General features: G+C 35.7%; 2 pseudogenes; one reads left to right on the top strand and one right to left on the bottom strand.

The window, feature by feature from the left end:
• The first annotated feature begins 95,319 nt into the window (after positions 1-95,319).
• LOC143668179 (DNA-directed RNA polymerase I subunit RPA12 pseudogene) lies at positions 95,320-100,791 on the top strand (annotated as a pseudogene).
• Positions 100,792-191,194: 90,403 nt separating this feature from the next.
• On the bottom strand, positions 191,195-193,338 carry LOC143667927 (gamma-tubulin complex component 4-like; annotated as a pseudogene).
• Positions 193,339-288,358: the final 95,020 nt, after the last annotated feature.

Raw genomic sequence — 288,358 nt, 5'->3', positions numbered from 1 at the left:
AATATGGGATAAAACAACTAATAGCACACAATGGGTTGCTTAACAACAGGAATTTATTTACTCCCAGTTTCAGAGGTTAGAAGGCTTGCTTCCTGCTAGGGTTGGTAGCATTCTGGCTGTCCAGAAATCCTTGGGCCCTTGTTTTTCCTGTCACATGGTAACAGCCTCTCCTTTGTCTTCTGGTTAACAATGGCTTCCAGCATCTTTCCTCCATGTGATTTTTTGCTTATAAAGTTTCAGTAATTGGATTAATGTTGAAACTCATTCACTTGGGCCACATGTTAACTAAAATCATACCTTCAACAGCCCTGTTTACAATGGGTTCACGATTGCAATAATGACATGATTTTTCTTGGATATCTAATTCAATCTATCGAAACACATACAACAAATCAACTACACTTAACAGACATTTATAGGAAGTCACATAACAGCAAAATACACATTATACTCAAAAGAATGTGGAATATTTACCAGGATGAAGCATATGTTAGACTATAAAATAAGCCTCAATAAATTTAAAATTTTATTGTAAAGCTATAAATAGATTAAATCATACAACCTATCATTTACAACCACAATGGAATTGAATTAGTAATCCATAAAAGAAGAAATTCACAAGGAAATTTACAAATAATTTGTGATGAATAAAAATGCAACATACTGGGCGGGCCGCGGTGGCTCAGCGGGCAAGAGTGCTTGCCTGCTATGCCGGAGGACCCCGGTTCGATTCCCGGCCCCAGCCCATGTAAAACAACAAACAAACAAACAAAATATAATAAAAAACAAGATGTTTCCCTTAAAAAAAAAAAAAAAAATGCAACATACTAAAACTTATAGAATGCAGTTAAAGCAGTGCAAAGAAAGAAATTTATAGTCACAACCACTATTACAAAAGAAGGAAAGATTTCTCAAGTCAGTACCCTACTCTTTTGCCTTAAGAAACAGGATAAAGAAGAGCAATCTAAATGTAAAGTAGACAGAAAGAAAAACTAATAAAGATTAGAGATGAAATAAATTAAATAGAAATAGACAAACAATAGAGAAAACTAAAAATAAAATGAAAGCTGATAATTTGACAAGATCAGGACAACATTGACAAACATTTAGCTACAGAAACCAAGGGAAAAAAAATGACACAAATTATGAAAGTCATTAAGACAAAGGGGAAAATTGCTACTATGCTTATAGAACTCTAAAGGATTATGAGACACTACAATGTACACTCGTATGCCAGCAAATGTTGATAAAATGTACAAATGCTTAGGAAGACACATATTATTGAACCTGAATGAAAAAGAAATAAAAGTTTTAATACACTTAAAACAAGTAGAGAAATATAATTGGTAATCAAAAAGAAAAGTGTGGGCCTAAATTGTTTCACCGGTGAATTCTAATAGATGTTTAAATAATAATTAATATTGAAACTTCACAAACTTTCATTAAGTTTGAAGATGGAATACTTCCTAATTATTCAATGAAGTGTTGTTACCCTAAAACCAAAACCAGACAAAGATATCATAAGAAAAGAAAATCACAGAAGAACATCTCATAAATATTGGCATAGAACTCCTCAATCAAATACTAGCAAATCCATTCCAGAAAGATATAAAAAGGATTATAAACCATCAGCAAGATGGATTTATCCCATTAAAGTAATGTTGATTCAAAATCTAAAAAGTAATCACTGTAATGACCATATTAGTAGAATAAAAGACCAAAACCACATGATCCTCTTAATAGATGCAGAAAAAAAGGCCTTTTACAAAATCTACTACGTTTTCATCATAAAAACATCCAACAAACTACAAACAGAAAGAAACTTCCTCAACTTGATAAAGGACACCCATGAAATTCCCACAACTAAAAGCAAATGGAGTGGTTAAGGATGGAAGGCTTCTCTCATAAGTGCAGCAAAAAGACAAGGATGTCTGCTTTTGACAATTCTATTCAACATGGTACTACAGGTTCTATCCTAGCAGGAGAGATACAACATATGCAAATTGGAAATTAAAAAGTAAAAATAGCTGTATTGACAGATATTATCTTGTGTATAAAAAAATCTACAAAACTATTAAATGTGGGAGTTGCCATATGACCCAACAACTCTTCTCCTAGGGTTATACCCCAAATTTTGAAAACATATGTTCACAAACAAACAAACAAAAAATTGTTCATGAATGCCCATAGGCTTACCTTTCCTAAGAGTCATGATTTGGAAAGCACTCGAATATCCAGCAACTGATGAATGTATAAACAAAATATGGTATATCCATAAAACAGAATTTATTTGACTGTAAAACAGAATGAGGTTCTGATACAGACCACAACACAGATGAACCTTGAAAATGTCATGCTAAGTGAAACAAATCAATCCCCAAAACCCTGCACATTGCTTGATCCAGAAATCTGTGATATAGTGTCAGAGTTTATTGTATGTCCCCTGGGGTGTAAGAGATTGAGACAAGGACTCACATGGAGGCATTTAAATAGGAGGTGATCCCCAAATTGGTGTGAGAAAGATGTGAGATTAAGACAGGAAATTAGAAAAAATATATATGTAAATATGTGCCTTACAGTCAATGTGAACACACAACAATTGGGAATCTATAGTTTGACTCAAAGAAAATTTAAATGTCTCTCAAAATTATCCACCTATGTTCTAAGCCCATATTGTTTGAGTGTTGTGGCCAGGAGTATTAACTCTGCTGTACTTCCTGGCTGAACTTACATATGGGCTAGAAAGCAACCATGGAGAATGTTGAACAACATGGAGTGCCCACTTTATGACCTTTTAGGCCACATTTTATGACTGCACTGGTTTTAGGGCAGTTATATTCATATTATTGTGTATTTAAAAAAACCATCAGCCTAAAGTTTATTATTTTCTTCTGATTTTAAAAGAAATTTCAATATTTTTACTGGTCCCTAAAAGTAACATAGACTCTGGGCACTGTACCTAATAAATGTCAGGACTGACAATATGAAGACATGGGGTGGGATTTTGTCAGCAAAGGTGGGTCTAAGCTCACACAGAATTGTCAGATGGAAGGATGTGGCTTGGAGACATCAGAGGTATCTGCTGTAGACAGTCATATGAATAAATTTTTTAATCAAGTCAAATATTATATCTTTTTATACTATCTTTCATAGAAAATCATTTCTAAAAGTTGGCCTACCAATCCAAATCATCTATTATATGTAAAAGTATAAGGTTATATTACAAGACAAAATGATGCCTGATATTACTTTCTCACAGGGCTGTTTATCTACTAATCCTTGAAAATTGCATAGAAAGTAATTTTTTTCTATCTAGCAACATGAATAAATGGAATAAAAGACACTGCTATAGTAATGTTGATGTCAGAGGATAAGATAACCCCTACATTGTAATGCTTTATTAATATAGATGCAAAATGTACACAGTGGTCATAGTTTGACACAAGGTATAATCGAATCTGCGAAATTGTGAAGTACTTTGTAATAGAGTTTTACTGTAATTGCTTTGTCAGGTTATCAGTCCTGTAACTTTGCCCTAAATAGAAAAGAGTGTCCTGCTGCTTGCAGGGATAGTGGATTTTGGATGTGTACCAGTTAAGGTGGCACTGACCCAAGGGAGGCTGGAACACTGAACAGATTAAGAAAGAATACTTCTGATTATAGGGTAGTGCAAGCAAAATAAATAATCAGGAGAATGGTCTTGGTGGGATGGGGGTTAAGAAGGAGGAAAGTAACTCCACGAAAAGTTCATCCTGTACTGGAAGTTTTGGGCTGAAGGGAAATGAACTTAAAATGCTTTTATAAAATTTTCTTCCAGTTGGTATAACATCATGAGAAGCTTCTAAGGGGAAGGGAAACAACCCCCAGAGTGTATTTATAGATTTGGAAAGATAATAAGGTAAAGTTTCCTGGGAGACATGGTTCTTTTGGGCCATATCTAACTCGGTCTAAAGTAGTTTGAATATCAGGAGAGTTTAACTGAATGTTGCCTACCTCTTTTTCCAAAAATCAATGAAAAATATTAGACATTCTTAAATTTCAGATGTGAAAGGGATCTTTGAGAATAAGCTCCGCCTCCACATTTCAGGGATTATATATTCAGGAAACTAACTATGTGATGAATACAATTTACATTGTAAGTAAGGTAAGAAATTAAACATGTAGTTTAATGTACAGAAATAAAAAAGGTAGCTTTTTCATTTGTATTTCATTTAGAATCATTAAAATAGCTGTAGGAAATATCCTCAATTTCTCCTTTACTGTAGAAACATGATGAAAATCACAATTCTTAAGAATAAACTAGAGAATTACTTTTTTTTTTTTATACAATTATCGTTTTACGCTTTATACCAAAACCCTTATATCTAAATGTCTTTGACATTTTTGAAATGTGATTTTGAATTCTCCACAATTGAGTCTATGGTAGTTGTGATAATTTTGCTAAATTACACTAAAATATTCAATTACACTCATATTCATGCATATGAGTGGTTACATATATGATTAGGCTTTTCCTTTCCAGCTCCATCCCTCATTTGGTTTTCTATTCAGAACCAGTAAGAACTAGCTAGTGGTACTTAAAGCTTATTATGAGCAGGGATGGCTTGGGATTCTTCCTAATAATACAGATTATTTTGCTCCTAACTAGAAAATCCTTGATTCTAGCACAGAAATACTAGGAATCTGCATTCTACCAAGCACCGCAGTCTTTTATGGTCCAGGAGAAAGGAAGAAGAATATGATATACTATTATGGTTTAGGCAGTATACATGCCCTCTGCTTGTATAATGTACTTAGATCTCTAAATTTTGTCCTATTTCACTGGAGCTAGAAGCTTAGAAGTACATTTCCAGACTCATTTGCTAGCAGAGTTCAATTTATAGTTTGCCAAAGAGAGACACCTTCACATGTTTTGGGAGATGAAGGAGAATCTGTTTTTGTTCCATAAGCTCCAATAGGTAAGCATATTCACTTGGTTGAGAAAAAGGTTCTGCTATGACTTCCAGGGATTCTCATATAAATTGCCTAATTAGGTGCTGCAGGTAGCCAAAACTTAGCATTGCTTATTTCCTGTAATTCCCACAACTTGTACATTTCTTGATAGCATCCTGAAACTTCCCTCATCTTTTTACCTCCATCTCTCCATAGATACTGAAAACATCTAATTAAACTTCTACCTGCCTAGAATATTTTCCTGGCAAAACTTTGACATATGTAGCCTGTATATAAGCAAAGGTTAACTACATGTCCTGGTCTGAACCAGGTCTGAACCTTAAATTACATGTGTAAAAGGCCTCATCCCCATTGCAAGTCTCCTGCCTTTATTTGAGGGCTTCCCTAGGGAAGTCAGTATAATGCATTCCAAGGATGTCTAACAAGCCTGTGCTACTTAGAACCTTTATTCTCAGGCATAAAAGATAATCTTGTCATAGAATTCTCTCTAAATTCAGGGCAAGAAAAAGTCTGTAAATCTGGCCCTCTCAGTTAAAATACAGAAGACAAATTCTCTTAGTCACAATGTCACAAATGGTGGTGAAATAAAGTTTAGCTAAGACTATTACTAATTCATTTGTACTATAGATAGACTAGAAGCTTCTGAGTATTATAGGAGAACATGCACATCATTTCTCACTGTTGATTTGGGAATTCAATAGCTTATAAACCAACGGTTTGCTAATATTATTGCTAGACAGAAGAATCACCCAAAATTCTATTAGAAATGAAAAAATCTTGGCCTTACCTGCCAAAAATTGCTGGATTGGGTTAAGATATATGCATTCTTATAAGTATTTTAGATAATTCTGATAGATATATTTTTAAAAAGACACTTTCAGAAAAAAATTGTCTTAAAATATTGATGATGGTAATGGTAGCACAACATTGTGAAAGTAATTAACAGCACTAAAATAAATATCTGAAAATGATTAAAAGGGGAAGGGTTAGATTGTATATGAGGTAACAAAATAAAAAAAATTTAAAAAACAGTGCAATTACTCTACACCAACAGTGAACCCTAAGTTAAACCATGGACTATAGTTAACAGTACAGTTATAAAAATGTGCTATCATCAGTTGTAATAAATATTCCACACCAATGCAAGGTGTTAGTAATAGATCTGTATATGCAAATTCTGTATTACATACATGATTGTTCTATAAATTCACAACTTCTCTAATAATGAGAAAAAATATCTAAAATAAACATTGATGGAAGAACAATTTTTTTCCTCCTCAAATAAACAAAGAGTTTTGGGAATAACATATTGATAGAAAATAATTCACTTTACTTTTCAAAGACTCCAAATTTATGCTTCTGGGCTGAAAGAATATTATAGAATAAAAATATTTCCAACCATGATGCAGCTCAGTTAACAAATAAGAAGATAAATTTTACTTTTAATTAAATCAGTAGTTGGTTAAGAGGATGAATGGCTTCCAATGAATTACAGTTTCATATATCCAGATCTTTTTGCATTGTAATATTGCTCATTTTATATTGAGAGGTGGCATCTATTTCTACACCTCCTTCAATCTGGGCTGTGTGTGTGAATTGCTTTGGCCAATAGAATGTGGTTGAAGTGATGTTGGATAAGTTCTGGAGGAGGCTTTGCAGCTTCTATTCTCTGTTTATTTGAATGCTTCCATGAACTGTCAGAAAAGCAAAACAGTAGAGGATAAGAGGCCCCGTGAAGGAGTCAGCATCAAATGCCAAACATGCAAGTGAGGCCATTTTCCAGCACAGTCAACTTCCAGCTTGCAGGCATATAAGTGAGTCCAGGTGAGTTCTACAGAAAAGCTGCATAGTCATCTCCCAGAATTATGTGAGTTGTTATTTTTTGCCATTACAATTGAAGTGGTTTGCTGTATAGCAATTGATAACTGGTGCGTCAACTTAATATTTAACTTTAAGAACAAGGCCTCTTGAGAAGTTGTGGAACATCTTTATTCTGAATCATCTTTTTCCTTCATCAGTCTCTGCTTAATATACCCATACACAAACAAAATTTCAAGGTCAAAAGCATCTGGATGATATGGTATAGAGAGATAATGATTCTGTATGGAAAATTCAATTTTCCCTTGATTCTTCACAGAATGAGTGATATTAGTCATCTGAATTTAGTAACATATAGATATGTAAGTTGAATCTCAGTAATTTAATTATTTGTGGGGCAGGACAATTTATAAGTTTTGAATTTCAGAATTTTTATAACTTTTAAATTAGATATAAAAGTAAAGTATAAATCATCTGCAGTTAATAATTAAATTTTGTTGTAACTTTTGATATTGACATTTTTTGCAAAACATGGCTTCTAAAGTGGAATAAAGGACTTTGTGAATCTAGGTGAATTATTTTATTGAACTTCTAATACCATGAAAATAAAGAAGTTTGTCATAGATATTACAAAAAAGACATTTCATATTTTTCCTATTTAATTTTGTTCAATTTAGTGAGGTCATTATTGGTAATTTTATCCTAAAATACCGAAAGACCCAAGCCACTATGAGTCTAATGCATCATCCAGTCTGTTCTAGTTTCCAACACTCTTATTTTGTTCTCAACATCCCTCCAATTGCGCAAAATGACTTAGCCTTTCAGCTGAATTCAACAACCAATTCAGCAAATGTCTTTGCCCAAGGTTATGTTACTCCTGCAATAATGCCTAACCCATAACTAGGAGTATAAAGGTTTGGCAATTTCAAACAAATATGGGATATTTTGAAGGGCAATATTCTTTTCAATGTTCCTTGTCAGTTTGGTCGAGACTTTGCAGGATTATATCAACATAATTTATCTTAATCTTGCTTCTTTCTCATTTCCTTCTATGTTTTAATGACTAGTAAGCATCTTAACCCAAACTTTTTCTTTGCAGTTTCTTCCATAAAACACAAACTATGTCATTGTTCTAGTTTGCTAGCTGCCGGAATGCAACATACCAGAGATGGATTGGCTTTTAATAAAAGGGGATTTATTTCATTAGTTCTTCAGAGGAAAGGCAGCTAACTTTCAACTGAGGTTCTTTCTTATGTGGAAAGGCACAGGATGGTCTCTGTTGGCCTTCTATCCAGGCCTCTGAGTTCCAACAACTTTCCCCAGGGTGATTTCTTTCTGCATCTCCAAAGACCTGGGCTGAGCTGCGAGTGCTGAGATGAAGAATGCTAAGCTGCTTGGGCTGTGCTATCTTGCACTCTCTCATTTAAGCACCAGCCAATTAAGTCAAACGTCATTCATTGCAGCAGACACGCCTCCTACCTGACTGCAGATGTAAATCAGCAACAGATGAGGTTCACATACCATTGACTCATGGCCACAACAACAGAACTAGGTGCCTTCACCTGGCCAAGTTGACAACTGAATCTAACTACCAAAGTCATCTACCAACTTCTTTTCATCTCTACTATCTCAACCATAATCCAAATCATAACCAGTACTCACCCAAGCTATTACTGTAAGCTTCTGTCATCTCATTGTTTCCATTTTTGCCCATTCAACAATCCAATTTATCAACACAATATATGGAGGAAACTTTTTCAAACATATATTAGCCTATCCTCCCCCAACACCTTTCCCCCAGTTCAAATTACTCCAAAATTCCCAATGAATATCGAAAAAATATAAAAGATTTACCATGGTCTATAAATCCTCTTAGATTTCTGCCTAGTTTTCTAACCTCCTTTTATGTCACTCATTCTCTTACTATGTTTTAAATTACTAGATTTTTTTTTTCATTTTATATGGTTTAGAAAAGCATTGCTATTCCTTCCAATAGCAATTTCCTTCATTTTTAGCTGAGTATATGACCTTCTGGAATAAAGGACTGCCTCTCCAATTTCTATTGCATTTAGCTATGACTATAGCTATACTCTGACATGACCCCCATGTCAATCCTATGTGACTATAGTAGCTCTGATCAATAGAAATTGAGGACACGCACCAGAGAACAACATAATAGAAGAATTTAATCATTTAATATTATGAAGCACATGTTAGCTTTTGCATTAACTATCTCTTGAATTTTTTGACAGAGAATATTTTATCTTGTTTATGTCACCAATACTTTTGGTTTCTTGTTAATTTTAGAAGAACCTAATATCAGGACCTTTCCCCTTTATCGTGCTTTTCTCCTAGGATTTACCTTCCAAAGTCTTGGTATGATTTACTCATTTTATCATTTCTTCTCAGCTCAAATGTCATCTCTTAATAGACTTTCCTTGAACAGCCTATCTTAATAAGTCACAGTTGCCTTTCTTCACATCTTTCTATATCACCTGATATTGCTGTAGCATGTATTCTTACATTTTCCCACTTTAGAATATAAGATCTAAAGGAAGCACTGCATGCCCTATTCATAAACTCTAATTCCATTGCTTAGAACAGTGATTAACATTGCAGGTAGTGAATGATTATTTATTAGAGAAATGAATGAATTTATTTCAATATTATTCAAATGCCTAACTGAACATTAAAAGCACATCTCCCCTGCGAGTTTGTGAACAGGTGAATCTTTAATCTGTTTTGTACCCCGGTATGTCCAATGTTCCAAAGGATTGTCAAATTCCATGTTTTACAGGAAACATCCAATATGCAATAAACATAAAACCCACCTTAGTATGTGGAAATGTTTTACTACATTATTAAACTTTAGCATACTGAAGAATAGGATCACGTGAAAACATATAAATACTAGAATGATTCCTTGAACCAAATTTTACTCAGCCCAGGAAGCTACTAGTGCAGAAACTGAAAGCTGACACTCTGTAAGACATGTTGGAATTGTCATATCAAATTCTGGCCTCTAAAACATATGTTGAAGAATCACTAATCTTAACAGTCTAAGTAGAAAGACAAAATTAGTAACTAGAACTATGATATCATTTCCAATGAAAAGCAAATACCATATTGCATATCCCGAAGAATATGTTATGAATAGAGGATTCATAGTAACAGTGTACCATAAAATGAAACGGAAATGAGCATCAGAAAGTAAAAATTGTATTCTTGGATTTTTTAATTTGTTTTCTTTCTTCTAGTTAAATGCAACATTTCATATTGGAATTAAATGCAGGTGTATTTTGTTTTAAAATTGCCCTTTTATTGTCAGCCTGTTCAAATGAAAATATTCACACTAAGGAGATAGGTAAATTATGCTGAACATTATTACTATCAAAATAATAGAACAAACATCCCTAAGGCATTGGATCAAAAATTCTTAAGAAAAATATTATCAAAGCTAACACTTTTAATTCTTAGACAAACTTACCTTAGCCAGAAATCAGAATCTATAAAATTGTCATGAATTTTTTTCATTCTATTTCATTTCTTAAAAGTTGAAGTTATTGATTTTAAAGTTTCCCTTTTGCTCATTGGTTACAATTTTCTAGAGTGTTACAATTGTTCTTTGGTCTTTCCTAAAATACAGCAATTTTTAGTAAGAACAAAAATATATTTAATAAAGGATTACTTTCACACAATGCTCAGAATTTTTTTTTAATTTTTTTATTAATCAAAAAAAAGAAAAGAAATTAACACAACATTTAGAAATCATTCCATTCTACACATGCACTCAGTAATTCTTAGTATCATCACATAGATGTATGATCATCATTTCTTAGTACATTTGCATCGATTTAGGAAAAGAACTAGCAAAACAGCAGAAGAAGATATAGAATGTTAATATAGAGAAGAGAATTAAAATAATAATACTAATAATATATATATATAAAAAGGAAAAAGAAAAAAACAAAAACAAAAGATAAAAACACACAAACAAACAAACAAAAAACCATATTTCAGGTGCAGCTTCATTCAGTGTTCCAACCTAGTTACATTACACTTAGGTATTATTGTGCTGTCCATTTTTGAGTTTTTGTATCTAGTCCTGTTGCACAGTCTGTATCCCTTCAGCTCCAATTACCCATTATCTTACCCTGTTTCTAACTCCTGCTGGTCTCTGTTACCAATGATATAGTCCAAGCTGATTCTCGAATGTCGGTTCACATCAGTGGGACCATACAGTATTTGTCCTTTAGTTTTTGGCTAGACTCACTCAGCATAATGTTCTCTAGGTCCATCTATGTTATTACATGCTTCATAAGTTTAGTCTGTCTTAAAGCTGCATAATATTCCATCGTAGGTATACGCCACAGTTTGTTTAGCCACTCGTCTGTTGATGGGCATTTTGGCTGTTTCCATCTCTTTGAAGTTGTAGATAATGCTGCTATAAACACTGGTGTGCAAATGTCCGTCTGTGTCTTTGCCCTTAAGTCCTTTGAGTAGATACCTAGCAGTGGTATTGCTGGGTCGTAATCCATTCTGCCATTCTATGTCTTTTGATTGGGAAATTCAGTCCATTAACTTTTAGTGTTATTACTGTTTGGATAATATTTTCCTCTACCATTTTGGCTTTTGTATTATATATATCATATCTGATTTTCCTTCTTTCTACACTTTACTCCATACCTCTCTCTTCTGTCTTTTCATATCTGACTCTAGTGCTCCCTTTAGTATTTCTTGCAGAGCTGGTCTCTTGGTCACAAATTCTCTCAGTGACTTTTTGTCTATAAATGTTTTAATTTCTCCTTCATTTTTGAAGGACAATTTTGCTGGATATAGGAGTCTTGGTTGGCAGTTTTTCTCTTTTAGTGATTCAAATATATCATCCCACTGTCTTCTAGCTTCCATGGTTTCTGCTGAGAAATCTACACATAGTCTTATTGGGTTTCCCTTGTATGTGACAGATTGTTTTTCTCTTGCTGCTTTCAAGATCCTCTCTTTCTCTTTGACCTCTGACATTCTAACTAGTAAATGTCTTGGAGAATGCCTATTTGGGTCTATTCTCTTTGGGGTGCGCTGCACTTCTTGGATCTGTATATTTAGGTCTTTCATAAGAGTTGGGAAATTTTCAGTGATAATTTCTTCCATTAGTTTTTCTCCTCCTTTTCCCTTCTCTTCTCCTTCTGGGACACCCACAACACGTATATTTGTGCGCTTCGTATTGTCATTCAGTTCCCTGTTTCCCTGCTCAAGTTTTTCCATTCTTTTCCCTATAGTTTCTGTTTCTTTTTGGAATTCAGTTGTTCCATCCTCCAGTTCACTAATTGTAGCTTCTGTCTCTTTAGATCTACCATTGTAGGTATCCATTGTTTTTTCCATTTTTTCTTCTTTGTCCTTCACTCCCACAAGTTCTGTGATTTGTTTTTTCAGATTTTCTATTTCTTCTTTTTGTTCAGCCCATGTCTTCTTCATGTCCTCCCTCAATTTATTGATTTGGTTTTTGAAGAGTTTTTCCATTTCTGTTCGTATATTCAGCATTAGTTGTCTCAGCTCCTGTATCTCATTTGAACTATTGGTTTGTTCCTTTGATTGGGCCATATCTTCAATTTTCCAAGCGTCATCCATTATTTTCTGCTGGTGTCTGGGCATTTGATCAGATCTCCCTGGGTGTGGGACCCAGCTGGTTGAAAGGTTTTTCTGTGGAATCTCTGGGCTCTGTTTTTCTTTTCCTGCCCAGTAGGTGGCGCTCGTGGCGGTCGTTTGTCTGCGGGGCAGTCGGCCTGGGAAACCGCGCGTGGAGGCGGGGGTCGCTGGCCGTGGCTTGGGGGAGTGCCGGTCCAAATTGCCCAGCTGGCCCGAGACGCCAAGCGTGACGGGAGGGCCCCACTATCCAATGTTCCCAGTCAGACCGGGGAGCCACGTGCGTGGAGGGGACCCCAGATGCCAGCCACCCCAGCCGGGAAAACGTGCACCCCTCGGGTATCTCACAGCAGTGGATTCTCCCTACCCGTTCAGCCGTTCCAGAATGGGGTACGTTGTCTTTTTGGTCTCTGTCGTGGCTCCGGGAGCTGTTTCGTATTGTTTCTGTTTCTTTAGTTGCTTTTCTGGAGGAGGAACTAAGACCCGCGCGTCTTACTAAGCCGCCATCTTCTCCGGAAGTCCACAATGCTCAGAATTTATGCAGATTCAAAGGGCCTATCATCCTTCTGGTATTTCCAATTTGGTCTAAACTTTAAAGAGAAAGTAAGAATAAATACTCAAAATGTAATATGTGTGAAGCACTCTTCTGATTACTTTAAACAGCTCTTTTTAAAAAAGTGATTAGGAAAGTTCTGTGTTTAGAACAATACATAATATAAAGGATTCCCAACCACCACACCACCATCGGCACCTCGCAATGGTATGAAACTGTTAGGATACTCTAGATAATCAGAACCAACAAGAGAGATCTGTAAATACAAGATTTATAAAGATGTCTCATGCAACCATGGGAATGAAAGAGTTCAAAATCCATAGGGTAGGCTGTGGAGCTGGAGACGCCAGTGAAGGGTCTAGACAAACTGCTCGGTAGATGCTCACTGGCTGAAGAAGCAGTGTAAAGAGTCTCTCTTCTTCCTTAAAAGACTCCAAACTGATTGGATTATCTTGCTGTGGGAGACACACCTTAGTTGATCACAGATGGATTCAGCCACAGATGCAATCAACTGACTGATGAATTAATAAATCAGCCTTCCAGGTTTATCAACCAGCCACAAAATATCTTTGTAGCAGTGGTCAGGCCAGTGCTTCCTTGACCAGACAACTATGCATAATCATTTGGCCAAGTTGATATCAGAATCCTAACCATCACAGTCCACCTTTTGTCCACTTAGTAGCTATATACATCACCTTGACACATGCTTTATTTCCGAATAGAACACAATAACTAACATATGCTTCACCCAACAACAGTCAACTGTCCTGTGTACAACTAGAAATGCACGACATCTCTGCAGAATAGGGTGCAAGTCCTTAGGCAGCATTCACTCTTAAACTTCACATCCTATGATTTAAATACTACGACATGAACAATACAACCTATGTCATATGATAAGAAAAAAACAAGATATTTGCTTATGTGCAAATGCAAGTATATTTATAACAAAATAGGGAGGAAATGTTCATACAATCACAATGCTCATTTGTGTAAATGGTCACGTGGTCTTGGTTCATATTTATCACTATTATCTGCTACTACCTATTCCATGTCCCCTTTACCCTCAGTAAGCACTTCAGCTATCTATGGCTCTTTGCCAGGTGGGATGACCCAGACCTTCATTCCTGAAGTTTCTGGGCCATTGGCAGTCTTGCTTGGATTGGGTTGTTGCAGTTTTCCATTGACTTTAATGACTGGGCATAGTAGTACTAAGAGACACACTAGGAGATCTCCTTTATTCCAAGAAAATTCTTCTTTACCTCCATTGTGTAGCTGCAATTCTATTTCCCCTTGATAGTCGGGATCAATCACCCCACTCAGAACAGCAATCCCCTTACGTGTCTGTTGATTTAGTGGCATAAGAAACACAAAGTGCCCATGTAGCAGTCTTAATTTCCAGTTCAATGGAATCATTGTTGTGTCTATTGATAGGAGCACTCCTCCTTTTGGAACTAAGACCCGTAGACCAGGAGAGCTTAAGGTTCGGGAACAGGAAGCAACAATTGACCTTATAGATCACTAGGGATGATAATGAAAGGTGCCACTCCCATTTCCATCCTTGATTCTTGGAACTGTGAATTCTGGTAATGGAAGAAACAGCACCATAGAGTGGATGCTAATTCAGGACATACGCAGACTCTGAGAACATTGCCCCAGCCCTGCAAGATATTGTCATCTACTTGGCACCATAATTGGGTCTTCAAAAAGCCATTTCACCATTCTATCAGCCCAGCTGCCCCTGGATGATGGGGAACATGGTAAGACTAGAGAATTCCATGAGTATGTGCCCATCCCATACTTCATTTGCTGAAAAATGGGTTCCTTTATCAGAGAGGCAATGCTGTGTGGAATACCATGACAGTAGATAAGGTATTCTGTAAGTGCACAGATGGTAGATTTTGTGGAAGCATTGCATGCAGGGAAGGCAAACTCATATCCAGAGTATGTGTCTATTTCAGTTGGAACAAATTTGCTGTGCCATCCATGATGGGAGTTGTCCAATGTAATCAACCTGCCACCATGTAGCAGGCTGATCATCTTGGAGAATGGTGCTATTTTGGAGAATGAGGATGGGTCTGTTGCTGGAAGATTGGGTACTCAGCAGTGGCTGTAGCCAGGTTGGCTTTAGTGAGTAGAAGTCCATGTTGCTGAGCTTATATATAACCTCCATTCCTACCATCATGCCTACTTTGTTCATGAGCACATTGGGAAATGGCAGGAGTGGCTGAGGAAAGAGGATGACTTGTATCCACAAATGGGCCATCTTATCCACTTGATTATTAAAACTGTCCTCTGCTGAAATCACCTCTGGTAAGCATTCACATGGGATGCAAATATCTTCATGTTCTTTGCACATGTCTATCCACATACCTCTTCCCCAATTTTCCAATCATGCTCCTTTCAAGTCCCTGACCATCCAGCCAAACCATTAGCAACACCCCATGAGTCAGTATACAAACGCTCCTGTGGCCAATTCTCCTTCCAAGGAAAATGAACAACCAGGTACACTGTTCTAAATTTCACCCACTGGGAGTATTTTCCCTCATCACTGTCATTTAAGGACATCACAGAATACAGTTGTAACCCTGGGACTGTCCTGTTCAGGTGATCCTTGCACATCATGTAGAACCTCTGTAAAACAGGTCCAAGTATTCTTCTGCTCAGTCAACTGACTATAGAGAACTCCCCAAGAGGGCATAGCTCAGGTCTGGGAAAGAGAAGGTATGTGGCAGGAGTGGGGACCATGGGCATTTGGGCAACTTTCTCATGTAATTTACTTGTGCCTTCAGGGCCTGCTTGAGCCTTATCTTTAATATACCATTTCCATTTGATGATGCAGTGCTGCTGTTCACACCCAACTTTGTGGCTTGGTGAATCAGACAACACCAAGCTCATGATAGGCAACTCAGGTCTCATGGTAACTTGGTGGCCCATGGTTAAGCATTCAGTCTCTACTAAGGCCCAGTAGCATTCTAAAAGCTGTTTCTCAAAAGGAGAGTAGTTATCTGCAGAAGATGGTAAGGCTTTGCTCCAAAATTCTAAGGTTCTGTGTTGTGATTCTCCTACATGGGGTCTTCCAAAGGTTCTAGATGGCATACCTATTTTCCACTGACACTTCCAACACCATTGGATCTGTAGGATCATATGACCTAAATGGTAGAGCACCTTGCACAGCAGCCTGGACTTGTTGCAGAGGCTCCTCTTCTTCTGGTCCCTACTCAAAACTAGCAGCTTTTCTAGACACTCAGTAAATAGGCAGAATTAGCACACCCAAATGAGGAATATGTTATTTCCAAAATCTAAAGAGGCCAACTAAGTGTTGTACCTCTATTTTAGCCATAGGAGGGGCCAGATGTGACAGCTACACCTTAGAAGGAATATTTTGACATGCTCCACACCACTGGATACAAAGAAATTTCATTGAGGTAGAAGTCCCCTGTATTTTTGTTGGATTTATCTCCCGTCCCCTGACACACAAATGTCTTGCCAATAAGTCTAGAGTTGTTGCTACTTCTTGCACACTAGTTTCAATTAGTGGGAGGGAAAAACGACCACCTGATTCCCATAAGTCCCCTGCTCTGACTGGGGGACCAGAGTGATTTTTTGGGTCTCCTGGTTTCTGAGCCAGTATCTAATAATCCCTGAAATATCTGATCAATTCCTTTTCCCCAGTGCAGTCACCCTAGTAAAAGGCTGGAGGTCTCTATGGAGAAGGCTGGGAGGAAGGTTAACAGTGTAAATTTTGGGCAGTGTAAAAGGGTCCTTCTCTAAAGATACCCAGCCCTCCCTCATCCAAGGGGCTCTGGGTCTATAAACTTTCTGAAGACTGGGAATTGATTAACAGCCATGATTCTCTGTTTTTTGTAATGCAAGTTAAACTTCTGTTCACTAGACCTAGAATTCTTCTGTTTATATGGCTCAAACAAGAATTTAGTAGCTTGCCCATCTATTTTACTTCTAGGTACTTCATGATCTACTAGCCAATGCTACAAGTCTCTGCACGTCAGATTATTTTGACTCCTGCTTTGCATCTCCTGTCCATTATGGTGACCACACCCACCTTGTCTGTGGTGATTAACTGTCACCATGTGGCTTCTGCCAACTCAGGATCCAGTCATCCCCATATGTTTGAGGATTCCAGCTCAGCGGCAGGAGTTCCCTCAGTAATATCTGACCTACAGAGAAGAGTGACTACAGAGTTCTTCAGGGATGATAGAGCTAGTCACACAAATTTGTTTCTCAAGGTTCTAGTGAAAGATGTGTCCTTTGGATATTCCCGGTTGTGTGTGCAGATCTTCCATGATAAATCCACGCTAACACTCCCATATCTCTAAGCCTCTGTATCCCCTCATCTACATTATACCCAGGCAGTTCTGGCATTTCAACCTCAGGTAATGCTGGCTATCTTTTGATCCATGTTTCAGCCAGCCATACAAATAAACTATTTTGCCCTTTCTAATCCCTCAAACTACAACGTTGACTGCAGAATCTCTGCTTAGTGAGGCCGTATCTATAAATTCAGCTTGATCCAACTTTATATTCCTTCCACCATTATCCCATATTCTTAATATCCATTCTCATATATATTCCCCTGATTTCTGTCTATCTAGATTGGGAAACTTCTACAGTTCTTTTGGAGTATAGGGTATGGATGACACTTTGTACCCCACCCTTTTGGAGCCTGTTCTGACTTTAGTTTAGTTATAGGTCTTGAAGAAAAGAGGGGCACTTGGGGTGGGTAATGAAAAGAAATAGAAGTGTCTTTTAAGCAAATTTTCTTAGGATATTCCTTTGCAGTTTCATCTAGTGAAATAGGATTAGCCACACCACAGAGGAGTGAGGGCTTTTTCCCAAGGGGAGGTGGTTACAGGGTTAGCAGACAGTGAAGGGTTAATCTTGTTAGGTGTAGGTTGGATGGCAGACTCCTCTGAGGACAGCAGACTCCTCTGAGGACAGCAGAAAACAGAAAAGCTGTTTTCTCAGGGCAGGCTGGAGATCTGTAAGCTCTTTCCTCAGGGCAGTCCATTACATGTTTATCTAACAAAAACTCAGCTGATTCCAGGGGTCCCGTCACCTCATTGCCATCATTATCAAGCCATATATCACCATCTCACATTTCATAATCTCAATCTTTTCCAATCAGAGCCCTTACTTTAACAGCAGACACCCAGCAAGGTTGAGATTTTAGTTTACATTGTAAATCTGCTACTTGCACAATGAGGCTTTGTGTCTGGTTTTCAGAGTTCTCAAATCTGCGACCGCAGGAAATAAGATTTTCTTTCAGGGCACTCATGGAAACTTTTACATCGTTCAGACACCACTGAAGTGTCAAATTTGAAGCTTTCAGCTCATCTCTTTCCCTCATCATGGTATCCAGTGTATCTAATAAGAACCATCCTACAACATTATACCTCTTAATTCCACAAAACTCCATAAGGGTATCAAAACATTGCCACCCAGATCCTTGCCTAGTATAAATATATCATTAGCAGAAAATAATGGTGCTATTTTGAGTGTCTCTTTTGCCAACTCACTCCATGGACTGTCAGTGCCATCTTGATTATTGGAAACAGTCATTAGTGCCTCTAAGTCTAGTCAGAGTAGAATACCAACTGTAAAAACCCATTTTTAAGATTCTGTTTCTCAAAAACCATTCCTGGTACCAACCTGTGTTAGTCAAGGTTCTCCAGAAAAACAGAAATAACAGGAGAGATCTGTAAAAATGAGATTTACAAAGGTATCTCTAGCAACCATGGGAATGGAAGAGTCTAAAATATGCAGGGCAGGCTGTGAAGCTGGTGACTCCGATAAAGGGTCTGGACAAACTCCACAAGAGAGGGTTACTGGCTGAAGAAGCAGTGAAAGAGTGCCTCTTCTTCCTTAAAAGATCTCATATGATTGAATTATCTTATTGTGGGAGACATGCCTTAGTTGACAGCAGGTTGATCAGCCACAGATGCAATCAACTGACTAATGACTTAGTACACTACATCAGCCATGAAATATCTTTGCAGCAATCAATGGTCAGGCCAATGCTTGCCTTACCAGACAACTGTTTATAATCATTTGGCCAAGTTGACGCCAGAACCCAATCATAACAGGAACATTTGTTACAATTAATGATAGCACATTTTTTTTTTTTGCATGGGCAGGCACTGGGAATCGAACCTGTGTCTCTAACATGATAGGCAAGAACTCTGCCTGCTGAGCCATCGTGGCCCACCCAGATAGCACTATTTTTTTGTCATTGGTATTTCTTCTAACAGTAGCCACAGTTTATTGAGAGAGTTTATGTTCTAGGCACTTTGTTAGGCAATTTACATGAATTATCTCCTCTAAAACACCCAGTACACAGGCCTGTGAAATATTTCCTTTTTTTTAAGAGTATTTGTAGGTTTATATACAAATCATGTAAAAAATATGGCATCCCCATATACATCCCTATTATTGAAAATTTGCATGAGTGTAGTGATTTTGTTGCAATTGTTGAGATAGTATTAAAATAGCACTATTAACTATAGTCCATAGTTTATATTAGGTGTATTTTCCCCATATACCACCCTATTATTAACACCTTGTATTGGTGTCATATCTTTGTTATAATTCATGAAACAACATACTCATACTTATACTATTAACCTCAGTCTATTGTTCACAACCACTTTAACCATCTTAACTCATTTATCCTCCCAACAGCCTTTTGAATTAGATCTGTTTATTAGATCCATTTTAAAGATGAGGAAGCAAAGAAGATTAAGTAACTAGCCCAAGATAAAATAGTCAGGAAAGTGGCAGAATCAGCATTTAATCTCAGGCAATACAGTAACAGGGTTTGTAGTCTTAATAACCATATTACATTGACTTTAGTAGATTGAATTATTATTTTTAAAATTCCCAAAACTGGTAATAAAAATTTCCAATAAGGAAACTTCAGCTATTTTCAAAGCATTTTATGATTGTTTTTCTATTATTCTCTACTGGAAGAAATTTTGGATAATATAAATGAAATCCTACACTGGTAATCAAATTGGTGAACATGGAAGGTCAGCACAAGGCAACCAAATGGCTTGAACTGGATTAGAAGTTATGTAAATTATTTTTTAAATGAGAACATGTTGAGTAAGAAGAAAACATAAGAAAAATATTTGCATTCAAAAAAAGTATTACCAATGAGAAAATATTACTCAGAAAATTATTCTAAAGGAGAATTTTTAGAGGCACATTATTAAAAAATCACCACTTACCATATTTTTACAAATATAAGCTATAAGTATGATGATCTGGAGAATAATAAAAATATGTAAAAATAGCGCTGATATAAATACAAAGAAGGAAGTACATCTCTATAATATGCATCATCTCTTTGTTGAAAGGCTCTTCACGGTAACATTTAATTAAAAATTTTTGATCAGTGACAGTAAACTTGGCTGCACATAGTCTACATAAGGCTTTAATGCAAGTGTTTACATAAAATAGATGGTATCTTGGCCCCTGTTTTCATCGGTTTAAAAATTACAGTGGAAAGAAATATCAAGCTTACAAGTGTTATCACAAATGTTATGAATGATTCAGAGCATCATTGAGAAACACTTATAAAGGTTTCCTGAAGAGTGGTTACATTTAATAGTGCTGAAAATAATCTAAATTGTTTCCCAGCAATAATGTATACTTTTGAAACTTAGCAGCAGGCATCTTTGGGTGTTTTTGACTAATTACCAAAATCAAAATGGAAACAAAAGAATACTCCCAATCTGTCTCCGACATGTTTTAGTTTTTCAAGTCTCAGATAGTTAAAAATAAAACTTGCAGATAAAAAAAGGAAATAAACAAAAATAGGAAGCACCAATTTCTTGTTGATTGCCACTGGTCTGAGCAGCTAAGGCTCAAGAAGACCTTGAGTCCCAAGACTCTTTCTCAGGAATGTCATATTCTGTTGCTAGATGGCAATGCTGACTAATACAACATGATTTAGAGGGAAAAAGAGGAACCAAAATAAAATGAAGCAAAAATCAGATGCCAGAGGCAATTGCTGATGAAGAAGCAAACTCAATTCAATCACCAGTGAAAAATCAATGAAGTGAAAATGGACCGCCGAATCACATTCTGACCATTTCAGAATGTCCTGAAACAACACTTCAGATTCTTTTCCTTTATCCTCATTCATCCAGGGAATTTCACTCTTCCTCCCATCAATTTGATTCTACAATGCATTATTTTAAAGTGTCTAAAGATCTACAAAAGTTTGATAGTCATTGTACCTACTAGTCCTGTACATGCTCTAGAGCTTTTCTAAAGTGTTCCAGAATTCCTTCCTTCTATATGAGAGAGAGAGAGAGAGAGAGAGAGAGAGAGAGAGAGAGAGTGAGAGAGAAGAACAGGGGGCTGGGAAGAATGCAAGGTAAGGAAGGAGGGAGGCAGGAGCCTCAAGGTTATTACTAAATAACATCTGACTTTCTGGCATTAAAATGAGTACCTAGTCCTGAAACAACCTCAAACTAACAAGCAAAATTTCTTTGTCTCTAAATTCTGACAATTCCTAACCATTTTTGGTGCTATGGATCATTTTGGTAGTATTTGAAGGCTATGGTCTCTTTTCCAGAAAAATATTTTTAAAACATTAAAGCGCGTAAAGATACATACAAACCAATTATATTGAAATATGGTTTTAAAAATATTAAAAGGCACATTTTTTATTGTAAGTGTTTCTTTATTAATGCATTAAGTAGCTAGTTCTAGCAGTATGCCTAACCACTACCAAAATTTTGGAAGGGGTAATGAACAGGAACCGTACTTAAAATTTCAGCAAAAATTATTTTATGATGTAAAATCTGTAATTACAATAAGTGACAAAGCCACATCCACCCCTGATACTCCTTATATTCATAACTGAAGAAAATGCTAAATTTTGCCTAGTTATTAGAGAAAATAAATATTATTAATATAAATATTCACATGCTATTCTTCCCTATCAGAACATATGAACCCTTGAATTGTATCCAAAGAACCTTGGGAGTTCATGGACTAAGAACCCCTGTCTTATAAGTAATCCATAAACTGACCTTTAAGAGATACTTTGCATATTCTTCTATTCTTGCTTGCAAAGTCTAGAGAGCTGAACATTATTTGGTATTACTCTGCAAATTAATATCCAAATACTCCCACAAGCAACCTCTTCTCTATTGCACACTCTATTCATGATATCTTTGTAAAAGCCTGAGAAAGAAGGATATCACTGTTGGGTTCCTAGTCTCACTTTGCTTGGAACATAGCCTAATATGAATTGCTTTGTGTGCCCAAGGTGTGCATTTAATAGAAATAATAAATTTGTTCATTTTTATTCCTTTCATCACAACCCACTACCCACATATTGAATGTGAATGGCATCATGTTATTAATAACAAGAGAGAGCCTGTTCATGCTTGTGACCCACAGCTTGCACCTTCATGTAAAAGTAGTACTTTAATTGACACTCTGGTAATTTGCTTCTTTCTGCATTCTGAAAATGTATTTGTGGAAAAATATCACCTAAAATATTTAAATTTGTATAGTAGACATGCTACTTTCATTGCAAGCAGATAACTGCCAGATGTATAATGATGACAGAAATATGTCTATGCATGCCCAGTATACATTTATGTACACCCCTATTATTCATGTAGAAATATATTTTGCCAAAGAGCTAAATAGAAATTTGTTAATAGACAATGCCTACATGAAATAGGTAGATAGGCTTATGTTAAAAAAATGCTTCCTACAATAGAAACATGTTGTGTACAGATGAAAAAAAAAGACATTTTTGCTTACTATAGATAGCCTGTGCATGATCACTTGATAATTGAAAACAAAATGGAAGAATACTTTTCTGACACTTTTACAATGAGATTTCCATAACCAAATTGCTTTTAGGTTTGGCCTTTTACTTACTTCAAGATTCCTTGTGAAAGAATAAAAAGGACTGAATAAGGGAAATAATTGCCATTCATTTTCCTTCTGCCCTCCTCAACATGTTTTTTAGGTGAAGTGAATGAGATATTTTTTGCTATGGTTATTTACGTTATTATAAGTTTATTCAATTTTATATTAAATGACTACATATTGATAATTTCAAAATTCAAATAGTCTGTGTTCTTTAAAGAAGAAAAAGTACACAATCACACTAAGCCCCATCCTCCTTCAGTTTTCTTAGCTATCAGTCTCGGGAAACAGTAATTTGACATTCTTTATGTGGTTCCATTTTCATATGGCCCTGCATTAGTAGCTGGCATACATTTTCTGCCATTTCCTGGTGTTTGAGTTTTGAATATTATTTTCCCATAATTGGAGGATGAGGATTTTCATCTCTAATAAAATGAGATGAAAATTTTCTACTCATAGCTTCTACTATAGAAACATCCATATTTTATGGATTGGTATTCAGTGTACATAATGTTATATATTTATTTTTAACACTAAATTCTCAGGAAGATTTAATGCTAAATAAATAAATTTCAATAGTTGTACAGCTTTCTATTTTTACTGAAAATATAAAATTTTTTTTGTTCCTTTGGTTTTCCATTTATCACAAAGAGAAACATAAAACTCCTCTCCATGCTGTTTTACATATGTATATTATATATATCAGACACATATGCTATATATAGCATATAATCATGCAAATATATAATAAATAAGACATATATCATATCACACACATACACACATATGTCATGTATATGTCTATTTATGTATTGGTTGTATTTTTACCTGAGAAAATCCCTTCCAAACTCATTTTTCTCCTTTTGCAGTCTGACTGATTAGTCTCTGGATACGCTATCTAGATGTCATCCTGGGATTTCTCTTTAAGTTTATTCAGAGGATCAACTTTATCTATAAATCGATTTAACTTCAATTTTCTTAATTCCATATCATCCTATTTATTTATTTATCCCTCATTATATGGAGTTTATCCTTTAGTAGTTTCTGGGGCAACAGTCAATATAGGTGAGTTTATGACATTTCATATCTGAAAAATCTTTATTATCTCTCTCATATTGTCTTATTTTGGCTGAGTATAGAATTCTAAATAGAGATTTAGGACCAGAAGTTCTGCAGATTATAGAACACTGTCTAATATTACTATTGGAAAGCAATTATTTTCTTTTGTGTGACCTCTTTTATTTCTCAATGAATTTTAAGAAACTCATTATCTCTACTTCTTTGATATTTCACGATAAATGTAGCTTAATATGGATGTGTTCTCATTAATATAGATTTCGTGAAACCTTTAATTCTGGAAATTCATTTTCTTGTATTATTTATTTGATGTTTTCACCTCTTTTGCAGTTTTTTCTTTGTATAATTATTTTTATAGGATATTATTGAAAGATTCTCCAATTCTATGTTTTTGCCTTTGTTCTATATTTTGTGATTTTTTCAAAATATTTCTTTTGATTTTTCTGAAAATTTAATCAATTTTTATATACTAGAATTTTAAAGAAAATGCTTATTTAGTGTAGTAGAGTATCTGGGTATATAGATGTTACTGATTTTAAAATATCCATGACTTCATGCCTTTTTCTTAATGTTCACAAATTTAATTAGGGTTTAGGTACCATTTTATGTAGCCTTACTAATAAGTATGCTCATATTTAATTTCCCATACATATTTTGCACATAATCAATAGAAATTCTGATTTTTCTCATTAATAAATTGTAACACTTTGTATGGAAGAGTTACTTGTATCTACTAAGAGGAGCCATTTATCATTTAACTCATGATCATAATTTTTATTAGATATGACCAATCTGCAATAGGATCTGGTGATCCTGATGTAACATCAGAGCACTTGAACTATGTCCCCATATATGGCTTTTCTTCTCTGCTGATCCTAGTATCCAACCCGGTTAACACTTTCAACACCCCACCCCCAAATACATACAAAAAACACAGACACACACACACATGCATGAATATGCATGTGGCATTTTTTTTCTGTCTAAAGAAATATGTTTTAATATATATATATATATATATATATATATATATATATTACTATTTTAAGTAAATTTGTGGGGAGAAGCATTTCTGAAATGGCAAAGATCTCTGAAATTATCTATTTCTCCATTAAAAACAATGAGAACACTGATGAAAAAAATCAATTTTTTCATTGCTTTGGAAATTCACCAAAGGCTTGAAAAAATCCAAGGGGACTGATTCAAGAAAAAAGTCTGATCCTTGGGAAAAACAGAGAACATGTGGCACTTTAACTTACCCCCATTCCCTTCTATCTAGCTGCATAGTAACCTTGAAAACAATATCTTTTGCGACTACAGGAGTGGTGAAAAACAGCCTCCAGGAGCTAATGGTGTGCTAATGGGGAGAATGGATTTGGAACTCCTCAAAAGCTCCATCAACAAAAAGTTGTCACTATTTGAGCTGTCTGATCATTTTCTGGAAAAAGCTGCATTCACCAGACCTGACTCAGAGCATTTGACCTGGGTCAGAGCATTTAGTGAGATAGCCCTATCCACACAACACTTTCTAAGCCAGATAGTGGCAATATCTAAAAATCTTGCTTTTGAGGCAACAATACTGTTGGGGAAAACCAGAGGCCGGTCAAAAAAACTTAAATGAGAACTTCACAAATGAGATGTCCATAGGACACTTTGAAAAGTTATGATATATTTCTGAGAATCTAGAAATCCACTTATAGGTGAAGGATTTTGCACATACCAGGAAGAACCTGAGAAGACCCTTATTCACTCATTCTGGTTAAATTCAAATATCTGCACAAGCAGGAAGTGAAAGTTAAAACTGAGTTGCAATAAACCAAGTTATTGAAGGCATGGCACAATGCACATGCAGAGCCTGTGATGGTTCAGAAGATTTATGGAACTAAGAAGATATGTTCTTAAAGTTAATCCATTCTCTAGTGTGAAAAGCTATTATAGGTGGCACTTTTTGGTTAGGTTACTCCAGTTGGGCCATGGCCCATAGTGGGTCTTAATCCTCTTACTGGAGTCCTTTGTAAGAGAATGAAACAGAAACATAAAGAGAGAAGGGAAGGCCACAGAAACAGAGAGAAACACATTGAAATCAGAAGGCTCAAGCAATGAAATCAGAAATAGAAGGGAGAGACCAGTATATTCCACCTTGTGCCTTGCCATGTGAGAGAGGAGTCCAGGTTCACTGACAATTTGTCTTCAGGAAGAAGATGTCATCTTGATGATGTCTTCATTTGGACATTTTCATGACCTCAGAACTATAAGCTTGTAACTAACAAATTCCCATTGTTAAATGCCAGCCCATTTCTGGTATATTGCACTTGCATTTCAGCAGCTTAGTAAACTAAAACAGAGCCGTTCAATAAACAGGAGGCTTGTTGTTTCAAAATATTTAAGGAAATTTCCATCTATATTGACCACTAAACTAACTTAAAAGAGACTTCAATGACCATACCTGATAAAGAATAAGACATTATAGATTTAGTCTAGCAAAGTCACTAAATAAACAACAACAAAAAGAGCAATGACCAGAAAAAAACACACACACAAAAAGCAAGAAACAAAAAAACCCTGGGAGAAGGGAGGGAAAATCTGATTTCCTGAGCTTTCACACCATATTATCAAATACATACATTTTTAAATTTTTTTTATATAGGCAGGCACCAGGAAACAAACCTTTTAACAAAAGATTTTTAACAAAAATAAATATGGGACATGCAAAAAAACAGAAAAACTTAGTCCTTACAGAGGACAAAAGTAATAGTAGAAACTGCCCCTAAAGAAACCCAGCTATTAGACTTAGTAAACATAAACTTCTAATCAACTACTATAAATATATTCAAAGAACTAAGGAAAATCGTACCTAAAGAAATAATGAAAATTATGATACCATTATCTCCCCAAATAAGAAAATATATATCAGATAAGAGAGAGAAATTATAAAGGAGAATCAAATAGATATTCTAGCGATGAAGAGTACAATAACTGAAATGACACTGTCAGTAGGTGTAGAAAAAGCATTTGACAAAATCCCATACCATTTCATGATAGAAAGACACAGAAAATTAGGAATAAAAGGAATCTTTCTCAACCTTGTAAATAGCATCTTTGCAAAACCCAAAACTACTTTATCGTGAATGAATTAATGCTTTCTCCCCCTAAATTCAATGACAACAATGTTCACTTTCACTATTTCTATTCAATGTCCGAAGTTCTGGTCAAGACAATAAGGCAATAAAAAATGCAAAATAATCCAAATTAGAAAAGAAATATATTTATTCATAAGTGGTATGAAATATATAGAAATTCTGAGGCATCTACCAAAATACTATACTAGACCAGTCCATACAAGCTCACTACAAAAAATTCAATTGTATTTCTATATACTAACAATAAGAACTTGAAAATGAACGAAATAAAATTTCATTGGTAATAGCATCAAAAAGAACAATATATTTAAATTTAATAAAAGAAGTATAAGACTTGTATGATGAAAAATGCAAAACATTGTTGACAGATATTTAAAAGATCTGAAATTGAAACACATCTTATGTTCATTTACCAGACCCTAATATTGTGAAAATGGCAATACACACAAAATCAAGTAGATATTCAAAGTGCAAGCTCTATCAATATACCAAATGCCCATTTTTCTTCACAGAAATTGACAAGGTGATCCTGACGTTCATGTGAAAATTCAAGGGATTCAGACTCACACTACCATATTTCAAAACTTATAGCAAAGTTACAGTAATCAAATTGTGTCATATACACACAAGTACAGACATCTGAAAAATGAAGTAAAATTAAGAGTACAAAAATAAACCCTTACATTCATGCTCCATTGATTTTCAATAAAGATGCCAAGACAAATCAATGGACAAAGAATGTGTTTTTCAATAAATGGTGCTGGGACAACTAGAAATCCACGCACAAAAGAATGATGTTAGAATACTGCCTCAGAACATTAAAAACAACACAAAACAGATCACAGAGCTAAATGGAAGTTTTAAAACTATAAAAATAGAAGTTTTAAAACTATAAAACTTAGAAGAAAGCATAGGAGTAAATCTTTTTAACCTTGGATTCAGCAATGGTTTCTTAGGTATGACACCAAAAGCACAAAAGGAAAAAGAAAACACCGATAAATTGACTTCATTAAAATTAAAAACTTTTGCACTCAAAAGACACTATCAAGAAAGTGAAATAATGACCCCTAGAATGCTAACAATATTTGCAAATTTTATACCTGTTAGAATGCTAACAATATTTGCAAATCTTATACCTGATAATCTGGATACCTATATCCAGAATATATAAAAATTTTTACAACATGAAAATAAAAAGATAAATAATCCAATTAAAAATGGTCAAGCAACCTGAACAGATATTTCTTTAAAGATACACAAACAGTTCTTAGCACATGAAAAGATGTTCAAAATGATTAACTATTAGGCAAATACTAATCAAAGTCACAATAATGTATCTCTTCACACACATTAGGATGGCTTTTAAAGACAAAGGACAAAAATAACAAGTGCCGGCAAGGGATGTGGAAGAATATGAATCATCACATTTTGCTGGTAGAAATTTTAAAAGGTGAAGCTGCTTTGGATGATATGGAGAGTTCCCATGCGACCCAGGAATTTTACTACTAGGTCTAGACCCAAGAGAAATGAAAACATTTATCATATACACTTGTTCAAACATGATCAAATCAATATTATTCTTAATAATCAAAAAGGAGAAATTACCTAAATGTTCATTAACTAATAAAGGATAAATAAAATGGGGACTATAATTTGGTCATATGAAGAACTGAAGTGCTGACACATGATAACATGGATGATCCTCAAAATTATTATTCTAAGTAAAAGAAGTCTGTTAGAAAAGTTCGCGTATCGTATGGTTCCATTTATATGAAATAGGTAGAATAGGCAAATCTATGGAGACAGAGAATCAACTAGTGATTGGCTAGGGCTATTGGGTGAGGAGGAGATGGGAACTGTCTGCCAGTGGGTAAAGGGATTGTTTTGGAGGTGAATAAAATATTCTATAATGAAATATTAGTGATGGTCATACAGTTCTGAATATACTAAAAAACTAGAATAGTGTTTAAAGGGGTAAATATCTACATATGTTAATTATTTCTCAATAAAGCATAAAAAATAAATGTTTATTATAGAAAATTAATTTTTCTATATTATTAAAGCAAAAGAGGACACAGTCTCTTACCTGAGCATACCACTGTTAATATGTTTAAATATTTATCTTTCTTTTTATTCCTATTTTATTTGTGTTCATATTGTTAAATTTATGCTGTAAGTTTACATTAATATTATAGTAGAAGTATTTTTCCACCTGAGGAATGCTGTTAATGTAATTTATTGGCTTAATATTCTGTAGATTAAATACTTGGTAATTTTCCTATCTAGATATTGGGCATTTAGTGCTTGGCTCTGCACACTAATTATAGAAGGTCCTCCAGAATTTGGAATGTATAAAAGATTCACATATTTGCGGTCTCTGGCAATCCACTGTGTGAATTCAAGAATTATCTGACACTGAAGTTGACTTTGAAGTTGACTTTGATTGAAACAGATTCTGCTGACTGCATTTTCTTGGTCAATTTCTCCATTTCTAGACTCCATTTTTTATGCAAAAGTTATTGCTAGAGGGCAATTTGTTCTCATGGTACAGTTTACAAGCGCCAATCAAGTTTGCGCATATCTATTCTGTCACATGCGTGTTATTCTTAGTTCTTTGGGCAAGCTTCCTTTTTTAGTTATAAATATATATTTCAGCACAGTAAAGACAAAGCACAAGAATATGAAGGCACAGGAAGGTGAATAAGTACAATATCAGATAAGATATGACTTTGTAGATGCCTCTGTTGCTCATTCATTTTATATGGCTCATTAAAATGTCTCAAAGTTGAGTGGGCCATGGTGGCTCAGCAGGCAGAGTTCTCACTTGCCATGCCAGAAACTCAGGTTTGATTCCCGGTGCCTGCCCATGCAAAAAAAAAAAGTCTCAAAGTCTAGTTTCCTGGAAAATGATTATAAAAGGAGGACAATATCCACAAATACATCTTCAGGATTAAAAACTAAGTTTATATTTTGGATTACACAAGTATGACCATAAATTATGGTTTTATTACCACATTTAAAAAGTTATTAACTAAGATAGGCATTTTTGAGAACTCAATAGAATAAAGTTGTTCTCATGTCTTGCAACCATCACTATACAACTATATTTTCCATTGCTTGAACATAGCTTTCTCACTGCTCTCCCTAGCACCTAATTGTTGCTACATGATACATTGTACATGCTACAGCCAGAATTATGCACATATCACTTTTCTTCTCAAAGAATAGCTTTGCATTGTCTTAATGATAAAATCAAAACTCATTTAAATGTTTTAACAAGAATTTCAGGCTGTGGCCATTGCTAATATCTCTAGTCTTGCTCTCTTACTTTCTTCACTGGTCTTGAATAAAATCATACTAAATTTCTAATTTTCAACTATATTCCCTGTTTTTATACATATTCCATACTATTTTCACTATAACAAAAATATTTTATCCATACTCATTCTTTTGTCTCTTAGCTCATTATTCATTCTTTTTTAAAAATGTTTTTTTCTTTTTCTTTGTATGCTGTATGGTGGGGGTTGAATTTCATTCTTTTTCCATGTGTCTATCCCATTATTACAACACCATTTGTTGAATTTTGAGGGGGGGGATGGGAAAGTACATGGTCCAGGAATTGAACCCAGGTCTCCCACATGGCAGGCAAGCATTCTACCACAGAACCACCCATGCACTTCATTTTTAAATATTTTTATTGACAAATTTTCACACACATACATTCTTACATGGAATACAGTGAATGGTTTACAATATCATTACATAGTTGTTTATTCATCACCATGAACATTTTTTAGAACATTTGCATCACTCCAGAAAGAGAAATAAAAAGAAAGAAAATATACATATCTTATCCTGTACCCCTTCTCATTGAACACTAGTATTTCCATCTACCCAATTTATTTTATGCTTAATCACCCTATTATTTATTTATTTTTATCCATATTTTCTTTTCTTTTGCTTTTTTTGGTGTGTGTGTGTGTGTGAGTGTGAGTGAGTTATATGAGGGGAGGTCACACTTCATTTTTTTTCTGTGTGAGTACTCCCTTATTGCAGCTACATTTGCTGAAATTTTTAAATTTTTTGCTTTTGTTTTTCATTTGTTTGCTTGGGGAATGCATGGGTCGGGAATCAAACCCAGGTCTCCCACATGGCAGGCAAGAATTCTACCACTGAACTACACTTGCATCCCTTTCCATATTTACTTACTCATCTGTCCAATTCCTGGATAAAAAAAGCATCAGACACAAGGTTTTCACAAACACATATTCACATTATAAATGTTATTATCTTTATTCAATCATCTTCAAGAATTAAAGCTACTGGAACATAGGTCAACAGTTTCAGGTACTTCCCTCCAGCCACTACAATATAACATAAACATATATATTATATAATATAATATAAACTAAAAAGGGATATCTATATAATGCAAAAAAATAACCTCCAGGATAACCTCTTAACTCTGTTTTAAATCTCTCAGCCACTGAAACTTTATTTTGTCTCATTTCTCTCTTCCCCTTTTGACCAAGAAGGCTTTCTCAATCTCTTGATGCTGGGTTCAAGCTCGTCCTCGGAGCTCGTCCTACTTAGTGGTGAGGGCAGTGAGTTCACCTGCCAAGTTGGCTTAGAGAGCATCCATACCTGAGTAATAAAAGGGGTTCTCTCCTGACCTCACAGAAATAAAGGAGGTAATAACAGGATACTATGAACAACTTTACGCTAATAAATACAACAATTTAGAAGAAATGGACAGGTTCCTGGAAAGACATGAACAACCAACTTTGACTCAAGAAGAAATAGATGACCTCAACAAAACAATCACAAGTAAAGAGATTGAATTAGTTATTCAAAAGCTCCCTAAAAAGAAAAGTCCAGGACCAGACGGCTTCACATGTGAATTCTATCAAACATTCCAGAAAGAATTAGTACCTACTCTCCTCAAACTCTTCAACATAATCGAAGTGGAGGGAAAACTACCTAATTCATTCTATGAAGCCAACATCACCCTCATACCAAAACCAGGCAAAGATATTACAAAAAAAGAAAACTACAGACCAATCTCTCTAATGAATACAGATGCAAAAATCCTCAATAAAATTCTAGCAAATCGTATCCAACAACACATTAAAAGAATTATACATCATGACCAAGTAGGATTCATCCCAGGTATGCAAGGATGGTTCAACATAAGAAAATCAATTAATGTAATACACCACATCAACAAATCAAAGCAGAAAAATCACATGATCATCTCAATTGATGCAGAGAAGGCATTTGACAAGATTCAACATCCTTTCCTGCTGAAAACACTTCAAAAGATAGGAATACAAGGGAACTTCCTTAAAATGATAGAGGGAATATATGAAAAACCCACAGCTAATATCATCCTCAATGGGGAAAAATTGAAAACTTTCCCCCTAAGATCAGGAACAAGACAAGGATGTCCACTATCACCACTATTATTCAACATTGTGTTGGAAGTTCTAACCAGAGCAATTAGGCAAGAAAAAGAAATACAAGGCATCAAAATTGGAAAGGAAGAAGTAAAACTATCACTGTTTGCAGACGATATGATACTATATGTAGAAAACCCAGAAAAATCCACAACAAAATTACTAGAGCTAATAAATGAGTACAGCAAAGTAGCAGGCTACAAGATCAACATTCAAAAATCTGTAGCTTTTCTATACACTAGTAATGAACAAGCTGAGGCGGAAATCAAGAAACGAATCCCATTTACAATTGCAACTAAAAGAATAAAATACCTAGGAATAAATTTAACCAAAGAGACAAAAAACCTATATAAAGAAAACTACAAAAAACTGTTAAAAGAAATCACAGAAGACCTAAATAGATGGAAGGGCATACCGTGTTCATGGATTGGAAGACTAAATATAGTTAAGATGTCAATCCTACCTAAATTGATTTACAGATTCAATGCAATACCAATCAAAATCCCAACAACTTATTTTTTTTTCAGAAATAGAAAAACCAATAAGCAAATTTATCTGGAAGGGCAGGGTACCCCGAATTGCTAAAAACATCCTGAGGAAAAAAAACGAAGCTGGAGGTCTCGCGCTGCCTGACTTTAAGGCATATTATGAAGCCACAGTGGTCAAAACAGCATGGTATTGGCATAAAGATAGATATATCGACCAATGGAATCGAATAGAGTGCTCAGATATAGACCCTCTCATCTATGGACATTTGATCTTTGATAAGGCAGTCAAGCCAACTCACCTGGGACAGAACAGTCTCTTCAATAAATGGTGCCTAGAGAACTGGATATCCATATGCAAAAGAATGAAAGAAGACCCATCTCTCACACCCTATACAAAAGTTAACTCAAAATGGATCAAAGATCTAAACATTAGGTCTAAGACCATAAAACAGTTAGAGGAAAATGTTGGGAGATATCTTATGGATCTTACAACTGGAGGTGGTTTTATGGACCTTAAACCTAAAGCAAGAACACTGAAGAAGGAAATAAATAAATGGGAGCTCCTCAAAATTAAACACTTTTGTGCATCAGAGAACTTCATCAAGAAAGTAGAAAGACAGCCTACACAATGGGAGACAATATTTGGAAACGACATATCAGATAAAGGTCTAGTATCCAGAATTTATAAAGAGATTATTCAACTCAACAACAAAAAGACAGCCAACCCAATTACAAAATGGGAAAAAGACTTGAACAGACACCTACCAGAAGAAGAAATACGGATGGCCAAGAGGCACATGAAGAGATGCTCAATGTCCCTGGCCATTAGAGAAATGCAAATCAAAACCACAATGAGATATCATCTCACACCCACCAGAATGGCCATTATCAACAAAACAGAAAATGACAAGTGCTGGAGAGGATGCGGAGAAAGAGGCACACTTATCCACTGTTGGTGGGAATGTCAAAGGGTGCAACCACTGTGGAAGGCAGTTTGGCGGTTCCTCAAAAAGCTGAATATAGAATTGCCATACGACCCAGCAATACCATTGCTAGGTATCTACTCAAAGGACTTAAGGGCAAAGACACAAACGGACATTTGCACACCAATGTTTATAGCAGCGTTATTTACAATTGCAAAGAGATGGAAACAGCCAAAATCTCCATCAACAGAAGAGTGGCTAAACAAACTGTGGTATATACATACGATGGAATATTATGCAGCTTTAAGACAAGATAAACTTATGAACCATGTAATAACATGGATGGACCTAGAGAATATTATGCTGAGTGAATCCAGCCAAAAACTAAAGGACAAATACTGTATGGTCCCACTGATGTGAACGGACATTCGAGAATAAACTTGAAATATGTCATTGGTAACAGAGTTCAGCAGGAGTTAGAAACAGGGTAAGATAATGGGTAATTGAAGCTGAAGGGATACAGACTGTGCAATAGGACTAGATACAAAAACTCAAAAATGGACAGCACAATAATACCTAATTGTAAAGTAATCATGTTAAAATACTGAATGAAGCTGCATCTGAGCTATAGGGTTTTTTTTGTTTTTGTTTGCTCGTTGGTTTGTTTGTTGTTGTTGTTTTTTACTATTACTACTACTTTTATTTCTTTTCTTTGTATTAACATTTTATATCTTTTTCTGTTGTGTTGCTAGTTCCTCTAAACTGATGCAAATGTACTAAGAAACAATGATCATGCATCTATGTGATGATGTTAAGAATTACTGAGTGCATATGTAGAATGGTATGATTTATAAATGTTGTGTTAATTTCTTTTTTTTTCTTTCCGTTAATAAAAAATAAATAAATAAAAAAAAAAAAAGGGGTTCTCTTGGGGTGAATCTTAGGCCTAATTTTGAGTATGTTTAGCCTATCGTTTGCAGGAATAAGTGTCATAGGAATGAATCCCAAAATCTAGGACTCAGCTTATTGATTTGGTTGTTCCCACTGCTCGTAAGAATATCAGAAATTCTCCAAATAAGCAAGTTGAATAATTCCTCCTTTCTCCCCAGTACCCCAAGGGGACTTTGCAAATATTGTTTCACAGCCCAAATTACTCTGGGGTATATCGGGACATCACACTAGCCTAAACCAATCAACAGAATCTCATGCCCTATTCAAGATTCCATGTACTTATGGTGATCAACTAATTATACAAGTTAAATCAGATAATGCACTACCCAAATTTTGCACCAAATAAACATCTCTCCATTTGGTCTCACCACAGAAGTTGAAGTTTTAAAATATGGACAATATCATCTTTTACTCTGTATTCTGCTCCATGCTAGTCCCATCCAGATCAGCTACCTTCATATTTCTATTCAAAGTCTGATCCCTTTTTAAACTTTTTAAACAATTTCTGTATGGGGTATTGCTGACTTTCATAGTTTCAGAGGCCTTACTTTGAGTCTTGGGTATCAGATAAATGCCCGAAGTTTCTGGGAACCACCAGGTTATATATAAACAGCTCAGTGTCTCAGAATTTAGAAACGCAGTTATAACTCCTGAATATATGTGACTGTTGCAAGAGCTTACAATCTAGGACCCTTTACAATAGGCCCCAACCTGATAACCCATGCTCTCACCTTCAGTTCACTCTGTTTTTATATTATAATTAGTCCATATGATTGTGGCATGATGATATTTGTCTTTCTGTTCCTGATATTTCATTCAACAGTTTTTCAGGTTCAAACGCCTAGTTACATGCCTCACAACTTCATTCCTCATTGTGGCAGTTCAGTAGTTCATTGTATGCATACACCATTGTTCCCCCTTCTAGTCATTATACCCTTAGGCCACCTCATTATGTTGCAAATTGGGAACACTGCTGCCATAAACACCAGTGTGCAGATGTCCATTCCTGTCCTCACACTCAGTTTTTCCAGGTATATACTGAGCAACAGGATTTCAGAAACATATGGCAACCCCACCCCTAGCCTCTTGTGGAACCACCACACTGACCTCCAAGGGGTTGCTCCTCACAGCTTCCCTGCCAACAGTGAAGAGGTACATCTCTTTCTCTACATTATTTCTAACACTTGTTTCTCTATATACATTTTTAAACAGTTTTATTCTCACACCATACAATCCAACCTGAGCATATAGACATGCCTTTAACATCATAATTTATATGAAGACATTTCCTTTTCTTCCACAAAGAATCCATAGCCCTCCCACATGCCCCCTGCCTGTTGACATTTAGTTTTGGCATAATGCTTTTGTTACATTCAGTGGAAGCATAGTATAATGTTACCGTTGACTATAGACCCCAGCTTGCATTGTTTCTACTTTTTCTTGTACACCGTCCATTCTCAACATCTTGCAATGTTAACATTCATTTGTTCTCCCTCACGCAAAAGGTTTTTTGATTTGTGCATTTAATCACCATCATTGTCCACTCTAGACATTCCTAAATTATACCATCTCAGTCTTTATCCTCTACCTTTCCTTCTGGTTTCATACATGCCCCCAGCCCTTCTCCCTCAATCATACTCACATTCAGCTTCCTTCAGTGTACATACATTATTGTGCTACAGTCGGGTAATATTGTGCTATCCATTTCTGAATTTTTACGAAAGTTCTGTTCCACAATCTGTATCCCTTCAGTACCAAATGCACAATCTCTATCTTATTTCTATCTCCTGATAACCTGTGTTCTTAACTTCAACTCCCAAAGTTCACTTATTAATGTTAGTTCATATTGGTGAGACTGTAGGGTATTCACCCTTTTGTTTCTGGCTAAATTAACTCAGCATAAGGTCCTCAAGGTCCATCCACATTGTTACATGTTTCATGACTTCAGTCTGTCTTACAGCTGCATAGTATTCCATTACATGTATGAACCACAGCTTGTTCACTCATATGTTGAAGGATAATTGGACTGTTTCCATCTCTTGGCAACCTTAAATAATGCTGCTATTAACATCAGCATGAAAATGTTTGTTTCCTTGTCCTCGGGTCCTCTGAATATATACCAACTAATAAGATTGCTGGATCATATGGCAATTTTATATTTAGTTTCATGAGTAATAGCCAAACTGCCTTCCAGAGTGGTTGTACCATTTTACATTTCCACCAACAGTGTATAAGTGTGCCTCTTTCTCCATATTCTCTCTAGCACTTGTTATTTTCTGTTATTTTGATAATGACAATTCAGTGGGTGTCATATGATATCTCATTATGGGTTTTTGTTTGTTTGTTTGTTTTTTTCTTTATTTTTGGCATGGGCAGATTCCAGGCTCATTGAGGCTTGATTTGTATTTCTCTAATAGTCAGTTGAGGATCTTTTCAGGTGCCTTTTGGGTATTTGTATTTCCACTTCTGAGAATTGTCTGTTCATGTCTTTTGTCTGTTTTTAATTGGGTTGTTTGTCTTTTTGTTGTTGAGGTGAAGAATCTCTTTATATATTCTGGATAGTAAACCCATATCTAATATGTGCTTTCCAAATATTGTCTCCCATTGCATAGGCTGCCTTTTTACTTTCTTGGCAAAGTAGCTTTATGCACAAAAGTGTTGAATTTTGAGGAGTTCTCATGTTACTATTTCTTTTTTCAATGCTCATGCTTTGGGCATAAAGTCTAGGAAACCACCCTCTCTTACCAGATTTATGATATTTCCCTGGATTTTCATCTAAAACTTTTGTGATCCTAGCACTAATGTTTATATCTTTGATCCATTTTGAGTTAATTTTTGAATAGAGTGTGAGATATGGATCCTCTTTCATTCTTTTATATGTGAACATCCAGTTATCCGAGCATGGTCTCTCCATTTCGATTTGTTGATATAGTGTATTACATTAATTGATTTCATTATGTTGAACCACTCTTGTATACCTGAAATATTTCCCACTTGGGTATATAGTGGTGTTTAATTCTTTTAATGTGCTGCTGGACTTGATTTGCAAGTATTTTGTTGAGGATTTTTTGCACCTGTAATCATTAAAGGGATTGGTCTGTAATTTCCTTTTCTTGCAGTATTTTTGTCTGGCTTTGGTATTAGGGTGACATTGGCTTTATAGAATCAGTTAGGTAGCCTTGTTTCCTTTTGAATTTTCTTGAAGCGTTTGAGCAGGACTGGTACTAATTATTTCTTGAAAGCTTGGTAAAGTTCACATGTAGAAGCCATCTGGTCCTGAACTTTTCTTTTGGGGGTACTTCTTGATGATTGATTCAATCTCTTTATTTGTGATTGGTTTGTTGAGGTTATCTGTTTCTTCTTGAGTCAATTTTGGTTGTTCATGCCTTTTGTCCATTTCATCTACATTGTCTAGCTTCTTAGTATGTAGTTGTTCATATTATCCTCCCATTACCTCCTTTATTTCTGCAGGTTCATTAGTTTTGTCTCCTCTTCCATTTCTGATTTTATTATTTGCATCCTCTCTCTCACTCTTGCTCTCTTTTTTATTTGTCCACCTAGCTAAGGGCCCATCAATTTTATTGATTTTCTCAAAGAACCAACTTCGGTTTTGCTGATTTTCTTGATTGTTTTTGTTTTCTCTATTTCATTTATTTCTGCTTTAATCATAGTTATTTCTTTCCTTTTGTTTGCTTTGGTGTTAGATTGTTTTTCTTTCTCTTGTTCTTCCAAGTGAACAGTTAATTCCTTGATTTTCGCTTTTTATTTTTTTTAATATAGGGGATTTCAGGCAATATATTTCCCTCTTAGCACTGACTTTACTCCCATAAATTTTGATAGGCTATGTTTTCATTTTCATTTGCCTTGAAATATTTACTGACTTCTCCTGTAATTTCTTTCTTGATCCAATGGTTGTTTAAGAGTGTGTTTCTTAGCCTCCATATATTTGTGAAATTTCTGGCCCTCTGCCTGTTATTGACTTCCAACTTTATTCCATTATGATATGAGAAAATGTTTTGTATGATTTCAGTCTTTTTAAATTTATTGAGACTTGTTTGTGATCTAGCATGTAGTCTATCCTTGGGAATGATCCATGAGCACTTGAGAAAAATGTTTCCCTTGCTGTTTTGGAGTGTAATGTGTCATAAATATCTGTTAAGTCTAGTTCATTTATTGTATTATTAAAATTCTCTGTTCTTTATTGATTTTCTGTCTAGATGTTCTATCCACTGATGAGAATGAGGAAGTGAATTCTCCGGCTATTATGGTAAAGTTGTCTATTTCTTCTTCATTTGCCTCATGTGCTTCGGAGCACTCTGGCCCAGTGCATGAATATTATTGTTTGCTATGTCTCCTTGCTGAATTGATCCTTTTATTAATACATAGTGTCCTTTTTTGTCTCTTTTAATTATTTCTTTGTCTCTTTTAATTGAAGTCTAATTTTTCAGATATTACTATAACTTCTCCTGCTCTTTTCTGGTTGTTGTTCAAATGAAATACATTTTCTCAACCTTTGACTTTCAGCCCATTGTTGGTGTTAGGTCTAAAATGTGTCTCCTGTAGGCTGCATAAAGATGGGTCCTGTTTTTAAATCAATTTTGCTAGTCTATGTCTTTTTATTGGGGAGTTTAAGCTATTAATATTTAATGTTATTACTGTAAAGGCAGTACTTTCTTCTACCATTTTGTCTTTTTTGTTTTATATGTCATATCTAATTAAAATTTCTTCTATTGTGCCTTTTATTCCAATAAGTTCTGTGATTTGTTTGTTCAAACTTTAAAGTTCTTTTCATTCATCCAATATCTTCTTTATATCCTCCCTCAACTAATTGATTTGTTTTTCTGATGAGATTTTCCATGTCTATTGTAACATCCTGAATTAATAGTTTCAACTCCTGTATCTCATTGGGAGTGTTGGTGTTTCCCTTTGACTAGGTCATATCTTCCTTTTTCCTAATATGACCTTATTTTTTGCTGCTGTCTAAGTATTTAATTTCCTTAATTAGTTTATTCTGGAGGTTGTTTTCACTAGTTTACTTAAGACTTTCCTTTGGATTGATTTATTCTCTATTTCTTTTTTGACATTCAGTTCAACTTATTCTAGACTTCTACCACAGGCTCTGTGTAATTGGCCAATTTTTTTTTAGTTCTTGTTAACCAGCATCAGTTTTCCCTGAGGCTAAGACACATCAGGTTGTCAGACATTCCTGTCAAGCCTCTAGACTCTGCTTTTCCTATCCTGCCCAGCATGAGGTGTTTGTCCACAGCTTTCCACCAGCTTAAAGTGATGTGGTTCCTTTAATTTCAGCAGACTCTTCTTGCTAGGGGCATGGTTGAAACAGAGGTGAGGCTGTAAAATGGCTTTAATTGCTTCAATTTTCAAGTCCTGGGGACTAAATTCCTTGAAGGAGGGATTCCACCTGAGCTGGCTCCACCTTTCTCTTGGGGAAGATACATTCTTTAGGAATCAACTCCTTTGCCCTATCTAGTTACTTTGTCTCTCAGACAAGCTTAATTCCACCCTTGCCTGGGGCAGTGCTGGAGACTAAGAGTGTTTCCAGTTGTATCTAATGAGCTGTTAAGGAGTAGAAAAAAAGCAAAAACAAAAAACAAAAAACAAAAAACCCTTTCAGAGCTGGATCCCCCCTTTTTTGCCAATCATGAGCTTAAGTTGGTACATGGCTCTACGTATCTCCAGGTTCTATGTGCCCCTTTTCTTGGGGCCCAGCCCTTTTCCAGTATTTTTTCTGCTTAACTCAAAACAGCCTCTGGTTTGTGTTTGTTTTCTTCATCAGTCCTAACCCCTCTCTACTGGGGCGAAAACTCTTAGTTTCTTTAGTGCTTATTCCAGGTTTAGTTGTGCTGTGGGTCTATTCTCAGTAGTCAGAATTTTTCAATTAATTCCACAGTTTGAGCTTGGTAGAGCTAAGCTCTGGCTGCTGGTAAAATCTACTTCTGTTACGCTCGGGAACCAGCCTGCTATGCCCATGGTGGAGCGGTGCTGGCTTCTGCTATTTGGGGAACTTTCAGTTCTATGGGGGATCTCAGGAGTTCCACCTGGTCCAGGCTGGTGTATGCTGTGTTTCCAGTCACTGGTGTCCACCAGCAGTTGTTATGTATCATTCCTGGCTATTTACTATCTGCTCCAGAGGAAGAACTAAATTCCACACCTCACTATGCTGCCATCTTGCCCCACCTTGGCCAATCTTTTTCTCATTATTCATTCTTAATGGAGTCCTTTTTCAATATTCAGAAGGGGTTATTACCCTTTCCTTCTCATAAAAAAAGCCATGTTTTAATCTAGTTATTCATGTCATTTCTGTCTTCCTTGATAGACTTTAAGCATTGTCAGGGTAAGAACAATGGCATTTATTTTTCATTGTGTTATTTACAATGCCCAGCATATTTAAAAATTCTTGCCCTTGGAAGAACTACAGAAAGAACAGCAAATTAACTCCAAAGCAACCAAAAGGAAAGAAATAATGAAGATTAGAGCAGAAATAAATGGAACTGAGAATGTGAAGACAATTGAGAAAATCAACAAAACCAGAAGTTGGTTCTATGAGAAAATCAATAAGATTGATGAACCCTTAGCAAGGTTGACAAAAAGAAGAAAGAGGGTACAAATAAATAAAATCAGAAATGGAAGAGGAGATATAACCACTGACCCTACAGAAATAAAGGAAGTAATGAGAGAATACTATGGGCAATTTTATGCTAATAAACTAGACAATGTAGATGAAATAAACAACTTCCTAGGAAAAGACATGTTTTAATCTAAATCCCATTTCATGAAGGCGGAATAATCCCTATTCAATACTGTATGTTTGAATCTATAATTAGACCATCTCCCTGGATATGTAACCCAATGAAGAGTGCTTGTTAAGCTGGATTAGGTGACAGCATGTCTCCACCTATGTGGGTGAGTCTTGATTAGTTTCTGAAGTCTTTTAAAAGAGGAAACATTTTGGAGAATGAAGGAGATTTGGAGAGAGCAGAGAATGCTTCAGCACCACTAAGTAGAGAGTCCACAAGCCAGCGACTTTTGGAGATGAAGAAGGAGAACACCTCCCAGGGAGCTTCATGAAACCAGAAGCCAGGAGAGAAAGCTAGCAGATGATGCTGTGTTCACCACATGCTCTTTCAGCTGAGAGAGAAGCCCTGACTGTATTAGCCATGTGCTGTTGCTTCCTATGAAACAGAGCTCGAAGGATATTAAGGAATGATGAGAAAGAAAGAATGGAAGACAGAATGAAAGACAGACACAGATGGGTTCAGGGGGTCTGAAGCTCAGCGATAACAGACCAGAGACATCAGACAACTTTATTCTTAACTGATTCCTGCTTATATACTGCAGGGTTCATGTGACAAAGAGTACGCATACACCTGATGAGAATACGGAATGCTTACTTAAGATGACCACAAAGAACCTGGGGCTTAAGACAAAACAAACATTCTCTCTCTCCCAGACTGTTCTCCATTAAGCAAATAACTGTCTCCTCAATTTCTTGCCACCACTTTAATGCCAGCTGCTCCCAACAAATTCTGCAGGTCTTGTTTTAACCCTTGGCTCCTACAATGTGCCTTCTCACTTGAGAGAGAAACCCTGAACTTCATCAGCCTTCTTGAACCAAGGTATACTCCCTGGATGGATGCCTTTGATTAGGCATTTCTATAGACTTGCTTTAATTGGAACATTTTCTCAGCCTTAGAACAGTAAACTAGAAACATATTAAATTCCCTTTTTAAAAAGCCATTCTGTTTCTGGTATATTGCATTCTGGCAGCTAGCAAACTAGAACAGGCACAAACAACCAACATTGACTCCAGAAGAAATAGACAACTTCAAAAAACCAATCACAAGTAAAGAAATTTAATCAGTCATTAAGAAGCTCCTCAAAAACAAAAGTACAGGACCAGATGGCTTCAAATGTGAATTCTACCAAACATTCAAGAAAGCATTAGTACCAATCCTGTTCAAATTCTTCAAAAAACTGAAGAGGAGGGAAGGTTACCTAACTCATTGTACAAAGCCAACATCACCCTCATACCAAAGCCAGACAAAGATATTACAAGAAAAGAAAACTACAGACCAATCTCTCTAATGAATATAGATGCAAAAATCCTCAACAAAATTCTAGCAAATAGAATCCAGCAGCACATTAAAAAAAATTATATACCATGATTAAGCAGGGTTCATCGCTGGTATGCAAGGATGGCTCAACTATAAGAAAATCAATTAATGTAATACACCTTATCAACAAATCAAAGCAGAAAAACCACATGATCATCTTGATTGATGTAGAAAAGGCATTTGCCAAAATTCAACATCTTTTTTTGTTGAAAAAACTTCAAAGGATAGGAATAGAAGGGAACTTCCTCAACATATTAAAGATAATATATGAAAAACCCACAGCTAACAGCATCCTCAATGGGGAAAAACTGAAATACATATTTATTTTTTTAATAAATGAAAAAAGTGTTGTTTTTCTTCTGTTCTCACAAACATGGAATATTTATATATGATAATTTTGTTTCCTTAAATGACTTTGGTGATTTCTATGGTTTTTTTTGAGTAATGTATAATTCTTACTTATTTTTTTTAGAAAAGCAGATTATTACACCAATAGAAACAGCTACTGTTTAGTAAAAATATGTATTGTTTCTAGCAGTAATACTTTGTAAAATTTGTGAGATTTGGCACTAAAAGAAATGATATACAGATTTCATTTTAGTATTCACTAGTTTTCCTTTTTTTCATACTTAAGGCATATCTACCATTTTCTATTGCCTCTCCAAATAGAACACATTATTTAGCACAATGATTCTTTACTTACAGTCATTTTAGCAATATTAAACTTTCTCTGAGCACAGAGTTCCTAGAAAGCAGTAATGGTTATGAATCCCACTCCACATCCCCCCCCCCCCCCCATCCTTTTATGTAAAGGAGCACTCTGCCCTCATGTATTATCAGGTTATCAGAAAGTCTCCATCTTTCCTCATGATTTCCACAAGGCTTGGAATTTTTTCCTTGCCCTATACTCATGGCTCTCTTCCATTGTTTTGAGGCATTCCTTATTAATTGATATTCTCCCTCTTGAAGTAGCCTGAATAAAATTGTCTCCTTAACTGTCCAGCGTAATTTTTTTTGCACTATTTAGATGCCATGACTCAGGTGGGATTGGACCTCTGTTTACTCCACCCAGTTAGCCTAGACACTAAGAGTCTTTTCTGCTTTGTTCCCAACTAGCAGTCTGAGGACTCAATAGAGTGATTTCTAGTCCTATGCCCCAGACACTTCTATTGATATCATAGTAATGATTTAAATTTTTATCATACTTCCAAGTGTAGATGTCAAGAAAACAATTGGGTATTCATGTGTTGAGCTCAGAAGAAAGGACTACTCTGGAAGTGTAAGTTTGAATCATCACAATGATCATGGTCTTTAAAGCCTTTGGTGTGGATGGGATATCTGCAAAATAGAGTTTAGACTGAAAAGAGAATCCATTCCTTTGTCAAGCTTGAAAAATGTCATTTCTTAGAATCTGGTAGTGCAGGATATACCAGCAAACTAGATCAAGAACAGGTGACCATTAAAGTAGGAAGAAAATGTAAATCAGCATGGTGGCTAGGAACCCAAGAGCTAATGGTGACACTCAACTGTATCAAGTGCTGCTGACAGAATGAGCTCTGAGACAAACCAGAAGTCTTTGTGAGAAAGGAGGCATATTACATCCTGTTTCAAATATTTAACTACACAAGCTCTCACTACCACAATTTATACAGCTTATTTAATATAAAGAGTAAAGTAAATGTAAAAGTAATGATTTGTTTTAGATTTTTTTGGAGTACTCACTTGACTGCTGGTGCCAGCTCCTTTTGGCTTTATGGTCTGCCTATTTGGTGAGCTATGTAAATGAATTAATATGCTATGGAGATCTTGTCTCTGTTGGTTGAAAGACAATAGGGAATCTCTGTTAGTCTTTTCTGCTGGTGTTTATTTTGACCTTAAATCAATTAAAAATGTTCATGCCCACTGGAAAGTGGATACCCAGATTGTTAAATTTCCTATATATATTTATTTGTATTTATGTATTTATGCTTGACCAATGGCTGAAATTTAATATTGAAATGATAAGTTTTCTCTGTCTTTCTGTCTGTAAGTTTATATGTCTATATTTCAGAAATGTCTTTATGTCTAGTTATATGAGTGTGTAATATTTTTCTAGTTCTAGATGCTTTACAAATTAGATTTTGAAAACTCTAAAGTAACTCTATTCTGACTGACTTGGGATAATAAGTAATAATATGTATTTATTATCCCTAAAATTCTCAGGAACTAAGGAAATTGAACCTCAAATAACTTCAGTGTGAAAAGTGAGATTTTCTTATAGAAATTAACTAGATATACTATAAAATTCATATTCACATAATTTAGATAAAACTTTGACAAACAAGGTTACTTTAATAATCTTGGTTAATAAAAACTGCTGTGCTTTCTCTGAGTTTTCAGCATTAAGTATAATAGAAATGCATATTTTTATCCTAATTGAGTATGTTCCTTCTAAGTTTATCCAGATTTACTGAATGAATAAGCTACCACTACTTCTACTCAATACTAAAAATTATGAAAAATACAAATTTTTATTTCTCCAAATTGAATTGTTATTCTGTAAAACAGTATGTGCATGAGAAGTTCCTAGAGATTTGTCAGCATCCTTGATATCCATGATGTATTCACATTTATCAGAGTCATGTGGCTGTTTGATTAATATTAGTCAATAATAATATAATGCATTAATCACAATTTTAGGTAGTTTTGAAATGGTAACATGGTTGTTGCTTTATTTATTTAATTTGAATATAGCATTTTCTAGGCCACTGGTTTTCAAATGGTTGTTGAAAGCATAAGACTAATTATATTTTATAGTGTTTGCTTCAAGACCTTCGTATAACTTCAAACATTAGTATGATACAAAATTAACTTAATTGATGGGCATTCATTAGATACATCTGTCATTACTAAGAGGATGCTGAAACTTTATTACTAAGCATAATTAGATTTCTATATTTTGCTTTTTGTTTTATATACTAAACATATATATAATTCAAAAATTATAGATACTATATTGAATCTGTTAATGGTGTGGTCATTTTCTAACTTTAAAAAGTTGTACAGTAAAGAATATATTGTTTGGATAGAGAAAATTATTTAAAGTTTGCAAAACTGGAATTTTATTTCTCATGGTCAAGGATGGGATGGCTGCTCAAGTTTGGTGTACTTAATTTTAAGATTTTTCATAAATATTTAGTGTCAAATATTATATAGACACAATTTGGTTTTCCCTTTGTTAAAATGACAATGTTCTTGAATTATTGATCTGCCCTTGATAAGAGATTGTAAAGTGTTATTCTTTACAAATTTGGTGTTTTCCAGAATACATTTCTATGGTTTATACTGACTTTATTAAGTCCTTGATTATTTAAGAGAACAAAGTTTTCTCACATTTGAATGAGCTACAATCATGTAACCTCCTACATTTACTTTTACAATCTTTGATTTTAATTTTGTTTCAAAAAGCAACTAGATACTGTTTTCCTGTAACCTGTGATACTATGTTAACTAAGTATTCAGTTCCTGATAAATTTTGATATGCTGTTTTTACAAAATCAAATTCTAAATGCCGCCTTTTACTCTGAAAAGTCTCTGAGATTTCTCTGGGGGCCCACAGAAAATCACAAAGGGTTTTCTTTCTCCTTGTCAAAAGAGAGATACAAGAAAAAATTATGTTTACTTGATGTTACTATTTGTGAATTGCATGGGAAGTGATGTTAAATCAGAAGAGATGCTTAGCCTTCTTTGGTTAAATTGTTTTTGATAAAAAGCTATGATGTATTTATTTCAGAAATTGTATGCTGTATGGGAAGTTTATTCACCAGAGTCCTTTGACTGCTTTGCTTAATGCTAGTAAGTCATAATTCAGTTAGCTTTTAAAATGTTTACTTGGTTGCAACTTTCTTTAATTTTAATAAAACACCTTCTAGGGTGTAGGCTTTCTATTGTGGATCCACATTACTTAATACAGAGTTTTATTAATTTACAAATATTTAAGACCTACTCTAGACTTACATTATCTTTTTACTTGACATTTTTAATGTATTTTTGGTATTTTCTAACTATACATTTTTATATTCATGCTAAATTATATCAAGATTGACAGATGTTATATGTGAAGATTTTTCCCTCTGTAAAGATCATGTTTATTCATATTTGTAAATTAGATTGAAAATCTACTATTTTTGAAAATAGAGTTTATTATGTTTAAAGATATTTCCTCTTAATATTCTTGGATTATATTTACTTTGGTTTGTATGCCACAAAATCAAACAAATTTCTCTTCTAGTAGCATTATTGGTTTTTTTTAACTTTTAATTTTGAAATAATTTCAAGCTTACAGGACAAACGCAAAAATAATACATATCCCATACAGGACAATTGCAAAAATAATACATATCCCATACAGGACAATTGCAAAAATAATACATATCCCATACAGGGCAATTGCAAAAATAATACATATCCCATACAGCGAACTTCAACATACCCCATCCCAGATAGATCCACCAATTTTAATGTTTTGCAACATTTGCCATATAATTATTTCTCTCTGTCATCTATCTATCATCTGAACATTTGAGAGCAGGTTGTACACATCACAGTCCTTGAAAACATAATGCTTCTACGTACATTTCCTACAAAGAAGTATGTCATTTATGTAAGCACCTTAAGTAGAGCTACCATGCTTAAGAAATTTAACATTAATATAAAGCTTATATTCCATAATCCAATTTTTTTCTTACATCCTATAGTGTCCTTTGGAGTCTTTTTTCCTCCATTCTTAGATTCCATCCAGTATCATACATTGCATTTCATCGTCAATATCTCTTTAATTTATTGTTCTGTTTGTGATTTTCAATTGTGGAAACATAAATACAAGATAAGTCTTCCCATTCTAGCCCATACCATACATACCATTCAGTAGTTGTAAACATACTCAAAATAGTGCAGTACCCTCACCACCATCCATTGCTAGAATTTTCCTTCACCCCAAACAGAAATCCTGTACTAATTTTGCATTAACTCCCTATGTCCCTGCCCAAATCACTGGTAACCTGTACTCTACTTTTTGTCTCTATAAATTTACATATTCTCTGATATTATCTTTGTGATTATCATATAATATATATATATAACAATCTCCATTTACTGGGATACCAATTTAATCTCAATCTAATACACACACTACATTCCTATGCCCTTCCATCCTCCCAGCTTTATGTAGTCTTGTCACAAATTACTTGCTTATACATTATGAGTCCCAAACCATTGATTTATCATTACATTTTGTGCATTTGCCTTTCAGATCCTGTAGGAAATAAAAAGTGGAGTAACAAATCAAAAATACAATAGTACTGGTACTTATATTTACCTTTATCATTATCTTTCTATTTCTTCATGTGGATTCAGTCACCTGTGCAGTTTCCTTTCCTTTCAACTTGCAGAATGCCTTTTAGCATTTCTTGCACAACCAGTCTAGTGGTAGTAAAATCCATCAGCTTTTATTTTTCAGGGAATGTCTTAATCCCTCCCTCATTTTTGACAGACAATGTTGCTAGATAAAGAATTCTTGGTTGACCTTTTCTTGTTTTATTTATTTATTTTTTTGCTTTTAATACTTTAAATATATCTTTCCTCTGCCTTCTTCCTTCCATGTTTTCTGGTGAAAAATTAGCACTTAGTCTCTCTAAGGATCCGTTGTAAGCATCAAGTTGCTTTTCTCTTGTGCTTTCAGAATTCTCTATTTTCAGGAATTCAACAGTTTGATTACAACAAGGCACTGTGTGGGTCTGTTTTAGTTTATCCTGTTTGCAGTTCATTAGGCATCTTGGATGTGTACTTCCATATTTTACGTTAAATTTGGGAAGTTTTCAACCATTATAAATTGAAATATTCTCTCTGCTCCTTTTTCTCTTTCTCCTTCTCCTGGTGTGCCCACAATACATGGATTAGTGCACTTGATGGCATCCCACAGGTTCCTGTATCAGGGTCACGTTATTGCTGTAATGAACTCCGATCAGATCTTTCAATTTCAAAATCGGTAATATGTAAAACACAGTCTTTTAAAGTCTTTTGCCTACTATGGATAAGCTTTTTTTTTATTCTGATGCTGGTCTGAGAATATATACAATTAGCTTATAGGCCAAAGTGCTTCATTTTGAACAAAGGCTGACTGTCTCAGAGCTATATGGAAAAGGACTGTGCAAAGTACTTTTGGGTACAGGCTTCTGATATTATTCAGACTACTTTGAGACCTGTTAAGTAAAATAGGTCACCTGCATACATTGGTCCTGCTGGGAGCATCCACTTTTCAGAGATGGAGCAGGGATATTCTAAAAAGCTTAAAATAAAAATGGAGTTTTTCTCAAAAATGGAACATTTCTTGCAAAAGTTGCCATCTAAGCAACAATTAGAAAGAAGCTCATTTTAGTTAGAAATAGCCTATCAAAATAGAGACTGTAATAACGAATCTATGATCATTCACCACTTTGTATAACCCTCCTTTATAATAAGGAACCTAGGTATCAATCAATTACTGTAAGTTCCCCTTTGGGAATACCTTAATTACCTTTATAAACCAACACAACCTGCTTTGATTTGAATGCTTCTTGCTTGAGCAACTTCACTTTCAATAAACCCATTATATTGATTATTATTTGATTCATTTTCTTTTAACAGACCATTCAGTTGGACTAAGTCAAGATTTCTAGAACTCTAGTTATAAATCAGACCTGCTCATGATAGTGTAAACCAAGATTGATCAGAAAAAGAATTACATAGAACTGAATGAACTGTAGAAAAATGAGTGTGGATTTTGCTTAGAATGTTTTTGATATTTTAGTGTTCTGTTTCTCTGGACAATAAGGAACCCCTTTATCTTTTATCCTAGCTATCTAAGACTCACAGCAATTTAGTAAACTATGCTTTGTAAACTGAAATAAAACCTTTACACGATATCTTTTCTTCCTGCCTCACTGCTCCAGAATTCAGACACTGTTACTGAAAATTCCTATTCTCATAGAGATGTAATTATTTGAGTAGATTCAATAAGAATAGGTCCTCTTTGCTATCAGAACATATTTGTAAACATACAAAACTAAGGCTTTACCTGGAATATCATATTTGAGATTGACGGTCACTTAATCAGCTATAACCAGACACTTTTAAGGAGCTAAGGGTGGTTGTATAGATCTGATGATCACAAAACCCTCATAGGTAAACTGGTCTGGTGCCTATTTTAGAGTGTTCTCAATCTTACAGGTGAGCAAGGAAGTTCAGTTCCTGATAGACCAGAAGATGGGATATTTTGGGTCTTTTAAGAGAGGTATTACACAGATTCATTGGTACTACAGATGATGACTTGTTTGTATTAATTTTCTATTGCTGCTCATTCTCATTTGCTAGTTGCCAGAATGCAGTATACCAGAAAAGGAATGACTTTTAAAAAGGGGAATTTGGTGAGTTGCTAGTTTACAGTTCTAAGGCTGAGAAAATATTCCAATTAAAGCAAGTCTATAGAAATGTCCCATCAAAGGTATCCAGGGAAAGATACCTTGGTTTGCTTCAAGAAGGCCAGTGAAGTTCAGGTTTCACTCTTAAGTGAGAAGGCACATGGCGAACACAGTCAGAGCTTCTCTCTCATCTGGAAAGGCACATGGTGAACATGGCATCATCTGCTAGCTTCTTCTCCTGGCTTCTTGTTTCGTGAAGCTCCCCAGGAGGTGTTTTCCTTCTTCATCTCCAAAGGTCACTGGCTGGTGGACTCTGCTTCATGGTGCTGCAGCATTCTCTGCTCTCTCTGAGTCTCTTTCATACTTCAAAATGTTTCCCTTTTATGAGACTCTAGAAACTTATCAAGACCCACCCAAATGGGTGGAGATATGTTGCCAACTAATCCAGTTTAACAGCCACACTTGATTAGATCACATCTCCAGGAAGATGATCTAATTACAGATTCGAACATACAGTATTGAATAGGGATTATTCTGCCATTATGAAATGGAATTTTGATTAAAACATGGCTTTTCTAGGGGACATACAATCTTTCAAACCAGCACACTGCTGTAAAAAAAGTTGCCACCTACTTGGTTGCTTAAAACAACACAAATCTATTATCTTACAGCTCTCTAGTTCAAAAGCCCAAAATGGGTCTCAAGAGGCTAAAATCCTGGTGTTGGCAGCTACAATGCTTTCTGATACTTTCAGGAAAAAATCCATATTCTTTCCCTTTACGACTTCAAGATGTCCACATTTCTTGTCTCGTAACCACCTTTCTCCATTTAAAAAGTAAACAACAATGGTTGATTCCTTATCACATCACATGGCACAGGCCTCCCTCTTCCGTACTTAAGGTCTTAAATAACCACCCAGATAATCCAGGATAATTATTCTATATTAAGAACAGATGATTATCAATCTTAATTCCATCCTCAGTGTTAATTGAACTTTATCAGGTGACATAGTCACAGGTTTCAGGGATTAGGACATCGACATTTTGGGAGAGTCATTATTCTGCCAACCACATCAGTTCTTGGCTTTAAATACCTGATCTGAGATTCCTTATGGAAATTTCCAGCAAAGCAAATTTAAGATGGCCAATATGGTAAATCAGCATCTTGCTCCACCTATATAAATCATCAAGCAAAATCTAATGAGACCAGTCATATTTTGTGATGAAAAATAATCTCTATTTGAAATTACCTCTGATCAAAAGATGGGTTACTATACAGATGAATTTTGTGCTTCAATGGCAAATTTTGCATCACTTTCTGGTTCATCAGATACGAGCTCTATTCACTACATTTAGAGCTATGTTGTAGCTCTTTCTAAATTGGCAGGAACTAATGAATATGTAGACTTTCTTTTCTCTGATGGAGATTCAATTGACTTCTTACTCTTCTGTAGAAAACCAGTTTTGGTATATATCTCTAAATTGGACTGGATTCTATTGTCTTCCTCAAATTGTTAAACCCTAAAAAAATTTTAATACTTTCTGTTTTCTTTAATATTTGTCTACAATTGTCCAAACGAACTCTTCTAATATTCTTCTTTTCTGACTCAGTGCCACTGAGAATTAAAATGTGATTTTCTAGAAAAATCCCTACTGTGACTTTAGATGGTGTTGGGGCTAGCTCTTTCCCGGAGGATATGAAGTTCTGGGAGCTGAAATCAGGCTACTTGATGTAAGTCTTACAGGACTCATCACTAAAACTGACCTCTCACAGGCCAAGATTCTTCCTGGATAAACTGCTACTTATACCACTGTTCTAGTTTGCTAGCTGCCAGAATGCAATATACCAGAAACAGAATGGCTTTTATTTAAAAAGGGGAATTTATTAAGTTGCTAGTTTACAGTTCTAAGGCCAAGAAATGTCCCAATTAAAAAAGTCTTTAGAAATGTCTAATCTAAGGCATCCAGGGAAAGATACCTTGATTCAAGAAAGCCAATGAAGTTCAGGATTTCTCTCTCAAGTGGAAAGGAAGATGGCAAACACAGCCAGGGTTTCTCTTGGCTGGAAATGCCAATGGAGAACATGATGTCATCTTCTAGCTTCCTTTCCAGCTCCCTGGGAGGAGTTTTCCTTCTTCATCTTCATCTTTATCTCCAAACATTTGCTTCATGGTTCTGCAGCATTCTCTGTTGTGGCTTTTTCATTCTTCTCTGCTGTCTCTAAATCTCCAGCTTTCTCTAAAATGTTTCTCTTTTATAGGATTCCAGTAAAGTAATCAAGACCCACCTGTAATGGGTGGAGACATGGTCCCACCCAATTCAGCTTAGCACCCACCCTTCAGTGAGTCACATTTCCATGGAGATCATCTAATTAAGTTTCTAACATACAGTACTGAATAGTTATTAGAAGAAATGGCTGCCTTTTACAAAATAGGATGAGAAATAACACATGGATCTTATAAGGTATATATATTCTTTCAAACTGGCACAACCACCAAAGATGTCTCCAGTGAAATATCTGAATAATATATGTGAGAGTTAACCAAAACTCTCAAGCCTGATCATCAGCGTTATAATTCAAGAGCTTCAAGAATCCACCAAACTAGTTATCCTCAGTGTACATCTCTTGACTCACTATTTTAAATGTTTTTATGTTAATATTTCTCTTCCATTATAGACAACCCTCTTTTAAGATCTCCGATCTCTAGAACTAACCTTTGCCCTACCTCTCAATGGGTGGTTCAACTAGTTTTGGAAAAACACAAAAAAGAATCACAGAAGAACTGTTTCTTGCATATGGCTTCATTTCACTTAAGTTTATGGTCAACTCAGTATTATCCAGTGTTTTAGTTTACTAAAGCTGCAATATACCAGAATAGATCAGCTTTTTAAAAGGGGATTTATTAAGTTACAAGTTTACAGTTCTAATGCCTTAAAAATGTCCAAACTAAGGCATCCAGGAAAGACGCGTTGACTCCGAAGGCCCATATCTATCACACAGGAAGGCACGTGGCTGGCATCTGCTGGTCTTTGTTGTCCTTGTTCCTGGTTCTGCTGCCTTTTCTTCTGCTTCTAATGACTTGCACTTTAGGCATCTGTGCATCCTAAAGCTGCTCTTGGGCAAAACTCTGGGTTTCATCTCTTAGCTTAGCATCTCGTGGAAAGATACATGGTGACATCTGCTAGGCTCTGGTTTTTGCTTAGCTTCTGCTGGATCTCTCAGTTCCTTGGGGCTTCTGTATTCCCAAACATCTGAGTCTCCATCAGCTCTCTTAAGGACACCAGTAAACTAATTAAGACTCATCTTGAATGGGTGGGGTCACATCTCCATCTAATCAAAATGTCACACTCACAATTTGGTGTGTCCAATCTCCATGGAAACAACCAAATCAAAGGTCAAAGTCTTCACCCCAAATAATAGGTCTGTCTCCACAACAGCAGATTGGGATTGAAAGAAGTTGGCATTTCTGAGTTACATAACAGTTTCAAACCAGCACAGCCAGTAACAAAAGCACATGCTTTTGAAGAACAGTGGGGATTGTCAATGTCAAAATTTATCTGAGCTCGGTGCCTTTGAAAAGCATCCAGAGTCAAGGAATCTTACAGGATCACCCAAGTTTTCAAATATTTCAAGATAAAAAGTAATCTCCTTCCTTGTGTTTCACATAAGTCTTGCAAATAACCCTCTTGTTTGCTGGCCTCTATAAAATCCCAGGGCCTATTCTTTTTCTTTGAGATATTTCTCATTAATAAACATTCTTTCTATTGCAATACCCTGAATAAAATATCCCCTTAATTGTCTACTGAATTTCATCTTTCACAATATAAACCATTTAATACACTGTTTCACCAAAGGATTAATTATATATGATAATATTGATAATGATGACCATTATAATAAAGATGATAACAGTGTCTAACACATATGAATGTGTTTATTCTGAACTTGGCAGTATTGTAAACATGGTATGTATAGCAAGATTTGAGGAGATGTAATGTTTCCCCCATTTAACTTATTAATACTTCCATTAATGAGGATATTACATGATGCAATTCTTTGTTTAAACATCATTAAATGTGGAATTTCTTATAACTACAGAATATTATTAAAGCAGTTGTTTCTGAGAAATAAGTATTTTAGCTTATGTCATATGACAGAGAATTTAATGAAAGACTTAAAATTAAGGTAATCTAATTTTACATAGGTTGTTCAATAACAAAGATGATATTTCCTTATGAAATTTGTAAAATCTTTCCTTATTCCATTGACCAAAAACTGTAATTAAGCACATTACTTTCTAAAAGATTGACATTACTACTATTAGAAAAATACAAGTATAAAGTTACAAATACTTATAGCCCTCATATCTTTATGGTGAAATAATTAACAGATTTGTGTTTCATGATTTAATTTTCTAAATATGAAATATAAAAAAATCCATGATTGATGTCATAACATTTCTTTATTAGTTTCTTATTGCTACTATAGTAAATTACCACAGATTTAGTGGGATAAAACATTATATTCTTACAGTTCTGGAAGTCAGAAATCCAAAGGGAACCTTAACAGGACTAAATTCAAAATGTCAGAACTTGAAGATAATGGAGAGGAGAGGTTCCAAGATGGTGGCTTAGTGAGGTGTGGAATTCAGTTCATCCTCCAGAGCAGCTAGTATAGAGCAACTGCTGGGGCCACATCAGTGACCAGACACCAGTCTGGACAAGCTGGACCAACTGCAATCCTGCACAGAACTATAAGTCCCCAAAGCCAGGGAAACCAGTGCCCCTTCCTGAAAGGGAAAGGAAAGAGACTCCATTAGCAGTAGGGGCTTAACTCAACCAAGCTCCAATTGCAGAAATAATGAACAAATTCTGACTACTGAAAATAGGCCCCCACCTCAGATAAACCTTGAATAAGAGTGAAAGGTACTAGGAATTTTTGCCCTGGCACAAAGGGGCAGGGCTGATGGGGAAAAAAGAGGGTTTTTTTTGGATCAGACAGCACAAAATACTTGAACAGGCTTTTTTTTTGCTTTGTTTCTACTATGTAACAGCTCATTAGATAGAACTATAAGGCCTCTCAGGCTCCAACTGCCCCAGGCAAGGGTGGAATTAAGCTTGTCTGAGAAACAAAGAGGCTGGTCAGGTGAAAGGAGTTAATTCCCTGGAGGCTGTGCCTTCCCCAAGAGAGGAGTGGGGCCCAGCTCAGGTGGAATCTCTCCCTCAATGAATTCAGACCCCAGGGACTGGAAAACTGAAGCAATTAAAGCCAGCCTACAACCTCTCCTCTGGCTCAACCATGCCCCAGCAGAGAAAGTCTGCTGAAGTTAAAGGCACTGCATCATTTATGCTGGTGGGAAACTAGAGTAAGACAAGCACCACATACTGGGAAAGTTAGGAAAAACAGAGTCTAGGGGCTTCACAGGAAAGTCTATCAACCTGTTGGGTCTCACCCTCAGGGAAAACTGATGGAGGTGACTCTTTCCTCCTGAGAGGAGGTCAGTCTGGACTGGGAAAATATGACTGGGTCTATAATATCTAAGTAGATCCTCCTATAAAAAGGGGGTCCATAAAAGGGGGAGTTTCATATAGGCAGGGCAAAAAAAGAAACCAAGGACTAAAAAATTCTGATCCATTAAACATAACCTATACTAGAGGTCTAGAATAAGATGAACTGAATGTCAAAGAACAGATCAAGAACAAAGCCATCCAGCAGGAAAAAGAGTGAAAACAATCTCCAGAATAAACAAATTCAGGAAACCAAGTGCCTAGATGCCAGCAAAAAATAATGAATCTGTGCTGGCTTGAAATGATGTCAGTACCCTAGAAACACCATGTTTTAACCATAATCCCATTTTGTAAAGGCAGCTATTTCTTCTAATCCCTATTCAGTATTGTATGCTTGAAATTGTGATTAAATCATCTCCCTGGAGATGTGATTTGATCAAGAGTTGTTGTTAAGATGCATTAAGTGGAGGTGTGTCTCCACCCATTTGGATGGTTCTTGATTAGTTTACTGGAACCCTATAATGGAGGAAACATTTTGGAGAAAGTGGGAGATTCAGAGAGAGCAGGGAAGAATGACATAGCCACTAGAAGTAGAGAATCCATCAGCCAATGACCTTTGGAGATGAAGAAGGAAAATGCCTCCCAGGGAACTTCATGAAGCAGGAAGCCAGGGAAGGAAGCTGGCAGATGATACCATGCTTGTCATGTGCCCTTCCAGATGAGAGAGAAACCCTGACTGTGTTTACCATGTGCCTTTCCAGATCAGAGAGAGACTCTGATCGTGTTTGCCATATGCCCTTCCACTTGAAAGAGAAACCCTGAACTTCATCAGCCTTCTTGAACCAAGGTATCTTTCTCTGGATGCCTTTTATTGGACATTTCTATAGACTTGCTTTAAGTGGGATATTTTATCAGCCTTAGAACTGTAAATTACCTACCTATAAATTTCCCTTTTTAAAAGCCATTCTGTTTCTGGTATATTGTATTCTGGCAGCTAGCAAACTAGAACAAAAGGCATAGTAGAAGAAATGATTTAAAAAAACAACAGAAACCAACTATGTTAGATTTGAAAAGGCAGAAGAAAGAATTAGTGAACTGAAGGACAGGATATCTGAAATCTGATGCACAACAGAAAATGCAGGGAAAAGAAGGGAAAAATATGAGCAAGAACTCAGGAAATTGAATAACAACATGAAGTACTTGAATATATGTGTTGTGAGTATCCCAGAAGGAGAAGAGAAGTGAAAAGGAGGAGAAAGACTAATGGATGAAATTATCTCTGAAAATTTCCCATCTCTTATGAAAGACATAAAATTACATATCCATGAGGTGAGCACACCCCAAACAGAATAGATCCAAATAATCATACTCCAAGACACTTACTAATCAGGCTCTTAGATGTCATAGAGAAAGAGAAAATTTTGAAAGCAGCAAGAGAAAAGCAATCCATCACATACAAGGGAAGCCCAACAAGACTATGTGTAGATTTCCCAGAAGAAACCATGGAAAAAAAGAAGACAGTGGTATGATATATTTAAGATCCTAAGAGAGAAAAACTGCCAACCAAGAATTCCATACCCAGAAAAATTGTCCTTCAAAATTGATGGGGAAATTAAAACATTTTTAGACAAAAAACACTGAGAGATTTCATGACTGTAACCAGCTCTGTAAGAAATACTAATGGGAGCACTAGAGGCAGATAGGAAAAGGCAGGAGAGAGACATGTGGAAAATAGTGTAGAAATGAAGATTATCAGTAAAAGTAAAAAGGGAAAAAATTAGATATAACATATAAAATCCAAAAGGAAAATGGTAGAATAAAGTGCTGCCCTTATAGTAATAATACTAAATGTTAATGGGTTAAACTCCCCAATCAAAGGACAGACTGGCAGAATGGATTAAAAAACAGGACCCATCTACATGCTGTCTACTGGAGATATACTTTAGACCCAAGAACAAACATGAGTTGAAAGTGAAACACTGGGAAAAAATATTTCATGCAAACAGTAATCAAAAAAAGAGCAGGAGTAGTTATAATAATATTTGACAAATCAGACTTCAAATGTAAAATTATTACAAAAGACAAAGAAAGATACTATGTATTAATAAGAGGAACAATTCAACAAGAAGAAATTAGCAGTCATAAATATTTTTGCACTGAACCACAGTGCTCCCAAGTACTTGAGGCAAACACTGAAAACATTGAAAAGAGAAATAGATACATCTACCATAATAGTCTGAGACTTCAATTCCCTGCTCTCATCAATAGATAGAACATCTAGACAGAGGATTAATAAAGAAACACAGAATTTGAATAATGCAATAAATGAACTAGACATAACAGACATTCATAGGACATTACACCCCACAACAGCAGGATTCACCTTTTTCTCAAGTGCTTATGGATCATTCTCAAGGATAAACCATATGCTGGGTCACAAAGCAAATTTCAATAATTTTAAAAAGAGTAAAATCATACAAAACACTTTCTCGGCTCGTAAAGGAAATCAATAACAAGCAGAGTGCCAGAAACTTTGCAATTATATGGAGGCTAAACAACCAGTGGGTCAAGAAAGAAATTACAAGAGAAATCAGTAAATATCTCAAGGCAAATGAAAATGAAAACACAACATATCAAAATTTATGGGATGTAGCAAAGGCAGTGGTAAGAGGGAAATTTATTGCCTTAAATATCTAATATGGTACAATGATAGTGACTAAATATACAAATTAAAAAGTGTTTTTGCATCAGGAAGAACAAAGGAATGTCAGTATCACAAGGTGTTGAAATGAGATGGCTATTCATATTTTAGAACTTTAACTTTTGCATGAGACTAAAGCAAGAAATGTTTATTTGGTACAAAATTTGTATTTTGACTAGTGCATTTCCTAATTTAACTTACATGGACAATTTCATTGAACACAATAAGTACAGGGAACCTTCAATAGGGCATGAGATTTTGCTGGTTTTTCCAGTTACTGTGATTGCCTGATAAATCCCAGAGTGATCTGAACAGTGAATAAAGAAGTATTTGCAAAGTCCCCTAGGGAGAATGGGGAGAAAAGGGGGAAGTTCAACTTCCCTATTTGGAGAATTCCTGATAGTCTCTCAAGCAGTGTGGACAACCAAATCAATAGGCTGTGTGGACAACCAAATCAATAGGCTGAGCCCTCAATCTTCAGGTTTGCCCCTATGAAATTTATCCTTGCAAAGGATAGGCTAAGCCTACTTAAAATTAGACCTAAGAGTCACCCCCAGAGAACCGCCTTTGTTGCTCAGATGTGGCCTTACTGTCTCTCAGTCAACATAGCAAGTGAACTCACTGCCCTTCCCCCCCCTCTACATGGGACATGACTCCTAGGGTGTAAACTTCCTTGGCAACATGGGACAGAAATGCTAGAATGAGCTGGGACTCGGCATCAAGGGATTGAGGAAAACCTTCTTGACCACAATTGGGAAGAGAAAAATGAGGCAAAATAAAGTGTCAGTAGCTGAGAGATTTCAAACAGAGTCAACAGGTTATCCTTGAGGTTATTCTTCACATTATATAGATATCCCCTTTTTATCTTATTCTGTATTAAAGTGGCTACAGGAAAGTACCTGAGACAGTAGAGCTGTGTTCCAGTAGCCATGTTTCTTGAAGATGATTGTGTACTGATATAGCTTTTGCGATGTGATTGTGTGATTTTGAAAACCTTGTGTCTGATGCTCCATTTATCTATGGTATGGACAGATGAGTAAAATATATGGATAAGAAATAAACGAATAATAGAGGGAACAAATATTAAATAAGTTGAGTAGGTTAAAATACTAGTGGTCAATGAGAGGGAGGGGTAAGGAGTATGGCATGTATGAGTTTTTTTCTTTTTTCTTTCTTTTGCTGAAGAGATGCAAAAGTTCAAAAAACGATCATGGTAATGAATACGCAACAATGTAATGATATTGTGAGACATTGATTGTAACCATGTCAAGAATGTTTGTTTGTTTGCTGTTTACAATAATTTTTTTTTTTTTTAAAGAGAGAGATAATGGAGCCAGCTCATCGGATTCTGATACTGACTCTATTAACTTACTAACTTTTAGGGCTGTTCCATATCTACAAAATCAACATAATAGTGGTACCTACCTTAAAGAGGTAAGAGGTGCTGGTGAATAAATACAGGTTAGCATTCAATACATGACAGCTACTCACATTCAAGGGTCCTCCTACTCAAAGCAGAGGTCCTCTAGAAGGCAAGAGGTGACAGCAGTGTATCCAATCTTAAAGCCTGGGAGAGAGATAATTTCATAACTTCTGATTCCCCTTGTTCTGGCTCTCTATGTCTGTGCCCTCCTGCTGTGCTTAGTAACAGTGTAACTGAGAAATTAGGATTTCAGAGATGATTTTGATTACTGAGTCATTGTATAGATATTTCCTTTTGCTTTCTGGTATATTGGCTTAGCCAGAAGGAAATCAATGAAATCTCTAAATTGTAATCCAGCTGCCTTGGTCTCTGATAATGATTGTATAGTCCTTATCTTCTGCCCCTGTGATTGTAAAAACCTTATGGCTAACCTTCATTTGTACCTAGTTATCCAGTTTTTCAACTTCTAGAGTCTTATAATCACTAAAGAAACCCATCAATGTCTATTAATGAAGGGTCTTGGTCAGCCCAAAAGTAACCCACCCCAAGTCCAAAGTTACCTTGATAACCAAGACTGCATCTTACCAAAATGAGACCACCTGACATGTGTAGTAGCTTGGACTTTAATCCACAAGTCACCTACACCTCATTATAATACTAAAAATAATGTCCACCATCATATTAAGGCCAGCACTTTCTTACATACATTCGCTGACTAAGCATGTAATCTATCGGCTCACCTCTAACTACAATAGCTGAGTCCTGAAGGGATCAGAATTACTGCAGTTTGGGGAGAAAGATTTTGGGCTGATAGGCCATCTGATCACCTGCCATGCACATCGTAATAAATTTTTTGTCTCTTTGAAACCCTGGTGTCTCAGAAACTGAGACATTGGAGCATATCAGGCAAAAGAATCCGCTACTGTAAGGAGTATGGTATCTATTTTCTTTTTTCTGTATTATTACTTTTTCTGGAGTGATTTGAATGTTTAAAAAAATGATCATGGTGATGAATACACAACTATGTGATGACATTGTTAGTTATTGATTATACAGCACGTATGGAATGTTTTTATGTGAAGAATATTTGTACGTTAAGTTTTACCAATAGAAATATATTTTTTTAAATGTCAGAATGTATGCATTTCTTTTGGGGAGAAGAGAAACTGTTTTCTTGTGTTTCTGGCCTCTAGAGACCGCTGGAATTCCTTTATTTGTGGACCCTTCTTCCATCTTCAAAGTGCATCATCATTTAGGATTACTTTAGATCCACATGAATAATCCTGTAATCTCCCCATCTGCAGATCCTTAACTTAATCTCAAGTATGAAATATATTTTATCATATAAATTAATATATATATATAAGTTCCTGGGAATAGAATTTAGAACTTGGACATCTTCGGGAAAATATCATTTGCTTGCCACAATTTCCTGTTAAACTGCATTTAAACCAGGTAATTTAGGCACAATTCTGTCTAAACTGAGTTTCTTATACCTGCTTCTAATTGCCTATCTCTATAACCCTTAGAGGCTGACACCTACAAACCCAGACCAGAGATGAAGGAAAGTCCAATGGTAGAGTTTATCACTATCCTTCATTCTTAGTATTTTGTACTAACAACCTTGTTCTTTAAAAAAAAAAAGTGCAAAGGCAACAATAAGTGAAATACTTTTCTTTAGTTTAGAGTATTATTATTTAGTGATCTATTCTTTAAAAGTGTACTATAAAGTTATTATATGCTAGATTCTGTGCTAGATGCTGAGAATGCAAATATAAAAGATATATTACTGATATATTACATTCAAGATATATTACATTCAAGACAGTCATGATCAAATGAAGAAGAATGTAGTTATATAGATCAAAATTGTGTTGTAGTTTAATTAAGACTATTAGGATAAACTAGGTCCATTTTTAGACAATAGGTCATGGTTTTCTTCCTTTCTATTCATTTTGAGGCTTTGTTTTCAGTAAGCTCTATATTCTTCTTTGATATTAATTTTATTTAAATGGTTCCTCTAGAGGATTTATCTCCTTAATATGAAAATAATGTGTACATATCAAGAGAAATCATTTATTTACCCTAGCATAAATTAATCTGTCTCCTGACTAGATATTCACTAGAACCATGCTTGAGTTATTGAAATCAACTTCCATTGTGAGTCATAAGGACCACCCTTGAGATATCAGTGTCTCATTCAGTGAAATATCTAGGACATATTAAGAAAGTAGTAGAACACTTCCAAGGAAACTTAATGGCCTACATTTACCTAACTTTCTCAATCAACTCAGATGATTGCTGAGTTCAAACCAACCATACCTTTGACTGATCTGCTCAATACCTGTCCTAGTTTCAATCACACCTATTGAGTGTGCCCATGCTTGAATTACTTCACAGATTAATTATTGCAATTCCTTAGTGGTTTGTATCCAAAATCAAGTTTTAAGGATGATGCGAATTTGTGCAGCTTCAATGTTAAAGTAGGTATCTAACATATATAAAATGAAAGCATTGAGAAATGAAACTTCAATTTATAATCAAATAAACAAAAAAGCAACATCTATTATGATTACCACTTCAGATTTTTTATTGCAAAAAAGAGAAACTCATTCTGCCTCACTCAAGCATAATAAATTTTATTGAAAGGATATTTGGAACTCACATAATCCATGGGACGGTAGAAAAATAGATCAAAAAGTATGGAAACCAAGATTCCTCTGAAGGTCAGAAAATAGAATCAACTTTCTCCTAGAAAGATGATTCTGGTCAATGTGGCATGACCAGTGTGGAACAAGTTGCTATGTAGTGCAGGATATATTATATCATATCATATAGAATATCATATTATATTATACTATATCATATTACATTATATTATAATATATTATAGTATATTATAGCCTAAAAATGAGTTGCTATGGGAATGCAGGTTCAGGCACAATAGAAACTTTCAGTAAATGACTGCTTTGGTACTTATGCAGTACAAAGAGATCAAAAGATCAGGGGAAGAGATCCCATCATGGCCAGTCTCCCAAAGAAGTCATCAACTTAGATATGAGTCAATGGATATCCACTCTACTTGCCTTATTTCTTGTCAAAGAGGAGAGACAAATTTGTACTGACCCAGGTTGGGACATTTAAACAATCCAGAGGAAGGGGACCCTACCACTGAGAGTTTCCACACTGAGAAGCAGTTGAGGTTGCTTTTTCCTGAACCAGAGGTTTAAGGTATGGTCAGGCTTCTCAATTAGACCTAACTTTTCTCCTGGGCTGTGGAATGGAAATATATTGGAGCATCTGCACACAATAGAAAAGTGGTAAAAGTAGGTGAGGGCTGGGAGATGGATGCTAGGTGTGTCAATGATGTCCCAAGCAGTGTTAGGTCCTTGAAATGATGGGAAATCCAAACATTATTGGTTCCATTGTTATTCTGCTCAAGATCCAATTTTTAGGTAGAGCAACACGTTAGTGTATTTAAGAAACATATCATTGCTTAGTTGACATAAAGGGAAAAAGGTCTCAAAATGAAATTGGATTCTAGAAATGCAAAAATTGTCACATATTTAGCACATGTAATGTCTATTTCTATTTTCAGTATCTCATGCTTCTAAAGGGATACTTTTATTTGTCTATAACAATAAGTAATGCTTACTTTTTAACATAATTTTCTGAAGTTTTAGAATATCCTCATATGACTTACAGTTCAAACTCAGAGATATAGTAAGCTGAAAAGGTGAAGCTTCCATCTTACAACAATATAAAATGTGAGCATACAACAAATTAAATAATTTTTTCTGGAACCATCAGAGAAGGCTGTCATGGAACAATGGCCATCCCAAAGAAAAGCAGGTTCCTGCACACAGAGACAGAAGCCAAGCACTTGCTTACCTAGGAAAGAAGCTGCTGGATGCCATATTATCTGGAAAGAACATTAATTAGAAATTTTAACAAATTTCTGGAGGATGACTGTGAGCTAGTATGGAAGTGAGAATCTCTGAGGTAAACAACCATATGGGTGTCCTACACTTGTACAGGCTTTTCCTCCAGTATTTCCAGTAGATATCAGGAAGGACTGGGAAGAATCTTGAGAAATTTCCCTATGGAGGTGACCACTCAAATCTTTCTCACTTACTGAACAAAGTCTCAATCTGTAGGGTAAAGAGAACTCCACCCATCTCCAACTCTGCCTCTTCTCGTGAGGGGAAAAAAGAGTCTTAATCTTTAGAAGAGATCACCTCAAGTACATAGACTGAGAACACTGGAGGATAACCAATGCAACTAAAGAAGGAAATGGGGGAAGGAGGACAAAAGCTATGCCAATCAAGGAAGAACAGAAACACTTGTGAAGAACATACTTCCATGATACAGGCTCATTGTGCTCTTCAAAGACTGAGATATTAAAAAAATTAGAATATGCTTCCACACACTCACATCCCACCACCACAATAACAAGACTTTAGTCATAATATCAGTGGATTACAACTGAGAGATCTGCGAGAAATAGACTCTCTGCAAGGTAGCACAAATGGAAAACCCAAATCCAAGAGGGTAGACTAAAACAATGTCATTAGAGGCTTCTGGTGGACACAATAACAACATACATCAAATACAGCATAATTAATTATTATAATAACATTAAATTTCACATTAAAGACCTACTTGCCTCAGTCCCTGTGACCTATGCAACTTGTTCAGTTTTCAGAAGAAAATCACAAGAAATGCTGAAAGGCAAGAATAAAATAAAAGTAAAACCAGCCTGTGTTAGTCATGGTTGTATAGAGAAACAGAATCAACAACAGCAATCTGAAAACATGAGATTTATAGAGGTGTCTCATGCAACCATTGGAATGGAAGAGTCCAAAATCCATAGGACAAGTTATGAAGACAGTGGTTCTGATGAAGGGTCTGGACGAATTCCACAGGAGAGCCTTGCAGCTGAAGAAGCAGTGAAAGAGTCTCTCTTCTCCCTTAAACAAAACAAAATGAAACAAAACAAACCTTCAACTGATTGGGTTATCTCATTGTGGGAGCTGCACCTTAGTTGATTGCAGATGTGAACAGCCACAGATGCAAATCAACTCAGTGATGATTTAATACACCAACCTTCCGGTTTCTCAACCAACCACAAAATATCATTGCAGTGACGATCGAGCCACTGCTTGCCTGACCAGACAACTGGGCATAGTCACTTGGCCAAGTTGACATCAGAACTTAGCAATCACACAGTCTGAAAAGACCACATGATTAAAATAAGAGACTCAGACATGGTGCAAATGCTGGGGTTATCAGACTTGGATTTTTATACAATTATGGTAAAATGTTGAAGGTTTGCATGGCAAAGGTAGTCACAAGTATAATCAGATAGGTCATTTCTCTCAGAGATGAACCCTATAAGAAATAATCACTATAGAAATACTAATTAAAAATTTAGCAGAGAAATGAAGAATGCCTTCAATGAGCTCATTAGTAGGATTAAAACAGCAAAGGAAAAAATAAATGAACTGGAAGATATGGCAATATCTCAATATATTGAGATGCCAACAGAAAAAAAGAGTTCAAAGAACAGAACATGAATCCATGACAAAATTCATGACATGTGGTACAATATGATATGATGATCATATGGTATGATATATGTATCACATATATATGTTATACACATATATACATATGTACACATATATATACATATATATTTCATATCATGTACCATATACATATTTGAAATATTAGATGGAAAAAAGAGAGCAGAGCAGAAGACATACTTGAAGAAATAATGGCTATAAATTTTTCAAACTTAGTGACAGATTGTGTGATGGCTTAAAGCTGTTACATATCCAAGAGAAATATGTTTTTAGTTATAATCCATTTCTATGGGTGTGAAACCATTGTAAGTAGGAGTTCTTGATGAGGTTACTTCAGATAAAATGTGACCCACCTCAAAGAAGATGGGTCTTAACCCTCTTAATAGAGCCTTTATAAATAGAATGAATATAGAGAGAGATACAGAAAGCCATGAAGCAAGAAGCAAAAATAAGTAAAACCTGGAAGAGAAGGGAGAGAAAAGCAGATGCCACTATGTGCTTTGCCATGTGACAGACAAGCCAAGGATCATAATCAACCAGACTCTGGGAAAAAGCATTGCTTTGATTTTGCCTTGATTTGGAAATTTTACTGGTCTCAAAACCATGAGCAAATAAGTTCCTATTGTTTAACCTGACCCAATTAATGGTATTTGCTTAGAAAACTGAAACAGATTTTGTTACCAAAGGAGTGGGGTGCTGATATTGCAAATACCAAAAATGTGGAAATGGCTTTGAAAGTATGTAATGAGTACAGGCTGGAAGAATTGTCAGAGGTTTATAGAAAAGGTCTAGATGGCATTGAAGACACTGTTGGTGAAAATATGAATGCTTAAGATTCTTCCAATGAGGTCTTAGAAGGAAATAATGAATTTTTTATTTGAAACTGGAGGGAAGGTAATCCTTATTTTAAAATGGCAGAGTACTTGATAAAATTGAGTTCTGATCTCAGATTGGTGGCAGAAATTGTAAGTGATGGACTTGGATATTTACCCAAGGATATTTCTAAGCAAAATGTGGAAAGAACCACCTAGTTTTTCCTTGCAGCTTATAGTGAAATGAGAGAAGAAAAGGATAAGCTGAGAACCAAACTCCTGGGTAAAAAGAAACCAGAAATTAATGGTTTGGAAAATTCTGACCTTCCAGAAAGTGAGTCCCCAGAAAATAGTGCCCTTGGTGAACTGAACTTAGAACCAGTCAGCTCTTCCAGGAGAGTTAGGATTGGAAATACCATTATCTGGGAGGATCTGTGCAAAGTCTTACTGCCTAATGGTCTGGACCCCTTTGTACTACAGGCAAAACTGACAATTTTTTTTGTGAGTTCTGTAAGTGAAACCACTGCTGTCCTGGACTAAAAGAGATAGAAAAGGGATAGAGTGAAGGAAAAATGATTTGAAAGGCAGAACCATGAAAGCTGAGGGCTGAAATAAAAATACCTTCTTAGGTCAAGAGTGGATTCACCCATATGTGTGGAAAGGAGGGGCAGGCCTTCAGTCCCATTGTTCAGGAAGAGTGCTGACAACTAATGTTCAGAGATGGTTGAGCCTGTGCACCAGCGATTGCAGAGACCCTGGCTACCACCTCAATGACTGCAGGAGAGCATCTGTTCCAGGAGAGCATGGCCACTGCACAAGCACTTGAAAGGAGTGGGGTTACTGCTCCCTCAGGCCTGGAGGACAAAATTACATTTTAGAGATGACCTCAGATCCTGAAATCTAATGAAGTTTGCCCCACTGGTTTTTGTAATTGGGACCGGTGATGGTTTGAAGCTCTATATACTCCAGAAAATATCATGTTCTTAAAGCTAATCCATCCCTGTAAGTGCAGACCTAGTTTAGGTGAAACCTTTTGATAAGGTTATTTCAGATGAAGCATGTTCCCAGTGGTCTTAATCTTCTTACTGGTATCCTTTAAAAGAGATGAAATTCAGAGAAGTGTACGGAGAAAGTGAGAAAGAAATGCCAAAGAAGCTGATAGAAAACAATGAACATAAAACAGAAAAAAAGCTAAGAGAGAAATAGTAAGAAGCTGAAAGCAGCAAAACCCAGGAGATGAACCAGCAGACACCAGTGCTTTGCCATGGGACAGAGGAATCCCAGATTGCTTGCAGCCAGTCTCTGGGAAGAAAACATCGCCAACTGATGCCTTGACTGAAATATTTTCATAGCCTTGGAACCGTAAACTTGTAAATTAATAATATCCCATTGCAAAAGCCAACCCATTTCAGGTATATGCACTTCCACAACTACAGCAAACAGGAACCATGACCCCTGTATATATTCCAGTTCCTCCCTTCTGGAATGGGAATGTTTATTCTCTGCTTTCCCTACTTTGTATGTAAGAAGGAGATAACTTGTTCTCTAAGTTTCACGGGTCCACAGACAGTGGGGATTTGTATTCCAGACAAACCATGGCCATAACTGATTTTCGGGAGAGTTTATATGAAACATTGTTTCTGAAATGACTTCAGGCTTTTGGGATAGTGTAATGGAATGTACGTATTTTATACACTGAAAAAAACAGGTCTTTTGGGGGGGTTTATAGGGTAAGGTGTGGTGGTTTGAAGCTATGTACCCCAGAAAAATACGTTCTTAAATCTAATCCATTTCTGTGCGTGTGAACTCATTGCAAATAAGACATTTTTTAAGATCTAATCTTAATTTGTCTTAAATTATGAAAACATAAATGGATATGAATAATCATATAGTAATGAATACTCAGATAATGACCACCATGCCTGAGAAATAAAACTTTAACATACTACTAAGATTCTGATATATCCTTCTTCAATCTCACTGCGACCTCTGACTTTCATCTAAACCTTATAGACAGTGATGATACAACAGAAAATTTAGTTGTTCATTTCTTTGCTTCTCTTGCAACTTGCTTCTTATAATATGCAAAAGTTTGTGATATTTACCCACATTGATCATTGTAGCTGTAAAAGTTTATTCTTTGAAAATGTCTTATTAGAGAAGTTGTGGGTTTACAGATGAATCATACATATAATACAGGATGCCTTGCATTGGTGTAGAACATTTGTCACAATCCATGATAGCACTTTTTGTAATTGTATTAACTTTTAACAGTAGTTATCTTTGTTACCATTGATGAAAAATTTTAAAATAGTATTATTAACTGTCATACATAGTTTATATTAGGTGTATGTTTATTTCCTTAGACAAACCTATTATTAACACCTGGTATTATGGTCATACAGTTCTTGTTATTCATGAAATGCTGTGACCAGCATGGCTCAGTGTAGGGACTGAAGGGAGGTAACAGGGAATTAAGAAAAAAAGGCAAGAGACAAAGATACAGTTAAAGATGGGAGCAGGTGGGACTCTGAGCTCTGATGGAGACTCAGAAACCCCAAGAGGTTCATCATTGTTTATTTTATAAGACTGAGAGGTAACGAAAGTGTAACTAAAGAACCAGGACGGAGGGAGCACAGACTGAACAATCTGCTTCCCTGTGCGGGGATCCTTCAGTGTCAGATTCAAGCAGCTCTGCAACACTTTGGTCTTTTCAGGATATCAGGTGCCTATTCCCACAGAGACAGCTTTACTTTATCTCTGCAGTGAGCATGTGACCTCTGTCTTATCCATGCCGGACAATGAAAGACCAATTCTATATTTGTACTACAAACAACAGTCCATGATCTACAATAGGGTTCACTGTATTATACAGTTCTATGCTTTATTTTAAAATTTTATCCCTCCTTTTAACTACATTCACCTATACATTCCATTGCTGCTAATTACATGTACATTAATGTGCTACCATCATCACCACCCATTTCCAAACCTTAACAATAAGTCTAAACAAATTCCGTACACATTAAGCATCAACTCCTCATTCTCTAACCCCAATCTATTCCCTGATAATCTATACTCTAACTCCATGAGTTTATTTATTATAATTAATGCATATTAGTGAGTATGCCAGTTTGAAAGATTATGTACCCAAGAAAAGCCATGTTTTAATCCTGATCCATCTTGTGGAGGGAGCTGTTTCTTTTAATCCCTATTCAGCACTGAAAGTTGGAAACTTAATTATATTATCTCTACAGAGATAAGACATACCCAATTATGGGTATTAACCTTTGATTAGAGGGAGATTGGACTCCATCCTTTCCAGGTGGGTCTTGATTAGTTTACTGGACTCCTATAAAAAAGGAAACATTTTGGAAAAATCTTCAGAGCAATGAGAACCAACACAGCTAGAAACCTATGGAGATGAAGAAGGAAAATGCCCCTGGGGGGGAGCTTCATAAAGCAAGAAGCCTGGAGAGAAAGCTAGCAGATGTTGCCATGTTCACCATGTGCGTTTCCAGTTGAGAGAGAAACCCTGAATGTCATTGGCTTTCTTGAATCAAGGTATTTTTCCCTGGATACCTTAGGTTGGACTTTTCTATAGCTGTACTTTAATTTGGACATTTTCACAGTCTTAGAACTATAAACTTGCAACTTAATAAATTCCCTTTTTTAAAAGTCATTCTGTTTCTGGTATATTGCATTCTGGCAGCAAACTAGAACAGTGAGATTACACAATATTTTTCCCTTTGTGTCTGGTTTTCTTCACTCAACACAACATCCTCAAGGTTGGTTAATATTGTGGATGTATCAGTCCTTAATTCCTTTTTACAGTTGAGCAATATTCCATTGTGTATATATATATATATATATCACATTTTGTTTATCCATTCATATGTTGATGTACAATTGGATTTCTTTCACCTTTTCGCAGTTGTGGTTAATGCTGTTATGAATATCCACGTGCAAATATTTGTTTGTGCACCAGCTTTCAATTCGTGTGGATATATCCTAGTAGTGGGATTGCCAATTACATGTTAATTCTATGCTTAGCTTCCTGAGGAACTGTCAAATTTTCTTCCACAGCAAATGCTCCATTAACATTCCCCCCAGCTTATTGCTCATTTATTATGAGTGTTCCTATTTATCTACATCCTCTCCTACACTTGTAGTTTTCTGTTTTTTTTTTTTTTTTTTCAATAGTAGCCATTCTAAGGGTATGAAATGTTATCTCATTTTGGTCTTGATTTGAACTTTACTAATAGCTAATGATCTTGAGTATCTTTTCACGTGATTTTGGCTATTTGCATATCTTGTTTGGATAAATGTCTATTCAAGCCTTTTGCCCAATTGTTTTTTTCCCCCAATTTTGAACTGGGTTGTTTGTCCTTTTTTTGTTAAGATGTAGCATTTCTTTATGTATTTGGGATACTAAACCTTTATTGGAGTGTGGTTTCTAAATATTTTCTCCCATTGAGTAGGTTGTCTTTTCACTTTCATGACAAAGCTTTTTGATGCACAAAATTTTCTTCTAGAAGTTTTGTACTACTGGTTCTTAGATTTAGGGCTTTGATCCATTTAGAGTTAATTTTTTATTTATATACATTTTTTGCATATAGATATCCCATTTTCCCAGCACCATTTGTTGAAAAGACTACTCTGGTCCAGCTGAGTAGATTTGGCATGCAACTCATTTCACAATTTTTGCTTAAGCAGCCTAGGAAATTAAGACTGACCCAAACCAAGGCAGCCTTTTCAAAAATCAATAGCCATATATGTGGGAGTTTATTTATGAACTTTCAATTTAATTCCATTGGTCAGCATACCCATCCTTATACCAGTACCATACTGTTTGGACACTGCAGTTATTTTAAAGTCAGAATATATTTTAAAGTCAGAAAATGTTAATCCTTCAATTTTGTTCTTTTTGCCATGAAATTTTTGTCCATCTGAGATCCCATGCCCTTCCAAATAAATTTTTCAAGTGACTTTCTATTCCTGCAAACTAGGCTATTAGGATTTTGATTGTGATTGTGTTACATCTGTAAATCATTTTGGATACAGTTAACATCTTAATGATATATAGTCTTCCAATAAATGAACACACAACATCCTTCCATTTATTGAGGTCTTCTTTGGTTACTTTTTGCAATTTTTTGTAGTTTTCTGATACTATTCTTTTACATAAATACAGTTAAATTTATTCCTAGTCATTTGTTTCTTTTAGTTGCTATTGCAAATAGATTTTTTCTTGATTTTATCCTCAGATTTCTCATTATTGGTGTATAGAAACACTATTGATTTTTTTTTTTTTTTTTTTTTTTTTTTTTTTTTTAAAGGAAAGACAGAGAGAAGGAAGGAAGGATAGAAGGAAGGAAGGAAGGAAGAAAGGGAAACATTTTTAAACATTTTCTTGTTTTATTGTATTCTGTTTCTCCGTTTTTGTTACATGGGCTGGGGCCGGGAATCGAACCGAGGTCCTCCGGCATAGCAGGCAAGCACTTTGCCCGCTGAGCCACCGCGGCCCGCCCCACTATTGATTTTTGAATGTTGATCAGGTACCCATCCCTTCACCACTTTTCTGAATTAGTTTATTAGTTCTAGTAGCTTTGTTGCGATTGTTCAGAGTTTTTTTATGTAAAATCATGCCATCTGAAAATAATGAAAGTTTAAATTCTTCTTTTCCAATTTGAATGCTTTTTATTTCTTTTTCTTGCATAATTGTTCTAGCTAGAACTTCCAACACAATGTTGACTAACAATGGTGACAATAGGCATCCTTGCCTTGTTCCAGAACTTAGAGAGAGAGCTTTCAGTCTTTCACCATTAATACAATGTTATTTGTGGGTTTTTTCTTAATTGTGTCATCACGCTGAGGAAGTTCCCTTCTATTCCTGTCTCTCATGTGATTTCAACAAGAAGTGATGCTGGATTTTGTCAAATGTTTTTCCTGCATCCATGTAAATCCCCACATGGTTTTTCCTCCTTTTTTTCTTGATTTAGTGTATTACATTAATTGGTTTTCTTATGTTGAACCACCCTTTCATAGCTGGTATAAAACCTACTTGATCATGGTGCATAATTATTTTAATGTGCTCTTGGATTCAATTTTCAAGTATTTTGTTGAAGATTTTTTCATCTGTATTCATAAGACATATTGATCTGTAATTTTCTTTTCTTATAATTTTTTATCTGGCTCTGGTTTTAGGATGATCATGGCCTCATAATATGAATTAGGTAGATTTCCCTCCTCTTCAATTTTTTTTGGCAGATTTTAAGTAAGATTTTTATTCATTCTTCTTGGAATGATTGGTAGAATTCACTGGCGAAGACTTCTGGTCCTAGGATTTTCTTTGTTAGGATGTTTGTGTGAGTGATTAAAACTCTTTACTTGTATTTTGTCTGTTGAAGTCTTCTACTTCTTCTAGAATCAGTGTAGATTTTTCATGTGTTTCAAGGAATGTGTTCAATTAATCTTGTTTGCCTAATTTGTTGGCATACAGTTTTTGATAGTTTCCTCTTATGATGCTTTTTATTTCTGTGGGGTCAAAAGTAGTGCCACCTTCATTGTTTCTGATTTAATTTATTTGTGTCTTCTTTCATTATTTATTAGTCTAGCTAAGTGTTGTAAATAGGACCTTTTGATGAGGTTACTTCAGTTAAAATATAACCCACCTCACTCAGGATGTGTCTTAATTCCATTACTGGAAACTTTTATAAATGGGATGAATTGAGAGTAGCCACAGAAGCAAGAAGTCTAAATCAACAAAATATGGATGAGAAGAGAGACAGCAGCTGATGCCTTATGTGCCTTGCTATGTGTCATAGGAACCAAAGATTATCAACAGTCAGTCTTTGGGAAGAAAGAGTCACGTTGCTGATGTCTTTATTTGAAATTTTCCCAGCCTCACAACTGTGAACAAATAAATCCCCATTGCTTAACTCAACTCATTTCATAGTATTTGCTTAAGCAGCTTAGGAAATTAAATCCGACTCAAACCAAGGATTCAAGAAGTGCACAGAACAACAAATGGTATAAATACCAATAAAATAAACAAGCAGACAAACCACGTAGATATATTTAATTCAAACTGCATAAAATCAGTGAGAAAACATTGGGAAGACTACCAGAAAACAGGATGGGGAGAAAGTCCTTACATAGTGAGGAACAAGTGTAAGATTTATGGCATACTTCCTGTATTCTTGCAAGCAAGAAGACAATAAAGTGACATGTTCCTTCAGAAGTGAATAATAAATAAAGACTTTCTCATGAAAGCATAATTGATGGGGTACATATCCACTCAACATATCCTATAAGATAGTTTACAAGAAGTTCTTTAGGTAGGAGAGATAGAATAGGGCCATAAAGTTAGATTTTACAAAGAAATAGAGAGCATTAAAAATGTAATAAATACAGGGAAAAAATTCTTTCTTTAAAAGATAACTGACTGTTTAAAGCAATAATGTTAATTGTATTTGTTTTTTATAGCCTATATATAAAAAAAGAATTTTTAACTATGACCTAAAGTCTGATGTGACTTCCTACTGATATCCCTAAAATGGCAACAGTGGGAACATATTTGTTTGACTTGACTAGTTATTATAAGCTTATTTTTGTTTTAAATTGATTTTGAAAGCTTTATCCATTAGTTTCTTCCCATAACATGTTCTCTTTCTAATTAGATTTTTGCAATGTGCTTGTACAAGTGTGACTTGTACTTGTCTTCTTAAAGCAATACATTCCCACTTGCACACAGTGAACATTGTTTGACACGCCACAATTAACAGAGGGCTTCTAAAGAAACAACTCCTTAAATTTCCATGTCATGTCTAAGGAGAACAGTTTAGCTATTTCTTTTAATTAAATGAATGGAACATCATTTTATTTTTAATATGAAAAAAATTAAATTTTAGAAAAGGGCTTACTATACAATATAGATATTTTTAAGTTTGATAATTATACTGATCATTTAAAATAGTTGCACTCCTTCTCTGCCATCCAGTAAGCATACATCTTGATTAATTTGCACTGTATTGAGAACATAATCATAAAGTAATTATGAAAACTTAAAATGTCATTAACTTTGTACTCCATGGATTTAACAGACTAATAAGACATCTAAATTCTTGAACTTCCCTTTAAAATTAACCAGCATACAAAGAAAATGTAAAACTTGTGCACATAATCAGTTCATCCTTTCTTCTTTCAAAATTGTTTTCCTAAAAGTATGTTTTTTATTTATTAGTTTGTCACTTTTTGTGTTTCTCTAACTTCTAGTTCCCTTTTAAAGTTCGTTAAAGTTCTATTAGACATCTAAACTGATTTTTCTTTTTACATTTGTACAAGTTTGCTATAAAGATATTTATTGGCATGTATATATATATATATATATGTATATATATATATATATATATACACACACATGCATACGTTCATAAACATGATGTGAATTGCTGTGGAAGTAGTACTAAAGGGAATAAAATATATTTGTGACCATTGATAGAAAAAATGTAGATCTTTGACAGAAAAATTTGCAGTATATTCTTATTCCTCCAAATTGGTATTATTGGATTTAAGCTTTTGGACTCACTTTTCCCCTCCAATTTTGTTTTTACCTTTTTCATCCTTTGTATAAGCAAAAGAATCCTACATGAAATTATGTATGCAACTTTAATGAAAAAAATAAGACATTTGTATTTTGCTACTGTTTTGGTCAGTAGTAATTCATTGTGTGAGACCTCAGTTTAAGGAGTATTGGAGGTATTTTATTTTTATTCCTTCCCTCAAAACTCAGCAATACTAGCCAAATATATGAAAAAATTGAAAGGGTAAAACTGTTTCTGTTGAAAAGGTAAGCAGCCATAACATTCAAACCATAATCTATGATTTTACCAAATAATTTCAAATGTGGACAAAGGTAAGGGGGTGCTGAGAGAAGGAAAATACTATTCATACAATTATCTAAAAAGATTTGTCATGATTTTCAAAAGTCTAGAGTGACAAGATCACCATCAGGAACCTACGTGGTGCACACACCCATATACCACATAAAATCTGACATCCCTACCTCTACAATTTTCATGCACAGGGTTTGTAAGTTTATGACAGATTTTGACTGAAGATTTGGAAGAGAGAAATCTAAATTGTTGAAATACAAATCTACTTTGTCAAAATATTTTTTAAATATTTAAAATATATATTTGATATATTCTTGGACAGAACATTCTTTAGCTACTTTTATAGCTTTGTGTTGCCTCTATATTTTTCCCAATTTCATTAATTCTGTTTTCTTATGTGAATAAGTTTTAGCCTTTTTCCCTGCCCCAGGCTCTCCCTCTCATATATAAAGAATCACAAATATGTTCCCTAAGATCATGGGTCATTTATTTCAGATCTTGTTCTTTCACCCTCTTTCAGAAAGTCTCTGCAAGGGGAAGGGATTGATACTGAGAGTTTATTGCTCTATCAGGATTCATAGTGCCCTATCCTTTGAAGCACAGCAGCAAAAGACAGTTGGATTTGAAATTTTAAAATCACCCCTGCTTTTTAAATGGGTGCACAGGAGAGATTACTTTCAGAAGGAAGTACTTACTATGAAAAGATCATAATTCATTTGAAATCAGGAAAGTGGTGCAAACCTCTCTCATCACATTTCCTATCAGTTTGCTGCTGATACCTCACCAGTATCTTTCCTCTAGGGTCTTTCATTCTGTTAACCTCTTCAGGGCATTTGGAGGCACAGAAGGATACAATGCTTAAGAAGATCATGGAAAAAAGAACAGGGAGGAAGACCAGGAAAAGGAAAAAAAAGACAGGTAAAAATATTAAGAGTAAGTACAATATCTCAAAACAGCATATTAGTCTCAGACAGTTTCCAGCAAATCTAAGAATAATACATACTTTAATAACCTTTAAGGGTATCAATTGAATCATGTTTCTTATCATGTTAAAATGATTACTAATATTTTCAAAGATCTACTATCTGCCACTAGTCTACAAGTACCATAATATTTTAAACCCCATAGTGACATTGCAAGGTATATATTTTTATCTCCATTTTTAGAAATAAGTAAAAGATCAGAGAGTAATTTGTCCAAGGTCACAAAGAAAGTAATTGGAGAAGCCTGTTTGAAATCCATTTAAATATTAAGCCTGTACATTTACCATTACATTTATCTGCCTGATCCCAGGTCTTCAAAGAACAGTTAGATTATACTCAATATCATTTCTTTAATAAGACATAGAAGTTTATCATTTATTTTAGCATGATATCCATCAAAAATGGTTAAAACAAAAGGTAATTGTGGCACATAATGGGATAAATGTCAGTTATCTGAGTAATTCATTTAGGTGGAAGAGCTATTTCTCAGACAATACCAGATAAATGAGTGCTCCTAAATTTTATTTGTTTTCCTTCTGCTTCAGTACATGTTTTTGATCTCCAACCAATATTCCATTATTTTATTCATTTTCATCTACTAATTGAGTTTTTGGTGCACATTAGAACTTCAAGCATTTAAAATTCTTGGTAATTTTGTTACACACCAATATACCTCCATGTTTTCATTTAAAAGCAGCATCATTAAAATTAATTCAGCATAGTAAATGCTCGTACAGGCATTAATTTTGGCACAGACTGGGAAACAGTTTTGATTGCTGATTGATCTTGAAAGGTACTTTGGTCTTGGCTTTACGCAGTCCCTTCTGGCATACCTTTTGTCTTTCTAATAACATTCATCTCAACCAGGCTTTCAAGCTACTTAAACCCTCTGGGCCAGTTTTTGCATTAACCATCATTTTAAACTAATAATAATATATAAAAGTACTTTTCCCCTCTGAAGTCATCTTTATCAGTTAATATTTGAAATTGTCAATACTTATCACAGGAGTTAAACAATATAGCATGAACTTCCTTTTGATTCTATTATTTCCTTTCTTTCCTTAATTTCTCTTTCTCTATTTTTTTATACTATAGCATATAAGTTATTTACTGATTTATTCAATCTATACCAAAGATGATGATAAATTGGAAAAGCAACTTCTAAAGTTAAAGAAAAGACTGGAAAGTGCCAGATATTTTGAAACAGGCTTTTAAGCAAAATAAAGAGATATTTATCTTCATTTTTAGCAATTTTCTTAACATTTTCCTGGACACATTTCATGGCAACTTGGTATTACCATTGAAAAATATTTTCAGTGAAGACAATGACAACAATTGGAGAGTAGACACTTTGAGCAAATTTTATCACTGAATACACAGTCAAGGTTCTAATTGGCAATATTTGGGGACATAGTGATTTTCATCATATTTGCTGATGCTATTCATTTTCCAGAGGATTGATCATATTCTCGAGTTATGTCTGCATCTAGATAGTCTATAATTTGGGCCACATGAGGCATCCAGGAATTGTGAAGTATTGTTGAACTTTGAAGTCATATATCTTCCTTCAATTCATGGCTGATGATACATTTGACCTTGACTTTGTTATATAAGCACGATGAATTTCAGTTTCTTCACATGTAAAATATGATTATAATATTTATTTTGAAGAATCTCCACAAAAGTTTAATTAGGTTTTTATAAAAGTACTTGGCAGAATAACTAATATTAAGGGCATGGCAAATAGAAACTGTCATTCTTCTTAGTTGCTTAGCTAACAATATCTGCATTTTAAGGAAAGGGAAGAAAAGAAGGGATTTAAATGCTTGGATCTTTAAATAAATTTAAAGAGCATCTAAGTTTTCTAATAAGTATTTTACAACATTACTTTGACACCAAGAATGCATCACTAATTCCTGGGGAGAAAGACAAGTTAATCAGGTACAAATCAAAGTGTAGAATGTCTGTGCACAGAAACAAGAGTCCACAAATATATTGAAGAACTATTGAGCATATGCAGTTCCCCTTCAGGGTAACACAGGACTCCAATGTGCAGCACACAATTAAAGGAATGATGACAAGTTCTGATTTTGAGATAAATTTTATATTTACTCTCAAATATCTAAATAAAATATATACCTATATCTAACAAATATTACTTTGGGGCCTACTATGATCAGGCACCCTGCCAAGGCAGTACCAAAAAACTTTCACAGCTTCCAACATTGCTCAAAGAACATGATTAAGGCAACATAATGCTGAGAACAAGTTACTAAATCATTAATAACAAGTTACTATTGCTAAAGAGCATGGTAGTAAATGACTTGTGATTTAAGGTTGATTTTGATTTTTGTTTTAGATTTTTAATTCCCTTAAATGTATAGTGAAAAATCTAGTCCAGAAACTTCCCAACTTTTGAATTTAAAGTAATGAGCTTTCATAAACATGGACAGTGCTTCAAGGCAACAGCCCTTTGCCACCTTGCCAATAGACAGCAAAAGTGCTAGTAGAATAATTCAATCATATCTGTTTTAGTGATAGTACATATTTGTCTTGTTTTTGGTGCTAATATATTCCTTAGTATTGAACTTATCAAACTTGCATTAAGTGCTGAGCTAATGAAAATATTGAAAGAGTCTTGTAAAGATAAGGCACCAATTATCATGAAAAGTTATTAATACTGAAGTGCTATCTACCTCTGTGTGCCTTCTTAAAGCAATCTTCAACATGTTCTATCAAGCATAACTTTGTTCTAGAGACAAGGATTCCCCCCAAATGTCCAAGCTCCCTCTTTTCTGTCAGAGGGCTTATGAATGCCCAGTTACTGCTGGATGATGGGTTATTTACAGGTGATGGGATTGTAAGGAAAATGGGGGCACTAATGGGCCATTTTTCAAACTTTCTGTTTTATAAATGTGGTAGGTAGTCACTGGGATGTAGCCAGGGCAGAGCTAGAAGTTAAGGCACTCTTCATGCAGGTCCTTGTTACTATGAAACCTTCTGTCAAACCTTTCTCATTTTGATAGGTCATTCAGTTTTCTACTTGTGTCTGCGACCATAACCTGGGATAGCATCCAGAAATCGTCAATGATATTTTCAGAGATGGAATCTCTGAAACAATTGCTTTTCAGAGATGGAATCATTCTTATCAGACTCCAGTTAAAGATACTTCAGGGGTGGCAGAGATAATACCTAGAGATATAATCATACCACTAAGGAAGGAAGGAAGGAAGGGAAGGAGAAAGGGAGGTAGGGAGAAAGGGAAGGGGGGTGGGGAGAGAGAGAGGTGTGGGAAGAAGGAAGAAGGAAAGAAGAAGCAATATTGCAGGAAAATGAGTGATATCTATTCCAGGAGGACTGCTTTTAAAAGATGAAGCTAAGAAATTTTGTGAAGTGTCATCCCAGCAAGCATTATCAAGAGAAGAGGAAAAACTTCCGGTTGACTAGATTTTGTACTACAACTCTAGTAGTACTCTGACCCACCAGGGATGGGAAACCAATGTCTTGACCTTACCATTTTACTGTCCCTCATTACCTTCAAACCCCATCTTATATCTCTAATCATCATAATCAGTTACTTGAAATTACCATTTATTCTCTTGCTTCTGTCTTCCTCTGTTCTCTCCTGACAATACCCAATACAAGCTAAAGCAATTTCTGGTACTCTTACCTGCATTCACATAGGGAACTTTTCTGATAAAATTCATAACCATGCTAATTGGTCTCATCTTAAATTCATGACCATTAGCTACAAATTGGCCTTCAGTGCTTGCCAGCCATCCTACTATATTTCCCTAACCCTTCCACTCTCCCATTCTTTTTTCTAGATCACTGCTTCTCAAGTTTTAACTGCCTATGAATCACCTGGGGACCTTATTGAAAACACAGATGTTGATGCAGTAAATCTAGAGTGGGACCTTAAATTCTTCATTTTTAACAAACTCCCAAGTGATGAATATGCTGCTAGTTTGGGGTTCCCATCCTGAATAACATTCTAGGAATATTTCTCTCTTTCAAAACATATACCTCTTTCTTCTTGACATTTCAACATGATAATTTTGTTTATAAGGAAAACGGTAGAAAATCCCTAAGCTTCTTTCTCTAAAACTACCAATCTACATGCCTCTGCACTCAAATACTCTACTTTCCCTCCTCAAGGAATATACCTCTAAGCTATTATTTTTAAGTTCAAACCTTCTACTTATCCACTGGATTCAATTTTCTCTTATCTCCTTAGGGCTACTTGTCCATAATTCACTCCTTTCTCTCCTGTTACCATCAAATTTTCACTGTATATATAATATACTGAAATGCATAGTGAACATGAGGTAGTTTCTCTCTCTCTCTCTCTCTCTTTTAACACCACAATCTCACCAGTTACTTCCACATTTTTCTACTATCTCCTTTAGAGCAAAACTCCTCAAAAGTGCTGCCTGTGTTATCTTTTTCTAATTCTCCCCTCCACTTTCTGTTGAATCCATTAGTGGAGTTTTGTTCCCAATACTTCACTGACCCATATTTATACATTAGTAAAAGATAGCTGCATTGCTAAATCCAGTGACTATTTTTTTTTTACATGGCCTATGAGTAGTAATTGATATGGTCAATCATTCCTTTTTTTCCTCAATCCATTTCTTCAGTTGACTTCTGGGGACAAAACACCTGTTGCTATTGCTCCCTTGCTCTCTTTTACACTAGATGTTCCCTCTTAATCTACTGGTTCCTTCTCATCTCTCCAATCTCTAAAACCATTGTCGTCAGCATCAGCTACACATTAGAATTGCTTGAGGATGTTTTTTAAAACAGATGCCAGAGACTATTTTCCAAAGATTCTAACTGAATTGGTTTAGCATGGAACTTGGGCAGCGGTAGTTTTTTAATCTCCCCAGGTTTTTCTGGCATGCAGCCTGGGTTAAGAACTGCTGCCTTAGTTTCATTTTGTACTTGTTCTCTATATAGATTCACTTCTAAGTGATACCATATTGAAAAGAAAAAAAAAGCACTGTTCTTGTCAAAAGTATAAGGGAATTAGACATCAGGATTGTAAAGCAAGTTGCTATAATCCTGGGAACACATGTTTCAGGCAAATGATCCCCTTATTACTAGCCTAGTATAAGAATTCACAGTGATCCCTTATTATTAAGATATTATAAAGAGTCTGCAAGGGCAAATAATTGCATCATCATTTACACAGCATAAAGGATTCTAAAGAACAAGGAATAAAGGATTCCAAGTATTTTCTCCCACTGTATGGATGGTTGCTTTACTTTCATAATAAAGTCCAGTGAGAAGCAAATTATTTTAATTTTTATGAGACCTCATTTATCTATTTTTTCTTTTGTTGCTTGTACTTTGGGTGCAAAATCTGAGAAACCAATGCCTAACACAAGGTCCTGAAGATGCTCCTTACATTTTCTTCTAGGAGTTTGACAGTTCTGACTTTTATATTTAGAACTTTGATCCATTTTGGTTGATTTTTACATAAGGTACAAAGTAAGAGATGGAGATCCAATTTTCCCAGCACCATTTATTGAAGAGACTTTTGTTTTTGTTTGCTAAAGCTGCCAGAATATACAGAAAAGGATCAGCAGTTATAAAGGGTATTATTAAGTTACAAGTTTTCAGTTCTAAGGCCTTAAACACGTCTAAACTAAGGCATCTAGAGAAAGATGCTATGACTCCAAAGAAAGGCTGATGTCTTGTCTGTCATGTGGGAGAACATGTGTCTGCTGTCTACTGGTGTTTGTTCATGGTTCCATTGCCTTTAGCTTCTGAGTCCAGTGGCTTGCCCTTTAGGCATCCTGATTTAGCTGCTCCAAGGCAAAACTCTGGGTTTCATCTTTTAGTTTAGAATCTCATGAAAAGACACGTGGTGATGTCTGCTGGCTCTGGTTCCAGTCTGGCTTCTTTTGGCTCTCTCAGCTCCCAGCATCTCTTGAGGCTCTGCATTTCCAAACATCTGTGTCTAAGCCTTCTCCTAAGATGTTTCCCCATGTCAACTGTTTTAAGGATTCCAGCAAACTAGTCTCACCTTGAATGAGGGGAGTCACATCTCCATCTAATCAAAAGGTCACACCCACTGTTGGCTATGTCATATCTCCATGGAAACAACATAATCAAAATCTCCCATCCTACAATATTGAGTCAGGATTAGAAAAGCAAGTCTTTTCTGGGGTACATAACAGTTTCAAATCAACACACTCCACTCTCTGGACCCCCAAAAGACATGTTTTACCCATGTACAAAATGCATTCACTCTATCACAATATCACAAAAGTCTTGCACCATTTCAGTAATAATACAAATACAATACAAAGTCAGAAGCAATACAAAGTCTCATCAAATTCAGTTACAGACATGGTCTGTTTTAAGGCAAAAATTGGCTTCTGGCTATGGCGTGTGAAACTCAGAGCAAGTTATCTGCTTCTAATATAGAAAGGATGAACAGTCATAGATTAACTTTCCCATTGCCATAGGAAGAGAGTGGAAGGAAAGCAGCAATCAAAGGTCCCAAACAATTCCATAAAACTGCAGAGCATACTCCATTTATTTCAAGATCTGAGAGATATTTATAGAATCATGTTTCATCCTCAAGGCTTAGAGAGTGGCAGTTCCATCCTCTCTATAAGATTATGCAACAAATATGTGTTCTCTCCAAATCCTGGGGTGAGGGTTGCAACACTGGGGAACTTTGGGGAGACTACCTTTTACTCAGCTCCACCCTCTCCAAACATGGGGGCAGTAGCTGGAGTCTCTTCCAGCTCCAGAACAAAGAAGTGACAGCCAAGCTCCCCTCCAATACCCAGTTTATGTTCTCCACTCTCTCTGAGGCCTGGAGCATCAAAACTTTTTCTGAACATTGAGGTAGAAAGCCCACCCTTTGCCTTCAGGGCAAATTAATGCTTTCTACATACATGTATGGATCTGCTCTCCTGGTCTGAAATTTCTTGGCTTCAAACCTTAGCACCATTGTTCTACCTTTGAAGTAATTTTTCCTTTTTGTCCAAACTTGACAGTGGTTTGTTTATACAGAACTCACAAATATTTGTTGGTTTTCCATGCAGTATACAGAAGTCATAACCATCAGACAATAGGACTTTCTACAAATCCTTTCTGCATAACTCCATCTCTAATACTGGCTTTCTCTGAAATGGCTGACGAGTTCCATGTTTGATTACATGCTCATTGGGGCCCTAGTCTCTGAGGTTTCACTTTCTGGAAGCCCAGAATTTTCCAGACCATCAATTTCTGTTTTTTTTTTTTGTCACCCAGGAGTTCAGTGCTCAGCTTATCTCTCTCATCTCACATTATACTATAAGCTGCAAGGAGCAACCAGATTGTATTTTCCATGCTTAATTTGTAAATCTCTTTAGCTAAGTATCCAAGTACATGACTTTCAAGTTCTGCCTCCCATCAAACAGTAGTACTCAATTTTGTCAAATTCTTTGCCACTTTAAAACAAGAATCACCTTCCTTGCAGTTTGCGCCACAGCAACACGTTCATCATTTCTGTCTAAGGCTTCACTGGAAGAACCTTTACTGTCCATATTTCTACCAACAATCTCTTCAAAGCAATTAAGCCTTTTCTATCAAGCATATCAAAATTCTTCCAGAATGTTCCTCATCCATTTATAAATCCATTCCAGCATTTTGGGTATTTTCAAATCACAGCATCCCACTTCTCTGGTACGAAAATCTGTTTTAGCTTGCTAAAGCTGCTGGAATGCAGTGTACCAGAAATGGATTGGCCCTTAAAAAGAGGATTTGTTAAGGCACAAATTTACAGTTCTAAAGCCTTAAAAAAATGGCCAAATTACCATATAAATCCTGGAACCTAGAGGGCACAGCATCTCCAGAACATCAGTTAGTTACATCTCCCTATTCCATATTATTGACAGCCCCTTCTAACATGAGAAAGTTAGAATGGGCATTGTCCAAATTCCCCTAAAGATTAGGAGAAAGATCAAAAGTGATGGTGGAGTTATACAGAGAAAGTAGGGTTTACCAAGCAATTATGATTGCTGAATCATTATACTGATATTTTGTTTAGTCTCCAGTATCTTAGAGAAGCTATAAGTAAAAACCTAAACTTGTGGAATTGTAACCCATACCAAACTCTGAAATCTGTTCTATGACTAATTGCTGCACTGTGCTAAGAAATTTATTGCTTGTTGATATATACATTATTTTTCACCAAAAAAAAAGAAAAATAAGTCAATTGTGGTAATAAAAAAATATTTATTACTTCTAGCCTCCAATGTTCTGGAGTAACTAGAAGGAAAAATCTGAGATGATGGTATGGCAGCCCATAACAAACTCTGGGATCTGTCCTGTAACTACTTGTTGAAGAATACTTTGAAACTATTGTTTTTTTTTTCCTTTCTTTGCTTTGTATATATGTTATACAATAAAAATTTTTTAAAAAATTGATGGGCCCCTAGCTAGGCTAAAAAATAATGCTCAAGCTAAAGTATCCAGAAAAAGATACCCTGACTCCAAAGAAAGGCTGATGACTGTCATATGGGAGGGCATTTGGCTGGCATCTGCAGGTCTTTGTTCCCAGTTCTTTGCCTTTAGCTTCTTATTACAGTGGCTCACTCTTCAGGCATCTGTGGGTCCTGACTTAGCTGCTCTGGGGCAAAACTCTGGGTTTCATCTCTTAGCTTAGCATCCCATGGAAAGGCAGGTGGTAACGTATGCTGAGCTCTAGTCCCTACCTGGCTTCTGTTGGCTCTCTCAGCTACTGGCATCTCCTGGGGCTTCTGCATTTCCAAACATCTGCATTTAAGCTTTTTCCTAAAATGTTTCCCTGTGTCAGCTCTTTTAAGGACTCCAGCAAACTAAGTCTCACCTTGAATGGGCAGAATCGTACTTCCTGATAATCAAAAGTTTGGTTCTTCATGGAAACAACCTAATTAAAAGCTCCCACCCTACAATATTGAATCAGGATTGGAAGAACAAAACTTTTTTAGGGCACATACCAGTTTCAAAACAGAACAACTATCCTTTCCAGTTTGAATGGCCTTTGCCACCCTGACAAAAATCAGTTGGCAATAAATATGAGGGTTGATTTCAAAACTCACAATTTGATTCCATTTTTCTATGTGTCTGTCCTTGTGCCGGTACCATGATGTGTTAATTACTATGGCATTGTGATAAGCTTTAAGTCTAGAAAGTTTGAGCCCATCAACTGTATTCTTCTCTTTCAATATGGCTTTGGGGGCTCTTACCCTTCCATACAAATTTGATGTTAAGCTTTTCCATTTTGGCAAAGAAGGTTGCTGGAATTTTTATTAGAATTGCATTAAATCTAGAAATTGGTTTAGATAGTATTGACATTTTAACAAAAATTAGTCTTCCAATCCATGAACAAAGAATGCCTTTCTGTTTATTTAGGTTTTTAAAATTTCTTTTAGTATCTTTAGTAACTTAGTTTTCTGAGTCCAAGTCTGGTAGTTTGAAGCTGTTATGTACCCCATAAAATGCCATGTTCTTTTATCCATTTTTGTGGGTTCAGTCCTATTTTAGGAGGGACTTTTTGATTTGGTTATTTCAATGGAGATGTGACCCATCTTATTCAAGGTGGGTCTTAATCCTCTTTGTGTAGTCTTTTATAAGAGAATTAAACACCTACAATAGCAAAGAGATGATTTTAAGAGAAGCTCACAGAGAAAAACCCCAGAGAAGCTAGGAGAGGATTCACAGAAGCTCAGGGAGGAAACCACTGGAACAGAAGCTGAAAACAATGAAACCTAGGAGCAAAAAGCCAGCAAATGTTGGCCCTGTGCCTTCCCATGTGACAGAGGTAACTTGGATGCTGGAAGCCTGTCTTCAGAGATCAGTATGTCCTGTTGATGCCTTAAGTTGGACATTTTCATGGCCAAAGAACTGTAAATTGTAAGTTAATAAATCCCCAGCACAGCCCCAGGACCAAAGAACATGCTAAGCAAAGTGTCACCCATGAGTTTTAATTAGGGATTTACAAACAAGAGAGGATTTTTTGAGATGGCAGCTGTTGTAGTTTGCAAGTTGCCAGAATGTGGTATACCAGAACAGCTTTTAGAAGGGGGAATTTATTAAACTGCAATTTATTAAGCTCCAATTAGAGCAAATCTGTGAAATTGTCCAATTTGAGGGTTTCTCTCTCAGCTGGAAAGGCACATGGTGAACATGGCGACATCTGCTAACTTTCTCTCCAGGCTTCTTGTTTCATGAAACTCCCCCAGGGGCATTTTCCTTCTTCATTTCCAAACGACTCTGGGTTCATGCACTTTCATGGCTCTGACGCTTTTTCCAAAATGTTTCCTCTTTTAAAGGACTCCAGTAAACTAATCAAGACCCACCTGGAATAGGATATACTCTATATCCTTGGATATAATCTAATCAACTTTCCAACCTACAGTTTGAATAGGGATTAAAAGAATTGGCTGCCTCCCCAAGATGGGTCAGGATTAAAACATGGCATTTTTAGGGTACATAATCCTTTGACTGGCACAGCAGCCAACTGGAAAATGGAAATCAGTGATCCATGTAAAACAAAAGGAGAAGGAGTGCCAATTGTTGTGACTTACAAAGTTCAGCAGTATTACAAAGTTTGGTTACAGTGGAGTCACACAATAGTTGTTTATCAACAGTGATTAGGGGAGGGGAGTTGAAATGCTTTGAGCCTTTAGTATCTGTGCTGTGGCCATACAGCCTGCTATGCAGTTAACGCTGCTATTTTTTTTTTTTTTTTTTAATTTTGCTAAGTGAGGATATCCTAATCCCTGGGTTGCCATACCTGTTGTAAAAAGCAAACTCATTTTTGGTATATTGCTCTCTGGCATCTTTAGCAAAGCAAAACAGAATTCTTTATATCTTTTGTTGTATTTACTCCTAGATATTTGATATTTTTAGTTGCATTTGTGAGTGAAATTCTTCTTGATTTCTTCTTCCAATTGTTCATTGTGTGTGTAAATAAACACTACTGATTTTTGTGTGTTGATTTTGTACCCTGACAGTTTGTTGAACTCATTTATTAGCTCTAGGAGTTTAGTTGTGGGTTTTTAAGTATTTCCTATATATAGGATTATGTCATCTGCAAATAAGGAAAATTTTAGCTTTTCCTTTCCAACTCAGATGGCCTTTTACTTATTTTTCTGGGCTAATTTCTCTGGCAAGAACTTCCAGAACAATGTTGAATAACAGTGGTGACAGTGGGCAGCCTTGCCTTGTTCCTGATATCCATAATTTATAAAGAAATCCTTCAAATTATTAGCAAAAAGACAAAGAACCCAGTTTTAAAATTGGCAAAAGTCCTGAATAGACTTCTTTCCAAAGTAGATATGCAAATAGCCAGAAAGCATGTAAAAAAGAGGCTCAGCATCATTGGCCATCAGGGAATTGCAAATCAAAACTAAAATGAGGTACCATTTCACACCCACTAGAATGGCTGTTATTAGTAAAATAGAAAGTAACCAGTGTTGGAGAGGATGTGGAGAAATAAGAACACTCATTTGTTTCCAGTGGCAGTGTAAATGGTTCAGCAGCTGTGGAAACAGATAGGCAATTCCTCAGAAAGCTAAGAACAAAACTAATATTTGACCCAGTAATATACTACTAGGTATACAATCAAAAGAATTGAAAGCAGGGACTCAAACAGATATTTGCACACAGATGTTCACAGTAGCATTATTCACAATTGACAAAAGATGGAAGCAATCTAAGCATCCATCAACCAATTAATTGATAAATAAAATGTATGTACATACAATGGAATTAGTCATCTGTAAACCAGAAATGAAGTCCTGATACATGAAACAGCCTGAATGAATCTTGAAGTGATCGTGTGTGTTAAAGGAAGGCTCAGGACAGACTGGTCTCAGGCACAGGTAAGGTGGGGGTCTGGGTAGAGCAATTAGAGGATCTTTATACCTGAGGTTCTGGGAGGGGTGAAAAATGAAGTACACCTGCAGCCATGCAGGGCTGTAACTACCAGAGGGCAGATGCAGCTACCAGAAGGCGGGTATAGTATCGATTATGGAACTGCTGCATGCAAATATCCATTAAGGGCTGGCCATTATGGAACTTCTGTGTGGGAATATCTGTCAAGGGCTACTCATGTCGTGGGAAAGGGATCTTACCTAACAATGTTGAGTGAAATAAGCTGGACACAAAAGAATGAATATCATAGGAACTCACTGATATGAAATAATTAGAATGAGAAAATCTATAGAATCACAATCTAGAATATGTTACCAGAGGATGGAGTAAGGATAGGGAATTGGAATCTGTGATTGTTTGAAACTGTATACCACAGAAAATCATGTTCTTAAAGCTAATCCATTCCTGGATGGGGCAGTTAGGCCTATGGTGGTGAGACCCTTCAACTAGGTTATTTCAATTAATGCATGACCCAGGTGGGTCTTAATACTCTCACTGGAGTCTTCTATAAGAGAATGATAGAGAGAAAATACAGAAGCTGGTGGAAAGAAATGCACAGAAGACAGAAAAACAGACATGGAAGCTCAGAAAGAAAGCCACAGATTGAAAAGCCAGAAGCTGAAAGCAGTGACACCAGAGAGAGGGCAGAGACCCAGAGACCTACCATGTCCCTTACCATCTGGCAGAGGAGCTGAGGATTGGTAAAAGCCTGTCTTCAGAACTCAGAAATCATCTTGATGATGCCTTGATTTGAATATTTTCATAGCTTCAGAACTATAAGCTTCTTAGTTAATATATCCCCGTTGAAAAAGCCAACCCATCTTATGGTATCTGCATGGGTACCAATTTGAAACGATGGAACTGTTTTGATAATGGATGGTGGTGACAATAGCATAACATTGTGAATGTAATTATCAATACTGAAATATGTGGCTGAATGTGATAAAAAGGGGCAATGCTAGACTATATATATGAAAGAGGGGGCATGCCCTGAGAATTACTGTTCTCTTATGCCTCTGGGGCTGTTAGTTCCTGGTTTCTGAGTTTAAAGTATGGCCATTTTATTAGACTTAATATCTCTCACAGGTTGTGGGATGTCACACATTAGAAAAGTGGTGCGGGTAGGGTAAGGCCTAAGGATGGTCACATAGCATGTGTTCGTGACTTCCCCAGAGAAATTGGTAGAAGTGGTGTGTCATCTGGTTGTTTGCCACTTAATCAGTATCGGATTTTCCTAACAAGGAGTGCTGACGCACCAAAGTATAAGGCACAGCACATATTTAAAGGGGAATAACCCACAAGATAATTAAGGTTAGCAAGTTTACATTACTCTGCTCATATTGGAAAAACAACAATCTTCTCAAGTGATTATTTTATTCACGAAGGTCATCACATATTTTCTGATATTGGGGTAGCAAAAATCAAAGATGACTTCTTTTTGTTATTGGAGTCCAGGTTTATGAAAAATATTTAAGGGTTTATTATTTCAAGGACCAGAACCAATTAAGAGAATCTGTTAGTTGTTTGCTTGTCTGTTTCGGTTGTTTTTCCAGCTATAGTAGGTGAGGTGCTTAATCAAATGGGAAGCGGGGAAAATGTCAGTGTTTATTTTCAAAAGTCTCATAGTTTTAAATATTATTCATGTACAAAGTTCCTATTCTGAAACATCTACATGGGTAACTTCCCTAAACTTCTGACTGCATATCCTATTGCCCACTCAAATCTCCCAGTGAATGTCTGTCATCTAGAATATCAGATGCCCAAAACTGATCTTTTCCCCAACCTGTCATCCTAAGATTGTCCTGCCATCCATAAACACAACTCCATCTTTGCAGCTGCTCAAGCTAAAAAAAATCCTTGAGACCATCCTTAAAATCTCTCTTTTTTCCTCATATTCCATATCTAATCCATGAGTTATTTTTCTTGGCTTAACTTTCAAATCTAACTTCTAACCATCTTCACTGCCACCACGCTGGTTAGCACTGCTTCCTCCTTCGTCTGGATTTATAATGCAATTGCCTCTTAACCTTTCTTCTTACTTCTGCCCCTGCTCCCTCCTCACTGTTTTCAAAAGAATAATATAGTGGCCTTTTAAAAACTGTTAGAACTTGTCTTCTCCATGCTTATATTCCTTAGTTAAGTCCCTATTTCCAAGTAATCTCTGTGGCTATCTCTGACCCATTTTCTTCACTCTCACCTTTGCTCACTCCAACAACGAGCCTCATTCCTTACCCTCAAACACCCTGAACACGCTCTTACTGTAAGCCTTTCGCATTTGCTGTTTCCTTCACTTTAAATGAAAAAGATATGATCTGCTCTCTCAATGTCTTTATATCTTTGCTCAGATGTCAGCTACATAGCCAGCCCTCTCTTGAAAAATATATTTAGGATTGCAAACTATTTCCTCCCAACCCTACTCTCCTTACTCCCTATTTTTGCTCCATGGCATATATAGTAACCCTTTGACAGGCAATTTTTTAATTAGTAAATTTTTGTCTCCATTGAGAGTAGGCACTTTGATTTATTGATGGCAGAAATCCACTGCACAAGACTAGGGCCTGGATCCATACCAATCTCAGATGCAGATGCCCCCATTATTCCACAAAAAGGCTAGAAAGAGGCTTTACATTTGTTTTGGGTTTTTGTTTGTTTTAGTGAATTAAGCTGCCACGGTCTAGGAAATATGAGGGATACTTAAATCAGTGGTTTCTTCTAAAAGATTTAGGTAACTTTAGTACTATATGCAAATTCAGCACCACAAGCAAATTTTCTGGGGCCTTTTGTTTTGGAGGCATGCTGCTGTCGCTGCTGTCACTGCTGTGCTAGAGGTAAGTTGCAAAATTCCACCATTTGAAGGAATGTTTGTTAGCTATGTAGCTGAGAAGGGCATATTTCTGCCTTTGGAGAAAGGACAAAAACGATAGAGAAATACTGGGATTTATGTTGAGGCCAAGAGCTCATATGGGTCTGCCTGCCAGGTTTAAACTTGTCACCACAAAGTTGGTAGCAATACAAACCATCATACATGTGGGGATAGGGGAACAGGGGTGACTCAAAGAAAAATTTGTCCTCCTTGGCAAAAAGTGCTTTCCAGGGAATGTGGCAGCAGTTGGCTCCACTGGTGATGGAATTTCCAACTGTGAAGCCAAGGACCTGCACAGAGTAGACACTTGCTCATTTGGTGCTCTGGGGTGGGAGAAAGGGGACCAAGGTGGACCATTCCTCCCCGAGTATTTGCTTCTTTTGGTGCATAACAGCCTGCATCCCTTCCCTACGGTGAAGGAAATCATTGATACTCCCGCCCCCAGTACCTTCTGTTGTGCCCATGTGGTTAGCTGGCAGCCAACTGCCTCCTAGAGAAAACAAAGACTAAAGTGATTGCTCTGCCAAAACTACCTATTTTCTTCTATATTTTATTTTGCTTATTAGGTTCTGTATTTCATCCTTTCTTTTCGTGCGTGTGGATATATTTCTATTTATCTAAGAGAGATTTCAAGGTCACTACAATTCATCTTCTGAAGGTCACAAACCTGCACTGTCAAATTTGTAGTTATGAAGGAAACTGCCTTTAACCTTTCTAATATATATGCTATAAAATCTATAATGGCATTCGGCAAGGAAGAAATGCTTTATTCAGCTATATCTTTGAAAAGCAATGATCAGTGCTAGCACTGTTAATATTCCATCATGAAAGATATTTTTTCTAAGAGCGACTAATTCTTCATACCTAGTAATTTAAATAAAGCTCATGTTCAGAATGGCTGATAAAGATTAAGGAAATGCTATGTAATATTTTTGTAAAATTTGCATTTTATGTTCTAATCACACAGTGTACATTCACCAAAACAAAAGCCTATCATTCTTCATACAAGCAGAACATTTCTAAATTTTATAAGCATTTTAATGCTAATATATATGTATTTATATACACATATATATATATGAACTCAAAGGCAACTGAATACCTAGTATCATTCTGGCAGCCAGAAAAAAAGCTATATGCATGTACTATTCAAATTTGAAAATTAAATTTTAACCTCTAATGCATTTTTAAGTAAGCTAGCACATAATAAACCGGCTGGACTTATTATAGATCCAGAACTTTCTGTATTGAGCAGTGTGTGCTAAAAAGAAGAATTTAAGTCACACAGAGACAGGTTTTTTCTTTAACCTTGTTCAGTAATATTTCATTTCCAACCAGTACATATTACCAGCTGTTAACATCTTCTTACTGCAAAATGAGGGTAAGAAATTTAATGCCATAGTTTTCTGTTTATGACCATTGCCCATAAATTACACACCGATTATGATTGTATATTTATGAACATTTTTCTTCCACTTAAAATTTATTTCAAATATGATATCTTGTATAATTGCCTTATGAAACAGCATCAGCTGTTACCTTGAGAATCTACTTAGTTTGTTCAAACACCTAGAATGCCCATAAGCAACTAAGTAAAACTAGAATTGGAACCCAGGAAAGGACATACAACTCTTCAAACATGTCTTCTTATTCCATTACGACCAAATCTAAGCCAGGAAATTTGAGACAGAAAGGGGAAGCAATTTTTTAAAGTTCAAAAATTTAAAGTTTAAATTTTTAAAAAAATTTTTAGAGTTCTACTATGTTCTATACAATTTAGAAAAACACAGCGGGAGTGCTCTCATTAGTTAATTTGAGACAACAGTTTAAATCCAGGACTGACTGGGAAAAATAAAGGAATGAATAGGCACTTTAAACTAAGTCAAAGGTGTTGTGAATTATTAGGCTACATATTTCTTAAATGGCAGAACTTCACTATGTTTTCTGTGGAATTTCCTAATGAATGTTATTCATTACAATCTTATATATTACAAGAGTTTATCACTTAATTAAAATAAGCAACTGAACCAAAAGTAAACAAGTGCCCACTTCTTTGAATGGACCTTAAGAAAAGGAAATAGTAGGTGTGAAGCACTTCTAATATGTCATTCTGTCTTGAGACAAATGGAACAATGAAGGACTGAGTATAATCCATCAAATGACAGAAGATTGTCAGGGTGTGATGCTAGAGCAGTACACATCTTTTTTTTTTTTTTTAAGATAATGCTTAGAAACTTCACAAATTCACTTTTGGGGAAGAAGGAGTTAAAGCAATGAGCCAGTGATTTATTTCTCTTCCTATTACAGAGCAGACACAGGTCTAATCTACTTTAAACATGTTGATAACTGGACCTCATGAAAATTAAATTTGCTAGAAGAAGGGTCTTTATCTATGGAATACTCTTAGCAGGATATGTCTGGTGTAAAGTTGCTTATAGTAAGCAAACCCAGAATCTATGGATTTATGGAGCATTACTCCCTGAAAAATGTCATGTAAGCAGGGTGACTATTTGCAGTATCAAATGGAAATGTTACAACCTATACACTTTCTACTATGTGGGGCAGTGACTCATGTACTTTGCCCAGAGACGACATCTCTTCTGCTAGGGACCTAGTCTATTACCATGGACCAGACAGTGTGTGCTCAATGCATGAAGAGAGAAACTGAGCAGCCTCATAGGATGCCCTAGACCTCTCCCTGATTTGCCCGTGAACCTTTGTTACTTTGTCCTTGGAATTATTAGTAGAGTTTGATACTGGATAGCATCTCTGATTCATGATTCCTTTCACAATCTGTTCTTTTTTATTATCTCACCTATGATTGTTATTCTAGAAAAATGAAGTGGAAATCAGAATCCCCTATCAGCTATAAAATGGAAAAAGAGTCATTAATATCACATCTGCCACCCTCTAGTTCAGCGTTTCCATCTTCATTTGGTGCTTAGTGTGAATTCACAGGACAGGCAGACAGAATGGAATGTTAGGGATAGAAGGGACAACGGGAGACCCACCGAACAAGCTGGAATCTGTTTCTATCTCTCATTGGAATCCACGAAGGTCTCTAGTGGTGCTCTCGCTTGGCTCAGGATTTGGAAAGCCTTAAAGAAGAAATTCCAAGGGACCTGGCACTGGAAGCCCCACTGTTTCCCAAATCAATCTGGAGAGCCAGCAGACCTAAGAAGGCATGCGTGATCGACATAAACTCAACAAAAATTAACATGGCCACAGATTCATTTCTGCCTCCCTAAGCACACATGCTTGTGGGCAATCTTAACCAGACACAGCCAGGGAAAAGAATTCAGGGATACATAGTTAAGCTTAGCCAAATGATACTGTAAAGCCACAACACTGACAAATAGAAATCTCAACAGGAATCACAACTCTCTAAATATATTTCCTCCCTGATGGTTCTAATCCTTTATTATAGAAAGAGAAATTATCATGAGATACAGCTCAAGATTCTGGACTTATTAGCCTTTAGAGCCATTAATAACTTTGGTCATAAATGAGAAAACCTTTGCCTCCAAAACTTTCAGAAGTACCAGGTGAGAAGTTTCGATGTATCTTATTCCAGTAGCTCTGCATCACTACTGAAAAGCTCCTTAGTTTCTGTCTCTTCTCTCAGAGAATCAAGATTCAAATGAATAATTTTGCTTGCATTTTTATCAGAAAAATTTAACAAGCAGAGGATTCCATTTATTGGATGGTAAGCATGTTAGACTTAGCCTTTTGATTTTCTTTGGATATTATCCAAGGGCCACTAGCTTCTTTTCGCTGTTTACATGTTGATACTTAGCTTTTCATTTTCTTCTACAAAGACATTAATCTGGTCTGACTGTGTGATACTTTTCTCTCATAAAGACCCAAATTTATCTCCATTAGTGAGGAAACCAAATTTTAGCAAGTGTATTCCTATTCTTTCCCAATTTCCAGTACAGTCTCCACTGCAGGCCTGCTAATTTAGCAAACATCAGTTTAGATTTCTTCACCGATTGAATGTGCCTCTTTAACTTGCATAGACTTCTAAAGAAATGAAATAAGGCAGATTTGCTTCTGAGAGAATCAGCACGGGGGTAGAGAGCGATTTCCTCTTTTCATTTCTCCCTGTAGCACCCGACACTTGGCGCTATAAACGACGATGGCTCCCCAGAATACCCAGCACCCAGGAGAGCAGGTCTGTACCAAATGTGCAGGGGTTGCTGACCCATTCTTCCCACTAGGGCCAAATGGTTTTCTGCAGACACTCTTATGTGAGTCAAAATCCTTTACAAGGTCACTTCATGCTATTGACACACTTGGAAATGGAATTTGGAACACCTGAATTCATTCAATCATATTGCCTCATTAAAAAGAAAAAGTAGTTAAGGTGAATTCACATCAAGGTTGCTAAATAAAGTTAAATCATAATGGACATGAAAATCCAATCTTTCTTTAACAAGCAATTTTGTCCCAGAAAAACTCTGTAATTACTATGAAGTGAAAAATATTATATATCCCAGAAAACTTTTCCAAGGGGCTAACCGGGGGCCCTCTGCCTCAAGATTGTCTGCCAGCATCATCTTATACCCACAAATATGCAGACATGCTGGAGGGGTTGAATCCAATTACAAACAACAAGGAAGTTGCATAAACATTTTGTCTTGAACGGGTAGAAAAATCTGTTAGTGTACAATTTATAAATCAATTTCCTTCCTGTACTGATAATTTATTCAAATAAAATAAGAAAGTTACAAAGTAACTTTTGAAAAAATAAGACCAAATTACAGAAGAACTTATGCAGCTGTATCCAAAATGATTGATTTTTATGTCATCATTGTATGTGAATTACAAAGGAAGTCATCTTTCTAGAATCTTATCTTTTTTTCTTGAATCTGACATTGAACATTTTCTACCACTCAAAATTTTGCTCATTTCTAGATCTTTTCTCTCTTGTTTATGTATCGTTATTTCTTTATTCCATTGTGATAGCACTATTGATAAGTTTTACTTTTTAGAATATTTCTTTTTTTCTTTCATTTGCTTCCCCAATACAAAAGCCATTCTCTATCTTAGTACACTTCAAGGTCTGCTATTATGTGACAATTTCCTTTCCCTCCTGTTCCCTATTTCCAACATATAAGACAGTAATTCTGGCACGGATATAAAATTAGTTTTGCTCAATAGATTTCTTGTCATGCATGTGCCCAAAGCTTCATTTACCTTCAATTTAGATTTTTGTTTTCCTCTGGTGACTCATTTTGCTGCATCTGTGTTTATTCTACAACCTGTGGATAAGGCATGTTTCCCTGGATGGGAACTGGCTGAACATTCGCTGGTGGTTGGCATGTGTTAGAAATTCCTGAGTGTAGTTCAGGGGTGCTGTATCTTCTGCTTCAGATATTACTACTCCTCGTACAACTTCTATGTGGTAATCAGCTTAGAGCTTATTTGTTCATCTCAGGGACATTTTTCCTTGTTGATTTACTTAGTGTATTCCATATGCTTTTGTTGTATATCTCCCTGTTGTAAATAAATACAAGTCTGACTGATTCTGATGATACAATGTCAGATACTTAATTATGATGATGTTTTGCCTCTGTTCATACACCAAATTTGGTCACAATGCTTTGTTCTCTGTCCTTTCTAAAATTTACACTGCACATCTGGAACTTTTTCATGTGACAATGCAAACCCATCCCAGCCACACACATCTTCATAAATGGCTCAAAGGCTATTTTTATCAAAATATTTGTCATGCATGGATTGGTGCTCAAATGTATTGGGGATATTTTTTCTTTCTAAATGTCTGGATTATTTATCCTATATTATGATTTAATCTTCTTTCTGAATATGCCCCTTAAGATGTATATCTCACTTTCCAAGTTTGTGTAAGAAAAGTATTTGGCAGAGAAAACAACTTATTCAATAAAAGTTTACACTGGGATAAATAATCAATGTCAAACCCTTAAAATTTGCATTTCTGGTACTTAGGAGAAGCACAGGCATTTTAAAGTAATTGAATTTAAGCTTAGATGTTACAAAACTAGACTTATCACATACATAGAGGGAAATTTTGTAACCATTCCTTCAGATTGTTTGATAACTCCCTTTCTTACCAAGCTATGTGGTTCGGAGAGAAAATAGCTAATCACAAATTATCCATCGCCTAGAAAAAAAAAACCTAGACAAGAGTTGAATTGCTTCAACTGTAAAACTGGGGAACTGATCTTGTCCCACTGTGACCCCTGACTGTCCATCTTGTCAAATGAATAATGATTACGTAAAAAACCTTTCTGTGTCAGAACCATATTCCTTTCTTATGTATTAGCTAATGCTACCTGTATACCAAATAGATCAAATAAATGCATAATAACTTAAACACTAAAAGCTTATTTCTTGCTCAGGTATCAACATTGGATAAACAGGTGGACAGCGTGGTCCTGCATGCTATCATTCAGAAACAAAGTTTAATAAAACTCTGCCATCTTCAAAACATGATTTCCAAGGTTATCCAAGGTTTCTGTCTTACAGTCAGAAAATAAAGGTCTTGGAGGAGCAAAAATGGGAGGTTTTTATAGAGCAGATATGGAAATGACAACTATAACGCTCACTCACATTCCATTGAATAGAAATGATAAAGATGGGAAATGTGGTCTGCTTGTGTGTTCCAGGAAGAGAAGACCATGGATTTTTCTGAGCAGATAGGAATCTCTGCCACTATTTTGTAGAATGGTACTATAGGTCATTCACGGGAGAATGTAGATGTTATCTTACATCATTGGGGTGACCACACATTATAATTTTCTTATCACTGTCATGGCTTATACTTATATCCTCAGAATAATTATTAATAGGACTTCCTCTCCCTCTTAAAAGTGGACTGATTTTGGTCAATAATTTATATGATCATTCTGTCAATGAGGACAAATTTATAAAGATAAGAAGCAGAGGAGAGAATTCTCCCTACTTTTGTAAAAGGATACATAAATGTGCCAATTGAAAAGAACTTGCTGTGTTCCAGAAGGAAAAACATTTCATTTAAAATGTTTCCATTTCTATGACAATGAGATTTGGCAAGGTTCTGGACCATATGTCTTTTGCATTCTCTAAACCAGATTGATTAAAAAGGTGTTCGAGATGTTTTAATAACGTATAAATGTATCCCTGTCTAGAAAACATAGCCTTTAAAAAATGTAATTTCTAACTGATCCAAGAAAAATAGATTTTGAGAACATATATGATGGTCTTATCTGCACTCAAAGTAAGTATATCTTGTACATTTTGAAGAGCAAGTTTTTGATAGGTGATATTGTATTCTATAGAAAGGTAAGGAAAGTTTCATAACAGAAATCTGGTACTGCATCCCAGAACTATGGCAGTTCTGGTTACTTGAGTTGATTTTGTCTTCACTTGGATCATGAAAGCACATGTGAAAGTGTTCTTAAGATCGTCCTTAGGATTTCTCAGCACTCCTGGAATTCCTCATCAGAATGAAATATTCCATCCAGTGTGTATACTAGATTTAAGAAATGAAATATTTTCTCACTTTTTAAGTGAGTCAAAATGGAAAGAAAAGTTTAAAGAAAACTCAAAACGACTCATTTATCTTGTGCAATATCTCAATAGAGTGCTTCCATACCTCTGCCACCAGTCTCTTGGTATGAAAGAATTCATGAAACCTGGAATTTGAGCTTAACCTCTAGATAATTCAGGGCAGTTTGTTATAATTTTTATAGTGGGTAACTTAATTTTTATAGAATACTTTGTTAAAGTAATGAACTATGTACACATAGACATATACATACTTTTATATAAGAAATTCATATAAGAATTCAAACATAGGTATGAAAGGCAAGATTTAAAATAGAACATGTTTCCCATCAAACATTTTAATGGATCAGGGCATCTTTTTTCTTTTTTTCATGGTGATCTTCTTTCCCAGGGGTGATGTGAATGTTTACAGCCATTGCACGTTCTTGTGGAAATCTCTCAACTCATAATGAAACACTGTTGAAAAGGGCTTGGACTATTCACTGGCTACAAATAGAAACATTCTGGATATCCTCCTGGGTTGTATTAAAGTGTCTTGTGGTATTATGCCGAGGGAGGGGTGAGTCTTACTCCAATTCTTACAAAATTACTTGAACATTCAAAATTGTTTGGCTGTCCTTGATAGCCAAACCAAGATGGTAGGTACAATATTTTTTGCAGTAATAATAATGTCACCAGAGGCTTCATATATGACAGGCTCAAGAGCAACTCTCTCATTACAATCCTGGATATATCATTCATTTAATATTTTTAAAATTTGGATCTATAAAAATGTGCTTGATACGCATGCCGAGATACATCTTTTAGAAAACATTTAAACAAATTCCTGATTATGAATGAACAAATAAACAGATATACTTAAGAAAGAAAGAAAGGGAAGGAAGATGATAAAATTAATGGTAATACTAAGTTTTATGTGTTTGTCCTTAACACTGTGAAATATGCTAAATATTCCAACAGAAAAACATTAACTTATAATAAAAATTTGGCTGATATATCCCATATCCTACTCTAGCAGTAATTAACATTTCTTTCCATGATAAAATTTTTAAGAGTTTTTGAGTCAGAGGGAAGGATAATTAGCACTTGATATTAATAGGAATACTTGTAATGCAGGTACTCACATCTGCAACACTCATTTATTTAATAACAACTTTCTGCACAAGTCTCCAGATTTTCTGAGCATGTACTTTGTAAGAGCACTTTAGAAAATAAATTTCTCATTTTTAGTAGCGTAAGTGACTCTCACAGAGGTGCATTTTTTTAAAGGGTGTAAATAGAATCAATTAAGATGTGTTGAATGAATAGTGTATATAGTAAGAGTTCCAACGAAGCATGGCTATAAAGCATTGTTGGATGTTTGCTTGATAAGTGCTTCACAAAGTGGGGTTTTATATGCCTGGTATTCAAAGAAAAACACATTATTAAATGAAGGATAAAAATGCTGTCTTGAAGAAAACTTACCTGCAAAACCTTACTGTTCACATTCTGTGAGTATGAATCCCCGTTAAATCTTGGCCTCTAAGATCTCATGAGCAGAGCTGGCTGCTCACTCTTGGAGGAAACAGGATGCTCATAGGAGGAGGGCTCGAGTTATTTAAGCTTAGGTCCTGGCTCAGAAAGGACCTCTGAGTGCTGGAGATGATTTTAAAAAAAAACAAACGCTCTCTTTGGTTAATACATTTCTCATTCCCTCCCAACCCTCGGCTGTCAGTCAGTCATCGACCTTGCCAAGGCCTGTTCGAGCTTCCAAATGAACCTAGATTTCTGCCTGGACTGCAGCTGGTTCTGCCTCTGCCCGGGACTCGGGATATGGTCATCTGTACTCGCTGTGGTTCTCCATCAACGTGCGGGACTTCGAAAGAAAGGTTCACTTGTGTTCCATAAAGTGGGAAAAGCCGTGCCTATGTCGGTGGAAAAAGGGCCAGAGTTCCACAGACCCGTGGTTGACAGACGCTGCTCTCAATGTGGTCATGAAGGATTTGCAAACCACATGAGACAGGTGTGCTCAGCCCATGAAAGGCAGAATGTCTGCCACGCTGGTACCGATTGCAGGCTCCAGGAGAAGGAAGACTCCTGATCTTTGTCATGAGCTGCTCAGCAGTGCCTTCCTCTCCTCTTTGTTGGATGGTGAAGGATATTGAGTCCTTAGATCATCTGCTTATCCCCTCTGATTGTAATGTCTTGCTCCCAGAAGAATTATCAGATCCTCCTGTGGAAACTGTCATTGTCCTCAGAGCGCTCCTATCCCTGGTCTAGTTTCCTTATTAAAGTTATATTTCTCTGTATGGCTATATTATTTACAATCTTTGTTCCAACAGGAATTTAAATGAGCCAGAAGATATATCTGTTCTTTCAGCAAACATATGAACTGCAAAAGATAATATAAATTAGAAGTACATAGGAAAGAGGAGAAGAAAAAACCAGAGCCTGAAATGATGCTATTATTAAAAAGCAGTTATAAGAATTCTTACTTTCCAAATCTATTTGATTACTGAATTTAGGAAAACAAATAATGGGAATTTGGATAGAGAGAGTTCAACTGGAAATTTAACCAAATCTATTTGGTGTATAAGTTTGGACAACAAAAAAATCAGATACTAAAGGATACTAGCACATACTACAGTTGAACAAGAAATTACTTAAATGATAGTTGTGTTTTTTTAATTGCTTTTGAGATAAATGTAAGGCATACAGTCTTTGTAATAGATTCACATGTGGAAAGGTACAAAGAAAAGAGTAAAAAGCACAGGGAATTCCAGGCTACAGAGAAACCCAAATGTTTTATGATATGATATAAATATATTTAATAGGCCATACCATACATGCTGAACTGTATCTTGCTTTTTCAGTTTGAACCAAAAATTTACAAGGGAACGAAACAGTCCAAGAATAATAGGCATATTTAAATTTTAAAAAAAAAGGATCCCACAAGCAAAATCAGTTATACATTTCACTCTTAATATATTAACTTTTAATTCTCTTCGAGAAAACAATTTTAAACCTCTCCTCAGCTATCCCTGCCTAAATATACCAATTCCTCTCTACATATTCTTCTAATAAAACCAAATCATAAATGTGGTTGCCAAATGATGGCATCCATTCTTAACTCAGCCTTAATTAGTGCTAAAATTATGTTAGCATCCTTGATTTGGTATTTGTTTGTTAGTATTATGGTGACAGAGAAACTGGTAACATTCATTAAGCACCATTATGGTCCAGGCACTATTGTGGATGCACAGAAGTGAGGTGGAAAGATCTTGGGTTTAGACAGATAACCTCGGAATTCCAAAGTCAGCTCCAAGATTTACTAGCAGCTTGTACTGTAAGTCCCTGAATATTTCTGAGGCACAATTTTTTCTGAATCTGTTTCATCATTTTTAATACATTTGAAATATCTTACAAAGTTTCTAGGAAATACGTGAATAGTAGAACTTAAAGCACTTTGCATAGAGTAAACACTCAAATATTAGTTCAAATTCATTCCTGTTTTCTGCTTCTTATTCATTTTATCCATTTTTTTCTCTTCATAATTCAATTGCAAAGGTTTATACATGTTTTATATTTTTATAGGAACTCATTATATTTTATATGAACTACTCATTATATTTTATAGGAACTCAAGAAGAACCAGAGGATATTTTATTTCAAGGAATTTGTTGTTAAAATTCTTTCTTAATTTTCTCTTGAATTGCTGCTACCATGTTTCTGTGGTCTAAGTCTAATGTTGTCATTGTTGTTGTTTTTTTTTTTTTCTTTTCTTTCCTCTATTAATCCTTCCCCACTTCTCCTCTCACTCCTTCTCTTTTTCTTCTTTAATTTTGCATGATTCATAATTTATTTGTTATAGTATATTACAGAATTTTGCTCATATATTTGTTTTTACTGGTCCTCTGGATTCCCAGTGACAAAGGCACTTTTCAGTGTTCATCCTCTTCTTACGGAACTATTTTAGGCCATTTGATCTACTATGGGAAAATTCCATGGTTTCCTGGTCAATGGATTCATGATCCATTGATCCCCTGTATCATCCATCTCTTGTTCTACTGAGTCCCCTAACTTCATAGGAAATATGTTTTAACGTTTTTTGTTTGTTTGTTTGTTTTTTGGCTGGAGAGAGGGGCCACATCGGAGCAACAAAAGAGGCTGTCTTGGGGGTGACTCTTAGGCCTAAATTTTAAGTAGACTTGACCTATCCTTTGCGGGGTTAATTTTCATATGAACAAACCCCAAGACTGGGGGCTCTGCCTATAGCTTTGGTTGTCCACACTGCTTATGAGAATATCAAGAATTCAACTTGGGGAAGTTGAATTTCTCCCTGTTCTCACCATTCCCCGAAGGGGGCTTTGGAGATACTTTTCCACTCACTGATCAAATCACTCTGGGATTCATCGGGGCATCACTCTGGACAAACCAGCAAAATCTCATGTCCTACCTGAGATTCCAAGTACTTATGACATTCAATCAAACTATTTACAAGAGTTATATTAGGAAATGCTCTAGTCAAAATATAAATTTTGTAACAAATAAACATTTTTTGCTTTAGTCTCACACATAAGGTGACATTTTAAAGTATTAATTATCATCTATTTTCAGCACCCTGCAATAACGACATTCCTTTGTTCTTCCTCCTGCAAAAACATTTTTAAAATTTGTACATTGTACATTTCACTATTATTATACACTCTAGGCATTCCTAGATTATACCATCTCAATCTTTACCATCTATCTTTCTTTCTGATTTCATTTATGTCCCCAGCCCTCCTCCCTCTATCATTCACACATGCAGCTTCATTCAGTGTTTTAACATAATTACATTAGAGTTAGGTAGTATTGTGCTGTCCATTTCTGAGTTTTTATATTCAGTCCTGTTGCACAATCTGTATCCCTTCAGCTCCAATTACCCAGTATCTCACCTTATTTCTATCTCCTGATGGTCTCTGTTACCAAGGAAATATTCCAAGTTTATTCACTAATGTCAGTTCATATCAATGAGACCATACAGTATTTGGCCTTTAGTTTTTGGCTAGTCTCACTCAGCATAATGTTCTCAAGGTCCATCCATGTTGTTACATACTTCATAAGTTTATTCTGTCTTAAAGCTGCATAATATTCCATCGTATGTATGTACCACAGTTTGTTTAGCCACTCGTCTGTTGATGGACATTTTGGCTGTTTCCAACTCCTTGCAATTGTAAATAATGCCGCTATAAACATTGGTGTGCAAATGTCCGTTTGTGTCTTTGCCCTTATGTCCTCTGAGTAGATACTTAGCAATGGTATTGCTGGGTCATATGGCAATTCTATATTCAGCTTTTGAGGAACCGCCAAACTGCCTTCCACAGTGGTTGCACCATTTGACATTCCCACCAATAAGTGTACCTCTTTCTCCACATTCTCTCCAGCACTTGTTTTAACTTTTTTACAATCCCTTCTGTGGGATTCAAACTGTAGCAACTTTTTAGAATTTTTTCCCATGGAACAATATCGTGAAAATTTTTGAGTGTTATAAAATATTCTTCTAAGATGAACCCAAGGACTACATACGTATGATGTGTTGTATAACTAAGACCATCTTTTATATGTCATTCTCTTAATTATTTGTTGTTATAAACAACATGGAAATAAACCTCTCTGAATTTAAATTTTTGTACACATTCAAGAATGTTGCTTATCAATTAAGATAGATTTTTTTTTAAAATTAAGCAGACTAACTCCATTCCTTGTATTTTTCAAATATTTTCCTGGACAAACTAGACAGTCCTTTGTCTACTTGATTTATTTATTTTGATTCAGTCCTTCTTATAATTTATTTTATTTAATGTACTAAAGTTGAAAGCGATTTCCATTCAAGTTTATCAATATTTTCTATTCTTTTTAAACTTTATTTTTATTACTAGACATATTTTCCTCTCTTGTTATTATATGAAAATTAATTATAAATATAATGATATCATGGTTCCAAGTTCTGAAATCATCTACATCCATTAATCTGTAGAATATATTTTGTTGAATGGCAATAAATGAAGTTCTAGGCTAATTATTTTTCATGAATCGACGAAAGCATTTTCAAACTTTAATTTAACATTGCTTTAATATGTAGCTCTTAACAAATGTCAGGGTGGGTGGGCTTACTACATATATAATGCATCCTTAAGAATTTCTATGTTTCTTTTTTGCAGGGGCAGGCACTGAGAATCGAACCAGGTCTCGGGCATGGCAGGCGAGAATTCTACTACTGAGCCACAGCCTCACCACCCTTCATGTTTCATTTATCCATTTCTTCTCCTGTCAATTGTATTTAATTCCGTGATCATGGTATTATGATAATTTCTAATATAAATAAGAACACATTTCATCTCATTCCTCTCCATTTTGCAATTTGTCTTCACTTTTTCACATATAGCCTTGAGATGAACATTTCAATTAAAAATAGATTCTCATGTATCTATTGTATGTGAGGAGATTAGAATTTTTGCAATATAAGATCATACCATATCTTTCAGTTTCTTCAAATTCTCAGTAATGGTTTACATTTTTCTTCATATCCAGTTTCTATATTTAAGTAAATGTAATTAACTTTTTCTATTGTGTCTATAAAATCCTATTTTCTTCACGCTTATTTACAGAAAATGTGGACTTACATACCCATGGGTATTTTACAGGCACCAGGAGTCTGAATCCAAAATCAAAACTCTTAACAACTAAAACAATTATTATATTGCCTTTTTTCACTGAAGACCTGTTTTCTACACATGGGAGAACTTGACCAGTAGCAACTTCTAGGTTTCACTAATGTTCAGCCAAAAAATCTAAAGGAAAAGCTAAACTAATCCTAGAAACATTTACTAGCCATGTGGCTTTAAGCAAATTACTTGCCCTTCCTATGCCTCAAAATTTTCATCTGAAAAAGTACTTAAGTGTCTAACTTTTAATTTTTTGTTCTAAAATTAAAAGGATCATGGAGCAAAATGTATACCATCCAGCATGTCAATAGTTATTAAATTTGACACTGATATTGTTATTATTAATATTGTTAGGGAAATCATAGAGCATTTACCCTTTCTATCAAATTCTATATTTGAATTAATTAAAACTTTTGATTTCAAGAGGCAGAAACCTAAATCTCATTGTCTCCGCTGCAAAAGTTATCAGGAATGGATCATTAACAACTTTGGTAAGTTGCTCATCAATTATGCCCACAGGAAAAGGTCATAAAACAACCTGGTAGCTTTTATTGAAAGCATAATTTATCGACTTTAAAAATTGATATATATATATTATATATGAATATAATTTTCTGCTTTTATATTTTACAACCTTCTCCTTGTTTACTTCCAGTTTTTCTGTCACCTGTCTGAGAATCCTTGAATTTGAGCCTTGCAAGCCTAGAGAAATTTTTTTTTTATTATTAGAAAAGTTGTGAGTTTACAAAACAATCGCACTTAAATTAAGGATTCTCATACCCCACCCCACCACCGACACTTTGCCTTGCTGTGGAACATTTACTATTAATGATAGCACTTTTTAAGGGCAATGGTGGCTCAGTGGCAGAGTTCTCACCTGCCATACTGGAGATCTGCGTTCAATTCATGGTGTCTGCCCATGCAAAATAATAATAATAATAATTACAATGATTGTATTATTTTATTAACAGCAGTTACCTTTGTTACAATAAAGGAAAGGTTCTTAAAAGAATTCTGTCATCCATTATTTACATTAAGTATATTTTCCCCATATACCGCTTTATTATTACTACAATGTATTAGTATCATACCTTTGTTATAACCTAAGAAAGAAATTCTTATACTTGTACTATTAACTCTTGTTAATGATTTTGCATTTTACAATAGGATTCACTGTGCTGTACAGTCCTATGTTTTGTCTTTTAATGTTTAGCATATATGCATATACAATTGAAACTAAGCAACATATATATATATATATAATATCACATTTTTTAATCCATTCAGCTGTTCAGGGACATTTGAGTCATTTCCATTTATGGCTATTGTGAATAATGTTGCTGTGAATATTGATGGGAAAGTGTCTGTTCAAGTCTCTGCTTACAGTTCTTCTGGGTATATGCCTAGAAGCAAGATTGTCAGGTCATATGATAATTCTATATTTAGCTTCCTGAGGAACTGCCAAACTATATTCCACAGTGGCTGCACCATTTTCCATTCCCACCAGCAACAAATGGCAGTTCCTATTTCTCCACATCTCCAACACTTGTTGTGTGTTTTAAAAAGTAACCATTCTAGTAGGCATATTTCATTATGATTTTGGTTTGCATTTCCCTAATAACTACTGATGTGGAGCATCTTTTCATGTGTTTTTGGCCAATTGTATGTGTTTTTTGGAAAATGTCTCTTCAAGACTTTTGCCCACTTTTTAATTGTGTTCGCCTTTTTGTAGTTCAGTTGTAGTATTATTTTATTTTTATGTTTATGTTTTTTGTATGTGTAGTATTACTTTATATATACTGTATATTAATCTCTTATTGGATATGTGTTTTTTAAGTATTTTCTCCCATTCAGTAGAACACCTTTTCACTTTCTTGGTAAAGTCTTTTGAACCACAAAAGGTTTAATTTGAGGGGGTCCCACATCTTTTCTTTCATTGCTTATGCTTTGTGTGTAAAGTCTAAGAATACATTGCCTACCACAAGATATTGAAGATGCTTCCTTACGTTTTCTTCTGGAATTTTATGGCCCTGGTTCTAATATTTAGATCTTTGATCCATTTTGAGTTAATTTTTGTACAAAATGACAGATAGGGGACCTCTTCTATTCACGTTCTTATGGATATCCAACTGTCCCAGCACCATTGCTTGAACAGACTATTCTTTCTCAGATAGTGGACTTGGTAATCTTGTCAAAAATGAATTGGCCATAGATATGAGGAAACATTTCTAAATTCCCAATTCAATTTCATTGGTCAGTATAGCCTTGTGCCAGTACCATGCTGTTTGGAACACTGTAGCTCTGTAATATCAAGGTCAAAAAGTGTGAATTCTCCAACTTCGATCTTCTTTTTTCAATATAGTTTTTTTGTTCAGGGCTCCTTACTCTTCCAAACATACTTGAAAATTGACTTTTACATTTTTGTAAATTAGGCTGCTGGAATTTTTATTAGGATTGCATCGAATCTGCAAATTATTTTGGGTAGAATTGATATCTTAAGGATATTTAGTCCCCCGGTCCATGAACATGGAATATCTTTCCATTTATTTAGATCTTCTTTGATTTATTTTAGCAATGTTTTTAGTATTTTGCATACAGGTCCTTTGCCTTTTTGGTCAAATTTATTCCTAGATGTTTGATTCTTTTAGTTGCTATTATAAATGAATTTTTTCCCTGATTTCTTCCTCAGATTGTTCATTATTTGCATATAGAAACACATCTGATATTTTGTGTGTGTTGGTCTTGTATCCTACCACTTTACTGAACTCATTTATTAGTTCTATTAGCTATGCTGAATTTTTTTTTTTGGACTTTCTATATATAAGATGATGACATATGCAAATAGTGAACATTTTGTTTATTTCTTTCCAGTTTGGATGGATTTTTTTTTCTTTTTCTTGCCTAACTTCCAGTAAAATATGGTTACAGATGATTCAGGGAAAATTTTCAGTCTTTCACCATTGAATACAATGTTAGATGAGGGTTTTTCTTATTTGCCTTCATCATGCTGAGGAAGTTCCCTTCTATTTCTATTTTTCAAAGTGTTTACAACATGAGGTGATGCTGGATTTTGTCAAATGTCTTTTCTGCACCAATTCAGATGACCATGATTTTCCCCATTTTTTTGTTAATGTGGATTATTAAATTATTTGATTTTCTTATGTTGAAGCACCCTTGCATATAAGAGATAAAACTCACCTGATCATGGTGTATAGTTCTTTTAAATGCTATTGGATTCAATTTGCAAGTATTTTGTTGAGGATTTGTGCATCTATATTCATAAGAGAAATTGTTTCATAATTTTATTTTCTTTAGTATCTTTATCTGGCTTTACTACTAGGGGATGTTGACCTTATAGAATGAGTTAGGTAGCGTTCCCTCCTCTTCAATTTTACAGAAGATTTTGAGCAAGATTGCTCAACTCTGTCAGCATTGTCTTCACTTCATCCCATAAGTTTTGATGTTATGTTCTCATTTTCACTCACCTCGATACAGTCAATGATTCCTCTTGCAATTTCTTCTTCAACCCAGTGATTGTTTAAGAATGTGTTGCTTAAAATTAGGAACAAGTTTTCTGACTTCATTCCATTGTGATCTGAGAAAATACTTTGTATAATTCCAATCTTTTAAAATTTGTTGAGACTTGTTTGTAAACCAACATGTGGTCTATCCTGAAGAATGATGCATGAACATTTGAAAAGAATGTATATCCAGCTGTTTTGGGGTGCAATGTTCTGTATATGTCTGTAAGGTCTAGTTCATTTATCATATTATTCAAGTTATCTGTTTCTTTATTGATCCTCTGTCTAGACGGTGTATCTATTTATGAGAGCAGTATAATGAAATTTCCCACTATTATTGTAGATACATATATTACTCCCTTCAGTTCTGCCAGTGTTGCCTCCCATATTTTGGGGCACCATGGATAGGTGCATAAATATTTATGACTGCTATTTCTTCTTGATGTCTTACCCCTTTTATTAATATACAATGCCCTTTGTTGTCTCATGGCAGATTGTATTGAAAGTGTATTTTACCCAGTATTGATATAGATTTCCCTGCTCTTCTTTGTTTACTTTTTGCATGGAATATCTTTTTACAGAGTTTCACTTTCAACCTATTTATGTCTCAGTGTCTAAGTTAAGTCTCTTGTAGACAGCATGGAATTGAATCCTGCTTTTTTTGTCCGTGCTACCAAACTGTGTCTGGGGGGAGCTTAATCTTTTAACACTCAATGTTTTTACTGTAAAGGCACTGCTTGCTTCAACCATTATGCACTTTGGTTTTTATATGTCATATCTTATTTTTGTCTCTATTTTACCCTTTTAGTTACTCTTACTGATAATCCTCATTTCTACACTCTCCTCCAAACCTGTCTCTCCTGTCTTTTCACTTAAGCCTGGAGAACTCCCCTTAGTATTCCCCACAGGGAAGGTCTCTTACTGATGACCTCTCTGTTTCTGTTCATTGTGAATATTTTAAATTCCCCCACATTATTGAAAGACAGTTTTGCCAGATGAAGAATTCTCGGCAGGTATTTTTTTCTCTTTCAGTACCTTAAATATATTCTACTGCTGCCTTCTCATTTACATGGTCTCTGTTGAGAAATCAACATTTACTCTTATTGCTATTCCTTTTTATATGACAAATCACTTTTCCTCTGCTGCTTTCAGGATTCTCTTTATCTTTGCCATTTGGCATTCTGATTTATATGTGTCTCAGAGTAGGCCTATTAGAATTTAATCTTTGGAGTATGTTCACTTCTTGGACATGAATCTTTAAAACTTACACAAGAATTGGGAAATTTTCATCAATTATATCCTCAAATAGTATTTCTGCCCCTTTCTTCCTCATCTTTCTGGATACCTATGATGCACTTGTTTCTGGTCTTCATGCTGTCATGCTGTCATGGTTAGGGACAGGTGTCAACTTGGCCAAGTTGTGGTACCTGTTCATCTGATTGGGCAAGCGCTGGCCTGTCTGTTGCAATGAGGACATTTCATAGGATTAGGTCATGATCACGTCAGCTACATCCACAGCTGATTCCATTTGTAATCAGTCAAAGGGGAGTGTCTTCTGCAATTAGTGATGCTAAATCCAATCATGGGAAGCCTTTTAAGGAGGACTCAGAGGAGACAGGTTCCATTCCTGCTTTGGCTGGTGAGCCTCTCCTGTGGAGTTCATCCAGGCCATCCATTGGAGTCATCGGCTTCGCAGCCTGCCCTGTGGATTTTGGACTCTGCATTCCTACGGTCACGTGAGACACTTTCATAAATTTTATATTTGCAAGTGTTCCCTGTTGATTCTGTTTCTCTAGAGAACCCTAACTAATACACATGCCAATCCCTGAGACCTTGCTCAATGTTTTCCATTTTTTTCCCTATCTGTTCTTTCATTTGTGAGACTTCAGTTGTCCTGTCTTCTAGTTCACTCTGTCTTTTGTTTGTTCAAATCTGCTTTATGTCTCTACTGTATTTTTAATCTCTTCTATTGTGCCTTTCATTCCTATAATGTATGCTATGTTTGTTTTTGTACTTTCAAATTCTTCTTTCCGTTCAGTCAGTATCTTCTTAATATTATCTCTTCAGCTTTAATTACCTTCATCTGCTTGAATTGCTTTATATTGGTTTTTACATCTTTGTTTAATTGCTTCAATTCTGTGTCTCCTCTGATGTTTTACTTTCTTCTCTTGACAGGGCCAAATCTTCCTGTTTCTTAGAATGGCTTGTAATTATTTGCTCATTTCTAAGCATCTTATTGACTTTATGAGTTTACTCTGAAGGACGGTTTTTCTCGCTTGCTTAAGGTATTATTGTTGGTTGATTTTGTGTTAAAACTCTTCTTTGACACTTGGTTCAACCTATACTGGACCTTTAAAATTTCCCATTTATCCAACTGCAGTTTTTTTCATGTGTTCTTCTTTTTTTTCCCATGAGCAGGCACTGGGAATCAAACCTGGGGCTCCGGTATGGCAAGTGAGAACTCTGCCTTCTTTTGAACCACCGTAGCCCATCCTTTTTCATGTTTCATTCATCTGATCCTTACCCTGATATGTGGCACGTGTTTTAACATTGCACTGTTTGTGCAATTGTTTCCCTCCTAGTAGAAACCATCTTTTCCTTTGTTCTTTTTTTCTGAGATTCTTAATCTGTTCCATGTGTTTTTGTTTTGCCTCTATAGTATTTTTATATTCCTTTCATTGTATCCAGCTACTTTTCCTGGAGGGCATATTCTGAGAGAAAGGTCAAACTCAGAGAGGATTTTTCCCAAGTCAGTATTTCCCAGCCAAAACAGGGACCCATGAAGGGTGTGCAAACTGGCTCAGACAGCCCTGCAAAAAAGGTTAGCATAGACACTAAAAATATTTTTGATTATTCACCAAAGCTCCATTTTCCTGGGCTGCATAGCAAATAGCACCCTTCAACAAACTGCTCCCCATAGCCAAAGAGGTACTATGTCTTTAAATTTCTACTGCATCTAGTCTTATCAAGGCTAGATTGAAACTTGGCTGCATCAAAATCTTGGGCAGCTCCAAGATTGTTTGAAACAATAGCTCAGAGCCAGGACCCAGTGATCTGTATTTGCCAATCAAAAGCCATGATCAGTGCTAAGCCATGCCACCCCTGTTTTCTTGTGGAAAAAAAATTTTACGCCCCTTTATGTCCACAGCAGCTACCCAGGATCCCAAGGTGACCTGCCTCAATAGTGGGGGCTCAGTGCCACCATCTGCCAGAGTTAGCTCTCACAGTTCTCTATTGCAGTTTCTCAGCCTCTTCTTCCTGCACTTCCCTGGATGCTGTACAATGTTCTTCTGGCCTCCAGAGCCCCCAGGACAGTTGTTTCAGTCAGTTCCTGCCTATTTTCTGCTTGTTCTGGAGGAAGGAGTGAGTCTCAGAACTCCCTTTTCTGCCATCTTCCCTGGAAGTTCTTCACTAAATTTTAATAAATTTTAATAAACTTTTTACTAAACTTCCTTATCCTTGTGACTTCTTCCCTTGAAGACAGTTTCACCATTTTTAATTTGGTCATTTCTATTTTAAATGGGCATTCACTAGGCTACACAAGAAACTTTGAGAATATAACAATAACACAATAAAAATATGTTAGTTCTATAATATTAACCAGGATGCTTATAGTCAGCCCTAGTCCAGCAACACAATTTGTTGCTCAGAAACAAAACAAGAATATACACTAGCTATTGCTTCTGTGTTTTGTTTATTGCAAAGCTGAAACCATAAATTTTAAATAGATAAATTATCCCAGAAAAGTATGTTAACTTTTTAAACTGGCTAATTTTAGTTTATTTTTTTGTTATAATTTTGTATTATTAGAAACCCATATTTGTCTTAAATCATAGTTCCTGAGGAGAAGAATTCTATATTCTGCTTGATTTTTTAAATTTTTCTAATAATTAATTTTCCTGTTGGTGGTTTTTTAGAAGATACCATAAAACATTTAATATTTAATGACAATATTTTAATGACTTCATGATTTGATTTTTGAGTAGTTGAAAAGTTACAAATAGTAGTTAATGGTCCAATAAACTGTTCAAGTGTGATTAAACACACATTAACATTCCAAAGATGACTACTCAGTTATAAATAATACTTATCTATTTCAGTCCCTTTATATTGCCATGTATTTCTTTTTTATGCCTCTCTCCCTCCCTCTTCTTGTTTTCTGTCGTCTCTTCTTTTCCTCCATTCTTCTCTGATTGGAATGATAAGGAAATGAAATATATGATTACAATTTTATGCATTTGATGAATGAATTGCATTAATATTTTATATTGTTATTAATAATATATTATTCCATTATTATTTTTGAATATGGATGGCTGGAAGTCAAATTTCCTCTTTTTAAAAGAGGTCAAGAAAGAATGTGAGTCTTCTTATTGCATCACAATTTTGCATATTTAAGCCATTTTGATGCAAATTCATTCAAACAACTAAATTTTAGTAAAGCGTTTTTGTGCTCTTCAAAATTCTTCCAACTGTTTCTCTTGTTGCTGTAAATGAGAACCATATTTTTCCCATTGTCTTCATCAAATCTTTCCTTCATGTGTAAATATTTCCCACATTGATATAGATAACTGTTGACAAGAAGGATAGCATACAAAATTCCTTTATGTAAGTCTAGAGTTGCTGATGTAATTGCTTTCTTGATTCAAGAGGATGCTTCTTTTTGTTCCCAGGTTTGCTTCTCCTTTTTCTTCTATATCATTGAGAGCTATTACAATTTTATAAAAAGTGTTTAGATAGACTTACGATATTCTGAAATCATTTTTCATACTAAGGGTTACTGCCTGGAGAAAATATTACACAGGTAATGAAGCATAAGCTAAGCTTTGATAGTTATGTGATGAATATTCCTTTATACTCTCCCTCATCTTTTTTCCCTCAAATGCACTCAAATTTCCTTTATACTATATCATGTACTTGACAGAATGAAAACAAAGAGCTTTTGTGTCTAAAAATAGCTTTTGCCTAAATTTAACAAAGACAGCATTGCTCTAATAAAAGTATTTCAGAGAGTTCGAATATAAGATATTTAATATATTTCCATTTTATAGTGTAATATAACTCTGTTGGTCATTTCATGAATCACAGTAAAATATATAAATTATAGAAACCTGAAAACCTCTTCTTGTGTCTTTTTATAAGTATGCCTCTAGAGAAATGATATTTCTGCACCTAGAAATAATCTTTGCACTTAAGAAATTATTTTATATTCATAATCAAAAGTTAATCTTAGCATATTATTTGAACCCTGTACAAATGCTATATTATTTAAAAAATTAATTGAATAGCTTTGTTCTTTGGAAATGTATATGTAAGTAATTAGTGTTCAATGAAAATGATGTATACAACCTACTCTCAAGTATTCAGAAAATAGATAGGTAAAGAAAAATAGATGGATAGAGTGATAGAACAATTATGTCAAAATGTTAAATTGGTGATCTAGGTATCCGGGTAAGGGGTATGTAGGAGCTCCCTGTGTGGGATTTTATTAGTTTTGCAACTGCTTGTAAGTTTGAAATTATTTCAAACAAAAATTTAAGGGAAAAAATTAATTGAACAACTTTATTAGATGTATCACTAAAATTCCTAGGTCAAGATATATAAAATGATTTTCTTTAAACATGGTTACTTATATTCATTATTTCCAGTGTAATTGTTTATATAAGGTAGATATTCAGCAGAGTACACTGTATCAATACATAACATAAAACTGTGTAGATATCATTGTTTTCCTTCTATAATACCAACTTTTATTTGTGCAATATTCCCATGGGCTACTACACAGATAGGGTAAATTTCAGATTAAGTATAATTCCTTGCTTAGTACCGGAAACTTCATCCTTTCTCTCAACTGAATTTCAACATACCAGAATGTGTAGTTATGATATGTCCATTTGAGCTGTCCTAGGATATCTCATAATTCCTTTGGAGCTATTCTTGGTACTAAATTACTTATTCTAAAGCTCTTTCAGAACTGAGACCCTTCTCCACAACCAATGTACAGGTATATAGGACACTGCTTGAAAATCCCTTACAAAATTGGACAACTTGGATCCATTTTTTATTTTGTTTGCTGGTATTCAGATAGACAGTGGGGGCTGTCTCTCAGGGATTCATTGAACAGGCAACATTCCATGGCAGAAATAGATTACTCATTTTCTTGATGGATGGACATAGAAAAGGAGGTATTTGGAAGATTTCCTCAAAGGTTGCTGATTATTATGGCTAAGGAGTGTGCATGGAAGGATAACTTTATCTGGCTGTTAAGTGACTTGGCTGCCAAATTGGAAGCAATAACTATTAATGCTGGGCAAGAGATTCAGAGATGCTGTTCAACCTCTGTTTGTTCTCTCTTAACCCAGAAATAAGCCACTGCACCAAGAAGAAAATGCAAATTCACATTTCAGTATGTTAATGTTGGCATAGATGAAGTCATAAAGTGCAAAGATTTCCATCAAAGGCATAATGATAAATATCACTATACCATAAAATGGTTTGATGTACTCAGATTTAGTTTGGCTTCACCTGATGGCTTTCAAGCCATATTTCTGTGAAAGGTCTGGCACAAATATCTGATGATTCTGGTTTACCGACCTTAAGCAATCACTGCTATTCATTAGAGCTATTTAATGGTCTAGAAATCATAGTAGTGGTAACACTTGGCTCAGGTATGTTTGCTTGGAAGATAAAGACTCCACTTTAAACTCAAATAGACTGAGTATAATATAGATCATGTCTATCAAATCCTACTTACTCAGAAAATTTTGGCAATGTGTGCTTTATACTGCAGGCATCGAGTTATCAGTCTATCAATCCAGCTGTCTTTTTAAATTTGGAACATTAGAAAAATAAACTCTATCTCATTTTCTCATCAAAACCTAGCCAACTTTTGGTTTAGCAGTTTTAGAGCTCTTGAGATGAAAGGATTTTAAAGATTTTATCAAATGTACAAAATAATGGATAAAATTCTTTTACTACTTACTATTTACTAAAGATGCCATTTTCCTAAAAATGACTCAAATTCTATCTTTATTACATTTCTTTCCATTTTTCTAATGATGAGCTATTTCATAAAAGTATTCTTCTCAAACTTCCTCAAAGAAAATAATTATTGTCTAGTATATACCCTAAAGAAATTTTTGAACACCCTAATATCATATATTTTATTGATGGTGTGGCGCCAAAATTTCCTATTATGCAAATTATGCAAATTCATACTTTTTAGGCACTGCAATAATTTACAGGTATAATTTTAAGTTAGATCTTACAGGTGACAACTTTGTACATGTGAGATTAGGAAACACATTGATAGCAAAATTTACAGCTAACTCATTCCATCACTCTAGTAATGGAAATCAGTAATAGCTTATTTATAGGTATCAGTAAGTGATGAAAATACTGTTTTATAGTTTTATTAAATAATAGACTTTTAAATATAATAGTGCCCTATAAAGAAAGAAAAGGTTTTATTTTTTCTTGGAAATAATGTTTTTTAAGGCTTGAACAGTGCTCTTCTTTTAATATTCATCAATGTTCAAAAATAGTGTGGGGATCCTGGCACTATTTCTCTCTCTTCACAAAGGTCCCAAGTGATTTAAGTTCACCCTAAAGAGATTCAAGGAACCCCTTAAGTATCCTGCTTGTGCATTTCCTATCAGTCTAAGCCCTAAAAGATGAATCTTTTTTCTCAAGTCTTCCATATCCTCAAAACACTCCTTTCATAACAAAAAATATGTCCTTACTTGAAGTCTGTATACATGCTTCCAACTTACTGGAAAATTAGTGAGACGCATATCCATTATCTGGATATTTTATTATTGAATTAAAAATCCCATTATTAGATTATGAGAAGACATATTTTTACTTTGGATTTTACTGCAAAATATCCTATAGGACCTCAAGTTAGGAAATGATAATCCAATTCATAAAAGTCAATGTAATTCCTGTGGACAGAAAAAACTTTTATACAGAGTTAGGGTTCAATTCAAATTAGAGCAAACTGTAAAGTCTTGAGTGACCAGGAATATTACTTCAATAACTTTGTATTCCTCAAATGCATTATACATAATAAGCACTTAATAAATATTCTACAGTTTGAATTTTGGATGCAATTTTGTGTCTTTTCTTCGATAGACTGTATGGTAGGAAAACTAAAAGAGAAGGTTGAAACAATGAGCTGAATGACATAAAAACAAAAATAATTGAGGAAGAGATTTTGAGTAGCATGTTTTTAATTGATATACATGTCTCAAACAGGAAACGGGATCACATCTATTTGCCTATTCCATTTTATCAAAAAGAGGAAATAAGTCCATAGCCATTTGGGATAAACAAACAAACAAACAAATAAACAAAAACAACTGGTACATAATTTACTAGCAATTGTCTCAAATGTGTATTTTCTACTTCTTTTGGTATTGGCAAATTATTGCATAATGTAAAGATAAGTGCTTTTTTTTAAAAAAAAGAGACCTTCTTGGGGAAGCAAAACTCTTACTAAATCTGCCTGTGTAAGCTTCCTATTACATAATTGTAAAATGAATGGTATCCACATATGTTGTATTTCAAACACTTGTGGGAAGACAGAAAATGAGTTGGATGAGATGCTATTGAATATATTAGCCACATCAGAAAGCAGACTTAAAAGCTTGAGAAGGCCAGTTCCAATTAGTGCCTAAACCAGATTTTTCCAGAATCTTCTCAACAACCTTACCCATAAAGGAGAGCAGTTAAAGGGAAGTAATTGACCAGATTTTCACTACTGAGAGAGAGAAAGTGTCTCGTGTTTGAGCCAAGCATTTGCTTTGAGTTTTAGTAAGCTGACGCTCCATAAGATGGGGAAAATAATCTATGCCAAAAAATGGTCACAGAATTATGTTACAAACCTCTCATTAGAAAGAGACTGGAATCAATGAACATTTGGCCCTATGGGCTGAGACCTACTCTCATCCTTTTTATCAATAAAACGCAACCGTACAGAACCACTTTTTATTTAACTCCATGTGACATTAAACATAGATCTTGGAAAACTTTAATCTTTAGGCATGATAGGAAGGAGCAGTCAAATAAACATTCAGGCCAACTAATGCATTTGACAGACTTAGAGACTTTACAGTCAGCAGGGGAGTTGTTCTGCCAAAAATCAAATGAATCACAGAAGTTGCCAAGAAAGCAGCTAGGGGGAGGGGGTGAGCAGGCAGCCATCCTAGAGCCCAAGTCTGCTCCTAGAAATTTTGTTCAAGAGCATGGCATCTGGGTGTTAGCCTGCCAGCTGCCAAGTGTGCGGCCACAGCTGTTATTTTGGAGGGAGTAGCTGAAAGTACATAAGGGCAAAGGGGAAGAGTAGTCAAGAAGGTAAGAATGCAACAATGCCAAATATGTCTTCTAAATGCAAAATGATTTATTTTCTCACTGTATTACTATTCCACAATTTTTGAGTGGAGGTGGATAGGCTTCTCTGAGTTGTTATGATGAGCCATAGAAAATGATAAGATAATGCACATAATTGAAGCAAACATTATAATATTCTTTGAAATATTATCCTTTATATTTTGGCAAATCTGAAACTTATTAAGCAAAAATAGTGTGGGGATCCTGGTACTATTTCTCTCTCTTCACAAAAGTCCCAAGTGATTTAACTTCACCCTAAAGAGATTCAAGGAACCCCTTAAGTATCCTGCTTGTACTTTTCCTATTAGTCTAAGCCTGAAAAGATGAATCTTTTTTCTCAAGTCTTCCATATCCTCAAAACAATCCTTTCATGAATTGCATCTCCCCACGTCTTTTCTGCTTTATAATTGTCACAAAATAAGATAGACTATCATCATAATTGCTAAGGAGTTCACACTAGGTTTGGAGGTAAATATAATAGAAATAAACTAAGAAATTATTGAAAAGCAAAATAATCACTTTGGTGATGTTTAAAACAATTTGGTCAAAATCAAGTTGCTTTTAAAAACCCGTAATAATCTGTAAGGGTTAAACTGTGCAGAAACTCTTATTAAATTCTTACTGCCAGGCCTTCCTTCATTAGATCGTGCTCCAGTGTGAAAATATTATGTACCCCAGAAAAGACATGTTTTAATCCTGATTCAATCTTGTGGAAGCAGCCATTTCTTTTAAGCTTAATTCAATACTGTAAGGCAAAATCTTGATTATATTATCACCACGGAGATGTGGTGTGCCCAATTATGAGTGTAACCTTTTGGAGATGTGACCCACACATTCCAGATGGGTCTTGATTAGTTTAGTGGAATCCTTTAAAAGAGAGAACATTTTGGAGAGAGTTGAGAGCTGACAGAGCAGAGCTGACACAGATGACAACACTTGAAGAACAGAAACAAAGATGTATGAAGATGCCTGGAGCCCAGAAGATATCTGGCAAGTGATGTTAAGCAAGCCAGAACTGGAGAGAACCCAGTGAAGCCAAGAGATCAAAACCAGCCCTAGAGAAGCAAAGTGAAGAACCCCCACAAGAACAGAGGTTGTAAACAACAGGTCCCAGGAACTAGGGACCAGCAGATACCAGCCTTGTGACTAGCCAGCTGACAGAGGTATTCCTGACCCATCAGCCTTCCTTGAATTAAGGTATCTTTTCCTGGGTGCCTTAGGTTTGACATTTTTATAGGCTTAGAACTGTAAATGTATAATTATTGAATTCCCGTTATAGAAGCCATTCCATTTCTCATATATTGCAATCTGGAAGTTTAGAAACTAAAACAGAGAGTATGCAGTCTAATAAGAATCTGAGTATCTGGATTAATGTAGCACTTTGGGTTCTCATCTTAAAATGTGGCGATGATAACTACCTAAATAAGGAGTTCAGGGAAATACAAGTTCATACCAGGAAGATGAGATCTTTGATCTAACCTGACCAAGAATTACTCACCTAGACCATTTAAAAGTAACATGATCAGAAACTTTCCTATTATGGCTTTGGAAGAGATTTACTCTTTTTGAAAATATTTCTTAGTTGATATTTGAATAACTTATTATCAGTTATGTTAATTTTTAATAAAATACATTAAATTAACAGCTGCTACTTTAGGTTAAATTTTTTTCAACTCATGAAAAATGTATACAGATGAATACCTCTTCTTTTGGCACTTGGAAGGTCAGCTTACCTCTAAAGCAAAGGAAGAATTAAATGGATGGAGTTTGGGAGATGTTTAGATTGTCTAGAGAGTGAGGAAATTAGACAAAGTGTGAAAGGAAATTGAGATTGTTTCAGTCTTTATCTGTTTAATTAAAAAAAAGTCATTTTAATGTATCTATTATATGCACTAGGCTCCAGGGATACCAAAATGAATAAAACAGTTACATTCCTTTATATAATAAGTACTGTTTTAAGTATTATTGCAATGATAGTACTAAGAACCCTATATAAATATATACACTTTTAAGTATGGTATCTCAACTGATGCTCATAGGCACTCAGTAATGTGGATATCATTTCCATTTAGCCTGACATCAAATTCCATAAATCTATTTTTTTGATGAAAAGTGCATTGTAATTTTTAATCAGGCTGCATACAATTGTAGCACACATCATATATCTTGTGCACAAAATGTTTTCATATGATGATAATTTAGGTGTCTTATGACCAAACCCTCCCTTTAAAAGTATTTCTTTTGAAGCCATATTGATTTTCATATTCCACTTTATTTAACACCTTTAAACAGCAATATTTAGTGGGAAGGGAAGTTTAGTGTGGTGTTCTCTCTTTCTCTCTCTCAGCTAAGGATTTGACCTTTATTTAAGTGCTCTGAAATATTCATCTACCTTGGGGAGATTAGAAGCTGTTACATAATGAAGGCACAGAGAAAGATGAGGTAATATCTGACATACAAAAAAATAAGCTTATATGCCAGAATATCATCTAGGAAAGAAATGCCTCTTTCCTCCCCACTCCACACCCACCAAAGCTCCCATCTACTCTTTTACCATGCCAAGGGCCAAGCCTTAAGGCTCTGGTTCAAATAAATTTTCTATAGGAATAACTGAGAAGTCCAGTTCCAGGCCAAAATCCTGTGTGTAATCATCAGGCAGGAATATTGGGATTTACAAGTTCTTGCATCATCAGCTTCACAGGGAAAGCTGCCCTTTTGATACCAAACTTGGCGCACAGCCAATGGTTTACATTACCCATTGGGAGTTGCACTCAATGACTCAGGTCCATTGGACCAGCCATGCATATCTTCTTTCCTAGTTCAGGCACTTTTATTTGGAGACTTCTGTATTGGGGTCTCGGCTGAAGCACTTTCCGAGTGACTTCACCTAGATCTCTTTATCAAGTGACTTTGTTGAAGCACTTTTCTCCACTTTGATTCCACAAAAATATTTTTTCACTTCTAGCTTTCTGTCTCCTTCACCCTGGTCCATGGATCCATAAAGAGGCTGGAGTCTTTAATCCTCAGCTGTGAAGTGATTTCCCATCTTTGCATTGATCCACCTGACCCTTGACTGGTGCCCTTCATGAAGAAAAATGAAACACTGGGGAGCCAGCACTACTTACCTCTTGCTTGCACTGTAACAATAAGGGGACAAAAGCTTGTTTGTAACATTCAGTTTGTTTCCTTGTTGTCATAGTCAGCTTCACATGTCAACTTGGCCAGGTGGTGGTGCCTGGTCATCTGGTAGGGCAAATGCTGGCCTGTCTGTTGCTGTGAGAACATTTCATGGAATTAAATCATAATTATATTGACTGCATCCACAGCTGATCGCATTTGTAATCAGCTAAAGGGAAGGTCTTCTGCAACAGGTGACACTTAGTCTATCACTGGAAGCCTTTTAAGGAGGATTCAAAAGAGACAGGCTCTCTTCCTGCTTTGGCCGGTGAGCCTCTCCTGTGGAGTTCATCCAGACCCTTTGCTGGAGTTACCAGCTTCGTAGTCTGCCCTACGGATTTCAGACTTTTCCATTCCTATGGCTGCCCAGCCAGCCTCTCCTGATGGTTCATTGCAGACCTTCATTGGAGTTATCAGCTTGCAGCCTGCCCTGCAGACCTTGGACTCTATGTTCCCATGGTTATGTGAGACATTTTTATAAATTTTATATCTACAGATATCTCCTGCTGATTCTGTTTGTCTAGAGAACCCTAGCTAATGATGTTTGGTACCAGGAGTGGTTCTTAAGAAACAGCATCTTAAAACTGAGTTTTTTACAGTTGATTTTCTACTCTGACTCAACTCAAAGGCACTAAGGACTCTGTTTCCCATAACCAGAATGATACTGCCATTCCACGGGATGAGTTGGCAAGATAGATAGGCAAACTATTACCATTGGATTCTTCTAATGCTTCACTTGTACGAAGCCAGGCTCTGAGGGATAATGTTTTTGACACCTTTGCAGAGTTTTGTGGCAATAGGAAGTATAGAGATGTTGGCTTGTTGCTTGATATGCTGTATACATTAATGAAAGAAAGGGAGGGGCTGAAGGCTTCAAATGAGAAGTTTACTCTCCACTCCATATGACAGATGTAAACTGTCTATGAGTGTCCTGAAGGAAAATCTTATTTCCTGTAGCCACAGAAATGGGTCTTCAAAAATCAAACTCAGAATCTTATTGTTAGAGTATTAATTTTACAATGTAAACTGGAATCTCAATCTTGCATGATGTTTGATGTTAAAGTCAGGGCATTGATTAGAAAGGAGTGGGACCCTGAAAAATTGGATGACATATGGATTGATAATGATGTTGGTAGAGAGGTGGAAACCCTAGGTCCTGCTAAGTCTTTTCTAGGTAATTCTGTAATAGTCTGTCCTGAGAAGCTGGCCACCCAACCTCCTCCTGAAGGAATTAGCCCTAGAGTGATTAATCATGTTTTACCAGATGAAACTGCAAATAAATGCCCTGAATCAAACGGCTTGGAAGATATTTCTAATTCTTTTCATGACCCACCCCCACCACCCCTCATTTCTTCCAGACCTATTACTAGTCTAAAGTCCCAACAGGCCCCAAAAGCTAAAGTGCAAAGTGTTACCCAAGAGAATGTACATCATACTCCAAAAGAACTGCATGAGTTTTATAATTCATATAGACAGAAATAGGGGAATATGTGTGGCAATGAATTTTAAGGCTGTGGGATAATAGTGGGAAGAATATAAGGCTGAATCAGGCTGAATTTATTGATATGGGCCCACTAAGCAGAGATTCTGCATTCAATGTTACAGCTTGAGGGGTTAGAAAAGTCATTAGCAGTTTGCTTGGATGGTTGGCTGAAACATGGATCAAAATTTGATCAACATTACCTGAGGTTGAAATGCCAGAACTGCCCTGGTATAATGTTGATGAGGGGAGCCAATGGCTTAGAGATTGGAATGTTAGAGTGGATTTAGCATGGAAAGCCTGCTCATATACCCCAGGAATGTCTGGAGGATGCACCTTTTACTAGAACTGTGACAAATATGCTTGTGAGACTAGCTCCATCATCACTGAAGGGCTCTGTAGTTGCCCTTCTGTAGGCCAGATATTACTGTGGGAACAGCTGTCACTGAGATAGAATCCTTAAACACAATGGGGATGATCAGATCTTGAGCTGGCCGAAGCCAGGTGGCAGCACTTCATTGCCAAAGACAAGGTGGACACGGCTGTCATAATGGACAGCAGCCTCAAAGCAGAAGTCAGCATAATCTGACTCACAGAGGCTTGTGGCATTGGCTAGTAAATCATGGGGTACCTATACTAGTACAACAGATGGGCAGTCTACTAAATTCTTGTTTGAGCTGTATAAGCAAAAGTGTTCTAAGTCAGGTGAGCAGAAGTCTAACTTAAATCACAAAACAAAGATTTTTAAATCAAATTTCCAGAGTTGAGGCAGTTTACAGACCCAGAACCCCTTGTATGAGAGGGAGGGCAGGTCCCTTTGGGTGAGCACAGTGTTACGTTGCCACAAATTTATACTGTTAATCTTCCTTTCCCAAGGAGACTGACAGTCTTTTATAAGGGTAACTGTGCATTGGAAAAAAGGAAATGATCAGATAACTTGGGGATTATTAGACCCTAGTTCGGAAGTGACATTAATTCCAGGGGACCAAAATGTCACTCTGGTCTACCAGTTAGAATGGGGGCTTATGGATGTCAGGTGATCAATGGAGTTATAGCTCAGGTCCATCTTACAGGGCCCTAGACCCATTCTGTGGTTTTTTCCCCCCAGTTCTAGAATGCATAATTGGAATAGATACAATTAACAACTGGCAGAATCCCCACACTGGCTCTCTAACTCATGGATTAAGTGCTATTATCATTTAAAAGGCCAAGTGGAAGCCACTGGAACTGCCCCTACCAAGCAAAATAGTAAATCAGAAGCAATACTGAATTCCTAGAGGGATTGCAGAGATTACTGCCACTCTTAAGGACTTGAAGGATGCAGGGGTGGTGATTCCCACCACATTCCCATTCAACTCTCCTATTTGGCCTGTACAAAAAACAGATGGATCTTGGAGGATGACAGTGGATTATTGTCAGCTCAACCAGCACTAACTCCAATTGCAGCTGCTGTTCCGGATGTATCATAGTATGTAGCCATTGATCTGCCAAACTCTTTTTCTCAATAGCTGCTAGTAAGGACCACCAGAAATAGTTTGCTTTCAGCTCACACTGTCAGCAATATACTTTCACTGCCCTACATCAGGGGTACATAAACTCTCCAGCCCGATGCCATAATCTTGTCCACAGGGACTTTTGGTCATTTCCCCATCACACAAAACATCAAACTGGTCCATTATATTGATGATATCATGTTGATTGGACCTAGTGAGCAAGAAGTAGCAACTACTCTAGACTTATTGGTAAGGCATATGTGTGTCAGAGGATGGGGCATAAATCCAAAGAAAATACAAGGGCCTTCCACCTCAGTGAAATTTCTAGGTGTCCAGTGTTGTGAGGCATGTTGAAATAGTCCTTCTAAGATGAAGGATAATTTGCTGCATCTGGCCCTCCTATGACATAAAAGAGACACAATGCCTAGCTGGTCTCTTTGGATTTTGGTGAGAACATATTCCTCATTTGAGTGTGCTGCTCTGGCCCATTTATTGAGTGACCAGAAAAGCAGCTAATTTTAAGTGGGGACCTGAACAAGAGGAGGCTCTGCAACAGGTCCAGGCTGTTGTACAAGCTGCTCTGTCACTTGGACCATATGATACAGCAGATCCAAAAGTGCTGGAAGTGTCAGTAGCAAATAGAGAGGCTATCTGGAACCTTTGGCAGGACATTATAGGAGAATCACAATTAAGAGAACCTTTGGCAGGACATTATAGGAGAATCACCCTTAAGATTTTGGAGCAAAGCCTTACCATCTGCTGCAGATAACTACTCTCCTTTAGAGAAACAGCTTTTGACCTGCTACTGGGCTTTAGTAGAGACTGAACGTTTGACCATGGGCCACCAAGTTACCATGAGACCTGAGTGCCTATCATGAGCTGGGTGTTGTCTGACCCATCAAGCCATAAAGTTGGGTGTGCACAGCAGCATTCCATCATAAAATGTAAATGGTATATAAAAGATAGGACCAGAGCAGGTCCTGAAGCCACAAGTAAGTTACACGAGGAAGTGACCCATGCCATGATCTGCACTCCTGACACGTTACCTTCTCTTTCCCAGACCAGAGCTATGGCCTCTTGGAGAGTCTCTTACAGGGAATTGACTGAGGAAAAGAAAACTCGGTCCTGGTTTACAGAGGTACTACATGATTTGCTGGTACCACCTGAAAGTACATGCGATGTCCCTAAAGTACAGAGCACAGTGGTGAGGGAAAATCCTCCCTGTGTGCAGAACTTCAAGCAGTGCACCTGGTTGTCATTTTGCTTGGAAGGAGAACTGGCCAGTGGTGTATCTGTATGCTGACTCATGGGTTGTTGCTAATGGTTTGGCTGGATGGTCAGGGACGTGGAAAGAGCATGATTGAAAAATTGGTGACAAAGACATCTGGAGAGGTATGTTGAAAGACCTTTCTGAGTAGTCTAAACACGTGAAGGTATTTGTGTCCCATGTGAATGCACACCAGAGGGTGACTTCAGCAGAGGAAGGGTGGAATAATAATCCAGTGGAAAAGATGACCCATTCTTTGGATATCTGTCAGCCTCTTTCCTCAGCCACTCCTGCCATTACACAATGGGTTCATGAGCAAAGTGGTCATGGTAGTAGGGATGGAGGTTATGCATTGGTTCAGCAGCATGGACTTCCACTCACCCAGGCTGACCTGGCCATAGCCACTGCTGACCACCCAATCTGCCAGCAGCAGAGACCTACACTCAGCACCCTATATGGCACCATTCCCTGAAGTGATCAGCCAGCCACATGGTGGCAGGTTTATTACATTGGACCACTCCCTTCATGGAAGGGTTAGTGATTTGTTCTAACTGGAATAGACACATTCTCTGGATATGGGTTTGCTTTCCCTGCAGGCAATGCTTCTGCCAAAACTACCATCTGTGAACTTAAGAACGCCTTATCCATCATCATGGTATTCCACACAGCATTGCCTCTGACCAAGGAACACACTTCATAGCAAATGAAGTGTGGGAATGGGCATATGCTCACAGAATTATCTGGTCTTACCATGTCCCCCATCATCCAGAGGCAGCTGAATTGGTAGAACTGTGGAATGGCTTTTTGAAAACTCAATTATAGTGCCAAATAGGTGGCAATAACTTGTAGGGTTGGGGTGACATTCTCCAGCAGTCTGAGTATGCTCTGAATCAGCATGCACTGTATGGTTCTGTTTCTCCCGTAGCCAGGATCCATGGGCCCAGGAACCAAGGGGTGGAAATGAGAGTGGTACCACTCTAATGATCCATTAAGAAAATTTTTGCTTCTTGTACCTGTAATCTTGAGCTCTGCTTGTTTACAGGTTTTAGTTCCAGAAGGGGAGCTGTTCCCACCAGGAGAAACAACAGTGATCCCATTGAACTGGAATCTAAGACTGTCACCTGGTCACTTTGGGCTACTCATGCCCCTGGATCAACAAGCCAAGAAAGAGATTGCATTATTGTTTGGGGTGACTGACCCTGACTATCAGGGGGAAATAGGACTGCAAGTACACAATGGAGTTAAAGAAGAGTTTTCCTGGAATATAGGAGATCCCTTAGGGTATCTCTTAGTACTACCATGCCCTGTGATTAAAATCAATGGAAAATTGCAACAGCCCAATCCAGGCAGGGCTATCAATGGCTCTGAAACTTCAGGAATGAAGGTTTGTGTCACCCCACCAGGCAAAAAACTATAGCCAGCTGAAGTGCTTGCTGAAGGTCAAGGGAACATGAAATGGGTAGTGGAAGAAGGTAGTGATAATTATGAACTATGACCACATGATTAGTTACAGAAACAAGTACTGCAATGCTGTTTTGTTCATGTTATAGTATTTAAGTTGTAATATATCAAGTCTAACAGTGAATAGTATCCAAGGACTTGCACCCTATTCTGGGGAGATTGAATGTGTTTCCAGTTGTCCACAGGATAGTTCAGTATTGTTAGGCAAGGAAAAAATGTGATAGTTATTGTTTTCTCTTTAGTGATTAAGTATGGTTTAAGGTGATGCTTATAGCTGCCAAGTTGACAAGGGGTGAACTATCATGGTCAAATTCACGCATCAACTTGGCCAAGTGGTCGTGCCTGGTCATCTGATAGGATAAGCACTGGCTTGTCTGTTGCTATGAGGACATTTCATGGACTTAAATCTTGATTACATTGAACTGCATCCACAGCTGATTGCATTTGTAATCAGCTAAGGGGACTGTCTTCTACAATGAGTGCCGCTCAATCTAATCACTGGAAGGCTTTTAAGGAGTATTCAGAAGAGATGGTCTCTCTTCCTGCTTCAGCCAGTGAGCTTCTTTTGTGGAGTTCATCCAGAGCATTCATCGGAGGCATCATCTTCACAGTCTGCCTTGTGGATTTCAGACTTTTCCATTCCTACAGTTGTCCAGCCAGTGTCTCCTGAAGAGTTCATTGAGGAACTTCATCAGAATTACCAATTTGCGGCCTGCCTTACAGACCTTGGACTCTTACATTCCCACAGTTGTCTAGCCAACCTCTCCTGAGAGTTTGCTGTGGACCTTCATTGGAGTTACGAGCTTGCGGCCTGCCCTACAGATCTTGGACTCTACGCTACCACAGTTATGTGGGACACTTTCATGAATTTTATATCTATGGATAGCTCCTATTGATTTTGTTTCTCTAGAGAACCCTAGCTAATACATCTGTCTCAATTGATCACCTTGACACCTGATTATTTGATAACTTGTTTTCCTTTTAATAATAAATGTAGAAGACCTACAGCTCATTGGTAGAGGCAATATTTTAAAATAAAAGGAAATATTTTATATGCAATAATGATTACACATACCTAACAGCTATTATAATGCAGTTTCCAATTATTCAGAGTATATCAGCCATTGTTCAGGAACCATGTCCTAGAGGCTCCTAGTGAGTCACAATAACCATTTTACTTACGAATAATGGAAAAGTCCCACAGGTGGCACAAAGAGGACTGGTTATTTGAGTGGCTTAGGTGCATTGGGGATTCCAGAGCAATGGTTAATTAGAAAATTGTATGGAATTATTTCAATATTTTATCAACTGGTATGACTCTAAGTTTTTGAATCACTTTGAGTAAGGAAATAGATAAATATAATAACCCATAAGTGGACAAAAACTAGAACATAGAAATGATATAAGAGAGACTGATAATGTGGTGCTTTAGATTTGCGCCTCTTTGAGTTGTTGACATTTGAGTTGAAATCTGGATAATGAGGAGAGAGCTCTGAGAAAACATTTGGAAGAACATTCTAGGGGGTAGGATCAGTACTATCTTTTATGACTTTAAAATAAAACAGCATTATAGCAGATGCGTTCATTTAGTAATTTTTTTTAAATATTATATAATGAAGCTGCTAGAGTATAAAGAAATGAGAAAGAGAGACTGGGGGAAAGAGAGATATCAGTAAGGAAAGATCTTAGGGAATTATGATTAAAAGTCTGAAATGGTGTGGGAATTCAAAGACAAACTAAATTTTCAATGAGAGGTCCTTAATTACAGCAAAAGGTAGACATAAGATATAAAAATTTAGTATAAATGAAATGCATGGTTTCAAAGTGCCAAGTATAAACCTGGGGAGTATAAGCATGTTTAAGAATGATATTGTAGAAATAATTGTAACCAGTTGGTTCATAACCTCTTGTGTCCATGCTTTTCAGTTGTCCTCTCTGACAGTGAGTCTGAAATTGACCATGGAAGTGTAATGCAAGCAAAGACCTAAAATGTGCTTGCACATTGAAGCCTATACTTGCTTGCTATTTTTGTAAACATTTACTCACCATATATACAAGCTAGCCTGTTAAAGACTGAAGATTACTTGGAGCAAAAAGACCCAGATGAGACCCAGTATTAGTCAGGGTTCTTTAGGAAAACAGAATCAACAGGAGATATCTATAAATATGAGATTTTATAAATGTGTCTCATGCAACCATGGGGATGCATGAGTCCAAATTCTGTAGGGCAGGTTGTAAACTGGCAACTCTGCTGAAAGTTTTTGATGAACTTCCCCATGAGAGGCTGGCTGGCTGAAGCAGAGATGCAAATTCTCTCTTCTGTCTGCTTAAGTCATCATTTCTCCTTTGAAAGTATTCAGATTTTTGGATTAAATGTCTCTTATTGCTTAAAACATTCTCCTTAGTTGATTATAGATGCAATCAACTTACTGATGATTTAAGTCCATCAAATGTACTCACAGTAATAGTTAGGCCACTGCTTGCTTGACCAGACAACTGGGCACCTTTACCTGACAAGTTAACACATAAACCTAACCATCACAGACCCCTATACAAAACATCCTGCCAACCTCAGGCTGAGCCAGCCCAGTAAAGAATAACCACCAGGCTATAAGCAGAATCACAACAAATAGGTTTGCTATTTTAAATCGATAAGATTTGTATTAGTTTGTTGCTCAGCAAAAGTTTCCTAATACAGGGTCAAAGGAGGAAAATGTGTGAACAGCAAGTATCTGAGAAAAAAAGTGAAATATATTAGGAAGACAACAAACATTTCCAGAAACCTGGATCCTGAGATAGTAAGTAAATTAATAACAATAAAGCTACTGAGAGATTTATTTAAATTCAATTCCTATTAATGAAAAATAATAGAATATGAGTTATGTGCCAGGCATTGTTCAAAGTACTAGAATATAAAAATAGATGGCCTTCAAGTTGAGGGAAATAAGACAAAAAATAACAAGACAAATGTTGCATAGTTTTACAAATAAAAACCAACTAAATGAGCAAACTGAGAATTAAATTCAAGATTAGAATTAAATTCTAATCAGGAATTAGAAAGTGGGCAGGGATTGGGCAATTGATGATTAAGGAGTACAGAATGTTCAATAAGGCTTATTGTAAAAGTTCCTAGATTGTAAGCTCTTAAAGCAGTCACGTTTATTCCTGAGTTTTAACTGTTATTTCTAAATTTTGATATGCTATACTCTTTATTTATAACCTGGTAGTTCCTTGGAACTTTGAGTATCTCTGTGACACGTGAAGCTCAGAGTTAGAGTTCTGTCACTCTGAAAGTAAGTATTACTCCACATAGTACCTGCTAAAGAAACTGAGAAAAAGATCAGACTTCAATTAGACATAAGAATGTAGCCGATCTGGTTAGGACTAGGGTAAACTAAAATACAGGGTAAAGGATGATATTGCCTGTATTTTAAAACTTCAACTCCTGTGTGAGGCCAAAGAAAAAGATGTTTATTTTGTCCAAAATTTAATTATCTGTAGCACACTATCTAATTTAAGCTGTCTGGTCAGTTTATTTAAACAACATAATTACATGGAATTTAGAATAGGAAATGATAATTGGTTATTCCGCACAAGTTATTGTGCTACCCTTATATTTTCCAGAGTATTTGGGGCAGAAAAGAAAAATGTATTTGCAAAGTCCCTTGAGGGAATGGAGAAAGGATGTAGAACTACTAAACTTCCCCACCTGGGGAATTTCTGATATTCTCTCAAGCGTTAGAGACTCCCAAATTAATGAGCCAAGACCTCAATCTTGAGGCTTGCTCTTACATGACTTATTTCAGTAACGGTGAAGTTAAGCCTACATAAAATTGTGCCTAAGAGTCACTGCCAGCAAACCTGTTTTGTTGCTCAGATGTGGCCTCTCTCTTTAAGCCAAACTCTGCAAATAAACTCACTAGCCTCCCCCTTGCATGGGACATGACTCCCGCGGATGGGCCTGGCTCTGGCATTGTGGAATTGGCAATGCCTCCTTGACCAAAATGGGGAAAGAAATGAAACAAAATAAAGTCTGTGTCTAAGATATTTCAAATAGAGTTGGGAAGTCATTCTGGAGTTACTCTTATACAAGATTCAGTCCATTATCACAAAATGACACAGTATGCTAAATCCTACCAACAGTCTTCCTGAAAATTTTAAAGAATACCCTGAGCTTTGTCTAAGACTGTATAAAATTTGTATCTATTAAGTTTATTTTTATAGAACCTTAAAGCCTCCAGACAGTTCCGATGCCAAATAAGCCCTGAAACCCAGAGGTACCAGTCTTTCCAAGAATATCAACGAATTTCATTCCTCTACCCCATAATTCCAACACCCCTTCAGCATGAAGAAGTTAGAATGGTCACTGCCCATTCAGAGAATGATCAAATGAGAGGGAGGAGTTAAACCTGAGAAATTAGGATACAAGAAATGATTATGACTACTGACTCATTCTACAGGTATTTCTTTTTAGTTTCTAGTGTATTAGAATTACCAGAAGGAAATACCTGAAATTGCTGAGCTATAATCCACTAGCCTTGATCTTTTATAATGATTATATAACTACAATGCTTTCATCTTGTGCACATGTGATTGTAAAGACCATGTGGCTGATGCACCCTTTATCCAGTGTATGGGTGGATGAATAATTAAATAAAAAAAAAGAAATATAAATGCCCTTCTTCAAATATCTCAGGGTTTAGAGATAAAGCAGACTCAGATGCAAGGAGCGGGATGGGATGATGATAGCTATGCTGCTAGCGTTATGTCAGACATGTCAATTCCAAGGGATCAGGTACCCTCAACCTCAGAAGATTAAAGACTTTGCAGCAAACTACATTTCTCTTTTCTCCTTTGAAATTAGCTTTGCCTCCCAAATTAATTACATTACTATTAACATATATACATATTTAATAATGTATTTTTAAAAATTCTTCTTCATGGTTTTTAGGAATAGACAATTTTATGGAGTGATTTCACCAGATAATAATCCTTGACTTCCAGGATATCCTCAATTTTCCTTGCACTGCCTTCTTCAATGCCCAATACCTACCTTCTGCAATGAAGACTGGCCTAAAGAATGACTTCAGCTTTCTCACATACTCAGTCTTCTTGAAGCTGATATTGGTGCAGGGCAAGAATGGCTATCAAAGGAAATGCAGGCCTTATAAATAATGTAAATGGACAATGTTCTACTTCATAATACAAACCCATCATTTTTACCTGTCTCCTGCACAAAAAGATAAACTCTGAGCTCTCCTGGTCTTGTTAAAAAAAAAAAAAAAAGCTGATCCCTCTTTCCATCCTACAAAGCATGTCAGAAGCTGGGGTCGCTTAAGAGCAGAACAAGGGAACTGAGGAATGCATGTTCCCAGAGATTTTGACCATTTTCCCATGTGGATGCAGCCACTTAAATGAAAGCACTGTTATGAGTACATAATACCATTCCTTTGCCGTATTTTGAATCCCTCTGTTATGCTCCCTATCGCTTCCCCCAGATATTGTTTGCAGAGTGTTTACATTATTAAAAGATTTTTAAAGTCATCTTCATAACAGTAGGTTTCTATTTTGATGGATTAAGCAGAATGTAGAATTTGGAGCTTCCAATAGAATTCAATAAAAATAGATTACATTTGTACTCATGTCTTCTTTATTTCCCTAGATATACATCTCTGTGGAATGCAGGGGTTTTTGAACTCTTGTTATCTTTTTTAGTTGTATTATAATTCATGCTCTCTCCTGGAAATTGAGCTAAAAATATAAAATTAAGTCCAGGGTTTTAGCACGGGATACTTTGAAACATGCATTCTTAAAAAAAAAATGAGGAAAAAAAAGGACTAGCTAATCAAGGCTGGCTGCAGACATAATTATAAATAAGTAGTTTTTAAATGTGCTGCACCTCTGTCCTTTTTCACTTGTCTTATCAGTCACACAACCTCTCAAATTCACGGAACCAAAAGAATACACCCCTGTTCTTTGACCCCACAAGTGTGATGACTTCTGTGGGTTCTATATTTTCATTAAGAGCATTAAAAATCATTTCCATGCAATTGTCCCCAATCTGTTTCCTATTGTTCTTGGAGCCACTATATTAAAAAAAAATTCACACAAAGTCATTCGAAGCAAGATGTCATTATTAATATCTATACTATTCACCATTATGGATCCAGGGCTTAACAATAGGCCCTACATATTTAGGCCATTAATATATATTTGTTGAATTATGAGTTGATCCTTTTTACTGAATTTTAATCCTTTATTCCAAGAAAGAATGAAAGTTATATAAGCTCCAGTGGGAGAGAGATTTTCATATGTATAATATAAGGCCATTGAAGATGGATGCCCCAGTGTACATCTCCAGAGGGTGCTCTTCACACTATGTTCCATAGAAATAGCATCCATGGAGGTGTTCATTGCACCATCTGTGAAGCCATTCATAGCTACTCTGAAATTACTTTACCGCAAATTATACCAGCATAGCACTATTGTTCATTATAAGTATTGTAGGGAGTTGTTTAGTTATAAAGAAGCAAAATTATCTTCACAAGCCTAATGAAAAGGTAATATTTGTGGAAAAATACAGAAATATCTCTCAAGAGAAAAATAGGCCTGCACTAAGTTCTGTGCCTACCAATTAAGGTTCAGAAACCAAAATTATTCTCTCTTCTTCTCTAATGCTCTAGGTTTTTCATTCTCTCTTTATCTCTGCATACTTGCTTCATTATTATCTCCCTCTGCAAGATGGCTTTTACCTGTTCTCTCCAATGTCAGTTCTCAAGGTATAGCAGACTCAATGCTGAAACTCACTAGAAATTATTTTATCTAATACTAAATTTATGGAAGAGATCATTGTATTGCCCAAGAATGACCAGGTCCATTTCAGCTGTGTCCAATGGGCAAGACAGAATGAGCCCCTGCTCAATCACTGGGAATTATTGGATCTAAAAGAGCAAATATAATGAGAAGGAAGCGTGGGAGTAGGAAGGAAATTATGAGTATTTCTAAAACAAAGATAGGACCAAATCTAAGACCATTCTCTTCATCAATTTTGAAAAATCAACTCTAATAGCATGACAATTTTGGAATATATTACAAAATTTTAGAAATGCATTTTTCACATCCTCAGAAATCTACAATTAACCAGTAATATGAATTATATACTTGAAAGCCACTTGTTGAATTCTGTTGCTATTAGAACTGCTGTTATAATCACTTATCTGATCTATCACAATAATATTCTATAATGTCCACCAGCTTCCAATGATTTGACAAATACCACATATACCAATACTTTAACATTTGAGGATAAAATCTATACTTATCTGTCTCCTCAAAATGTTCCATGAACCACTCTCTCCTCCTTTAAAACATGAAATTCTGAGTTGCAGTTCACCAAGATGCAGGTATAAGATGTCCAAGATGCCACTCTATTCAAACAATTAAAAACTGACAGAGCTATCTGGCTCAAAACTCTGGAAAACAGTTAAAGAGCTGCAGGGACTGGACAACTGGCTTCAAAACCCAGCTTTAAAAATTATAAAAGAAACCCTAGGTCCCCTTGCTTCTTGTTCCACAATCTCACCCTTGTGTGGGGTGGGACAAGCCTGCAATCCCATTGTTAGTCCCTGTCCCTATTCCAGACAGACCCAAAGTAACATTTATGAACATAACGGGGTGCTGTATGTCAAGTAAATGTATTGTTGGCAGTATGAATGGCTGAATAAGGAAAAAATCTTGGCTAACCCTCCCAGAACTTGCTGTGCAAACAGATGCAGCTTGTGGACAGCTAGTGCAGTAAAAGAAACATCAAGTCAAAATGACCTGAGACAAAAGATTATCTGCTTTAAGTCATACAACAAAGCACTCAGAAGAGGAAGAAAGTCTATTTCATTAGGAGTGGAGTGGCATAGAAATTCTTGTATATGGGAAAATTCCTAAAGACGTGAATAAGCACAAGCCCAGATAAAGATGCAGGTTCAGAAAACATGGAGAAGATTCTGCCCATCACTTTCTTCTCAGGATGATCTTCATGATAAAGAACTAAATTTTAAGAGAACACCAATCAATGCAAAGTCAATTGCCAAAGACTTTGAAAAGTGTTTGTTTGTTTGTTTGTTTGTTTTTGCATTAGTTTCTTGTTTTTTGTTTGCTCCTGGCACACAAGGAAATCTCTGTCACAGTACCAAGTGTGTACAAACTTAAGGAACAGACAGTTCAAGGAATAAATCCTAGAGTTAAATATCATAATAATATTGTCAGGACTACAATAACTGAGATTAAAAGTTCCCTAGAGGGTCTCAACAGCAGATTGGATCTGGGGCAGAAGAAAGAATCAATGAACTCAAAGAAAAGATGTTGAAGTGATTCAGACTGAGGACAAGAAAGAGTAAATAATTTGAAAAGGCAACGAGGCTAAGAGATATGTGGGACACCAGCAAACACCCTGTATTATTTAGGGTTCTCTAGAAAAACAGAATCAACAGGGAACACTAGCAAATATAAAATTTATGTAAGTGTCTCAGGTGACTTCACAGGGCAGGCTGTGAAGCCGGCGATTCTGATGGAGGGTCTGGACGAACTCCACAGGAGAGGCTCATCAGCTGAAACAGGAAGAGCTTGTCTCTTCTGAATCCTCCTTAAAAAGCTTCCAGTGACTAAATTGAGCATCACTCATTGCAGAAGAAACTCCCCTTGGCTGATTGCAAATGGAATCAGTTGTGGATGCAGCTGATGTGATCATGATCTAATTCTACGAAATGTCCTCATTGCAACAGACAGATCAGCACTTGCCCAACCAGACACAGGTACCACCACTTGGCCAAGTTAACACATGAACCTGACCATGACAGTTCACCCCTTGTCAACTTGGCGGCTATATATATCAGCTTAAATATACCTAACTTCTAAATAAAAAACATTAGAACACACATTTTTTTCTTTCACCTAACAATACTCAACTGTTCTGCATATACCTGGAAACACATGAACTCTCTCCAGAATAGGGTACAAGTCCTTGGGTAATGTTCATTCTTAAACTTGATATCTTACAACTTAAATGGTATAACAGGAACAAAACAGCATTACAGGAACAAAACACCTCGTTTCTGTAACTGATCACATGGTCGAAGTTTATTTACCACTACCTTCTTCCGCTACCCATTCCATGTTCCCTTTACCCTCAGCAAGCACTTCAGTTGGCTGTAGTTTCATTTCCAAACTTTCATTCCTGAAGCTTCAGACCCATTGGTAGTCCTGCCTGGATTGGGCTGTTGCAGTTTTCCATTGATTTTAATTACAGGGCATGGTAGTACTAAAACACACCCTAGGGTATCTTCTATATTCCAGGAAAACTCTTCTTTAGCTCCATCATGTACTTGCAGTCCTATTTTCCCCTGATAGTCAGGATCAGTCACCCCAAACAATAATGCAATCTCTTTCTTGGCTTGGTGATCCAGGGGCATGAGTAGTCCAAAGTGACCAGGTGGCAGTGTTAGATTCCAGTTCAATGGAATCATTGTTGTTTCTTCTGGTGGGAGTACTCCCCCTTTTGGAACCAGACTAGCAGAGCTCAGGGTCACAGGGACAGGAAACAAAAATTTTCCTAGTGGATCGCTAGGGGTAATAGTGAGTGGTACCACTCCCATTTCCATCACTTCGTTCCTGGACCCATGGATCCTGGCTATGGAGGAAACAGCACCATAAAATGGATGCTGATTCAGAGCATATACAGCTTCTTGGAGAACATTACCCCAGCCTTTCAAGGTACTGCCACATAGTTGGCACCATAGTTATTTTTTTAAAGTCCATTACACCATTCTATCAATCTGGCTGCTCCTAGATGATATGGAGCATGAAAAGACCAGAGAATTCCATGAGCATGTGCTAATTCCCACACTTCATTTGCTATGAAGTGTGTTCCTTGATTAGAATCAATGCTATGTGGAATACCATAATGATGGATAAGACATTCTGTAAGCCCACAGTGGTAGTTTTGGCAGAAGCATTGCATGTAAGGAAAGTAAACCCATATGCAGAGTATGTGTCTATTCCAGTTAGAACAAATTGCTGCCTCTTCCATGAAGGCAATGATCCAATATAATCAACCTGCCACCATGTAGCTGGCTGGTCACCTCAGGGAATGGGGCCATATCAGAGGCTGAGTGTGGGTCTCTGCTGCTGGCAGACTGGACACTCAGCAGGGGCTGTAACCAAGTCAGTCTTGGTGAGTGGAAGTCCATGTTGCTGAGCCCAGTCTTGGTGAATGGAAGTCCATGTTGCTGAGCCCATGCATAACCTCCATCCCTACCACCATGACCACTTTGTTCATGAGCCCATTGGCCAATGACAGGAGTTGCTGGGGAGAGAGGCTGACTTATATCCACAGAATGGGATATCTTATCCATTTGATTATTAAACCCTTCCTCTGCTGAAGTCACCCTCTGGTGCACATTCACGTGGAACACACGTATGTTCATGGTTTTAGCCCACTCAGAAAGGTCTATCCACATACTTCTTCCCCAGACCTCTTTATCACCAATTTTCCAATTATGGTCTTTCCAAGTCCTTGACCATTCAGCCAAACCATTAGCAACATTCCATGAGTCAGCATACAAACGCACCTATGGCCAGTTTTCCTTCCAAGCAAAATGAACAACCGGGTGCACTGCTCGAAGTTCTGCCCACTGGGAGGATTCCCCCTCACCGCTGTCCTTCAAGGACACCCCAGAAAAGAGTTGTAGTGCTACAGGTGTGCATTTTCAGGTGGTACCTGCATATCGTGCTGAACCACCTGTAAACCAAGCCCAAGTTTTCTTTTCCTCAGTCAATTCACTATAAGGAACTCCTCAAGAGGCCATAGCTCTGGTCTGGGAAAGAGAAGGTAATGTGGCAGGAGTGGAGACGATGGGCATTTGGGCCACTTCTTTATGTAACTTACTTGTGCCTTCAGGACCTGCTCTGGCTCTATCTCATATATATCATTTCCATTCTATAATAGAGTGCTGCTGCGCACGCTGAACTTTATGGCATGGTGGGTCAGACAACACCCAGCTCATGATAGGCAACTCATGTCTCATGGTAACTTGGTGGCCCATGGTTAAGCGTTCAGTCTCTGCTAAGGTCCATAGCAGGCCAAAAGCTGCTTCTCAAAAGGAGAGTAGTTATCTGCAGCAGATGGTAAGGCTTTGTTCCAAATCCTAAGAGTCTGAGTTGTGATTTTCCTATAGAGGCCTGCCAAAGGCTCCAGACAGCATCTCTATTTGCCACTAACACTTACAGCACCATGGGATCTGCTGGATCATATGGCCCAGTGGCAGAGCAGCTTGTACAGCAGCCTGGACCTGTTGCAGAGCCTCCTCTTGTTCAGGTCCCCATTCAAAATTAGCTCTTTTCTGGTCACTCAATAAATGGGCCAGATTAGCACACCCAAATGAGGAATATGTTGTCACCAAAATCCAAAGAGACCAACTAGGCATTGTGCTTCTTTTTGGTTGTAGGAGGGGCCAGATGCAGCAACTTATCCTTCATCTTAGGAGGGATATCTCGACATACTTCACACCACTGGACACCTAGAAACTTCACTGAGGTGGAAGACCCTTGTATTTTTGCTGGATTTATCTCCCATCCTCTGACACACAAATGCCTCACCAGTATGTCTCGAGTAGTTGCTACTTCTTGCTCACTAGGTCCAATCAACATGATATTATCAATATAATGGACCAGTGTGCTGTTTTGCGGGAGGGAGAAAAAATTAAGATCCCTGCAGACAAGATTATGACACAGGGCTGTAGAGTTGATATACTTCTGAGGTAGGACAGTGAAAGTATATTGTTGACAGCGCCAGCTGAAAACAAACTGTTTCTGGTGATCCTTACTAATAGCTATTGAGAAAAAAGCATTTACCAGATCAATAGCTGCATACCAGATACCAGGGGATGTATTGATTTGCTCAAGTAATGAGACCACATCTGGAATAGCAGTTGCAATTGGAGGTACCACCTGGTTGAGCTGACAATAATCCACTGTCATCCTCCAAGATCCATCTGTTTTCTGCACAGGTCAAATAGGAGAGTTCAATGGGGATGTGGTGGGAATCTCGACTCCTGCATCCTTCAAATCCTTAAGAGTGGCAATAATCTCTGCAATCCTTCTAGAAATTTGGTATTGCTTTTGATTTACTATTTTGCCAGGTAGGGGCAGTTCTAGTGGCTTCCATTTGGCCTTTCCCACCATAATAGCCCTCACTGAATGAGTTAGAGAGCCAATGTAGGGATTCTGCCAGTTGTGCAGTATGTCTATACCAATTATACATTCTGGAACTGGGGAAATAACGACAGAATGGGTCTGGGGGCTATTGGACCCACTGTGAGATGGACATGAGCTAAAACTCCATTGATCACCTGGCCTCCATAAGCCCCCACTCTGACTGGTGGTCCAGAATGATGTTCTGGGTCCCCTGGAGTTAATGTCACTTCTGAACCAGTGTCTAATAATCCCCCAAATATCTGATCATTTCTTTTACCCCAATGCACAGTTACCCTGGTAAAAAGCAGTCTTGGGGAAGGCTTAGAGGAAGATTAACAGTATAAATTTGTGGCAGTGTAACAGGTTTCTCCCACAAAGGGACCTGGCCTCCCCTTCATTCAAGGGGCTCTGGGTCTGTAAACTGTCTCAAGTCTGGAAATTGATTAAGGGGCCGTGACTCTGTGTTTTTGTAATTCAGGTTAGACTTCTGTTCACTTGACCTAGAACTCTTTCATTTATACAGCTCCAACAAGAATTTAGTAGACTGCCCTTCTATTTTATTTCTAGGTACCCCATGATTTACTAGCCAATGCCATAAATCTCTGCTAGTCATATAATTTTGACTCCTGCTTTGAGTTTGCTGTCTATTATAATAGCTATGTCTACCCTGTCTTTAGTGATTAAGTGCTGCCACCTGGCTTCGGCCAACTCAAGATCTGATCATCCCCACTGTGTTTAAGGATTCTATCTCAGTGACAGCTGTTCCCACAGTAATATCTGGCCTACAGAAGGGCAACTACAGGGCTCTTCAGTGATGATGGAGATAGTCTCACAAACATATTTGTCCCATTCAAATAAAAGGTGCATCCTTCATACATTCTTGGGGTGTAAGAGCAGGCTTTCCATGATAAATCCACTCTAGCATTCCAATCTCTCTAAGCCTCTGGATCCCCTCATCTACATTATACCAGGGCAGTTCTGGCATTTCAACCTCAGGTAATGTTGGCTACCTTTTGATCCATGTTTCAACCAACCTTTCAAACAAACTGTTAATACCTTTTCTAACCCCTCAAGCTATAACATTGAATGCAGAATATCTGCTTAGTGGGCCCATATCAATAAATTCAGATTGATTCAGCCTTATATTCCTCCCACCATTATCCCAAACCCTTAAAATCCATTGCCACACATATTCCCCTGATTTCTGTCTATATACATTGGAAAACACACAGTTCTTTTGGAGTATAACGTGCCTCCTCATGTGTGATGCTTTGTATCTCACCTTTAGGGGTCTATTGGGACTTTAGTCTAGTTATAGGCCTGGAAGAAATGAGGGGTGGTGGGGGTGGGTCATGAAAGAATTAGAAATATCTTCCAAGCCATTTGCTTCAGGGCCTTCATTTGCAGTTTCATGTGGTGAAACAGGATTTATCACTCTAAGGCTAATCCCTTCAGGAGGAGGTTGGGTGGCCAACTCCTTAAGGCAGGCTGGAGGTGGGGCAATTATGTCCTCAGGGCAAACTATTGTAGGGTTATCTAGAGAAAACTCAGCATGACCTAGGGTTTCAAACTCACCCCCAACATCATTATCAATCCATATGTCATCATCCCATTTTTCAGAGTCCCACTCCTTTCCAATCAATGCCCGCACTTTAACAGCAGACATCATGCAACACTGAGATTTCAGTTTACGTTGTAAAGTTGTTACTCTAACAATAAGATTCTGAGTCTGATTTTCAGAGATCTCAAGTCTATGGCTACAGGAAATAAGATTTTCCTTCAGGATACTCATAGAAATATCTATATCTGCCAGACAGCGCTTAGGCTTCGCATTTGAAGCCTTAAGCCCACCCCTTTCACTCCTTAATGTAGCCAGTGTATCTAACAACAACCAGCCAAAATCTCTATACCTTTTATTTCCACAAAATTCTGTAAAGGTGTCAAAAACATTATCCCCCAGAGCCTGGCTTCGTATGAGCGAAGCATTAGGAGAATCAAATGGTGATATTTTGACTATCTCTTTTACCGACTCACTCCATGGATTGGGAATTTCATTCTGATTATGGGGATCAGAGTACTTAGTGTCTCTGAGTCCAGTCAGAGTAGAAAACCATTCATAAAAACCCATTTTTAAGGTTCTGTTTCTTAAGAACCACTCCTGGTACCAAGATGTATTAGTTAGGGTTCTCTAGAGAGACAGAACTAATAGGGAGCACTCACAAATATAAAATTTATAAAAGTTTCTCACATGACTGTGGGAACACAGAGTCCAAAATCCACAGGGCAGGCTATAAAGCAAACGATTCTGATGGAGGGTCTGGATGAACTCCATAGCAGAGGCTCGCCAGCCAAGGCAGGAAGAGAGCCTGTCTCTTCTGAATCCTCCTTAAAAGGCTTCCAGTGATTTGATTGGACATGATTCATTACAGAAGACACTCCCCTTGGCTGATTACAAATGGAATCAGCTGTGGATGCAGCTGACATGATCATGATTTAACTCTATGAAATGTCCTCATTGCAACAGACAGGCCAGCACTTACCCAACCAGCCAAACAGGTACCACCACTTGGCCAAGTTGACACAGGAACCTGACCATGACACACCCCAATAGGGATATTATAGGAGACTTAGAAGGAGAAATAAAGAGACAAAGTGTCAGAAGGAATATTCAAAGAAATAATCACAAGAAAACTTTCCAAATTTAATGAATATACAAACTGAAAAACCCAACAAAACCCACACAGATTAATCTCAAAGAGAACCAAGTCTTAGTCACATAGTCACAAACTGTTGAATGCCAAGGACAAGGAACGAATTTTGAAATGCGAAAGATATAAATAATACATCATGTATAAGGGAGGCCCATTAAGATTAGGTGCTAATTTCTCATCAAGAAAAAATTTAAAAACCATGAAAACAAGCAGACAGTGGGTTGAAATCTTTAAAGTGCTGAACAAAAACAACTGCATCCCAGTGCCTGCTCATGCAAACAAAAAAAAACTGCAACTAAGAATTTTATGTCTGATGAGACAATCTTTCCAAAATAAGGGAAGGATTAAGATGTTCCCAGATAAGCAAAAGTGAGGGAATTGCAACACTAGAACAGCCATACAAGCAATGCTCAAGGATGTCCTTCAAACTCAATGGAAAGGACACTACACAATTGATGGAAGAAACATGAAGAGATAAAGATCTCTAGTAAAGGTAATCATAGGGTTAATGAAAAATGCCACTTCTATTGCACAGTATTTATTGGTATGTAACTCCACATTTTACTTGTTACAGGTTCTAATGAAAACACATAAAAATTCATGATAAATCTATGGTTTGGACATAACATGTATAAAGATATAATTTGTAACAAATACAAAAAATAAAAAGGAACAGAATAGAGGCTTATAGGAACCATGCATGGGTATGTTTTTGAAGTTAAGTTGTTAGCAAATTAAGTGTGATTATTACAGATTTAGGATGTTAAATTTAAACCTTACAGTGACAACAAAAATATGTAACATATATATGTGCAAAGAAGTGAGAAGGGATTCAAAATGCTACATTACAAAAATCAAATAAATATGAAAGGAAAGTATGCATTCATGGAAGAATTGAGGAACAAAAATGATATAAAACTGACAAAAACAAAATAGCATACTTTTAGAAAAAAATGTTCATTATTTATATTACTTTAAGGGTAAATTTATTAACTTCTCCAATCAAAAGTGGAGATTGGCAGAATAGCTAGATACAATTGGCCCAAGTATATACTGCTTATACCTCAGTTTTAAGGTAGGTTGAAAATAAAAGATTAAGAAAATAAACTATTATAAATAGTAGCTAAAATGGATATAAATAGATATAACAAATATAATAGAAATATAGATAAATGATAGTAGATAAAATATAGAAAATCCTGTAAAATCTCAAGAAAGTTAATAGGAAAATAACAGCATATATGATTAAATGTAAAAATCAGCAGTCTTTCTATATACTAGAAATAGATATTTGAAGAGGAAATCCATTCCATTTACAACAGCAGTTAAAAGAATAAAATATCTAGTAATAAATTTAATCAAGAATGTAGAGGACTCATTTGAAAATTATAAAACATTGCTAAAATAAATCAATGAAGGCCTAGACAAATGAAAGGACATTCTGTGTTCATGGAATGGGAGCTTTAAATGACATTAAGGTGTCGATTCTACCAAAAGGTATTCAAAGACTTAATGAAATCCCAAACAAAATTTCAACAGTCTATGCAGAAATGGAAAAGCCAATCATTAAATTTATTTGGAAACATAAGGGGCCCCAAATCCAATCTTCAAATTTATTTCGAAGCATGAGGGGTCCCAAATAGCCAGAACAATCTTGAAAAAAGAGAATAAAATTGGAGGAGTCACACTTCCCAACTTTAAAACTTATTAAAAAGGCTCAGTAAAAAGCAAAACAGCATGATACTGGCACAAAGATAGCTATATATAGACCAATGAAATTGAACTGAAACTTCAGAAAGAAACCCTCACAATTATGGCCAAATAACTTTTGACAAAGTTGCTAAGTCTACTCAATGGGGAAAGCATAGTCTCTTCTACAAATGGTGCCATGAAAATTGGATATCCATATGCAAAAAAAAAAAAAAAAAAGTGGACACCTACCTCACACCATATACAAAAATTAACTCAAAATGGATGAAAGACCAAAATATAAGACTCCAAATTATAGTATGGAAGAAAAATACAGGAAGCATCTTTAGAACCTTGTGTTAGGCAAATGGTTGCTTAGAATTTATACCCAAAGCATGAGCAGCAAAAGACAAAATAGGTAAATGGGACTTTATTAAAAATAAAAGTTTTGTGCATCAAAGAACATCATCACTGTAGTAGTTTAAAAGCTGCCCAAGTGTGATATACTAGAAATGGAATGGCTTTTTTAAAAAGGAGGGATTTATTAGTAGCAACTTACAGTTCTAAGGAAGTGAAAGTGTCCAAATTAAGGCACCAAGGGGAGATTATCTTCACTCAAGAACAGCCGATGACAGAGGAACAGCTGCATAGGCACTGGCTGGCATCTGCTGGTCTCTTGGTTCTGGGCTCCTTTGCTTTCAGCCTCTGTTCCTCTGGGGGCTCCTCACTTTCCTTCTCCAGGACTGGCTTTCATCTCTTGGCTTCTCTTGGCTCTCTCCATGTTTTGGCTTGCTTAACATCTCATAGCGATGTCTGCTTGGCTCCAAGCATCTCCAAATATTCGTGTCTCTGTTCTCCAAGTGTTGGCATCTGTATCAGCTCGGCTCTGAAGTTTCTGTTGGCTCTTTTATTTCTGACTCTCTCCACAATGTTTCCTATTTTAAAGGATTCCAGTGAACTAATCAAGACCCACCTGGAATAGGTGGAGTCACATCTCCATCTAATCAAAAGATCACACCCACAGATGGGTGTGTTAAATCTCCATAGAGATAATCTAATAAAATCCTCCAACCTATAGTATTTAATCAGGATTAAAAGAAATGGCTGCTCCCCCAAGATTTAATCAGGATGAAAACATGGCTTTTCTGGGGTACATAATACTTTCAGACCAGCACAATAATGAAAGCGAATAAGCAATTTACAGAATAGAAGAAAATATTTAGAAATCACTTATGCAATAAGCATACATAAAGAGATCCTACAATTGAACAACAAAAAAACAACCAAATTTAATTATGGGCAAAAGACTTGAATAGACAATTCTCAAAATGAGTTACACAAATGGAAAAAAAAAAAAGCACATGGAAAGATGCTCAACATCATCAGCTATAAGGGAAATGTAAACTCAAACCACAATGAGATACCATTGTACACCCACTAAACTGGCTACTATTTAAAAATTGGGAAATATAAGAGTTGGAGAGGATGTGGAAAAATAGAACCACTCCTTCATTTTTGGTGGAAATTTGGTGTCACTGTTGTGGACAAAAGTTTGGCTGTTCCTCAGAAACTATCAGATGAAAAATTCCAACTTATAGGTGTATACTTAAAAAAATTGAGTGCAGGGACTCAAACAAATATTTGCACATGGATATTCATATAGCAGCATTATTCATAATTGCCAAAAGTTGAAATCTACCTAAGTGCCCATCAACAGATGAATAAACAAAATGTGATATATTCATACAATAGAATTTTGCTCAGCCATAAAAATGAAATCTGATTCATGCCACAACAGGGATGAACCTTGAAAACATCATATGAGTGAAATAAGCCAGCAAAGAAGGACAGATAATGTTTAAATTCACTGATCTGAAGTAATTAGTATACGCAAATTCATAGAGCCAAAAACCAGAATAGTTAACCAAGGGATGGTGGGGGTAGGGAATGGGAAATTAAAATTAAATTGGTACATAATTTCAGTTTGGTGTGATGGGATATTTTTGTATTGGATGGTGGTGATGGTAGCACAACACTGTGAATGCAGTTAACATCACTGAATTATATATTTGAATGTGTTTAAATGAGAAATGTGAGGTTGTCTGTATGTTAGTAGAATAAAGATTGTAAAGGAAAAATAGGACTATACAACACAGTGAATCCTAGTGTAAACTATGGACTCTAGTTAATAGTGAAATTATACACTAATATTCTTCCATGAATTATGACATAGTTACTGCAGTAATACAAAGTGGTAATACTAGGGAAAATCTGTGGGGGGAGCATTTAATAAGAGCTCTGAATTTTCTCATGATTTTTCTGTAAAACTGCAACTTGTCTAATGAAAGGAAAAGGAAAACAAAAACAAAAAAGAAACAAAATAACTAGAAATAACCTGTTAAAGGGGGTGCCCAAATATAATGCGGCCTATCCATACATAAACTACTGCAAAGCCACTAAAAAGAATGGAGCAAATCTACTATGTGCTGGTACTGAATCACGTCCATGATAAATAACGCAAAGAAAAATAAATTGCAGAATTTAAAAAAATCTTCAAACCCTCATCATTTAAAGCTCTTCACAATGTTCTTTCTTGGCTTGCCACACTGTGTACCTATGAATGCCCTATGTTCCAATCAAACTGGATTTTGTATTTTCCAAACACACCCTAAATGTTCATCTCCATCTCGTTATTCATGTCAGAGTTTCTTCTTAATAGCCTTTACTTCCTACCCAAATCCAAATAGCTGTCTCTAAAAATTATTCTCATCATTTAAAGTGCTAATCAAAGCAATTCACTAGTGCTACCCCCAACTGGAAGTGATTTCTTTCTACTTTGATCTTCATAGCAAGTTGCTTATACCTTATTCATGACGTGCATATAATGTATATATTAATGGGAGCTAATAGTACTTACTGGGAAGTTTCTATGTTTTAGGCACCATGAAAAGTTCATTTCATATATGTCTCATTTAATTTCCATGTCATGTGTAGGATGTAGGTACTCTCATTATCCTCATTTTATGGCTAGGTAATTAAGGATCAGAATGTTTATTTTTTCCAAGGTCACCCAGTTAACAAGTAGCTAACTTATAGTTGCTGTATATTTGTCTTGCCATTTCTTAAAATATATTGAAAGTTGGAGGACAGCTTTTTTATCTCCTGAAGCACTTAGCCCGGTGTGTGAATAAAGCAGGTACTTAAATAGATTAATTAAGTTAACCGAATTGAATGAAAGTAAATGAAAACCTAGGTAACAGGTCTTTACCTTTTAAGCATAGTGTTGTACAAGGTTTACAGAGGGATACTGGAACTGGGTTTATATTTTTAGTTTCCTAGGCTGCTTAAAATTTATATTATCTTATAAAGGACTCCAGTAGTTAAAGAATGAAGACCCATTCTGATTGAGGTGGGTCACATCTTAACTTGAAATAGCCTTATGAAAATGTCCTACTTATCATGGTCCCACACCCACAGAATGGATCACTTTTAAGAGCATGTTTTTATGGGGAACATAAGCTCCAAACCACAGTTTATACCTAGATTGGTGTTTTTGACTATTTTTAAACTCCCAAACTCGAGAGTCTTGTGATAACCTTGCTTTACGAATGAACAGTTCTTCATAAGTGGGTTGCAGTAAATAATCTAATTCATTTCCCTTCTAAAGCACTAACAATGAAATATGGCATAATCCTGTAAAAGAGAACATTTGTTAGCTTTACCTTTGTATGTGTTGGCTGACAATTTTGGGATGTATTTATAAAAACTAGCTTCAATTCATTGTTGAAAAAAATAATTTGTATTATATTGGCTAAACTTGATCCATAGAAACAGAGAAATTAAATCTTTTGAAAGGCTATTTTAAAAACTAAAGAGATATTGCAAGGCTATATATCCAATCACATGATATAAACAGCAAATATTCTTCTTGCTTGTTTAAAGGCTGATGGAATTTACTAAGGATTTACAACAATATTTACTAAGATTAGATGAGCAGGTGTGGCATGTTATATTTCCTTAATGTTAGTGACCACCTGCAGCTTAAGGAAATGCTTTTTAACTTGAATGTTATTCGGATGTATTTTTCAGACCTTTATTTCACCAAAAAATGTGCTTACCATTAATCAAGGAGGGGATCATTGAAAACAATTTCAATACCATGCTAGTATGTATAGGAAAGGACCAAGGTTGTATCATGCTGCTCAGTTCTCTCTCCTATATACAGAGCACTGCAAATCAAATTGGATTCCTAAATGTTTGATGTGATCGGCTTGCGATGACAACAACAACAAAAGCAGACTGTGAGTGTCAGTTTAACTGATGGCCTGTGTTCATCTTCTGAGAGTCAGCAAAGTCAATCTGGTCAGCCAAATAAATATCCTTAAAGATATTAATCATACAGAGAGAGGGAGGGGAACCTGAGGATGACCAGGTGAATGCCCTTACTTAATAGTATAGTAAACCTAGTCTCAGAGAGATTGCATTTTACTCATGGTTACACTTTAAGTTATGGAAAAGTCAAGCTGATACTTCATTTATCCTTTCTCCCAAACTAATTTCCAGTTAGTGATTTTTGAGACCAAGGGTCAGAGCATAGGGAGATGGATTTTGAGGAAGGGATGGGGCTGCATGGAAAAGGAAGAAATGCTCCTATAAGGATGTTGATGTACTTTGATGATTTAATGGTGAACTTAGTCATTAACTGACTTTCTCCCTTTGATGAATCTACCCAAACATCTACATACACCAAGGGAAGAAACTATCACAGGAGGCTATAAATTAATTCAATTTCTCAAGGGCCAACTGCAATTTCCATTCAATTAATTCCCTTTTCATTATATGGTTATATCTTTATTGACATAAAAAAAACTATAGAGTTTTTTTTAATTAATATTAATATTTAACCTTCATTTAGTCAGTGGTGTTCTGGAGCTGGCTTATGCCCTTGAGAGTCACTTTTAAAATTTTCAGGAATTTTGTGAACTATTGTTAAATACAGCCATCACTAAAAATTAAAATTGTATATAAATTTGCAATGAAATAGACTGTATTGAATTCAGTTGAAATAACTGTGCAACACTTCCTTTTTGCCTTTCTGTCTTTTACTTGTACATCCTTAGTCACTCTGCTATTATCCATTTTACTATTACATTGAAGTTAATTATTTTTATTGTATGTGTATGGTGGAAATACTATATAATAGACCATGCTGCCACAAATCTCTTCCCAACTTTGTATTCAGTGATGTCAACTTGGTAGCTTGAGATTAGCCACAGTGAAAAGAAGCGTACCAAGTAAATCACCAAACACTACAAAGCACAACTTGATTTTTAATTTTTTTCCTCCAAGGGAGTCAATTGTTAAATACTTTGCAACACACGCTATTCAATTTGTGGTTCACCTCTCACCCTAAGATGAACTTGAAACTTCAACTCTGCTACTACTTATAACTAAAAGCCTTAATTTACCTAATAAATGTATAGATAAATTTATTTTACCTATAAAATAAATGCTAGCATGCTGGGACCTGCAGGTGTGTTCATTCATAGTGCGATAGCATGACACAATGGTGGAATCTGGACTATGGAAGTAGATATATCCAAGTTCCTATTCCTGCCAAGTCATGACTTTAGAAACATTTATTAACCTCCCAGAGTTTAGTTTCTTCACTTGCAATGTATAGGTATAATAATAGCTTTTCCACAATATTGTTTTGAAGACTAAATAAAATTTCAGTTTGGAGTTGGTATATAATTAAGAAGCACTATCCTATCCTTCTTACTCCATAGTTATCAGGGAAATACCTACACATCTAAACAGAACAATGGCAACAAAATAAACCTCTTCCAAACCAGCCCCACATTGAGGAATTTGGATTTGAGGCCAAACCTGTGTGAGCACAACAGAATTGCATCCGACGAACAGTTTGCCAGAGACTTCTCAGCCAGGCAATCAGTGACCTGTGAATACCAGCACGGCATTGTGGGGGCCTCCCAGTGAAGTGGATCTTTTAATCCATCATGCATACAGAAACGTACAGTTAGCTCCATCAAGGGGTGAGCACACAGCCGGCCTATCTCCCAAATATCAATTCCTCCTACATGTATATTTCTGCCAATCTTCATGGCGTTCCATCCCACAGAGTCACTCTGTTTACGGAAATCTGAATAGTGAAACAATAGTTGTATGAAAAGTCATTGAAAGTCTTTTTATTTACCTGTTTTTTTTCCAAAACATTTACCCTGGAAGTCTTTTATTTTTAAATAGCTCTTGGGCTGGTGGCTATTCTAGAGCAATGCTACGGGTGATTTAGAGAGAAAATAAAGGACAGTTGACGAGGATGAAGAAATTAAGTTTTTCTTCAGAAAAATTAGATTGCCACAAAAAAAAAAACAGTTCAGGGAATATTGGAATATTCATTTGAAAGGATCTCCACATTTCCAGCCAGAGAGGATCTGATGTCTATAACTGCTGGATTTATACTGACAGAGAAAACACTACGCATGCTCTTGGGAATGCCTAGCTCCAGCAGTGAGGTGTAATACTTGTGAAATGTGAATATGTCAGGGTCAGGAAAGAAAAGGTCAGAAATACTTTAACACCAGTCTGTCCCCAAAAAGGAGAAGAAAAAAGGGGCCAGAGGACCTGAGACTTGGAGGGATGGAGGGAGGGAAAGGAGGAAGTGGGAAAGAAGAGAGAAGAGAAGGGAGAGAAGGGGAGAAAGGCAGTGAAAGGAGGGGAGAGAGAAGAAGCAAAGCCCTGTGAAATCGTTTGAAATAGCTTCTTTTATAGATCAAATACATTCTAAATCACTGCTCATTTCCAGGCCCCAATCCCTGTATAAAACATATATTAGAGGTTTCTCTGAAAAATATATATCCCTTCCCTTTTAACTTTAAGCCTGCCCCACTCAGAGACAGTCCTTCTGTTTGCCTTTAAGCCTATTGACCTAGAGCTTCTTCTTGCCAGAGGATTCCTGCAGAAGAACTTAATCTGAATCGTTCAAGCGGCCAGACAAATATGCCTATGTTTGCTCTCACACTCCATTTCAATTCAGGCCACGTAGGCAAACAATAGAATGTAAAATAACAAGAGCATGCTTGGATACACTTAGCTCTATAGGCCTGAGTTAGCACCTCAAATGGTGGCGATGATTCCACTATGAACAAAATCACCACCACTAAATATGCCAACCTAGCATATTGAGCTGTCATGGTCCAATGATCCCACAGTCCCTTGCTAATCCTCCATATAAAGCATTGATTCTTATTGATTCTTATAGGCATTTCCTTCTGACCCTATAACCACATAATTGAAGTATTCAGGCAATAAATAAAACAGAAGTGGTACCAATGATATATTCTTACTTCAACTATAGATACAAATCAACACCAATGGTCAACCAAATGAAATCAGTAAGCATGTAATTATCTATCTCAACAGTTTATGGGGAAGGCTCCCTACAGGAATTTAGTAATGTGGTTTTATTAACTCTCTGCCATGTGCTCAGAATTGTGCTAAGCATTGTGGAAGACATAAAATGAATTTAGGACTTAGCTCTGCAGAATCATAGTTGCATCAATGACACAGAATACAACTTAGAAAAATATTCAGAATAATTAAATAGTAATCTATGTGCTGCTGATCTTCAGGGCATTAATAATGAGAATAAAGGTGAGATCTATGTCTGGGTTTGGATAATGGAATGAAGACTAAATGAGTGGCTAGGTTTTGGAAATGAGAAGGGAAGTTGAGTTTGATGGGTAAAAAAGTCAGGAAAGCATTTTACACTGAAATAAAAGCAAGACCATTATCTCTGAGCATGATCTGCAAGTGTATAGCCATACTACACAAAGCAAGAAAGTGTCAGCAATCAAGCTGAGAAAATCATTGAGGAATAGCAGGGTGAAAGAAAACTGATTGAGCTCTTGGGAATATACATCTTGTAAAGTTAAATTGTGAATGTAATGAATATTTCGCTAATTTTAGAAATCTTGTTTATAATTTTTAAGCCAATAGAACCTCTGTTTAGTTTTTTAATTATTATTCAAGTAGAACAATAGAGTAGTACATTGCTGAAGGACTTTTCACTTGAGAAATTCTGGAAGGCATGCTTTAAATAATGTGAAAAGTAGTCTTCTGTAGTTTAAGACTAATAGCATATGCTAACTGAATAATAGATTGAATCCAAAATTTGATAAACACTGTATATTAGACGTTATAACAGGAGGTTTACATGGACTATATGATTTAACCCTCACAACTACCCCTAATCCCATGCTGTCAGAAATATCTCAATTTATCTATTATTTATATCTATCTATCTATCTAACCACTTGTTCACCTACCCAATTTATCATTTTTCTCTTTCTTCCTTTTTTTCACTTTCTTTCTTCCTTTCTTCCTTTTTTCCCTCTCTTCCTTTCTTTCTCTTCCCTTTATAGCTCAGTTTATCATTTCCTCAAAGGATACAGCTAACAGGAGTCATACAGGAAGGCTGGCGCTCAGGTACTTCTGATTCCATAGTTCAAGTACATGACTTTCTACCAGACCTATACACAATCAATCAGTTGCATGCCTTGAGGAAATTATTTAAACTGCATATGTGCATTTAACACTATATAGGATGCTTCTTGATGGAAACAGTAACTTCCTATGCTCCCAAATCAAAAACACATAAAAGTACCAAATCCAATATCAAAATGAAGGGTCAGTTAATATTTTTCTATAACAATTTTTGAAGGATTTTGAACGAGCAAATTAAATTAATGAATTTTACCAGCGCTAAGTAACCTCTCCAGATACCCTAATTTTCAAAGTCATTGTCACACCTCAGGTAAAGACACAGTGGCATTCTACCAACTCTTGTAAAACAAATATAACTCATTTTATGATGTTAGGGTAGGTCATAGTTTAAGACTTAAGATCCATATCTTTGATTCCTTGAATGAGAAAGTTTAATGACACCACAGTAGTATTTTATTGAAATGGAGGATACTGATTGGGGTTGCAGGATATTTCCTCTTGCCTGCCTTTGTGGAAAACTTCTGATGTTATAAAAAGAAATTTAATGGAAAGATACTGGCTTACTGACTCCTGAAAAGAGCAGTAACATCAACCATCACAGAGACTTCAAAATGTCTCACTTTAACCTCTTTTTCTGTTAAGTATCAACAGCCTCACCATTGTCTGCTCCCGATGATAACTGTAACTTTATGCTCATCTGAACATTAACGTGAGAATTGATAGGAAATTCACATGTAAATATATTCTTTATCCAGTAATTTTGTATCTAGAATTTTATATCATGATTAAAACTAAGGATATGTGAAAATTATTGGTTTTTCTTGAATGCTTATTTATAATAAATCACTTATTTTTTTAAACCAACCAAATTCCCAATATAAGACAGTTCTTTGAATGAAGCAATGTTGCTTTTGCTGAAATTATGATCTGAGAAAGGTGATCACACTATATTTTTACGTGGAAACAGTACATTGCAAACAACAGACACTATAATGATTACTGTCTGTGTGTATCAGTTAGTGTGTGTTTGTATTTATGTACAGCTGCTACATTGAACAAGATGAGTTAATGAGCAGTACATATAAAAGAACTCTATTGTGCCCTTCAATTTCTCTTTAAAATTTGTTTTGTGAACATCTCCATTTACTTCAGACACTCCCACATATTTTATTACTAGAGAACTTACAGGTTTACAGAAAAGTTATAGAGAAAATACAGAGTTGGCATATACCCCCTCTTACATGCAGTTTTCCCTATTATTAGCACTTTTCACTGGTGTGGTAACTTACAATTCATGAAACAATATTATCTTGTTAACTATAGATCATAGTTTACATTAAGGTTAACCATGGTATACAGCTCTATTTAAAATGTTATTCTAGTAATATGTATATAACTAAAATTTACCTTTTTAACCACATTCTAATATATAATTCACTGGTGTTAATTGCATTCACGATGTTGTGCTACCGTCACCACCAACCATTATCAAAATTTTTCCATCAATCTGCACAAAATCGATACCAATTAGGCATTAACTCCATTCCCCACACCCACCCTGTCCCCCTAGTAACCTGCATTTTAGTTTCTGACTCTATGAATTTGCATATTCTAATTGTTTCATATTAGTGAGATTGTAAAATCTGCATCCTTTGCCTCTGGCTTGTTTCAGAGAGATGTCTTCAAGAGTCATTCATGTTGTCCATGTATCAGAACCACATTCCTTTTTACAGCTGAATAATATTCCATTTTATAGATATTTCAAAATTTTTTATCCTATCATTAATTGATGGGCATTTGGGTTGCTTCAATCTTTTGGCAACTGTGCTATTTGAAAGTATGTATGACCCTACAAAAGCCATGTTTTAATCCTAATCCCATTTTGTAAAGGCAGCCATTTCTTCTAATCCCTATTCTGGACTGTATGCTTGAAACTGTAATTAGATCATCTCCCTGGATATGTGACTCAATCAAGAGTGGTTGTTAAATTGGATTAGGTGGAGACGTGTCTCCACCCATTTGGGTGGATCTTGATTAGTTTACTGGAATCCTATAAAAAAGGAAACATTTTGGAGAATGTGAGAGATTCAGAGAGAGCAGAGAATGCTGCAGCACCATGAAGCAGACCTTTGGAGATAAAGAAGGAAAATGCCTTCCGGGGAGCTTCATGAAACAGGAAGGCAGGAGAGAAAGCTAGCAGATGATGCTGTCCTCACTTTGTGCCCATCCAGCTGAGAGAGAAACCCTGAACTTCATCGGCCTTCTTGAACCAAGGTATCTTTCCCTGGATGCCTTTGATTGGACATTTCTATAGACTTGTTTAATTGGGATATTTTCTTGGCCTTACAAACTGTAAACTAGCAACTTATTAAATTCCCCCTTTTAAAAACCATTCCATTTCCAGTATATTTTATTCTGGCAGCTAGCAAACTAGAACAGCAATTGTAAATAATGCTGCTGGTATAGTTTCCTCATTGCTAATGCAAGTACCATGTACTGGGTTGGCTTAAACAATGGAAATTTATTGGCTCATGGTTTTATAGCTAGGAAAAGTCCAAATTAAGGTGTCACAAAGGAAATATTTCTTCCTGATGGCTGGTGTTCTAGGCTGGCTGATGGTAATCAGTGGTCCTGAGCTTCTCGATCACATGGCAATGCATGCGGTGGTTTCTCCTGGCCTCTCCTTCTCTTTCAAATCTTTCAGTAGGTATCCAGGAGGATACCTATAAGTAGGGTTGTCAGATAATATGGCAATTCTATACTTAACACCCTGAGGAACTGCCAAACTGTTTTCCACAGCAGCTACACCATTTCATATTCCCACTAACAATGAACGAGGATTCCTATTTCCCCATAATTTTCTCCATACTGTAGGTTATCTTTTTACTTTCATGATGAAATTCTTTGAGGCACAAAAGATTTTAATTTTGTCTAAGTCCCACTTATCTATTTTTTGTTTTGTTGCTTATGCTTTTGATGTAAAAAGTCTAAGAGCCATTATCTAACACAGAGTTCTAAAGATACTTTCCTATGTTTTTCTCCATGGGTTTTATAGCTTGGTTCTTATATTTAGGTCTTTGATCCAGTTTGAGCTATTATTTGTTTATGGTGTGGGTCATAATGAATGAAGTGGACCTTCCATTCATTATGGCTATCCAGTTTTCCCTGCACCATTTGTTGAAGAGACCAGACTTTCCAAATTGAGTGGATTTGAACCCGTTGTCAAAAATCAATTGGCCATACCTATGAAGGCTTCTTTCTACCTTCTCAATTAGTTCCATTGGTCTATATAGCTGACCTTGTACAAAGACATGCTGTATTGATTACTGTAGTTTTGTAATAAATTTAAAATCAGGAAGTGTGAGTTCTCCAATGTAATTCTTATTTTCAAAATCATTTTGGCTATTCAGGACCCCTTACCTTTACTTATAAAATAAATGATTGGCTTTTCTATTTCTACAAAAAGGCTTTGGAATTTTGATAGGGATTGTATTGAATCTGTAAATTGCTTTGCATAGAATTTACATCTTAACAATATTTTGGCTTCTACTCCATGAACACAGGATGTCTGTCCATTTATTTAGGTCTACTTTGATTAGTTCTTGCAATGTTTTCTAACTTTCCATGTATATGTTCTTTACATTCTCAGCTAAATATATTACTAGATATTGGATTATTTTAGTTTTATTGTAAATGCAATCTTTTCCTCAATTTTATCTTCATATTGTTCATTAGTAGTAAGAATACTACTAATTTTTGCATGTTGATTTTGTAAGTTGAATTTATTTATTAGCTCTAGTAACTTAGTTGTGAATTTTCCCAGATTTTCTGTATTTAGGATCATGTTATCTGCAAATAGAGAAAAAATTTACTTCTTATTTTCAAATTTGTATGTCTTTTATTTATTTTTCTTGCATAATTGCTCTGACTAAAACTTACAGTACAATGTTGAATATTATTGGTGACAATAAGCACCCTTATCTTCTTCCTAATATAAGAAGGAAAGCTTTCAGTCTTTCACCATTGAAAATGGTATTACATGCAGGTACTTCATATAGGTCCTTTACCACTTTGAAGCTATTTCCTTCTATTCTTCATTTTATCAAGAATAGGTGCTGAATATTGTCATGTTTTTAAATCTAGTCTATAAATATCTGCCTTTGCCTAGAAAGTTTTATCTATTCATATCACAATAACTTCCCAATAATGTATGACTTTTTTCTACCATTTTGTTATTTGGGCTTTGTAAGTCATATCATTTTTCACCCTCAATGCTTCTTTCAATGTCTACTTTCATAATAATTTGATTGATTTTTTTTTAAGTAGCATCTGGAGTCCCTTCTCATTTACTTCTATATGCATATTTTCAGCTATTTCTTTGTGGTTACTATGGGGCTTAATCCATGTGAATGGATCAACACTAAAACATAGTGTTGGATATGTTATTAACTTAGCTTTAAAAACATATTCCTCACACACTATTCCTATTTGCCTCTTTTCCTGAACCTTTTGTTGTACTTGTTATAAGCTATATCTTCATACATGTTGTGTTCAAAACCATAGATTTGTTATAACTTCTATGCATTTCAGAACCTGTTAGATGTATCTTGCTTGGGTTTTGAGGAGTTCTTGGTTTGTATATTCATGCCTTTCATAAAATTTTGGAAGTTTCATTGTAATTACTTATTCAAATATTTATTTTGCCTGTTTGTCTCCTTATTTCCCTTCTGGGACTCCCATAATGTCTCTATTGAGATGTTTGAAGGTACCTCACACATCTTCTTAGTTCTGTTCACTTTTTAAAATTATCTCCTCTTTCTTGTCCTCAGTCTGAATCATTTCCAATGTCTTGTCTTTGAGTTCACTGATTCTTTCTTCTGCTGGCTCCAATCTGCTGATGAAACCCTCTAGGGAAATTTTCATTTTAATCATTGCGGCTTTCAACTCCATTATTTCTGCTTGGTTCCTTTTTAAAATTTCTATCACCTTATTAAGATTCTCAAACTGTTATTTCATCATTGGCTTGATATCCTTTAGTTCATTTGTGTTTCCTTTATTTCTTTGAGCATATTGAGGATCATTTTCTTTAAAATATTTGTCCGGTCTTCTCTTTTGATGGTTTCTGGATTTTCACTTATTCTTTGGATGGTCCATAAATTTCTGTTTCTTTGTTTGCCTTATAATTTTTTAGCTATACACTGTATAGCTAAAAATTTTAACTGTTAATTCTTGGATTTTAATCACTTAGCTGTTTATTTCTTAAGTTTGTATCCACCTAGCCATATGACAGTGATTTCCTTGAGTACCAGGGGCCAATAAAAACAAATAAATTAATGAAAAAAATTCACAGTTTTTGCAAATTGGTATGAGTGATTGGTGCTATCCTTCAAAATTTAGCCCTCTACCAAATAGATAAGTCTGAGGCAAATGTGATGTGCAGTATCCTTTCCATTTCCTGAGTCTGTGTCTTGTCTCTGTCTTGTGCTAGCTTAAGAATTCCCTGTTTACAGGAAATTGAATGCCCCCTCTACTTCCTATGAAATAGATTATCTTTCCCTTCTTGTTGATGGATTATATGACTAAAAGCCAGGTGATCCTTTTCCCCAGGTCACTTTGACTTAATTGTTTCTTTCTCTGCTTTAGCTGTCTGCAAGTTGCTTTAGACTGCAAGGCAAGTTTTGAGAATATGAGCCAGAGATGAGTTTTCTGGTTCAGTTTTCCAGGATGCTCTTATATTGACTGGTACAGCTATACAGACATCCCTGTATGTGCATAGGATTTCTCTGCTCCTTCCAGAGTAGGGCGAGGGACCAAAAATGGGAGTTCAAGCTGACTGCACATCATATCAGGATGGGAGAGCAAGGCACCACCAGCTTCTCTACTACTTTTAGCCACATTTTCTTGTTCAATTATTATAATATTTTTAATTATTTTCCTGAATTTTAAGGAAGATCACTCTACCAGTATTTCTAATTGTTCAAAGATTCTTTGAAGTAACAACACCTTGGGGTGTCTTACACCCTGTCCTGGCCAACTGGAAACCTGTAGTTGCATGTTTTATAATCATTATTGGATAGCAAAACTCCAAACATCAGTATAAGATGCCAAATTTCATCTCAGTTCATAAATTTAGAATATCCAGTCCCATAATATGATCAAAACTATGAACCTGACTTGAAGATAAATATTCTCCACTTTCCTAGATGCAAATGGGGAAAAAGGAACAACTAAAAAGAACTGGGGTTTATGTCTTTTGACAAGCCTATTCTTCTCATAGTTTGCTAATTACAATTTCTACCTCTCCAAAGAGTTCTTGAGTAGGGCTTAAAAGTAGAATTGAAAAGTCTTGACTTTACTGGTGCTGTTTTAATATTATCCTGTGTAATCTGATCCTGGCAGGTGGTTTTGGTTTGCTAAAGTTGACCAAATACAATATACCAGAAATAGACTAGCTTTTTTTTTCTTTTTTGGCATGGGCAGGCTCCAGCAATTGAACGGGGTCTCTGGTATGGCAAGTAAGAATTCTACCACTGTGCCACCATTACACCACCCTGGACTAGCTTTAACAATGGGGATTTATTACAAGTTTGCAATTATAAGGTCATGAATATGTCCATACTAAGGCATCAACAGGATGATACCTTCTCTGAAAACCCGTTACTGGCAAATTTGGGCTCCTCTATCAGAGAACAAGGCACATCGTGACATCTGCTGTTCTGTCTCTCCCAGGTTTCATTGCTTCCATCTCCTGGCTTCAGTGGCTTTCTCTATAACTTCTCTGGTGTGTTATTATCTCTCATCTTCCCTCTGGGTCTTTTTTTCTGTTAGTTTGTGTCAATTTTATCTCTTAGTATCTTTTGTCTTCTTATATAGGACTACAATAAGAGAATTAAGACCAACATTACATGAGGTGAGTCAATCTCAGTTGGATTAACCTAATCAAAAGGTTCCACCTACAACAGGTATGCATGCATAAGAATGTATAAAAAGAATATGGCGGGCTGGCCATGGTGGCTCACTGGCAGTGTTCTTGCCTACCATGCTGGAGACCCGAGTTCAACTCCCCGTGCCTGCCCATGTGGAAAAACAAAACAAAACGAAATACATATATAGCCTTTTCTGGGATACCTAACAACTCCCAACTGCCATGGAAGGTTTTTAAGGATCTTTCTTCTTGGTAACTTTTATAAATATTTTGGAAATCTCTACTTTTGAGCATCTCTTACGGGATTTCACTTGAAATGGCAAGTACAGTTTTACTCTGATCTTTTGATTGCTGGCCATTTTCTTTCTTTATTGATATTATTTACACCTTCAGAATCATAATTAGGTAAAATGTAAGAAAAACACACACCAAATCTCATGTATGCATAGCTCATATTAAGTCTATAAGAAACACCCATGAAACCTTTTCATGCCCCACCATTTCTTATTAAAACCCTCTGAGGGTTCTGAAATTGCCTCTTGACTTGCAATGTGAGTATGAGGTCTTACACATACTTCTTAGAATGGAACCATGGGAGGCTCACAACATAGTGCCCTCATTAGAATCTTCCCAACCTTCTATTACTTAGATTTTTTTATTTTCTTAATATGGGTTTGGGGTTAAGAGTTGTCTAATTGTTCTATGATATGTTTTGATACCCAATTTCTGAGTCTCTATAGTTTAAATGAAGACATCCATTTTAATGCTCTTTGTTTCCACTGATAACTTCTGGAGAAACAAAGACCAAGGCACTCAGCCATATAATCACTGTGCTGTGGTCCTGTTTTTTTTTGCCATTTGAGAATTTTTCTTACCAATAATTCATAAAATGAAAGTATGCTAATTCAGTAATTCTTACAAATATATTTAAAGTGTATTTGAAAAATATGTGTTCATTAATTTCCATTAAAACAAATCATTTTAACCCAATTATATATAGTCTCATTTTATATAGTTTCTTGCCCAAGGACAGAACTTGTAGGAGCTTTTAGGACTTTTTAAATACATTGTAGAAATGTGTAGTATAGATTCCAGGTTCTATTTAAACTGGAGTGTGGACAATCATCTTTTGATTCTTTTTTATCCAAGATCTCAGATGTTCAAATTGTAGTGTAAACTTGAAATGGTACACCTGCAGTAAAAACCATTTGAAATACTTCATACAAAAAAAGTATCATATAAATCCCTATAAACTCTGAAAGCCCTGGCAGAATTTTACTTATTCAACAAAAACTGGAGTCTAAGTACAAAAAGTAAGAGAAAGGATTGTGCACTGTCAATTTAAAGCTCTTGGGTTGTCTCTGTGTGTGCAATATACTGCATAGTGTTGCAGTCATTTTCGTGTGTGTTGGGTGTGAGGTGTCACAATATGCAATGCATGATTCCATGGAAAAACTAAAGCACATCAATAGTCTGCAGTTCTAATCTTTGCTCTGAATTTACCACTCTTAATATATTGGACAAAACATTTAACTTCTTCGTTTCTTCACCAATAAAAAGACCATAATTATACTTCTCTATTTTAGTGAACTAAATCGTAGATTCAAAGCTCTAACAAATTCAAACTTCTATGCAAATGGAAATTCTCATATTTGCATATCTACAACTGACTGAGATCTCCTCCTTTGCACTTTAATGAAAGTTTCATATAGAACCATGTAGATTCATCCTCTGTGGTCCCTTTTAGTTCTCCTGTATAAGAAAGGGAAAGAGGAAAGGCTAACCCTCAGGATTCTTATTCTATTTCAAAGTGGTTGAGAACTGCAAATATGGCATATTTTTTTCAGCTTTGAATTCATATGAATAAAGCAGAGGCCTGTGTAGGAGTAGTGTTTAACTCTATGTTGAATAGATCATCTTTTAATAGATTTTTTTTCTAAAAAAGTTTGTGAATGCAAGTTAAGAAGAGATGTAGAAAAATTAACATATCAACTTTTTGAACACCCACACTTTATAATAGAAATTAGAACCTTCATAGCAAAGTAAATCCAGTTTTCTTAGCTATTGGTTGTGCACAAGAGAATTCTATTAAAAGAAATGTATATATGTATTAATGGCTTATCCAAACTATCCTCATATTCAGACACCCTAATAAAGTATTATATTCTGAAGTTGGTAAGTTAAAGCACCTTAAAATGGCTTGCCTTTTTTAGAGTTGTTAAATACATATATTGAGCAGTTCTGCTTCTGGTGATTGTGGATTAATATGTAACAAACCAACAGTCCTATCAAAAGCAATTACACTAGTGGATACAAAAGGTATTTTAAAAATTAGTTTGAAGGCAGTAGAGTGCTATGTAGGCAGCCAAGATTTGAGGAACAACAGTCTCGAGGGAAGATAGAAACAGAAGTAAGCCAAGAATTAGGAACACTTTTTATCTCCTTGAAGATTTTGCCAATTTTCAAACAGCACCTAGATGTTGTAAAGTACAAGAAAACCTCCAGAAATCACACATGGCTGAGACAGAAAATTGGAGTTCAAGTCCCACTAACATGAAGGCCCCGTGGTAATCATCTCAACTTTTCAAACATGGTTCTTGATTAAGAACATAGTAATAGAGAAAAAGAAGAAATGGCCAAAATCAGCTGGAAAACTTGCATCCAATCTACCCAGTCTTAGGTTGGACTGAATGGTCCTTCCCTAGTCCAGTTGACTGCCAGAATTAAATCCTCATGAGAAAGCAGGATAGCATACATAACCTCAAATATCCTGTAGGATTTTTAAAATATGCAATGGATGATATTCAATCAAAATGTATCAAAACCTAGAAAAAGAAAAAAACAATAAATAAACCTACAGGCAATCCTGCTGTTGTTTTTATGAAACAAAGACTTTAAAATTGCTACAATTAATATATTGCAAAGTATAAAGGATGAGATTGAACATAGCAGTGATGTTTTAAAGGTGTAATCTTTAAAAAAGATTTGGGGTGCAAGGGTGGTTCACTGGTAGAATTCTTGCCTGCCATGCGGGAACCCTGAGTTCGATTCCCAGTCCATGCACTTCCCAAATAACAAACAAACCAGCAAAAACAAACAAAAAGCCAACCAAACAAACAAAGCAGTAATTCAACAAATGGTGCTGCAATAACTAGATACTCAGATGGAAAAATAATGAAATGTGACCTCAGCATACAGCATACAAAAAAAAAGAGCCTATCTAAAAGTTGGATTTTTAAATTATAATATTTATATCAGCAGTTCAGCACTACACTAAAATATGAGGAGCAAAACATGGAAAAATACAGAAAAGAACATAAAGGACTGATGGATATATGCATTATATATCTCACCCACATGTAAGTAAAATCTTGCAAAGTTGAGATAATAGAGCAGAAGTAACATTTGCAAAGAAATTGACTTTCAAAGACGTTCAACATAAACTACATAGCTCAGATAATATAAATTAAAAGTAAACATATATAGTGATACAATAATAAAACATATATAGTGATATAATAATAAAGCTGATGAAACCAAAGGGAAAAGAAAATCTTAAAAGTGGAGAGGAAATCATATAAGTACAGGGGGTGAAATATAAAAGAAGCAAACTGAGTTTGTGGAGTTTGTTCTGCTCGGCTGTTCTGACCATTATAACACCTTGGTATCTGACCGTAAGATGTTGTTTACTTGACTGCTCAAGGCTACTTTGTCTAACTCATTGATTATTAATGTATGAAAAAATTCTTTACGCAATTTAATATTATTAAAATAATTTTAGAAAATAATAACTGTGTGTATCCAGAGCAAGATCAGATCCTAGGGCCAAATGAAATATAGGTATATATGTGTGTGTGTATATGTGCATATGTGTGTGTGTATATGTGCATATGTGTGTATATATGCATATATGTGTGTGTATATATGTATATATGTGTGTGCATGTATGTGTATACATACATATGTATATAAGAGTTTGCCTTGCTTTGAGACTTACTGCCAGGCAGGAATGAAAACACAAAGTTGTTTATTACCCTAGAGGAACAGTGTGAATCTGTGTATGATTGTTATTCTCACCACAGAAACCAGCTTAGCTCACACACGTGCAATTACCCGTATCACAAGGTACCAAGCAAACATCTAGTGACCATTTTGTTCTGATGGTAAAATGTACAGATCCACCTGGGAGGGCTGGCTACCCTCCAAGGCGGGGATGTATTTTCTTAAAAATATTTTTGTTCAAGGAAGTTTCTCTGGAGACCCAGCCAGTCTCATGAAAAACACTTGAGCTTGGTCACATAAATCAATTGCACCAGAGCTAAAGTTAGACTATATAAACTGCCCACAAATGACGAGGCTTTGGATTCTCATCATAGGGGAGGACATTCTTTTCAGAACTTTCCCAGTTGGACCCCAAAATTGCTGCCTCCAGAATTCCTCAGTATTCTTCGGGTGTTGGTGAATTCTCAACTGGTGATGTAACTTACTTTATTTCTCTTTCTTCTTTATTTGCTTATTTGCTTAAACTGGAGAGAGATGTGTTGCTCACAAATACAACCTTGTTCAAATTGAGACCTCACCCACTTTCCTTAGAGAAACGAGGGGGCAACAATAAAACTGACAACTAATGCCAACAGAAACAATGGAACTGGGGAAACAAAAGGTTAGCTTCTTAATAGTGCTGTAAGTGTTTATCAAATGTGCTCGTTTGAAATGATGTATGTTCCCTAGAAAAGCCTGTTTTAATCTAAATTCCATTTCATAAAGGCAGAATAATCCCTATTCAGTACTGTATGCTTGAAACTGTAATCAGATCATCTCCCTAGAGATGTGATTTAATCAAGAGTGGTTGTTAAACTGGATCAGGTGATGACATGTCTCCACCCATTTGGATGGGTCTTGATTAGTTTCTGGTGTCCTACAAAAGAGGAAACATTTTGGAGAAAGAAGGAGATTCAGAGAGAGCCAGAGAATGCTGCAGCACCACGAAGCAGAGAGTCCATCAGCCAGCACTTTGGAGATGAAGAAGAAAAATGCCTCCTGGGATGCTACATGAAACAGGAAGAGAAAGCTAGCAGAGGACGCTGTACTCACCATGTGCCTATCCAGCTGAGAGAGAAACCCTGAACTTCATTGGACCAAGGTATCTTTTGCTGGATGCCTTTGATTGGACATTTCTATTGACTTATTCTAATTGGGACATTTTCTCAGCTTTAGAACTGTAAACTAGCAACTTATTAAATTCCCCTTTTTAAAAGCCATTTCATTTCTGGTATATTGCATTCCAGCAGCTAGCAAACTGAACGTTGAGTATTTATAAGTAGCATTTAGAAAAAACAAAGTCCCTTTGGAAATGCAAACAAAACCTCCTTCTAAATCAGATTAAGCTGTCAAGAAGCAGAACCCCAAGATCACCACCAGGCAGCCAGGCTTCTCCTCAAAGTCGTTACTCATGAGTGTCACATTTAGACATGCAAGAGGACACTGGTGGTTCCTGGCCCCTCACTCTGCAGACCTTCTGCTCAACTTGCCCCAGGACAGCCTCATGCTTGTTTCCTGCCTGTGCTGAAGAAAAACAAGTGGCCCTTGCATCAGTCAGTGTTCTTCAGAGAAATGGAATAATTAAGCAATAAAGTGAGATATCTATATATAAATAAAAAGGTTTATTTTAATGAATTGCCTCATGTAATTGTGGGGCTGGCAAGTCTGAAATTCACAAGCTGGACACTCAGATAAGAGCTGATGCTGCAATTCTGATGTAGAATTTCTTCTTCTTCAAAGAAACCTCAGCTTTTGCTCTAAGGTCCTTCCACTGATCAGAAGAGGTTCACTCACATTATTGAGTGCAATCTTTATTTAAAAATAATCAACTGGTTGTAGATGTTAATCATATCTACAAGATACTTTCAATTATGAGAAACTTTCACAGCAACCATCTAGATTAGTGCTTGATTACATAAATGGGTACAAAAATAGTTATGTAAGAATAAATCACAAAAAATGTATAAATTTATCCTATATTTCTAAACCAAATGAAGGAAAAAAACACAGGAAGGATTGCAGAACACGAGAAAATGTAAAAATGTGAGTAAATATAAATGCCTATGTACTACATAAAACAAAACAATAATATTTTAAGTAATTTAAATTATGTGAATAACTAAAAATATTATAATAACACAAACGTAACAGAGTATAAATGATGTCAAGTGGTAGCCACACTTTCTACAAAATAGTGTAAATGACACCATTTTGGGTAGTTTGCTGTTGTCATGGTCAAATTCATGTGTCAACTTGGTCAAGTTGTGGTACCTGTTTGTCTGGTTGGGCAAGAGCTGGCCTGTCTGTTGTGATAAGGACATTTCACAGAATTAAATCATGATCATGTCAGCTGCATCCACAGCTGATTCCATTTATAATCAGCCAAGGGGAGTGTCTTCTGCAATGAGTGATGTTTAATCTAATCAGTGGAAGGGTTTTAAGGAGGATTCAGAAGAGACAGCTTCTCTTCTCTTCCTGCATTGGCCAGTGAGCCTCTCCTGTGGAGTTTGTCCAGACCCTCCATCGGAGTCATCAGCTTCACAGGCTGCCCTAGGGATTTTGAACTCTACATTCCCACAGTTACGTGAGACACTTTTATAAATTTTTTATTTTTGGATATTTCCTGTTGGTTCTGTTTCTCTAGAGAACCCTAACTGATACAGTTATACAGCAAAAGCTAATGATACAAAAACAATCCATAAACTTGACACATGGAATACTACATCCAAAACACAGAGAGATTTCACATTCTTTTCAAGTACCTGGAAAACATATTCCAAATTTATCATATGCTGGGCCATAAAGTAAGCCAAAAAAAATTATTCAAAATATGTTATCTGACTGCAAAAGAATTAAGTTAGAAAAAAACTTATGATTTAAGTTTTTTAAAGTTGGATAAAAAGAATGACTATAGAATTCGCAACGGCCTGGAAATTAAACAATACATTTCTAAATAATTCAAAGTCAAAAGAAATCACAATGCAAAAAAAAAAAAAAAAGGAACTGAATTATAATGAAATTATGACATAGCATTTCTAGGATATGGCTAAAAAATTTCTTAGAAGGAAATTCACAGGTTTTATGCACATTTTACAACAGAAGAGAAGCTCAAATTTATTCTTAAACACACATTTTGAAAAGAAGACAGGTTAAGATTATGCCTTACATGTAAAGAAGGTAAAAACAGAGTATCAAATCTAAAGAAAGTAAAGAAAAGTTCAAATAGTGTTAGGACAATAATCAATTCTATAGAAAATAAATGTATAATATGAAAAAAGCAACAAAAACAAAATTTTTTCTTTGAAAAATTAACTAAACCCTAACATGTCTAATGACAAAAAAAAGAAAGAGAAGGAGCAAAAAGAGGAAGAGAAGAAAAAAAAAGGGAGGGACAAGAAATTACCAGTAACAAGAATGAATGGTGGACAGCACTACAGAACCAACAGATATTAAATATATATTCATGCATTTTTAAGCAACTTTACATCAGTAAGTGTTGAAATCAGGATAAAAAAGAAATCACTATTTTTGAAGCACAAATATTGATTAAAGAAATTGAAGCTTCTATTTTAAAAAAAGACTAAAAAAACTTCCCACAAAGAAAATCCCTAGCCTGAATGGCTTCTCTAAGTAATTCCTTGAAACATCAGAAAGCAGTGATACCAAACACATACCAATTGTTCCAAGAATAGGGGAAAATATGGGACCAGAATAAAACTTAGAATGAGATTTTTAAAGGTTGCAACTTTAAAAGAATAAAAAAAAAAAACTTTTGAATACCTAGGAATAAATAGAAAAATATGCATAGAACCATTAAACAATGAGAGAAATTAAAGACAGAAAAATCTACAGATTTTTAGACTAAATATTGGAAAGAGCTTGTCTCCTCAAATTATTCAACTGAATCCCATTACAATTCCAAACAAGTTTCCTGAAATTGGTAATATGATTCTAAAATTTATATGAAAATACAAAAAAGAATAAAGAACTTATACTACCAGATGTTATGCTTTATTGCAATGCTTTAATAAGGAAGACAGTGTGGGTATTGACATAAGGAAAATAAGAAAGATCAAAGAGACAGTATGAGGTTCTCAAAAACAGACTAACATATATATATGTTTTTTTTCCTAAAGATTGCATGGCAGAGCTGTAGGAACAATATGCTTTGCAATAAATGCTATTGGATACATTGGATAGCCTAAGTGAAGACACATTAGGTATAATGCCATCACAAGTAAGCTGGAATGATTAAAAAAAAAGGAGGGAGAAATGTGGAGAGCTAGAATTCTATTTGTTGTGGAAGCACAAATTAATAACATGCCTTTAGAAAACTTTTTTGCAAAGATCTATGAAAATCAGTATCTACATGACCATTTCCACTCCGTGGATTATACCCAACAGGAATGCATACAAATGAGCTCTAAAAGGCATTAAAAAATCTGTTGCAGCATTACTCATTTTAGCCCCTAACTGGAAATACTTCCAATGTCCTTCAGTAACAGAATAGTGAAATATATTATATATGTGGAAAAAAGAGAATACTGTACACAGTAACAAGAAATAACTATTACAGATAACAATCATATAACCTTGAGAGTGTATATACTGTAAAACTCTAATTCTTTACAATTCAAGCACATGTAAACCTAATATGTGAAGTTTGAATTCAGAGTAATGATTGCTCATAGGGAGGAGACGTGTGCTGAGAAGGGTATATCTCTTGGTTGGTGTTTCCCTTACCTTGTGAAAGTTAATCAAGGGTATCCTCGTATTTATGTACTTTTCCTTTTACATGTTGCAGTAGTCTGAGGCTGTTATGTAACCCAGAAAAGGCCATGTTCTTTTTTTTTTTTAATTAATTAAAAAAAATTAACTAACAACATTTAGAAATCATTCCATTCTACATATGCAATCAGTAATTCTTAATATCATCACATAGATGTATGATCATCATTTCTTAGTACATTTGCATCGATTTAGAAAAAGAAATAGCAAGACAACAGAAAAAGAAATAAAAGATAATGTAGAGAAAAAATACAAAAAATATATATAAAAAAACAGAACAAACAAACAAAAAAACTATAGCTCAGATGCAGCTTCATTCAGTGTTTTAACATGATTACTTTACAATTAGGTATTATTGTGCTGTCCATTTTTGAGTTTTTGTATCTAGTCCTGTTGCACAGTCTGTATCCCTTCAGATCCAATTACCCATTATCTTAACCTGTTTCTAAATCCTGCTGGTCTCTGTTAACAATGACATATTCCAAGTTTATTCTCGAATGTCAGTTCATATCAGTGGGACCATACAGTATTTGCCCTTTAGTTTTTGACTAGTCTCACTCAGCATAATGTTCTCTAAGTTCATCCATGTTATTACATGCTTCATAAGTTTATTCTGTCTTAAAGCTGCATAATATTCCATCGTATGTATATATGACAGTTTGTTTAGCCACTCGTCTGTTGATGGACATTTTGGCTGTTTCCATCTCTTTGCAATTGTAAATAATGCTGCGATAAACATTGGTGTGCAAATGTCCGTTTGTGTCTTTGCCCTTAAGTCCTTTGAGTAGATACCTAGCAATGGTATTGCTGGGTCGTATGGCAATTCTATATTCAGTTTTTTTTAGGAACTGCCAAACTGCCTTCCACAGTGGTTGCAGCATTTGACATTCCCACCAACAGTGGATAAGTGTGCCTCTTTCTCTGCATCCTCTCCAGCACTTGTCATTTTTTGTTTTGTTGATAATGGCCATTCTGGTGGGTGTGAGATGATATCTCATTGTGGTTTTGATTTGCATTTCTCTAATGGCCAGGGACATTGAGCATCTCTTCATGTGCCTTTTGGCCATTGGTATTTCCTCTTTTGAGAGGTGTCTCTTCAAGTCTTTTTCCCATTTTGTAATTGGGTTGGCTGTCTTTTTGTTGTTGAGTTGAACAATCTCTTTATAAATTCTGGATACTAGACCTTTATCTGATATGTCATTTACAAATATTGTCTCCCATTGTGTAGGCTGTCTTTCTACATTCTTGATGAAGTTCTTTGATGCACAAAAGTGTTTAATTTTGAGGAGCTTCCATTTATTTCTTTCTTTCTTCAGTGCTCTTGCTTTAGGGTTAAGGTCCATAAAACCACCTCCAATTGGAAGTTTCATAAGATATCTCCCTACATTTTCCTCTAACTGTTTTATGGTCTTAGGCCTAATGTTAAGATCTTTGATCCATTCTGAGTTAACTTTTGTATAGGGTGTGAGATACGGGTCCTCTTTCATTCTTTTGCATATGGATATGCAGTTCTCTAGGCACCACTTATTGAAGAGACTGTTCTGTCCCAGGTGAGTTGGCTTGACTGCCTTATCAAAGATCAAATGTCCATAGATGAGAGGGTCTATATCTGAGCACTCTATTCGATTCCATTGGTTGATATATCTATCTTTATGCCAGTACCATGCTGTTTTGACCACTGTGGCTTCATAATATGCCTTAAAGTCAGGCAGCATGAGAACTCCAGCTTTGTTTTTTTTCCTCAAGATACTTTTAGCAATTCGGGGCACCCTGCCCTTCCAGATAAATTTGCTTATTGGTTTTTCTATTTCTGAAAAATAAGTTGTTGGGATTTTTATTGGTAATTCATTGAATCTGTAAATCAATTTAGGTAGGATTGACATCTTAACTATATTTAGTCTTCCAATCCATGAACACGGTATGCCCTTCCATCTATTTAGGTCTTCTGTGATTTCTTTTAACAGTTTTTTGTAGTTTTCTTTGTATAGGTCTTTTGTCTCTTTAGTTAAATTTATTCCTAAGTATTTTATTCTTTTAGTTGCAATTGTAAATGGAATTCGTTTCTTGATTTCCCCTTCAGCTTGTTCATTGCTAGTGTATAGAAACACTACAGATTTTTTAATGTTGATCTTGTAACCTGCTACTTTGCTGTACTCATTTATTAGCTCTAGTAGTTTTGTTGTGGAATTTTCTGGGTTTTTGATGTATAGTATCATATCGTCTGCAAACAGTGATAGTTTTACTTCTTCCTTTCCAATTTTGATGCCTTGTATTTCTTTTTCTTGTCTAATTGCTCGGGCTAGAACCTCCAACATTATGTTGAATAATAGTGGTGATAATGGACATCCTTGTCTTGTTCCTGATCTTAGGGGGAAAGTTTTCAATTTTTCTCCATTGAGGATGATATTAGCTGTGGGTTTTTCATATATTCCTTCTATCATTTTAAGGAAGTTCCCTTGTATTCCTATCTTTTGAAGTGTTTTCAACAGGAAAGGATGTTGAATCTTGTCAAATGCCTTCTCTGCATCAATTGAAATGATCGTGTGATTTTTCTGCTTTGATTTGTTGATATAGTGTATTACATTCATTGATTTTCTTATGTTGAACCATCCTTGCATACCTGGGATGAATCCTACTTGGTCATGATGTATAATTCTTTTAATGTGTTGCTGGATTCGATTTGCTAGAATTTTGTTGAGGATTTTTGCATCTATATTCATTAGAGAGATTGGTCTGTAGTTTTCTTTTTTTGTAATATCTTTGCCTGATTTTGGTATGAGGGTGATGTTGGCTTCATAGAATGAATTAGGTAGCTTTCCCTCTGCTTCGATTTTTTTGAAGAGTTTGAGCAGAGTTGGTACTAATTCTTTCTGGAATGTTTGGTAGAATTCACATGTGAAGCTGTCTGGTCCTCGGCTTTTCTTTTGGGAAGATTTTGAATGACTGATACAATTTCTTTACTTGTGATTGGTTTGTTGAGGTCGACTATTTCTTTTTGAGTCAAAGTTGGTTGTTCATGCCTTTCTAGGAACTTGTCCATTTCATCTACATTGTTGTATTTATTAGCATAAAGTTGTTCATAGTATCCTGTTATTACCTCCTTTATTTCTGTGAGGTCAGTGGTTATGTCTCCTCTTCCATTTCTGATCTTATTTATTTGCATCCTCTCTCTTCTTCTTTTTGTCAGTCTTGCTAAGGGCCCATCAATCTTGTTGATTTTCTCATAGAACCAACTTCTGGTCTTATTGATTTTCTCTATTGTTTTCATGTTCTCAATTTCATTTATTTCTGCTCTAATCTTTGTTATTTCTTTCCTTTTGCTTGCTTTGGGGTTAGTTTGCTGTTCTTTCTCCAGTTCTTCCAAGTGGACAGTTAATTCCTGAATTTTTGCCCTTTCTTCTTTTCTGATATAGGCATTTAGGGCAATAAATTTCCCTCTTAGCACTGCCTTTGCTGCATCCCATAGGTTTTGATATGTTGTGTTTTCAGTTTCACTTGCCTCGAGATATTTACTAATTTCTCTTGTAATTTCTTCCTTGACCCACTGGTTGTTTAAGAGTGTGCTGTTGAGCCTCCACGTATTTGTGGATTTTCTGGCACTCTGCCTATTATTGATTTCCAACTTCATTTCTTTATGATCCAAGAAAGTGTTGTGTATGATTTCAAATTTTTAAAATTTGTTGAGACTTGCTTTGTGACCCAGCATATGGTCTATCTTTGAGAATGGTCCATGATCATATGAGAAAAATGTGTATCCTGCTGTTGTGGGGTGTAATGTCCTATAAATGTCTTTTAAGTCTAGCTCATTTATTGTAATATTCAAATTCTCTGTTTCTTTATTGATCCTCTGTCTAGATGTTCTTTCCATTGATGAGAGTGGTGAATTGAAGTCTCTAATTATTATGGTAGATGTGTCTATTTCCCTTTTCAGTAATTGCAGTGTATTCCTCACATATTTTGGGGCATTCTGATTCGGTGCATAAATATTTATGATTGTTATGTCTTCTTGTTTAATTGTTCCTTTTATTAGTAGATAGTATCCTTCTTTGTCTCTTTTAACTATTTTACATTTGAAGTCTAATTTGTTGGATATTAGTATAGCTGCTCCTGCTCTTTTCTGGTTGTTATTTACATGAAATATCTTTTCCCAACCTTTCGCTTTCAACCTATGTTTACCTTTGGGTCTAAGATGTGTTTCCTGTAGACAGCATATAGAAGGATCCTGTTTTTTAATCCATTCTGCCAGTCTATGTCTTTTGATTGGGGAATTCAGTCCATTAACATTTATTGTTATTACTGTTTGGGTAATACTTTCCTCTATCATTTTGCCTTTTCTATTATATATATATCATATCTGATTTTCCTTCTCTCTACATTCTTCTCTATACCTCTCTCTTCTCTCTTTTCGTATCTGACTCTAGTGTTCCCTTTAGTATTTCTTGCAGAGTTGGTCTCTTGGTCACAAATTCTCTCAGTGACTTTTTGTCTGAAAATGTTTTAATTTCTCCCTCATTTTTGAAGGACAATTTTGCTGGATATAGAAGTCTTGGTTGGCAGTTTTTCTCTTTTGGTAATTTAAATATATCATCCCTCTGTCTTCTCGCTTCCATGGTTTCTGCTGAGAAATCTACATAGTCTTATTGGGTTTCCCTTGTATGTGATGGATTGTTTTTCTCTTGCTGCTTTCAAGATCCTCTCTTTCTCTCTGACCTCTGACATTCTAACTAGTAAGTGTCTTGGAGAACACCTATTTGGATCTATTCTCTTTGGGGTGCGCTGCACTTCTTGGATCTGTAATTTTAGGTCTTTCATAAGAGTTGGGAAATTTTCAGTGATAATTTCTTCCATTAGTTTTTCTCCTCCTTTTCCCTTCTCTTCTCCTTCTGGGACACCCGCAACACGTATATTTGTGCTCTTCATATTATCATTCAATTCCCTGAGCCCCTGGTCAAAATTTTCCATTCTTTTCCCCATACTTTCTGTTTCTTTTTGGATTTCCGATGTTCCATCCTTCAGTTCACTAATTCTAGCCTCTGTCTCTTTAAATCTACCATTGTAGGTTTCCATTGTTTTTTTTCATCTCTTCTACTGTGTCTTTCATTCCCATAAGTTCTGTGATTTGCTTTTTCAGTTTTTCTATTTCTTCTTTATGTTCAGCCCATGCCTTCTTCATGCCCTCCCTCAATTTATTGATTTTGTTTTTGAAGAAGTTTTCCATTTCTGTTTGTATATTCAGAATTAGTTGTCTCAGCTCCTGTATCTCATTTGAGCTATTGGTTTGTTCCTTTGACTGGGCCATATCTTCAATTTTCCTGGTGTGATTTGTTATTTTTTGCTGGCGTCTGGGCACTTAATCAGATTTCCCTGAGTGTGGGACCCAGCAGGTTGAAAGACTTTCCTGTGAAGTCTCTGCACTCTGTTTTTCTTATCCTGCCCCGTATGTGGTGCTTGTCTGTCTGCAGGTCCCACCAGCAAAAGATGTTGTGGCTCCTTTAACTTTGGAAGACTCTTGCTGCTGGGTGTGTGGTAGAGACAGAGGAAAGGTTGTAGGTTGGTTTTAATGGCTTCAAATTGTGAAGTCCTGGGATCTGAATTCCTTGAGAGAGGGTTTCCGCCTGAGTTGCGTTTCACCCCTCCCACAGGGAAGGTTCAGGTGGTAGAGAGCCTTGAAAGCAGCCTGTTTCTGCATTCGGGGCAGTTGCAACCTGTGCAATCCCAGTGCTGAGCCCAGAGGCAACGAAGCCTCCGTAGAAACAGCCGCAGAAGGCTCTGTTTCGCCCCCTTTCCTCTTTTTCAGTTAGCCCAATCGGCGAATTCTGCCTTGATCAGTTTCGCCTGAGCTGAGGGCTTATTTTTAGTAGTCAGAAGTTGTTCATTAATGCCACTATTGTTGTTAGGTTGGGCTCAGTCTCTACTACTGTTGGAGACTCTTTTCTTTCCCTCTGGGAAGTCATCTGTGGGGGAGGGGCACCGGCCACTGCAGCTTGGGGGACTGCTGATCCGAGGCTCCCAGCCGGCCCGGGAAGGCGCGTGTGTGGGAGGGGCGCCAGCTGCCGCAGCTTGGGGAACCACCGATCCGAAGCTCCCAGCCGGCCCGGGAAGGCGCGTGTGTGGGAGGGGCTGCGGTTGCCGGCCCCCGCTGCTTGGGGAACCTCCGATCCGAGGCTCCCAGCCGGCCCGGGAAGCCGTGCGTGGGGGGAGGGCCTCCGGTCACCAGCCACCGCAGCTTGGGGAACCACTGTTCCGAGGCTCCCAGCCGGCCCGGGAAGCCGTGTGTTGGAGGGCCGCCATGGCTTGGGGAATCGCCGCTCCAAGGCTCCCAGCTGGCCTGGGAAGCCGCACGTGGGGGAGGGGCGCCAGCCGCCGTGGCTTGGGGAACCACCGATCCGAAGCTCCCAGCCGGCCTGGGAAGGAGGGAGGGAGGGGCTCTGGCCACCAGCCCCCGCGGTCCAGGGAAGCGCACACCGCTCGGGGACCTTACTGCAGTGGAGTCTCTTAGCCGGTCAGCCGGTCCAGAATGGGGTACACTGTGTGCCTAGTCTCTGTCGTGGCTCTGGGAGCTGTTCTGTACTGTTTCTAGTTTTTCATTAGTTGTTCTGGAGGAGGAACTAAGACCCACGTGCCTTACTAAGCCGCCATCTTCTCTGGAAGTCCAAGGTCATGTTCTTTAATCTAGTCCTGTGAGTGCAGACTTATGTGGGTGGAATCTTTCGATTAAATTATTTCAATTGAGATGAGAAGCACCTCATGCAAGGTGGCTCTTAATCCCTCTACTACTGTCCTTTATAAAAAGATAAAACACATGCAGAATTGATGAGATGAAATTCATAGAAGCACATGGAAAAAGACCCAGAGAAACTGAGAGACAAGGACAAACTTGGAGAAGTTGAGAGAAACAGAAGCTAAAAAGAAAGAAGCACATAGCCAGAAGCTGGAAGCAAGAAAACCAGCCATGTGCCTTCCCACATGACAGAGGTGTCCCAGATGCTGGCAGCCTGTCTTCAGAATCCAGATATCATCCTGCTGATATCTTGAGTTGGATATTTTCATAGCCTAAAACTGTAAATTGTAGGTTAATTAAGTCCGCATTGTAAAAGCCAACCCATTTCTAATATATTGCATGTCTGAAAATTTATCAAACCAAAACATATGTTATACTTCAATTAAAAGTTTGTTTAACAACTCTATCTTATTTCAAGTTGAAAATTGTTATAGTGAACACCCTTATACCCACACACTGCATTCTACCATTAATTTACTATATTTGCTTTTTCACATACCTGTCCATCTACTCATTCTTCTCCCAACTGTTGATTTACCTTATTTTTATACACATCAAAGTAAATTGCAGACATTCATATAGTAAATTGCAGACATTCATATAAACTCCTGAATATTTTAGCATTAATTGGAGTTCAATGTTAGGAATTTTCTTTTGATTCAACATTTATATGCATTAAAATGCACAAATCTTAAGTGTATATTCAATTAATTTTTATTAATGTATATACTTGTACATTGCAAAGACCTATCAATACACAAGACAATACCTCATCCCAGAAAATTCCATCATGCTCTCTCATTATAGTTTAGGTTGTCAGTATTAGAGTTTCATATGAATAGAAACCTACTCTTCTTTTAATGTGAATTATTTCTTTTAACACATTTTTTTTTATGATTCATTTGTCATTGTGTCAGTGCTATGTTCCTTTTTTCTTTCATTCTTTTTTTTTTATTTTTTTTGCATGGACAGGCACCAGGAATTGAACCTGGGTCTCCGGCATTGCAGGCAAGAACTCTGCCACTGAACTACCATTGCACCCCTCTTGTGTTCCTTTTTATTGCTGTATAGTATTCAAATGTATGAATATAACTGTTTATTCGTTTTCCTATTGATGGGTACTTGGTCTGTGTGACGGTTTGAAACTGTATGTACCATAGAAAAATATGTTGTTAAAATTTAATCCATCCCTGTGGTTATGAACCCATTTTAAGTAGAACCTTTTAATGAAGCTATTTCAATTAAGGAGTATAACATCTCAATCAGAATGTGTCTTAACCCTACTACTAAGTCCTATACAAGAAAAAGAAATTCAGCCATGGAAGAAAAAAAAAGCCTCAGAAAGCAAGAAGCTGAACTGGAACACAGAAGAGAAGGAAGAGACCAGGAGATGCCACCATGTGTCTCGCCATGTGGCAGAAGAGACAAAGAGCACCAGCAGCCACCCCTGCACACCAGTCTGGGAGGAAAGCATCACTCTTGATGATGCCTTGATTTGGACTTTGCTATTAGCCTCAAAACCGTGAGCTAATAAATTCCCATTGTTTAAGCCAATCCATTTCATGGTGTTTGCTTGAGCAGCCTAGGAAACTAAAACAGTCTGTTTCTAGTTTTGTATTATGAATAAAATTGCTATGAAAATTATTGTGCTAGTCTTTTCGTGAACATATGGTTTTATTTCTCTTTGGAGAATATCTTGAGTAGTATTACTAGGTTATGAAGAGGTATATTTACTTTTGTGCGATGTCACCAGAACTTTTGGCAAAACTGTTGCACCATTTTACATTCTACCTAAAATATATGGGAGTTCCAGTTATTCCACATTCAAGCCAACAATTTAGTGTTTTTAGCCTTTTAATTTTAGTCATTCTGATGGGTAGATAGTAGAAACACTTTGTGGTCTTAATTTATATTACTTCAGTGACTAGTAAATTGAACAGGTTGTCTTGTGAAATAATCAACTATCTTTATGGATATAGTGTATAAAACAAGTCATCAAAATCAAAAACAGCAAGAAAAAACAAATCCAGTATTTGTTCTTATTTTATGTCAAATATATACAGAAATATATATATATGGTGGATTTATTAAGTGCAATAAAATAAAATGTAAACAAGAGAATAAAAATCATAATTCTATTTTTTTGGGGGGGGTTAAACAATGGGAATTTATTTGCTCACAGATTTTAGTCTGGGAAAATGTCCAAATCAAGGCATCACCAAAGCGATGCTTTCTTCCCAAAGATCAGCTACTGGAGATCCTTGGTTCCTCTGTCACATGGCACATGACATCGTCTGCTGGTCTCTCCCTTCTCTTCTGGAACATGTTGATTTCAGCTTTTTTGCTTCTGTGGCTTTCTCCCTCTGTGTGTCTGAATTTCATTCTCTTATAGAGGACTCCAGTAATAGGATTAAGGCCCATCCTGACTGAGGTAGCCTTGGCTAGCACCTTCCACCCACATCAGCCTCTTGCTGATCCCTGGCCCTCAAATCCATTCCTTCCTCGGGGCCATAATTCTATTTTTGAATAATAAACTTAAAATATACTGAACAAAATTTCCTTGTGATATAGAGTTTGACAATTAAAAATGTTATATTCTATATTTCCTATCTTCCTTTTATTTTTAGAATTCTCTTGAATAAATTTCATGTCAATTTCAAAAGGCTGCTTCCTGAAAATGTTTCTGATAAAATGTCTGTGATCCCAAATGACTTCATTATAAATTAACTGTCAAATTACTGGGTAGTGTTAATATGCCCACTAAGAGACCAATGCCTCTTATTGGTCTACTCACAGAAGATCATTCAAGCTGCTGGAAAACTGCTTCTTTACTTAAAAGAAGATGAAAAATGTAAAACCCATGTGAAAATTAAACAATACAGACATTTATATAATTTTCTGTCTACAAATTAAATGAACAGACTAAAAATTCCAAATAGCAACTCACCCAATATTAAATAATCACATTGTTCCTTCTTTTAGATTATCCCTCTTTCTGAATTATTTTAGACCATGTCTCTACATGGAAGTATCTTTTAGTGACAAAGATCATGTTAATGCATTAGAAATAGCACTATTAATTTTATTTCTTGGATTTCAAAGAGCTTTTAAGCCTCTACCTCAATTTTCACTAGTAAATAGTCCCTGCAAAGACATGTGCATATATAATAATGTGACTAATCTATGAAATCCGTTTAATTTAATTTGCTATTAGTTAGGGTTTTCCCTGTACCTAAATGATCATTTTTATATAATCTTAAACAAATGTATTGGTAAATATACCCCTGATTCAGAAACTATATCAGTTAACTTATATGCATATATGTGTATGTGTATGCGTATACTGAGCATGTATTTGTTAATTCACCCAGTCATCAAATGTTCACTTAACAACAACTTTAATAAATTATAGGAACAATGCACAGAAGTCTTGACTGGCTTATGGTTTGTGCAACATCAAATTAAAAAATGAAAATGCCAGTTCAGCTTCTCTGCCATTCTAACATCTAAATCTGATAGACAAACAGTTGATTTCTATGCTTCTGACACTGGCACCTCTGAACTAACTCTAATTGCTGTCCAGATTTTTCTCACAGATATTCAGTGCTCTAGACTACTTAAGAGTATGGCAATCTGTATTTTGATATAAGCCCTAACTACAGTGAAAACATATGAACTATTTGGTTCAATTTCTTAAATGTCAGAATAGTTTCATACCATCTGCCTCAGATGATCTAATATAGCTTATGAGATTAAAGTGGACTATAAGCTTCTTAAGGGAAAAAGCTAATGTGTTCTTGGATTTTGTCCTAGTGAATTGCCATAATGCAAGAGAATTGAAGATATTTGGTAAATAGCTTCTTAAAAGAGTGAATGAATGATCTCTAAATTCCTCTCCAATTCTGAAATTTTGGCACACATAGGGAATTTTAACCAGAAATATTTCTATTTATATATTAACAATTTTTAAAATTTCATTGGCCTTTTATTCATTCAAATAAGGTAAAATGGATAATTTCTTCAAAGTATAGCAATTATAATTTTATCTCATGTATGGATAGTTTTTCCACTACTTGAGGCATTCATATTTTAGTCAATAAATATGGGTTCTGATATGTAACAAAGTGCTGAAAGCCATTGGAAGTTAGGATTTCTTAAATTATAAAAAATCCTGCACTTTTTATTGAGGATTTTATTTCTAGGCATTTTTTACTAATTGTCCATATGATTCTATTCTCTTCTTCCTATTTTATATGTGAACAATTTCTTTTTCTTAAATATACATGAATTTAAGAAAACATATATATTAGCTAGTAAGACAGCTGGTACATTTTTCCTACAAATTACAATTAAATATCATCTTATACTTTTCCTGTTATGTTCTTAATACTATTGCATATATTGATAACAGAACACTTTCTCCTCACTGAACCTCATAATTGGAAATTGAGAAATAGTCTTACTCAACACCTTATTTAATATTATTCAAAATGTGGTACCCAGAATTTCTACTTTAGGATCAACCAAGTGTTTATTAAAAGTGAGGATTCTGGGCTCCCATTCAGAACTGATAAATCAGCATCTTGTGAAACTTATCAAGGGCAAGTCTAGGAATAAAATTTAGACCTCTTAACCCTTGATACTATGTTTTCTCCTTTCCACTTGATGTAAACTATCCGTATTTTAAGGTCCAAATTTTAAAACTTGTCACTTTCATTGTCATTTATTAATACAAAAACATTATACAGTATAGATATGATCACAATATTTCTGAATTTACACATGTTGATTGAACATTTGTCACTCTCTCAAATATAACACAATCCCTCCCAGGACTAGATGTGGATGCAAGGATATTCCAAATTCCCATACTGAAACTTTTGATTTTTTTTTAACTGGGTGAAATAGATTTTTTTTTAATATCTGATTTCTTGTGATTTTACTAATTTGTGGTAGATTGAATCATGCATACACAAAGACAAATTCAAATACAAACCCTCAGTGTTGTGTGAATGAGCTCATTTGCTAATAAGATTTTTGATGATGTTATTAAGATGAGGCCAAAAGGAATGAGAGTGGGCCTTAATCTGGAATGACTAGAGTCCTTTCAAGCACAGGAAATTTAAAGATGGCAGTATAAGCCAAAGGAGGAGACAGAGACAGACTGCTATTTGACAGAGGTACATAATGCTTGCCATCAAGCCAAAATCATGAAATTCAGGAATGGCCTGGCCTGCTAATACCTTGACTTTGGACTTCTAGCCTCCAAATTATGAGATAAAAATCCCTGTTGTTTACACCAACCAGTCTGTGGATTCAGTTGTAACAGTGCTGACAAACTAGGACAATAACCTTCCTTCCATCCTTTCAGTTCATTATCTAGGTCAAAATGAAAAAATTCATTCGAATTGTTCACATTATAATGCATTTGAGACACAAGATTTCCCAGTGAAATATTTGGGTAATATTAGTATAAAATTGGAGACCAAAAACTAAACAGTATTTTTTTAGAAGAAGAAGAGAAAAATCTTTCAGCAAATAAGACACTGAGTGAAGTTACATTTTGAAATTGGCTTCTTATTTTTAAAACGAACATTGATGTTAATTTTTTTATTTTTAAAAATATGAATGATGATCACCTTAAATATCAGATGTCATGCTTAAAGGGGAAAAATCAAGTGTTTTTGACAGAATGTTTTTGTGAACAACATTGAAATTTCACCATTAACAACTGAATTAGTCAAAAATTCAGATTACAAAATTGGAATGATATACAAAAAATGAGAAATAAACTAAAATTTATATTTAAATGATTTATGGAGTACATATTTTTCTCTGGCCTGTATTTTTATCTAACAAATAAATATTGTATTCTGCTCGGAACCATGTAACATTTTCACTATATCGAATTACCTTGTTTCATATCATTTGTTCATGTTTTTCCCAAAGTGTTTGATCTCAATGTATAAATATTCAAAGAAACATAAGTCCTGAAATCCTATGTATCTATTAGAAATATACTCTTAGTAAATCTTTTATAATTCTTAAATAAATTTTTATATCATAAAGGGGTGAGTAATATGGACGGTAAGCTGGATATATTGTAATTACGTCAGGGTACAAAATGTATGGTCAACACAAAATGAGCATTATTCAGGAAGATATGTACATAAAATTAAAGTAACACAGCACCTACAATGGATAAAATAAGTCCTGGAACACAGAACATACTTAACAAATGTTTAGCTTATTTAATCTATTTTGTCCAAGGTACTGTGAAAGTACTTAACTCCAGTTACATTCCAAAAAACTAAATAATTTTCACTATAGTACTCTAAATGAGTGGGAAAACTGAAGATGGAGGTACAAAAAATTCTAGATCTGATATCAGAACGAGAAAGCAAACCCAAGTAGACTCCAAAAAATATGCTTTATCCATAAAAAGTTACAGCCCCTCTCTTTAAGGGCTGGGTAACGCAAATGGTATTTTTGTAAACTTATAATTGAATATAAACACTCCATCACATAACAGTTCAAGCCATAAATATCTAGAAAAAGCATCGTCCAGAATAATTACTTTCCTAAATGTGTTTTAAACACCATTCAAATATTGTAAAACTATGGATATTACACAAATGGGTTGATTTCAGTGTGCACACATGTCTGACACTGCCTTTCTCCAGCTGACCCTTTAACTTAAGGGAATCTTTTCTACTGACTCAGAAATGAAAGTTTTAAAGCTAACTAATATCCAAAGTTCAGATCCACTGGGCTTCCCATATTGATCTTGATCTATTTCCTACTGAATCTTTTTTCCAAAATTTTAAAATCTTGTTCAATATCCTCTGGATCCAGCTAGATTCTACACTTTTTTTCCACTGTTCTGTTTTCTTTTTTTTTTTTTTCCTTATTGCTTATGGATTGGTCTTAAGCCACCAAACCAGCATCTCCCCTTTATGTTAAGTGAGTCTTTCATACTTTAATCCTCTATGACAAAACTTCAACCAAATTTTATATTTTGACCACCTCCATCACTGCTTGTAACCTTCTGTCAAATAGAAGAATGATAATAATAATGCATCATCCAGCTATTGCTGTAGGTACATACAGCTATTAATAGTATTTAGCTACATAAATACTTCTGCCAGCATTTGTCTGGTTTTCACACATTGACCAGAGAACCAACTATAAGCACTTGAATTTAAATCAGTACATTTTATTAAGTACTTTTTGCTTTCCAAACAGCATAGTGAACAGAAGATGTATATGATATGGTATGCCATAGAGAATTTCACCGTAATATGATCTCATTTACAATTATATAACATGACATAATGGAAGAAAAAATGAAGTGCCATGTAACTCCCACTTTGAATTATCCTGGGGGTAGATTTTAGAACCACCTCTGAAAAAGACTATATTTCCTTTTACCTATATTTAGTCTACACTTTTCTTAGAATTGTTTTTAAGAGTTTTCTTCTTTTATTGTTAAATTGAGAGTATCTTGTGAAAAGAGACCTGCCTAATCTTCTTCTACATTATAACTCCAGGGCTTAGAATAGTGTCTAACAAATGTTAGGTGCTCAAAAAGGACTAACAATGTGTGACCGAATTGAAGGTTCAATTGAAGGTGTACGTATGGTAGTGAAACTTCCAAATGGCATTTCTAGAATAACAGTTGTTAGTAAATTATATTGAAATTGCTGTGTTAAGTTAGTTACTATTTTACTACAACAAATTGATAGTTACTGTCAAAGTACAACACTCTTGATCAATAAAAATACTTATCAAATCCATCTGATGCATTTAAATCTCCTCAAACTCTTTTCACTGACAGGCAAATAATGACCCTCCTGCAATGTTTCCCACAAGTGGGCCATAATTAAAGGTCACACAACTGTATCTATTGTTCAGTCATTAAAATTCATTGCATTGAATCAGTACCTTCAAAAGATCCTAATTAATATGCAGTGGTAATTATTAAAAAGTGGTAGTATTACACAGAAGTCTTTCATGAACTCTAGACTGCTTAGGTAAGGAAGACAAATATAGTATTCATAAGAAATGCTTTCATCTGAATTTGGGGTATATTTCAGTATATTTTCACAAGAAAGGCAATTTCATTATCATATATTATAAAATAGTACTTTTTACAGTTAGCCAACTCTTAGCCTATGATTTGGAAATTATAAATCATACCATTGCCAATGATAATACATTAGTTTACCCAACAAGACAGTGTTTGCTTTTTTAAGTTTAATACAAAAGTATTGGGAATCATAAAGTTTATTATCAATGGTCTTTAACATTCATAGCTTCTATGAAGTTGGGTCTTGTAGTATAAATTTATTACAATGGAGATTCCTACGATATGTTGTTCACAGGAAACTGATTCGTGTTCCATTAACCCAGATCTATGAGAAATGGAAGTAAAGATTCATAGATAACGAGAGCATTTTTTAACTAAGTTTGCGTGTTTGCAGATATTTCTCCTAAGGTTTCCTCATGATTAATACTAGGTAACAGGCTATTCAGGTTCACTGTTTTTTGTTAAGGAGCAGCACTTATCTAAATAATGAAAAACTAACAGATATGTATTCTTAAGTTAATTGTCATGTCAGTGTTATGGAGTTCATGCAAGGTACTATACAGTTTTACATAATACAAACAGGAAAATCCATCTTAAGGCATGAATTTTTGCACCTGTTTTGTTAATTTTCCTTTGGAAAATACTGAAAACTTAAAAAAATACACTTATGATTTTTGTCTATTCTTACATCTGTTTTTCAGAAATATAGAATTATGTACAGCATCATATTTAAGTGTTTCAGGGCTTTTGAAAAAAATATATATATATTCATTTTTTAAGTTAAAATTTTATTTCTTCTTTTAGACATTTTCAGTGTTTTCCTACATAAAATATTGTGATAAAATATCATGTATCTTTCTACTTTTAATAATTATATGGTCAAAATACTTTTGAATTTTGCCTTGGAACACATTTCCTGTTCAGTTAATACTTCCAAAATGGAAGGTAAACATTAAACACAATATTACAAATTATTGAACAAAATATTACACGAAAAAGTTTTCATTACAATTTTGGTTATGTCCACAAAGGCAAACTATCTATTGCTTTAAGATTGTATAGTAAGGTAATATAACCTTGCCTAAGGAGTTGGATGTCCCTTGAGTTTGATCCTGAAGGATTTACAAGCATGAGACAAACCAAAAAAATGCTTCTTAACTGAAATTAAGAGCATTCCAGGCAGAGGGAGTAGCAGGTATGCATCAGTAAAATATAAGTTAACAAGTTACTTGGCTTGATTGAGCAACTGAATTAAGTATAGGTTATTTGGAATGTAATGACTGAATGGATGAGAGTTTGAAGATGAAGTTTTAAAGGTAGTTAGTGGATTCCATTTATCCAGGTGGGTAAATTTCAATATCCACTAAAGCAATAAGATGCTGCTGACTGTCATGGTCTGTTTTAGTTTCCTAGCGGACACCATGAAATGGGTTGACTTCAAATTATGGGAATGTATTCACTTATAGTTTGAAGCCATGCATAAGCACAAATCAAAGCATCATCAAGGTCAGGTTTTCTTTCCAAACACCAGCTTTTGGAGATCCTTGGCTCCTCTACCACATGGCAAGGCAAGTGGCCACATCTGTTGGTCTGTCCTTTCTCTTTCCAGTTTCATTGCTTTCAACTTTTTGCTCTTGTGGCTTTCTCTCTCTTTGTATGAATTTAATTGTTTTATAAAGGATTCAAGTAAAATGATTAAAACTCATTCAGTTGAAGTGTGTCACAGCTTAAGGGATGTAGAACCAACAGGTTCTATTTACAATGGGTTTACACCCATTGAAATGGATTAAAATTAAGAACATTTTTCTAAGGTACATACAGCTTCAAAGCATCACATTCCAAGTACATGATAAGATTTGCATTTTAAAAAGCTTCCTCTGGATGCAGTATGAATAATAGATTGGAGTTGACAGTAAAAGGAATCAGGAAGCCATTGCAAATGTCCATGTGAGAATTGATGGTGATTAGATTAAAAATTATGGTGGTGATTGAGGGAAGTGGAAAGAGACAAGAAATATTTAAGAGCTGCCATTTGGTATAATCAAAATACTCATCTTTGATCCTGGGATTCTTTAAAGACAAGATCTATCATATACATTTTTCTACTTCTACAGATATTCCAAGACTTTTGTTTATTTTCACTATCTGAAAGGACCAAATACCCAGGTTTTCAACCTTCATTTTTCCTTTTATTTTCTGATTTCTTCAATTAGACTATCTAGAATAATGGCATATTAAATGATTGACTTTTGCAGAATATAAAAATTGTTCACACAACATTTTGATCTCTATACTGGTGTATATAACTATGATCATTATATGTCATTCATCAATATATTCCATCCAATTGGCAAGTTGTACAAACAGCATAACAAAAATTTTGTTGCTCAAGCAAAAATTGTCTTCCAGTTACTGCTAGGGAAATATTTTTATTCTCTTTCCATATTCTTTCTTTCAGTATTAACTTCCTTATTATTCCTTGTCTATAGTTTGCTCAGCTTCTTTCTTCTTGAATGAATGGAGGAGTCAAATATGTTGCTTAGTTGTTAGGGTTTGATCAGATAAGTAAAGCAATTCTCAGTAATACAGATTAAGAGTGTGTTTGTATAAGGTTTCGACCTTACTCTATTGTGAAGACAGTTTAAATAAACTGTTTAAGACTACTAATTCTGTCTTTGGTGGTGGGCTGAAGTCAGCAGGGTGGACAGTTGGGAAGGAAAGATAGATATGAAAATGGAGAGAGCAAGGAGGAACTCAGAGGCCTGAGGATGAAATGGAACCCCCAGGACAATTAAAAATCTATTGTCTGTTTCTCAACCCCTCCAACCTACAACTTCCATGAGAAGAGTAACTCAAGGGAGAAGCTGGAAAATTTCATCATGGAACTGCTCAGCCACTAGGCCCAGGATTTAGAGACACTGAAAGAGGAGTCTCACTTGGATATCATGAGAGCTGCCAGCCCAGCTACTAACCCATAACGATGAAGTGACTTGACATATCAATGACCATGTGTAGGGTTTGCTGCACCACTCAACCTGACACGAACTGTCCAAGCCTACACTTGGCTGCAGTTGAATTTCTCCTTCCAAATCTTGCCCAGATTGTTCTTATGCTTCTGGGAAGAATAATTCCATTTTAGCTAAATTAGCACAGTACAAATCACCACATTACTTCTGCATTAAAGGTATGAATATTTTTGGTTCTCAAACCTGGCAATCTTCTGAGTTAAAAAATAATTGGCATTCATTTTAATCTCAAGAGCTATACATTATGAAAAAATGTTTGAATAGGCTGAATAGGAATACAGAGACTATAATTTTTTTATATTTTCTAATTGCTTTACAAAAATATTGCAGTATAGGTAGAGCAATATTATGATTAATAACATGAACAAGAATAAAATCTGTAGGGCTCTCAGTTACTACTGCACTGAATGTGAACAAAGATTTCAAAAAATCACACCATATAATGAGTTCTATATTTTCTTAATAAGTTGATAATACTCATTGTTTTCAAAAAGAACTAAAATAATAAATCATCTTCAAGTACTCAGCATTTCAAACTATGTGTGATGTGTGTCACAGAAGGTATCATCCCATGTTTCAGATTAACAAATTAAGCTCAGAACTCTCAGTTACTTGGCCATGGTCAATTATCTGATACATGAAGTAAAATCTAAGCTCAAGACCATCTATCTTTTGATGCTGAGCAGAGTGAACTGTACTTTCAATATAATACAGACACACACACACAATCACACATTTAAACATTTATCTCTCTGCCTTGTGATTCAAGTTATAAATTAAGTCCATATGTTTACCTAATTTCCTCCCAAAGATACTATTAAAATTATAGCAATGAGATTTTAAAGGTACAAAAGCACAACAATGAGGAGAATAGGAGATGGATCATTAGAAGATGAAAGATTTTGAATCTTTTCTAGAATATGAATGTAGATGGAGTTACAGTGACTAAAGAAGCAAAGTGAAAATTCCACAAATTAGAATGAATACAGAAAGGTTAAAACCAAGGAGGGAATTTTTTTTTTTCCTGTAAGAATTCTGGATATGTTCTGAAACTCAGTGCAGTCTAGGACGCAAGCAAGGCTAATATGTAGTACTAAAAACTGGGGGATTAATTGCAATGGTGCTCAGGAGTCTCTTGACAACATGCTCTGTACCTAAATCCACAACTGTATTTCTATCAGCTGCAGAAGAAAATAGCCAACAACTAATCTTAACTCAGGTAAACAAACACAAAAACAAAGTGAGTTATTTTCTAAAGGAATTGAGTTAAGTACCTCAGAAGCAGAGTAGTTCATGGGAGAGTGTTTCAAACAAAGACATTCCTAATTATGTTCTTTTGACAAACAACAGCATAATGGCTTTTCACTGTTAACTTACCACAGATCAGTGTTTGCAGATAAATAAGCCCTCCTGTGTACACTGAGTGTTATAAGCCTTCCCACTGATTTATTTTAAATAAAAATAGAAACCATGAATCAACAGACATTTGATAAAGGTCTAAAGAGTAAGACTAATGGTAAAGATAAACAAATAGAAAACAAAACCAAAGTTCTAGGAACATAGGAAAGTTTAAATATAACTTCATACTGGAAAAAGATAAAAGACATTATACCCATAAACTAAAAACAGGTTGATATTAAAAGGGATATGAAACCAAAAATTTAAAAAGACATCTTAGAAACACTTAAAGTTTATTGAAATATGAACATACATACAAAACAGTGCACAAATCAAATGTTGTACAGCTCAATAACTTTTTTTTTAGAAGTTCATTTAGTTTATTTTCCTATATTAGTTAGGAACTGTTTTAGATAGTAAACGGCTGGAATACAATATACCAGAAACAGAACGGCCTTTAAAAAGGGGAATTAATTTATTAAGTTATTAATTCACAGTTCTATGCTGTGAAAATGTCCAAATTAAGACATGGCTAGAAAAATGTCCCATCTAAGGCATCCAGGAAAGATACCTTGGTTTAAGAAGGCCAATGCTGTTCAAGGTTTTTCTCTCAGCTGGAAAGGCACATGGCGAGATCTGCTAGCATTCTCTTCAGACCTCTTCAATGGCTTCCCTGGGGCTCTGTCCTTTCTGATGGCTCTGTCCATTCTGGTGGATCTCAGCTTTTTCCAAATGATTCCCTTGTAAAGGCTCCAATAAGCAACACCACTTTCAATGGGTGGAGACATATCTCCATGGAAACCATCTTCTCAAAATTACCATCCGCAATTGGGTGGGTCACATCTCCATAGAAACAATAAAAAATATTCTATCCAACAATAATGAATTTGGATTAAAGAACTTGGCTTTTCTGGGGTACACAACAGATTCGAACCAGCACAGGAACCTTCTGTAAATGTGTGAGGATTTGTGCTTAAGTTCAATATTCCCAATTTGTGAGGCTAGGGAACTAAGTTTTAAGCAAAGCATTAAAAAAAATGCAAGCTCAGGAGCATGATTTGGATTATTCATGGCTCCAGAACAAAAATGGAAATCAGGTGGGTTGCCATGTCTTCTGGCCAAGGTCCCAGAACATAAACATCATTCACAGAAGGAGGGAAGATGGAGATCTGTTGGTGGGGATGTGTAACCCGATATATAGTTTAATTTTGGAAACATTCAGAAAGGTCATTTATAGAGTATCATATGTCATGCTAAAGCCCATTCCAATTGCAAGATGGTGTATCAGACTCTTTAACAGACAACCCCATGCTAAACCTTTTCGGAATCTGAAGTTGCTCTTGGTATCAGAACAACAGCAGACCTTCCTGAAAGTCTGGTCTGAGATTCTCAAGACCGGAAGGGCAGCCTCCATGAAGCTGCACCATTCAAGTGCCCATAACAGAGGTATCTGGAAAGTATGTGTGCCGTTATTGCTCCAAGGAGGTCCTTAGCTATTTAGCCTTATGTCCTAAGTCTCAGTCTTAATTGGTTAAACTTATCCATTTTTCTAAGAAAAGAAAAGTACTATGTGTAAGAGGTTGAGAATTGGGCTGTTCTTGTTTCTAATGGTTTGCAGGGGTGAAACTGTTAAACATTTCTTCAAGGTCCATATCATAACTTTTCCCTTTTGTCTGTAATATATAGCACTGTGTTTGAACAGAATAGTATGCACTGGCTTGAAAGCACATCTGTCTTTTTAATGGAGGGCTAAATTTAGTCTCCCTTCAGTGTACACTGTCTTCCATTCTTGCAGATACTTCTTTTTGGGTATTTGATGTGGTAGTGACAGACACTTCGTGCATATCCTTGGTGCTTATGTGTGCTGAAGCATTATAGCTGCCTGTGGGGTTACAAGAGTGGGTGATATAATGCCTCTAGGTTGGGGAGAAAATTGAATTCAAGAAGCATCCAAAATATGCACACTACTGTGTTTCTCACTAAAAAGGTTTGGTCTTAGTGTTTTATTCCCGACTGTTGTGAAGATTGTGTTAACCAGATTTTAAATATCTTGTGTATAACTCAATTCCTTGCATGGGTTTTGTACTTAGTCTTATTTGCTGGACCTTTATGATAAAAGTAAGTGTTGACTCTCTTTGGTTGTAATAACTGGAATTTCTTTGGCCATTCCACTGAGCATAACTTAAGAACACATGGCAAGCAGCGTACCTCCTCTAAGGTTTTTAATGGCTTGCTCACTTTGGGAGGATAGCTAGCCAAGGAAAATAAAGAAATTAGGAATTGATTTTAAAACTTTCTGCTATAATTCATCATTAAAAGGTTATCCTGGGCTGTCTAAAATTCTGTACTTCCTAATAGTTGTGCCAAAAGTTGAGTGGAATTGAGGACAGCTCTAAATTTCCTGACAGTTTTTTAAAAATATCTCTTTATAGAGTCGAGTGCACCGGCAGCTGAACTGTGAGTACTCCCAGTTGTCAGTGCCGAAGGGGAAAAGTATTAATTGCTGTAAATGGGCAACAACACAAGCTCAGTGGGATGACTGAGAAGTCAAGGTTAAACCTGAGACACACATGCAGGAACACTTGGACATGTTAAAAGCTCTAGCTGGAGATCCAGTATGTATTTTAAATTGTTGTTGCCACAATTCCTGGAAGCTATTCCTTCCCTAACACTAACATAACCCCTACTCATGTCCTCTCAATCTCTAAGGTGCAGGGATCAGCAATTTTTTAAAGGCCAAAGGCTAAATATTCTAGGTTCTGTGAACCATTTGTTGTCACAATACTCACCTTTGCTATGGTAGCATAAAAGCAGTCTTAGACAGTACGTAAACAAATAACTGTGGCTGGGTTCCAATTAAACTTTATTTAAAGAAACAGGCAACAGGCTGTAGTTTGCATGACCCCTGTTCCAGAGGCAGCAGCTGAAGAAATAAGAATACAGTAGCACGTGGTAAAAGATGTAGAGAAGAGAACTAGATTCAGTGACTACAATCTGAAGCCTGTACATTGCAATGCTTTAATGTTTGGAGGGGGATGTTCAGTGACTATGTATTTGCTTTACACTGATAATGAACATTAATGGTCACCACTGATGGTTGGGCCATATAAGGAGAACTGCAACTCCTGGGGTTCTACTTAGATGGAATAATCGGACTAGAAATTTCCTGTATTTGAAATCTGGCAATTTAACCTCAGTTTTTTTTTTTCTTAAGGACCTTTTTCTTTGAAAACAAAAATACTTAAATATATCATCATTAACTAGAACTGCCCTTCAGCCTGAAACAATATAATTGGAAATTATTGGCAACATTCCTTAGATTTACAGTTGATAGTCTGTGTAGTAGGTATAAATTGCTTGCTGTGGGAAGAGAGGAAAGCTGTTTCTTTTCTTGGTTGGTGATAACATCCAGCATTTTCTCTACTTATAAACAGTTACTTTTTTACATATGAGCTGCAAAATATTTAGCTTTCTGATCTGTACTGTTTACTCTCTATGTTCTGCAGTTTGGACAGCATCTAAGTTCATAGTAGATACTCAATAAATGACTGTTAAATAAATGAGTTTATCTTACAAATGCACCAAACATAAAGCCATCAGAGCCCTTGAATAGTCAGCAGGTCAAGAGTTGATGCGACTCATTCTCCTTAGCGGATGAGTTAAAAACTGACCTAAAGTGTGCAGACCCCTTCCACATGGGAATTATGGAAACGATTTGTCCTGCTGAGTATTCAATAATTGCTTCTAGCAGAAAAAGTAGAGCCTTCTCACTAAGCTGTAGACATCGGTGAGTGGCTAAGAGAATGGAATATTGATTTCAAATCTTCTTTTACAGACTTGAGAACATGGTACCATTGACTGTTTTACTTTATAGACCAGAAAATTTCACATCCACAAACTGTCCAGAGTTCCACAAGCCTGAGTATGATATTCATTATAATCTACTTGTAACAATAACTGAGCCAAATCAGAGTTGATCTGATGATTTTGAACACTGGAGAGACTCTTGAACAGGCTGGAGTTAAAGCCCTTCATAAGAATTCTCAGCTGTGTGGCCCCATGCTCATCCAAGGGACCCAGGTTCTGATGATCAGGGAACAAAAGTTGTGACAGAGATCTAAGATTTCATTCACAGGTTTCAACAAGATAAAGGACCAATCCAGGAAACTGCTCGGGAAGTGGTCATGAGCCAATCAGATGCTTTCCAAGTCTACAGTTGGGATTGATTTGGTGAAGCAGCTGTGAAAGTTGAGATTCCAGCACATCTACTGGAGACACTACTGGAGGTTATCCACCAAGAAGGCCATGTAATTACTTCAGCACCACTTGACTACATCTGTCTGATTGGACTTGAGATGCTTCTGGTGCATCTATAGGACCTAGAAGTGCTGCAGTCCAGCTTGTACCCAGCACACACCCAGTATGTACTTGAAGCCAACACTGTAGATATCCAAGACAGCAGGGGTGAAGAGAATTTGGAGTGGCCCCTGCACTTTGAGGGAAAGACCTAGGACTGCCCATCCAGATGCAGGGCTCTTAGGGGAGAAGTTTCCCAAGAAGCCCATTCTCCTGCCTGACCAGCATCGTTATGCTCCTTTACAGGATACTCAACTGTCAATGCAACAGAAGGAGAAGTGTCATCATCTAGGAGTACTTTGCGTGCCGACTACTGGAAGGCCATATTCACGCCATGCTCAGTACCAGGGTGGGCAGTGCTTTTAACATGTGTTGAGCCGTGTGGATGAAGGCCGAAAACAGTTATCCAATCCCAGGAAATAAAAATCTTTCCTGACCTTCAGCTGACCCAGTAATTCAGCCTTTTCTACATCAGCTTCTGGAGATGCTCAACACCAGTGCTGAAAATCCACCACACTGAAGAGCCGCTGCTGCTTGAGGCGAGGCTGCTTGAAGCGTCCTCCTGGTTTTTCATAATGGATCATTTTCCAGTCAGGTTCATGCTTTGATTCTCAAATATTTGGGCAGATTCTGCAACAAACGGGATTTTTTTTTTCAGCAGCCCTCACTGGAATGTAGGATGGCAAAATTTCTACATGCAGAGAAAACTGCTTTAGAGATGGAGCCAACATATTGTCTTCCTCAATCATGCACAAGTCCTGAAGTTATCTCCATTGTTTTCCTATCATTCCCCCAATGCCCAGAGCCTCCTCATCTTCCTCTGGCTGAGCAGAGACATTATCAGACAATGGACCCTGTTTGATAAAGAACTCGTCCATTCTCATCCAAGAGTGTCCATGCAGAATCCAGGCTGAGAGCTCCTTGTACATGACCCCACGACACACAGGCAGGATCTTTTCTACTTTTCGCACTTCACTGGAAGGAAGCAAACCACCACGACCACCCCTACTCCCACCCTCCACCCACACCCCCTCCCCAGACAACTGTTTGTAGTCTGTTTCCAGGAGTGGGAAATATGAATCTTTTGTCTTTTGATCTGCTTTACTGCAACCACCATAGAGGGAAACAAGACCTGGAACTGATGAACATGTAATATGAGGATGGGGATCAGCTAAGAACACTTATTCCAAATCAAGCAGTGGCGAAAAAACAGCCACACTGAATCCATGTCTGTGCAGAAGGCCCTCAAATCAATTTCATGAATCCACTTGGTCCAGCTGAGATCTGTGGCGACCCTGTCACTGCACATGACCCGTGTAGGGCTCAGTGAATTCAGTGAAGTGAAGACAGTCTGTGCTGAGATGGCAGAGTCGATTCAAGATGCTGGATTCTCTGGGATGGAGAAACAAGAAGTCCTTAACGCAACATTATCCGCCTATATACCTGAAACTGTGCATAATTCTACGGGAGAAAAGCAAAACACGGATTCAGTTTTCAAAGACTTGAAGGCCACTTCCCTTGATCCGGGTGAAAACAGACCCCAGTACCTGCTCAGAGCCTACAGCAATTTGTGGATCATTCCCCACGGCAGGTCACTTTCTCCTCGGAGCTCTCTAGGTGACCATGAAGGCGAAGCTCGCTCCTCAGGCACCCAGGCCCCTGAAACAAGCCGTTCCTCCAAATCAACCCCGCCCAGACACCTGCTCCAGATGGAGCAGTCTGGAAGCTGGGAAGGTGTCGGCGCCCCCGAAACTGCAGGAATCCCGGAAGTACCTAGGTAACTTTAACGAAGTGAGAACATTCATGTAATGATGTAAAGATCAAAAGATCCCTCCTCCCAGCAAAAATAATTGCCATGCTGATTAGATCTGCCCCTTATATATTTATATATTTACCTGGACTCATCCAGTATAAATTCTTTTGTGCTTCGTCTTCTGCGCAACATTTTGTTTGTATTTTGTGTGTTTGTGTCCATGTTATTTTGCATAGTGATAGTTTTGTTCACTTTCATTTCTGCATAGTATTCCACCTAGGGATATACGAGAATTATATTTATATATTCTACTATTCAACTCATTTCGTTTAGGGTGCTATTATGAATAGTGCTGCTTTCAACATGTTTGAACTGAGTTTTCAGTGTACACATATACAGGTTTCTGTTACATTTGTACCTGAGGGAAAATTTGCTGCTTGAAAGGAATGCAGATGTTCAACTTTGCTAGATACTGCCAACTGTTTTACAAAATGATTTTGAAGATTTGTTCTCCCGCCAGTCCTTGTTCCACATCCTTGTCAACACTGGGTGTCAGTCTTTTACATTTCTGCATTTCAACCAGGAGAACGGTAGGAATACACTAGGAATTTAGTTTACATCTACTTGATGACAAATGAAGTTTAGCGTTATTTAAAATGTTTATTGGCCATTTTGATAGCCTCTTTTGTAAAGTGCCTATTCAAGTTTTTTTCTGCCATCTTTCTTTTGACCTTTCTGTTTTTGTATAGTTTTGTAGAAGTTCTATAAATATACTGGATATGGGTTCCTTGTTGGCTACAAGTACTATAACATTTCATTATTTTTCCATGTGAGTATCTTGATATTGCAGCACCATTTGTTGAATTTTTGTTTCTTTGTTTTTTGTTTGTTTGTTTTGCTTGTTTGTTTGTTTTTGGAGAAGTGCATGGGCCAGGGATTGAACCCGGGTCTCCCACATGGCAGGTGAGAATTCTACCACTGAGCTACCCTTGCACCCCTAGCTCTTAACTTTTAATGTTGGTCATTTTATCAATTTTCTCCTTTCGGTCATTATTTCTTGTGTATGTTGTTAAAGAAATATCTTGAAGTCATTAAGATATGCTTCTTCGTTTTCTTGTGGAAAAAGTACTGTTTTATTTATCCCATTTTGATACAAAATACATCTAAAACTGATTTTTCCATACAATATGAAGTAGGGTCAAGATATTTTTCACATGAATATCCAGTATTTTCAGTAACATTTGTCATGAAAAGCAAAAACATCTTTTTTTCCATCGTGCTGTAGTGTCACCTTTTCCTACACAGAACACCCATGCATGTCTGGGCTTCTGAGCAGACTCTCAATTCTGATTCACTGCCCTTCTCCTGTGTTGGTATGAGACTATATTCACCACTGTAGATTTATAATAGATATTAATATCTGGTACTATGAATATATCAGGTTTATTTTTCAAGATTTACTTAGCTATTTAGATTTTGCTATTTTAAAATATAACTTCTAGAATGTCTTTTGCATATCAGTAGAAGGTTTGGAAGATAAAAACGAGCAAATGTGCTAGAATTTAAAAGTGATGACAAAAAAAATAGCAAGATAAAGAAGAGATATAGGATATCAAAGCAGAAGTTACAAATACCCCAAAATAGAAGCCCTACCTTTAGAGCTATCAGTAAACACCAAGTCTGCCACTCAGAATTGCTATTCTAATTACCTGAGATTGCAAGTAACATTAAAAATATAAGTGGTAGCTCATCCTTCCATGGACAAAGGCAAGAAACATATAAACATATAACAAAAGGGATTTGATTCAGATGAAAAAAAAATTTGTTTAAAAACCTTAAGTATCACATCACTTAAATCAGTTAAGTTCTGCAATTTTTAACAAATGGGATTTTATTTCATTAAAAACTATGTTTCTTGTAATGTACTATATTATTTGCCTAAAATATATCAATTACATGAAGAAACAAGTTGTTAGGTTATACATTCAACATGTCCAGAAAAAATAAATTCAATTGATAAATACTTTAGCCCAAATTCCAAATATATTAAATTATGTAAGGAAAATTAAGTAAGCTTAACGTTAGTAAGCAAAATTTTTTTTCTTTAATTTTGATTTTTAAGTGGTTTCCGTTTTTCCTTTATCTTTCTTTTCATTGTAGACCTCATATGTTACTGACAATGCTTTACTAAAATATGTTTGAAAGTTCATACTGATACCATAATTGTGTTAAAGAATTAGTGAATCTATGAATATTTTCAAGGTTCATTCTGGTGGTCTGGGTTGAAGCCATGGGGCTTCATTTTGAATTATGCCCTTGTCAAGGATTCTGGAGTATTTGATTTGGGGTGTGATTATAACAGTTTTTCAATTAATGTGTACTAGTTTCATGGTATCACTCTCTCTAGCCAATGTTAACACTTTCAACCTCATTAAGATATAATGTTATATAAGAGACTATTGTTAGCTCTAATGTTAATTCTCTGTTCTCAAGTAATTGAACTTAATAGCAGTGACACAGAAAGAATTACTGATTTAATTTAGGTTATTTCTCCGTGAACATCTTAAGCTAAGTAAACTACCATGAACTGACCTAGGATAAGTACAAATAATATTATATTAAAATAAGAAATCGTTTATGTGGAAAACATTGATGTTATAGTTCAAATCATAAGGATGCTCCTAAAGGTGATTTTTCACAATTACTGCGACTAAACTCTATGCTCAGACTGCTTTAAGTGTAAAATTTTTGAGGTCAGCTCTTATAATTCACCTCCTTGCTCTTATCCAATTAATGAAAGATTGCAAATATTGCAATTACAGAACAAGTATGGAGGGGAGAAAGGGTGGAAAAGAGAAAGAGAAAGATATTCTAATAGGTTATCTAGTTTTTTTTAGAAATTCTTTTGCTTTGTATAGAATACAAGTGTACACTATCCATTTGACTTTGGGGTAGAGGTAAAGGGGGAAGGTAATGTGAGGAGATGTGGTGGCTTGGAGCTGTGTACCCCAGAAAAACATGATCTTTATCTTAATCCATTTCTGTTGATGTGAACACATCTAAAGAGTCCTTTTTAGTTCAGTGACAAAGTTAAGACTCAAGCCCAATTCTGGTACTATCTCTTTGTATACTTGTTCAGTCACCCATGATAAATAGCCTTCATTCTCACCGAAAAAATAAATATAATTATTGTAAGTTGAATTGAAAACAGGTAAACATTTCCAATAAAAATGTTACAATGTTTTCACTCAGTAAATATCACAGATGAAGGTCAGGGAAACATTTCACAAATACAAATCATGGTTCATGTTTTATGCCTCTGAACTTCCCATCTACTTGAAAGGACATAATATTCAAATGGAATAAATTAATAATGTGAATATATCTAAGATAATATAACATGTATGGAATGCTCTAGATTAGCCTTAATTTCTAAGGGTGGAAAAACTAAAGAATATAATCAGAATTATACTAATAATTTTTTTTTTTACTTTAAAACAAATGAAACTGTCTTGGTTTATCATATTTATTTATGACTATGAGTAAATGTTAGTTAGATTAAATATATTAATTTGATAGTTTTGCTCTTCAATCAATGAGAAACATTTAATAAATATGATATTCTTTCTCTTTTTGATAAGGGCTATTGTTTGAAAATACTGACTTTTAAAAGTATAAATCTAACTGAACAGACCAAATGAAGGTGCACTATTTAACAAAAAACACTGCAGTGTCCAGGTAATAATGTAGTTGTATATGTGAATGCATTCTATGCTTGTTTTCCTTTATTCAATCACCGTCCTGCACACCCACATCAACCAGCTCAGTTACACCTACGTATGCATGGGCTAGATTGCACAATAACATACCAATTCAGCAGCCTGAAATATCGTAGGGGTTTTGCCTCCTCCGGATGAGATGCTACCCAGCATTCCAGAAAAATTTAGTACACACTCTACTTAGCAGTAATAGTCCTGGAAAGGTAGCTGGACCACCTTGCAAGAAGAACCGAAATTACCGTCCAGATGTAGAGCAGACAGATGACCATGAAATCATAAAGTGGTTTAACAAGCTCTTTTCAGTTAAGGCAGAGAGGGACCTTCGATGTAAGACCAGAAACATCTCAAGTATCAGAAAGAACAGAGTCATCCCAGGGGGTCCTTGGATCTGAGCTCTTTCGAATTCGGACTAACAGATGAAGACGGAGAAACAATCCCAATCCCTTCACTGGTGTGCAAATACCAGCGCTCTGGAGAAATTCCACAGACCTAGTATCTTAGTTTCCCAGATGTTATCACAAGTACCATGAAATGGTAGGCCAAGATTTTGAGGCAAAGAGAAGTCTAAAATCAAGGCATCACCAAGGTAATGCTTTCCCCTTGAAAACTGTGACATTCTGGGGCTGGCTGCCAGATATCCGTGGGTCTTTGGCTTTTACATCAGATGACTATGCATATACAGGCATCCTCTCCTTTCTCTTCCAGTTTCCATTGACTTCAAGCTTCGGGCTCTTTCTTTGGCTTTCTCTCTCTATGCCTCGATTTCATTCTGCTTACAAAGAACGACACTTCTCTCAATTAAAGTCCCACCTGATTCAGTTAGCCACACCTTAACTAAAAATAACACTTTCAAAAGGTTCTATTCATAATGGGTTTACACCCGCAAGAACATGAGTGTAAATAAAACACAAGAATATGTTTTGTTTTGTTCTGTTTTGGTTTGGTTTGGTTTTTCCTGGAGTGTTTAATTCAACCTACAACACCTAATGAGAAAAATGTCGAATGAGGGAGATTGCTTCTTGACAAAGATATTCAGAAAGACTTCTCCGCAATGACAACTCAAGTAGCAAGAGCTTCAGCTTTCATATAGAAGCAGTTAAAGTTGAACTGGCTTTCCTAGGTTCACAGACAGGTGTTAGAGTATCTTAATCCTTTCTAAATATAATGCCAAAGATTATATGTCTGTGAATTTTCCTGGAATGAAGTCAATGACTATTGCTTAAAAAATTCCTAAAGGAATCCATGAATTTCAATAAATTTAGTTTATTACCCATTCCAACATGATAACAAGAGCCAGAGCTACTGGTTACCTGAGCAGCTGATATTCGCCTAGTTCCAATGAAAGAATGGAATTGTCTTTGTGCTGATAGTTGTTTATTGAGATATTCTTGAGCTACTCACTAGCCAAGGCTCAGCACAAACAAAATATTATAAAATATTTGTATAACATAAAATAATAGTTTAAAATACGCCGTGATATTATGCATTGAAAGTGAACATTTTAAAGTTTTTTATACTATTTTATTTTCATTCGTGGTGTTCATGTAGCTGAAGGTACAGATTTCTTCCTCTCTCAGCCTGCCAAAGTCTCAGGCTTATGAAGGTATGCAGAACCAGTACCAAACTCTTCCCTCTTTCTGTCCTCAGCCATGTGCTTTGTTCCCAAGCCATCTCGGGGCCCATTATGGTAAATTCTGCAGCTTGCACATCCTTAATTTTTTTATGAAAATGGGGAAATCATTCTCATTTTCATTCCTGGGTCTTCATTATTTAATCACATCATCTCCTACCTGCTGCATGCTTGAGTTACTCTAAACCAAAATACCAGAGTTGGCTTGGGCAAATAGAGAATTTTTTACATCATTGCTGATGTAAAAAATGATTACAATATCATATAACTATGGAAACTAGATTTTAATTATATTATTACAGATGTCCAGTGGTAAACCATGAAACCCAGTTTCGTGGTAAGAGTAGTATGAATTGCGTGGGACAGCCTAATGAAAGCAGCCTGGCTGAAACACTGCAGAGAGAATCTAGGTTTGTCAGAATAATGCAAAGACAAAAATGTTCTGGGATGTTACACTACTTACAAACTGAAAGGTTAACTTGTCACAGATTCATGGATATTCATAAAAGACGCAAAACTCCTGGGTCAAAGATGAAAGACTTTATTACTAATTACACAGCAACCAGATTGAGCTTCATGTTTACACTGCTTCCCTTGCTCCCATATCCAACAAATGTATTGCTGAATAGCCCATGTGGATACAGGAGGTTTATGCCATAGCTGGTGAATCCTGAATTTAGGAAACCCCAATCTATTAAATGAGGATACTAATAAACTAGCCCAACTATTACCCCAGAGAGACATTTTATATTTATTATCCTGGACAAAAAAACAAATCTATCTCCACCCCAGAAGAAGACACAATCTCTGTCTTCTGAGATTATTTCCTATACAAATATCCTTAAAAAGAGAGTCTGAAACAAAAGTTCTCAATGACTCTCCTGAGAAAACAAGCAGAGACACAGGTGACCAAGTCCAAGAAACTGAAGACAATTGGAGATGCAGAATATGAAACAACTATTCAAAGATGTTCGTACAAATCTCCTAAATAAGTTTATTGGGTTGGCTAAAGACATAAAGGATGTCAAGAAGGCACTAGAGCATAAAGAAGAACTCAAAAGAATAAATAGAAACACAGCAGCTATTATGGAAATAAAAGATACTACAACAGAAGATTTGAAGAAACAGAAAAAAAAAAAGTGAAACACAGGACAGGACAATTGAATTCAAATGTACAAAAGAACAAATGGGGTACATGGCTTCTCCAACAATGGGGAAAAATCTGCGTTGTGTCTCAGGAAAATGATGGACAATATGAAGTGAACAAATATAAAAATCATTGGTGTCCACAAGGAGAAGAGAAGGGTAAAATGTTAGGAAGATTATTTGAGTAGATAGTTAGGGAAAACTTACCCACAATTACAAAAGATAAATATGCAATCAAAAAAGACCAATGAACTCCAAATATAATTAACTCAAATAGACCCACTCCAAGACATATATTAATCAGACTTTCAAATCCTAAAGAGAACTAGAAGATCCTGAAAGCAGCAAGAGAAAAGCTGTTCACCACATTCAAGGGAAGCCACGTAAGACTAAGTTCGGACTAATCAACAGGCACCATGGAGGCGAGAAGGCAGTGTTCATATGAAACAATATATTCAAGATTCTGAACGAGAAAAATTTTCAGCCAAGAACTCTTTATCCAGCAAAGCTGTCTTTCAAAATTGAGGGAGAGGTTAAAATTTCACAGATAAACAAATACTGAGAGGATTTGTTAACAAGACACTTGCTCTGCAAGAAATACAAAAGGGAGTTGTGTTGGCTGAAAAAAAAGACGGGAGAGAGATCTGGAGGAGGGCACAGAATTGAAGAGTTTTAGTGAGGATTACGTAAAGGATAAAAAGAGAGAGGGGAGGAAATACACAGATCTGACAAGTAAAAACCAAAGGATAAGATGGTAGTTTCAAGAACTACATTTATAATAACTTTCAATTGTAATGGACTAAACTTACCAATTAAAAGATATGGATTAGCAGAATAGATTTTAAAACATAGTCAATCTATAGTCTGTTTATAAGAGACACATCTTAGACCCAAGGATACAAATAGATTGAAATTGAAAGGATAGGAAAAATATATTCTTCACAAGCTGTAAAGTAAAGCCAGGGTAGCTATACTAATATCAGATAAAACAGATTTAAATTGAAAGATGTCATAAGTGACAAAGAAGGGCTACATATTACTAGAAGGGACAATTCACCAAAGAGAAATAATAGTCATAAATGTTTATGAACCCAATCGAGGAGTTCCCTGTACATGAAGCAAACATTGGCAAAACTGAAGGGAGCGACGGATGATTCAATAATAATAGTAGGAGATTTCAATACACCACTCTCATTTATAGATAGAAAACAAGGCAGAGAATCAATAAGAAAGAGAGAACCTAAGAATGTTCTGAATAAATTATGCCTAACAGACATATATAGATCTTTACACCCCAAAACACCAGGATATACATTTTTCTCTAGTGCTCATGGAACATACTGCCAGGTAGAACATATGCTGGGGCACAAAACAAGTCTTAATAAATTTTGAAAGACTGAACTCAGATACATCAGATTTAAAGAAACATAACTTGAGTACCTTAAAGATTGGTAAGACTTTTGATCACAGATTAATAAATGCCATAAGAATGTTGTTTTTATAATCACAGAATATTTAATGAAGGGTGGTAGGGTTTTCAGCTGGGATTTGAAGGATAAGTGGGAATTAATTATTCAAAGCACCTTCTCTGACCACGATGGAATGGAGCTGGAAATCAATAACCAACAAAGAGCCAGAACTTTCACGAAAATGTGTACATTAAATACCATGATCTTAAACAATTAGTGAGTCAAAGTAGAAATTTCAATAGATATCAATAAATATCTGGAGATGAATGAAAATGAGAAAACAATATATCAGAACTCATATGATGTGGCAAAGGCAGTGTTAAGGGCAAAAGTTGTTGCCCTAAATGCCTATATTTAAATACAAGAATGAGCAAAATTCAAGAACTTAATTGCTCACCTGGAGGAACTAGAAAAATTACAGTAAGCTAACCCCAAAGTAAATAGAAGAAGATAAATGAAAAAGATTAAAGCAGGAATAAATGAATTGGAGAACAAAAGGAAACAATAGAAAAATCAGTAAAACAAAAAATGGTTCTTTGAGAAAAAATCAATAAAATTGATGGACCATTTGTGAGGCTGATAAAGAAAAAAAAGATAGAGAGAGAGAATACAAATAAATAAATTTGGAAATGTGTGGGAGAGCATTACCATGAACCCTAAAGAAAGTTTTAAAAAATTCTAAGAGGAAACTATGAAAAACTCTATGCCAACAAACTAGACAACTTTGATGGAATGAGAAAATTCCTAGAAACACAAACAACCTACACTGACTCGAGAAGAAATAGAAAACCTGAACAAGCCAGTCACAAATGTAGAGATTCAATCAGTCAACAAAAATCTTTCAACAAAGAAAAACCCAGAGCCCGAAGGCTTCACAGGGGGATTTTACCCAACATCCCAAAAGGAACTAACATCTTTCCTGCTCAAACTCTTCCAAAAATTTTGAGGAAAAAGAAATACTACCTAAGTCATTTTATGAAGCTAGTATCATTCTAATGCTAAAACCAGGAAAAGATACTACAAGTCAGGAAAACTACAGGCCAATTTCCCTAGAGAATACAGATACAAAAATTCTCAACAGAATGCTTGCAGGTCAAATTCAATGGCACATTAAAAGAATTACACATCATGAGCAAGTGGGGTTTATTCCAGGCATGCAAGGGTGGTTAAACACAAGAAAATCAGTCAGTATAATACAAGATATTAACATGTTGAAAGAAAAAAATCCCATAACACGAAAAAGCATTTGACAAAATTCAAAATTCAGCATCATTTTCTTAAAAAAAAAAAAATGCCTTCAAAAGATAGGAATCAAAGGAAACTTCCAAAATATAATAAGGGGCATATATGAAAAACCCACAGCCAGCATCATTGTCAATGGTGAGAGACTGAAAACCATTCCCCTGAGATCGGGAATGAAACAAGGATGCCCACTGATACTATAATTGATACTACATATATACATGATACTATACTTGAAAAATCCTGAGAAATCTACCCAATGCTACTTGAACTCATAAACAAATTCAACAAAGTGGTGGGATACAAGATCAATGTGCAAAAACCAGTAATGTTTCTATATAAGATAGTGACATGAAGAGAGAATTAAGAAAAAAAATCTATTTGCAATAGCTACTAAAAGTATCAAGTATCCAGGAATAAATTTAACCAGGGATATAAAGTACCTGTACAAAGGAAACTACAAAACATTGCTAAATAGATAAAAGAAGACCTAAGTGGGTGGAAAGACAGTCTGTATTCAAGGATAGAAAGGTTAAATGTCATTAAGATGTCAGTTCTACCCAAATTGATTTACAGATTCAATGCAATACCAATCAAAATTCCAACAACCCACCTTGAAGATATGGGGAAACTAGTTTTCAAATCTGTTTGGAAAGGGACCCTGAATAGCCAAAAATATCCTAAAAAAGAATAATGAAGTAGGAGGACTTACACTTCCTGATTTTAAAGCTTATTATAAAGCCACAGTTGTCAAACTGCATGACATTGGCACAAAGTAGACATATTGATCAATGGAATCAAATTGAGAGTTTTGAAATCGGCTGCCAGATCTATGGTCAATTAATCTTAGACAAGGCCCCCAAATCCACTGAACTGGGACAGAATAGTCTTTTCAATAAATGGGCCTGGGAGAACTGGATATCCATAACCAAAATAATAAAATAGGACCCCTACCTCACACCCTATACAAAAATTAACTCAAAGTGGATTGAAGACCTAAATATAAGAACCAGTACCATAAAACTTCTAGAAGAATGTATAGGAAAATGTCTTCAAGACCTAGTAATAGAAGGTAGATTCTTAGATCTTACACCCAAAGCACAGGCAAAGAAAAAAAATAGATAAATGGGAACTCCTAAGGATGAAATGTTTCTGATGAAAAGCCTCAAAGGACTTTGCCAGAAATGTGCAATGGGAGAAAATATTTGGAAACCATATATCTGATAAACGTTTGATATCCAGTATATGTCAAGAAATCATACTACTAAACAAAAAATAACAGACAACTCAATTATAAATGGGCAAGAGATATGAATAGACATTTTTCCAAAGAGGAAATAAAAATGACTAAAAACCACTTGAAAAGAATGTCATCTTCATTATCTTTCCTTATAGGAAAATGCAAATCAAAACCACAATGAGATATCATCTCACACCTACAAGAATGGCTGCCATTAAACAAACAGGATACTACAAATGTTGAAGAGGATGTGGAGAAATTGGAATACTTATTCACTGCTGGTGCGGATGTATGATGGAACAGCCACTATGGAAGACAGTTTGGTGGTTCCTCAAAAAACTAAATATTGAGTTGCTCTATGGTCTGGAAATACCACTACTACATATATACCCAGAAGAGCTGAAAGCAATGTTATGAATACAAAGTTGCACACTGATGTTCATAGTGTCATTATTCACTATTGCCATAAGATGGAAACAATCCAATTGTCTATCAACAGATGAGTGGATAAAAAAAATGTGGTGTAAACATATGATGGAATATTATGCAGCAGTTAGCAGAAGTGAGGTCTTGAATCATATGACACCTTGGATGAACTTGAGTGAAATAACCCAGACACAAAAGGATAGATACTACATGATTTCACTAATATGAATCCCCTGTAAAATGTAAATTCAGAGTCTTAAAATGTAGAATATAGGAACCCAGGGATAGACAGGAGCAAGAGAAGGGGAACTGGCTATCTAACATGTACAGAATAGTTAATGAAGTTAAACTTAAAATAAGGGAATGGATAGAGGGAATGGTAGTTCAACAGTAGGTTTATAAAGAATTGTGTCATACTGAAAGTGAATATGACTGAAAGGGGTGTTTAACACCATGTACCTCACCAATTAGTACTACAAAAATAAATAAGTTCTTGCATGAACTATTTGTACAAAGAATTAATAATAGAGTGGTATATGGGAAAATATTTATTGCATGCTATGGTCTGTATTTAATAGGAATACACCACTAGTACTACAACAATATTAGGGGTAAATAATTGGGGGGTGCTAGAGTTAAGGGGAGGTTAGGATTTTCTTTTTGGTGTGGGTGTGTTTATCTGTTATTTTCCTCTTTGGAGCAATGAAAATTGTCTAAAATTGAGTCATGATGATTATACAACTAAGTGAGGACACTGTGAAACACTGATTGTTTCTTTGGGATAGAATATATGCTATATATGAATATACTGAAGCAAAATCTGAAGGTTCAAAATAAATGATTCAATAGAAGATTCAGTTGCTAGAAACACTCTGGAGAGGGAGATATACCTATTTAATGTTGGTAAGAGAGCCGAATGGGTTAGCCCCTGCAGAAGTTGGTGTAGAGAATCCACAGAAGGCTAAATATAGGGACACCATTTAATTAGCAATCCTGTTGCTCGGAATATGCTTGAAAGAACTGAAAGCAGGGACTCAAATAGACATTTGCACACTGATTTTATGGTCACATTATTCATGATACCCAATGGATGGAAGTAGCCAAAGGGTTCATTGAGTTAGAAGCTGGGGGTGAATTGGGGTGTATACATCAATAGAATACTGTGCAGCTACAGAAAGGAACAAAGTCAGGAGGCAGGTGACAAGGTGAATGAACCATGGGGACATTATGTTAAGCAAAATAAGCCAGAAACAAAAGGACAAATATTTTATGATCTCTTTTAGAAGAGACTTGAAAGAAAATTGGAGCCTAGATTGTAAGCACTTGCAGCAGTCACATTTATACCTGAGCTTAAGTGTCATTCCTAAATTCTGAGATGCTGTGCTCTATGTATATAACTTGATATTTTCCTGGAACTGCCAGGACCTGTGTGACACCTGAGCTATATATGAATATATTTATATATGAATATATTTCGAAGCTTTCTACAGCTTCGAAAGTCACCATTCCTACATACAGCACCTGTTAGAGAAGACAAAAAGGGGACCAGCTTTCAACTAAAGATAAGAATGAAGCTACTTTGGTTGGGACTAAGGTAAATCTGAATACAAGGTAAAGGGTAATATTGTCTATATTTCAGAACTTCACCTACTTTATGTGACCAAAGGAAAAGAAGTTTATTTTGTCCAAAACCTAAATTTTCTGTAACACACAATCCAGTTTAACCTGTCTAGCCAATTCATTTAAACAATGCAAACAAATGGAGCCTACAATTGTAAATGAGGTCTTACAATTCTATGTAGGTTAATGTAATATCTGATGCATTCCAGGGTATGTTGGACATATAATTAAAAAGTATTGGGAAAGTCCCTTGAGAGACTGGAGAAAAATATGGAACTATTAAACTTTCCCACCTTGGACATCCTTGATACTCTCTCAAACATTAGGGACTCCCAAGTAAAAAGCCCAAGCCCCTGTTCTTGATGCTTGCTCTTGTGAAACTTATTTCTGTACTAGAGAAGCTAAGCCTTTCTATAATTATGCTAAAGAGTTACTTCCAGGGAACCTCTTTTATTGCTCAGCTATGGCCTCTCATTCACTAAGCCCACTCTGCAAGTAAAATTATTGCCCTTCACCCTACAAGGGACATGACATCCAGGGGCCTAAGTCTCCCTGGCAATGTGGGGCATGACCCTTAGGGATGAATCTGGCCCTGGCACCATAGGCTTGACAATGCTTACCTGATAAAAGCAGGAAAAGAAATGTAACAAAATAAAGTATCAGTGGCTAAGAGATTTTAAAGAGAGTTGAGAGTCTATTCTGGAGGTTACTTTTGTGCAAACTTTAGTGAGATATTGCTAATTGCCATGATATGCCAAATCCCAACCAACAGTATTCCTGTAAAACTCACAAAGTTAACATCTCAGAAACATACAACCTCCAGACCATTCCTAGGCCAGATAAATCTTGAAACCTAGAGTCACCAGTCTCTCTATAAGCATTAGCCAGTTGCATCTCCCACCCTATAGTGTCAAAACCCCTTTTCAACATGATGAGATTAGAACAGTCATTGACCAAATATCCCTAAAGGTTGGGAGAAGGATCAAAGGAGTTACGATAGAGAAGATAGAATTTAACAAGTGAGTATAACTGCTGAATCATTATATTGTTATTTCTTTTTACTCTTCAGTGGCTTAGAGCAGTTAGAAGAAAATACCTGAAATCGTGGAACTCTAACCCACACCATGCTTTGAAATTTGTTTTATAACTGCTTGTTAGAATGTACTTTGAAATTTATTGCTGTTTTATATATGTATTTCCCAATAAAAATGTTTAATAACTACAAAAACTGAAATGAAAAATTCCCAGTACGATTTCAAAAACAAATTGGAGCTAACAGAAGAAAGAATCAGCCAACTCAAAGACAAGACAGTTGAAATGAGTCAGACTGAGAAACAGAAAGGAAAAAGGATCATAAAAAGTAAAAATAGCCTAAACCACCTCTGGGACACCATCAAGTATACCAATATCTACATTATAGGAGTCAGATATTGCAGGAGAAGAAAGAGAGAAAGGGGGGCAGAAGGAATATTCAAAGAAATGAAGACAGAACTTCCCAAACTTAGCAAAAGGGATGATAGTGCATATCCAAGAAGCTCAGAAAACACCGATCTGGATAAACATGAAGAGAAATAGTAATTAATCACACTATCAAATGCAGAGAACAAGTAGAGAGTTCTGAAAACTGCAAGAGAAAAGCAACATATTATGCACAAGGGAGACCCCAGTTAAAATTGAGCGCAATTACTCATCAGAAACCATGGAAACAAGAAGGCAGTTGGTTGAAATATTTACAGTGCTGAAAACAAACAAGTCCCAGCGAAGAATTTTAGATTCAGTGAGACTTTCTTTCAAAATTGAGGGAGAGGGTTGGCCATGGTGGCTCAGCAGGCAGAGTTCTCACTTGCCATGGGTTCGATTCCCAGTGCCTGCCCATGCAAAAAAAAAAAAAAAAAAGAAAGAAAGAAAGAAAGAAAGAAAGAAAAAAAAAGAAAAAGTGAGGGAGAGATTAAATAAAACTTTTCCAAATAAACAAAGGTTGGAGGGTTTTACCACCATTAGACCTGCCCTACAAGCAATGCTAAAGGGAATTCTTTAAACTGAAGGTAGAGGACACCAGACAATGGTTCAAAGCAGAATAAAAAATAAAGACCTCTGGTAAAAGTAACAATTTGGGTAGTTATAAATGCCAGTGTTATAGTACTGTATTGTTTGGTATGTAACTCCACTTCTCACTTCCTACGGATGCTAAAAATGCAAATGAATAAAAAGTAATGATAACTTTTTAAATTATAGTGAAAGTCTATAGAAATCATGCAATATTACTAATAGGATTTAATGATTTGCTGTGAAAAATAAAAGTAATATGTTTAAATGACATCTTTCCTACATGTAAAATTCAATATATGAAAGAGGGTCATCTTAAAGCCATTAATCAGAAAGATTTTTTTGAAACATCTCCGGACAAATTGGTTAGATATTTTAAAAAATGAAATTAAATCTGACCTGTATATAACTCCTGCAGATAAAAAAGGCAAGCATTACTGATTTTTTAAATAAAACGTAAATACAAAAAAATTGATGTAATAGAAGTAACTATTATATACACATATATTTCTCCATAGTGAAGCAAATATATAAACACTCCCCAAATCTGTATCACTGTGAGGAAAACCTTAAATAGGCATAAAAATGCATAATTCATGAAGGCATCCATATTATAACATTTCATCTCTACTTAAAATCCTGCCAATTTTGTGCTATGTTTACACATTATTTTAATTTCCAGTTTCAATTCCGGAAAGCATTATTACTTTTGCTTTAGATAGGCAAAAATAATTTGTATTTATTCATATATTTACATTCTCTATTACTCTTCACCCTCTCGGACTGTTCTTACTTTCATTTGGTATCATTTAGCTTTTAATGTGAAACGAACAACCACATTTTAATGGCTGGCTTTAAACACTCGTTTTATTTGAACTAAGTTTCTGTACATCTGTCAGGTAGTCCATTTAGTGTGGATGGGCTCAACTGACAAGTAGGTTTTTTATGCTTCTGTGGTCACTTGGCAGATAAACTGGTTGTAGGGTGATCTAGAAAGACTCCACTCACTTATCAAGTCGTTGGTAAGCTCATTGGTCTAGGATGTGTCTCAGTTGGGAAGACGCAGTTGAAATTTTTCTCCACCATGTAGTGTCTCACCATTTTTTGCATGTTGGTTTCAGTATTTCAAAGCATGGCAAGTGAGCAGGTCCCAATGCATAAGCCATTTCTCTGTGTCAGATTTGTCAATTTCCCATTGTAATAAACCTGGCAAATCCAAATTCAATTGGTGGTAAAATCAACCTCAAATGAACATTGACACAAGGGCCTGCAATGATAATTTGCAAGAGTGTGGATACACGCAGGGTAGAAATTTGGGCCATTTTTGTAAACTACAGTAGTCCAAAATGACCATCTTTTTCCTGAAAAACATTTGTAATATTTCTTTCAGGGTAAGCCTGCTAAGTCTTTTTTTTAATGAAAGTGTTTTTATTTTCACTTTCATTTTTGATGCCTATTTTTAGTAAGTATAGAATTTTGGATTGATAGTTACTGTCCTGGCTTGCATGGTCTTTCATGAAAGTTGGCCATTAAATTTATTCCTGTACCTTGTAAGTAAAATTTCTTTAATCTATGATTGATTTTACAATTTTTCTTTAGGTTTGATTCTTTGACAAATTCACTAGGACATGCCTAGGTGTGCTTTTCTTTACATTTATCCTGTTTGGGGTCAGAGTATCTTGAATCTGCAGATAGATATCTTTCATCAACTTTGGCAAATTCTCAATCAATGTCTTCACATAATTTCTTCAATACTCTCCTTCTGGGACATACATACATGTTGGAATTTGTCATTCTAATTCCCTCTTAGTACTTTTTTCTATTTCTCACCCTTATGTTTTTAAATTGTACTCCAAGCTAGTTATATTTGATCATTTGAACTGAATGGTAGTTCATTAATGTGAATTTTTGTCATGCCTATGTTAATATGCTATTTTGCCTATCTTTGGAATTCTTCATTTCAATCATAGTTTTCAATTCAATTCTTCTTTTTGCCCCTTGGCTCTCATTTGGCCCTATTTCCTGGCATGCACGGTAGTATTTCAGAGCATTATGGACATCGTGTCTGGGGAAAAGTAAAGGCCCTGTGGGAGTTTATCATCTTTCAGATAGCATTTATTTTCCTTCTGGAAATTGTATTGAAAGTGAGCAGATCACCATGATTCATTTTTATCTAAGTTTTTCTTGTTTTGTGGGATCTGGTCTATTTCTGGATTTCTTTTATTTGTAGGGCAAAACCAAAAAGAAATTTCATCTGAAAATCTGGGATGTTTATCGAGACTCCTACTACTTCGTGAGCTCTTGGCTCCCATTATTGTCTCTCTACCCAAATGAGTCTGCTGTACTCTTTGCTTAACTTTTTATTCTCTTTAGTACCTATGTTTTACTTGGATTCTCAATGACTTGCCTTGGGCCTATGAAGTTTAAGAATCAGCAAATCCATCAAAGGGAAATTGAAGGAAAACTAGGAGGTTCAATTCTCAGTAGTTTTCTTTTTTTCCAAGACCTTGACCCCTTAAATCATGGTTGCTTTTGCAGCTTTGTTCTCCAATTTTTGTCTGCAAATCCCACAGAGATTGCCAGAAGCTCTAGGCTTCAGCTTTCTGTTTGACTTTTAAGTCCAGTGTAGTGAATGAGCAAATACTCCAAGAAGATACATAGATCTCACCTCAATGCGTTTCCATCTCTGCAGAAACTATACCTCTCAAATTCTGGCTGCGTTGAGTGCTCTGTGATGTATGCAGAGATTTTTAATCTAGTTTTTATAGTTGCTGTCAGTGGAGCAATGAGTCTAGCATACACCTCTCTGTCATCATCAGAAGCTGAAACTCTATAACAGAATCTAACGGTCAAACAGAATTTCATACACACACACGCGCGCGCGCACACACACACGAAACCTCTTGACCTAATTATGGACCAAATGATTTCAAGGAATTGACTTCAAGGCAAATTAGCTCAAATTTAAGGAGATTTATTAGATGGATAAGTAGGACTAAAATCAAGCCTAATTGCTAAATAAACAATGTGGAACTGAAAATATGCCACATCAATGTCATCTTATTTCTATTTCTAGGGTTGAATGATCTACTTTGAAAAATGTGTGTTCTTTCTGTGCATTTGCTGCACTCTATCACTTTTTAAATACAAGCCATCTAATTTCTTATTGCTTTTTAAATTTGGCCAAAAGTTGGAAGAAACTCCAAGGCCACTGACCTTAAAATTTCTAGTGCTTCTTTCCAGCTGGATGACTTGGTGTGTACCTATTTTTAAGAAAGAGATAATTCTCACTATTGCCAAATGTAAGAAGCACACACAGAATTTTAGCAATGCCAATATATTCCCCATTGTCTTCTTGTTTCCTCTGTGATCCTAGCTAATAACCATCCTTCTCACATACTTAAAGACAATATTTCAGCAATTTTCTTTTCTTTCCTTTTTCATCAGTTTTCTCTTTCCATTAAGTCATTTCATCAGCATATAAACCCTCTTATTATTTCATTCTTCTCAAAGAATCAATAAATTAATATGCAAATTAAAAAAAATAAAAATTCTGTGTTTTATTTCTCTCTCTAGATACTGCCTCTATTTTTCTTCTGCTTTTTCAGCAATAGTTCTTGAAAGTGTTGCCTATCGTGCTTTCTCTCATTTTGTCTGGAACCCACCTAACTGCTATTGTCAAGGTCACTAATGATCATATCCAATGACCAATGAATTCAGTGGTCATTTAATTTGATATCAGGAGCCTTTCACCATTCCTGTTTGAAACACTTTTTCATTTATTTTCAGAGCAATGCATTCATTGATTTCACCCCTACCATCATCCTCACCTTTCTTTCTCAGTCTGTTTGGCTGGTTCTTTCTAAACTCGCCAACCTAAAACATTGGAGAACACCAAGGTCAGATTTTGGATTTTTTTTTTTTCTTTTTCTATCCATAGTCTCTCCCTAGTCTCATAGATTTAGGTCTATATTCCATCTTCCACTTTGCTAATTTACAGATTCATATCTACAAGTATCGATTGACATTCCTACCTACATGTCTAATAAAGATCTCAAATTTAACATGGCCAAGCTGCTCTTTACTGCTCCCCCAAACTCTGCTTCCCTGTAGACTTCCCTACATGAGTTAATAGCAATTCCATCTTTCCTCTTTCTCAGGTCCAAACTTGATGTTATCTCTATTTCACTATCTTACACCATATCCAATCCAAAAGAAAATTTTGCTGTTGCAATTTTCAAAATATATCCACAATTTGGCCTGTTATTACTATCCACTCTCACGCCTCTGGCCCAAGCCCCTATCGTCTTCTCTAAATGATTGCAGTAGGCTTGTGACTGGTATCCCTGCTTCTTCCCTTCCATTCTCCAGTTTATTTTCAGTGGAGAAACCGGGATGACCTTATCTAGCTTTGCATCAGATCATGTCACTACGCTGCTCAAAACCCTCCATGGCTTCCCAAACAACCAGATTAAAGCTGCCACTTCAACTTCATCACCTTATTTAGTCCACTCTCGTAGTACTGGCCTCCTTCTCATTTCTTGATTACATAAAGAATAGTGTAGCCTTAGGGCCATTGCACTTGAGGTTCTCTCTGTTTGTTACATGTTTCCTCACAGGTTTGCAAGGTCAACACCCTTACTTTCTTACAGCACTTCTTCCGAATCATCTTCTCTGAATACTCTGTCTAAAATTTCAACCCCCTCTGACAATTCATGCTGCTCCATATTTTCTCTTGATTACTTATGTCAAATATATAAAGATACTTTATCTTTATTATTATATTTTCTCCTTCTGGGAATATAAACTCCACTATGTAAGAGATATTTGTCTGGCCCATTCACTGTCATATTACCAGTGCTAATCAAGGTGTGACAATTAATCAGAGCTCAAACATATTTATACAGGTAGCATCATCAACATGGTGACATAAGACACCCCTGGAAAAATCACCCTTCAGAAATAGCTAATATAAGGACAAATTCTCATTCTGGAGCATGATAGAGAAGGGAGAAGAAAATCACAAATGATGGCTTGAAATAAAGAAGAAAAGGACACCAAAAAGATAGGAACTTTATGACCCAAACCTCTCCAACACATGGCCTCAGTTTGAGGGTCATACAGAGGCAGTAGGACTCAGACACTGCTCCCTGTGTAAGCAGGCCAGAGAGTCACTGACAGCAGCAAGTTAGAGCCTCACGCATATCCAGGCAAAGGGAGCCAAGTATGTAAAGACTTAGGGCAGAACAAAAGTAGCTGATTAGTGCACACTTACAAAAATAGCTTAAGGAAATAAAATAATACAGCAGGACTGTTGGCAGGAGGTGTACATTCAATCCAGTCTCTGAATTCTGGATCGCCTAAATGAAAGGAAAAAAAAAAAGAACAGATTGACCCTATTTGGATGCTCAAAGTGGATACTCCAATGGGTAAATAACTGGAGGCAGAAAACCCTCATGAAAAAAAAAAAGGTGGAGGACTGAAGGGCTGTGAGGCAGGACAGGTCCCAGAAATGGAAATGTATTAAAAGGGAGGCACTGAGTGAGGGAGAGAAGTCATACAAATCAAAGGAGCTTGGAGAACTATACACACAAAAAAAGACAGAACAGATGAGAATTCTGGCAGAAGGAGCAGAAGGAAAGAAGCTTTCTCCTGAAGTTGAAACAATTGCACATAAAAGGGTAATCTTAAAAGTTGTAACGCATATCCAGGGCAAAAATCAGGCCCAATATACCTGAGAAACTCTGAACAGTTAAAAACAAATTTCTGTATCGATGCAAATGTTCTAAGAAATGATGACTATACAACTATGTGATGATATTAAGAATTACTGATTGTATATGTAGAATGGAATGATATCTTAATGTTTTGTTTGTTGTTAATTTTTTTAATTAATAAAAATAAACAGATTTCTCTAAAAGTCCAGTGTAAGTTGGAGCAAGCATTAAAGAAGAATCTCAGCACGTAGACAATCTCCAATGAAACTGTAGCCAATGGGGAGAAACTGATTTCCACAGTTAACACATAAAAGTAATCAGATGCCTGCCCAGATACCAGCAAAAGGTTGCAAGCCGTATTAAGAAGATATAGCTCAGTCAAAGGAACAAAATACAACTTTAGAGGAGACACAGACTTATGAACAACTAATCAAGAAGTTCAAACAAATCTCTGAAATCAATTCAAGGACATGAAGGTTTAAAATAGCAGATTTGAACAGGAAGAAGGAAGAATCAGTGAGCTAGAAGACAGGATAATCAAAATCATACAGTCAGTATGATGTAAAAATAATTACACATTATCATCAGTGGGATTTATCCCAAGTATGCAATGGTTGTTCAACATAAGAAAATCAATGTTACATACCATAATAACAGAATGAAGGGGAAAATCACATGATCATCTCAATTGACACAGAAAAGGCATTTGACAAAATCCAGCCCCCGTTCTTGGTAAAAACAATTAGGAAAATGGAATAGAAGGAAACTTCCTCAGTATGATAAAGGGCACATATGGAAAACCCTGCTAACATCAACTCAATGCTAGAAAGATTGAAAGCTTTTCCTCTAATATTGGGAACAGGACAAGTATGCCAACTATCACCACAATTATTAAACATTGTACTTGAAGTTCTAGCTAGAACAATTAGGCAAGAAAAAGAAATAAAAGGCATCCAAATTGGTAAGGAAAAAGTAAAACTATCACTATATAATAACACATATGATATTATATATAGAATGCTTTGAAAAATCTACAACAATGCTACTAGAGTTAATATACAAATTCAGAAAAGTGCCAGTGAAATATTATGAACATGAAAATATTATAACATGAAAATATTAATAGTGTTTCTGTGCACCAGCAATGAGCATACTGAGGAGGAATTCAAAGTAAAAAATCAATTTCCAATAAAACTAAAAGAATCAAATATCTGGGAATAAATTTAACGAAGATTTGAGGGACTTTACATGGTAAGCTATAAAGCTTTGCTAAAAGAAATCAAAGATATAAATAAATGGATGGGCAATTCATGTTCATGGATTGGAAGATTAAATATCATTAAGATGTCAGTTCTACCCAAAACGATTTACAGATGCAACACTACCCCAGTTAAAACTCCAAGAGACTTCTTTGCAAAAATGGAAAGGTGAATCATCAAATTTATTTGGAAGGGTAAGGTGACCTAAATAGCCAATTCTATCTTGCAAAGAAGAACAAATTCAGAGGAGTCAAACTTCCTGACTTTACAATCTATTACAGTGGCCAAAACAACATGGTACTTGCACAAGTATAGTCATATAGACCAATGGAATTGAATTGGAAATTCAGAAATAGTTCCTCACATCTATGGCCAATTGATTTTTGACAAGGCTGCCAAGTCCACTCAATTGGGAAAGAATAGTCTCTTCAACAGATGGTCCTGACAGAACCGGATATCCATATGTAAAATAATGAAGGGGGACCACAATCTCATACTACATTTAAAAATACATTCAAAATGGATCACAACCTAAATATAAGAATCAGGAATATAAAACCCCTAAAAATTGTAAGGATTTAGGGTTAGGCAATAGTTTCTTAGTTTTGGTAATGGGTGGTGGCGATGGATGACAACACAACATTGTACATGTAACTAACAACGCTGAATTATATATTTGAATGTGGTTTCAGGGGCTATTTTAGCTTGTAAATATGTTGCTAGAATGAAATTTAAAAAACAACATATGATTGTACAACACAAATAGTGACCCCTATTGTAAACAATGGACTGTAGTACATAATACAATTATAAAAATGTTTTTCATGAGTTGTATCAATAAACTATACTATTGCAAGGTACATATAATAAGATGATATTTTGGAACTTTGTAATGTTTTGTATTTTTATGAATGACTTTTTTTGTAAACCTACAACTTCTCTAATTAAAAAAGAAACATATATACACAAATGGGAACTTATGCCAAATTCCCAGAGGGCAATTTGGCAATACTTGTCCAAAGCACATGATGACCATATTCTCTTTTTGGTTATTTCAGTGTTAGGAATTTACTCTAAGGAAGTTAGGTATTTGCTTGAATGCAACACTTTTTATTAGAAACAAGATTGAAAATGACCCAGTAAGTCACATCTAGAGGACTTGTCTGACAAAGTATAACACTATATGGCAGAACACTATACATCAGTTCAAAGGATAATGCTGAAGAATATTTAATACCATGGGAAAATGTTTTTCATAGACTTTCAAGTAAAATTTTATTTTAAAAAACATAGCTACTTATACAGAGAAATATGACAGGGAAATACTCCAATCTGTAAATAATAGTTTCTCAGGTTTGATATTACCAGTAATATTTACTTGTAGGCAAAGGGATGTTTTATATTTTCCCAATCATCTACAAAAATATATCAATTGCAATCATACATTATATTGTACATAATTTGAAATAAGAATAAAATATAAAATACTATAGGAAATATAGTGATTATTAAACTGTGTGGTAAGAAATGCTTCTACTTTAAAATCGATAATCAAGAGACACTGCTTAAAGTTTAAAATTTATCTTTATAAATAAAAAAATTCTAAGAACATTGTCACAGAAACAAATCTTGAACTCTAATGAACTATTCTTTTTGTTCTGGGGTTTTTTAGAACAGCTGCTAAACACCCATCATTTCAGAGGCAATTCCATTCCAAAATATTGCTGCATTCAAAAACTATTATACAAAATTTGGAAAAAAATGAAAAAGCTGGATTATACTTTGGAATGACAAAGTTAATAAAAATGTTTAAAGGTACAAATGTTACAATTTGGATATTTCTTTTTATTTATTTTTTGACATATCTTTTCCATTGCAGAGATAGTATGTTCCCTCTCCCAACTTCCCCTGATGTTACATCTTACAATTATCAAAATTAAGAAATTAACAGTGATACAATATTATAAAGTAAACTAGGACTTTCTCAGACCTCACCAGTTTTTCCACTATCCTCCTTCTTCTGTTCCAGCGTTTAATCCACAATCTTCCATTCATTTCCACTTCATGTCTCCTTACTCACTGACAATCTGTGACAGTTCCTGTCTTTTCTTGTTTTTACCACCTTGATACTTTTGAACAACGTTGGTTTGCCATTTTGTAGAATGTCCGTCAATTCTGTTTTTGCTGATGGTTTCTCATAATTAAATTGAGATTGTGGATTTGGGGAAAGAGTACCACAGAAGCGGGGGGGTGATGCCTTTATATTTGTAATGTTAGAATTAATCACTTGGTTAAGGTGATGTCTGCAGGATTTCTCCACATTAAAGTTATAATTTTATTTTTGTACTTAATATTTATTTGGGAAGATACTTTGAGACTCTACAAATCTCTTCTTTCTCTTCAAACTTTCACCCATTTATTTTTACAGTCATCAGTGCATCATTCCTCCAGCAATTTTCCCTGTGATGTCCTAGAGTTGAATTTACATTTCCTTTGTTCCTTCTAAATTCCTTAATGGAAATTTTCTGTAAGGAAAAGTCGCTTCTATACTCCATTCAATCATTTGTTTCTATCAGTATGGCTTTGGGGATATTTATTTTATACTTTGGTTTATAATCCAGTAATATTATTTATTTTGTTGTTCAAGTTGTCCCAGCTTTGGATGTTGGAATTGCTTTCACGTTGGCTCCTGTGGTGATTTCATCATTCCCCATGCATTTTCATAGAAACATTCTTACTTTCTCATACCAGAAAATGCCCCAGCCTTAACTTACATTCTCTTTGCGTTATAACTGGAATCAAACACTTCTCTAGGGATGCCTGGTTTCTTTTTATTAGAAAATAGTATTTAGAAGTCAAGATCTGGGCACTATATTTGCTCATTGTTACTTGGCATCACTGCTTATAGGTCTATTTAGAGAACAGAGCTAGAAAATAGAGGTATGTATGTATATTAACCCATATATACATATACCCACAGCTATAGTTATTTCTGTATCACTGTGTTTGTGTATATATTCTCACTGAAACCTCTGACTCCACTCCAGTACCACAGGTATCTTTCTTTTGCCTCTTTGCTTATTTATAACTCGTATTTCTAACAAGTGGGAAACTTGTCTCTCCTTAAAATATATTTGCTTACTTCTTCAACCGTTGCAGTTTCAGAATTGTTAAATCATACCCCTGTAAGAAATAGATTTATCAGCAATAGTACAGAGTTTCTGTATAATTATTTTCCTATTTAGCTTTGTAATATTCAATCAAACACTAGCTTCTATACTGAATTATGCCAGCTTCTTTCCACCTCATCCCCAAAAGTTGTCATTCATTTGTGATAAAAGTTAGGTTCATTTGTCACAGTCTACAGTCCATCTTGGGTTCCCTCGACATCCTGGTTAATACTTTTTGTATTTGCTTACAGTAAAATTTACTCTTTGTGGTTTACAGTTGTATGAACTTTGACAAATGCACGGAATTGTGTATCCACCATCACAGATCAACACAGTTTTGTTACCCCAAAACTTAACCTGTGAACCCTCCACCCCCAAACCCTGGCTACCAATAACTGTTCCCTATAACTTTCCACAATGACATATAAATGGAATTATCATGAATATATACCCTTGGAGTCTTGCTTCTTTCACATAGTAAAATTCACTTATAATACATTCATGAACAATCGTTCATTCCTTTTATTGTTGAGTTCTACTGTATGGCATGTACCACAGTTTATCAATTAACCTGTTTAAGGACATCTGGGTTGTTAACGGTTTGGGCTTGTTTTCGAAAACCTGCTATAAACCCTTGTGTACAGATTTTTGCACGAGGATATGTTTTATTCACTCAGGTGAAAGAACAACAAGCACATTGTTGGATCACAAGGTATGTGAACGTTTAACTTTATAAAAAAAAAAAAACAGCCAATATGATTTCTAAATTTGCTGTAACATTTTGCATTCCCACCAGCAATATCTGAGAATTCCAGGTATTCTGCATATTCATTGGTACTTGGCATTGTCAGTTGATTTTTGTCTGTTTGTTTTTATGTATTTTCCTATTCAAAAAGGTTTGTAGTGGTAGTTTATGGTTTTAATTTGCATGTCCCTCCCAACTATTTTCAAATATTCATATGCCATCATTATAGTTTCTTTGGTGGAATATCCATTCAGAACCTTGGTCAATTTTTTGGTTATATTGTTTGTTTTCTTATTGTTGAACTTGGAAAGCTTTTAAATATATTCTGGATACAAGTCCTTTATCAGATATGTGATTTTCATATAGTTTGCCCCACTGTGGCTTGCCTTTTAATCCTCCTAGAAGTGTCCAATACATTCTATTTGTTTATGTTTTAGATTGTCCTTTTCACATCTTATCTAAAAGTTCTTTGACAAACCCAAGATCACAAAAATGTTCTACATTTTCTTTGAAAGGTTTTATATGATCCATTTTGAGTTCATCTTGTAGAGAGTGTCAGGCATTCATAAAGGTTTTGTTTGTTGTTTGGTTTGGCTTTTTTTCCCCCATATGGATGTCCAACTGTATCATCAACTTAAAAAAAAAAAACTCCCCTTTTTTCTCTGACTCACATATCCTTTATCTTCTACTACCATTCATGAAACTCTGACAGGCTCATTTGTCAGTTTGCAAGTAGGGTAAAATTTTAAAACTTTCATCATTTTTGGCAACAAATAATTTTTATGCTATGAAATGGATGTGCGTTTTCTTCTTCTATGCAAGGTCTGGGATTGAGTTAATCTAAGTGGAGTTGAACTGGGTTTTAAGTTGCTAATCATAGCAACTAATCATTTTGTTGCTATGATTAGTTTCAATATACCACAGGCTTCAAATTCCTTTAGGGATAAGTTTTGTTTGGAGTAGAAGTTGGTTTTCAAGATGTTTTACTTGTTTATTTTCCCCCCAATGTGTTAATAGGCATCACGTTCTTAGGTCTCAGGAATATGACCACACGTATCTCCTCTCTCCTAGTGCTGTTCTGAGTCCAGCATTTATTTCCCAGGAATAGAGGGATCATGGCCAGTTCCCTTCTCCCAGAAGCAATGGCTTTCACCAGTGCCTACGGGTGACAGTTAGTTGTCCTTATCACACAGGTTATAGCTTTTCTTCCTTAAGGGAAATAAGAGAAAGATTTCAGAGTTTGTTATCCTTCCTGCACTGGTTTCTGTTCCACTCCTCCAGGACTGCACCATGAAAGAGCTTCTTTGGATTCTCCTACTTATTTTCTGCGAACTAGATGGGGCATGTGCACATTCAGCTTCTAGAGATTTGCCAATCATCCCAGTTGAACACTTTTATAGAGGTACAGGAACAGCTTGCCCAGGGGAGCCAGTGTTCAGGTCTTGTCTCACACCTACAGACACCTGTGTCTCCTTAGATTTTTAAGTCTCTGACCTCTGTATCCTGGTAGATTTGAAAAAAGTTGTGAATATACTGTTTGTCTTACTTTCTTTTGTTGAAAGATTGACAATGATAATCTTTCCAGGTCTCTACATCCCTAAGAAGAAGCTGAGAATTAATTTAATTACTTTTTAAAATTAGATTTCAAAAAGCAGCTGACTCAAAATCCGCATCCCTTTTCATTTCGAGAGTTTTTCAATAATAATTTAGAACTCTAAATTATAATAATTTTCCTTAATAATTCATTAATTAGCTGAGACTCTGTTGATTCACTCAACCATGCCAAAGATATGAACCATGAATGCATAAGAGCCTTCAGCAATTTGCTTAATGTTTCTGTGACCCTGTGACTGTATTTGTAAAGTAATAGTAAAAATTCCCATCCCACTCCAGTGATATGGTGAGAATTAAAGTGCTTTGATATATTTAAAACATAAAGAAAATGAAGTTTACATGCAAAACAAATGTTTTTCTTTCTGTTGTTAACTGAATTGCCAAGGCAACTTTGTTCTTATATAAATGCCATCACAGATATCAAAATGAGAAAAAAATGAGGCCAAAAAATAGGTTCTGTCCACTAAATTACATACAATAAGTGGATTAAAAAGTTAAATTAGAGGGTGCATGGGTAATTCACTGGTAGAATGCACATTCCCTGAGGGAGACCCAAATTCAATTCCCAGACCATGTACCCCCCCCCAAAAAAAAAAGTTAAATCACTGTATTTTTTAAGTATAAAATTATTTCTGACCCTTAAAATAGACTTACGGTTGAAAGAAAATAGGATAGTGGTTCAAATATTATGGAATATGGAATATGGATTATAATCTGTAAAGCAAAATTAAGCATCAAAAATGTTTGGGCAATTATCTGTATTTTCAGTGGAATGTCAATGGGAAAGCATCAACATTTCTGTTCCTTTAATGTAGGAGCCAAGGGTTAATAGAAAACCTGTGGAATTTATTGGGAGTGACTGGCTTCAGAGTGGCGTCGGCAGTAACTGTGGAGACTGTTATCTGCTTACTTGGAGGACAGTCTGAGAGGGAGAGAATGTTTGTTTTTTCTGAAACCCCAAGGTCTTGTTAGCTATCTCTTGTATGTAGGGAGTAATATACCAAAAAGTAGGCATCTGCTTTACCACGAAATGTATGCATGCTTTTAGTCATGTAAACCCTGCAGTATATAAACAGGAACTAGTTAAGAATAAAGTTGTCTGTTGTCTTTACTGCTCAAGCTTCAGACCCCCTGATCCCTTTCTCTCTCTCATTTTTACTTTAACACTCCTTAGGGTCATAACAGCAGCCAACACTTTAATACCCTTCATATTTACCTGGCAGACCTAATCTTTATCAGAGCAAAAATCAAACACTAATGACAGTTAGAGGATGAAGCAGGACCCTCAAAATTATAAAGAAGCTGACTAAACAATAGATTTGAAAATTGTTTGGCAGCAAATGATGAGATGTTTAAGGAGTCATTAGAAGAGAGACTTAAGGATAGGTAGGAGGATAATGATAATTATAATTTAATCCTGGATAATAACACAAAGGTTAAAAGTCTTATACAATAGCTTGCAGTATATTATTTTAATGTTTCATTACCGTGATGGAAAGGGTCTGACATAGAGATTGATTTGATGCCGGTCAGTCTATCAGCTCTTCTAAGTAGATAAATCTGTCTTTTGGAAGACAGGGTTGCAGCTTGCTTCTCTGGCCTATTATGTTGAAAGAAACTGTCCTATACTAGATGTGTTTCATTCTACCTATTACTCTGACCTAGAAATATCTTGACCTCACAGAAATTTAATTTTGAAGAATTAAACTTTATGTGAAATAAGGAACCGCTGTATAGAACACATTTCAAAGGCCTAAATATTCAAAACTTTATCTTTAACAAGAAGTTATTTTTACTGAAACATGAAGGCAAATTTGTTCCCTATAATTGAAGCAGTGAATTGTTTTTATGAACTCAGACTAATGATCTCAGATTATTTTTGTGACTAGGAAGGAATTCCTTTTTAGAAAGCACCCTAAAATAAAAAAGTCTTTTTTGATACTTTTTTTACCTATGAAATTAAGTCCTAGCTTGCTTATTTTGATATTCAAGATGTATTAAAATATCTGTGTCCAAAGTTTATGCCATATTCAATTTCACTATGTTCAATTTTCTTCAGCAAAGTCTACTTCAGAAAAATTTAAGCATTAACTATGCTTTAGAACTCTTCTTTGCTTTCCTTTTTTTATATTTTTATTTTATATTTTACTTTTATAAAATAATATATGAATAGATTAATAATCTAAGAGGAGTAATATATGTAAAATGAATTACAGAATTTCCTGCCATATATTCCTCCATTTCAAATCAGCAACCATTTACAGTTTTTCAAATTCTTTCTTCCAATGTTTGCAAGCATATTACTGTGTTTCAATTTCTCTGCATAGTTTTCACTGACTTCCTCTTTAAACTGTTGAGGATTTAACCTCTTTTATCTTTGCCTCAGCCTTTTCTTACCCCCCACCTACCCACATTTAAAAAACTGAATTTTGGTAAATCATTGGCTGATAATTGTTTCATTACCATAAAATTGTTGCTTATTTCGACTATGTCTATACGTGAAAAATTACCACCTTATTTTCCTCATTTTCACGTGTTCAACCTACCACCCTTAACTGAATTCACTATTGTCTTTTATTTTTATTATTTTGCCTTTGCTCTTCTCCTTGCTTGCAATCCTTTTCCACTTTATTGAAAATTTACAATGGAAACATCAGCTCAGAATAATCTCTACATTCTCAGAAAACCACAGTGCATATATCATCCAATCTTTGTCTACATCCCTTATCTGGCACTTAAAAAGTGCTTAAATGGTACTTAATTATTCACTATTTCTCAATTGTTTATTTATATAGAGAAACTAGAGGCAAGAGGCATGGACTAGCTATGACAATTTTTCTAGTCTTTTGTGCTGCATACTAATTGATTAATTTGAAGTTGTACCTTTGAGTGTATCTAGTTTCATATGATCAGCACTTCTAATGTTACAAAACAAATGCTTTTAAGATTATTATTTACAGTATAAGAAGTGATTAATGAAACACTCATGATGACCAAAAAACCTTAAATATTTAAGGCTGGAGAGACAAAAGTACTTGCGTAAGCCACACAACTTTTTAACATATTAACTGGAATTCAAACTCTGGACATATTATGAGGAAGACTACTGTTATAACAAACAAAGAAAATATGCACGATTCAGAACAGTAATTATCACATTTTAGCATTGGTTAAATGTATATGTGTCTGCTTACATTTGAGAGTCATATGTTTGGAAGGTATGCAAGCAGTGAACCACGATTACCAATGGAGAATGAGTGATTGGAAATGGAGGTGCTTTCACTTTTTTATGCATATAATTGTTTTGTTTCATTTTCTACTGAACCCATCCCCCCTAAAGCCTCTCCCCTCCCCATGAGCAGGTATTATTTTCCTGACAGAAATATGCCACATTGCTTACATTTTAATTTTTTTGTAAAAGGCACACAGATAAAAGTAATTTGCTTAAAAGTATTACAGACATAAAAATAAATCTGAATATATAAATGGCATATTATAGGTGTGAATTGTCTGATTACACTGATGTCAGGTTTATCCTAACTTCAGCCAGTATTTTGCATTTTTAAACAAAAACTTTAAAAGGTTTTAATTTTATAATTAAAGCATTAAATGATAATCATATATTGGTGAGGATAAAAATAGGATATATTAAATACTTTAAAGTAATGGACTTTTCTGTTCAAGTCTAATTTAGTATTTTTTCATATTATTCTCTTGTATTCATTTTTGGTTTAGATAAATGAAATGATTAGTTTAATAAATGTTTGAGTTTATATATTCGTATAGAAACACAGAAAAAAGGTGTACTATGTTAAGATGATCCCATTTTATTATAATTGAAATAAATTAAAACCTTTTTTAAGTCAAGCTTGGTTTTCATGAAAAAGTATCTTTATTCTGAAACTCATCTAAATTATAACTGACTCCTTGTTGAAAAGTGTTTTGCAAAGTTTGCAAACTTGGAAAAGAAGATTATGTGATTAGCGAAAATCTACATAATATTCTGCATCTCAAATATTGTCCTTTCCATAAAATATAAATCCAAGATAACCAAAGCAACAGTACAATTTTAGCTCACCTTTCTATGGACAGAGAGGGTAGAAACAATCCTGAAAAGAATAATTCCTTGATAAGAATCATTGGTAGCTCAACTAGTATTATAATTACTTATGGAACTCTACCTATAGGATTAAGAACAGGTAATCTTTTCCTACTTCTCAATAGCTATGCAGCAAGTACTTTGGCACCTGGAAGCCCTCAGTTCAAAGTGAGGCATTTGTAGAAATTTTATACATGCTTTGGGTTTGAGAATGTCATGGTTAGGGACAGGTGTCAACTTGGCCAAGTTGTGGTACCTGTTCATCTGATTGGGCAAGCGCTGGCCTCTCTGTTGCAATGAGGACATTTCATAGGATTAGGTCATGATCACGTCAGCTACATCCACAGCTGATTCCATTTGTAATCAGCCAAAGGGGAGTGTCTTCTGCAATTAGTGATGCTAAATCCAATCATGGGAAGCCTTTTAAGGAGGACTCAGAGGAGACAGTTTCCATTCCTGCTTTGGCTGGTGAGCCTCTCCTGTGGAGTTCATCCAGGCCATCCATTGGAGTCATCGGCTTCGCAGCCTACCCTGTGGATTTTGGACTCTGCGTTCCTACGGTCACGTGAGACACTTTCATAAATTTTATATTTGCAAGTGTTCCCTGTTGATTCTGTTTCTCTAGAGAACCCTAACTAATACAGAGAGATATTGGTTAAGATGTGAGAGTTGTTTTCTAAAAATATTGGGCCTTACACTGTACACTCTACTCCAGTCAAGATTCGTCGGACTGAGGACCTCTCCATGAGGGGACTGCTCAAAATTTACATTTGTGACTTAATCCAAGAAAAACTATATGTTAAAGGGCAAAGTCAAAAAACATATTTATAATTAAAAGATGTAAACATGTTAATTCAAAAATTTAAGTAAAGAAACCAATAAATTGATCATTAGTTTTAATACATTTATTTGAACACCTGTAGGTAGTAAGAAGTGGAGTTATATACCAAAAATATTCAACATAATATTCCTGACATTTATAATTACCCAAATGGTTACCTTTAGCATAGGCTTTTATTTCCTTTTGCTGCTTTGAACAACCACTGTCTAGTGTCCTTTCCTTTAAGTCTGAAGAATTCCCTTTATCATTACTTGTAAGACTTGTCTAATGGTGATGAACTTGATCCTCAACCTCTGTTTATCTGGGAATGTCTTAATCTCTCCCTTAAAAGAAAGTCTCACCGGATGTAAAATTCTTGGCTGACAGTTGTTTTCTTTCAGCACTTGACATATTTCAACTTATTTCTTTCTTGCTCCCGTGGTTTCTGATGAGAAATCATCATGCAATAAAATTGGATCTCGCTTGTATATAACACATTGCACTTCTCTTGCAACTTTCAGAACTCTCTCCTTGTCCTTTGTATACAACAGTTTGATCAACGTGACAAGGTGATTTTTCTTCATGTTTATCCTCTTTGGTGTTTTCTGGGCTTTGAGATATGCGTATTCTTGTCTCTTGCTAATTTGGGGAAGTTTTCTTTCATTATTTCTGCCTCTTTCTCTTTCTTCTCCTACTAGGGCTCTCATAATGTATGTATTGGTACGGGTGTCCTAGGCTGTTTTCACTTTTTATAAATCTTTTTTGCTGTCTGCTTCTCAGCCTGCCTCATCTCAATTACCTTGTCTTCAAGAATCTTCACTGATTCTTTCTTCTGCCAGCTCCAATCTGCTCGTGGAACCCTCCTGGGGATTTTTAATTTCAGTTATTGAAGCCTTAAATTCTAATAGTTCTGTTTGTTTTCTTTTAAAAATTTCTGTCACTCCGCTAAGATTCGGATATTGCTCAATCATTATTTTTCTGATACCCTTTAGTTTTTCTTTGTATTTTCTTTCATCTCCTTGAGCATACTGAGCATCACTTTTTTTCTTTTTTGACATGGGCAGGCACCAGGAGTCGAACCCGGGTCCTCTGGCATGGCAGGCAAGCATTCTTGCCTGTTGAGCCACTGTGGCCGGCCCAGAGCATCATTTTCTAAAATCCTTTGTCTAGTATGTCCACAGTGTGGTCTTCACTGGTGTTTTCTGGACATTTATCCTCTTCCTTTGGAAGGGCCTTAATTTCCTGTTTGTTTTTCTGGTAATCTTTTGTTGCACATTATATTTCTTAATATACAAAATGTGAGCTCTGGAATTTATTTCTTGAGAAGCCTGTTTCTTGAGTTTGCAACCAACTGGTGACACAACAGAGATTTCCTATCAGGGAGGTCCACCCAAGGCGAATGAGAAGTGCAGGACCCTCCGTGGCTCTTCTGGACCTGTGCCTTGGCCGGGGCTCATGTTTGCCAGTTGTCTAAAGAATTTAAATGTCCCCTGTACTTCTCAGAAGACTGAAATACTCCCTCTCCCTGGTGTCCAGGGCTGGATTTAAAGCAGGTAAGCCTTTGCCCTAGGCTGTCTACCTAAATTGTTTCTTATACTTCTTTCCTTTTCTCAAGTTATTGTTGCCTGGAAAGCAAATTCTTGGCAGGAGGCACACAGGAGAAGAGTTTTTCATGTCTGTCTTTTTTCAGCCAGATCAAGACCAGGGACCACAAAGTGGGTACACACCTGGTCCAGACTGCCCTGGAGAGGGAAGGAGGGAGGGGCCAGGAGTTTCTTCCAGAGCTCCCCAAAGCTGTACTTTTTTGAACTGCCCAGCAAATGCAGTCCTTCAACTGTCCTCGACAGCCCTGAGGAAGCTCACCGTCTTTAAGTCTTCTCCACTGCCTTTGCCTGAAGTGGATTGACAATGTCTACCCTCAAAGCAGCTCCGAGTAATCCAAAGGTGTTAATCAAAAGCTGTGGTCAGTGCTCAGCCTGTGCCCACCCTTGGGGAAGTGAATTTTTAGATTCCTTTCTGATATCAGCAAGCTATGCCAGGGGCTGGAGTCTGCCAAATGAGTGGCGGATGGGCACTGGGAACTGCTATCACAAGGACAATTTACTGATATTTAATATAATTTACCAGCCTGTTCCTCCCATTCTTTCCCAGATGCTGTACAGAGTTCTCCCGGACTCCAGAATTTCAAAATAGTTGAATCAGACAGCTCTTGCCTGTTAATAATTATGTTGATGGTGGGACTGCTTCCGAGAGCTTTTTACTCTAGCATGTTCCCACAATTCTCTCAAGTTGAGCCAATTTTATATATGGTTAGAGAGACATTTCTCAGAGTTTTCTTCTTTCATGTTATAGGTTGTTCAGAAATCAAGAAGATTTTCTTAAAGCTTTGATTAATGAGCCCAGACATTCTGACAATTATTTTTAGAAAAAGTATTTTTTCCCAAAGAGTTTTAAAGATGTTATAGGAAAATGATTAATGCGAATCTTTTTGTAATTCAGTCAATATGACTTATTTAGTTTGTGTCATATGCTATTGAAATGATTGCATTGGGTAGTTTATTTAGGGTCTGAGGTTTCTTTTCTCACCTTTATTTCTCAATGTCACAAACAGCATATACATTAAGAAAAAGATGAAGATGAGAAGATAAGGAGAATGAGGAGTAAGAGGAGGGCAAAAAGAAGGCGAAGATAAAGGGAAAAGAAAGGAAAGGAAGGAAGGGAAAGGGAATGAAAAGAAAAGGCTAGAAATAGGACTAAGGAAAAGAAAAGGGATAGGGACAGGGATAAAGAAATGGAAAAGGAATAGAAAAGAAAAGAAGGAAATTACATTTTGAAATTTGGCAGTTGTTGTACTTCAAGTGTAAATCTCCCTTACCCTTCTTTACAGTCTTCTTTATAGGAACTCTTTACGATGCAATCCAGAGTAGTATAAAAGCAACAAACTGAAAGAGTTCTGAGATCTCTGTTCCAGTCCTATTTCAGGTAATAGTAAACATTCTAAATTTGAAAAAGGTTTAATATCTCTAAGTTTCAATGTCTTCATGTTTTTGATAAAGGGTTTAAATGACTATTCCAAGCTTCTTGACATTTTTAATATTGTATGGAGGTTATTTTAATTACTATTCTGTATCATCATATTGTTGTTGATCACAGCCTCCATATTTTTATATAAGACCAGCTATATATTATATGATAACAAATAATGATTATAACAGATTATTTTTCTAGGAGTCTTAACCAAAATTTTATCTGGAAAAAATTCTAGAATTTAACTAGGTGAAAGCAAAATTTCATTTGAAGTCTATCTATAAACACTCACATTTGTTATGTGTATGTAACAACTCATTGTTATGTGTATTAAATGTGTTATGCATGTGAATCCCTTAGGACACTCCCCATCAGGAAACCAGTTTTCAAAGAATGTTAACTGAAGTTCAGGCACTTAGATACTCAGCTCATTATGAGGAACAGTGGTGGCCAGTCAAAATGTACTTTGTGATTGAGACTGTGACTGAAATGTTCTTTTTTGATTATTACAAAGACATACATTGAATTAAAAGTGGTTTAACAATATTCGAATTACTCAAATATTTTATGCCAATTAATAGATGCTGCAACACTAAATATGTGAAAGACATTATGCTAAATATATTGAATGTTAAACATTAATAAAAGAGGCCATCACCAAGATCAAAGCAATTAGGTAGTGAGAAATGCATATATAAAAATTGCTTTTTATGGGGTGGTGTGATGGTGGCTCAGTGGCAGAGTTTCCGCCTGCCATGCTGGAGACCCGGGTTCGATTCCCAGTGCCTGCCCATGAGAAAAAAAAAATTTGCTATATATGAGAGTATGTGATAAGCATCATGATAAAGCAACAAAGACCCATATGTAGCTCAACAGAAGGAAGGAAAGCTAACTTCAAACTGGGAAGATCAGCAGCATTTTTAAGGAGTGAGTTGCACTTGAGTTAAGTTTTAAAGGATAAATAAGCATTTACAAGAAGGGAATAAGGGAGGAGAGACTTTTCCATCAAAACTGCATAAAATAGTAATATTAGTTGGCAAGAGAAAGATGCATCCAAAGTACAGGGGGTAGTTTAATTTTATGGGAATGCAAAGACCACATAGAAAATACTTTGAATATAATCAGAGGAGCTATATGATATAGGTCATTGAATGCTGGTCCACAAAGACATAAAAGGCTTCTGAAGCATTTGTGAAATGTGCTGACATAGTTAATATTTTGTTGTAGGACAGTCACTATGTATGTGTTTTTCAGGAAGAAGAAACCAAAAGGTACTGCAAGCATCTAGGTAGTTGGTATAAGAACTTTGGTACACATAGCAGGGTTTTAGTACTCAAGATAGAAATAAAAGATGAGTAGGAAGACCTTCTGCAAATACCTAGCAATTTACTGGGTGTAATTTTAAGAAAAGAGAACTGCAATAATACACTTGTATTTATAAAAATACATATGTAAGACTAAGCTCACAGAACTTCATATATATTATCTCATTTACAAAATAACAGAGTCACAGGTATTCACTGTGTTTGATTCTTCATCCTGGAAAAAAGGAAGTCAACTCAATAATATTTAGAAAGACGAAGACCACAATATATGCAAATAACTATAGATCATGGATTATATAAAAGACATTAAGAAACAATGCCTTATACTTATTTATGCTTTCATGAGCGAAAAAGCATTGCTGTAGTCAAGGGGAAAACATTGAATTGCATAATTCTGTATTGTCATGGTTTAAAGTCCTTGGTTGAAGCTGCTTTGGTTGAAGTCCTGGTTCTAACATTTACAAGCTGTGAGCCTTGGCATGTTCAATTTTGTCTATCTCTAGAATGAACTTCAATTGTATCTATTTGTAAAATGGGGATAAAACAGCACTACCCTTAAAGAGTAAAGACATGACACATATTATTAAAGACATAAACATATAAATCACATGTTTTCTATAAACAAAGGAAGATAAGTGGTACAATAACAATATTTGTATTAGTATTTATTATAAAATGCATGATCAGAATAGTCTAAATGAATGAATAACCCAGATAGATTTTACTAAAAAGAGTCTAAATTCCAATTACTTTGAATATTGGTGGCTAATATTAACTATTTATGTAGATGAGTGGTATAACTTCTATCATTATTTTGGAAAAAACATAGGAGATGTGATTGCAAAGAACAATTTAGTAATTAATGGTTTCTACTTTAAGCTGATGCTCTTTGAATCACGTGAATACTCTTGCTCCCCTTTCTCTATGTACTTTACAACCCAATACAGTATCAGGTATGTGTTGAACTTTAATCATTATTGATTATTGATGATGGTGCTGATAAAAGAATGGCTAAGAAAGTACGTTAAAGGGAAGAGATGAGGCAGAAAGAAAATAGAAGGGATTTTGGTAAGAATGAAAAGAGAAAGGTAAGAGAGCTCTTTTGTGTGATTTATTGCACCTGTTTATTTGGAAGTTGAAAATTGCTCTGCTATCTGGCATTTAATCTTTTTTAAGAGAACCAACACTGACTTGAAAATGGCTGCACTGATACACGGAGAAGCAGAGGGGAGGCTCCTGGTGTCAGAGGACTCACTTTCCTTCATTCTGTAATTGCAGTATTATCTGTTGTGCTTCCAGAAATGAGAGCAAGGGTGAGAGAGAGAGAAGGAAAGATAGATGGCTCCTTGGTTTCTCTCTGCTGTCGCCAGATGATTGTGCATTTTAGAAAAAAAAAAAAGAAGAATCAGATTTCAAAAAATGCTCACCCAAACTTGATCATAAGCTAAATCTTTTCTAAAAATGGCAGATTTAAGTTAACTTTCATTTCTTTTGTTTTTGCTACCCTCTGCCCCAGTTTCTAGTTGAAACTCTAAAGGTCATACTCTCAAAAAAATCACATTGTTGTGATTTTCCCAGTGAAAATTATTGTGAAAATTGCAGCTAGGAATAGGAACCACCACTGAGGAAGTAAGATTTTTCTCTTTCTCAGCACATTGTATTTGGGGAACATCAAAAGTTTTAGAATAAAAATTTATTTTAAAATCAGGCAAAATTCCTATCTCTATATCAAATTATCTAAAAAGTCTTTTTCTTCTATCCACAGGTCCCATGACTATAAGGAAATTGAAGGTAGAGTGCAATTTAAGTCATTTAAAAATACAGTCCTTTTAGACAACTAAAAAAGAAAATGAAATTGATGGTGTTGTGAGTTGATCATTTAACTGAGAATAGTTATACTCACACTGTAATGTAAGCAGTTGGGCAGGTAAAGAAATGATACCAGTATAGTAATACATTATCTAGTTGTCGATTCTCTTGCTATCAAAAATTGTACTTTTTTTTCCTTAAGCAACTGATTTAAAGTTGTAAGTTTGTACTACAATCATCTACTTAAAGGAAAACTCATTTTATTTAAATAACTGGGAAGGAATGTATTAATTTAAATCGTATGTAATTCTGGCCTACCTAAGGCCACAGCATTATTTGGTTCAATTTGAGCTAAACTTTACACATGTAATAGTATTTTTACACTTATGTAAAGTTACAAGCAGTTGTTATCCCTCCTCCTTCTCTAAACCATCTCATTTTCAAACAAAAAACAAGTTACTTATATCTACCAACCCTATCCATCACTGATACATTTCTTTTTTACCCCAGCTTCTCAGATATAATGGAAACTAAGATTTTCCTTCCTGTTAGCATCAACTAATTTTCTTCCATAGTTAGGTATAACCATCTTTATCTTAGACTCTTAACTCTGTACTGGGAACAAATACTTTTTCCAGGTCTCTCTGCTATCCTACTTGTTGTGGTTGAATTGTGTCCTCCAAAACATAAATAAATAAAGCATGTTCAAGTCCTAAACCGGCAACCTGTAAATGTGACCTTACTGGGAAACAGGATATTTGAAGATGTTGTTAGTTAAGATGAGGCCAAACTCGATCAGGATGGAGCCAAATCCAATGTGCTGGTGTCCTTATAAAAAGGAAAGGAGAGGCACCGAGAAACGGTGGGAGAATGTGCTGCAATGACTGAGGCAGATATCAAAACCCAAGTATTGCCAGCAAAACACCAGAAGTTAAGAAGAGGGAAGGATTGTCTCCTATAGATTTCAGATTTCTAGCCTCCAGTGTTGTGCCACAATATATTTCTGTTGTTTTAAGTCATCTAGTTTGTGGTACTGTGCTATGGCAGCCCTAGAATGCTAAGACACTATATCTAAAATCAAAAGTTGAAAATAATGTCTTGTCTTAGTGCTGATAATTTGATTTGTGTCGCTGAAAAGGATTGTGGATTTGGGCTACGCTCGCATCCTCTTTACCCTGAGAAGTGCCTCTACAACAGAAACACAGACACCAAAAATTCACTACATTTTCCAATACGACAGTTTAAAAACTGAAACAGAAAAATGTTCATCAAATTAAAAGAAAATTGTTGAAGCGTCTGTTTTATCCACTATGCTAAAATATATGTATATATATTTTATATATGTATATAAATATATAAAGTAGTAATAAAAATTTATAGTAAATAACCGACTTGAAAAATGTTCTTTGAAACTCCACTTAAATAGTATCAAATGTTCCTACAATTGTAGCCACAGGCTCTGGCTAGAGTTTCAATTCTTTTTTTTAAGAGGCTTCTCAGCCTCCAAGCAGATATGTTTTTTTGGAGACTGTTTTTGTTTCCTTGATGCTAAAACAAATACTATGCAATGGGTTGGCTTTGGCTCACAGCTTCAGAAGCTAGAAGGCTTGCTTCCTTCTGGGACTGTCTCACTTGCCCAGCCAGCCAGCTTTGGGGCTCCTTGACTTTTCTACCACATGGCAAGGCACACGTTGGTGTCTTCTCTTTTCTCTTCCAGGTTCCACTGACTTCCAGCTCTGGCTTTTCCCATGTCTTCTTTCTGTGTCTGATTTTCACTCTGCCTGTAATGGATTCAAGTAATCTGGTTTCAACCTAACCTGATTCAGTTGGGCCACCTCTTAACTGGAGGAACTACTCAGAGAGACTTTATGTTCGATGGGTCCACAACCACCTGAACGAGGACCAGAGATGTCCAATCTGGGGTACACAATTCACCCACCACAGAGACCTTGGGGTATCAGGCTCTCATCAAATCTCACACGAATGTAGATTTCTCCTAGATTAGAGCTGAAACCCTTGCTTTATTTTCTTCCCTTCCAAAATTTTTTATAGGTTCTTGCCAAAGTTCTTTCCCCTGTCCCATGGTTACCTTCCTATGGCAAAATAGTTTGCACAGTTTATTGGGTAAATCTCTTAGATCTATTTCCTAAAAAGATTAATTTGTTTTAGTAAATTCTTCCTTCACTCCCCAAGTACTTTAGGGCAGCCCCGTTTCCAGTCGTGTCTATGAAAAAAAGCTGAAAAATTTCAGCAGTCCAATAGTGGTTCCTGAAGGAAAAGAAAAAAGGGGAAGGGGAAGAGAAGAAGGAGAAAAAGAGAAAATGGTGCTATTTCATATAGAATTGCCAAAAATTTATGTTTCATGGTCACTAATAAATCATAACTATATTTACTATATATTTATCATAAATACCTTTTCAAAATGTAGAGGAGACATAATGCCAAAATTAAGTAAATAAATTTAGCTTTGGAGAAAAATCCATTTCTCATTTTACTAAAAATCTGTTAAAATCTTTTGTGAACCAGTGTTCTAGGATTTGAATTTTGAAAATACTTATTTCTTTTATGAATTTAGTGAGCAAAAGCTGCAATTTCAAAAATGAAATACACCACAAATCCTTGAATAAAATTAGAAACTGCCACTGTGTATGAATGAAAATTACAAAAGATCAGCGAAGAAAAGATCCATGAATTAAAGTTCTCTAGTAACTGGTCATGCATTGTAGGATATGGCTTATTAATGGTAGTTAGATGTTTTGTTTGATATAATAGAAAGTTACTACCCTCAAGTATATTCAATTTAAAATAAGATATATCAGAAATTTAAACGTCTTGAAGCTGGTATTACAAATAAAGGGTGTGCTGAGCTACGTAAATTGTACGTAGAGAAGTTACAGAACAAGAATAAATGTGCTTGTCCAGCATTGCTCCAGAGTCAGCTGTGTCTAAGGGACACATGTAGAACAGGAAGCATTCTCCATATTCTGTTTTAGAATGAACAAAAATATCCAAATCCTTTGCACTAATTCCATGCAACTTGATTCTCTTTTCAAGATACATAAGGACACAAAACAAGAATTATACATAGTAAGAAAGTGTTTTCTTGAATGAAGGTTAATAAACTGTTCTGTAGAATTTGGTTAAGCTCATTCCACTTGCCCTGAAAATCCCTGAGCAAAACTGGTAAAATAAATTTCTCACATTTGGGATCAAAGATCTAAGATCGGAGTCAGTCATCCAGATGCAGATACCTCAGGAGTCTAAATGAAACATCTCAATGTACTAAATCATAGCCTTTTTTTTTTTTTTTTTAACATGGGCAGGCACCGGGAAACGAACCCGGGTCTCCAGCATGGCAGGCGAGAACGGTGACGCTGAGCCACCGGGGCCCAAATCATAGCCTATTTCAAGAATATTTTTACTGAAGTTAGCAAAAGATGTTGCCTTATTATTCCATATCATAAATCATGTTATCCCACTTACAGAATGCATCCAGGGCTTTCTGTTCTTAGTCTTAAAATAGATAAAAGAAAAAACATTTAAAAATTACCTTCAACCACTCATTTTTCCTAAAATTTTGTATGACACAATTTTAGGATTATAAACTTAATATTATGAAACTATTCCATTCAAGAAATAGAAATTAGTATATAAGCATGTATATATGTGGTTTAGTTTCCTAGACTGCTGAAAGCAGATATCATAAAATGGGTTGACTTTGACAATGGGAACGTATTCGCTTAGTAACCTATGGTTTTGAGACCTTGAGAGTGCCCAAATCGAGGTATCATCAAGGTGATGCTTTCTTCCAAAGGAACAACTACCAGTGATCCTTGGGTCCTCTGCACAAAGCAAGGCACTCAGTGGCATCTGCCAGCCTCCCCCTTCTCTTCCAAATTTCATTGCTTTCAGCGACTTGCTTCCGTGGCTTTCTCTCTCTTTGCTCTAAATTTTATTCTCTTAACAAGGACTCCAAAGAGAGGATTAAGACCCATGCTGTGCCTGGCCTTAACTGAAGTAACTGTACCAAATGATTCTACTTAAAATGGGTCTACATCCACAGGGATGGATTAGCTTTAAGAACATGATTCTCTGGGATGCATGCAGTTCCAAACCATCACAATGTTTTTTTGCAAAGCAAATTAATGTTTCCTATTAAATTCACAGACAGGTAAGGATGTGAAATATAAAATGTAAAAGGGTTCTTCTGTTGTCGTTTTTGTCGAATAATAGACAATTTCCGTGTAGTATCAATTAGATTATGACTCTAACTGCCAGTTGAAAGTTAACTTCTGATATTTATAGCCATCATAGTTAAATCATTTGCAAACATAAAAGTTAATTGCATGTAAGAAAAACTAATCAGTTGTATAATTATGGAAGCTGAAAAAAATCTCAGTGAAGTGCTATTAACCAGTTTTATTTCAATGAAAAGACAGAAAGATTAAGGCTTTAATGGTTTTTTAAAGAAACATCCCAGAGAAAATCTGCTTTATACGTTTTTTTCAAAAAAAATTCTTATGTCTCTAAAGTGGTGTAATTTTCCATATTTACTTTATTTCTACATAGAACAGTAGACCTCTGTGTAGACAAATCTGACAAATACTCAAATAGAATTCTTTTAAATTGAAATATCATTCATATGGAATTATGCATTTATGTACACAAGAACTCCATTTCTGTCATAGCATTCTTTTATTTTTCTTTTTAATCTGAAGTAAGCTAACACCTTCATTTAATTGTCTTGATATGCTGACAAAGCTGAGCCAACATTTTCCAGTTGGGAAATGGAAAAGGTTAAGGTATTAGATAACCAGACAGGCTGATTAGACCTTTCTCTAGACAATTTAGTCAATAGCCACAATTTATGATGCAAACCTAAGTGTCTTTAGTTTTGCCTTGTTAATTCCACATTTACAGAATGCACGTTGATAACTTCCTCCCACAAGGCTACTTAAAGACATGGAACAGCAAACAAAAGAATTTGTGTTCCTATCCCCAAATCGATGAAGAACCAAAGCTTGATTAAACGGGAACATTACCAATTCCTTGGGCTTTAAAATTCCTCTACTGAATCCCAATCCTCACCCCTACCCGTTCACCCCCCACAGTCCAGGAAGTCCAATTTGTTTAATTATTTAATAACTAGGAAAAGATGCAACTTTTTGAGATGTCCAGAAATATTTCAGAAGTTATTTTACATAAAAAGAAAGGGAGAAATACACAGATATCATGGCCAATTTTATAGGGTACCTTTATACGATTTATAACTAGCAGCGGGGCTCTGAAATCATAATGAACCTCAAACATCAAACAAATTTAAAGTAATTTTAAATTTCTATAATCTGTTTCTCAGGAAAGTTATAAGCGTCACAATGATATAACATGATATCTTAAAAAAAAAAAAGTGTACCACAGTGTGGACTGTGATTTTGAATCCCATTTTCTTTTCTCCTTGTTTTTCTTTAATAAAATTATTTATTACACATACTCCTGTTTCAAAAATGTTGGTTTTCTTTTTTTTTTCAAATAGAGGGCTTTCTATTTTCATTGCTAATCCATCTTCTCTTTTACTGTTGGAGTATGTCTCCCTTTCCTTCATTGGCATCCTCACAGATCTCATTTTCCTCTCTAGTTGGGCTCCCTTGGTTTTATGCCTTATCCCATTTTAGATTATGCTGAGCAGTCTTTGACATATGAGCAGTGAGTCATTCTGAATTGAAAAAACAACTACGTTGGAATTAAGGTGAGGCCAAACTAACAATATATATTTAATAGTCCTACTATATCACAATAGCAGGAATTAAGTACATTACCTTTTTTAAGTGAAGATTTTTACTTTCCAACAAAATATTTTTCACAGATTTAAAAATCCATTTTAGTAAAGCAGACATGCACATTAATTTGATTCTGGAGAAAAATTAAAATTTTTGTAGCTATGGACCTTCTTCAAGATTTTTTTAAATTTCAACCTATTTAAATTATCATTTTTCTTGTCATTTAATGGTCAATTTAGATAATTACTTTGTTCCAAAGTATTGACAGTTCCAGTAAAGACTTACTACATTGAAGCATAACTCTATGCCTATTTCTTATTATACAAATATAACTATTTTAATCTAAATAGTAAAAAGATTTAATAAAATCATTTTTATAATCACAAATGAGATGATACATGAAAGTCATTTAGCATAAAACCTGGCACTTAACAAACAATAAAAAGCAGCTATTATCATTACTATCACCATCATTATTTCATTCATTTATTCATTCATTTGACATATATTTGTTGAACACACAAATATATGTTTACAACGCACATATGTTGAACACACAACATGTATTTGTTGAACAAATGCCATATACCAAACTAGACATTAGGTGACAAAATATATAGTAATTTTCTTTGTGGAATTAATGTCTGTATTAGTCCTTCTAATTGAGCTATGATATTTTTCATTCTGTCTCCATCTTTAAAATGGGGATGCAGTAATTCAAGACATTTGGGAGAATGAAATAAGATAGTACAAAAGAAGTACTTGTCATAGTGTTTCTCACATGATCAGAATTCAATTCATTGTAGTTACATTATTACTTTTACTAATATCAGTAGTAGTATAATTTCATTCCTATGGTATGGGAAATTCCATGACAATTACTAAATTATTTTAAATTAAAGAAGAATCTAAATATATTAAATTCCATTTGGTATTTATATGTTATGTTAAAAACATCTTATAAAAGGTAATGTTTTTATTTTTATTTTTTATTTAGCTTTATTCTTTATGAATGATGTGGGACTTTTTGCTCTCCCACATAAGTCATGTGCAAGGCACAAAATTTGAATATTTCTTTAACTTCTGCCTGTACTCATGTATCTACTAAGTAACAGGATATCCATTTGAGCAAAAATTCTCTCTTTATGTCCCTTACGATTATAATATTCTTTCTTTCTATCTATTGACCACTGATGCAATCCCTAGTTTGGTTCTCATGCCTAGACTACTCAGTAGCCTTTCAACTTGAATTTCATGCCACACACAGTCTCATAGCCAAGCACCTATTACCTATTCATTTAGTATTATGAACCATCATCTCTAGCCAAATTGTTAGCCACATGATCTTTAACACTAATTTTGAACTTCTTTACCAGTCATTTTTTGTAATATTTTTCTGGCCTCCTGAAATGACACTCCTTTATAGCTTACCCACCCACACTGCTCTTTACTCCAGGCACAATTTAATTTCTTCCACTGTTAAGAATCTTCAGACCTCTACTCTTAGAATTATCTGGATTCTTATTGTTAAAGTTATGATACTTTCTTTCAGTGCTTAATCAGGTACTTCCACATTATGCTTCGTATTTCTTCATATTTAATTTTTATGTGTCCGTCATGTTGCTATTTAGTAAATTTTTGCATCTATCTTAAATTGGCACATATAAGTTCCTTGAGAAAGCCTTATTTTTAAATCCCCAGAGAGAAACGGTTCAGAAATGACTGTTGGCTCATTACAGTTTGTTCCTCTATTCACTAATATATTTTATTTTTGATCTATACACAGATATATACATATATATATACACATACACACACACACACACACTAATTTTTGCACAGTACCTGATACGTAACTTACTTTGCACTTCCAGAGTACTTTTATTAAGACCATTGAATTCTCAAATGTTTGCTCCTTCTATTCAATGATTGAAAGGTATGATTTCCATCAGTATGTCAGACTAAAGCTGGCAGTCTAGCCAAATCAAAATAGAACTTTTGACAGAGAATTTATAGGACAGTCATGTCAAAATAGAGCCAAATGTAAGACTTTAAAAGAAATGTTTTAATGAAATCCTTCCTTGGGGAAATCACTGACCTATCTTTTCAAAGATGCAACTTTAGATGACAATCAATACTTGTGTTTATGTGCACAGGTGAAAAACTGAAATACACAGTAGTTTTTCTACATGATGAATGTAGGAAGCCAGCTGTCAATTAATTTCTGCCTATGGCCGCAAACCTCAATACAACACTTTCCAAAATCTATTGTGTAGATTTAATATCATATATTTAAAATCTTCATTCTATTTCCAGCCTACATTTTTATATTTAGATAACATGAAAACTGTCTCATAACACCTATTTTATTCTTTTATGACAGTTCGGTATTTGATGCCAATGAACAATTTACATTCTGCTTGGTCAGTTTCTCAAGTAATTACAAGTAATAAAATACATAATATTTTTATTTTATGGATTATTTGATCTCATCTCAAAGTTCAAATGAAACTTGATCCATAAATTTAATATTCGATGTCATATTATATTACATTAAATTTACCTACAATGAATGTGGACACCCAACCTCATTAACGAAAATACATGTTGTAAGTAAAAAATAAGCTTCAGATTTCAACTTGGAGTTTAGCCATACCTATTTGGTTCACATGGGCCATTTTCTTTTTCACAAATAATGTATGTTAATAACTGTACTCTGATTTTGCAATATGACTCATCCAATATGCATCTTATTATATGACCTGAACAGTACAGAATTATATGTGACATATAATGCCTCATAGGTGAAATCATTTCTAAAATAATTTTTACATTTTCAAAAGTAGCAAAGAGTAACTTTATGTGGGCAATATTTTTTTCTGCCACTCAGTGGCACAAATAAAGGATATTCCTGCCTAAAGGTTTATCACAGAAAAGATTTGAAATAATAAAATAAATACAATGTAAGGCTGAGCCTTGAAATAAAAAGTGTTGATGATTAGTAACAGAAATCTGATATTAGACTATTCTCAAAAGCATAAAAATATAACATAGAAATATGACCTTCACATTTACAAAAGGACATTCCATAAAGAGTACATACAATACACAGTTACCTAAAACTTCAAAAAATGAATTAAAAAATGAAAACTTCTAGAAAACCCCATACCCCCCTGCATGTATGAGATTATTTTTGTAGCTAATGAGGTGAAATTTTACAAATAAAAATGATTATCTTCACCTGCTATTTTGCAAAGAAATGATATTTCTTGCAGTGGGGACCAGGTAAATAAATATGCATGTCTGACATTACTGTTTTAAGGTCTCTAGAAACTTTACTTTTCTGTTTATAGGATAATAGCATGAATTTTTAATGCAAAGCATAATTCGTTTTGTACTTATGTGTGACAAATCTGTGGGACAGATAGAAAAATATATCTGAAAAAGTATTTTCTTCTTAACTATAGAATACTAAGCCAAATGCTTCTGTTTGATTCAGTTCAACAAAGATGCTTTTTGCATCCTGCAGGAATTGAGAAAGGCAGAATAACCAAAATATTCAATTAACCATTTTGCCCATTCACTCAAAATTTTATGTTAGATTTTTATACATTTATATATGTAGTCAATCATTCTAACCTTACATGCCTTGGATATGAGTTACTACCATGGCTTTGTGGTATAAGATTAAGTGATGGAAGTCTCCCAGAAAATACTACAGAAAACACATACACACACACACACACACAAATTGTAACAAGGCAATCTAATATGAAATAAAATTGAGAGAGAATAAAATAATGACATTATAAGAAATAAACAATTAAAAACATAGAAAAAAGAAAAAAAATATGCCAGCAAGAATTTTTTTTTTCTTTTTTCCTTGTATGCTGTATGGCGGGGGTCACATTTCATTCTTCTTCCATGTAAGAATCCCCTTATTGCAGCACCATTCGTTGAATTTTTGTTTGGTTTGGTTTTTCATTTGTTTGTTTGTTTGCTGGGGAAGTACGTGGGCTGGAAATCCAACCCAGGTCTTCCGCATGACAGGAGAGAATTCTATCACCGAACTATGCTCGCACCCCCTGCCAGCAAGGGTTTTGCATGACCATACTCTATCGACTGCCACTGGACAGTTAACAATGCTATCATGGTAATGTTTCACTCATGTGGGAAAGATAGAGCCCCTCATGTGGGTCAATCATATGATGTTTTGAGAAGATAGAAAGAGCCTATATAATTCAGTTCTAAAGACTAAAAGTAACCTTTATTTATATCTACTCCAATATACCTTTAATGGGGGGGGAGGCGTTGCATGGTTCAGGATTCGAACCCACGTCTCCCGTATGGAAGGCAAGCATTCTACCACTCAACTACCCATGCACTCTAAATGTATTTATTTTTAAATCAAATTTTTTCTGATCTAAAGTGCAAGTGGCATATTTTATTTGCTCTTAGTTATCAAGCTTTTTCACACATGTAGAAGTGAACAATGGAATATAAATGTTTTAATGTCACCTTCTGTGTTCATTTGTCAAATATTTCAGAGGAAATTTGAATACTCCTTTAAATGTTTTTATTGTTCTAACTAAAAAATGCTTCTTTTTTTTTTTTTTTCATTTGCAAGAGGGAGTTTTTAGAGTGCCTGATCTAACTAAACTAAGTTAGATTTCATTATATTAAAGGCGAAACAAGAAAGCCATGTGGAGCTACTATTTCCCTTAATGTCCTTCAGTTATGAAGAAGGAATATGGATGATCAGTTGATCAAAAATCAGTTCAGTAGGCAGAAAACCTGATGAGTCTGTAAAGATATTTGATTGAAAACCTGTAAAATAAATAGTGGTTAGTAAATGACAAAGTAAACTATATTAATACAATTTTCAAAAAGGTGAAATCATCATGATTTCCATACAAATAGAAAATGAAAATGTGTCAAAAATTTTATTTAACCCATTTCAGACAGAGAACTTTAAGAAGCTCAGTATTTATAAGCAATGTCAGGATAACAAACATGGTTCAAGTTCAACAGCACCATAAACTGCAAACTTTGGTGTTATCTTTTCCAAGATACAGAAATTCTTTGCTTTTCTACAATAAGAAAAAAAGATATACAACTTAACATCTGCCCCTACAAAGTTATAAAAGAGATCGAACAATAGAAAAGTCAAGATAAGCACTGCACTGAAAGAACATCTACTATTCTAATTTCCTTGAGTCCAAATTCTGGTATCTTTTTCTGACATTGAGAAATGTCAATTTAATGGAAAACTCTTTGGAGATTGGTGGGGGATGGAGTCCAAACTTGCAAACTTTGTAAAACCTGGTCAGGAGATTCTGACACATATTCAGAGCTAAGAGCTACATCAGAGCTTTAAAAAAATGTTATATTCAATGAAAAGATTAAAATGTTTGCCTATTTTTTTCCTACAAGGTTACATAAGTATTCAATATAAAAACAGTAGCAGTTGAGGAGTCCAAAATAGGGAGGTTGTTTTCAAAAGTTTTGTAATTTTCCCCATAATTCTTTGAAGTAGGCAGAAAAACTGCCACTTCTCCTCCTCATGATTATTTTATTTTTCCTTCTCTTGATAAAATATATATATATATATATAATTTAATATTTAACTGCACATATTTATATAGTTAAATCCAAATGTGAGGTATAAACTATTTATTACTTTCTCTGTAGACTAAGATGTTTCATCAATGTGGTATTATTTACAATATTAGACAAAAGATGAAAATGATAAGCTCAAAGTAGTCAGAACAGGTTTTGATTCTCTAGCATCTATCCCCCGCCTTTTTTTTTCTTGGTAACACGTGATTTTCCTTTGAGGAACTAGCCCTCTGTTATTTTGAGTTGATGTGTTCTTCACGGACATACCCAAAACCATACTTTGGCTCCAGTACTGAATTTGCAGCCCAGACCAATCAATCTGAGTCATTATAATTGGATAAAAATTTGATCCAGGTCATGTTTCTGTGAATCACAGGAATAGTTATGAAAGAGACAGCACTTTTTATTAATGTTTGTACACTATCACAATCCAACTGTGAAGTTTCTGGGAACTTCTTTGCCGTTACTACCAGTTTGCCTAAGAAATAAACCAGTATACAGGAAAGCAGACCCCATAGTACAGAGTAGCACATTGCTGATGAAAACATTTCAGCATTTAGATTTAACTTTTTGACACCCCCACCCACCCCGCCCAGAGGTATATAAAAGCCCAACAATCAGGCAACACAGGTATCCCTCATCTCTGATGCAAAGCAGGGCTTGTGGAGCTGCCATCCACTGACCCTTACCCAAGCAGTTGGCATCTCTGGGGGACGATGGAATTCAGCCACCATGTAACCTCCTCCCTTGCTCTTGTGGACCCTTTGGGCTGTGTAAGTAATAAAGCAGTTATTTGCTGAAAACCTCTGTTGTGTCTGAGCCTGTGTTCCCACAAAGCACCATGTAACAACTCACCCCACACAAGGAAAGAGTTTTCTATTTTCCAGGTTACCCATTTTAAGCACTATGGGCTTTAAAAATATATGGATTTGATATAAAGAAGAATAAAAATCATAATGTTTTTAGAAGTCTTTCACAAACCACTGAGGATGTAGTGCCCAGGCAGTGCAGAGTACGATTCATTCAATTATTGTATCATTCATGCAAATTCCTCAGGGGGAAAATAGCAACAATCCATATATTTCTGCAGGGTTATAAATATTTTCAATCTACTATACCTATGGATATTAAAAGAAATTGAAAGTACACAGTATTCCTAACATTCTAAGAATCCCAAAGTGCTTTCCATTTACCTTTAGAAGCCTATGATATATAAATGAAAAATATAACTCATTATTCCACATTTTAAATTTATATTTCAAAGAGAATATTACTTAGTGTCCAACTAGGCTAGCTGTTATGACAAACAACTCCCAAATCTCAGGAGGTTAACATGCTAAGTGTTCCTTATTTGTATTACAGTCCAAGATTACTGAATGGCTCTATTCTGAGTAACAAGGTAAAAGGTACTGAGGCTCTTTCCATCCTGCAGCATGTGTAGTTTCAAAAATTAATATCTAAAGATACCTCTGAAAGGAAAAGAGAATGGAGAGTCCCATGTAGGAGATTGTGATGCTTTGAAGGTGTGTATGCCCCAGAAAAGATCATGTCCTTAAAGTTAATCCATTCCTGTCGGCGTAGACTTATTGTGGGGCTTTTGATTAGGCTATTTCAGTTGATGTGTGCCTCAGGTGTGTTTTAGTCCTCTTCCTGGTGTCCCTTATAAGAGATGAAATTCAGAGAAGTATACCGAAGCCCAGAGAGAGAAGCCATAACCTAAGAGAGACAGAAGACAGAGAAAGAATACACAGAAGTCAAGAGAAAAGTACCCAGAAGCTGAAAGAAATGAAATCTCGGAGAGGACCAGAAGATGCCAACCATGTGCTTTGCCATGTGACAGAAGGGTCCCAAATCACCGGTACCTCATCTTCAGGGAGGAAGCATCGCTGGTTGATGCCTTTATTTGGGTATTTTCACAGCCTCAGTACTGCAAACTTGTAAATTAATAAATCTCCATTGTAAAACCCAAACCATTTCTGGTATATTACATTTTGTCAGCTTAGCAAACTAAAACAGAGATTTTCATGAACCAAGTTCCATTTATCAGAATCATATCATGCACCTTAAACATTGCTAAGGAGTGGGAAAAATAATTCAGAAGTGTGTTCAGGGCAGAGATGACAAAATGGACATTGATGAGTATTGGAAGTTTATCCCACATTTATCAAACCTCATTAGGTTGAAAAATACAGAAATCAGCTCAAGCTAGTTAAGAAAAAAAAGAGGTAAACATACTAGAAGAACACTAGAATATGTTAGAGAAACTGGTCACAACTCTACCCAGTACATGGAACCAGAAAAAGGCAGAACCCTTTTGTTCCATTTTGCCACTCTGCACCACTGCCCTTTTCCACTGCCTCTCTGTGCACAAGTAGTCATCAGAATACCATTGAGAAATGTCTCGGGGCACATCTCCTCACTAACTGGACAAATAGAAACTTCCTTTTTCTCACTAGACTCAATTCGTGGGAGAGGGTGAATCCTATCGACCTGGTGGGGAATGTATGGTTTGGCTACCAAAATCTTACTCCTGTTAATGAAATAAATGGGGGAAGGGGGATTTGGCAATTGTCAGAGAAAAGGTATTGAGATTTGGGTAGGCAGATATCCAAAAACAGTGCCTAATGTACCTTTTAAAGTCTTTATTTTCCACATTTTTAATTTCCTGCAATATCTGTTTTTTTTTTAATCTTAACAATTTTGACACACTGCATTACATCTAAAGGCTATTATAATGAAACTGTATTAAATAACTATCAGATGGCAATGCAAGTTTGAATTAATATTGCTATGATTTTATTTACTTTTTTTTTTGAGCCTCAGGTGCTGAAAGCTGTGTTAATAATTTCCTAAAATAAAACTTTCATTTGGCCATGCAAGTTCCTCTCTTATTAATTTATCCCTTTCCCCTTCCATATATCCTTTCTTCCCTACAAAGATAATAACTTTAAGATATTTTTCATGAATCCAATTGTCTGGACCATTATATGGTTGTATAGATGTAAGCTATGTAGAGTTATTTTATAGTATGTACTTCAATTCTAGTACATTTTTTTGTGCTATAGACCTGTTTATTTCTCACTTACTATTATGTTTTTATAATCTATCCATTCTGCTGTGCGTCTAGCCAGTCATTTGCTTCTGTTGCATATCTTCTGTTGTATATATCGTGTTCTCTCCAAGATGGACAACTAGATTGCATAAAACTCCCCACTACCACAAATGAAGCTGTGATGAAGTTCTCATGAGTGTTCCATTGTGCTTTCATCTGAGGAAATCTTGGGATGTTTTCCAAGGAGTGAAATTGCCTGGTCATAGGGATTGCATACACCAATGTAGCCAAGACTGCCAGATAGCTCTCCAGTGCTGTATCAGTCTAGGACTTCAAACACCAGGATTTACACATCTCTGATAGTACTTGGCTTTACCCATTATACCAGCATGTTAGGGATAAGTGGTATTTCCTTGTTGCTTTGTTTATAGCACCTCTCTAAGTACTTAGTTATTTTGGTTTACCAGTCTATGAATTGTTCATCATATCCTATGCTCATTTTTATAGTGAGTTTCTTGTCTTATTTTATTGATATGTGGGAGATCCTTGTATCTGGTAACTGTATTGTCTGTTTGGTTACATATAATTCCTCATTTTTATTGTGATCAAATCCACCTATCTTCTTGTGGTTTGTGCTTTTTGCATCTTATTTAAGCAGATTTTTCCTATGCCATACTCATACTCATCCACTGATACATTTTTTCACATTACATTCTTTATTTAACTAGATTTTTAAAAATATTTTCTACTTTCTGACATAGATTTATAGTAACATTTTTAGGTTTAAACACAGAGCAGTGCCAAAATTCTTAATGAACATTTAATGATAAGATAAACTTGAACAAGCATTCTCTGATGTGGGTTTATTAAAAAAAAATTTTTAACCAGAAATTCTACCTCTTTGTGGGAGTAATGGATTTTAGAAGAATTACAAAGAAATTTGTTTCTTGTCTGCTTAGCTATGGGGCTTGTTTCTGGTAAGATAAATGGAATGACATAATCACTACAGAATAGTAATTCATGCAAAGGCCAAATTTAGGGATCACTTCAAATCAACAGAATGCTTATACTGGTCTAAGGCACCAATTTAAGCCAGATGTTCCCTTAAGCAATGCTTGTTATGATATCTTTATTTTGATGGGACAAAAAGTCTGTAGTTATGTCTACTTTATCTGAAGAAAATATTCCATATGCTTTGAATAGAACTGCATTGCTTTATTACTAATGTCAAAGCTTTATTTTGTTCCTAGAAAGTTATTATTAAATCACTGGTTAGGAACTTTAATATTGACATTAATAGAGCACATAAAGTCATATATTATCAAAATTAAATGTGATAAACAAAAGCACACATCTTATGTTAAATCTTACTTTTTATTTCGCTTTACTCAGGAGAAAGATTTTGATGGCGATTCTGATGGAGTTTTCCATTGATAGAGATTTTCTGCCGAACAGATGGTCCCCACTTAACAATTGCATTGCCTCCAGAATGCAAATGAGTAGGTTATAGAAGTGGAAGTAGAAAGCATTGAGGGAAAAAGGGAGTTTGTCCTGGCGGCTGCTCACATTGCCATGTGTGCTCACTGCTTAAGACGCCTCTTGTTCTGTTCACCATCCCCCAGCACAACTATTCCAAAGTGACAATTCATTGCACATCTTCAGCTACCATGTGGAACACTTTGCATACAGTTTGTTAAGTCATTTAATAGTCACAACTATTTGGTTTATGTGTCCCCATTTTAGAGTAGAGAGAGATGAAGTCCAAGGCCACATAGTAAACATGGGAGTAAGGATTCAAATCCAGATTCATCTGATTCCAAATCTACTCCCTTAACTTCAGTATTGTACTCCCGCTCCTTTTGTTAGGCTTTCCCCCAAATTTTTCTAGGAGATGCCACTCAGCTAAAGAAACAAATTAATTTTTGTCATACCTTAACTTGCTCATATGGGACATAGCAGAGTTCACTGGTTTCTTTTGAAAATCTTTTACAGAAAATCTGTGACATGTATGCACTGCTTTTGGCATGAGTTTAAAATTTGCTTCTATCTCTCAAAAACAGCTTTCATTTTTTTCCCATTATTTGGGTGATTTCTTTATTTGTTCGTTTATTATTTGCTCCTGAAAGAGGGAATTGTCTACTGATTGAGTTTCAGGTTAAAGTGGTTTGGGAAGCAGCTATAACATCGATGTGAAAGGAATTGCCAATTAATAAAGAAAGTGAATTTTCTGGAAGACTTTTTAATTCCTCAGATAATCGCTATGTAGAAAGACAAAACACACTGGACAACAGGAACAGTCCAACTTCCCTATCATGTTCTTAGCATCTAACCTATATTTTGCTTTCTTTAGCTTGCAGTCATTGCTCTTTGTCCCCATGTCTTCTGAGACCAAATAATTCCCTCCTTTCATTATATAGTTACTCAGGAGGTATTATTTATAGATTGTGAAAATGGCTCATTTCAGTTTTCTCTTTTCTAGATTACATTTTTTTCAATTTTATTTCAGATATCGTTCCCTCTATTTTTTAATCCTTTCTGTTCTGCTTTCTGTATTTTCTTAAATTATCCTATTCCTTCGTAAAGTTTGCTGAACCAAATATACAGAAGATTAAAGGAACAGTTTTAGCCCGATTCTATTGAGCAAGCAATTACCTTTCTGTTTCCAGTGTTACATCATTCGCTAAGATACGCAAATCAAATTTGCTCCTCTCTGGTATTAGCCACCACTGTATGAAAGAGTTCACACTGCAAATGCAGCCAGTCACTATGTGGCCACTTCAATACTTTGAGATATAAGATCCTACTAGAATCTGATTCTACTAAACTCTTACTACTCATTTGACAATAAGTTCTAAAGCTTAAATTTAGTTAAGAGTTATAAACTAAAAAAGTAGAATTAATAATTTTAATTACTATTTTATGAACACTTATTTTTTAGGTAATTAACTCCAGTTTTGGGTTAATTTAGATTCGTAAAATTTCATAACAAACTATATTTTTTGACTTGCTCAGTTACACCCATTACTTTTGGAATTTAGGAATGATCATTTATAGAAAGACAACATTTAATTGAGAACTCTAACTAGGATATTGTATATAACAAACTAAAGAAACAAACAAACAAAAAAAACATTAGGAACCTAAATCAGTCTGAAACACCTATTTGTGTGTAGTTTGGAAAGATTTAGGGGAAGGAAAGTGGTCGCTATGTGGTTTTAGGGGGAGAGGAAAACACCCCATTTCTAATAATACAAAGAAGTTCTATAGAAATTGAATGCACTTGAAAAGAACAGGCCCATAGAAAAAGCGGTGTTTTGAATAGGTGAAATCAGAGCAAGTTTAATACCAGATGTATAATGATTTCAGTTTCTAGTCATAAAGAGAAGGAAGTTTAGAATGACTTTATCCCTTATTTTTCCACTGCTTTTAAAACTTTATTTTAGTAAACTATATTGCTTCCTAACCCAAATCATAACCACTACTTCTGGGTTTTTTTTCTTCAAGGAGATTAGCAATAGGAATAGAATCCGTGACCTAAAAATATGGGGCTGTGTGCTCATTTCCTATTTAGTAAAGGATCGTTGATAATGATGAATGATGCACCTAAGAAATTGGAACACCGAAATTCTCCATCTAACCACAACCTCTGACTCTTTCTCCTCTCTCATTACCTCACTCCCAGAGTGAAACCTCTGGTCTTTCAACCCCTAATTCCATCAGCCCCTCCAGGCAACCCTTCCCTCTTTACTCAGACTTGATCCGTCATTTCAAACACACTTTTGATAGCACCTTCTCATTCATCACCTCCTTGACTCCCTGCTTCACCTTTCTCTCTGGCCTCCAACCTGAACATCCATTTTCTCTGCTTTTGCTCCCAGGTTGCCAAATGCTATTAGGGAAAGTCACATAACTGAGCTGATTGTCTCCATTACAAATTTAATTTTTAACTTCAGCTGCCCCCTCAGTTCTCTTCAGCAATCCTTTTACTTAATACTGATCAGCTACCTTTCTCATTTCCCTTAGCGCTTATTGCAAATCTCACCCATATTTCTCAAGCCCTATGCTCCACCCTGTCTACTTATTCTCAGCAGGCTGCCAGCTCCCTATTTCACCAGAAAATTAGAAACCACCTGTATGAACTCTCCCAGCTTCCCACACTTCCACCTCCAGAATCTCAACTGTGTTTTCATCTGCTCACGCTCCTTTCCCTAATGTCAGAGAAAGAAAAGTCATGACAAGTTGGTGAAGCTAACTCTTCTCCTTGGTTTTTTGTCTCTAACTGCTTTTATCCACTCTGGAACTTTGTTGTGTTAATTATCTTTCCTTGTTTGCATCAATAATTTCTTCCTCTGCCAAGATTCCTTTCTTTCGTGAATAAATATGCCCAACTTTCAAATATTCCTAAAATTAAAAAAAAAAAAAAAACACACAGTCCCTTCTCTTTTATGATTTTTATTTCTGCAAAAGCATTGTGTTGTGCAGGTACTGTTATACCCACTGACAATTTAATGATGAACAATACCAGGTTCCAGCTCTCATGTAGCTTATAGATTTCTCAAAAGAAGTGTTTAAACTTTGAGGTTTTGTTACCCTTCCACTTCCTAAGCACTGTAATCACTGTAATTCCTACCCTACTATTCTATAGCAGGAGCCTACTTTTTTATAGGTCTGAGACAAATGCGTCTCATCTATGTAATGAAAGGCTCTGCCAGGTTAGTGGCCTCAAACCTGAAGGAAAAATGATTTCTCAACAAGGAGGCCATCAGATAAACAGGGAAATCAGAAATTTACTCTGACCGTTGGTTATTAAGGCAAATCGGTGTGTTGTGTGCAAAGTATCTTAAAATTTCCTGGCCTAATTAATAAAAGTTAATAGATTTAGTACAGGTAGGACCTCCAAGAGCTCATATTCCTTATGATTGAAGTTTTGGACGATGCAAGAAGTAAAACATTCTCCATTTAGTATACTAGTTGAGAACTAAAGGAATATGGATTTCTTTCCTACATTATAAAGGATAAAATAGAGTTTACAAGATTCCCTCACAGCTAATGTTCTCATGTGGCCCCTACTCCGTTGATGAGAGGCACCACACAAGACTTGGAGATGGAAGTATCTTTTTTTGGTGGTCATGTTGGAGAGATCAGATCTTCTCTCAAGCATTCAACCAACTGCTTGAATTCAACTGATTCCTCTGTAATTTCTACAGAGGAGGGCCTGCATGCCTTGTGTCAGAAATGCTAAGCAGCAGTTGCAGGTAGCAGCTCTGTGTGTGTTTCAGTTCTTCTATATTTTTTCCAACTTGCCCTTTTTATCTTGCCTCTGAGGCAACCAAGCCAGGTCTTTTGTTCACTTGAAGATTCTGTGAGCTTCTGACATTCTGCTTAGGTTTCCAACAAAGTACTGTGACTGATAAAATCTATTGGGAACTTTTCTATCTTTTTACCTAGGATCATATCTGAAGCTAAATTAATTTGTTGAATCAGACTCGAATTTTCCTAGTTGTCTGAGAAAAATTTACCTTGAGTAACCCAGGCAGAAAAATTAGCATTTTCAAAGGTCTTGGAGGACAACAATGTGACATTATTGAGAAACTGAGAGGCAGTATGGATGAAGCACAGAGATAAAGGAATGGTGTTTTAGTTTCCTGGCTGCTAAAACAAATACATTACAATGAGTATGCTTAAACAATGGGAATTTATTGGTCACAGTTTTCAGGCTAAAACCTCAAAGTCCAGAATTGATGCATCTGTTAGGTGGTACCTTATTCCCAAAGACTGTGGCATTCTGGGGCTGGCTGCCACAGACCCTTGGCCCTTAGCTTTTCGTCACAAGGCAATGCAGCTGGAGGCCTCTCTTGCATCTCTCTCTATCTGTGTTCCACTCTGGTTATAAAGCACACCAGTAATCTGGATTAAAAGCCAAACTGATTTAGTAGGGCCATACTTTAGTTGAAGTAACTATTTGAAGAGATCGTATTTACAATGACTCCACACCCACAGGAACGCAGATCAAGACGAGATCATGTCCAAACTGGATGCACAGTTCAATCCACCACTGATGGGAAGGAAGTGACGGGAGCTATGGTTTGAGAGAAAAGGGGCCATATAGTGCATAACTGTGTAGGATATTGAGCTCTCTTATGTCTTTGCTGGTATCTTAGAATATATTTGCAATGAAGATAAACCTTACCTGTCTTATCTACCCACAACCTCTGTATCTAGGTCGCTAGTATAGTTTAAAGAAAGTCCCTGATCCAGTGGAGTTATTCTTTTGCAAGATTATGCTCTACCACAAATGAGCTGCACAACTGCCTATATATATATATATATCACATCTGACTCATTAGTCGTCATGTATTGATGTGTTCAAAAATATTTATTGCATCTAATATTGACCAGGCATTGTTCTAGGCATTAAGGCCAAAGCAGTGAACAAAACATATCTGTCCTCATCAAAATCACATTCTAGTGTAGGATTTCTCTACATTGGCATGACTGACATATTAGACCAAATAACTCTTTGTGTGGCAGGCTATCCTGTATCCTGTGTCCAGGGCAGTGTGTTTAGCAGTATCCCTGGCCTCTACCCACTCGATGCCAGTGGTATGCCCTTTCTATTATGACAAATACAATATCCCTAGATATTGCCAAGTGTGGTCCAGTTGAAAACCACTGTTCTGATGGAATAGTTATAACTAAAGTTATTGAACATTGTGATGGTTGAAGCTGTGTGTGTCCCAGAAAATCATGTTCTTAAAGCTAATCCATTCCTGTGGGGGTAGCCTTATAGTGGGTGGGACCTTTTGATTAAGTTATTTCAGTTGAGACACGCCCTCAAGGTGAGGTTTTAATCCTCTTACTGGAGTCCTTTATGAGAGGATGAAACAAAGAAAAAGAACAGATACTGAGAGAGAAGGACACACACAGAAGGCAGAGAGGAAAAAAAATACCGAGAAACCGAGAGAGAGAAAAAGATAAAAACTGAGAAATAAAGCCACAGAATGAGAAGCCAGAAGCAGAAAGCAACAAAACCCAGGAGAGAAAGGAGACACCAGCAACCCATCATGTGCCTTACCCCATACAGAGGGACTGAGGATCGCCAGCAGACTGTCTTCACAGTAAACTTGTAAGTTAATAAATTGCCATTGTAAAAGCCAACTCATGTCTGGTATATTGCATTTCAGCAACTTTAACAAACTGAAACAAGCACCAAGTGCCAGGTAATTATCAAAGCACTCTGAGTGTATTAATGCAATCTTTAAAACAGCCATATGGAAAAGACATGATCATTTTCTCCATTTTGCAGATAAGGAAACACACATGAACTTGCACAAGTCACATAAACAGAAAAAAGGAGATCTAGGTATACATCTTCTCTAGAGTAATGCTTTTATTCACCACACTACATTCTCCTCACCTCCGTAATACTGTTTCAGCACTCTCCATCTTCAATAAGCTGAAAGGCCCTTGGCAATCTTTAGATGAATGAATGCCACTTTAATTCTGGTATAAGATATAAAAAGCAGTTAAGATATTGTTTCTTTATATCATAAAATTTTACTTGCCTAACAGTTAAAAGATTCCATCTTACTTTGCTGCCTAGTCTCCATTGTGCCTCTAGTTGTTTTCCCAAAACATAATTCTTATCTAGCAACTATCTCAAAATCCCATCAGGTTCCACTTTACAGGCAGATAAGACCTGCATTCTTTGGCATTACCTCCACGGATCTTTACAATAACCAATATCCAGGTCATATTCCACTACTTTTGTATTCAGAGATATGTTAAGTACCAGCCACACACAACTTCCCATTCTTTCAAGTAATAATCCAAACTGTGCCAATATATTACATGTCTAGAATAGCTTCTTTATCTTTTGTGTCTGGGAAAATCACATTCATCCTACAGGCTTTTCTCTAATGCCATCTGTTTGTTAAGATTTGCACATCCCCACTATTTAGCCACATATTTAATCCCCTGGACTCCCATAGTACCACTATTAAAGCACTTGCTGTATTGAACTATATATTGGACTTTACATGTTTGTTTCCATTTGAAGATTACAAAACAATTAAAGGCAATATTGTACCTTATTATTTGTATCCCAGGACTGGGCTTAGTGATTATCTTCTAGTAGGTACTCAGAAAATATGTAAGGCCTATAAATAAAGTACCTGTCCGTTCTGGATAACCATCACTGAGCAGGAGGAATTGATCCTGACAATCCTGGTTACTAAGATGTGTTTAAAGGGATTATGGCCCATCACACTTTGTCCCTTTCCAATACTTGCCTTTTTGCCTCTGAACACTGAAAAAGGTTCAGGATTCCCTCTTTGTTACTTAACCATTGAGGGAATTAAACCCTCATTCCTTTCTGGATTTGAATAATAAATATTTGGTGGTTATACACTTTATGACTAAATAATTTGAACTATGTAAATTATTAAATTTATTTATTTGCATTACCTATTCAAATCTACTAGACAATATCACCACAATTAAAATTATTTGAATCATGTGGATTTGATCATTCATTTTAATGCAAATAACATAAGATATTTTGTTAAAAGCATTTCTTTAAAAAAAATATAACCTCTTACATTCATGCTTCTTTGTGACTTTTCTCTTAGTACCGATGGATAAAGCAAGGGCTGATTTGTGATAAAGTTTGTATATTAGCAGTTATGTCACCTTAGAAGGGTGACATTGAGGTTTAAAGAAACTACCAAATAGATTTCTCAAGGGAGGAACTGCTAATTAGTTAGGCTAAAAAGGGATTTTCTTTCAAAGTTGATTTTAGAAGTGCATTTCAGTAATCATTTCCATTTCAAAGTTATTGACTTTGCTTCGCAGGGGTATTTTGGCAATTGCAAATTTTAAAACATAATCCAAACGGGTTCAAACACTTGCTGTAGCTTCCTTTTCACACCCATGCATGACAAAGAGCTTCATTAGAAGTATTCTTGTTCTGGGTCAATTACCTAATAAGCCAAAAATGAAAGGGAGTGATTGATATAATGTAAACATCTGGAACCAGGAGAAGCTGCTTTTTAGAGAATTGAACTTCTCCAGTTAGGAAAGGGACGCCCAGTATGTGGGGAGAGCTTTTACCCTGAATCCTTCCCAATTTCAGAGACATACTTAGCAATCACGCATCTTTCATTCACTCACTCATTCAACATAGACATTATGACTGTCCTAAGTACACCATTCCACCATCAAATGCAACATTAAACTAATTTATTATCAGTATTCTTCAAATGACATTCACAAAGTCAATACAATGGTTAATTTTTCATCTGAGCCTACATTGCGCTTTCTTTAACTCTGGATTTCTGAAGACAAAGGGCATCGTAAAAGATTAAAGGATTTTCATCACAATTTATTATATTTGCCATTTATTAATAAAATAATGTTTGCTTCATGGGGCTATTTCTTTTGGTCAAATAGTTCATATGACCTCATTAAAGATACTGAGATTATTCACTGTTTTCTCCATTAAAAAAAAGTGCTACAGATTTTATGCTCATGTTTGGGAAAATATTTCTCTTTAACATGCAACACGAGCACAGGAGGATTCAGACCATATTCTGGGGAGAAGAACTATTTCATACACACAGAGAAGTCAGTCTATAGTTGACCAAGCCCTTCTGCCCTTCCCCAGCCCTGTGGGAAATCCCTGTGACTCTCAGGATTAGAGCTATAAAGCCAAGTCCACATAAACTATCATTTCTGAACTATTATATATCTAGAATCTGTTTATAGGTCACTATCTATCTAATCATCAAAAAAAAAAGACACTTGGCCCATTTCTAGATACTTATATGATTCTGTGTATCTTTTTTTAATGATTTTTATAAATATCTAGACTGGTAAAAATTATTTTATAATTTACTACAAGGATGTGTTTCTTTCTTAGATGCTGGTGTTCAGAAAGCTCAAGCTTTAACAAAGATAATGAACAAACCGTAAGCATACAGCTTTATATAATGTTACAAAATGAAGACATCAGAGTGACCATGACCCAGTTAAAGTACCAGTCCCCTGGAATGCTCTTTGGTGCCTGAACCCTCCCATTCAAGATTTCCTTCCTCCTCCCTAAAGGTGATGCCTTATTTCAACCTCGATTGAATATACCTGGTTTTGAACTTTTATTAATGAGAGCATACAGTACATGCTTCATTATATCTCGTTTACTAGCACATCATATAAGTGAAATTTTAAAATTTTTATTAAAGAACTTTTTGTTTCTTTACAGAATAATTATGCATACAATATAGAATTTTCATAAACCACCCCACCACCAGCACGTTGCTCTAGTGTAGACAATTTGTTACAATTGATGATTGTACTTTTCTATAATCATATTACTTTTTAACAGTAGTTAACTTTGTTACAATTGTTGCAAGATTATTAAAATACTACTATTTGCTATCATCTGCAGTTTACATTAGGTGTCTTTTTCCCCATATACCATCCTGTTATTAACACCTTGTATTAGTGTCAAATATTTGGTACAATACATAAAAAAAATCTTTTTATACTTGTAATGTTAACTATAGTCCATACTACACATGTTTTATCTTTTCATTGTTATTCTTTGTTACATATACAACCTAAAATTTTCCCATTTAACCATATTCAGCTATATATTTTAGTATTGTTAATTACACTCTCAATATTGTGCTATCATCACCACCATCCATTTCCAAACTTTAACAGTTAACCTAAATAGAAATTCTATAAAATTAAACATCAATTCCTCATTCTCTAAACCCAATATATCCTATGGAAACCTATAACCTAGATTCTAACTCTACGAATGTGCTTACTATATCATATCAGTGAGATGATACAATACTCATCCTTTTACGTCTGGTTTATTTATTTCAATATATGTCCTCAAAGTACATCCATGTTGTCACAAGCATCAAAACTTCATTCCTTTTTATGACTGAATATTATTCCATTGTATGTACGTCGCATTTTTTTTATCCATTCATCAGTTGATGGATGCGAGTTGCTTCCATCTTATGGAAATTATGAATAATGCCACAATGAATATTGTCGTGCCAACATCTGTTCTAGTCCCTGCTTTCAATCTTCCTGGATATATACCTAGCAGCAGGATTGCCAGGTTGTAGGTATCCCTATTCTTAGCTTCCTGAGAAACTGCCAAACTATCTTCCGCAGCAGCTGCACCATTTTACATATCCACCAGCAATGAATGAATTATCTTATTTCTCCAAATCTTCTCTAAGACATGTACCTTTCTGTTTTTTTTTTTAATAGTAGCCATTCTGTGGGTGTGAAATTATTTCTCACTGTGGTTTTGATTTGCATTTCCCTAATACCTAGTGAAATTGAACACCTTTTCATGTTCTTTTTTAGCCATTTGTATATCCTCTTTGAAGAAATGTCTATTGGAGTCTCTTGTTTTTTTGAGTGTGGGGGGAGGGGAGCACTTGGTCCAGGAATCCAACCCAGGTCTCCCACATGACAGGTGAGCATTTTCCCACTAAACCACCCATGCACCTTCTTGCTCATTTTTTAATGGGGCGGTTTGTCTTTTTATTTTAGAGTTACAGGGCTTCTTAATATTTTTTGGATTCAAACTCTTATCAGACATGTAGGTTCCAAATACTTTCACCCATTGGGAGGTTGTCTTTTCACTTTTGTGTCATAGTCCTTTGAGATCTATACATTTTTGCTTTTGAAGAGGTCCCGGTTATCTATTTTTTCATTTGTTGCTTGTGTTTTGGGTATAAAATCTAAGATACCTTTAGCCTAACACAAGAACCGGGAGATTCTCCCTACATTTTCTTCTAGTTTCACAATCCTGGTTCTTATATTTGGGTCTTTGATCCATGCTGAGTTAATTTTTGTATAAGGTTTGATATAGGGATAGTCTTTCACTCTTTGGCATATGGATATCCAGTTCTCCCAGCACAGTTTGCTGAAGAGGCTATTCATTCACAATTGAGTGGACTAGGCAGTCTTGTCAAAAATCAATTGATCATGGGGGTGGTAAGGATAGTTCAATGGTAGAATTCTCACCTGCCATGTGGGAGACCCAGGTTCGATTCCTGGCCCATGCACTTTCCAAACAAACAAACATAAACAAACAATGAATTCCACAAATGGTGCTGCAATAACAGGATACTCACATGGAAAAAAGAATGAAATGTGACTCCTCATACAGCATACAAAAAAAAAAAAGCAATGGGTCGTGGATGTGAGGGTCTTATTTCTGAACTCTCAATTCAATTTAACTTGTCAATTTATCTGTCCATATGCCAGTATCATGCAGTTTTGACCACTGTGGCTTTGCAATAAGTTTTAGATTCAGGAAGTGTGAGAGTCCTCCAACTTAGTTTTTCTTTTTCAAGATGTTTTTGGTTATTCAGGAACCCTTACCCTGCCAATCTGATAATTTTATTTTCTATTTCTGAAAAATAGGCTGTTGGAATTTTGATTGATTGCGCTTATTCTTTAATAAATCATTTCTGGTATAATTGAAATATTAATGATATTTAGTCTTCCAATCCATGAACACAGGATGTCATTCTACTCATTAGGTCTTCTTTGATATCTTTCAGCAATGTTTTGCAGTTCTCTGTTACCAGTCCTTTATATACTTGGTTAAATTTATTCCTAGATTTGATATTTTTAGTTGCTATTGTAAATGGATTTTTTTTCTTGATTTCCTCCTCAGATTACTCATTACTAGTGTATAGAAGCACTACTGATTTTTGCTTGTTAATTTGAAACCTGCCACTTTTCTGAACTCATTTATTAGTCAAGTAGCCTTGTGGTAAATTTTTCTGAACCTTCTATATATAAGATAATGTCCTCAGCAAATAGCGAAAGTTTTATTCTTCCTTTCCAATGTGGTTGCCTTTTATTTCTATTTCTTACCTACCCTCCCTGGCTAGAATTTCCAGTACAATTTTGAATTACAGTGGTGACAGTTTGCATTCTTATCTTGGTCCAGATATTAAAAGGGACGCTTTCAATCTTTCATCATTCAGCATGATATGAGTTGTGGGTATTTCATATATGCCCTTCATCAAGTTGACGAAGTTTCCTTCTATTCCTATTTTTTTAAGTGTTTTTATCCAGAAAGGATGCTGGATGTTGTCAAATGCAATTTTTGCAACAATATAGATGATCATGTGGTTTTTCACCTTCATTTTGTTAATGTAGTGTATTATATTAATTGATTTTCTTATGTTGAACCGCATTTGCATACCTTGGATAAAACTCACTTGATTATGGTGCATAATTCTTTTAAGTATTCTTGGGTTAGATTTGCAAGCATTTTGTTGAAGAACTTTGCATCTATATTCATACAAAAAATTGGTTTGTAATTTTTAGGCATGATGTTGGCCACAAAAAAATGAGTTACAGTTTGGAAGAGTTTGAGTAGGATTGTTATTAATATTTCTTGGAATGATTTCTAGAATTGACCTGTGAGGCTGTCTGGTCCTGGGATTTTCTTTCTTGGAAGTTGTTTGATGAAGGATTCAATTTCTTTAATTGTAATTGGTCTGTTTACATCTATTTATTATAGAGTTAGTGTAGGTTGTTTGTGAATTTCTAGGAATTTGTCCATTTCATCCAGGTGATCTAATTTATTGACATACAGTGATTCATAGTATCCTCTTATGATCCTTTTTATTTCCTGGAGGGCCAATAGTAATACCCCCAAGTCATTTCTGATTTGATTTATTTGTGTCTTCTCTTTTTTTATTTTTTTAATTCTAGCCACGTGTTCATCAATTGTATTAATCTTCTCAAAAAAAACTTTTTAAAATATTAATTCCTTTATTATTTACTTCTCAATTTCATTTATTTCTGCTCTAACCTTTTTTATTTCTTTCTTCCTGCTTGCTTTGGGATTAGTTTGCTGTTACTTTTCTAGTACCTCCAGGTGTGCAGTTAGGTCTTTTATTTTAGTTGATTGTTATATATAATGTAATATATATCATATATATAATAATGTAAGCATTTTGCACTATAAGCTGTCCCTTCAAAACTGCCTTCTCCGCATCCCATACATTTAAATATTTTGTGTTCTCATTTCTGTTCATCTCAAGGTATTTACTGATTTCCGTTGTGATTTTTTCCTTTGACCCACTGATTGTCTAAGTGTGTGTTATCTGGCTTCCATGTACGTGTGGATTTTCCTGTACTCCACCTGTTACTGATTTCTGTCTTCATTCACTTATGGTCAGAGAAGAGGTTTTGTATAATTTCAGTCTTTTGAAATTTATTGAGACTTGTTTCATGACCCAACATGTGGTTGATCCAGGAGAATGATCTTTGTGCACTTGAGAAGAATGTATATCCTGCAGTTTTTTTTTAATTTGACTGTTAGGTATACTCCATTATCCTATTATTCAAGTGCTCTGTTTCCTTATTGATCTTCTGTTTAGATGTTCTATATATTGATGAGAGTGGTATATTGAAGCCTCCAACTTTTACTGTAGAGATGTCTATTTCTCCCATCACTTTTCCCAGTGTTTTCCTCAAGCATTTTGAGGTACCATGATTAAGTGCATAAGTATTTATGATTGTTATTTCAATTGATTGCCCCCTTTTTTACTGTATGCTGTATGGTAGGGGTTACAGTTCATGCTTTTTCCATGTGACTATCCTGTTATTGCAGGACCATTTGTTGTTATTGTTTGGGGAGAAGTGCACCAGCAGGGAATCAAACCTGTGTCACCCGCATGGCAGGCGAGAATTCTACCGCTGAACTACACTTGCACCCCCAAATTACCCCTTTATTAGTGTATTGTGTCCTTCTTTGTTTTTTTATGTCAAATTTTGGATGAATGTTTACCTTGTCTGATATTAGCATAGCTTTAGCATAGCTGTCCCAGCGTCCCAGCTGGTTTTGTTTTGTTTGTTTGTTTTGTTTACTATTGCATGGAATGTCTTTTACCAGCCTTTCCGTTTCAACCTACTTGTGTCTTTGATTCTCTTGTAAACTTCATATAGTTGGATTGTAGAAGCCAAGAGTTTAAAGTAAGACCTACAGAATTTGTTGCAAGCTGCTGGCCTCGGGATGGCAGAGGTAAACTGTGGCGATTGTTATGTAGAGCAGTCTGGGAGGAAGAGAATGTTTACCCAAAACAGTTATGTTAAGTATGAAGAACACTGTGAGATAAGAATCTTGCTCCCTCAGGAAATGCCTGCATATCTATTGACATCCTTTGGTATATAACTAAGATCTGGTTGAAAATAAAGTTGTCTGAAGTCTGTCTGAAGTAAACTCAAGCTTCAGACCCCCTGAGCCCGTCTGTGTCTTTCTTTCTTTCTTCCTTTCTTTTTTTCTCACCATTCCTTAATATCCTTCGAACTCTGTTTCTACAGAAAGCAACATTGGATCATGCTTTTTTATCCATTCTGCCAATCTGTGTCTTTTGATTGGGAAATTTAAGTCATTAACATTCACTGTTATTTCTGAAAAGGCAGTACTTTCTTCAGGGATTTTTTCCATTGATTTTTGTATGTCATATCTTTTTACATCTCTCTTTTGCTTTGTCATAACCTCCTTTTCTGTATAGTTTATCTTTTGTGATGTCCCTTATTGATCCCTTTCTCTTTTCTGTTTCTGTATATTTTTAGATAATTTCTTTAAAAGAAATGTCTTCGTGTAGATTATGGTGGTTAAGGCACGTCTGTTTACTTAGGTTGGATTGTATGTGCGAATAAAATTGTTTAAAGTGAACAGAGAGAAACAGGTGCTAAAGAAAATAGGGAGAAAAGGATGTACCTATTCACTGTTGGTAGGGAAGCTGAGATGAAGCCCCTTTGGAGGGCAGTGTGGTGGTTCCACAGGAGGCTAGGGGTGGGGCTGCCATGTAATCGTGCAACCTTGTTGCTAGGTATATACCTGGAGGAACTGAGAGTGGGGACATGAATGGACATTTGCACATTAGTGTTTATGGCAACAGTGTTCATGATTCACATAGATGGAGGTGGCCTAAAGGTTAAAGATTGAGGAATGGAAGGGAGTAATGTTGTGTTTACCTACAATAGACTACTGAGTGGCTGCAAGAAGGAATGAAGTTGTGAGGCATGTAACTAGGTGAATAAGCCTTAGGGATAGTATGTCAAATAAAATGTCAGAAACAGAAAGACAAATATCATGTTTCAATCATATAGATTAACTGTAAATTACAAACTCAGAGAATTGAAGTCGAGAGCATGGGTTATCAGGTTGGGGCCCATTGTAACGATTCCTAGGTTGTAAGCTCTCACAGCAGTTGCATATAATTAGGAGTTGTAACTGATATTTCTAAATTCTGAGATACTGAGCTATTGATATATAACCTGGTCATTCTCTGAAACTTTATGTGGCACCTGAGACTCAGAGTTAGAGCACTGAAGCTATGAAAGTCAGCATTGTCCCATTCAGCAACTGTTTATAAAGATGGAAAAATGATCAGACTTCATCTAGAGATAAGAAGGAAGCTGATCTGGATAGGACTAAGGTAAATCAGAATACTGGGAAAAGGATGATATGGTCCATATTCTCAGACTTTAACCTCTGTGTGAGACCAACGGGAGAAATGTTTGCTTTGTGCAAAATTTATATTTTGGGCAGCACATTATCTAATTTAATTTGTATGGTCAGTTTACTTGAACAGCATTATTACATGGAATCTTGAATGGGGCATGAGATCTTGTTGGTTTGTACAGGTTACTGTGATGCCCCTATACATCCCAAAGCAATTTTGGCAGAGAATAAAAAAGTATGCCAAGTCCCTTTGGAGGACTGGGAAGGAAGGAGGAAATATCCCACTTCCCCATCTGCTGAATTACTGATATTCTCGCAAACAGTGGGGACAACCAATTCAGTAGGATGAGCCTACAATCTTGGGGTTCTCCTATGAAGCTTATTCCTGCAAAGGAGAAGCTAAGCCTCCAGATCATTAGGCCTAAGAACCACCCCCAGAAAACCTCTTTTGTTGCTCAGATGTGGCCTCTCTCTCCAAACTAACTTGGCAGGTGAACTCACTGCCCTTCCCCCATAGGGAACATGACTCCCAGGGGTATAAATCTCCCTGGCAATGTGGGACCTGACTCTCAGGGAAGTGCCAGGACACGGAATCATGAGAATGAGGAAGCCTTCTTAACCAAAAGGGGAAAGAGAGAAATGAGACAAAGTCTCAGTGGCTGAGAGATTTCAAACAGAGTTGGGAGGTTATCCTGGAGGTTATTCTTATGCTATATATTGCCATCCCGTTTTAGTTTATGATGTATTGGAGTGGCTAAAGGGGAGGACCTGAAACTGTTGAATTGCGTTCCAGTAGCCTTGATTCTTGAAGAAGATTGTACACTTAAATAAAATTGACAATGTAATTGTGTGATTGTGAAAACCTTGTCTCTGAAGCTCCTTTAACCAAGAGTATGGACAGATGAGTAAAAAAAAAATTAAGATAAAAGATAAATAAATAATAGCGGGAGAAAAGGCGTAAAATTTGTGTAGATTGAAATATTGTGGGTCAATGAGGGTGAGGGGTAAGGAACATGGGATGTATGAGTTTTTTTTTCTTTCTATTTCTTTTTCTGGAGTGATGAAAATGTTCTAAAATTGATCATAAATTTGATCAAAATTGAAAAATACAAAATTATGTGATGATATTGTGAGTCATTGATTGTGTAACGTGTTTGGACTGTTTGTGTGTGGATATTTCTCAAGAAAAATATTTTTTAAAACAATAATAATTTCATTGTGTTTACCTGGGGTTTATAATACAAAATCTACATTTATAACCTCCTAATTTGAAAAGATAACAACTTAGTTTCAACAGCATGTATATTCATTTTTTCATACTACTCTAAGATACTCTGTCTTGTCTTTCCCTTTAAACCTGAAGAATCCCCTTTTGTAAGTCTTAAAAGGCAGCCTTTTGTTGATGAACTCTATTAGCTTCTGTTTATATGTGAATATTTTTACTCTCCCTTATTATTATTTTTTTACACTCTCCCTTATTTTTTTAAGGACAATTTTGCCAGGCAAAGAATTTTTGCCTCACAGCTTTTCTCTTTCAACCCTTTCAATTTGTCATACCTCTACCTTATTGCCTCCATGGTTTCTGATGAGAAATTGGCAGTTGATGTTAATGAGGTTCCCTTGTATGTAAGAATTGCTTTTCTCTTGTTGCTTTCAGAATTCTTTCTTTATCTTTGGCACTTGACATTCTGATTTGTATGTGTCTCAGAGTAGTTCTACTAGGATTTATTCTGTATGGATTATGTTGTACTTTTTGGACATGTATATTTACATGTCTTTCATTAGAGTTGGGAAATTTTCAACCATTATTTTCTCAAATATTCTTTCTGAAAATGAAAAAAAAAGTATAGTACATACTTAAGAAAATATATAATACAGTCTTTCATTTTCAGACTTTCCTTTTCACTTTTTTTTTTTATTTGCATGGCCAGGCACCGGGAATCAAACCTGGGTCTCCAGCGTGGCACACAAGAGCTCTGCCTGCTGAGCCACCGTGGCCCACCCCGCCTTTTCACTTGTAATGGTACACATACTGAATAGAAGTTCTTAATTTTAAAGTAATCTTTTCATTTACAATTAATACATTTTTTCTATTTAAAAAATACCATACCACAAGATCATGAACATGTTGTCCTTTGTTATCTTCTAAATCTATGCAGTCCAATATTGTTGTGAATTGCAACGTGTGGTTATTAATCATTTGAAATATGACCAATCAAAATTGAGATGTACTGTAAATTTCAAACATGCATCAGATTTAAAAAACACTTTGTGTTACTCAATATCCAACCATTTGGGATTTTTAATTATTTAGTTTGGTTTGTGTTCTTGTTTTCTATCCTTCTTTCATAGAATATACTTTGTATATTTTATTATATTTGTATATTTGTATTATCTATTGAGTCCTTGCTTTCAAATCTTTGATGTATATATATCAAGAAATGGGGTCACACGGACATATGCTAATTCTATTCTTAGCTTTCTGAGGAATTGGCAAAACATCTTCCACAGTGGCTGCACCATTTTGCGTTCCCACCAGCAATGAAAGAGTGTTCCTATTTCTCCACATCCTCTCCAACACTTGTAATTTTCTGTTTTTAAATTCTAGTGGGTGTCACGCATGGGCATGGGCCTGCAATCACATCCTCAGCTCTGGGAACGTCAGCTTATGGCAGCTGTAGACCCACGTATGTGCACGGCCCTCAGTTACTTCTCAACTCTGAGAAAGTGCTGACCTGTGCAGCCGGATCACATCTGCCCCCAGCATACGAAGGCATAACACTGACCCCCTGCCACAGCTCTTCACATGTGCACAAAGGGCCCCACACCCTAGACCAGCGCACACTGGGGTGACACCTCCCAGACCGGTGCACCAGCACATCTACATCCACCCTGGCTGCTGGGTGCCCAGGTTCATAAGCTCCAACGCAACATCCCCAACCTGCACCTATACCAGCCCTGAAATGAATCACCACACTGCTGTGACCCACTCCATACCCTGCTCACTGCTGCACATCCATCCTGCAAAAACAGGCCTTAGACTACTGAAAAAAAATCAATTCCCAAAGTAAATCAATCAAGATATTTACTGCAATAAAAACAAAGGAATATCATTAAGTATATCACAATGCAGATATAGCCCTGCCTAATGATGAAATAAAATTACCATAGGAGACACAGACATTGGAACAGCTAATCAAAAAGGTTCATATAGCTGTACTTTGTAAAATATGGGGGATAGTGAATGACATAAAGAAGATCAAGAAGACAGTAGAAGAGCATAAAGAGGAATTTGAAAGAATAAATAGAAAAATAGCAGATATCACAGAGATTAAAGACTTCATTGACCAAATAGAAATGATGCTAGAGGCACACAACCCCAGATATGAAGAGACAGAAGAAAGAATAACTGATATAGAGGACAGGATAACTGGCTCCAAACACTCAAAACAGCAAATGGCAAAAAAAGTTGGAAAAATTGGAATTAGACCTCAAGAAATTATAGAAAAAACAAACCACACAAATATAAAAATCACTGGTGTCCGAGAAGGAAAACAGAGTAAAGGGCTAGGAAGAGTAGTTGAAGATATAATGGGGGAAAACTTCCCAACCCTTATAAAGGACATAAACATGCAAATCAAAGAATCCCAACGAACTCCAAACAGAATAAATCCAAATAGGGTGTCCCAAGACACACACTATGCAGTCTGTCAAATGTTGAAGAGAAGCAGAAAATTCTGAAAGCAAAAAGAGGAAAACAATCTACTACATACAAAGGAAAGCACATGAGGCTGAGTTCAGACTACTCAACTAGAGTAATGGAAGTAAGAAGGCAGTGGTATGATATATTTTAGATACTGAAAGAGAAAGACTTCCAGCCAAGAAATCTATACCCAGACAAACTGTCCTTCAAAACTGAAGGAGGGATTAAAGTTTTCACAGACAAACAAGTCCCAAAGGAATTTGTCAACAAGAGACCAGCCCTACAAGAAATACTAAAGGGAGTTCTGTGGGCTGAGAAAAAAAGACAGGAGAGGGAGGTCTAGAGGAGGGCATAGAATTGACGAGTACCAGTAAGGGTAACTTAAAGGATGGACAGAGGTGGGTGGGTGTTGAGTCAGAGGATGTTTTGTCGCAGGCAGACTGGCGAGCCTGGAAAGAGATGGCTGTGGGTGGGTGGGTGGAGGGACTGCTCCACAAGCCCCTGCAAGACTGTGGACTTTTTTTTAGCTTTTAGAAAGAGAAATTCAATAAATTGCTAGTTTACAGTTCTAAGGCCATGGAACTCTCCAAACTAAAGCACCAACAAGAGGTCACCTTCACTCAAGAAAGGCCGATGACATTCAGGGTTTCTCTGTCAACTGGAAAGGCACATGGAGAACATGGCAGCATTTGTTTGGGGTCCCTTGCAGATGCATGGGCCTGGGAGTGCTGAACTCAGGGAGGTCTGCCCATTTTTTAAATGGGTGGTTTGTATTTTTATTGTTGAGTTGTAGAATTTCTTTATATATTTGAGATATTAAATCTTTATCAGATATGTGGTTTCCAAATGTTTTCCCCAAATGAGTAGATTGTCTTTTCACTTTTGTGACAGTATTTTGAGGTGCAAAAGTTTTTTTTTTTATTTTGAGCAGGTTCCAATGATCTATTTTTTCATTTGTTGCTTGTGCTTTGGTTATAAAATCTAAGAATCCATTGCCAAATGCAAGATTCAGATTATTCTTCCCCACATTTTATTCTGGGAGTTCTACAGTCCTGGTTAGTATATTTAGGTCTTTGATCTATTTGATTTAAATTTTGTATATTGTTTGAGATGGGGTTCCCCATCCATTATTTGCATATGGTTATCCTTGTTCTCCCAGTAACATCTGTTTTACAGTCTGTTCTTTCCCAAGTGTGTCAAAAATCAAAATGGCCTAGCAGTGGGGGTCTAGCTCTGAACTCTCAATTTGATTCCATTGGTCTAGATGTACATCTTTGTGACAGCACCATGTTATTTTTACCACTATGACTATGTAAATAAAGTCTAAAGTCAGGAAAAGTGAATCCTCCAACTTTGCTCTTCCTTTTCAAGATGGTTTTCTCTCTTCAAAGTCACTTACCTTCCAAATAAATTTGATAGTTGACTTTTCCATTTCTGCCATGTGGGCTGTTGAAATTTTTATTGGGATTGCATTGAATCTGTTAATCATTTAGGGTAGAATTGACATTTTAACTATTTAGTTTTCAAATCCATGAGAATAGAAATGCCCTTCTAAAAATAATTAGTCTTCCAATTTATGAGAATGGAATATACTTCTACTTATTTAGATCTTCCTGGATTTCTTTTTGCAAAGTTTTGTACTTTTCCATGTGTAAGTCTTTCGCATCCTTGGTTAAATATTTCACAAATACTTATGCTATTGACTCAAACCTTGTTGATGTTCTTTCAGTTTTTGCATTTTAAGTACCCTTTAATGAATCAAACAGGTTTACTGCTTTCATAGCTTGCTAGAAATTTTTATCAGAAAGGTAGTTGAATTTGATCAGTCTTACTGTATCTATTGAGATGGTCATAATCATTATAATATTTTCTCTTTATTCTTTTAGTGTAGTTAAATATATTTTTGAATGTTTATACATCTTGTATTCCTGATATAAACTTAAATTGATGATGCATTATCTTTTGAATAGATTTCCAGATTAAATGTATTAATTTTTAGAGGATTTTTCTATCTTTATGAGAGAGATAACTTGGCCTGTAGCTTCATTTCCTTTAATGTCTTCATCAGATTTTGCTAACAAAGTAAATATCGGCCTCATTTAACAATGTAATGAAAAAATATTTAACATTTAACTAAAATGTGTTCTTGCTTTTCTTATATTCTGGAAGTTTATTTAGGTTTAGGGTTATTTCTTCCTTATAGAAATGGAATTACCCTGCTGAAGCCATTTTGAATTATAGTTTTCATTGTTGCAAGATTTTTTCATAAAAGGAAGATGATTGTACAAAATTTCTACTGCTTCTTATCAAGATTTGGTTTACTGTGTTTTTGTATTTTTGGTCTATTTCACGTAAGGTTTTATATAAACTTGTTTATAATCATATCCTAGTATTACCTTTTTATTGTCTATACAATCAGTAAACATTTCCTCTTTTTCATTACTGACATTGATAATATCCAACTTTCTCCCTTCTTCTCATCCCCTCTCCAGTCTTGCTAACAGTTGTTAATATAGTGAGTCTTCTTAAAGAACCAACTTTTAACTTTGCTAATTTTCTCTATTGTAAGTTTTCTTCTATTAATCTATTTCTGATATGGTCTTTATTACTTTCTTGCTTCTTTTATTGTTCTTTTTCTAACTGTTACTAGATACTTCATCAGTAATGTTTTTTAGCCTTTCTTCTTTTCAAACATAGAATTATAAATTTCCCTTTAAATATCTCCCGAACTGACTCTTATAAGTTTTAAGATTTTATATTCTTATTCAGTGGAAAATATTTTCTAATTTTCATTTAGATAACTTCATTCACTTTTTTGATTATTTAGAATACACTTTGTGTTACTTAACATCCAACCTTAAATTATTTTGTTTGGTTTTTGTTATTGATTGCTATCTTTCTTTCACATCTTTCAGAGAATATACTTTGTATTATTTCAAGTCTTTGAAATATTTTGAGACATGTTTTTTAACTCAGCAAGGGTCAATTTTGGTAATTGTTTCATATAAACTTGAAAAAAGTGTGTGTTCTGCCAATGTTAGGTGTTCCATATTTTCAAATTAGGTAAATGTTGTTAATCATTTTGTTAAGAACTACTACATTTTCTAATTATTTCTGTTTTGTTAATCTGTCCCTGAGACAGGCATGTTAAAAATCCCCCAACATCATAAAGGAGCTTTCTATTTATTTTTTATTACCATCAATTTTTGCTTCATATGTTTTCAAGCTACGTTATTACATTTATATTGTTATATATTCCAGGTAGATAAAATCTTTATTGTTTTTAAAGGTTCCTACATTATCTCTTATACTGGAAGTTTGCCTGGTTATTTTTAATTGAATGATATAAATTGAGTTTGAAAAGGTATGGATTCCCTTGATATGATCTTCCTTAGATAAAAACATTTTGTAAATTTTGGTAGATAGGTTAGGCATAGAACTAATCAGAAACTAAACATTTTCAGATGAGCTTATTATTTGAGAGTCCTCCAATTTTCTAATACTTCCCCGCTTTTCTAATTTGGAATTTTAGGGGTCTGAAATAAACTTATGGATTTCTTTCTTTAGATCATCCACTACCAGAATATAAATTCCTATTTTTAAGCTCCTGAAATGCCAAGAGGCCAGCCTCTCCAGAAGATAAACCATTCCATATTATTGACAGCCCTTTCCAACATGAAAAAGGTAGAAGGGCATCGCCCAAATACCCTTAAAGAGTGGGAGAAAGATCAAAGGTGATGGTGGAGTTATACAGAGAAGGTAGGGTTCAACAAATGAGCGTGATTGCTGAATCATTACATTGATATTTCTTTTAGTCCCCAGAAACTTAGAGCAGCTGGAAGTTAAAACCTAAAATGGCGGAATTATAACCCATACCAAATTCTGAAATGTGTTCTACAACTAATTGTTCCAATATGCTTTTAAATTTACTGCTTTTTAGTACATATGTTATTTTTCATCAAAAAAGAAAAAAAAATTCTTCTAGTATCCAGTGTTTTGGGGCATCTAGAAGGAAAAATCTGAACTAGTGAATGGTAACCCATAACAAACTCTTAAATCTCTTCTAGACCTACTTACTGAAGTGTACTTGGAAATCATTGCTTTTTTTTTTTTCTTCTCTTTGGGTATATGTTATCGTTAACAATAAAAATGTTTAAAAAATCTTATTTTTACTTCCCTGGAATCACAAAACCACCATAATTCTATTTAGTTAATCATAATTTTAGCAACAATTTTTTGTTTGTCTTCTCTTCCTGTCAGCCTGTTTCTGCCTATAAAATGGCAAATGCCTTAAGGGAAACACTAAATTCTGTATTCTGGGCATTCTTCTTTGCGCTATATTTTTCTCCAGGATATTAATCCAAATGTCTACTTGCATTGGTAGATCTGAACTTATCCATTTTTGTAGCTTCAGTGTGGTGAGACTCATGAAAGCTTTTCAACTTCTATGCTTCCTAGCAGCTACTGTCTGCTTCATTTCCTACCTTTCTACATTTGTCACCTTTAAATTGAAAGTTGTCCTTAGAAGAAAAAGAGTGTAAAATGATGGGCTAAACTCAGGCTTCCAATGTCTTTAAGTAAACTTTCTGTATATTTTGGCCCTCTTGTTTTCAGCAGAAAGGTCGGAAGTCCATTCATTTTAAATTTTCAAATTTAAAATGTAGGCAAGTAGCAAGGCTGAAGAGGTTCTGGCACACTACCATTGGCCTAAATAGAGGGATGATATAAGATTTAGACGTATGAAACCTGACATTGTATCTACTGTAGGAATCCCATAGGACAGGCAATTGTACTGACTAACTGCTACTTGTTGTCAATCTTACTAAGAGCTACGATTATACGTGGATGTACTGTTGAGTTTAGGAATAACCATTCAACGTATTAATGATTAAAATGAAAAGTAGTGGACTTCTAGGAACATGGCAGAGTGGGGTGGGCTGGATTTGCCCCTGCTCCATGGGACAAGATAGAGAGTGGGGGAAATATAACCAGGGCCACAGTCCCGAGAGGTGAGTGGTTGAGGAGGGTCTCCAATATTTCATAGGGAGGAGAGAGGGGGGAAGATTGGGACCGAGGGCGGAGGAGGGTGGATTTCTGATTGAATGTGAACCCACCGGGGGAGGCAGCAGTGCTCAGGGAGCAGTGGATGTGAGGGAGCTGGCCATCCTTCTGCTCCAGCCTGCCCCAGCTGCTGGATAAGAAGACTTTCCCAAGTGGCTTCATAGCCAGCAGCGTCCCTTGGGGGCCCAATGCTGTGCCTAGCCATTCGCCATGAGGGGCTGCGCCCGTGGGCAATGGGAGCCGGCACCGGGACAGGGGCCATGAGTGGCCATCCTGTCAGCCAAGGTGAGCTGTGGGTCCGCTGGGCTCTAGGCCCTGCAGATGGACTGCTCCCCCACTTACTGCGATCAACTCCCCCATCAGCCATCAGCTTCTGTGAACTCCAAGTTCCCAGGCAACTGCTGGAATAGGAGAGGGGTAAGCCTGAGGGGAAGAGGTGCCTCAGGAGTGCCACCTGCTGGGAAGAAGAAGTACATGCAGTATGATGAACTCCCTACATTTGTAGATTTTTTTCTTAAATAATATTTTGAAAATTTTAATTATCTTTTTATATATTTTTAATATATTATGTTTTATTGACTTCTATTTCTTATTCCTAATAAGAAATAGTCTGAGTTCATTCCCTATACATCTTGACGTGTCCCTTCTGACTTTGGGCCTACTATACTGCAGAAGTGTGTGTGCTTTAACTTTATTTTTATTATTTATTTGTTGTGGAGGGTGCATGGGCTTGGAATCAAGCCCAGGTCTCTTGTGAGGCAGGTGGGAGTTCTGCCACTGAAATACCCATGTAACGCTGGTTTGGTGGAGCATGACTGCCAAACCAAGCGCAAAAAAGAACTTTCAATGCTAAACCAAAGCAAAGCTTTAGACAAGTGAAGAAAAGCAATTTGCAAAATAACCTCATTAAGATTATCAAGTGCCCTGGAAGCAGTAGAAAATCACAAAGCACATGAAGATTCAAGCAGAAATGGTCCACCCAAATGACCATATCCAAGCACCAGAGGGAACACAGCATATGGTACAACTACTCAAAGATATTTTTAAAGATAAAAAAGAATATCAGGAAGAATTAGAAGAGAGAGAATTCAAAAGATTAAATTAAAAAGTGGCAGATCTCACAGAGATGAAAGATACAGTAGACCAAATTAGAAATATACTAGAGACACATGACAGCACATTCAACGAAGCAGAAGGAAGAATAAGTGAGATAGAAGACAGAACATAGTAGAATGCACAAAAGAACAAATAGCGAGAAAGATGGAAAAAAAAATGGAACTGGATCTTAGGGAAATGATGGACAATAAAAGGCACACAAATAAAAGAATCATTGGTGTCCCAGAAGGAGCAAAGAAAAATAAAGGGCTGAGAAAGTTTGTTGAAGATATGGCCAGGGGAAATTTCCCAACCCTTATAAAAGACATAAATATGCAAATCAAAAAGGCCCCATGAGCCACAAGTAGAATAAATCCAAATAGGCCTACTCCACAATATAAACTAATCAAATTGTCAAATGTTGAGGAGAAGCAGAAAGTCCTGAAAGCAACACAAGAAAAGCAATCTAATTCATACAAGGGAAAGCACATAAGACTGAGTTCAGACTACTTAACAGGCACCGTGGAGGCAAGAAGGCAGTGGTATGATATATTAAAGATTCTGAACTAGAGGGAGATGGCCGAATAGAGTAGCTCGAGATCAGCCTTGCTCCACGGAAAAGTTAGAGAAAGGACTGGAGGGCAACTGAGGTGGTGATTCAGTAGTGTGGCTGACCTGGGAGAGCCTTCTGCACCCAACTGAGAGGCAGAAAGCTGGAGCCAGGTGCAGAGGCACAGAGCACTGCAGGAGTGCATGGATGTGAGCCGGGGACTAGGAAGAAAGCCAGGCTGCATTCCTTGGGTGGGCTACCCTCACCAGCACAGTCCCGTGACCAGCTATTCACCACACATCACACACCTCAAGCACCCAAACCCGTCAAATCTCTATTTTCCTGCCCTCTATGTGCCCCCACCACACCAGCACCCAGTACATGTGACTGCCCCACATGCTCACCCCAAGTGCAGCCCAACCCACCTCTCTTGCACACCTTCTAAGCACTACCTCTCCATCCCTGTTCCCAGCAAGCTATTGCTGGCACATAAAGGCTGCAGGCACTAACCTTCATACCCATGCTACCCCTGCCCCTGCCCATCATGTCGCATAGCCTCACCCTAAGCCCCTTGAACTCTGTGCATCAATGTAGTTTATGGCACTCCTAGGCCCATTCATGCACATGGGACCCCATCATTCAGCTCTGGGAACCACACCTTACAGCAGTCCTAGAACCACACATGCGCACACCCTGCAACCAAACTTCCCTGAATGCACACTTACCACAGATCTGAGAAAGTGCTGACTTGTGCCACTGGGTCACATCTGCCCCAATCCACGAAGGCATAATGCTGACCTGCTGACACAGCTCTATGCATCCGCACAAAAGGTCTGTGCCTTAGACCAGTGAACACCAGGGTTACGCCCCTGAGACCAGTGCACCCACACAGCTACATCCTCCCTGGCCACTAGGTGCCATGTTCACAACATCAGCGTAACAACCCCAACCTGCACCTGTACGTGCCCTGAAACAAATCACTGCACTGACTGCCACACCCTGTACACTGCTCCCTGCTGTACAACCATCCTGCAAACACAAAGTCTTTGACTACTGAAAAAAATCAACTCCCAGACTAAATCAATCAAGATATTTATATGTGAAGAAGATAGCAGAAGATCACTAAGCATATCACAATGCAGACAGATATAACCCTGCCTAATGACCAAATTAAAACCCCAGAGGAGACACAGATGTTGGAACAACTAATCAAAGTTATCCATACAACTCTACTACTTAATAAAATAACTGGGATGGCAAATGTCATAAAGGAGATCAAGAAGAGAGTAGAAGAACATAAAGAGGAATTTGAAAGAAAGAAAGAAATTTAAAAATAGCAGAAATCACTGAGATTAAAGACTCTGTTGACCAAATAAAAAACATACTAGACACACACAATGCCAAATTTGAAGAGATAGAAGAAAGAATAAGTGATATAGAGGATAGGACAACTGACTTTGAAGACTCAAAACAGCAAATGGCAAAAAAAGATGGAAAAATTTTAATTGGACCTGAGGGAAATGAAAGACAAAACAAAGCACACAAATAGAAGACACATATTGGTATCCCAGAAGGAGAAGAGGGGAGTATAGGGTTAGGAAGAGTAGTTGAGGATATAATGGGGGAAAACTCCCCAACCCTCATAAAGGTCATAAATATACAAGTCAAAAAAGCCCAAAATAACTCTAAACAGAATAAACCTGAATAGGCCTTCCCCAAGACACATATTAATCAGTCTATCAAATGCTGAAGAGAAGCAGAAAGTCCTGAAAGTGGGAAGAGAAAAACAATCTACTACATACAAGGGAAACCAAATAAGATGGAGTTCAGATTATGCAACTAGCACCCTGGAGGCGAGAAGGTAGTGTTATGATATATTCAAGATCCTGAAAAAGAAAGACTTTCAGCCAAGAATTCTGTACCCAACCAAATTGTCTTTCAGAACTGAGGGGGAGGGTGCATGGGTGGTTCAGTGGTAGAATGCTCGCCTTCCACTCAGGAGACCTGGGTTTCGATTCCCACCACCACCACCACCCCAAAAAACAACAACTGAGGGAGAGATTAAAGTTTTCATAGACAAACAAGTCATGAAAGAATTTGTCAACAAGAGACCAGCCCTACAAGAAATACTAAAAGGACTTCTGAGCATTGGAAAAAAAAAAAAAAGACAGGTGAGAGAGGTCTGAAGGAGAACTCAGAATTGAAGAGCACCACTGAGGGTAATTTAAAGAATATAAAGAGAAAGAGGGAAAAGAATATATAGATCTGACAAACAAAATAAGAAAGATAAGATGGTAGATTCAAGAAAGGCCTTTTCAGTAATAAATTTACCAATTAAAAGATACAGAATGGCAGAATGGATTAAGAAGTATAACCCAGGTATACGCTGCTTACAAGAGACTGATCTTAGACACAAGAATACAAATAGATAGAAAGTGAAAGGATGGAAAAAGATTTTCCATGCAAGTTGTAACCAAAACAAATCAGGAGTAGCTATATTAAAATTGAACGAAATAGATTTCAAATGTAAAGATATCATAAGAGACAAAAAAGGACACAATATACTAATTAAAGGGTCAATTCATCAAGAAGATATAACAATCATAAATGTTTATGCTCCCAATCAAAGCACTCCAAAGCACATGGGACAGACACTGGCAAAACTGAAGGGAGTGATAGATATTTCAACGATAACAATAGTAGACTTCCATACATCACTCTCTTCTGTAGATAGAACAACCAGACAGAAGATCAACAAGGAAATAGAGAAGTTAAAAAACTTGATAAATGAATTAGACCTAACAGACATATATAGGCCATTGCACCCCCAAAACCAAGAATATATATTCTACTTTAGTGCTCATGGAACTTTTTCCAGGATAGATCATATACTGGGGCAAAAAACAGGTCTTTATAAATGTAAAAGCATTGAAATTATTAAAAGCACTTTCTCTGCTCACAATGGAATAAAGCTGGATCTCAAAAATCACCAAAGAATGAGAACATTCACAAATAAATGAAGATTAAATAACACACTTTAAAGCAACCAGTGTGTCAAAGAAGAAATTGCTAGAGAAATCAGTAACTATCTAGAGATGAATGAAAATGAGAATACAACTTATCAGAACTTATGGGATATGGCAAAGGCTGTGCTGAGAGGAGAATTTATCACCCTAAATGCCTATATTAAAAATCAAGAAAGAGCAAAAACCAAGGACTTAAGTGCTCACCTGGAGGAACTTAAGAAAGAAGAGCAAAGTAAGCCCAAGACAAATAGAAGAAGAGAAATAACAAAGATTAAAGCAGAGAAAAAATGAATGGGAGAACAAAAGAACAATAGAAAGAGTCAATAAAATCAAAAGTTGGTTATTTGAGAAAATCAACAAAATTGATGGTCCACTAGAAGACTGACAAAGAAAAAATGGAAAGGATGCAAATAAACAAAAAACATGAGAAGGGGTGCATTACCATAGACCCTGAATAAAAGAAATCATAAGGGGATACTATGAGCAACAAACTAGACAGCTTAGATGAAATAGACAAATTCCTGGAGACACACACAAACTGACTTAGGAAGAAATAAAAGATCTCAACAAACCAATCACAAGTAAAGAAATTCAATCAGTCATCAAAAATCTTCCTACAAATAAAATCCCAGGGCCAGATGGCTTCACAGGGGAATTTTATCAAACATTCCAGATAGAACTAAAACCAATCCTGCTCAAATTTTTCAAAAAAAATTGAGGAAAAAGGAACTTTACCTAATGCATTTTATGAAGCTAATATCATTTTAACACCAAAACCGAATAAAGATGCTATAAAAAAGGAAAATTACAGGCTAATCTCCCTAATTAAAATACATACTAAAAATTCTCAATAAAATGTTAGCAAATCGAATTTGACAGCACATGAAAAGAATTATACACCATGACCAAGTGGAGTTTATATCAACAGTGCAAGGATGGTTCAACACAAGAAAATCAATTAATGTAATACAGCACATTAACAAATTGAAACAGAAAAATCACATGATCTTCTTGATTGCTGCTGAAAAAGCATTTGACAAAATTCAACATCCTTTTCTGATAAAAACACTTGAAAAGGTAGGAATCAAAGGCAACTACCTCAATATAATAAAGGGAATATATGAAAAAATAACAGCCAGCACCATACCCAATGGGGAGAGACTGAAAGCTTTCCCCCTAAAACAGGATACCCACTGTCACCACTGTTATTCAATATTGAACTAGAAGTTCTAGCTAGAGCAATCAGGCAGGGCAAAGACATAAAAGACATCCAAATTGGAAAGGAAGAAGTAAAATTCTCACTATCTGCAAATTATATAATACTAGGAAGATCCTGAGAAATCTACAGCAAAGTTACTTGATCTAATAAACAAAATCAGCAAGGTGATGTGTTATAAAATTAATGTGCAAAAATCAGTGACATTTCTATACACAAGCAATGACCTAGCTGAGGAGTCAGTTAAGGAAAAAATTCCATTCAAAATATCAACTAAAAGAATCAAGTACTTAGGATAGAATTTAACTAGGGACATGAAGGACCTGTACACATAAAACTACATAACATTGCTAAAAGAAATCAAAGGAGATCTAAATAGGTGGAAGGACATTCCCTGCTCATGGATAGGAAGGCTAAATATAGTTAAGATGTCAATTCTACCCAAATTGATCTGCAGAATCAGACTTTCATCAACCTACTTTGAAGATTTGGAAAAGCTAATTACCAAATTCATCTGGAAGGAAGAGACCCCAAATAACTAAATATATCCTAAAAAAGAAGAATGAAGTGGGAGGATTAACACTCCCTGACTTTAAAAACTATTATAAAGCCACAATTGTCAAAACAGCATGATACTGGCACAAAGATAGAAGCATTGGCCAATGGAATCAAATAGAGAGTACAGAAATAGACCAACAAATCTATGGTCAGCTGATCTTTGACAAGGCCCCCAAATCCCCTAAGTTGGGACAAAATAGTCTTTTCAATAATCAGGCATGGGAAAAGTGGATATCAATAGTGAAAAGAATGAAAGAGGACCTCTATCTTACACCCTACACAAAAATTAACTCAAAGTGGATCAAACACCTAAATATATACTTAGCACCATAAAGCTTCTAGAAGAAAATGTAGGGAAACATCTTCAAGACCTAGTAGTGGGAGGTAGCTTCCTAAACTTTACACCCAAAGCACAAGCAACAAAAGAAAAAATAGATAAATGGGAATACCTCAAAAGCAAATGCTTCTTCACCTCAAAAGACTTTGCCAAAAAGGTGAAGAGACAGCCAACTCAATGGGAGAAAATATTTGCCCATATCAGGCAAAGGTTCGATTTCTTGTATGTTCAAAGAATCATACAACTCAACAACAAAAGAACAAACAACCCAATTATAAAATGGGCTAAAGAGGGGCGGGCCGCGGTGGCTCAGCGGGCAAAGTGCTTGCCTGCTATGCCGGAGGACCTCGGTTCGATTCCCGGCCCCAGCCCATGTAACAAAAACGGAGAAACAGAATACAATAAAACAAGAAAATGTTTAAAAAATGTTTCCCTTTCTTCCTTCCTTCCTTCCTTCTCTCTGTCTTTGAAAAAAAAAAAAAAAAAATGGGCTAAAGATATGAATAGGCATTTTTCTGAAGAGCAAATACAGATGGCTCAAAAGCACATGAAGAGATGCTCATTTCCACTGGCTATAAGGGAAATGCAGACCAAGACTACAATGAGATACCACCTCACATATAGGGGTACACAGAAGCTAGAGATGGGGGAAAGGCTACCAAATGAGGTTGAACTTAAATACAAGGGAATAGACAGAAATGATGATAACTAATTAGTGGGGTTAAAAGTAACAATGCCATATTGGAGGTGAGTGTAATTGAAAGAGGATTTATAGTTCCATGTATCCCACTGATTTCAATTACAAATAAATTCTCACATGAACTATTTCAAAGGTTTGATATTGGACAAAGAGTTAATAGTGGAAGGGTATGGGGGAAAACTAAAAATGTACGCTAAGGGGCGGGCCATGGTGGCTCATCAGACAGAGTTCTTACCTGCCATGTCGGAGACCTGGGTTCGATTCCTGGTGCCTGCCTATGCTAAAAAAAAAAGCATCCTGTGGCCAATAGTTAATAGGAGTCATCAACATTACCACAGCACTACCAGGGGCAATTAATTGGGGTGGGGAGTGCAAATGATAAGAGGTAATTTTGCTTTGATATTTGGTGAGACTGTTTGTCAGTTCTTTATTTCCATGAACCAATGAAAATTGTCTAAAAATGAGAATTCTGTTGATTGTACCACCAAGTGAGGATACTGTAAGACTTGGCTTGTTTATTTTGGACATTACCCATGATATCTATTAGATTGAGGGAGCTGGAGTGTACAGTGACCGATGGAATGTGGTGTGGCTTTAAGAAGGGAGGACGTCAACAGACATGCAATGAATGGTATAGAGCTTGGAGTCAATGTGTGGTACAAAATAAACCAGCAACAAAAGAAATCAGCTAAGGTCTCTTTCAGAAAATATTTATGAGAAAATTGTAGCCTAGATTGTAAGCCCTTACGATACCACACTTAGTCTGAAGTTGTAAGTGTAGTTCTAGATCCTGAGACACTGAGTTATATTGTATCGGCAGATATTTCCTTGGAACTTTGAGTAACTCTGTGACACCTAAGACCCAGAAATGGAGTTGCTGCAGCCCTGAAAGTTAGCATAGCTATCTACAATAACAGTGTAACAGTTAAAGTAGTCGAAAAAGAGATCAGGCCTCACGTATAGATAAAAACAAAGCCAGTCTGGCTGGGACTAAGGTGAATCAGAATACAGGGTAAAAAAATGATAGCGTGTGTACTGTAGACCTTCACCTACTGTATGAGACTAAAGGCAGAAAGATTTATTATGTGTAGAACCTAAATTTTTTGAAACACACAATCTAAATCAACCTGCCTGGACAGTTCATTTAAACAATCCAAACTCCTGGAGTTCGGAGTGGAAACACAGCCTTGTAATTCTGTATAGCGTAATGTAATACCCAATTACATCTCAGATTATGGTAGGTTGATGATTTAAAATATTGGTAGAGTCCCTTGAGGGTCCAAAGGAAATATGTATATGTGTGTGTGTGTGTGTGTGTGTGTGTGTGTGTGTGTGTGTGTGTGTGTGTATGGAACTATTAAACCTTCCATCTGAGAATTCGCAGGTACCCTCTCAAACACTGGGGACTCTCAAGAAAACAGGCCAAGCCCTTGATTTTGAAGCTTTGTTATTATTTCTGAAGTAGAGAAACTAAGACTACCTATAACAAGGCCTAAGAGTTGCTTCCAAGAAGCATTTTTTTTTTTAAACTCAGATGAAGGCCTATCTTTCTCTGAGGCCAGCTCTGCAAGGAAAGTCATTACTCTCTGCCTTAGGTCATACATGACGTTCAAGGGTGAAAGTTTCTCTGACAACATGGGATGTGACTTTCTGGGATGAGTCTGGCCCTGGCTCTGTGGGATCAACAGTGCCTTCCTGACCAAAAGGGTTTAATGGATTTTAATAAAATAAGGCATCAGTGGCTAAGGAGAGATCAAATAGTGTCAATTGCTATTCTGGAGGCTGCTTTTCTGCAAGCTTCAATTAGATAGTGCCAATTGCCGTGGTTTGCTAAAGCTCAACCAACATCACTCCTATTAACGCTTAGGAACACTTAGGGCTTGAGCTGAGACTCTATAAAAGTTTCATACACTAAGGTTGTTTTACTGAAACCTGTCATTTCCAGAGGGTTCCTAAACCAGATGCATCCTGAAACCCAGAGGCACCAGCCTTTCCAAGATTATCAACCAATCACATCCCCCTATCCTTTAGTGGTGACACCCTTTCTCAACATGAAAAAGTCAGAAGGGGCATTGTCTGAAGATCCCTATAGATTGGGAGAAGGAGCATACGAGAAGGAGTCGTAACAGAGAAAATAGGATTTAACAAACAACGATGACTGCTGAATCACTATACTGATATTCTAGCCTCCAGTATTTTGGAGCAGCTGGAGGAAAAATCTGAAATAGTGGAATGTTAACCCATAACCAATTCTGAAATCTGTTCTGTAACTACTAGTTGAAATATACTTGAAAATTATTGCTTTTATTTCTTTTCTTTGTATATTGGTTGTATTTCACAATAAAAACTGTTTAAAACTATATAATGATAATTAAAATACCTCATTAATTTAATTTAGTCATATAGAGGCCTATAAATGTGTGAAGTCATCACAATTATTTTGTAAAATGAAGTAAATAAAAATTAAAGAAGAAGGAAAGAAGGGCAGAAGTAGTAAAGGTGAAAAAAACAGGAAGAATTTTAGGAAGCAAGCAACAATAAAGGAAGGAATGAAAGGAATTTCTCAGTGTGCCTTTTTTTGGCACACTAAATTCTATTATTTTTAAATTTCATTATTTGATTCTATTATTTATAGTCTTATCTTCTATAAGTGTACACTTTTTTTTAGGTGCAGATATGCAACATTTAAACTCTTTGTTTCTCTCATTAACCAACAATCTCTTTGGTCAATTAATTTTTTTTGCCCTAAATTATTTTAAAAGAAAAATATTTCATTAGGTGATTTTTATTCTATTTAACGGATTTTTTTAGTTTCATCAACATTGAATTCATTCTCACTCTTTAAAGTGTTAGCCCTGCTGAGAGAACAATAATCCCTTCTGCTTTTTCTCTCTGTATTTCTAACACCCAGACAGTGTCAAGCACATTGCAGGAACTCATTAAGTATCTGTTAATGAAAAAAAAAAAGAAGAACACTGAACTGCACAATTTTACCAAACGCCTAATAGTAATATAAAAGACATATCTAAGGCAAATATTACCAAGTGAACTCCTATTAATGCTTAGGAACCAACATCACTCCTATTAACGCTGGAAGAGGAAAGGGAAAAAAAAAGACATAAAACATAAACAATACTTTTTCAAAATTGGAAAGCAAGAGGTATAGATTCTTATTCCAAAGGAGAGCTTAATTCAGTTCATGATAGCTTTTCAAATTCTAGTTCATTTTAAGCTAGAAAAGAAGAAACAGGTTAACACTCCTTGTTAAGGAAAATCTTCTTTGCTTCTGAGGACAGTCTTAACAGAGCAATTCTGGGGGTGCAAAGGTAGTTCAGTGGTAGAATTCTTGCCTGCCATGCAGGAGACCCAGGTTCAATTCCTGGTCCATGCACTTCCCCACAAACAAGTAAAGAATGAAAACAAACAAGCACAAATTCAACAATGGTGCTGCAATAACAGGATACTCACATGGAAAAATAAATGAAATGTGACCCTTCCATACAGCATACAAAAAAAAGGGCAATTTCATATCACTATGCCTCGTCTTCACAGGCACTGGTGATGGCAAGGGAAGAAGCTAACATTAGGCATCATCCTTCACATTTTCCTTCCTGAGCATAAATGGAAAACTATATGTTCTACATGTTTTAAAAATTGGTCTCCTTCTTTCACTCACTCATCCCTTTCTTCATTTAGTTTCTGTGTTCTTCAGCCTAGAAAAGTAAATTCTACTTTCTTAAGTTCTGAGATTCCTTCACAAGAAATATTCTACATATGGATGCTATACTTATTTAAAAGTACATAAAGTATATACTTATTTAAGCCTGAGTTTATGTTTAAAGCTATTATACGGAAGCATAAAATCATTTTAGATTCTGCAATATCATAAAAAGAAGGAATTAATTTTAAAAATAAACAATAGTGAGAGAATAAATATTGCATTATTATTTTATACTTTCATTATCTGAGATAATGAATATTATCAACAATAACTTGCTATAACTTTAACAAATATAGTTGTGCTTTTCTTTTGTAAAGTTTTATTTTATTGTTCGCAATTTCAAAGTGTAAAATTTTTTTACTACTCTCTCATAAACTCCAGAAAAATTCTCTAGTATTACCAGTTTCAGCCCAAAGGCAACTTTTAGATTTTTCTAAAATTGGGTTTTCTCTCAGAACAAATATTTGAGAAGAAATTTGATATAAAAAAAAAAGAAGATGAAAACAAAGGAAAAAAGAGATAGCTCAACATTTTCATACAATACACAATTTTATAACTTCCATAGTTTAATAGCTAATTCCCTTTTTTTAAATACCTTTGTTGAATGGCAAAAACATATGCTCATTAGTTAACCAAATTATATATAAATATTTATATATATATATTTTTGCATGGACAGCCACAAGGAATCAAACCCAGTTCTCTGGCATGGCAGGCAAGAACTCTGCCTGCTCAGCCACCATGGCCTGCCCTATGTTTTTTCATTACAATATTTTGTTGTTGTTTGTTTGCTTATTTTTTCTCTTATTGTTTTGCACTCTTATTTTCCCTTTATTATTATTATTTTTTTCATGGCTACTATTCAAAGTCAGGTCTTTATCTTGCATAAATATTTTCTTAGTATTTTAGAAATAGTAAGGAACCGTCAAATTCATCTAATCTAAATGCCTTAATTTAAATGTGAGGAAATAAAGGTCTTGAGAGACTAATCACTTTCCTAAAGACACTTGAAGCTAAAACTTGCAGTCCTGCATTGCATTTACCACTGCAAAAGCCTCCTAAATGCACTCCTATCTCCTTTAGAATTTTTTATTCCCTTCTACCAAGCATATTGCTTTGCATTAAATCAGGTCACTCCACATCTCAACAGTTCTGTTTGCCAATTAGACTCCTGTAGAAAGTCCAAATCTCTTTTCACACGCTACAATCTGCCCCAAACTCACTTTTAACTGTTATGTTCCTTTCATAAACTCTCTACTTCAATCAAACTTGTATTTTCTCTTTTTGTATTACATTATTTTTCCATCTCAAATATCCTTTTCCTTCTGCCAAATATTGCATATCACTCCAATTCCAGAACAAGTTTTTCCATCACCTGAATTATTTATATCTGAAAACTCTATCAACATCCCTGTGTGAATTGTTGCTTTACTCCCATATTCTAAGCAAATTAATTCACATAAATAAATTAATTAGCCTCAGAGAGGTTGCATCAACTGCCCACAGTTACAGAGCTAGCGAATAAATTAAAAAAAATTAAACTCAGAATTGGGTGGAATTGTTTTGACTGTCCTAATGTCATTGCTGGAATAATTCAAGCTATAGGAAAATAATATCGTCCTAAATTATGATCCTCCCAATTTAACCATTATCTTAAAGAACCATACACATGCACACACAACATGCAAACACAGTATGAGATGTCTACAGACAAAGCGACAGATAACAGTTTCTTAAATTCCAAACTGTGACTAGGCATATTCCTCCAGCTCCTCCATTTCTGCAAATGGTTCCTCTCCAGGAGTCTTTCTGTCACAGTGAGGCGGCAAGAAGTGGATCTCATGAACTGTTCCATCCCTCTCTTCCAGACACTGACCTTTCTATAGTTTCCAGATAGAAGCTATTAACTCCCAACATAAGGGAGAGGAAAAACAGAAATTTTTGTATTAAAAAATAATGAACAGCGATTGTAGGAAAAATATTCTGTGTTTGGTCCCATAACTTCTTCTTTATTTATGTTTTTTATCTGGTGATGGTGATTTTACAAATGCTTCTTGAATCCATCAAGGTGAGTGATATCAGAAATCTTATCAGATACCTTGCAATCTTTTGTGTTGCATTGTATAAAAATCAAGTCACACAAAGTGAAGAATTTTTGTAGTTTCTCTATGGTTTGGTCTAGCTTTTCAGCAACAATAACACAAAAGCAAATGGAAAAATATATTGTTTAAGAAAAGAGGAGAAACTTTCTTTAGAGCTAATGCTTCCCTATGTGGTTTTCTTGTAAATCCATTTGGTAAAGTAGAAATTTTCAGATTGATGGTGTTGCTACACTGTAACAAAAGCAAATAATTAACTATTCTATGCCTCCTTCCCTTGAAAAGTTAAATACTTTTCCATTTCAGTTATTAATATTAATGCCTACCCCATATTTAGGAACATTGTGTCTACTCATTCAATGAATGTACTGTATTATTTTGAATATTTCTATTAGCTTCCCCATCATCAGACCACAATATAAAAATACATACATACATGCATACATACATACAGCTAAACCCTACAATCTGGGCCAGTGCATATCTCTGCTTAGAAATTTACTGAGTTAAAGGTTATATACTATTTATTAACTGAAATTTAGTGCAATTTAGTAATTCATGTTAATTCAATATCCTATTAACACAGTTAATATAGTTAATTAAGAATAACTAAGGGCTAACTTTTTTTTTTTTTTTTTTTTTTTTTTTTTTTTTTTTTTTTTAAGGAAAGACAGAGAGAAGGAAGGAAGGATAGAAGGAAGGAAGAGAGGAAGAAAGGGAAACATCTTTTCTTGTTTTATTGTATTTTGTTTCTCCGTTTTCGTTACATGGGCTGGGGCCGGGAATCGAACCGAGGTCCTCCGGCATAGCAGGCAAGCACTTTGCCCGCTGAGCCACCGCGGCCCGCCCTAAGGGCTAACTTTTAAAGTAATAAATCTAAAACATTGAATTATTTAATTATCAAATGTTAAAGTAGCAAAGGAATTTGGAGACTGGAAATATATTTATATTAATCTTGTGAAATCTTATTTTAAAGCTGTATGTCTGCAGGCTTCTTCCTGAGAAAATATTAGACCCTTCTATCACTGAACAGGTGTCTCTACTGCTCCCTGAAGTAACTACCAATTTACCTTCTTGTTAAAATGAATCACTCTCAAATAAGAATAATTCCTCACTTGATGCTTAGCCTGTTGGGTAATGCTCCGTTCTGAATGATTTATGATCATACATTTAAATAATTACATCGGCTCTGTTGTTCTAATATTTCATCACAGCTAACAAGGAGATACATGCTGATAAATGTATTGCAACCTTATCTCTCTTAAAGCCTTTTCCTTTATTAGAAATTGGACATCTCTAAAACAACAAACCACCCAATATTTTCACACTAGATCACAAATAATCATAGTAAAGATATTTAAATCTAATGTTCCTGCAGCTACCTTTTGCTAAATATAAACTGGAATATATTCTACATAATGGAAAAACTAAACTCAATCTTTTTATAGAGGAAAATTTAACTGAAAGGTCAGAAGAAATTGTTCTGGAAAGTCAAGTATTAAAATGGATACTTAAGAAGGAGATTGGAGATTAAACAATTGCTACAAATTTCACTAAAGTTGGAAACATTTTTAAAGTTTATTGGATAATGTTGATGATGAGGAGGAGAAGGATAAACATTCTATGTGGAAAGAGGAAAGCTGTCTTTTGTCTTAGAACCAAGGGCTGAAACCCTGACATATTTAACATGCTAAGCCTGAGGATATTATTATTTTGATAAGAGTACTGAATAAGCATGCAGAATTTGCAGCAAAAATACTGATTACAAGTCATCCTTATCACTTAGATTCAATGTGCTACAGCTTGCTCCATTCCATATTTGTCCTTCCCGTTACTCCTGGGGTTGAGTTTTCCTCTAGTAATAAACGTCATGATTAGCAACCATGGATAGATTTAAAACAATGCTGAAATTAGAGGTCAGATCTCCACTTACCGAAGAAATAAAGAATTGAAACACAGATGAAAGTCCCAAGTTTCCCAAATGTTTAGATGGAAAACTGAAACAGAAGTAAGTAAAACATTGCACAATTACCTGCTTAATTCAAGAAGAATACTATCTCATCATTTAATTAAATAAATGATGTTTACTGACATGACTTATCCAGCTTAAATGACGATAACTCCCATAGTCTCCAAAGAGTATCTCTTTCCTCTGCATTAGCTTGTTTTCATTCAGGAGACCTGGCCAAGTAACAGTTTTTATTGTGAAAGAAAAAATTACACAGAATCATATTTTTATGCTGTCTATTAAATATGTTGTTAAATATCAATCTCATATTTTTACCAATATGAATACTTCTACTATATTTGTTTTTTTTCAATTCATGACATCAAGTTAATACTTGGAGATGCAAGTAATAGAAAACAAAAATGATACAAACAAAAGTTGTTATTTTTATAACACAAATCAGGAGCTTAACAAATAATAAAGAGCTCAGATGCTCCCAATTTTTTGCCCTGCCAACCTGGTCTAATTAGCATTCATCCTGCAGCTTTTCTGCCTTGTGTGCAAAGGTTCATTGGTTGAAGTGTCAGGGCTTCACAAAGTGAGGACATGCCGAAAGACAAGACAGCATTCTCCTCTAGTATATCTTTTTATTGAGGAAGAACTTTTTGAACATCTCATTGGCCATCCCTAATTAGAGCTGTAATCATTAGCAAAAAGGAATGGGTATATCAATAATGACTTGGTCAAATTTTGATTCTTTCTCTGGGCTAAGAGAGGAAACCAAGCCTTAAAAAGAGTATTTTTGATTCCATAACACAATTGTGGACTCTGGGCAGGGAATAAGTGAATGGCTGATGGGAAAGAACATGAACATCTTCCCTACTCACATGACACAAGTCACATAATATTTAATATATCTTTTCTCTTTTCACTTTTAAAATTAAAGTTTAAATTAAGTGACTATTTTGCCACAGGTCATCTAATCATGTCATATCTTTAAATAAGTCTTTACTTTTCTATGAATTGGAAAAATATTCCCATCACTTTTTCTCAAATTCAAATTTTGAGAATTAAGTATTTTCTCTCTCTCATATTCCACTTAAACACACAAACACACACAAAATCATAGTTTATTACTTAATCATATTTTGAACTCTGGTTTTGGAATTAGTGCTAAGAAAATGGTCTAAGTTTTAGAAATAAGCATAAGAGAGTTCAACATATCATCTGAATATCCTACTAGTACACTGTTTAGCAAGATCACCCAAATAATATTTAATTTTCCAGGAACTTGTACCTTTAATTGACCTTGGCATTTACTATGAAATTAAGGTCTCGGACTCTGTGAAGTTACATGCTAAACTGCAGACCTTTGCTGGTAGAGATGCATACAATTTTTTTCCTGTTAAATATCTCCTCAAAGTTATGGTTTTATTGCCCTATAGTACATTAACTAAATTTGTTTCTAACTCATGGAACTTATTTCAATCCTGTACTATTTAATCATTCTTCTAATACTTATTTGGATCAGTACAATTATATTACTGGTTCCTTCATTAATACGCTAAATAATATATTTGAAATGTGATCATTCTACATTTGTATGAGTCATGTTTTAATGTTTTTGACAATTACACTATGCCACTGACATATAAAAGAAAGAAAATAAC

Source organism: Tamandua tetradactyla, chromosome 24, assembly GCF_023851605.1.
Source record: "Tamandua tetradactyla isolate mTamTet1 chromosome 24, mTamTet1.pri, whole genome shotgun sequence".
In the NCBI taxonomy this organism is placed as follows: Eukaryota; Metazoa; Chordata; class Mammalia; order Pilosa; family Myrmecophagidae; genus Tamandua; species Tamandua tetradactyla.
This window is presented reverse-complemented; position numbering and strand designations above follow the sequence as displayed.